At 40.7% G+C, this 212,613-nt stretch overlaps 1 protein-coding gene across 6 annotated transcripts; it reads right to left on the bottom strand.

The window, feature by feature from the left end:
- Nucleotides 1-85,570: 85,570 nt before the first annotated feature.
- Nucleotides 85,571-211,377, bottom strand: HIVEP2 (HIVEP zinc finger 2). 6 transcript variants are annotated; one of them, XM_085217153.1, is made up of 11 exons: nucleotides 211,239-211,377; nucleotides 181,767-181,872; nucleotides 158,447-158,508; nucleotides 137,443-137,540; nucleotides 112,076-112,120; nucleotides 105,164-110,787; nucleotides 104,250-104,404; nucleotides 99,048-99,223; nucleotides 96,223-96,324; nucleotides 94,780-95,690; nucleotides 85,571-88,016 (listed from the first exon to the last, which is right to left on the bottom strand). In XM_085217153.1, the coding sequence occupies exons 6-11, from the start codon at nucleotides 110,576-110,578 to the stop codon at nucleotides 87,198-87,200; spliced, it is 7,578 nt and encodes a 2,525-aa protein (XP_085073279.1). In that variant the 5' UTR covers nucleotides 110,579-110,787; nucleotides 112,076-112,120; nucleotides 137,443-137,540; nucleotides 158,447-158,508; nucleotides 181,767-181,872; nucleotides 211,239-211,377; the 3' UTR covers nucleotides 85,571-87,197. The 6 variants fall into 6 exon arrangements, with proteins under 6 accessions (XP_085073279.1, XP_085073280.1, XP_085073281.1 ...); XM_085217154.1 differs by lacking the exon at nucleotides 211,239-211,377 and adding an exon at nucleotides 210,678-210,810; XM_085217155.1 differs by lacking the exon at nucleotides 158,447-158,508.
- Nucleotides 211,378-212,613: the final 1,236 nt, after the last annotated feature.

Here is a 212,613-nt window from a genome sequence, read left to right as displayed (position 1 = left end):
AAAAGGGAGAGGAGGAAAAGAAATAAGGGTAAAGTAAAGGAAGGGAAAAGGGGAAAGGCAAGGGGCAAGGGGTGAGGAAAAGAAGAGGAAGAGGAAGAGGAAGAGGAAGAGGAAGAGGAAGAGGAAGAGGAAGAGGAAGAGGAAGAGGAAGAGGAAGAGGAAGAGGAAGAGGAAGAGGAAGAGGAAGAGGGAGGCTATCACAGCCTGCTTTGTGTTTTCTCATGCTTTTCACATCGTTTCTTGTCCTCTCCCCAGGATGTGTTAGTTACCTTGACCAGTGATGGATGTAGGCTAATGGAGAAGATGGGACACACTACCATGGTTTTATGTGCACTTGTAAATCAAAGTGAATATATTTTCATTCTTCAGGATTAAGCTGAAGATCTGCCATGGTTCTTCAAGGCAGCAGCTCCAAGCTTGGAGGCTGATATAACAACAGTATCTCAGTAATTCAGGAATACCTTAATACCCCCCATGATAAGAAATCAGCCTGATAAGCTCCAAGCATCACATCTGAAATAGCTAAACAAATTTCTTGGAAACCTTTTATTGAAAGACAGCCTTTTCTCAGGTACATCTCCTTCCTCAAATCTACTGCTGCCATTGTTCTTTCATTAATCCCACATTCGTTATTCAAGTGCATTTTGTGGTGGTGTCCATACAGACTGTATAACCAGTGCTGTCTGAAAGCAGTTTTAATTATACAGTTTTCACAAGAAGTGTTGGTTGACATACTTACCCCACAAAATCAATGCCACCTTCAATCTTCAGCATGGATCAGTCAGCCACAGACTCCAGGCTATACCACTAAACTGGGCACTTAGTATACAGATTATTCTAGTAAGAGTTCTGAAAAACACAGCTTCAGCTAGAAAAGAATTCTGAAAATCCGTATGCAAGGAGTAGGAAGAAAATGAGCAAATGCTTTTAACTTTACTCAGACGTGTCCCTCCACTGCCATTTCTTTTTCCCTTTTGACATCTCACAGAGGAGGAAGAAGAGGACTGTGGCTGAGCAGTGCAGCTCACGGTCACTGGGGCTCTCACTGTCCCTGTCATGCTGCATTTCAGATCCAAGTGTAGAAAATGCAATAACATTATGTATTTTTTGAATTCCAGTCTGTTTTTTCTTTCCACTTGCCTGGCACGACTGCACAGGTTTTTCCAGCAGAGGGCAGTAGCATATTACTGGTAGTAATGTTAAAATCGAGCAAAACATTCAAGAGTCTTCTCATGTAAGGACAGGCACAGAGATATGTGGGAGAGTTCATATCAGGTTTGTCTATTATTTAGTAATCTGTTGCATCAGTGGATAAAGCAAACGCTCTGCACTCGGGGAAGTGAGGGGAGAGAGCTGTCTGCCTGCATTTGGTCATATTTAGTAGAAAGAGTAATATGGAATGTCTCTATTTTCTTTTGCTGGTTGCTACATTTTCTACTTTTTTGCTCTGAAGGGTTGTAATGGAAATAGCAACTGCTGCACTGCTGTCAGCTGAGCAAACAGAGCAGCTCTCCATTTCAAGCTTGCACATTAGTTTGTTCCATCACTGAGCAAATGATTTGATCTGATGGGATGCCATCCTGTGACTCAGAAATTCACTGTAGGATAATCGTCCAGGGAGGAAAATAACAGCAGAGCTGTACTGACCGTGGCATGCAGGCCCATACCTTCCTACTGCATTTTTCCCTCGATAACATCACAACAGATCTGCACCCAGCAGGACCCTCTGCTCCACATACTTTTTCCTTGTGTCACATGTGAGCAGTGCAGGTACACTGCTGACCCTTTGACTGCTCTGTCATGGGGCAGGATTGACCAGAAAGCTGCATAATGGGCAAATGGCACCTTGTTGAGATTAAAATGTCTCATCAGTAATTCTGGCAAGAACTGCAAAGGAAAAAAAATCTGAAACAGTTTATGAATCACCTCATACATCCACCATGCTTGTTCTGGGACTCCAGCTGCACTCGCACGTCTCTTTCCAAGTGTGTACCAGTTTTTCTCTGGCACCAAGCTAAGGGCAGGTGGTGGTTTGGGGCAGGTGGGGCAGGTCCAGTAGGAAAGAGAGGTGGGAAGAAGGCCCAGGAACAAACCTGCGCTTGTACAGAGAGGGGCAGAAGACTGGCATGATGGATGTTGTGACACCACCACTGCTCTGAAACATTTGTGGTGTTACCGTTGTACACATACAGAGTCAGGGCACAGCTGCATTGCCAGCACAAACCCTCTTGGTGACATTACACAGGTATGGCTGTGCACATGAAAGGAGCCAGGATGAGTCCCCAGCCACTTCTCTGATCCATACAATGAACGCCACTTCCCAGGAGAGATGACATGCCGATATGCTTCTCATTCTTGCTTGGAATGACTCACTGCTCATATCTAGTCATTTCTAGAAATATTCAAGGGTGAGTTGGGCGTTATGCAGGTGCTGACAACACTACTCAGAACACAGAGCTGCCACCAGGTTAAAACAGTCTAATGTTCTCCAAAAGTTGTTCAAGGAAGGATTGTGACCATGGGAAAGCCAGCACTTGAAAAGCTTTGCAGGAGCACCAGAGGACAAGGACTGAAATACTATGATTTCCTAAGCAGAAAGCAACTCAAGGAGCACTCAGGGGAGTTTTGTGCATGTTTGCAACAGCACAGTGTGGGTCATATCCAGGTTGACCTCTCCAAGTAAGGCAGCTTGGGGGCAATGCAGCTTCAACTGCTAAGCTGGACCTGTATCCATGGATGTCTTCTTCTGTAACCTAGAGATGGTGGTGACTGTGCAACAAGAGCCAAAGCAAACACTCTTGCAAGCTGGAGGGATGTATTTTGAGCCAGAGCTAAAATAGGATTTAAGCATGCTAAGCCTTAAAATAGTGATCCAAACCAGCCCTCACCCCCTGCACTGGTTAGGTGTCATCTCCTGCATGAGATAAGGAACTTACATGAACTTTATCTGCACCACACTGAAAGGAGCTGAGGTCAAGTCTGCCAGTTCTTAGCAGGTGTCTCTAAAGATTACCTTGTGGAGGTATACACTCCAGGTCTTTTCACCAGCATCAGATAAAAGCATGGTGAAGTGGGTCTCTGTCATGGTGCTTCTGATGTGGCTGAGCAGGAGGAGAAAAGCTGAATGCACATTTCATTGCAGAAAAGATCAACCCAAAAAAGATTAGCACAGGCAGAAGAAGCCTGTCCCTGTGAGTGTGACAGTCATATACTGTTGCTGGGTAACAGATGGATAACTTTAACTCATCCTGTTCTCTTACTCTTGCTTATTTTTAACTCTTCCCAAAGAGTCTTTCTCACTTAGCCTATTCTTTTACCCAGAAAACTCTGGGTAAACTCTGGGAAAAATCTGTACTCTGGTTCAGCAAGTAAGCAATCCTCTGACTGTGTTTTATCCTACCATATGCTTTCTACATTCAAGGAAAGTGATCTTCTCATTGTGATCAGACTGGACACCGACTGCAGAATAGCATAAGAATCAAATATAAATTGCCCCAGGAGAAGCTTTTGTCCTAGTGAAGCACCAGAAGACTTTCAGGACAGAGGGGACTCTCCATTGCTGTAAGTGTCTAAGAACAGGTTGAACCGGGGCTTTCTGAACCCACTCATGTGATGTCATCTGCAACAGTGAAAGCAATATCAAGTAACACAGAGAGACAGCATCCTGCCTTCTGATCCTCTAATTTCAAGAAACTATTTTTATTAATGTACTACAGCCCTGCCCTTAGCAAGGTGTTGCAAATGGGTGGGCTTTAAGGTACCTTCCAACCCAAGCCATTCTGTGATTCCATGATACTATGATTTGAAACACAGATGGGATTTAAAACATTGCCTGGATGTAGAGGAGTCAGTCACAGGTGCTGTTGCCACCACCAGCTCTCAGCCCTGGTCCCTCTTAAATGTAGAATGCAAACCTCTAGGTTAGACATACATACTGCTGGGTTGATTTTGACATAGATCAAAACTGTGCTGGAGGTTCACAAATTTGTTTCCCTCTTCAGCCTTTGTGCAAAACTCACACAGTTGTGTGAGATGCTGCTGTGAGCACAATGGCCTGCATCTCCCCCGAATCTGCCAGCAGAAGGTGACAGGCCTAAATCTCCCACTGAGAAGAAACCTACACATTACTGAAGGTGCTGCAAAAGACATTTCAGTGTTTTCTTCAGTAAAGCTGAAAAAAGAAGGTGAGAAAGAAGCTTTGGGGATAATGTTAAAGTGAAGAAGTTTGACTTGAAGTGTTGACATTTGTCAGGGACAGTTAGGATTTGCTCTACTAATGGACGGGAATGCAGGCACAGAGGCCCCTGCAGTGCTCCTAGCTGAGATGACCATCAGCAGGTAGGAGTCAATAGGACAGGAAGGCTGTTTGTTACAATGCATATCAGTACAGCACGTGGACAAAGAGTGCACAGACATCACCACCAGCTCTGAAAATCAAGCTGTGTGTTTCCCTTCTTTTTCCAGACTGCATTCATGATTTGGTGCAAAAGCCAAATACTAGCTACTGTTGTCCTAGCTGGAACTAACTGGTAGTCTTCAAGGATGTTTGCAAGCAAACAGATCAACCCAGTTCTACGTTTAGTCATTTCATTAAATGGCTCATTTTTTATTTTATATTACAGGAAAAAAATAATCTATTTTTGGCAGAGAGCCCTTCCTCCTTCAGTCTCAATCTCTGTCTAACAGAGTTTTTGTATGCAGAAACCTTGAACTCTCATGGTGCATACAGATCTCAAGGCTGTGTATGCCTGATGATAGGAGCTGCTATGGCTTATTCCTGTAGAGCAGAAATTTTGTTGTTTGTAGAAAGCCCAATGGTTGTGATTGGCATATACCTACTCTCATCCAGATTGTTTCTCTCCTGGCTGGCACAATGCCAACAAAAGCACTTTATTATTAAAGTGGTTGTAGAAAAGCAGTAGATGCAATAGCAGAGAAACAAACAAACAAAAATACATTGCTTTATGAAGTGTTTTGGCTCATTTACCCAATCTAAGTAATTAGTGATGACTAAGCGCCTGAGTTCAGAAAATAAAGGTTCAGTTGGTCTTGTACAACTTCATTTCTCCAGTCTGTGATGAATAATGTCCTCTGAGCCAACACCCTAATGCAAGGTAGGCAACTCTTTCAAAAAAGTTTTTTATATCAGCTTAGGCAAGACCAGTTTGCTTTAACACTTGTTATTAATTTATTAAACCACAGTGTTTGGAAGGAGGACGAGGAGTATCAGCCTTTGTCTGTCTGAATGGCTGGTATATATATATATATTGCTGAATATACATATATATTTTTTCTTTTCCCAGATGGAATCTGAACCTAATGTTATACATAAAATTCCTGTATCATTTCTGACATGGATATCCCTTCATTGGAGCAGTGGTTCCCCTATAACTCCTATGGGTTATGTGCTTTTCTGTCTTATCAGAATTGATTTAGCTGCACAGAAATAACTTTTAAATTCAGATAGCTGTGTGACATATTCTCACTGATGAGGTAGTAGAGTCTTAAAGCTGACGCTTGGCCATTTATAGACTTCTTGGCTGGTCTCTCAACTACAAATCTTGGCACCTTTTCTCAAGCACTCAGCTTTCCCGTTTTATAAATCATGGGATTCCAACACCCCATCAAGCTATTGCCATTCAAAAAGTTGTCCCAGTCCTCCTGAGTCACTGAGACTGTGAAGGTGAACTTTCTTCTTCTACTTCTTTATCTCTCTAACAGGTTTTCTTTACTCTTGCCACAAGTTCATAGTTGAACTACTTGAATCCCTGCACAGCTGACACTGAATTGTCAGAACAGAATCATGCTCCTGAAACCTGAATGCACTGATTTATTGAGTGTGATGTCTTACCAATGGCTTCTTGTTTTGCCTATGAAACAGGGTGCAACCAGCCACATAAAAATGATAAACTGCTGTTTGTCCTTAAAATAATTTTGATCTTGAGAATAAATTATATCAGTGTGTTTGAATGAGGCAATTCTATCTGTAGCCTTTGTAACAGCATAACTTCTATACGTAAGTGAAATAAATTTCTTTACAAGAAAAGTAACATCAACTTACAAGACCATTGGTTAATGCGTAAGTAGTGTCTAAAAGTATCTGCATTTTTTAATATAATTAATTGTGACCTTAAGAAAAAATTAAAATTAAATCCTCTATCACAGAGGATTTCTACTATTTTATCAATTGAAAGGAATGCTGCTCACAAGCTTATAGAACTGGAGTTCCAGATGAAAACAGATTCAAAAGTCCTGAGCAAGTAGGAGGGAGTCCCAACTGGTCAGTCACCGCCTGAGGGTGAATCAACAGAACATCTTGATCTTCTCTATCTGAGAGGACAAGAAAATATTTGCAAGAACACTAACTGAAACATAAATTTACTGTCTCCATTTGTCCCAGTAAATCTATCAATTGCAAGAAACTGTCAGATAGTTTAAACCAAAATCAGATTTATTGTTAAGACTCAGGAATGAGTCAAAGCTAAAAATCAAGTCAAAGGGTAGTCCTAAATCACGTCATCTCTCTCCTGCAGCCATGAAGCTGTTGGGTTAAAACCACTCCAAAGTTTGGACCGTGAAACTGTACTTTGGATGGGTAAGGGGTGGCTCTTGTGGCACCGTGAACCAGTTGAATGAACCCCTGGGCCACTCCAGGAAGAGTACAAGATTACAAGGGATACAGGCTTGAGTGTGGTTTTAGAGAGATATGCATTTACAGTTCAACACAGGGCTTTGAGCCCAGTCTGACCCTCAAGGAAGCAACCTACTGGGATACGTGTGTAAACTATCCTTCTCCAGATAGCAGGGAACAAAGGAGAAGAAGGGGTTGAGCACCCAGCCCAACTTGTGGACACCATCTGTGTTTATATTGTGGACCAGGGAGAGCTCCTTCATTCTACACTCCCCTTGGTCTAGGTGATCCCACCATGAGAGACGGGAATCTCAGCCTTGAGAAAAGAAGACTCAGAGGGAATCTGATCAATGTCTATAAATACCTAAGATGTGGGAGGCAAAGGAACAAAGACAGACTCTTTTCAGTGGTGTGTGGCGGTAGCACAAGGGAAAACATCTTTTCATCTTGTGGTCACTAAGCTGCTGAAATGAAACCTTCTTCTTGGCAGCAGCCTTGGGCAAAGCTCAGTTTCTGTGAGAACATTAATGTCGTCTTGTCTTCAAACTCTCAGTGATTAATCTGGTGGGTACTCTGGTTCATAGAGAACACGAATGCTTAGAGGTAGGCACATGAGAAGAAAGTTGATAGTGTTTTAAAAGCACCCAGTTGGCAGCACAAGAGCCTTGTGCTCTTTATCCAAGACTTCTCCTGTAATCCTCAGCTGTATTTGGATTTTCACTCTCTGTGTTCCTTCACTTGAAATTTAAAGATGAATCCTGCTAATGGGACACTGTCCTTAGTAGGCAGCAATGCAGCAGGTGCAGCTGTGGGCATAGAGCTGTGTGGGAAGTCACAAATCAGTGCAATCCACAGTGTCACCATCCTGCCAAGTTACCCTGGAGTCTCAGACAAGCTGGAGGCACTCAGAGATTAAAACTAAGCTGAATTAGAGTTCTGAGAAATTTGAGAAAATTCCATCTAGAAATCAAGAGGAATAAGTAGCAAGAAGCACTTATATAGAGTGAGTCATGATAACCCACATGTAAACCTTTGCCACCAAAGGTCATACTGCTGACTGTAACTCTAGATGGTGCTCATTGTGCGCCTGTAGCCATAGCAGCACCAGAAATATTAAATTGAGGGTTTTACATCTCCTGAAGCAGCAAAAATTGCTGCTGTACGTGCTTGGTTTCACAGAATGGCTGATGTTGGAAGGAGCCACTTGGAATCTTGAACACTTAGAATGTTGAATATCTCCAGAGGAGGAGTCTCTGCAACCTCCCTGGTCAGCCTTTTCCAATGCTCTGTCACCCTCACTGTGAAGAAGTTTTTTCTCATCCACAGACATAACTTTCTGTGTTTCAATTTGTCCCCATTGACCCTTGTCTGTTACTGGACACCATGAAAAATAGCCTGGCCCCAAGCTGCTGATATTCTCCTTTAAGATATTCATACACATCAATAAGATCCCCTCCCAGTCTTCTCCAGGCTGAACAGTCTTGGCTTTCTCAGCCTCTCCTCATAGGAGAGATGCTTCAGCTTCCTAGTTACATTTGTAGCCCTTCACTGGACATACTCTAGGAGCTTCATGCCTTTCTCGTACTGAGGAGCCCAGAGCTGCACAAAGAACTGGAGATGTGTCCTCAAGTTCTGAGGGGAGGATCACCTCCCTCAACATGCTGGCAATATTCTTTCTAATCCTAAAAGTTTTTAATACCTAAGAATTTTCCTGATTAAAACAGAGCAAATCCGCTGAAAGAAGAACACCTAGTAGAGGATGTAATAACTCAAGGCATCAGAGTAATTTCTTTTTAGGTTCACTCAGTGCAGAGGTACAACAACTGAAGATACTTTAGGACATTGAAGACAGGGTGTTAGCCTGAATTAAAAATAGTTTCCCTGTCCTTTGAGTGGGCAAGTTGCATTAGTCAAACTAAGAGCTGCCTCTACCTCCTATCACCCCTCCAGGCAGCCTCCTGAATGAGCTTAACTCAATGAGCAGGGCTTCAGACAACTCTATGCATGCATTAACTTTGTCTCATCTAGTATCTACTGAGTGACTCAGTTGCATTTTTCGCAGCACTCCTACACCTCTGTCTGCATCCAGCTGCCCTGTAGGACAGGGTTTCTGGTGGGATCCAGGCTGATGTGGTAGCACAGCCCACAAGGCACTCTTCCAATTTTTTGTTCCACAGATATCTTTGGCTCACAGAATATTCTTTGAGGCACTTCTCTTTGGTGTTGATGGGGAAAGTCAGTACCCTTGCTGCTACCTGCCGTTGAATAACTGTTAGGCTTATCAATATTGCAAGAAAAAGAAGGAAAAGAAGAAAGGAGAAAAAAAAACAAAAAACAAATATGAACATGAAAAAAACATGTGGAGGGAGTGAATGAGGAACAGCTGCAACAGAAATCCTTGATCAGTTCCATGTGCAAAGTCTCCCAGCACAGAAAAATTCACTGCGAAAAAATGGTCCTACACCTCCCTCAACACCAATTTCAATGCTTTTTTTTTTTTTTTTTTTTTTGTATTCTTTAAGAATACTGGGCAGAGAAGAAGATTTAGATCTTTGTAATGCTTAATGTTCATGTGCTGCAATCTCTTCATCAATAATTTCTCTACATTTACACAGTTTTTTTAGCATGCCAAGTAGACTGGGCAGCAAAGGAAGACAGGAATAATACATTAGTTTCAAAATAAGTTTAATCTATTCCAAGAATATGCAGATCCACAGTGTGGTCACACAAAAGTGCAACACAAAGCTGGCATGCTCTCCACCTCCTTTCTGAGCCTTCATTCCCCTTAGCCACTGAGTTCACCCTCTCCCATGTTTTTGCTCTTTGAAAAGTATAAGAAAATAATTGCCTTTTCTAGAGTCCAGGAAAACATCCCTAGAAAAAGGCATTCTCTATAAGCTGATTCAGCACTAAAACCAATAACTCACAGACATCAGTAGGTCACCTCTAAAGGTGAGCCATAAAAGTAATTAAAGGCTTGGTAGACTGTAAACGCTGCTCCTTGTTCTGTATCTGGCTGGTGGACAGAGATCATTCTCTATCATGATCAAGTAAGCATGCTTTAAAAATACTAAATTAACCAGAAAAATCTTTCTGAAATGGATAAGAAGTCTGTAATTAACATGAATGCAGTCCTGGCTTCCACTCTTTTCTTTCTGGTCAAAAGATGTTTCAACTATTCAGTTGGAAGATTCTGATGAGGGGCATTCGCAAAAAAATTCTACACATCTTTGTACAGAATGCAATTTCTCCAGACAAGCAGGAATTCTTTTAGTTACTGTACTCTCTATACCTGCTACCATGAAAGTTGACTAATTTTTCTGTTAAAGCTTTCTGACTTCAAATGTTTACTATCTCTTGGCACTTGCTTGGAAGATATACAGAAATGCATAAAAAACTACCATTATATCAATTCAATTCTCTATCAAATTCTCAGACTTGACAAAAAAAAAAAAAAAGGAATTCTTTAAGCAGCACAAGATTGAATAATAATACCATTTGCTTCTCTTATAATTGTGTTCTGCTTTTCTGAACAATTAGATATACTTAGGATTTTAAGCACTTTTCTAGAAGCATGACGATTAAAAATGAATACTTTACTTTTGAAATGCAATTAAGACAGGCAAGCAAACAAACCCAGTTTCAGCTAGCATAAATCAGCTCAGTCATACCAGTGGAATTACAACCTATGCGGAATTGTTTCAGTTAATAATCACAGGTTCTTGCCATTTGTCTTCTTCTCATTCACTTTAATTTCTTCCTCTCTGCTAGGCTTGTCCCGGTTTTAGATGTTTAATTCCTCTTCCCTCTTTGCTTCTCTGATCACTCAGGAGGAGACACTACTGGGAAAATTGTGCTGGGCACCATCCTGGGTCAAATGCAGTCCCTTCAGTGTCCACTTATGTGGACCTGATGGTCTGTAAATTCATTTTCTCATCTTATTTATTCTGTGACTTGAATTTGCCAATAGCATTTTATAGCCTCAAATAACACAACTGTTCAACATTATTTTGGTGCACATTTTCCAAAGCAGCAGAGCAGTGTTAAGTGAAAGATCAATCTTACATTAGCACTCATCTGTTTTAAACTGAGTGCTTCAATTTGTAATTTCCTATGCTATTCTACTGGTGTTTAATTTTGTTCAGTATTTGTGTTGAAAATATCCAATTTCACATATTCCAGCACAGAAATGATTTCTACATAGGTTTAAAAATTCCAATTACAATATAATTTTAAAGAGTCCAATAGTGTTTAAAGGGTTGGCTCACTGCAGTGCTTTTTTTTTAATTCTCTTTTTCTTTTAGAAAAAGCAAATTCCAGTTGTGAATTGTGACCTGTAAGGGAAAGGAAATAGATATCAAATCTTTGTTCTGGGCTCAATAAACTACAAGTGCAATCTACAGCTTATGAAGGGGAATTCTTTCCATGGATTTTTTTTCTACTTTACCAGACAGAAACAATTTTCTGATTTATTATTCTTTCCTTTCCAAAGGTTCTGTTTCAGCAATAGACTAGGCTCTGCTCATTGCCACACAAGGATCACAAAACACTTGCAATCCTTGAGCTCATGATTTATGCAAGATAATGGCTTTCAAACATGTGCAGCACTTTCCAGCATAGGACTGATGAGAGCATCTAGAGGAAGAGCAAGCAGGAGCAGTGAAAGTTAAGAAACGGGAGAATATACAGCCCTCACTTGATGGCATCATCTGGCCAAGATGGCGGAGCAGAGTGAACAGCATCTCTGCCACAATAGTTTTACAGAAGCAAAGACTGTTCTAGGAAAAAGCAGAATATTCTCTGCCTCAGATTCCACTTTTGCATCCTACACTGTTCATAGGCTACATCAGAGGGAAAAGGACAGATACTATGTTCATAGAATCATAGAATGGCCTGGGTTGAAAAAGACAATAGTGATCATCTAGTTTCAACCCTCCCCCGCTATGTGCAGGGTCACCAACCACTAGACTTGCCCAGAGCCACATCCAGCCTGGCCTTGAATGCCTCCAGGGATGGGGCATCCACATCCTTGGGCAACCTGTTCCAGTGTGTCACCACCCTCTGTGTGAAAAACTTCCTCCTATTATCTAAACTAAGCTTCCCATGTCTCAGTTTAAGACCATTACTCCTTGTCCTATCACTATCCACACTTGTAAACAGCCAGTCCCCCTCCTGTTTGTACACCCCCTTCAAATATTGAAAGGCCACAATGAAGAGTCTTCTCTTCTCCAAGCTTAACAAGCCCAGTTCCCTCAACCTCCTTCCATCATAGGAGAGGTGTTCCAGTCCACTGATCATCTTAGTGGCCCTCCTCTGGATCCATTCCAAGAGCTCTACTTCCTTCCTGTACTGGGGGCCCCAGGCCTGGTTGCAGTACTCCAGATGAGGCCTTACAAGAGCCGAGTAGAGGGGAACAATCACATCCCTCTCCCTGCTGGCCACTCCTCTTTTAATGCAGCCCAGAACATAGTTGGCCTTCCAGGCCAAGCCAGTTATCCCCAAGTGACCAGTCGCTCCCATGGCCTCATCCTTCAATCATCCGGGCCAGTGAACAAAGGCAGCTGTGAAAAAGTGGTGTATGATAACCCAACAGTGTGAGATAGTAAGTCTCTGAACAAGGCACTGATAACACAGCTTTTCACTTTCCTCCTCCAGAGAGCCTTGATCCCTCTTAAAATAGCACAAAAAGGGACTCCCTGAACCACCAGCAGAATATAAGATATGCCAGTGCAATACATTGTCTGCACAGGAATACTTAGGTGTATGGGTAGAAATAACAAAATAAACTGTAGATCTTGCAACGTTTACCTAAGTAGACTATTATCATCCATGCTACATTTAGCCAGGCTATTATTAAAATTCATTTCTTATCCAAAACACTATATTTTTACAGTGTGTCATTTTACGTCTTTCCTAAAATATTTGGTTAGTTAGATATACTTAAATTTCTGAATCATATCACCTTTGCAACATCATCCTACTGTCCTTTGCTTTTTTGACTGCATGGTGAGAATAATGCAATTTCTATATTCCCGCCTGCAAGTCTGTCTCCTGTCAGTATTAAAGTATTAATGTTTCAAACATATTTAGATAAAACTGGTAATCACAGGAAGTGTAAGACTGCAGAAAATATTTAAAGCATGCTCATGAAATCTGCCTGCCTTACCAAATTTTTAGTCAAAGTTTCTAACCACAACAAAATGCCGTATAGGTTCAGTCTGAAAGGCTATTCAGCTTAGTTTTTGGTTGCCCAATGGATGTTCTCTGTAGATACTTGGGGTGAAAGTAAGAAAAGAAGCTGTCTCTGATCTGATAACTGGAAGATAATTTTGAACCAATTCACCAGGTTTGTTATTCCCACTTATCCCTCCAGTTAAGTACTTTGCATTACAGTTCATTTATCATCTTGTTCCCCTGTTACTCAATATTGTGATATCACATTTCACCTTCTTACTGTCATCTTCACCACTGAGTATCCCAAATCACTTTCAGACTTCATCACCTATATTCTCCTCACAAATCATGTGTGCAGCCTGCAGTAATGCATCTCTCAGCGACGTATATGAGTAACCTTGCTCCACTGTTAGAAGTTTTTGTTCTTTATTTTCAGCAGGTATTTACCCCCAAAGGACCTTCTTTCTTAGCTGGTGAGTTTTTTGAGACTTTTAAAGTCTTCTTTCAAGACTTCTAGTGAATGACTTTCCTGAAAGATTGTAGAAAGTCTGTACATACTATGTGGATCTGTTACATTGCTTGTAAAGAGCTCTAACAGAATTATGAGACATGACTCTCGTTGATTATGTATACATTTCTTATTCCTTCTTGTAATACATTATCCTCAATCTGTTTATTCTACTCCTTATTAGCTTTATTTTACTGATTTCTAAGCATGAAAATTAGACGCACAGGACTACATTTTCCAAGATCATTTTTTCAGTGACCTATATTATCTATGTCAATTTTATTTCTTTGTATTAATGATGGTTTAAACTATGTGTTATTATCACAGGTAATAGCTTAGCAATTTGATGTGATTCCTAGTGATCAGGTTTGCCTTCCTCCACCTGAAAACCTGAAATATAAATACCTGTGAGAAGTTCTGTTATGGTTTGCACAACAGCTTGAAGAATGTTTTGATCTTTAATTTTCTGTTTTTAAGAACTCTTTCTCAAGGTTTATGTGCAAGATAGTATGCTCTCTTGCCAACAAAAGGAAAGTGCATCGTGCCCTTTTCTTGATGGCATCACTTGGCCACCTGCTAACCACTAGTTGTGCACAGGGGCAGATCAGTGCTGGACTCCTCACCATGTCCAGCCAATCTTCTCCCAGTGGCTACCACCTTGGGATAGGACTAATTTAATGGCCTTCTCTATTCATCTGAATGCTTTCCTTCTGGGGACATTGCCAGTCATTTAACACTACCCCAAAAAATATGCATACAATCTATACATGATGCTGCTCCATCCACATTACCTGAAACATCAATAAAGCCTATGTCCGTCAAGGACTGAACCTGTATCTGTCCTGTAGATATTCTGCTGTACTTTCTTGTACTGAAGGAATCTTGTTCCATAGCAGCATATCAGAAAAAAAAAAACGTAATTTATAGATAATTGATGTATTTTCTATGGAGTAAGTAATTTGGGAAACAAGACTTGCATGGTAAAGACATTTGAGGAGCAGGTTAAAAAAAAAAAAGTGCTCATTTTTAATGAGAAACAGTAGTGGAGTCTTCTGCTGGGGCATAGTCCCACATTCTGATGCAAGATATTTCAACTTTTTGACAGCTAATCTGGATTCTCGCATTGCATGATGAGGACTCCTAAAAACTAAGAGAAAGGCTAATAAGCTAATAGATCTAGATTTAAGCAAGGCTAGATGTGTCACTAGAAAATACCATGAGAGAATCCTCCTGGAGTGACAGCTCTGAGAATTAGATGCACTAACAAAATCTTTCAGTCTCTGACTTCCATCTCTTAGCTAATCTTTTCCGTAGTTTACTAAGAGTGCTAACACACAACTTTCCCCTACACACTCCTCTTTAGTAAACACATTATTGGCTATGTCAGGAAAAGAACAGACATAAATTCAGGTTCATATCTCCAACAAAAGGATCTAGACAGCCTATAGCTTTACTTTAGATACTAACCACACATTTTCAGACAGTATAGGAGAAATCATTCTAGACTTTTCCCAGCTTTTTTTCAGTGTTTTCTTCAGGTTTCTTATTGTTCCCAAACCAAAATTATCTGGTTTTAATTTTAATCGTCCTGCAAAACCTGTCACTCAGGGAGAAGAAATAATTCATAACTGCTATGTTCTTTAATGTCTTTGCCAATCAAAACATCCAGACTGCCATTTACTGGCAATGTGGTTATCATGATTCAAGCCACTTGGCTCCTTTGTTAGGTCCCTCTGGCTTCTGAAGGAAAATTCACACCAGGGAAGAAGAAAACCATCGAGCCATTAAATATTTATTTGAATATTTAAATTTTTGGCTGCAGAGAAGGGTCTAGGGAGAGTTCCACATTTAACAAGAGGGCATGCCTACAGACATAGCTCTCACAATTTGCTGATAGATCTGCTGAACACCTCTCTTTAAAAGAGAGATATAACTCACGGTTATGAGAGACACTTAAATATAAGCAAATATCTTCTAATTTTGGTTTGCAAGGTGATTCTGGTGGAATAGAAAAATGGATTGCCAATGATATGACTTATAGTGATGTGATGAGGAAATTATTCACCTCTTATTCATTCAGACTCCGGGTAACAAGCTTGAAGTCAAATGCAATCATCCAGAACATGAATGGAAGTGAAGTGTGACCTGTCGTGTCTCACACATTGAGAAATTTTACATTCAGACGACTCATTCTCTTGGATTGTTTTGCATTGGACCTAACCTGTTCATTTCCAAAGAAGCTTTGTTTGGAGCATAAGCTCAGTGATCTGGCTAGAGTGCTGGCAGAGTTACAGCAGGTAACAGCTATGGACTCTACCTGTCACAGGTAATATGGTCTTTCCTTGTCCCTCCCCTTTGTGTAATTTCTATTAGCTAAGGCAGCAAACTTTACGTGCCTTCTTATGCCACTCTCTCCTGCCACGAAGCAGAGAAAACTTTAGAAGAATTTTTTTTTTCCCCCCCCCATCTTTCAACTGAAAAATATTTTTGCTGTAAGTATATTACAACATTTAGAAGAGAACTTAAGGAAAACCATAGAATCAAAACTCAGACAGGAAACACAATAGAAGAGTAGTTTTTGATCCTTCTACAAGTTTTCATTTTGAATGAGGCCTTAAATACATAATAGCAGGCAAAATGTATTGCTTTTATGATTGTGTTTATTTACTAAACTAAGTGGTTAAATCTCTCGGAATTAATATGTTCATAAGATGGAATTGTGTAAACTAGTATAGTGCTTGGAACAGGAAGTGGTTTGTTCAGAGCTGGGAAGGTCTTCTCAGAAAGACTTTACTTGTTTGTCTAGATGAGAAATAAAAGTATTGCGATGACATGAATCATTCTTTCTTTTACCCCTGTTTCCACATAAGTTCTAAGGGAAAGTTTGTTTCATACATGACTGAATACTACAAAATATTCTATACAAACTTGAACTGACATGAGGGAGAAATAGAGGATAATTCCTGTGAATTTTTCAAGTTTCAGATCTCTTTTCCTTACAAGTGTTTTCTTATTAATAATGAGCAAACGTCAGATAAGAGAGTCATTCCCTGAAATAATCAACACTTGTTGGTTACAATCCTCAGTTATTCTTAGAAAATCAAGATTGATTTTCCAAGAAAATAGACCAGATGTTGGTTGCTGGCACCAGTGAGTTCTTGGTCTCACAGCTGACAATGCCCACATAAATTGTCAGTTTTGTGCTAGACTGACTGATCAAATAATAAAAATGTACTGTATTCAAGGACTCATTACCACACACTTAGTCATATTCATAATGCCGTGCTGGCACAGCTGTGTACCAACGCAAATACTGTCTTTCAAAAATTAAGTTAAAATAAAAATCCCTCACTCAACAGAATGAAAAGTTTTTTCAATTTTATTTTATTTTTGGCAAAAGTCTTGCCTTTAGTATGCCAACAAATAACTAAGTTTAAGTATGTTAAATAAGATTTCAAGCTTCTTAGTTTCTTCATCATTAAGAGCATAGCAAATTGAAATTGGAAATACTCCCTACTGACTTAAAACATCTCATCAATCACAGACTTGTATGTATGTGTGGACATTTTTTTCTTTTCCTTCCAAAGAGAAATGTTGGCTAAACAGATCATCTGCCTTGAGCCAATTATCTCCCCAAAGGAATCTGTTGCTTATTGGAGTGAAATGAAACTACCAGTTTCCAGCAAATATTTGTGAAAAGGGAATAGGAATAAAAATTGTTTGTAACTGCTTGATCAATTTAAACACTTGCATAAGTCCTTCTCTTTCTCCAAAATGGCAATAATTAAACCTTCAAGTCTCTCAATGGTAGTTCTTTCTTCTTACTGCCTAACATTTCAGAATAGGGCTATAAATACTTTACATGTTCAACATACGTCATAAAATAGTCTCCATCCTTGAATAGAACTTGCAAACAGCGACCTAATTTGTAGAAAATGAGCAAGATACACAGGAAGCAGACATTTGTTTCGTTCTGGTTACCAATTGCACTTGAAAGAGCAACAAACTCAAAGGGGAATGGGAAAGAAGGCTTAGTGCAGGATGTAGCATCTGACTCACTTGAAGGATCAAATCCTTCTCTGAGACTTAGGATTCTAAATATTCTGGACAAAGTTTGCTGCTTCTTCTATACTATTTTCCAAGTTAATAAAAAATATGATCAAAAAAATAAGATAAGGACAAATCAGAAATGTAATTCTTCCATCTTTGTGGAGGAAAATTATGCAGAGACGCTTTATAATATTTTTTGTTTTCTCTTGAGAAAAGGGTAAGACATGGATACAGGCAATACTGAACACAGGTGAGAAGCATAGAGACTCCTTCGTGTCACATCACATTTCCATAGTTTTTGTCAGTCATCAGGGCATATAAATATTTGCCTCTGGGTGCTCCAAGGCTCCCCAAGCCTTGATCATACTGAATTTCCCAGCACACACCTCATTCACAGGCCCACTAGGATCCACAAACAGGTGACCCTGGCTATGAAGCATGGCTTCCACCAGGTATTTCTACAGTGAAAAGTGAAGGATCCTTCTCAGACTTTCACCCATTCTGGCAATTAAAGCACAGGGAAAATGGGATACCATATTTGTATAATCAATGGATATACAGATGGTATGTATGTATGTATGTATGTATGTATGTATGTATGTATGTATGTGTATATATATATATATATATCCAGGAGTTTGGCTAATATAATTTATATTGGAGTAATGAGAGAAAGTCACTCACCCTATCCTGGGCTCACGAGATAAACTCCAATGGAGCAGATCTCCAGAGAAATCCTTCTCCACTGGCAGTCAGCTCTTAAATGGGTCTGATTTGCCTTCACCTGTGCTCCCGTGGCTGACTCATTGCTCACTTCAGGTGATTAATCAGAGGTTCAGGTCGTGATTCAGCAGCCCCACACACTTATTTTAAAGTCTTATTTGTTAGAAGAATATGAGGACCATTTTACTTCAGCTGAATTCAAGTTCTATGTGACCCAACCTCCCCAGAACTATTCTGCCTCAGACTAGGAAATCTAGAGATTCTATATTTGATCCTGGACCTTTCCCATGCAACCCACCAAGATATTTCACCTCCCATTACCTCTCTTCCTTTTCCTTTCCCAAATTGATATTAAAATTGTATTTTTGTTTTCTTGATCTCCTAGCTATTTCCTCTGGTTGCATACTCCATTCATAACCGTGGCTTCAGCTCTCCAAGGTGAAGATAGAGGGAAATGATCAGATGGAGTTGTTTGCTGCTGCTGCTGATGTCAGCAGCCTGGGCTCTATCCCATCAGTATCACTCTGGCTCTTGCTTTAAAAAGCCATCCTGACTTATCAACTGCAAGGGAACTGAGATAACTTCCAGGTACTCAAACTGAGTGCCTCACAAACATTTTATGCTTAAATATTTCAGTGAGAACAACTAGCAGTGACCAGTACTTGTGCCCTTTTTGGACAAATTTTTGAAAATACCTAGATCTCCAGCCACTGATAATCTCATTGAAGAGTTCCCCTCTACACTTTAGCATGTCTTGAAAAAACTCTCACCACTGCTACAGCCAAATCTTTCAAAAATATGTTGCCTTCCCATTTTCTATCAGGAAAGGGCCACCTCAGTCCTCCACAGGATTTTTTTTTTTTTTTTTTTTTTTTTTGACCAAAGACTGTTAATCTTGCTAAAGATAGAATTATGATAGTAGACAATAATCATCTCAGCCACAACTGTCCTACCTGCAACTAGATGTGTTCTAAAATTCTTGTCTTTTCAAGGATACATGCATTGTTACACAGACAGTACTGATTACTTCTGAGATGGTTTTACCATGAAGAGATTGACACAATGATCATAGGTAGCTAAAGGAAATCTGCAGGCATTTAGTTATCAACACCATTCCAGAACTGCTCTGATTTTTGAAAACTCCATTGCCTAGTGCATTCACCACAGCCATTCTCCCTGTCAAGAAGCACATCCAGTCAGCTCCCTGTCCAACCAAGCCAACAAGACAAAAGTGCAACTGAGTCAGTGTTCAAATAACCATTCCAACACATAATTTCATGATCTCATCATTAAGTCTGCATGAATAAAGATTTGATGAACTCTCTATTCAGAATATTACCCTGTCTGGCACAGCTGAGTTGAGATTTCCAACTTACTGATGAGGAACAGGTGAGAAGTGACCCACCTATCTCACTCTACTTTAACTCAAGTTTGCTCTTTTAGCTGGTAATCCTATTCATTGCACAGTTTGTCAGTAAGCATATTTGTCTGTATGTTCCTTTCTTTAGTTAGTATATTTCCTAAGCTTCTAGGAAGTGCAGTGATTTTGTTTGATACAGTTAAGAAATTTGAAACTCCTCTTACAACTGCACATAGCATCATCAAGTAATGCTTTTGGGGCCAGAGTTGGAATACATGAGTTCCTCCTAAACATTTTTTTTTTAAGTTTTTTTACTCTTAGTTTGACAAAACACTGAAAGATTTTGCATAGAAAGGCTGTGGAGACTCAGTCACTGCAGATAACTGAGCACAGCCCTGAGCTCCCCGTTCCAGAAGAGACTGCTCTGAGCTGGGGGAAAAATAGATTATTTGCAAAGCTTCCTTCCACCTCAGCCATTCTGGGACTCTGTTTTACATTAATCATTTCCTGCACACAGGATACAAGAAAATATGGTGATAGTCTTTCACAACCTATGATGTTTTGCTATGAGCCCCAGTCAGGGCTTCGCCTCTTGCATGGTTTTGGAGCTGAGGCCTTGGTTGCAATTTGGTAACAGAAACAGCTTCTCAAGGAGCTGGGAGGGAGGGCTTTGTGGCAACACTGTAACAAAAACATTAAAAAAATCGGATGTAATGATTTTGAAGTCTCCACTATTTCAGAATGCAAAGCATATGTTGAAGAAGTTTTAAATTAAAAAAAAAAAACTTCTGAATATTTACCACTTCAAAGAAAAAAAAGGTTGATTTTAATTTTCCAGACTAAAAATGTTTTTCCTGCTGCCATCAATGAAAAATGCATTAGCAAAAACAAATTTCCCATGGATCTTTGATGGCATATGTAAGTAAGAGAAATTGCTGTTTCTATTCAGATTTTGGTTTCCATGACGCAAGTTGTCTCTGTCAATGATGTTATACCACCATTTCCACAGCATGTATTTATCCAGTAATCACATATTCTGACTGAGTTGTAAAATCCAATGAGTTCCTTCTGCATCCTACACAAAAATGTTAGAGTCACTTCCATTATGAGCTTATAACTACAATTCCTTGCACATAGTTTGCTTCTATATTTATAAAGGAAATGTAATTCCCCAACTCATCCCTCAAAATGTCCACTAAGATATTGGATAGTAATTTTATACACTTAATATGATACTTCTTTATACCAGACATCTTTGGTAACACTTGTGTTTCAGTGACCTGAAATCAGTCACAGCATACTTTTAATACTAAGTAAGGATGATCACCATTACAATGAATACAATGAAATGAGTCTCACATTCTGCCTTAGAAGAGGACAGCAATTTGGTAAACAATGTACCCCTGCAGTGAAACAGTTTTCAAAGAGATACTCAACGAGACTAAATGCCTGGTACTGCATTTGTGTCACAATAAGCCCGTACAGTGTCATAGGTTTGGAAAAGGGTGGTTGGCAAGTTGCTGAGTAAAAAAGGACCGGGGGATACTGGCCAACAGCCAGCTGAACATGAGCCAGCAATGTGCCTGGGTGGCCAAGAAAGCCAATGGTGTACTGATCTGTGTCAGAAATAATGTAGTCAGCAAGACTAGGGAAAAGACAGTTCCCTTGTATGAAGCACTGGTGAGACTGCTCCTCAAATACTATGTTTGGTTTTGAGCCCCTCATTACAAGGACACTGAGTTTTTGGAATGCATTAAGAGAAGAAAGAATGAGAAAATTGAGGAAGGGACTGGAGAACAAAAGTTATAAGTGGCTGAGGGAACTGAGATTGTTCAGTCTGGACTGAAAGGAAGTTGTAGCAAGGTTGAGTAAACTTGATAACTAATCACCTTTTTCCCCCATATCTGTAGTGTTGTGGTTTTGTTTTGTTTTGTTCTGTTTTGTTTTTTCTCTTGCCTTCTATATTTAGTAGGTCTGGAATATAATTTCTTTCTGTTTATTTGCATTCCCATCTGTGAACTAGAATTGCTGATGCTGATGAATAGAATTAAGAACAAAGTTCATTAAATACTGCAAGCCTAATCCTGCAATCCCTAAATGACCAGAGTTTCTTTAAAAATCAATGAACGTACAACTCTGTGACTTTCTTGTTAAGAAAATGTTTGATTTTAAGAATGTTGGCTCTAAATTATAAGTAGTTGCATGTACCACCACCATACATAAATCATCCAGTGACCTATGTATGGCAAACTATTTTTTTTACTGTCATGTCCATACCCATTACATTCTACTGATCTGTTAATATTTATTCAATAATAAAGTGGTGTAGTTTCTACAAATTATCCTTGCCACAGAATGTGGCTGATTCTATAAGCCTAGTACTCACATAAAAATTTCAGCAATCTACACTGACTTAATCCTTAAACTAAAATCAAGGAAGATAAAGAAACTTTCTGGTTAATCATCTGAGCTTCCATTCAGTTCAGTAGTCCCAGAGATACCACTTTGCAACAGGTGCCATGATGAATTTTGTATCCTGTTCAACAGTAATAAAAATTCATTTTTAAAATTTCTTACTGACAGAGAAGGACTGATGTACAAAGTAAATGTTTTCTATGTTATTATCCTAGCCCATGATGTCAGAGGCAGATGTGGGTTTGTAGCTGAGAATTTGTTATGTCAAATAATGTTTCTGTGCTTTTTGCATCTGTAGTAGTTTCCAAGGAAATAAATAGAAGGCATTACTTTTGGAGTGACCTTCATACAAGAGAAGGAATTCAGCATTCAATATTTTTCCAAGTAAAATCTTTCAAGGACTGCTCTAGTGTTGGTTAAACCTTATGATGTCCTTCCATTGACTGCAGATGAGTTTCTTTCAGTCTTTATGAGTGACATAAGGATCACCAAAATTAAGATTTCTTTCAACAGACGAATAACAGACTGAGAAATTAGAAGTCAGCACTAATATGATTCAGCAGGGTTTTTCTAATAGTTTGAATGGGAAAATTTGAAAGAAGTATTTATGTTTGTATCATACTTTCATTTCTCATTACTTCCTTATCATGCGTTTCTCTTGAAACTTCCAGTTGCAAAGAAAGAACGAACATGCACACTCTCCTAAAAAATGCTACATACAGTTTTGTAGTTTGAAGAGTGGCATCCAAAGTTGGCAAATAATAGTCTTTAAATTTCCTGCTTGGCAAGCTCACATATAATGCAAATTGATTTTTATCTGTTTGGAACAATTTTAGTTATCATTAATTTTAATAGCTTTGGTACTACAGAGATTGCTTTACCAATACCAAAAGCCACTTGTGTATTGTTTGTGCACAGAAAACTTATTTCGCCTTGCTTTTAAAGATCTGCCTTTAGTAAGACTAATAAGGACCATCTCTATTACACAGATGCACTACAACACGAACTGATAGGAAGCGAAACTAAATTTCTAGGATTTGTGGTTCCAGGATAACCAATAGTGCCACAGGTACCCAGACTTTACCAGGGATGTAGGTGCCTGTGATCTCACAGACGTTCCTTCTAACTAGAAAATGCATTTATTTTGGAAGCACAATCCTCTATTTTTAGTCAATTATTTTTTAAAAATACTGAACTACAAGAATAATTTCTGTCTTCTGCTAAATAACTGAAGGTTCATCAGAACAGGACTAAAGTCACAGAAAAACACTTTTAATCAATCCATTCACATTTACTTACAAAATAAAATAGTAGATCTTTACTTGTCCATGCACTTGATCTGGTACATCATCATCTGGGATATGATTCCCAATGATTTGTTAAAAATGATCTAAATAAGTAATGACGTGATTTTTGTTGCAGTGATTGCTATTGAAAAGATGTCAACATCCAATACCCTCTGTTGGAGGAGGAATTGATTTGAACTTTTATAAGGAATGTTCTACTGCTTCCAAGATAATGAATCCTCGTTTTTTTACTTTTCTTTGCAGAAATCAAGATACAAGGAAGGAGCTACACTGAAGTTTTTATATATTATAAACCAAGTTGGAGAGATAGGAATGTGATGGTTGGAGTATTCAGTGGACAAAGAACTGGCTGCAAGATAGTCCAGAGAGTGGTGGTCAATGGCTCAGTGCCTGGATGGAGATTGGTGATGAGTGGTGTCTCTCAGGGATCAGTGCTAGGGTCAATACTCTTTAATATCTTCATAATGACATTGCCAGCGAGATCAAGTGCACCATCAGCAAGCTTGCTGCTGTCACCAAGATAATGGGGTGCAGTCAATACATCAGAGGGATGGGATGCCATCCAGAGAGACCTAGTCAGGATTGAGCAGTGGGCCCAGGTGAACATCAGGAGGTTCAATAAATCCAAATGCAAGATTTTACACCTGGGTTGAGGCAACCCATGGTGGATGGGAAGCTGGACACAAGCTAGCAATGTGTTCTTGCAGCCCAGAAAGCTAGCTATATCCTGGGCTGCATCAAAAGAAGTGTGGTCAGCAGGTCAAGGGATGTGATCCCACCCCTCTACTCTACTGGTGAGGTCTCAACTGGAGAACTGCATACAGAAGTAGAGTCCCCAGTACAGGAGAGACATGGACCTGTTGGAGCACGTCCAGAGGAGGGCCACAAAAATAATTCATGGAATGGAATGCCTCTCTTATAAGGGCAGGCTGAAAGAGCTGGGGCTGTTCAGCCTGAAGAAGAAAAGGCTCTGAGGTGACCTGAGAGCTGTCTTTCAGTATCTAAAGGGGAGCTACAGGAAAGAAGGGGACAGAGTCTTTAGCAGAATTTGTGGTAATAAAACAAGGGGAAATGGCTTCAAGCTCAAAGAGGGTAGATTCAGGTTAGATATAAGGAAAAAATCTTTTACATTGAAAATGGTGAGGTACTGGAACAGGTTGCCAAGAGATACAGTGAATGCACCATCCCTGAAGATTTTCAATGTGAGTCTGGATTTTGTAACTTACAGTTGGATTGCTGTGATGTTATAAATCTTCAGTGTCTTAAACTTGCATTTATTGGATCTGATTATTTCTACACTCACTGGGGCTACTGCAGATTTTTAAAAATATAAGTGCTGGGAGAAGCCATCTTCTGGTGCAGTGCTTCAGAAAGATAATTTTGTGTTTTAAGCTGTTTATTCCAGAAGGATAATATGTATGAAAAACAGTTTAGCAACCTAATCTCCTGGATCATTTTCATGAGGTTCTTGATGAATGTCTCTCACTCAGTAAACAAAAACAAAAATAAAAAAAAAAAAAGGAAATGTAAATTGCCCTGAGAAAACAACACAGTCCCAAAGATGCTGCTTAGAAAATAAGTCTGCATCGTAACATCTGTTAAGTTACAGGTAGGTTACAGGTTGATTTTTCAGCCTTGGAAATGTGAATGTGTTTTGCTGAATCAGAGAAAGGAAAATAGAAATGTATTGTCTATTGCCCTGTCTGTAATAAGTTAGACTAGCAGGCTACATTATAAAATAACTCAACATGATCAGAATTTATGCAATGGGCAGTTAAAGAAGATCTCGAACAATCACTTCTGTGAGTAATGCGTTTTGAGCTGGAACAAAACAAACTGTTCTCAGGCAATTTCTCTTGTTCACCTGCCACAATTTCCCATTCCCTTTCCAGTACACCAGGCAAGACTGCCAGCAGGCTCCTTGCACAAAAATAAATGCTATTGGGAGAATCCTGTTTATTAAATGCAATGAAAGTTATAAAGTTATGACCTTAACTTCAAAGTAATCAAAATTTTCCACTGAAACTGATGATTAGATTACTTTCAAAACTTGCAGTCCTAGGGTGATCTGAGGTGGTTAGTATTTATTTTTGATGTCAAAGAACAATACACATATAACAAAACTCTTCAACTTTTACTGATAGTGTGTTCTGCAGCATTGCTTGCATAAGTATTTAACTTCTTTGCATGCTCATTTGATAAAATCCACTGGCAAACAGAACTGCAGAAAATTACAAATGATTGCAGAGTAGCATTTTAGCCTTAATACACATACCAGGTCACTGCTCAGAGGCTTACACATAGAACTGAATGGAACAAGAAGATACCATGTATTCAGATGGCAATTATTTGTACATGGTTGATTACAGCTGACTGCAAAGCGAAGTCAAGTTCCCCATCAAGGCTGAGTGCCTGTAAGGAAGAATATAATGCAGTATGTGGATACTGAGGAGCATTGTATTTGAGAAGAACGATAGAGATAAAAATTGCTAATTTCCTTTTGGCCTCTTTTTTCTAATGAAGCTTACTCTCAGCTGCACTGTGTAGTCTGGAATATTCAAGCATATTCTTGACATAGTGCTGAATATGTAAAGAAGACATCAAACAGTCCCCTGGAAATGTGTCCAGATTTGGTCATAATTATAGTCCTTTTGCACCAACTGCACTTAGTGGGAGGCACCTTGGAAGGGACTGAGCACGCTGTATTCCAAAGCTGCATGGAAGGATATCTCAGATTTTGTAGTAGGAGTGTGCTCCTTGGAAACTGCGAGAGGAGATTATTGTCATGCAAAGGTCTTATAAAGCTGTAACATTAATATGTTTTATAGGAATCTGATAAATGCACTTATGCATGTGCGTGTATAACTGAGTTCACACACAGAGAGACAGGATGGATCAGTCTTTCTAAAGCACTTATTCTCTTAAGCAAGCCTAGCAAAAGATTTATTAGGAAACATATAGTGCTGCACTCAGATTGTGTGTTCATGAGCTACACATACACTACAACAGTACATCCCTACATTCTAATGTAACTGTAATATGACAGATAGAAAGGGAGTTGAACTAGAGCTAAACGATCCATCTCAGGTCAACCATTTACTGTATTTTGAGATTTATCATCTTGCTGTTTCTTTAATGAAATCTTCTCAAATGAAATAAATTCTTTGCTTAGATAACATTATGTAAATGATTCATAACAACATATCTGTCATCTGTATTTGTACTCAACATGTTGCCACAAGTGCCAGCTACAAACTGCACTCATTGCTTTGTGTTCTACACTTTTATTTAAAGGTCAAGACAGAAGGAAGAGCATTATAATGGTCTGGCTAACTGAAGCTAGATTTTATACTTTCCAGCTTCATTAGATGGCATTACATCACAGGATACAGTCAAGCAAAGCCTGAATCGATCTTACTTGACTGCATTTTAAATGAATGGAAAATGACTGCATGTTTTGCTAAGGAACAGAAATAATGGCATGTCAAAACTGTGATTTCTATGAAGATTTATGTTTTAATAGTACTTCTTTTCAGTTTAAGTGCTCCAGTTGTGGCCACAGAATCTGAAAAATGAAGACCCTTTTGCAAGATGACTTTTCATGCAAGTTTAAAAAAATATCGGTTTCTTGTAAGGATATTCTTGCAAAACACATCTTCAGAAAATTGGCTTATTCAGGGGATGTGAAGAAGATACAGCACTTCAGTTGACTACTGCTACCACCATAATAATATATGGGTTTTTGAGGTTGCTCTGTGCAATAAGGAATACACTATATACATTTATATATCTATATACATATATATTTATTTATTAAATATAAACTATTTAATATAAAATATATATTAAATATATTTATTAAATATTATATATTTACATACATATTTATATTATGTATTAATATGCATATATATTTATATAATTTATATATATATTATATACATATATATATTCATATATTTATACACTCCTCCAAATCATGGAATTATAAAAGCACAGACTGCTTTGAGTTGGAATAGACCTTTAAGACCATCTAGTTCCAGCCTCCTGCCATAGGCAGGTACATCTTTCACTAGATGAAGTTGCTCAAAGCCCCATGGCCCAGTATGGCCTTGATAGTCTCCAGCTTGTGCGGCAGCCACAATTTCTCTGGGCAACTTGGTCCAGTGCCTTACTAATACACGTACAAATACACATCTGGCTAGGAAACGGGAGAATCATTTTTTCTTAAATAAAAACGAACATTTTTCTTTCAAGGAAAATATATTTTATTTTGAAATTGAGGATGCAGCGATCCTCAATCACAGTGTATGGCAGAGGTTCATTTGGGAAAAATCAGATAATGAGAACATTTCACTGCCAAAAAACATACACTCACTCATTTTGGGATTTTAGGCTTTATATTTGTTTTGCTGTTCTCTCTCCAAATATGTCTTGATTAGACTGGATGAAAAGATGAAACAAGATGGCCTCTTGTCATGTTCTATGAGTAACTTTTAAGTTGCATAGGCTCTGTTAATATAGGGTTAATGTTATCTCTTATACTTCTTCCCTGTCTCCATTTGAGATTATTCCTTCTCCAAAACAGATTACTCAAGTAGTCAGACTAGTGCACACTTAGGAAGATGTTATATGATTAAAGCAGAATCTGAGTTCTCAAATCTGGCTATCAGTCACAAAGTTTGTGCCTAAAAATAAATGAAGGGATACCATTACAGAGCAATGCTTGCTCTGGAACTGGAAAAGTTAGATCATGCAGGAGGAGGTACTGAATCTCTCAGCCCTACCATTCTAGGTTTTTTCAGAAGAGAGCCTGAAGAAGAGAAAGAATGTAAATAGGTCAGTGGAAAAAGAAGTGAGAGTGTCCTGGGTTAAGCAAGGAGAGTTTTGAAGTTATTAACAAGCAAAACAAAACAAAACAAAACAAAAAGAGGACAAAGAGCTCTTAAACTTTGAACTGCAAAGGAAAGGATCATTTTTCTAAAATATGGAACACTACAAATGCTATGCTAGTGGGGATTGACATCAGAATGAAAGAGTAGGCTTTGCTTGTAATGGATAGTGATTTTGATTACTAAATAGACTATGAAGTTCAGTCTGAGTATAATAATTATATTTGCCCTTCTTTTCAGCACTCTTCTGGTAGCATCACCCGATAACATCAGTTGCCAGAGCCTATTTCTGCGGCATTTGGCTGTGTGTTTGTCAATATGCATTTGCAGAAAAGAAGCCTTGAAAGGTTTAGGGGTTGGATCGAGTTCAAATAATTACCCAGAAGTCTGAAAGCTTATTTTTCTGCATCTTTCTTTTCTTGTAGAAGAGAAAAAGCCCTTGGAAAATTCATAAACACAACCTTTCTCTGAGATTTTTTTGCCACCTATGATTCTACTCTTACATGGAAAACAGACAGGAAAAAAAAGTCCATGTCAAATACTTAAGGAACATGCAAAAACTTGTTTCTTGAATGGCATAAAGTTCTTTACTTTTCTTTGTTATTAATTCAAGTGAATGAGCCCAATTTTAGTTTTGAAGACACAAGAACATGTAGACAATCATCTGAAAAAAGTCTGGACAGTGGATATTTGAAAAACAAAACTAAAAGAAAAGAAAATTATAAAGAATGTATAGAAAGCAGGAAAAAAACAATATTTTCTACAGGAGTTATCATTCAGTCATAAGAGAGATCCCACAAAAGGGGCTTTAATAGCAGGTCAAAAGCACTGTGGCAGCTTTTAAAAAGAAATAAAGATGACCCTTTTTCGAACAAGTGTTAGCTTTCAAATAGAGCTGTCCTTTCTGTGCAGCAGAAGCACACGCATACAGACTCCTGTACTGGGACTATAGGGGGACTGGGATATTATATATGTGGGATCATCCTAGTGCTCTGAAGAAATGAGCTGAAAATCTTATAAGAGAAAGCAGGAAGAAGGAGGAGGTTCCAAGACCTTTCGTTTTTCCCACGGAGAATATTTTCTATCTTTCCTCATATTAAAGAAGACAAAATACATACAGGAACTTTTTTGTCTCTTATTATATTTCCACAAATGCAACATTTTTTTTACTTCAGCTTTCCAAACTGGAGTTTTCATCAAAAATCATTTGACTTGTAAGGTATCAATGCACATTACCAAAAAATTAGCTTTTTCACTGGCAAAGTTCCAGTCACAAAAACTGTTTTTATTTGGACCAAGATTTAGTAGCTAATCCATTTCAGTTCAGTTTCATAACAGGCAGTGTGATGAGAAATTCCTACTGCTTTTTTCGCATATCTTTCAGAGATGTGTACTACTCTATTTTAAAAATTATGTCCAAAAGGACAAATGAGATTATGAGTTTGAGAAAATGATGTTAAAATATACTTTTAAAAGTTTTGGAAATGAATTCTGCAGTAGTTGGCTTCAAGAATCTGTCAAAGGTAAAGATGCACTGCACCAGCCCACAGAGCAAAGACCTACCTGTACTGAATTTTTTAATGCCCTGCTGATGAGAAGACGTTACCAGTAAAGTGAGATGAATAAGAATTACAAGGTCAACCCCATATTTATTGCAACAGACATTCCTCAATCTTGCTTTGTTGCTCAGAATGCACAATATATGGAGCATCAGTATGTTTTTCAGTAAGTCCCTCTGCACACTGGGGACTTACCTCTGTGTCAAATCCTCTTTATCTGTGACTTAAGGTAGAGTCTAATGACTAGTAGAGTCACCTGTGGTTTATCTCTACTCCAGCTCTGGGTGGGTACACAGAAGAGTTGGGGGCCAGATTAGATAATTACTGCCTCTTTAAGGGAACATCTAGTGCTGTAATATCTGAATCACCTTCCTAAGGTTTCCATGGGAAGAGCTGTCTGAGCTTTGGAGAGGTCAGAGCACAGGTTGGTAGTTGACCTTGTAATTCACTGTTGACAGGGGAACAAAAGTGTGGAAATCCTAGTTATGGGGATGGGCTTTTTATTTTTATGTTCCTCTTACAGTAATGAACATGGGTCTTGAAGACAGTTCTGCTAAACCTTTTCCTGATAGGCAAGTCCCTGGCCACCACATTTCCTCACCCATAAATAATTCTTCTGTGTTTCCTGTCCCTACTCAGAATCTCCTGCCTACTCTCTGAGTATATCTCAAAACCCTGACTACCAGGCATCCCCTTTCTGTCCTCTATCTGGGTACCAGATGGGCCTTTAGACGTCATCATGCTTACATCCAGGTACCCTGCCGATCTCCCTTCTTCCTGTCCAGATACACTATTACATATCTCCAGCCTTTCTTTTGTTATTCATTGTGTAATATCCTTTTTTAATGTTGAGAACTTGGAAGAAAAATTGTTCAGCTGCCTATCTATAAGGAATATTTCTCCTGAGCTCTCCCTGGAACTCCCCATGGGATATTAAATGTGTAGACTTCTAGGGGGTTCCTGCAAAGTCATGAGAAATAAGGGATGTGGTGAAGAAGGAACCTGCACCTCCATCACCATTACCCTGTATTCTATGTATTCTTCCAAGATCATATGTTCTTTCCCTGGTGAGGATATGCAACATTCATCCCTGAACAAAAAGCTGCAGTGTATCTTAGCACAAGGAAGGAATTCTTATGGATTACCAAAATAGCTAGCATTACTTTTGTATTGTAACTTAGTTTTTTAATGATTTCAATTCTGGATCTATAGTGATCTCAAAACCAAGGAACAGCCTTTTGCGAATTTTCATCTAAACATCACTATTTTGGAAGATAATGTTTCCCTTGACATTGACCAGAATTATTGCCAGCATAAACACAGATTTTTTTTATTGGATTGTCCGTATGTGTGATTCAGTGAAATGGATTCTGTAGTCTGGAGAGAAGTTTAAAATATCAGCTATTGTGCTTCTAGCAGTTACCTCATCTATCAAAAGCAACAATCTTAGGATTTTTTAATTTGTTTTATGTTTTTTAACTTGAGCTTACAATACCCTGATTGCAAGTTCTGGGCAATGAATAGTACAGAAATGTCTTGCTGATTTTTGAAAGAATTTTTAAAGTTATAGTTTCTTCAGTTCTACATAGGAAATATTAAGGTCAAACAAATGTTCACTTCAAAAGTGGAAGGCTTAAGGTACTGATTGTTTTGTGCATCTCAAACTATTCTAATGACTCTTATACAGGAATAAGATTCACTGTAGTCAATGCAGTGAAGACTATTCAAACTATTCACATAATACACAAGGACAGCAAAGTTCATGTGGCAATGGTTGGTACCAGTTGGTTCAGTGAGTATTGGATCTTTCATGTCACAAAGCAAAGCAAAACAGAACAAAACAAAAAACACTGCAAGTTCAGAATCTCTGTGAGGTAATAGAATAGACCATACTTTTTGGTATGATTACAAACAGTAACTTTTCTTACTGAGCAAACTACAGTAAATATAGACCAAAACGTTTTTAAGGAAATGTGGTTGTAAGGTAAAACAGACAGCAGGAATGTTAAAAAGAGCACTAGGGAAAGGGTTCATTATTAGAATCAATTGTAAAATCATCAAGCAGCCCAGTCTAGAAGGGAATTCATAGTACAGTTGGACAACAGGGCCCTTTCAGCAGGACTGATCACATAGACCCTTCCCAGTATTGGGCTTTCTGGTTGTGTTGTCCCAGGTGCAGGAACTGCCTGAGAATGCTGAAAACATGAGGCCCAGTACCAATACTTGGGGGGACCCCATATGTGACAAGCTGCCAGTCTGAGTAAAAACCATTGAGCACCACTTTCTGAGTGCAGCCTGTTACACAATCTCCTACTGATTTTGAAGACTACTCATCCAGTCACTCTTGTTAGTTTGCCTAAGAGAAGGCTGCAGGAAACAGTGTAAAATGCCTCTTTGAAATCCAGGCAAACAACATGCACTGCTCTCCCTGTGTGAACAGAAAGGTTTTCTTTCTTGTCAAAGGTGATCAAGTTAGTCAGGCATGATTTATCTTTGGAAAATCCATGTTAGCTTTTCTCAAGCATGAGCTCCATTTGGTTTGTAATAGTTCCTAAGAGGAGGCTCATCGAAACACTCTTCTTAAGCCGTAACTTCTTTCACACATAGGGTAGAAACTGGTTTAACCATAGTTTGTAGAGTTTGCTGATTTATAGCTTTAGGTCAAAAAATATACAGTTCACTACAATATTTAATTTGTATTGCGTTAAACAAAAATATGCATGCTTTATTTTAACTGGCATATTATTTGATCAATGGATTTTTCTGGGTCACATTAATTTATGGAGACTCCCATGATGCTTGATGCTTGAGCACTTACGTTAACTGCTTAACCTTTACATTTTGAGCTTGTCTTTGAGCTTGTAAAGTATTCATTTTGTTTAGCAAAGTCTTTCTTTGGAATTGTCAGAAATGATTTATGTATTCTGCCCTTTATAAGTCTGCTTTCAAAATCTACCAGACAAATACTGGCTATGAAGATTTGTGTGTCTGGTACTTCAGTACTTCTTACAGAAGCATGTAAGACTAGTTTCTTTTTACAGTATGTTATAAACAAGTATGGATATAAATATATATATGTATGTGTGTATGTATATATGCAAATTTCAATTTCTGTTAATCCATAAGTCCAGAGCAAATCTTGCCAATGTGTACTTAATGTGTTATAGACTTCAGAGGTGATCAATAAACTAACTGAACTGCATCAAATTAATTTTCTGGAGTTTTCTTCAGATTAGAAATAATAGGACACATCATGGTGATCAACTGAACTCAGCATATCTAAGTTATAAAATGTGTTCAGCTGGACTGGACTACCTTTAAAAAAAAAAAGAAAAAAATTATCTTATTTTAAAGTTTATTATAGCAGGTAGTAAATTTATTTCCTACCTTGTTAAAACATGCAAAGATCTAACCATTTCCACTAATGGGACCCATGCTTTATTTCAAGATTAAATATGTCTGTCTTCAGACCCCTGCTGTGGATTTCAGCTGCATTTATGCAATCTGTCATCAAACCAGTATGCATATTCAACAAAGCACTGAAGGCATTTTGACATTTTGAAGGCATCTATGTGCTTCATCTAAGTAACTAGAACTTGTAAGACTGGAGGAAGGTACTAAACTGTGGCAGGACCCTGTAGCTGACACAGTCCAGGGATCTTGGACAGAGCTGCCAGAGAGGAGTGCAAAGTAGCAGAGCACCCACTGGGAGCAGCACAGATAGGCATCCACTAATGTTTACAACAAAAGATTGAGGTTAGGTATGTGGAAAGATACGAAGTTGTACATAATATTATCATTTTTTTTCTACATACTTTTTTAAACCATAACAATGCTTGAAAGACTCTGTTTGTATGACACTGACAGTTAATAGTAATACTAATTCCTGAATTGCACTAATCTCCCAAATTCAGATCGGCTTTTCATGTCAAAATTGTTCCAAAACTGTTCAACATTTCATTGTAATAATTCTCCTTTTCCAGTTTCAACACAAATAAATATGTTGTCATCCGTGGCTTCATCTCACTGATGAGATGAACTCAAGAACAGAATAAACAGGTACAAACTTCACAGATCCAGAGTCCTGAACTTAGTCCCCCTTTTCTGCCTATAAATCAGACATTTTTCCAATCTGTCATGGTCTGTAAAGGTAAATTATGTTATAGAGCATCAGTTATTCAGAGCCACAATAACAATTGTCATTTAATTTAAGAAGAAAGAGAAGAAAATGAAGTAGAACAAATATTTTTACTACCAAGAGTGCAGTGCTCTGGCACAAAAATTTGTGCGATAACCATGCCAGCTGATGCTCTTTTGAGTCGATTTACCCTGAAGTAGGGTAAACTCATATTATTCCACAGCTAAATCAGCTGTGATAACTTTTGTATCTGGGTACTCAGGGTTAGATGCCACAAGATACATATGGCTGAGATCTCGTTTGAAAAACAATAGTTTTATTGTAGTTTAATAACTTTACAGGAGAGAACAATTATTTTTCATTTACTGGAGCAGCTTTGTCAACTGAGAGAAATCACTTCATCCTGTTAAACCATTTCACAGAGAATATGTGCACAAAGGAGTGTAGCCTATTTCAAGGCACTCAGCAGTCAGCCAAACTGACATCTGTCTGACAGGTGACACATTCCTCCCTACAAGTTTCCAAAATGTAACACAGTGCGTAGATAGTTATGTAATGTTCACAGTTCCTAAGGGGAAGACAAGGATATCACACAGAAGAAGATCTTGTACACATAAAACAAGCCAATATTCAGATTCTGTTAATATAAATGAGTTGATGTCTGTTTCCTAGTCTATTGTGGGAAAGAAAAATTATGCATTCAGCCTCTTCCCTGTCATTTCTGGCCTCCCCCTTTTCAGAGACTCAGCAGAAGAAGAGGTGGTACCATACACAGTGCCTTGGACTGATTATTTATTTATGACAATTGTTCATGTATTAAGCAGCCAGAATACTTAAAGAGTAAAGGTTACCTCCTTCCACAAAATGCTTACAGTCTGAATTAAATGGATCTGAATTACACTGATCATAAAAGAAAATCTAAATAAATAAATAAATAGTAAGCTTACATAATTTCCCAGTAAAGCTCTGTTTCGCAGAGCCATTTAAGCATCTGCTCCCAGTGAAGTAAGTGCCTTCCGCTATTTACAGGTACAGATCAAAGCTTTAACACACATATCAAAATCCACACATACATGTGTCCATCCAAGTAGCTCTCCTTTTAATGCTTTCTCCAATTGCAATATAGTCGAGGAATTCTAAACAGCAGTTTTTGAATGAATCAAAGAAGGATGTTTGTTTATATAAGCTCAGCAATCCCCACTTGAGATTGCAATTTAAGAATTAATAGATGGAAAAATTATGACCCTGCAAACTTATTTCACTAGATGATAAAATGTTCTTCTTCAGCTCCAATTTGTTTCCCATTCGTGACTTTCTGACTCCAGCATAGACACTGACTGAGTCACTTCATTTATACACTAATTTCTCCTTCTGCTTTCTTGTTTATTTAGTGTGCACTCCACCACTCTTCTCAGGTTAATTTCTTTGCTGAATTGTCAACTGCTAATTAAAAATCGAGACAGTATTTATGAACAAATAGTGAGCAGTAACTAAGAAAAATATTCTGTATTTAAAAAGATTAAATACTCTGAAACACACTGAAATGAATGTTCCTGAAAAACTTCTCTTCCTTTTTTCCCCCCTGAATATAGAGGAAAACAGAAGGTATTCAGTCAATTATTTGGCCTACTGAAATCGCATTTGTGATGTAGTGTAAAACTGAGCAATAATGCATAGCTACTTAAGAAGAAAAGCAGCACTAGATAAATCATAGTACTCTAATATCTTAAGTACAAAGTCAGCTGTTCTTTGGTATGATCTCAAAGGCTTTCCTCAGGCAAATCAACTATTAAAACTGAATTTGTCTGCTTGGAACTAAGTTTGATTTCGCAAAGGTAAAATGCCTTCATCATTTACAGGCAGAGGGGTTCAGATGATTGCAACTGGCGACTTCATGGTCATTATTATAAACCTTCTAGACAGCTTCTACATGGAGAAGACATAACAAAGATCTAATATTCCACAGAAAATGATGTACTTAAGGCACAGTAGCACAAGATCGAGATTGGAAAGGCTATGCAGGAGATGCTGTGCTCTTTTTGCTCAATAAATTAGCAGGTTTCTTTTTGTTTGTTTGTTTCCAGATGTAATACAAAGTTCCCAAATAGCTGATAAATATTCTTAAGACAGAAAATTCTGGCACAAGGAAAGGACTTCAAGATACATAGGAAAATCTCCTGCTTCCTATCTTCTCCTGGAAGATAGGAGTACCTAGAGAAATCTCTCTAAAATTGAGTTGTGGCTAGCCAGTTAGAATTGGACCAAAGCTTCCAGGGAAGGTCTGTTGGCTTCCTGCATACACCAATTCATCATGTTTTTACTGCATTCACCACCTCTCTGCTGGTGTTCTGTTCAGACTACTCTCTGTTGCTTGGGTGGACACAGTAGTTCAAACAGTTTCTTCTTGCTGACAGCACCTAACTTGGCGCTAGAGCTAGAGAAGTATGAGGCAATTTTAATACAACATCAAACCTATACCAACATAAAGTGGGGCACAACTTTGATCATTGATCAGGACAATAGGCCAACTGGTATGGCTGAGGCATATTCATAATGGTCCGGTGACAAAAGAAATGCATTGAATTCTGGAGATTGATTCTCCAGGTCAGAACGAGTTCTAAGGCAGGAACAAAGACAAATTTCCAGTGATCAAATTAGGTGGATTAGTAAGGAAACTATAGGGAATAGAGCTGACCTAATTCTTTTATAATTCATCCAACTGTGACACACACAGAGAAGGAAATTTCTGTCCAGGACATCCAGAATGGAATCGCTGATACCAATTGCAACCAAGAGTTGCAATTAAATTGATCCAGAAGGAGACAGATCAGCAGAGCCAGACTTGAAAGAGTTAAACTTCAGGAACAGCCAGGAACTCAGAAGATTTACCGTAGGTGGAATTTCATTATGTGAAGAAACTAATGGCTAGAATAAGCTGCCAAAAGAAACAATAGAAGATACAAATTTACTTTAAAGTCCTAGGAAAATATTTAAAAGAAATAAATACTTGGTAGAACATCTGCCATCTCAAAGGATATCTATTATCCTTTCATCCCTACAGTGTTCTCTATTCCAGCTGCAGGATATTCTTTCCCATTGTACTGGGGTTTTGGTTTTTTTTCTTTTTTTTTTTCTTTAAAGAAACACCTTTTATAATCAGAGCCTAAGAGTGGCATCTGCTTCTCTTAGTTTACTTCAGCTACTGTTAGTCCCACTCCCAGTAGAATTGACATAGAGGCAGTTTTACTGTCTTTTGACTCTTCTCAGCTCTGGGATCAAGAAAATGGTTGTGTCAGCTCCCAGGTTATATCCCACCATGCTCAGATCTACTCTACAATGTTGAGCTATGGAATACAGAGTAACTCAATATCTGCTCCAGACTGAAGAATATGCTCACATTTAGCCTTCCCTCTTCTCTTGGAGAACTGCAAGTTGACCTGCAATACCAGAATGTGGCCAGTTGTATCACTGACCAGTAGAACTGTTGTAGTAGGCGTTAATGAGGAGTCGGGATATGACGGGATAGGACCTCCCCTGCTCTGCTGTATGGGTCATCATGCGTGCTTAAGGGGTGTAAATGAAGCACGTAGGATATGCAAGTCACTGTTTAGTCACAATAAACGCCATTTGCAGCATCCTCATATTGGTGTCAGTGCTGTTATGGTCCTAGCGAGGGGAGATCGCTAGCCACTGGTAGACTGGACCTCGAGAATGGAGACAAGAAGAACATAAGGAATATCATAGGGCTGTGGAAGACGAGACTCTAAATCTCTAATCTCAACTGCCCCAGCAAAAGAAAAAAATGTTTAAAAAAATCTAGGTTTTGGAAATTTAGAAGTTGCGATTAATTTATGTGCAGAGAAGGAGATCACACATGTATCAGTTTCACCATTTGAGGAACATATTTTTGCCATTACGTAAGTAACGAAGCTCCAAGGATAAGAAAAAGGAACTTGGAAGCCCTATTTTTTTTTTTATTATCTTAATCCAATGGCAGCGGGGGTCGATACCTTCTAAGTCAACTTGTTATAATGAAGAGTTATTAAGAGTTTTCTTCTTGTCGTCAGCTTTCTGACAACTCTTTAGTGTGGTAAAGGTGGGCTACGGGATGATTAGTCACCACCTGCCTCTAACAAACAAGTTCTCTTGAGTGACGGATGTGAAATGATTAACTATGAAATCATTTGAAGTTCCAGCAATCCTGAAGACTATCTGATGGCAATCAGATTTCTCTTCAGAGAAGTTGTCTTTAGCACTGTTTCACAATGCAGCTCCACAGCTACATGACCTAGTCCTTAGTATCTCCAGATGCAACATGAAGAAATCCAGGGCAAGATGCACACTGGATGGTCCATGTGCAATACATAAAAACCATTGTGCATTTTGCTTCATGTGTGATGAAGCCTATTTGGACCATTCAAGAGCACTGGACTTGGCCACTATTGACTGACCCCAAGCAGCTTCCCCACACAAGGTTAAGGGCACGCATTCCACCTGCAGTGCCACAGTCACAGGTGGAACACTGCAGCTGTCATTCAGAGCTACACCTTGCTTCTTGAGTGGTGTAAGGAGCTTCATGTGCTTCTTTTGCAGTTGTGTGTGTGCACGCCAGGTGTTTCATGTATAAATAGTAAGAACAATAATAATATGCATTATTCTCCTCCTTACCAATTCCGTTTAATTCGTCTTCCTTTCTAATATCTTAATTTATCAAGTTCCCAGCTTTGTTCTTTGAGTCCACTGTACTTCCTATCTTCTTTCTCCCATCATCTCTATTCAAGCTCTCCATTCCCCCTACTCCTCCCATGTGTCAACATTAACATATATTTTGCCCCCAAAACCTTATATTAAATTCATAGAATGTCTGAGCAGGTACACATACATAGATACAGAAGAAAGTATTAGAAAAGCATAGCAATAAGAAAACTTACTTGCAAAAAAAATCAATAAACATCCTTATGCTTCATACTCTTCTGGCAGAAAACGTTTCTCTAATTTGTTACAGTATTTGTTAATAGTAATATGCAGTCCAAAAACCCACCCACACAAAACACTGCAGGCTGGACTTCTGGTACTTAAACTAATTATTAAGCTCATTGTGTCTTGGGCTGTATTCAAAAGTGAGTTTGGCAGCATCCCGTAATCTATTCATTTGGAATGTCTCATTCTTTTCCTTTGCTGGATTTGTCTTCTATCACATTTCATAAATACACTGGGCACCAAGGGAACATTGGCAACATTCATTCAAAAGACCTGCTAGAAGAGAGAGCTGAGGATGTTAACTGATCCCCATGTAAGATGACAAAGATAAGGCTTGAAGAGCAAACATGGTGATTAACAAAGAAATAAACAGAATTATCTGTAAAGCTGAGAGTTTTGTTGCAGCAGTTGAGACATCAAATGCTTCATGCACCACTCTGTGCAGTCATGGCATGACAGTTTCCATTCAAATTTATATAAAGATTGAGCTACACCTTGATTTTCACCACTTGCTGGTAGGTGGAATGTGCTCTCTTCTGAGTGGGGACTATGTTCTCTTCCACATCAACCTGATGCTTGTAGGCAGCTTGTTACATTTCCACTTACTTGCAGACTTTGTGGAGCTAAAAAAAAAAAAAAAAAAAAAAAAAAAAAAAATTTAGATTAGATATCAAGATATTCATCACTATGAGAGTGGTGAGGCATAGAAAACAGGCTGCCCAGAGAAGCTATGGATGCCCATCACTGGAAGTGTTCAAGGCCAAGTTGGATGGGGCTTTGAGCAACCTCATTTAGTGGAATGTGTCCCTGACCATGGGGGAGGGAAGGGGGGACTGCAACTAGGTGGTCTTAAAGGTCCCTTCCAACTTGAGCCATTTTAAGAATGAGCTAGCAGACTGCTGGATAAACACTCAGAGATGCACTGTAAAGATCTTAACAGGAGAGATATATTATTACTAGGTTGTGAAACAAAACATTGTAGCTGTAGAATTAGCTGATACATTTTCCTTCCAAGAGGAACAACTGTGGAAGCATAGGTATAAAGAGTTCACAAGGTAGAAGCAACACAAGTTTCTGGAGCACCAGCTCTGGAGATCAGAGCCAACATTGTTATTGTAACAGAGACTCATAACCAGGTGAGTCACAGAGAATCTTAGGCCTTCCAAGAACGAGATATATTTTAGCAAGGCAGATCTACTCATTGAATGCACATCTCATCTGACTCTGAGGTATGTCCTTTGTTACTTTGACTTTTCTCCAATACCATTTGGTTCTCCCATATAAGCAAGCGTCTGACACGCTTGCTGCTCCAATGCCAATTCCTTTTAAAGTACAAAATCCCACATCTGCTGTTCTAAGTTTCCGCATCTGCTCCAGGCTGGAAGAGTGTTTTCAGATCATGAAGGAGATTGAATCAGAAAGAACAACTTACATCTTTTGGCAAAAATTACAGGTACGGTGTGGGTGGAAGAGGGTGGAAGGAGCAGAAAGCTTCATATAAATTTTTCCATTAAGTTGGGGAGAAGCCCATTCTTATGCCTACTCTAGTCCCTAGAATACTTTCCCATGAAATACAGTACAACATGACTGCTAAAACTTGGAAATAATTACCTCTTCATGTATTCAGCTCTACTGTGGAGTGAGATTCTTGGCTGCTCTGCTGTCCATGTTTAAATTCTGAAGGATGATTACTTATGAACGATCTATATTGCATCCATTTAATGACATGTTGGGGCACTTACTGGTTTAAAGGCTTGGTTTCTAGTTTTGCCCCTACATAAGCAGACACAGCTGCCATTGAACTGCAGGAACATGGGAAAATCACATGATCTTGAAACCCACTTCCCTATAATTCATCCTCTGTCAAACATTACAGAACAGACAAACAATTGTTAAATCCACTCTGAGATTAATCTGCTCTTGTTTTAACAGGCAGAACGGTTTGAGTAGTTCTCTGAGGTTGAATTTTGTATTTTACAAAACAGAAAAAAAAAAAGTTCTTTTCAAAGAAAACTGATCAAAGAAAGGATCTCCTAGGACATCTTCCTTCCCTTGATTAAAACTTTTGATTTGCTGAAAGTTTCACACACACACTTGATAACACCCAAGGTCACAGTAACAGTCTGCAGAGACATCTCTGAAAAGATGTGTTAAATCAAGCAGATGAGGTGCCTTTAGTGCTGGTGAAGAACATTTTGTGCTTCTGCAAGCAAGAATAGCTTACAGAGAGAATAGGGACTCCAAAGAAGGGAAGGAAAGAGTAAATCAAGCAAATGTCAATTACAGTGAATCCACAAAAGCTGTGAATTTTATGAACACATGATGATGATGATTGCTGCAGAACTGACAACTATATTCATGTTACCAGTGATGCTTTCAACTATTAAGCCCTCACCTCAGTGTCAACAGTCTTGATGTTAGTGAACTAACTACAATAGAAAGTAATCAGTTAACATGTGTAAGTTGTCACACTTCTCCACCACTATTTCAAAGAAAAAGTACAAAAAAAAAAATTTACAGCAATAGCAAACCACTAAAAGCTCAACAACAATCTGCATACCAGCTTTACTCTCCTCTGTCACTAAGAGTGAGAAGGAAGATATGACAAGTTTGTAGGAAATCTTGATAATGAACAAAATTTAGCAGGTTTATTTTTTTGTTTGTTTGTTTGTTCTTCATCTTAATTAAGAGGAAGAATAAATGAAAATAATTTTGTTGAAGGCAAAGAAAGGAAAAATCCTCGCTCAAAATTAATTATAGTTTGCAGATATGAAGTTATCTTTATTTTGATGTTTTTGACCTGAATTTTCACATCTCAGCTCTTGATCTGAAACCAATGCTACCTCAAGTAGAGTTAAATATATTATTCTAATTGTTAATTAATTATTGTTGGTTCAAAAAGCACTGAGAGCATTTATATTGTTTTACAATCAGAGTATTCAGAAGGATTTCACATTTCCATCAGAAATTTAATTTTCTTCAAATGCTTTTAATGTCTTAAAAAGTATTGCAGGAACTTAAATACCAGCCAGTAGATGAGTCTAAGTGTCAGAGCTATTATCTGTGAGCACGACCTAAAGCCACACATATCAGCAGTTTTTTTTCATCCGACTTTTAAAAAGGACAGATTAGGATTAACGCTAACCTAGTCCAGAAGTTTATTACAATGCATACAACTGGCTCTGCACAGCCTTATACACGCACTCATCACAGTTAAAAATAGCATGCTAACAATAAATGTGCTACAATTCAAAAGTCTCACTATTCTTTAGCATCCCAATATGTAGTAGAAACTCTGGTCCTTGATGCCAAGTGTTTTCAGTCTCAACAGTTAGAAATGGCATGCCTATACTACTAGAAGCTTTTCCATTATATACTTTTGAAAATTGCCAAAAAACTGCCCAAAGGTGAGAAATATGTATTTTGATTGTTATCATAGAGAGTCCCTGTGAAGATGATGCAAAGTGGTGTTTTCTTTCACAGAGATGCTTTGCACAATTAAGTGGCCCAAATTATAAACACTTTAGGAATGGCACAACATATGTTTCCAAAAAAAAGTTACCTGTTCTCTTTTTCTGTTTGTTAGCAGGTATTACCTGGATGGTGAGAATAACATTTCTTGTATATGTGTTAGAAGTAACTAGATTAAGAGACAAGCTGGTGTGTCTGTGCTATGAAAAGCTATTTCTTTCATTAAAGAAAGATAAGGATAATAAAAATAACTTTTTTTTTTTTTTTTTAAAGCAACACTTTTGACAACAGGATAAAAAATAGCCTATTCAGCTGAGGCCTTTTGGGTAGCATGGGCCCAGGTGCTGAGAAGACTTTAATTAAAAGTATCAGATTGGCCTGGAGCCACCAAGATGCAAGATGATTTTTCCCCTCTCTTATGCTGGCACAGTCAAAGGGGAATGTTCTATTCTGTGTAATGCTGCTCTAAGCAAGTGACTCCAAAAAGGACAAGTAAGCTCCCCTTGAGGATTTGCTGGTTATTGCATAATGGGATTGGGCTAGGGAGGGGTTAACCACTCCTATTCTATAGAACCACTTGATTGTTACTGGGCCTGAAAGAACTAAATCATAAACCTAATTAAAAGAGAGCAAGAATGTACAGGCAGCTTAGAGGCAGAACATGGTAATAGAGTTCTTTCTTCCCAAGCAGCCCTGGATGCTCAAATAGTTTTAGGTGGTGTGATTCTTAAATTTATATTTGATGAATTTTAATCTAATTTCTGCAGTGTTCAGCGAAGAATTGCAGACCAGCCTTCCATGTATTTGCACATTTGACCAAGGCATGGAGATGAAGACCATACTAGCATAGAATGATGAGACAAAATTTTAGTCATACTGTCCCAGGAACACCTACACCAAGGGAGTAAATGATGAGACCTTCAGTGAGCACCTTCACCAAGAGATCAGGAACAGGATTCAGGACACCTCTCCTTCAGCTCACATAAGCCCTTTCTACAGCATGAATCAAACTGAGGAGAGGCCGATAGAGTTAGCTTCTGCAGGCAGAAGCTCCAGCAGCTGAAGGTTCTATATCTTTGCCAAGTCTTCAGAAGCGGCTAAGGTGCCTGAGGAACTGGGGGCAATTCCTTTACCAGTACTAGAAGCTGAAATGAAAAGCCAACTTCAATAAGCCTTTGGTAACTCCCAAGAAGAATGAGGAGGACAATCTGGCCATATGAGAGCAGGATGTACTGATCAGAAGACTGCAGTTCTTCATGCACCTCTTGCAGGATCTGGAGTAGGTAAGTCACTGCAATGCTTGTTGAAGATGTGCTGAGCTTCATTAGCTGAGTTTCCTACATGCTCAGTTATTGCCATTGTATGCAGGCACTCCGTGCTGCATCCTAACTTCAAGTTGTACTGATAAAAGACAGTTAACACTAAATTTCTTTTTACATGATCTTATCTGAACGATAAGACAAGGGGAAATGATTTTAAAGTAAAAGAGAGGAGATTTAGGTTGGATACAGGGAGGAAATTCTTTACTCAGAGGGTGGTGAGAAGTTGACACAGGCTGCCCAGAAAAGCTATGGATAACCCATCAAGGCTAGGTTGCATGGGGCTCTGGGCAGCCTGGTCTAGTGGCTGGCAGCCCTGTCTATGACAGAAAAATGGAACTGGATAGCTTTAAGGTACATTCCAACCCAGCCATTCTATGATTCTATGGAGAAAAAAAAAAATTCATTTCGAAGTCACTCCCATTCAAGTTTGGCAAGTAGCAATACATGAAGTAGCAAATTCTTGGTGGATTTTGAGAGAGTTTTAAAAGCAGGACAATTAATTATTATGAACACAGCCTATGCAATTGTAGCAAAAGTGGCATTGTCAACTTTTTAGCTGACAATTTGGTGGTCCAGAGAAGACACTGCTGAAGAGGCAAGTGGCTAGATGGAGGGGAATGGGGAATGGAATTAGTGAAATCTGCTGTTTCTCGTTTATTTCTGTACCTGTTTTGTGAATTAATGGGAAATCTGTTTCCAGTGTTGCCAGCTTGCCATTTGTCAACCTAAGCAAACAGGCCATTTAAAGAAACGTCATTGCTTTGCAGGAAGCCAGTGCTCATTCTGTTCCGCTAGCTGTCTCACATGCCAAGATTAACACCTGTGGTAGGAAAAGTAACATAACCACTAACACCGTGCCTTGGCACTCTCACCAGCTCAGAACAGGCTCTTGCTTGGTGTAGCCAAGTACTTTCACTTCCCCCGACCCCTCACCGCCAACTCCTTCTCCCCTGGAAGGAGAGATTTTGAAACATTCAGAGGTAGATGAAGACCACCAGGTTAATGCAAACTGTCGTGGCTTCTCTGACTTCTTACACAAGCTAAGAAACTGGTGCCAAAAGAGTTATTTTCTGTAGGGAAAGAGGAGAGTATAAATTTAATCCTCACACTCCGTTCCATTGAAGCTGGCACGAGCCGCCACTGCTGAGTGACTGCTGTTTACGTGTCCCACTTCCAGCAGGTTTTATGAGCATATGTTATATCTACAGGAGATCTGTATAGGGAGCGGAAACGGACACTATGGAGCGATCTGTCTTCACCAAATGGAGAAATGCTTAAAAAAGCACTTTTTACACATGAAATCAGAACTGCCCCAGTGCTGAGGAATGAGGTATACAAACAAATTTGGGGACCGTGGGGGCATCACTAGCAGTGAAACCGGAGCAGCTCTGCTGGGGTGGTAGAGGAGAGAATGGGGATGATCTAACCATGCCCCCTGGCAGAAGCACAAGTCCCTGCATGGAAATCTCTTCTCCATCAGTTCACTAAGGACAAAAAGGTCCAGAAGGTGTGGAGGAGATCTTGAAACTGCAGGATCTGCTAGCATGGAGACCTGCTACAGGCTTGCTGTGGGAGCATTCTGTCTGCAAAGTCGACACAAGCATCAGATCTTGGACGATGGCTTTAAGTGACCTCCCTGCAGAGCTACAGATGGGCCTGAGAGAAAAGTACTCTAACAGTCTCTGCAGTAGAGAGCAGCCTGCAAAGAGCAAAGTATTTTGTCAAAGACACCAAGGTCAAAGCTTGAGAGCAGAAAAACCTCAGTCAAACTCTTAACCAAACTCACAACTGTTTGGTTTGTTTTGTACACATTTGATTTACATTGTAGCAGCTCCATGGAAAATGGGTAACTCACTCAGGGTTATTCATTGTAAGATGCAAAAGATCCTACATGCCTTGGTAATCCCAGTTCTCATATGTCTTTGTTGTTGTTGCTATTGTTTTCTTTTTCCTTTAATTCAGCTTAACTGGGACATGGAGATAAATCTTAAAGTAGAACACAGTATTCATGTTGAGTTCGAACAGTTGAAGACCAACCCTGCTAAACTTTACTAGCAGAAAGACTAAGTCCTGCTATCTAATATCCAGCTCATTTTAGGAAAGAACTTAGCTGCACTTATTACCACAATGGCTGGCTTCCACGTATTTTGAGCAAGCCCTTAAAGCACACTTTCAGCCCTTTTTCTTCCCTTGCCCCTGTCAACGCAAATATTTTCAAGCCTTTCTCACACAAAGCTAGTACAGGATTTGGAGGAGAGTTAGTGAAATGATTCCTTGGGCAAAAACTCAAATGTGAATGCTCTACTTCAGAATGGATTTAAAATGCAGCCAGGGAACAGTGCTCAAACTCCCAAACCAGCAAAGAAAAAAGAGAGCAAGGCAAGGAGAAGTAGTTTCTGTTTTCTGACCTTGCTTTCCACCTGGGGGGAAAAAAGGACCAAAACAATTCTTCATCAAGACACAGAACTCCCAGTCTCTACTCAGATAATTAATACAATAACATTTCTGATACATGTAGAGAAAGCTAGACAGAATTATTATTTGTATCCTTCTAGCAATTGCTTTCAGTTATTTAGTATGGCTGCAGTATCTGAAAAACAAAGTCAAAAAGCAGCCATCACTTAAAGAAAATCTCCTGTTAAAGTGGTTTGTCACAGCATTCTCTTGCATGAACATTCACGTATCATTTAAAATAAACTCAGAGAAATTAAAATCTTGATCCAGGACTAGCTCCAAAGTCTTCTGAAATGTTATAGTCAGGGCCTTGCAGTCTGGAATACTTTTTCATACTCAGCGTCTTTTCTTTCATCTTCGGAATAACTCCAACATTTCTGTCTACACCTCCAATTATCTGAAATAAAGTTCAACATGGAAAACTCATCTAGTGGGGAAGTATGTGTTTAAAATACCTAATTTGGGTCTCTCAAACATCAAATACACATACTCTAATACAATCATGTAGTTCACAGGGGATCAGATTTTTAAGCTACGTTTAGGCACTTGCAGATCAAATGATCTTTTAGAAAACCTCTTTTGGCTTCTAAAAATAGATTCTGGTATCTAATTTTCAGTAAGCATGGAGATGATACTTTTGTCTAATAGATGAAGCCAGTGACCAATGGCTTGATTTTCTGAATGACTCTTCCCAAGGAAAAATGTTTGAGCCAAAAGACTGCAGTGACAGAAAGCAGCCATCAACCTCTGATACACCAACATTAGTCTGCAGCTCAGAAGAGCTTAACACTGAAAGATGATACATCTGTTAAACATCTTTCCATTTGTGAAATGCCCTCTGAGATTTTATTCCCCAAATCAGCTTCTATGTACTCATTTTCAGGCTCTTCTAAACCCCACTGAATACAGTACATCTTCAGTGATACACTCAGTTACTCTGGGTGTTGTAAGATGTCGATCAAAGAAAAATAACACATCGTGCATTTCTCATTACATGATTACTAATACAAAAGACAAAATACTTTCGAACTAAAAAATGTTTATGTTCATCTTCCCTTTTCACCTAAATCTAGTATGTAAAAATATGAGTTGACATTCTCTCATGCTTCAGGATATGAATCACCTGTACCTGTTGACAAATTTAGAAAGAAAATTTCCACTGAAAACAGTTATATGCAGATACCCTCTGTCAGGTTTCTCGTACTAGGATCCTAGAGTATTATTGAAATTGAAGGAGGTGGACACACTACTCATCTTTTGCTACCACCAGCTGATGGCCCTCTGACCTTGTAATGCTCTTCTCTGCACTGCCTTGCATATTTTGTAGAAAAGTCACTTACAGTTACTCTTCACATATCTACCTATACTGAAATCATATCCCATTCCAAGTATTTTATGGTGCTTAGTTAAAGCATGCAACTGGAAAAAACTTTCTTGATGAAAAATGTGGGGAACTCATTAGGTTATAACCACTCAAGCTATTTGATTTTCCACACATAAACCACTATATTGCTCATTTCCGCAGAGCAGAACTTCAGTTGGAACCATTACATTTACCACAAACGGCTTGCAGAGGACAGGTGAAATTCTGGTCCTGCAACCTAAGCAAAAACTTACTCTGTGTCAGGGAGGCCAGAATGTCACCATTCTCAAATTCATTTTAGAATGACTTAAATACCACCTAATTACACATCTGCAGGCTGTGGAATCGGCCAAGAACCACATAAGTACAGTCAGACTACACAAGCACCATAAGGGGAGTTGCCTACTATCAGTCAACAGGAATAATAGAATCATCAGATTTGGCAAAGACCTCCAAGATCATCCAGTCCAGCTGCCTACTACCAATATTTCCCCACTAAATCATGTCTCTTTGGGCCACATCTAAAGATTTATTGAACACCTCTAGGGACAGTGACTCAACCACCTCCATGGGCAGTTCTTCCAGCACCTGACTGCTCTTTCAGAGGAGGTTTTCCAAATATTCAACCTGAAATACCAGACAGGCCTGCTGGTGGATTTCAAGATATCTGAATGTGGCCCTCAGTAGCATTAAGCTAGAAGTTGCCTATTTTACTTTCACAGGGAATTAACAAGGAAGACTCTATCTAATACATGTCAGCTTGCTCATCTGAATTTTGTGACACAAGCAAGTTCTCAGCCTCTGAAAGCTGAAGCTAGTGAAACCTTTGTTATCCACAAAGTCATTCCCATCATCTAGCTGTGCTAGAAGACTTGAAAGCTGTAACACATCACGTTACTGCAAGAATTCTATTTTGTTATCAAAATGCAATACATATAGCTTGCTTTTGTTTCCCCTTCATTACAGGAATTAGAGAAAAACCAAAATGAGCAAAATGTATGTCTACAGGCAATATGTCTAAAAACTCAGCTTGACAGTAACTCAGCTGCTTGCAGTTATTTGCCAGATCTTGAGTATGATGAGGACTTTTATTAAGCCAGGGAAATTCACCATATTATGCTGGCCTCCAAAACAGTTGTCCAGGATATACATTAATGCAACAAAAGACTTAACAGTTTCATTTACTTTGCTTAAAGAGTAATTTAAAGAAAGAAAACTTCACATCTGCTTTCTTCCTGTGCAGAAGATCCGTGAAGCAGGTAGGTCTGTCCCCAGCAGGGGCTTCTTTCCATCAGAATGGTCCCAACCTGAAAGGGAGGGCAGGTGGCTGGCACTGGCACTCCTCTGCTGCACAAGATGCATACTCCTGCAGCCTGTGACTGATGGGCAGCCTTGGAAGGACCCTGGGTGCTGCTGTTAGCTGGACGGGTTTTAAAACAGCCACACTAGAAACAATCTTGCGTTCATTGGAACAGTTCAGTGTGATGGTCTGCTGAGATGCAGACTTGTCTAGTTACAAATATATCGTCCGTACTGTAAATATCATTCTTACTCTCAGTCTCCTAAGCTTCATGGCAGCAAATAATGCCAGCTACCTACCATAAATCTTGTTCACTGACATGCAAAATCAAAGCATTTTTAATAATATGCAAAATTATGGGCTGACGTGTGAGCACAGACATTATGCTAGCATGGGAAAAATAAATTCATCTCTTGCAAGTCATGGGATTGTTGTGCAATTGCCCGTGGCTTCTTTCTCACAGTGAAGGAATACTGACTGGTCTGAGGAATCTCAGAGGAAATAAACCAAAGTTATTTCTCATGTGTCTAATCAGGATCTTTTTTTCCACATAAAGAGTGATCTCTCTAGTGCACCTGCATTTCGGAGACCACAAAAGCCCAGATATGTTGGTAAAGGGATTTTGAAACACGATTGTACAAAATGTACAAAACTAGAAATTTCAGAAGTGAATCAAGCAAAATATCTCAAAACTATGGAGAAAGCCATTCCCTGAGTATTTTCTGTCTGAAAGGACAGTTTTCATTGTTGTGTTTTTTTGTTTTTCCTACAGAAGATGATGTCTTAAGCCTATCCAAAGCTGTTTCTGACTATCTATTATTTCTGACATAAGTGTGCTGCCATGACCATACCTTCACTGTAGAGTTAGACAATTTGCCTTGATGTTAATAACTTTTGGGCTAGTCTTGCTTGTGGGAGAGCACTCTGTGAAATAACACCTGTACTGTGTACTTTACCTGTACACAGAGATTGGCTTTCTGTACAGAAAGATCAGATTAGCAGCTGGGGAGTGCAGCTAATAAAGTGTAGCTAATTTTCCCTTATGAGCCCACTAAATTGAGCTAAAAATGTCACGCTGCTCAAACTAAGGGGCTTGCATGTAGAAAAGATTTGCAATGATAGAAACACTCAAGTTTTAACAGCAAATAATCCTGGAGTGAAGACAACAAACTCCCTGAGAGTTATGATCTCTGAAGCTTTGAGAAAGAAATACAATTAACAAACAATCCAAGCTTATTAAATGATCTAATCTAGAGATTTCACTTCTGTTGCTCAGAACCTGGAAGAAGGACATATCTTTGCACTGCTGTTAGACTTCTCTAGATGAGCAAGCACCTCAAAAAAGGAAGGGCTCAGCAGCTGCTGTCAGCAAGGCAGAGCCTCCTCTGACACAGCCTCTCCATACTGAGCACCGCAGAGCAATGGTGACAGCCACCGCCTCCTTACATGCTTCAGACACAAGAAGCCTGTAGATGAGAGTGACAGGATTATTCTTCTGGCCCTTTCCTGCCCTAGAAATCCTACACTTATACATGAGCACAATAGAGGCTTTTCCAAAAGCCTGTTTCAACATCTAAGTCTCCTCATAGGCAGCAAAGCCAATTTTTAAAATACTATTCTCTGCAAGTGAAGCCAGAAATATCTCCGTCTTGTAAGACCAGAAGTGAAATGCCAGGAGGCAGTAAGCGTTGCACCTCTGAGACCTACTGACAATCAAAATTTCTCTTTACATTAAAACAGTAGACAAAATCCCACGAGATTACTCATGTCTCCACAGCAATACACAATATACAGAGTCCTGAAGTAATGACAACTGAGTCCAGAGCTGAAGTGGAAGAGGGTTCTGATGCCAGCTCGGCCCAATTCCTACTGACAGTACAGTGCTGCTCTTGCAAAGCAGCTGCCAGACCCATGCCAATACCAGACTGCTTTTGGATCATGAGCAGGATGCATAGAGTGCAAAGGACGTAGGATCAAGCCCACTGTTCGGGCCACTTTTGGGTCACTACACTTGGAATGCTTCTTTTGAATTCCAGAATATATTTATCTCCTCTAGATGTGGTGTCCTGCTGATCTGGTATTGATACTGCATCTGCTTGCAATTAAAGGATATGGTGCAAAACCACAGGTTTTATAGAAATAAGCCATATAGGGAATGCATTTATGTCCATAGGTGAGGCCTAAGTTGATTCTTGCACAGAACAATTAAAGCATAAAATAGGAATAAGGCCAACTATCTTGTTATGCCTACCTTTCCTTCACGTATATTTCTATTATACTTTTTGCTTTATCTCTCACCTTATTTATTTTTTTTTTCCCAGAAATAAACCCAGGTGACTCTTAAGCTGGTTTGTGCTTCTTGCTGCAATTTCCTTTGCTGGTAACTGTTATTCCAAACATCAACTGGAATTTTTGAATTATAATATTCTCAACTTTTTGGAGCAACTTATAAAATTTTAGGTATGGTCACAGTACTGGAATTCTCACCTGAAAAGAGAAAGCTGGAACTGAAATGAAACTATCTATCTTTAAAGTATGTTCTTCAATTTGACCTGCTCGCCTTTTATTCTCCAATCTCGGAAATCTTCGCACTCACAAATTGGCTATAATGAGCCCACAGTTTTTTTTGTTTGTTATTGTTGTTTTGGAAACACATAATTTTTCAGGTCAAAATATACCAATTTGGCAGTGAGAGAAGATACGCAGACACCACCTTCATATTTGTCACTGCAGACATTTCTCTTGGGATGCTCTTCATGTTTCTGAGAGTAAAAATGCGTGTGCCACTAACACTATCATGAAACTGTGCATTTTCAAATCAATGTAATTTAGAGGCAGCTTCCTCTAAGGGGAATAAAGATTAGGATTTGCAGATGTCTTCACTTTCCATGCCTTAAGGTCTAATCTCCTAAGGTGAATTTGGCTCTTGGGTTCTCAGTAAAACTAATGAAAATAGTTTCAGAGATATTTTTTATTTCCAGAATTGCCATTCTGCCAGACATAGAATGTTTTATTAATCAGAAAGGTTTCCTATAGCCTGTCATGGAAGAATGCAGAATAACCAAAGGTGTTATTTATAAGGTCTTCAGCTCACCAGAAGCAGCTGGCTTTTTCTCATAGGTCTGGTTAATGCCAAGTTTGTCTTTTAATTACATCATTGTTGACTGTTTTCTCTCTCTTGATTCTTCTCTCTTTTTCTTTTTGCTAAAAGACATAGAAATTCCCATTTTCATTCCAGCACATGTGAAAACTGAAACCAAATTTTAGAACCTCAGAAATAGTCATCAAAAGAAACTGCTGTTTTCTGGCCAGTTCTAATCAACAATCCTAAATACACATAAGCTTAGAACAATAATCCAATACAAAGAAGGAAAAAATCTTAAAGCAAGTGTAAACATTCTGCTGCTTGCAAACCAGTCCCAAATGTATTTTCAAATACATTCCTCTGTCACTGCTTGGGATACTTCCTAATGAGTTGACAATAAGCCAGTAACAGTCTAGCACAACAAAAGTTGAGTGCTTCCTTTTTTGGACATTCAAATATTCTCTATTGTTTCATAACTGTTAGCAACATTGCCTCTTTGCCTTTGCCATCCAGCAAGTCTGTCTCTCTCAGTGACTCATTTCAGGTTATGGCACTAGGTGGGATCACAAAGAAGCATTAACAGCAAACGTTAAGTGACATAGGAAGAGAAGAGGAAGAAAGATGCACAGACCAGCTGTATTTTCTCAAATTTGGCAAGTTTTCCATTCATATGGGAAAATTAAGATAGCTGGGGTGACCACACTGTATTCCCTGGATACACAAAATGCTGAGATCCCCAAGAGCATAAGTTAGTGAACTCTATGTCATTTCATGTTGTTCCTATTAAAAAGATCATTTATTTCAATGGTATACATTACTTTTCTTTTCCATGCTATGTCTTGGTTTTCTTTTCTGTTTTCCATAGAGTGAAACTTCATGGTTATGGAATGCTGCAGCTGCTGAATAACATTGTTCTTCCAGGGATCCTTCAGCTAGCTACTGATTTGTAATGACTTCACCTGTCTGGGATGTGCAAGATCACTCATTTTGAGATGGTTATGATCAGTGCAGGCCATAACATATATATCATGTGTAAAATCCTCTCGCTTAAAAAGCAAGAAGGAAATTTATAGAATGGCTTAGAATCATAGAATGTCTTGGAAGATCATCTAATTCTGAACCAAGTCATCTTCGTCTCCATTATTTTGTTCTGCTGATTTTTCAGACCTCTATGAGATAACTATCTTATTCGTCCTCCGCAATTTCAGAGCCTTGGCATGGCAAGTAGGCCTGAATAACATACAGTGTCTCCATGAGTTTAGCCTGAAAGTTAGCCCATCATCTTCTATTCCCACACTAGTTTCACACAGGTCCAACATTTCTGTATTAGACATCTCTACTCTACAACTTGAAAGAAGCCTCAAAATACTAGTGAGAGAATTTTTCAGATAGCATGGACCTGGTTCTCCATCTTGATAGAGTGCCAACATTTTAATGAAGTCTTATGGCGAATGGAGTAACACAACCCTGACACTAACAATCTAAAATTGACACAAGTGTTCTGTATATTTTATTAGCTCTTAAAACTAAAACAGTAAAAGTAGTTTTGAAGAGAGACAGAGAGGTGAAGAGGTCCGAATAAAACTAAGAGGAGACTGAGTTTGGTTTATACAAAACAATAATTTCCTCACACATTTCTTGACTATATGTCACCCTGAACTCCTGTAAAAAGCATTCTCTCATTTCTGCTCTTGAGAATCCACTGAAAGTATGCCAAGGGGGGCAGAAGGGTGGGGGTTTAAATATTTTAAATCTATTAAATAAAATAACACTTTTGAAATACTAAAAAACATATGGAAATGTGTTTCCCCCCATATGGGAATTCATCTGTTCCCAGGAACAGCCTGGGTGTCAGGAGACCAGAACAACATATGAAGAATGTATTAAACAAATGATGGAAGGAGAATTGAATAGCTTGGGGAATTGGAAAAATATTACATAACTTTTCATCTTAAGTCCACCCCAGACCGACAGCGCAAATGAAAATCATTAGACTCCAAAGACAGTTTGGTGGTCCATGTGGAATCACTTGGTGGTTTCTCTGGAGTTACTAATAGACAGCTTTCTACATCACAGAAACTTCCATACATTTATCACTCTTTTCAGCAATCTTAGTGGAAGCCAAGAATAAGGGTTTAAGAGACAAAAACATTTAAGCATATGCTTAAGATTAAGCACCTGCTCAAATAATTTGCTGGATGAGAGCCTTAAAAACTGCAATGCTAATACATGTGGTAAAGACATGAAGAGTAGAAAGGAAAGCTGGAGTGTACATGTGGTACCTGTTCTGGAAAAGGCTTTATTTTCATTAAATACCTTTTGGCAACATCAGATTGTATTAAAAAAAAAAAAAAAAAAAAGAATAATCAAAGCTATATATACATACATGTGTATACATGTATGTATGTATATACATGTATGTATGTATATACATGTATGTATGTATATATATATATATATATATATACACACACACATTCATACGCACACACACGCAGCTGATATATAGCCAGTAATGGTCTACCAGGAAATTGCAAGCATATCAGTATCTTATGCTCTCTCTCCTGATGGATGCTCTTTCACCAGCTGCTGATCATACTGAGTCCCCTCACATGCATGTATTTTCATGTTGTTTCAATTAGCAAATCCCATCATACTTTCCAGTGTTAAAAAACTCTGAAGCAGCTTTCAGGTTAGTCAGTAGATGTATGCAGCAAAGTACAGTACCAAAGATATTACTTGTGTTCTACCAGTAGATACAGTTGTATTACCACAGTGCAGATACATCTACACTGTTTCCAGTTTTGGAGCCAGTTGAAGAGTCACAGGTTTCTCTGCTAAGGGCTGCATTGCATGGGACAGATATGTCATCTTCTCCTAGAACACGGAAGGGAGCTGCTCAGGGTATGACCATACAAGGCATTGCCTTAAGTGACAGAAGCAGAGTGCTCATTTGCCCAGTTTTAAGATGCATCCCTTTTTTCACATATTTGCCTTGTAATTGCGACAAAGGCTGAATGCATCAGTCCAAACTCAGAAACTGAGCTTGGGACAAACTTGATTACAGTGTGGAATTTACACTAATACCAAAATGGGAAGGAAAAAAAAAAAAAAAAAAAAAAAAAGATTAACCTTTCTAACTCACCCAAAGACTACATTTAATCACACCCCTGAGATACAGGAAATATTTGGGCTGTAATTATTCTTCAGTTGCACTGAAACAGCATTTGAGTATTTGAAAAAGAAATATATTTGCTTCCACCTGACTACTGGTTTACATATTACATTATGCAGCTAAATAAGACAGCCTTTGATCACTTTTCCTCACCTTGTCTGCCAAAACAATCTAAGAATCACAGGAGCTACTACATTTTGTCAGTCCGAAATACACGGAAATATTAAAGCATGTATTGATCGGCTCTTTTAATATGTATGTTTAATATTAAACATTAATATTTTTATTTATGTTATAAATTACATAAATCTAAAAATTGTATAAGATTTTTCCATTAAAGGATGGTAAAAATTAAGAAGATAAAGAAAATATGTTTATATTTCTTCTATGATTTTTTTTTTTTTTTAAATGCCAGTGCTATACAATTAGCCTGGATCACTTCTGTTTTTGCTGAAATTTATGACCAAAAGAGTTAAACATATGGCAAGGAACTGATGATAAATCCTCTCGTCATAAAGTGTTACTCCTACTTTAAAATACAACATGACAGAGAAGGAAGAAAACACCAAAACCAGCAACACAAGCAAAAATAAACAAGCAAACAAACAAGGAGTTGGTTTTAGTATTTATGTATCACAGCTCATCTTCCTGCCTTTACATCTCACTTTACTTAACAAAGTTACACTATTCCAGTTCTGCCAAATTCTTAAGCATGAAGGAAGCTGAAAACATGGTGTCATAGCTTGTCCCGAAGTACAGATCTCAAGGGTCCTTGCAGACATGTTTCAGTCCAGCACAGGAGGCTGGACTGTGGATCTTATATCTCTGTGGATATAAGCTTTTTCATTGCCTTTCCTTGTCAGCACAACCCTTCAGCCCAGTGCCCTTCAACTTTCCCTTCTGCATTCTGTCTCCTGATTCATCTTTGCCACAGCCCACTTGCCAGACTTCTAATCTTGGTCTTCTTCCCAAACCAAGAATGAAGTCAGCCCCAGAACTGGGCTTTCTCTCTAGTCCCTGTCTAATCTCAGCCTCTCTACACTCTCCTTTCCTGGCTTTCCCTCCAGTTTCTTTGCCAAGGTTCTGCATCCCCACCCCAATGTCATTCCTCTCTCCTCTGGACAGCTTCCACTTCCCCTGACTCCAGCTATGCATTTCATTACTCTCCCATTTCTCTTCTTATCGGTCCCTTTCCTCTCTCCATGGTTGACACAGCTCCCTTTCCTTGTGCTGCCCAGGCTGACTGCACTGGGGGAACACATGGGCAAAGGCCAAAGGCTTGAGCCTTCATGTTCCTCCCTCTTGGCACAGCACAGTGGGAAGCCACCTTCACCAGGAAGTCCTGGTTCCTTGGCAGGATGGCAGCACAGGCCACTCCCAGCTGCTCCGCCCTGTCACAATACCACCAGCTGCAAGAGTTTGAAGCCCTTGCTGAAATTTTGGAAGTCTTCCATGAACAGGCACAGGACAATTTTCCTTCTCCACATCCTGCAACTTCACTGATTTTCATAGGGGTTTTGCTTGTCAATGGGCATGTCCCAAACATGAGAGGTTAACCCTCTACCAAGTTTCAGCTGGCTGTTTCGAAGCAAAGAAGTACCAAAGCTATCCAAAGAGGACAGTTTTTACAATGAAGACCTTTTAATGTAGGCAAGAAAAGGTTTTATTTCTCACATTGAGGAATATCTCAATTGCTTTGAAAGAAATTTTCTTTCACATTCACGGGCCAGCACTTGGCATTGAAAACTTCTCACCAGCTGTTACTGTGAAAGGTTAAGAACTACTGACAAGAAAGTTTCAGGTATTAGTACCTGAAGGTGCCAAGCTACAAGTTTTAGGAGACCACAATGAAAAGTGTATGAGCTTTAAAAAGAAAAAAAAAAAAGCCACGATTCTGAGCTGCTGACCTTTCCCCTTAGTGTAGCAACTGGACAGATCAGCATGATGAAGAAGGCATTACCACAAAGGTGTGATGACAAAAGGACCAGCATGATAGAAAGGCACTGTAAAGAAAGGAAGAAGACTGCTCACCTGTATCCGAAGATTCCAGGTTCAGAGGGGAAAGCTTCACCAAGGAGGGATCTCCATAAAGAGATCCTTCCCCAGCAGCAATCAGCCATTAAATGAGGTCTAAGAGAGGTGAAGCCAGGCTTCACATCCTTAGGGTCACATGGGTGAATTGCCTTCACCTGTGCTCCCAGGGTTGATCCTATCCTTTCCCCAGGTGCTCAATCAGTGGTTCAGGCTATGACTCAACAGTTTCCATACACTGTGGCATTTGCATTCAGAAAGCTTTTCCAATGAATTCCTTTAAGTAATGCAGTTCTACATGCTCTCGTTTCCCTAAAGAAAAACACTGTATTTCATAGGTGTTACCACGACTATCTCATATGAAGATTAATTTGTAGCTTTTATGCTGCTAGAAAGAGGTTGGGGCATCTGAGTCAATGGCAAAGGAATGGTAGTCTCTGAGATAGTGGAGACAGGATGGAAAGCAGTCAATTAGTTCAGGCCACAGATACCTGCTTTTGCTACAGATACATCCCTCATCCCTTTCAAAACACCTCCTTCACAGAAAGCTCCCTTTTGTCTGTACTCGCTTTGAAAGGGAGATAAGGTGCCACACTCCTTATACTCACTGTTAGCTGTGGCTCCTGCACTGAGAGCAGTTGCCAGGCAGCTCAGAGCCGCACAGCTTTTCCCAGGCATGCTCCCTGAGCTGCAGCAGCTTTGCAAGCTTAGGGCATGCTCCTGTCAGCGAGGCCTTGCTGCAATTCACTCTGTAGCTTATTTCTTCCTCTGGGCTTTTCCAGCCAAACATTTTGAATGTACTTTTCAAAATGAAAGCCTCCCTTAGCTAAGTACTGTACCATTAAAATGTAGTAGTGATACTAAATAAAGATCTATTGCTGTGGCACAGGGTCTCATGGAGCATTTAGGGTCACACTAGACAAAACACAGCCACTTTTTCCTCCTGAAAGAAACTAGAGATTCCACATCATCAAATCTTTTCTAAAGGACTGTTTTTTTTCCCTAAACTTTATCAGAAGAATAAAACACACTGATTCAATGAAAAACTTCAAAATTGTTTGGATTGACTTCTCAGTTTGATGCATTATATTAAAAAATGCTTAACCTTGAACTGAAATATTACTTGCTTTGAGTCCTACATTCCATTTGCTGAAAACACTGCAAAAATTGTTTAAGATCAACTCACTTATCCTTTATACTCCAGCAGTTTCCTTTCTAAATTTCCAGAGAACACAAAACTAGATGGATACACAAAACGTTCTGTCTGAAGTATGCACATGGTTCACATGAAGCTATAACACTATTTAATATTAAAGACTGATTCTCCTTGGACGTAACTTTAATTCTATCTGCTCCCAATATGACTGTTATGCGGTGAGGTGGAAATAAGGCAGTATGGAGCATGCAGGTGTGCTATGGGCCTGGTTGCAGAGCAAGGAACCTGCAGTACTGCCACCTGTACTGTGAGCACCAGGTACATATGACCGTTAATCACCCCTTTCTCAGGGTTAATAGAGACCATGCCACCCTGCTTGTAGCGTACACATTTTCATTGGAATTGTTCAGTGCAAGGAAATATGCACACCAGCTCCTGCCTTTTCTGTTAATCTTTTCTGACCTGGACCAGCAGGGTTTCTTCCGGTGGACTGGAAAAAGCTAAGGAAGACAAAGACAACAGTAAGGGAAAGATTTAAATCTACAGCCAGATGATAAGAGCACTTCAGCTGACACAGTCAGATGTCTTCCCTCTGTTTCCCCACTCCACATGCCTGAGGGGACAAAGAGACAGAGTCCCAAGTGAACCAATTATGAAATATCTTTCAGCAATCCAGCATTTGTGCTGGGGATAATAATCCTGTGGAAGTGAGGAAGAAGGAACAGGGGCTAGTGAGAAACCTTGGCTTCTGCAACCCCAGAGGAAACCAAAGCTCTGGCAGTCCCTGACAGATCCAGCAGGGAAAAGATGTGTTCCTAAAGAGGAAGAAATATGGGCCCTTGGGCTGTTTCACCCCAGTCCTGCCTTCCCGTCCTTATGCAAAATGAAAGAAGGACATACATAATTGCAGAATGTGCAGGAAGGAGTTAAACACCAAATACAAGAGAGCTCCCTAGTTTCACCGAGGACACTGCAGGTTTATTACACAAGTTACATATCATCATTTTTCTTTGAAAGTTGACAGGGTGCAGGCCAAGAACTCTTTAGGGAAAAAAGAAAGAAAAAACAAAAAGACACAAATTCTCCTCAAAACTTCTTACTTTAAGCTAAGTGCCAAAAAAAGTGCAAGTGCCAGCCAATGACTCATCTTTTAAAAGCCTGGCTTTTAGAAACTCAGAGCTTCAGAAACTCGGGATTGCTTCTTACATACTAAACATTGTGGCATCAATAATTAGGCTAGAAAAAAAAAATGTTTAAATATTTAAACTACCTCTTCAGTCATCTTAAGGAGTTCTGTTAACTAGAAGTGTGGGGAAGTTCCAAGAACAGGAAAAAGCAGAAAGGCCAAGAGCTTGTCTGATGACTCAAAATAGCCAACATTCACTTCGTATCACTTTAATACTAAAACATATTTTAAATCATTTTGATTTCTTTTTAATAATGGAACCAGACACATACATCACATTGCCTTGGAAAGAGTAGAAGTACTATATATATATATACATTTTTTTTTTTTTAATGTGAATGCAAATGGAAAACATATGATGACATTCCATCTCTTCCTCCTCTGTGCTATGTTTCACCCATTTCTCAACATACATTGCACACATATGGCCTTCATTACTGCTGAAGTCGCATGTCATCATTTCACCATCATACAAGCCAAACTTCCAAAGTGATCTCATGCTTCTAGGGATTTCCTTGTTTACACACCACATAAAATCTTATTTACACCATGATGAAAGCATGTGGAAGCATGGAAGCCTGTACATAGGTGAGGGTAGGAAGGAGAAAGGGCAAGATCTGCTTTTAAACCTGACGCAAGGATGGATTGATCCTGGCTGAAGGTAATGTTGCTTATCAGCCCCAGCAGGAAAGTGGCTGGACGCTTCAGAAAGAAATCCACTGGTGGCAATAAAATAAATGGCAGAGCAAAATTCAGGAAGCTAAGGGGGGGGGGGGGGGGGGGGGGGGGGGGGGAAATGCATTTAATACGGCAGTCTCTAAACAAGAATTACTTCTTCCTATGTTTGATACAGGCTTTCTAGCATAGTATTCAGCCTCTTTTTCCCTTTTACTAAAGCTAACAATTATAACTTGTGTGGTGCCACACTCAGAAGCTGCTTATAAGCACAATTCATATCTTATGCATGCAACAATCTGACAGCATGCAGGTGCCCTTGTCCATGGGTGTTCTGGGAGAAATATATATAGCTATCTGGTTATTCCAGAATTGGTGACATCCCAGCCTGACACTGCAATCTGTTAAGAAGCAATTTAGAAAGAGTCTATTGACATGATACAGATTTATCCCAACATAAGAATGGCTATCAGAACAATTTTGGACCTCATCTACTCTTCTTTATCAAAGAGAAACTAGAATGAAAGTTTTCAAAGTAAGATTGAGAGTCCTTGGTTTAGCTGGTTATGGACAGGATTATTTCTAATTATTCATCTGAAGCATTGTTTAGCAATTAAAATGCACACCACAACTCTGGGCCATTTTTCTCCGTTGCTGTGTTTTAGAGCAACTGCTATCTGGACCATAACTTTTCCAGTCGAATTGACTACAAAATAAAAATTTCTCCTATCCTGTAAGGAAACAAAAAGAAAGAAAGAAAAAACACTAAACCAAGAGCTATATCCTTTTAGCCACAGTCCATTCTTAATTCGCAAAAATGAAGAATTTTAACTCAAGCTACTGAGTAGGGGTTTGCCTGCAGGACAGAAGCGGCTCACTTCGTGGCAGATTTCAGGTATCCATTATTTCCTACTTAATGACCCCAGCTTGCAGAGCCCATCTTCGCAGGACTGCTGCTCTGCTTCCTACACTAGGTGGCATGGAAGGACCAGGTTTCTCCACCCCCACCGCAGGCGATGACAGGCGATCCTGCTGCACTCTTACTCGCGTTCTGCAGAAACGATTATTTTTTAAATTAATCACCTGACAGTTTTATCGGGCTAGATGCTGAAACTCTTCTTCGAGGGGTTGTTCCCTTGTGACTTTTCCATTCCCTCTGAATACTGTGCTCTTCAGTGTCTTTTGCACATTTCTCTCTAAACTTTCCAGTATAACTTGCCTTTCTGCAGCCAGATATTATATATTCTAACACTGTACCTTACTCAGTTAAGTCTCCGTTTTCCTATTAGTCGTTCCCATTACTCTACATTTATACATGCCAAGAAACAGCACTGACATCTTTGAACTTTTATAATTCACAGGGGAGGAACCTGGAAGCCTGCGTCCGAAAATACTTTCAGCTCCTCTGAATCACAGCACTTTAGATGTCTGAAATAGTCAGACTCCTTGAAGAGGTCAATTTGCTTCTTACCTTGCTCAACTTCTAAGCTGATTACTGCAAATTATTGACCCTATAAAGCAATCGGGCTAGATCCATCAGTGCTGTCACTGGGAAGGGCAGCGTTGCTCAATACTGAGATTGCAGTAACAGAATAAAATGAACCCTGCTACAGCCCTGCTGCAACCCACCCCCCCCCCAACCCCCCACTCCCCCCTTCTTACTCCTGTCCCATGCCTTAAAAAGATGCACAATGAAAACATTCTCAGTCAAGTCAGGATGTCCATCTGGCCCTAAATTGTTTGGATGCAGAATACTTAAAGCATGGTTATTACCTTATATTATTTTTTCTCCACCTCATTTCTACCTGGTGCTTTCCAATACCACGTGAACACAAAGCTGTTCTCATTACTTCACTGCTCTCCCAACATGCTACTTAACAGCTCTCCAGCAAACAAACCCTGCCTATGCAGCCCCCACCCAGCCCATGTATGCAATCTGCCTTCCCCTGCCTGAGGGAACAGCAGGGGTTAGGTTACCTCTTGAAGTGCTTTCCGCCCTTGTTTCTATGATTCCCTGAGGAGCAACTTATCTCTGAGGCTTGCAGTCATCTTGCAGGACTTCAGGGTTAAACTGGTGAGAGTGTTCATGCCAGAAATGAGGGAGGTGTTTAGCGTTAATGGCAGAGGCCTGACTTTTCAAAGGGGGAGATGTTATGATGTAAGATTGAGACATTCTGGTTTTGTCAGACAGAGGTACAACAGAAGAGATAGAAGAGCTATCCCAAGGTTGTTAGCTATATTTTTTAAACCCAATTCCTCAGTTACGTCTGCTTAACTCTGATTTTCATTACCTCTTGCACTCTGCCGAACTGAGCTGACACTTACTCCCTTCCTCTCTACCTTTTCCTTTGCCAGGGCACAAAGAGAATCGGAAGAGCACCTGTACAAGGAGCAGAAAAAGAAACTATTAAAAAAAAAAAAACCAAAACACTTTAGGAGTATGTTATTTCCTTGTTTTGATTCAAGGAGACATACTCCATGGCCATTATGAATGCCTGTGTTTCATCACTTGTAAAATAATAAGCACCACTAGCACTTTTCAGTTTCCATGGTATCCACATAAGTATATTTCCTGGAAGAAGAGTTCCTATGAGAAGCTATAGATTATGGCATGGTCCCCACTTGGCATGGGCAAGCTCACCATGTTGCATGAAAGGCAGAAGGCAGTGTTACCTCACAGCTCTCTTCTATCTCTGTACTACCTTGTGATTCAAAAAAGGGGGAAGGAAAAAAGCCCAGGAGAAACTTCATGAAAAATAAATAACTTCACAAAACAAAACAGAAGTGAGGCACTGGGGTGACCAAGTGGAAATAGGCACTAACCTCAGTTCTATCAGTGCGAGTGTAAATAAGAGCTAGAAATTACACATAGGTCACAAACACATGACAATGTGAAATACTATGAAGTATTAATCTATGCTAGTGTAGTGAGGCCATTCATAGCTGCTCAGGACTCACGAGCAGAGAATGTGGTCATTCCATTCTTGGGATCATAAAAATTTACTGCACGCCTTCATGTGTTCTCCCTATATAGCTCCGTTTTATTTCACTGGCAAAACACGGCCAGCTGGAGCTACAGCTCTGATTAACTGAATGCTCAAGATGCAGAATACATCATATTCACAGCAACATTCTGACTGTAAAAAAAAGCTTGACTTTTTAATCAGTTCCAGAGATGCAGATAAATGTAATGTGTCAGAAATAGGGACCACCTACACGTCAGATCACACTTACGAGGATAATGTATGCAGGCATACAAAATTGCCAAGGAACATAAAGCCACCCAGAAAGGGGTACTTCCCCAGGCTACTGACAGGCTTATGCCACATTTCACTGACTTCATAAGGCAGCCTGATGACATTTGGTTTCAGCATAGCCACCTGAAGGGACAGAGAAAACACACTGTTCTTGGATGGTCAGTACCAGGGACATTATGATTTTCAAATATCTTGCCAAAAGACAAAGCCAGGAGCAAATAGCACTGCAGATCAGAACCTACTTCAAAATCACAAATAAAAACCAACAAATAGAAGCTACCTAGTAGAGATGCTGAAATAGCTCCATTAACTGCCAGTTATTAAGATTGCTAAAGCACTTTCAGACAGAGAAAGCTGAAGCTTTTTTTTTTTTTTTTTTTTTTTTTTTTAATGCTTCTAAAACAAGGAAAAGAGGGGGGAAAACAGAAGGAGGAAACATGGTTCTATGACTCAGAGGTGCAACTGAGATAGAAAATTAAATGTTGCCACAAATGGACTCACTGAAGCCCACGGCAAAACTCTGTCTTGGAAACTTGCAGAGGATCTTAGAAAGATTCTGCATTTTAAGATGAAGAACACCAAAAAGAAAAGAATCTAAAAACAAACAAACAAAAAAAAAACAACATAAAAAAACAACAAAAAAAAAAAACCTCGTAACTTGAGAATGAAACAAAAGGGAGTATTCAGATTTAAGTCTTTACTATTTCTCTAGTCCAGAGAGCAGTGAATATTGATAGATACATAATCTGCTATAGTAAATTTCTATTGCAGGCTTACCTCTCTTGTTCCCCTTATGAGGAGAAGAAAGAAGAAGAAAGGGTCTTCCCACCATCAATGTGCTGACATCAAGCAATTACTTTGTCTTTCTCAATAATCTGAAACACTATTCTTACCTGATTTCCCAGAGCTTATCTGAGGATCACTCAAACACTAGCCAGCTTTGCTCAGTTCAAATAGGATCCTGTAGTAAGAAACAGTAGGAATTAGAAAGATATAGCAACACTCCTAACTACCACTATATTTTATCCAGGCTCTCCATATTGAATTTATACACCACAGTTACTTCAGTGACTGAAACCTTAAGCTAAAACTGCATCATGCATAAGCCCTGCACCTAGAACTGTGTACTCTCACTTCCCAGATGAGTGCTCCAGTCCCTTGGGGATCCTTCCTACTCTTGCTCTTAATGTTGATTAGGAACAGCTGCAAGAGGAGGGCTTGGAAGGTCTCACCTGAGACACAGAGGCACTTAAGATCTTTACAGGAAAGTACTGAATGCCCATTCAAAGCTGTTGTGCTTCTTGTAAAGGCAGGTTTTAACCTAGCTCTTCCATCTTGCAGATCCTACAAATGGCTGTCAGGTCACTCTAAACTCTGGTGGGTTACCTCGGACACTCCATTTGAAGCTAGTCTTCTTGGAATAAACTGCTTTTAATGTTTGCTAGAGCTGAAGGGAAGTGGATGTTTGGTTCCTAGACTGTGTGAACATAAAATGCTGTACACGAAGTGGACATCTCATTGGAAGAGACCAAGGAGCAACACTCCAAACCATGAGCGAACACAGCCACCTTACAAGGGATTACTAAGAATGTTGTCCTGTGTAGCTCATGCATGCATTTCTTCAGAGAGATGGAAACTGAACTAGTTCTCCAGTCCTGATGCATTTTCCAGGCTACTGTGTAATGTATTCTCCAACATCAGCTTTTGTGAATCTAGCATTTATTTCCTTCATCTGCAAGTACCCAAATGTATATCTTTTGAACACATTCAATTCTTAGGATTTGCTTTCCCAATAAACATTTTTTGTTTTAATTTTTTGTTTTATGGTTTTTGTGTGTGTCTTAGAATGAGGACATGAGTTGGCAACCAAACCAAAACAATCATATAAATTAGCTCTTCTGGTGGCAGATTGTTCCTTGTAGGAGACCACCAGTTGTTCTTCACATCTCATGGGTGTTTCAGAAGTAGTTCTTCATTAGCTACTAAAAACAAAACAAAACAAAACAAAAACAACAACCAGAAAGGAAGGTTGTTTGTCATATTCAGAAAAGAGTATTCATGTAATCAGAAAAAAAGTATTGCATTAATTTAATTTCTGTGAATGGTACACAGATACTACGGGCAGTTGGAACCTTACATATTTATATAACACATAATTACTTAATTCAATTATTCAAAGAAAATTACTTCACACCCCCACAAAATACTCTGTGTCTTGCTAAGGAGACATATCTGCCTGGTTTTACGCTCAAGTAATGTCACCTCCAGCAGAAGCTCATTTATTAAAATACCAGAATACTGCTATATAATACCTATTGTAACACCCACCTCCCACACACACAGGGCAGTGTGCTGCTTATAACAAAGAAGGCATTCATAGCTGTTATCTTGAAAGGTAGGGGCGATAAATGTATTAAAGGAACCAAAGAAATGTTCACCTCACCAAAGAAAAGATAAGATAGCTTGGGGGTGTTTTCTTACTGGAAGCTGAGGTGCCTCCATATTTGGCATCCTCAGACCAACTTCCCTCACATTGTCAAAACCTTTATTGTAGCTTTGAACTTCACCTCACTTTATATCTACCAGGAACCCCAAAACCAAACACTTTACTCTGAGTTTCCAGAATTAAATTTGGGTCTCAGCTCTTTGGCTAAGCCACCTGGCAGCTTTACCCAAGACTGTCACCACCAAGATATTGCCACCAGTTCAGGCTGTCTCTCAAGCAGGAGCAGGGCTCCCAAGAGCTCTTTGGTTTGGGTTAGACAGATACTGGTGACCAGATCACTGCTTCCCTGCAGATCAGAGCCGGCTGCAACTTATGTTGTTATTATCACTACAGCAGCTCTCTGTGTATTAATAGGCCTTTTGTGCAAAATTCAGTCTGGCACTTTCAAGAAGGAAAAGGTGGTAATGAAAAAAAATCTCAAGCTTTTAAACTCAACTCCATATCAGAAAAATTATTGAGAGAGAACTATAAATTCTTGGGACAGAATTAAAGAAAAAAACTGATAAAAAACAAATAGCCTCATTTTTACCAGGTCACCCTATCCTCCACTACTTTTGCTGAATGTTTAAGAAAAGATAACAGATTTTTAGTGCAGCAGACTGACAAATGGCAATTTCAGTGGGAGGTCAGCCCTACACATGGGCCACGTGAAGTGCACCACAACCTGCTTGCTAGTTGGTAGCTGAAGGTGCTCAGCAGGTCTAACTGCAACGGCAACAGCTTTGCTTTCTGAGCTCAGATATTGTGTTATTCAGAACAACCCACAGTCTCTTGTGTGTTGAAACTCACAAAGCCCACTGGAACTGAACCAGTGCACCAGCTGCTTCCAAACAGGAACAGCCAGATTTAGGGGTTTTCACAGTAGCCACAGGACAGAGATTAGGAGTCATGAGGTCCATGCAGGTCAGACCTTCAGTGAGTTTAACCCCACAAGAATAGCAGACTCATGCTTTGTCTTCATGCTGCATCCTGACATTGCACACAGGAAGCAGGAAAACCTAACGTATGCTGTATAAAGCAGCAGAAACATGCACATTGTGTAACAAATGTCTGTTGAAAGGAGATAAAGAGACAGCGCAATTTCTTTCCCTTTTTCATCCGTGTCCTCATTCCCCTCCACCCTCACACCCGGCTGTCTGGGGGAGGTTTCACATTGCATTAGTGTTACCGCCCGTGCATCGGCCTTTGCTGTGCCACCGCCGGCGGCTGCCTGGCAGCTGGGACAGGGAGAGCCTGTGATGGGCAGGACGGGGACCCTCTGTGATGACAGACCCTCTGCCTGAGGCAGATCTGTGGGCATGGAGCAGCCATACGGTGTTACCACTCTGCCCATCACCAGTTGCCACTTCCAGCTGCCTTTGGATGGGTATGTAGAGCAGCTTTGGCAGCTCTCAAAGTCCATTCTTTTTATACTGATGACCCCTGGTGAGACCTCTACCCTCAGCAGTGAAAATAAGATAGCTTTCTCTGTTTGTTTGTTTGTTTGTTTTTCTGTTGTTTTTTTTTTTCTTTTTCTTTTTTTTTCCCAGGGAATACCATCATACTGCACAATGCCTCTTGTATCTAACCTCATTAAAGGAGCTCATCTAACTCATCTGTACTGAGGAAACTCTCACCTCCCCCAAAGGCAATGACTCAAGATACTAATCAGTGCAGTGAGGATGTCTGAGGGTTTTTTCATCCACCACTTTAGCCTGGGCTATGCTTTTCCTTCCTCTGCTACTGCAGCCACAAAGGCTTTTCTTGATTTGCAAAGGAAGACATCCAGCCACTACTTGTGCTGACTGCCTCAGGTACATATCAATTTAAACAAAGTGACAAATAATTAAATGTGCCCTGGAGCACACCCAGAAGAGGCTATTTTCTGCTTTACCATACCTTTTCCTTTTTAGTGCTTTTTTGCTTTGTGTCCTTATTTTGTCCTTGCAGAGTTTGAGCAGAAGGAGGCACCATGTCTAAAGAAGACTCTTAAACAAAATACGGCTGCTGTATTTGGCCCAGAAACATCCTCATTGCTGCTGACCATCTCTGTCTCTTAAAGAGATGAGAAAAAATCACCCTCAGGAGTCAGAAGTATGCCTTACTAGGGCCAAGCAATAAAACACCAGCTGAAGTCATTATTCTCACATCTCTGAAAATAAAGTTGGTGAGTTCTGAACTTTCTGGTATTACGGGCAATGAAGAAACTGACAGCAGCCACACACAGGAGATGGGGATTTTCTAGAAAACAGAGGGCACCCCCACTTCCACTTACTTTCCCTGATGGTGCATGCCCTGCTCCCTCAGGCCCAAATAGCAAATCCAGTCAGAACTTACTGCCAACAACACCAAGCTACCTCTGAAAGGTTATTATTAAAAGTCACTCATTGCATTAATTCATAACCCTAATTTAACGTCAGCAGACCTTTATCTTTCAGCCTGAGGGTTATGCTAGCTCCTGCAAGCCAAAGCCCAATCATAACAAGTGTCTTGGATTGTAATTACAGGATGATTTCCAGTGATACCAACTACCTATTTTGCCTCTGTGCATTTTTGAAGGCTAAAGGTTGCTTCCCTATTACAATGCCCTTGTGTCTATACCAGGAAAAAAAAAAAAACCTTTTAGTTAGCAGATGTACAAATGAAAAGAAAATATGTTATAAATAAATGAAGTGGATCACCTACAACTATGCTTGACACAGGAGAAGGGGAAAAGGGGCTTGCCAGGCCCAGAGCAGAGTGTGATGTTGGCCAGTAAGGTGAGCGCTTGAGCAACTGGCTGCTTTCTTCCCTTATGAGGGGAAGGGAGCAGTGCAATTTCAAGTCTCATTCCTCATTTTTTTCACCCTGAGAAGCTGAAACCAGTTCAAATTCCTCCCACAGCTCTCCTCCACCACCACAGTGAATTAAACCTTCTTTCTTCAAAAACAGTGCCTGATACTCCCTCAGCTCCTTCCTGCACCCTTCAGCTGATGAAGTAGCTAGCTCAGTGAGACACTTGACTGGATCAGGGCCATCCTGATTTGGAAAAAACATGCTTTTGAAAGTGACTTTTCTGGGATTTAGGATGCTCTTCTGACTGAGTTCCTTCATAATTTCCTAGTACAGAGCTAGAAACTCCAGATCCTTTAAAATACTGTCATTAGGTTCTTTTATTTTTCTTCCAAAAACAAATCATGGTGAAGTTATATTTCAAGAAACAAGCAAAGTAGCAGAGACGTATTTACATTCCGATTTACACAGGAATTAATCATGGGTAATATAATAAAATCAAGACAGTAGTCTTAAATTAATGCAGGGTTGCGGAAAAAAAGATATAATCACTGCTGAAACAATTTGATGTATGTTTCCTGGTCAGGATGAAACTTGAGCCAAATTTCAGGAAAGCAATCATTTCCATTGACAATAACATCTATTGCTATGATTATGCAAATATTTGATAAATACTCTACAGAAGGATTACAAGAAAGGCAATATTTTACTTATAAAAAGCCATACTGAACCTAAGACACAATAGAGGATAATGAATGAGCATATCACAGAGTAATTTATCTAGTTGTATTCTAAGTATTTTCCGTGTATTCTAAGAATTATTATTTTTTCAAGAACTCACTACATGCACTCTGGTATCCATAGTTTACGTGATAAGTTTTTTAAGCAATCCAAGCTATAAAAAAAAAAAAAAAAATTAAATGAAAGTAATAGTAAAGTGTAGAAAGTGGAAAATCACAAGAAAATTTTCTTAAGGAGTTAGATCGGATGTTAGAAACACATCCGACAAGATGCTTTCAGCCTGTTTAAATGTTGTGGAATGCATCTCTCTCTTCAACAATGTAACTGTTGACAAGCTGCCAAAAGTCTGAATTGCAAATCCTCCAACCATGAATAAATCAAAGGAAATTCCAAGATATAACTAAGGCAGCTTAAATGACTTATTTTGCTATAGTAACTGCAAATTCTCTATGAAGATATATTGGATCTGCCACAACAAGTCAAATGTATTTAAGCCATCCTCAGTGGGTATTATGACTCTGCTGGTAAGGACATGTTGTATATAATCCAACTATGTCTGTGGGGCCCTGATCTGCTCCTTCCAAAGTCAATGAATTTTTCTGGATTCAGTAAATTTATTGGAGTGTAATGGCCAGTAGGCTGCAGTGTTGATCTGAGAACACCATGTGCTTTTATTTCAGAGAGTATTTATTTGGCTGGAGAAAATCTTTTCCACCTAGGGAAGGGACCTTGAGGAATGCACTCAAGGGAGGACATTAATTCTTATTGATCAGGCTCTATTGAGTCAACTTACCTCCCACCAATCCTGTTTTGGCCCAAACTATTAGTAGTTATTAGAAGCATAGCTTGCTTCTAGTGGCTGAGCCAAGTCAAGTGTTTGTTGGGCGTTGTCTACTTTAGTTACAAAGAGGGTGAAAATCCCTGCTTTACCTACCAGGGAAGAAATAATCAGAAGATCCCTGTAACTTGTGTGAAGAAAGAGATATGTGCAGTCCCAGAGGTGTGGTACTTGACCTTGCTGATCTTTCCCCCATCCCATGCATGGGATGCCAGGGGGCTAGAGTCGGTTGATCCCTTGGTTCTCTTAAACTCACTGAATAACTGAGGGTTCAAAACCATCTCCATATGTGATCTGGTCAAGAACTTTATTACTCTTGGCTCCTTCCTGGACGTGCTTCCAATTACTTTGTAAGGTAGCAGGCTGCTGACAGCAAAAATTGATTTCTTACTTCTGCCTCAAGCAAAGGCTTGCATACATCAAAAACTAATCAAAACAAAACAGAAGTATGATCCATTGATGATTCTATAAGATATGGCTGCACAAGGGCTGCTCATACACATCTCCTTTCCTTTAGCAGAAACATCACCTGTCCTGTGCCAACGCTTTTTATGCTGTCTGCATCTTATGCAGTTGTTTATGTGAAGGCAAATCACTGAGTAACTGCAACAAATTTAGTGTCACTGTTTTTGTTTTTTTTAACTAGGATGATGAAGGAGGCTGAAGAATAGTGTGATATTAGGCTACTTCCTACTTCGAAGGAAACATCTTAATCTCTTTGAATTTTGTAGTTTTCCTTTAGGTGATCATTTATGAAATCTTCTCGCTTACTTTTTGGGAGTGTCATAGTTTTCTTTTATAACAGAAGTTAAATGTTGGTATGGATCAAAGGTACTGAACAAGCAGGTAATAATCTATAACTTGTGAGAGCTTTGGCAGCTGAAATCTAAAATTTATCTCTAAATCTGTACTTTAAAACCAGATTCAGTTGATGGTTTCTTTTTCTTTTTTCCAGCCTTTGCTGGTACACTACTGTAATATATGATTTATCATGTCTTCTGTCTGCTTCCAGTTCTGCAGAGCCACTTTACTACAGCAAGCTATTTGCCTACAAACTAATCTGCTCAGATTGTTCACATAAAAATACACTTTCCTGACATTTATGACATAATAGCAAAGAAATCCAGACAGTTCCAAGGTCAACTACTACCCTAACTTTCCAGGGATTATTGCTCAAACTTTAACTGTCCTTTTTCCAAGTTTCCTTAATGTCCACAGATTTGAAAAGCTACACAATTCTACATCATATTCTGCACCTGAGATTAATTGGAGGCTTCTTTTGTTTCCCTTATTGTCCTGCACTGCTCTGCATGACCTGTGTCATAGCATGTCACATTTGAGACGGCACTCTAATTCCAAGTGTTACTGCATTTCAATTTCAAAATTCCCATTTTAGTGTGCCTTCTGTGTCCCTTGCTTGCCCATTTTATTGGGATACAATTCCCTAAAGTGTGGCTTAATAGCCTTCACTAAGATCTCACACTAAATACTGTGTTTTTTGAAAGTCTGCAAGTATATCACAGCCCAGTTTTACATCCTCCTTTCTTTCTTATTTATTCAACAGAAATCTAAACTTTCATGACTACAATGAGCTGCTGTCCAACCAGTGGTTCTTTTCACTTTTGCTGAGCTATTACATGGATTCATCAAAGCATTGCTCACAACACAGAGCCTCTCTCACTGTATTCTTATCCCCTCTTCTCTGAAAGGCAAAATCTAGCTCCCTACCTATTAGCTGTTCAGAGCCTATTTATCCTGGAAACCCTTGCTAAAATAAAGGTGTGCTCTTTCTTTTATGCATTTGAATGTGTTCCCTCACTCTCTCCAAGGGTTGCAAGTGTTATATGAGACTTAGTCCCTTGGGACAGAATTTCCTGTGATGACAAGAATCTCACCCCGCAGAGGAGGCCAAAACTACATATAGTTGTTTGAAATTGTGTGTATCTAGTGCGCACATCAGTCTCACCATGTCCAGAGCTGTTGCAATATCTGGTGCACTGCACCTTGTCAGTCACATAAGAGATCGAGTCAGCTGCAATACTGGATCATTACTTGTCTTCAGCCTTCGGGGGATAAGCAAGAGTCCAGATGCTTTATCTGTCTCAGAGCTCACTGAACAAATTCCTGAGGAGCAGATCCTCACTCTGTTTCCTTAGGGCTAAGATCTGCAGAAAAACTACTTGTTCCTGGGGTCTAGTGCTTGAGTTTTTCAGCATTGTAGAGGATAAGCAAAACCTTGGGTTTTAAGCCCTCAGAAACACAGTTAATAGATGATACCCTACATGTGAAAAATGAGAAGATGCATGCACGTAAGTTCTCTTATGTTCTTTTTTCTTCCAACTTCAATTGAATTTCAAGGACAAACATCTTCATGGACCAGCTTTTATATCTTCCCCCTTCGTTCATCTGCCCTCTTGGGCATTCTTGGTAATTCACATGCACTCAAGAGCTCTGGGAGTTCCCTGTCTTAAGGATTTCCTCCTGGAGTCTGTTCCTCAGCTGAATAAACAGACTGAGGTTTAAAATGATTCAAGAGGGTACATTCTCCAACCCCTGTCAGGTCAGATCTGATCCACCCTATCTGATGACGACAGTACCCTTGCCAGGTGATAGCATTGCCAAACTCAGTTATGCACTCAACAACCAGTTTGACTTGATGGGAGACAGCTTATTGCACAGAATGGGCGCATTGCAATTGTATCGCTAATTATCATTTCAAGGTCAGTGCCAGGTCCTCATAGGAACGTTAGTCCAATTCAGAAGGCAAACATTAAGATCAGCCTTCTGATAAAATGGAGTTTTCTGTATCATACAAATATACACAATCTATAAGCCATAAGCTTTTCTTAGACAGTTTCCTCAAAATACCACGTCTGCAATAGACACCAGCTGCCTCCAGCATGACAAAACATTACAGTGTTTATTCACTTGTATGTCTCAACTAATATATCTCACTTGCCTCACTATAGTGCACTGGATATTAATGTGCCACAAATAAAGTGCAGGGAAGGATCCAGCAAAATAAATGTTCTGTACCATGAAGCAACCTATCCTCCCACTATATCAAGAAGCATTTAATAAGGGTGCAGTGAATTCTTTCTGCTACACATGCCATTGGTACTTTGGGATATGGTTCTAAATTAATACATCTTCCCACTCAGAAAAAAGAAAAAAATGTCTAGTTCCAACTCATTTTATATGTGCCCCCTGCTTTGTTAGAGTCAACTAAAATATCATAAAGGTTTGGATGTTTGCTTCATTTTCTGCATTTAACTTCTCTATCAGGATCTTTAAATATACCCAAAGATCCCCAAAAACAACTCACCACAAATTAGAGGTTGATATGAGATGTTTGTGTCCCATAGGGGTCAGTGCTGCATCTGACACTGTTTAATATTTTCATCAATTACATTCACAGTGGGTTCAAGTGCACCATCAGCAAGTTTGCTGTTGATACCAACCTATGGGGTGCAGAGTGTGGTTGGGGTTGGATGCCATTCAGAAGGACTTAACAGGCTTGAGCATTGGGCCCTGGTGAACATCAGGAGGTTTAACAAATCCAAATGCAAAATTTTGCAGATGGATAGAGGCAGCCTTCGCCATCAGTACAACCCGAAGGATGATAAAATTGAGCACAGCCCTGCCAAAACAGACCTCTGAGTACTGGCGGATGAAAAGCTGGACATGAGCCAGTAATGTGCCCTTGCAGCCCAGAAAGCCAACCATATCCTGGGCTGCATCAAAAGAAGTGTGGCCAGCAGGTCAAGAGAGGTGATCCTGCCCCTCTACTCTATACTGGTGAGGCCTATCACTGTGTTCAGATATGGAGTCCTAAGAATGGAAGAGACATAGACCTGTTGGAGCGTGTCCAGAGAAGGGCCACAAAAATGATTAATGGAATGGAAAGCCTCTCTTATGAGGACAGGCTGAGACAGCTGGGGCTATTCAGCCTGGAGAAGAGAAGGCTCTGAGGTGACGTGATAGCAGCCTTTCAGTATCTAAAGTGGAGCTACAGGAAAGAAGGAGACAGACCCTTTAGCAGAATCAGTGGTGATAGAACAAAGGGAAATGGCTTCTAGCTTAAAGAGGGTAGATTTATGCTGGATATAAGGAAGAAGTCTATTAAAGTGACAGTGATGAGGCACTGGAACAGGTTGCCCAGAGTGATGTTAGATGCCCTGTCCCTGGAGACTTTCAAGGCAAGACTGGATCAGGCCCTGAGCAACATGACATAGCTGTAGTGTTTGCAGGGGAGCTAGACTATATGGTCTTCAGAGGTCCCTTCCAACTCTAAGACTCTATGATTCTATATCAAAATGTGTACTTGGCCCTGTTCTCAGCAGCATCCTCCTTCCTACATGTAGCTCTTTCCTAGAGTTCCTCTTCACAAGTTTGGATGCTCGAAATGGTGTCCCAAATAGATCCACTATGATTTCATGCTTCCTGTGAGGAAATGGTATCTGAATGGGGATATCATAAAAAGATAGCATAATAAGAAATATAACCTGGTATAAGAGGAGATCTTCCCGGCATTTCTGGTTTGTTTGTTTTTTTTTATTATTATAATTATCTCTCCCTAGACCCCTGTCCCTATCCCTGAATCTTGGGAAGCTGATCTTCGCCCATTGTTTAGAGCTTTCCTCTGGGCATTTGCAACCTGAAGCTGATTCTTCCCAGACCTCTCTGAAAGGTCTCCAGATTTGCATGTTGATGTGAACAAACACTCCAAAGCCTGACATTTTTCTTGCACCTTATTGCCAGCTGCCAGCAAACTGTAAGTAGGCTGGTGCCATGAAAAATTGTACCACTGAGGCAACAGGAATGTGCTTCATGATTTTTCTTCCACTGACTTTAAGTAACCTAGCTTTCAGCTCCACAGCCTGAGAAAAAACACTTTCTCATTCAAACAATAAAATCCAATTTGCCCAGTCAGGCTGCCAGAGCTCCATAAGCCTGTGCAATTGTACCCTCCCTTCTCACCTCGCCCATCAGCAAGTAGCTCACTTCTCAATGTGGGTGCTGAATTTTTCTGTGCCTACTCTGTATAACGTGGAGGATATTTTTGTGGGATTATTTTTGTACCATTTCTCATCCTAATGCCTCAGACTGCTCTGCAGTCATTTGAAAATTTAAGCCTTCTGTGACACTGTGAGTATCCAACATTAGGAGTTATGATAGCATCTATCATCACAGTATTATATTTAGTGGGATGGAAACAAATAGATTTTAAGTGACTTTCTGACAAGGAAGGTCATGAGAATAAAACTCTATATAGTTAGCTAAAGCCACGGATAGTCTAAGGACAGATATATTTGGTCCACAAACGTACAGATATGGTTTTGGTTGTCATTAATAAGTTTTGTGCCCACCTGAGAACTTCAGAAAGTCAAAGAAAAACTCAGCTCAAGGCAGTTCTTTTCACCAGCTGCTCATCAAAATCATCCACAGTTAAGAATCAAATCCTCTGCTGAGTTAAATTAAAATAGTTATGTTGTAGAATTTCCACTAGCAGATAGGAGTCACTCTGGAGGTCTGCTGAGTGTTCCCAAGCCATCCACTGGCTCACATCTCCCCACAGGGCCAGGATGCATGCTCAGAGAGGAAATTTGGCCTCCAGCATATGGTGAAGGGTTATCTAACCTCAGAGTGTGGAAACAGCCATCAGGTTTCTTGTGCTATCGAAATAGGATTATCCATTCCACTGACACAAGTGTTGTCCTTGGAAAGATTCACTGTCTGAAAAAAATCTTGGACAAAAAGGCAGACAAAATCTCTGACTGAAAGAACTTACAAGTTAAGGCACAGATTGTTCAATGATTTTGAATATGTTTCATCAATGAGGCCTCTGGGTGTGTAAATTTAAGGACATGCCTTCAGCTTTGTAGGACCACCCCCTCTGAAATTTCTCTCTGTGGGAGTTTGGTACAGAGACACAGTTTTTCCATCCTCCCAGCCTTTTCTTCTTATGGAGCATTCGAACACAAAAACTCCCACATCTCTTCCTGAGGTAGGAAGCATTTGTAGGGCATGCTGCAGAGCTCAGTTTTTCCTTTACAATGAGCAAGGCAAGTAGGATTAATGCACAGAAGTAAACCCTTTCTCCCAGGAGTTGGGAGCTCCTTTTCTGGCACTCCCAGTTCTGAGCAAGCACCAAGAATTAGTCACAAGCATGAACTCCTCAACCCCCAGCCCAACTGGGGTGCATTTAGTGCCACATAGCATAGCCCTTATTAATGTTAATAAACACCCATTCAGTTAAGTAATCCCATTGATGTCATCAGCATGAGCAAGGATTGCAAAATCTAGCTGCCTTTAAGTAGCATTGTGTGCTATAGGGGTGGTTTTTTCACACAGGCTTAAACTTTATCCATGTCTAGTCATCCAACTGAGCTCCGGACTCCCCACCAAGGCGATATATTCTGATTCGCTCCAGAGGCTGTGCAGTCTCCTGAGTTTTCTTCTACATTCCCAGAGAATTTATATGCATGCAATGCAACAGCCAAAATAACAACTCTCTCCTTAGCTTCAGTCTCTGGTATCACCTTCAGAATTATTGATAGCCATGTCTCCTCTATCATTAGAATCCTAGATGCCAGCAGAAACCAGGTGCAAAAGAAGGAAATAACATTTCCAACTCAGATGTACAATCTGAATTCCTAAAATGTGAAGGATTGTGTGTATGGAGTAATGCAAGGCCTGGGAGATAGTGCTTGCCTGTACTTCAACTTTTCACTCTGATAAGGAGGAAGGAAACATACCTCCGAGTTATAAGCTGAGCCTGTTCCCTTTCTTCAGATAAGCCAGGCTGTTCTTATGAGTAGCTTCCCAGTGTAGCTGAGAAAGAGCTTAAACAACAGTGAGAGACTGGAGTTGGTATGACTATGTGGCTGGACAATTTGGGTAGGCTGTGGTCACGGACAAGGATTGCAAATGCATTTCCACTGAGAGGCAGGTGACGTGCTAAGCTTTGTCAATCAGACAGTGTGAAATGCTGTAGGATCTGATAACTCCTTAGCTAATACAGTAGCCTTTTTCTAAATTAAAAAAAAAAAAAAAAAAAACAAAACCAGCAAGAAGAGGGTAGTGGTTTAAACTGTGCTTCAACTGCTGAGTTTCCCAACTGGAGGATATGAGCAGGGCCCTGGGCAGCTCTTCTACATCCTGCTGAAAGAAGCCACTGCATAAAGCAGATGCCTTACAATATCTGCAAGAACTTTGCCCACTACGTGGCACAGTTCTGCCTGCAAGGATATGCAGAAGGGCTGAGCTGCATGGTGTCCCAGACCACGCCAACGCTCCACAGCGCCAAAGACATGGCTGCGGGTGCAAGGATTGAGGTAGGGAGGAGGCCTGCTGCTGGGCAATGCCTTCCTGGAAGATTTACTCTGCCTTTGTGCCCTGGTGTCCACCACTGGACATAAGTGACTTAAAGCCCAGCCTATTGACTGCTGTGGCCTACACTGTGCCTACACTGCTTGTACTGGTCAGTTTATGGCACTGTTCAAGTACCCGATCGTTTTATTCTACAGCACTTGAGAACATAAGATCACTTCCTTTGTGATGAGGTGTAGTTAGGCTTTGCCTAGCAGAAAACTGCAGAGCATCTGTCTTACCTCTGTAAGAGGAGATTTTGTATAGGAAGGAAGAGGATCTAGCTGATTTAATTTCTGACAAAGTCCTTGACATCTTACTTGGTAAACAGAGAGCAAAGGGCTGGAAAAATTAGGAGAGAGATAACAGGCACAGGACTCCGACAGAAAGAAAATGGTGTTTGGGGTTCAAGAGCCAAACTCTAAAAAAGTTATAGGCCTCTGTACTAAAGGCACACATATGCTGTGGGTGCACAAGGCCGCAAGGTCAATAGCCTATGGGCAAAGAGCAGGCAGTATTACTAATGGTGCAGAAATGCCCCAGTCTGCCCACACCCTCTGCAACTCACTGTTCCCATCCTCCTCTGTTTACCCGTTGCCTCACTACAGGTAGTTGGAGCTCTTGGCAGAAGATTGTCCCTGATTACTCCTCTACCCATGGTGGCTGGCATTTCTTTTGGCATCCAGTCCAACCTGTGCATCCACAGGTGGTCACATGCATGCCATGCTCATAGATACATGTAGGTGTGGAGATGAGGCATCCACCACAGGAGCTTCTTCCTGTGCATGGACAGGCTTCTGTCAGCCCACGTTTCCACGGGGCATAGAGAACCAAATGAAGGTCAGTCCTGTCTGCCAAGAGTGGCCCCATGTGCCTAAAGGCCACTTGGGGTTGGCAGCTGGGAGTTTCACATAGATCCACATTAAGACACACATTGAAACCAGGAGAGAAACTGGCATCTCTGGAAGTCCTTTTATAAGGAGTCAGAGAGATAAAACAGCTTATGGAAGGTAATAACATTGATAGGAGAAAAGTGGGTGGACCCATGCTATCTGAGGCCTCTGAAACATTCCTGTGGTGGAAAAAAAATGCTCACTAATATGCACATGTACATTTTTCATGAGGTGGAAATATCAGAAATAACACTATCGGCATCTGCCTGAGGACAGTTGCTACCTTCTTACAGCTATATTTTTTTTTTTGCATCTGGTTCCATTTATGACTCATACTTCCCAAACAAGCCATATGTTGCTGCAGAAGGCCTTTAACTTTGCTAGATTTGTATTGAGCTGTATTCCTGGCTGTCAGCCAAGTAAATGTAATAAAACCACTTTTTCCATCAAAAATAAAGAAGAAATTGCAGTGAGATTTAATTAGCAGCCAGTAAGTCATTTTGGTGTTGAAAGCATGCACACTCATGTTTTGCTATAGCCTTATTTGCACCTTCAAACTCTATTGTAGCTGTTCAGGCATTACAATACAGAAAGGTCTCCTCTCCTCCTCCTCTCCTCCCCCCCCCCCCTCCTGCCTCCGTCCCCTCATTCCTTTTGCTGCAGATTCTATAGCATTTGAAATACGGAGAATTTTTGGAAAATGTCACACCCTCTGTGTTCTTCTCTTTGGATGTGACATTTTACATCGCCTATTTAGAACATTGTGACATTGATGATTTTAACACCCTGAACACTGAGCTGACAACAGTAATTTCTGCTGAAATAGGCAGTCTATCAAGAAACTTGTGTATAAAATCAGGAGCTGGCATTCCATTAAAGCACGCAGAATACAGATGACTAAATCATCGTCACTGCTGATGTTTCTGAAACTAACAGGCCAAAATGGGGGGAAAAAGAATCTCTCCTTATCTTTTTAAAATACTTTTGGGAGTCACTTCTTCACAACCCTTTTTAATTTAGTGAAAGTTTCAGGTAATGTGCTTTGTGACAACACATTTTTGGCTCCTGTCTCCTATTCCTCCAGGGCATGGGTAGCAATTTGGCACTACTGGCATTATTTTGAATCCCTTAATTTTAAGAAAAACAGCTAACCAAACCATTGGAGGGTTTAGATTGTACCCTTTCCTGGAAAATCAGACTGCAAGAGCCAGGAAACTTTGTGAGCTGAAGGGCACAGCATTTCCAAGTTCTCCTCACGGGGCACCAACCAGCCAGCAGAGCTGAAGAAGCACATCCTCTGCAAGCAGAGCCCACGCCAGCCCTGGTCCTGCTGAGCTCAGTCCATGAGGCTGCCCCAAGCAGCGAGACCCACCCACAGCTTACCTGGCACAGGCTGAGCCAGCACACAGCTGCGTGGTAGCAGCTAGAGAGAGCCCAGCCAACACTTAGGCTGCTTAAAGCAGCATTAAACTCTCCCTTGGATTTCAGCATGGAAATCCAGCGGGTTAGCGCGGGGCAGTGCTCTAGACAGTGACTGATCCTTCTTTCTTGCAGCCTAGCAGTTATCCAGCACTGCAAAGAGCCAGCAAAGACGTTTGGTGGGATCCCACAGAGCAGGGGTAACGCAGTGGGAGTGTTGTTCTCCTCAGCTTTCCCTGCTGCCCATGCTAAGCAATGGAACAGGCAGCCTCCTCCACCCCCCACCAGAGAAATCAGCTGGATCCGAATTCCTTCTGCTCGCTGTAGGATGATAGGAAATACAGATGGAAAAAACTATTAGGCTATTTAGCTCATCTTCTGCCAGAGAAAGACTGCTCCCTGCAGCACACCGTCCCTTTGACTTTTTTCTTCTTTCTATTTCTTTTTGTTAGAAGTCCCCTCTCTACTGACTGTCCAAACAAAATTTCAAGATATGAGTCCAAAATATCTCTCTACACTAATCCCACATTGAACTACTAAACTGTAATAAAGAAATATGAAATTGAGAGGAAAAACTTTGTCAAAAAACTGGTCAAAGTCTCCACTTTATCATTTCCATTTTTCCTGGCATTAAAAGGGAGAGGGCTCTTTGATCCATGAAAATGTGCTCATTACTATATTCATTTTCTCCCTTCCCTTTTCCTTCCCTTCCCTTCCCTTCCCTTCCCTTCCCTTCCTTCCCTTCCCTTCCCTTCCCTTCCCTTCCCTTCCCTTCCCTTTCCCTTCCTTCCCTTCCTTTCCTTCCCCTCCCTTCCCTCCCTCTCTTTTTTTTCTCCCTTCTTCCCTCCCTCTCTTCCACTCTTCCTTCCTTTCTCCCTCTCCCTCCCTCCCTCTCTCCTTCTAATAGGGATGCTGTGGTGGGAAGTAAGATTGTAAGAAGTAGCAAATGGAGGTGAAGTGCCAGACGTCACTAAGAAGTTTTTAAGGGCCAGCTTTTCCATTGTGCCCAGAATCCAGCAGTTTCTGCTGAGAATAAGTGTTCAGCACATTTGAAAAATCTGACCACTTCATCTGAGTGCCTCTATGGAGCAGCCAAGTTTTTCAGAAAACCTGGCTGGTGAAATATTTGCTCTTTTGAAATACCTCATTGAAGATCACATGCATCTATTGAAGAATTAAGCACGCAGGCCATCCCCTAAGATTTGCAGACCAGGGCATGTCCCTGCTCAGAGGGCCGATGCCAATATGCTCATGGAATTCAGAACACCAGCACTCAGAGTACAGAGAGCCCAGATCCTGCCCAGCCCCCAGCCTCAATAGAGCGGGGCTGAGCCGTGTGAAGACCTTCACTGCTCCAGGAGCAGATGGGAAGGATAGAAGTTGAGTCGGCAACCCGCCAAGTGCTCTGACATCCCTGAAATGTTAGCAGCAAGATTTCTCATCACCTCATGGAAACAAGCCTTCAGAGACCAAATCTCCTGCTGTTAAAATGAATGTGGAAGCTCCATTAGTTTCTATGGCATGGTGTCAGCCTCTTCTTATATATTCTGTTGGAAGAGAGGGAAAGGAAACACTGTTCTCCAGCATGGGACCAAATCTGCCCCCACCTTGCTGAGTGTCCGTGGGGCAATGCATACCACCATACATATTCATAGTGTCTGCTTTTCTTAGCAATCCTCCTGTCAGAGAGAAGATGTCACTCATCAGGAAAGAATGCGAAAAGGCAATTTGTGTGGTAATATTGTTTTTGTTTTTGATCAAGCCTGCTGCTGATCAAGCTCCCCTCCTCCTGTCAGCTTCAGAATGAATATTCATACAATGCAGAAAAACAAGGAAACCCACTAGAGCAGAAATTTTTACTGCTTTTCAGAAAACATTGTTTTCTGCTCTCACCAGCTGGCATCTCACTCTGCAAGCAGATGAGCTTGTGCAGGTTATTGGTGTGTTTGAATGGACCTTGCAGTTTTATGTGTGTTGAGTCCCTTGGCTGCTCCAGAGGTGGCCTGATGCACCTCAGATGAAGAGCTTGCCTCTCACTGTTATGTGACTGGAGAGAATTATACAGCAATACACAGCACAACAGGAGGCCATTCCTGTTTCCTTAAACTGCAGGGAAAATGACACCAAGGCGTGTAGTGAGGTGCCATCAGTGTCTGAATACATCCTTTATAGAGATACAGTGGCTCATGGTCACTGCAGGGGGCTGCTCCTGGGAAGGATCAATCCAGCCCAGCCTCCTTGGGGTGAATCCCAGGATCATCTTGTATAAAGGCAGGGATATTTATCTCTTGCTTAAATTCAGTCACATCTAGTGTATATATAAAACCTTGCACCCATGAACTGTATGTACAGAACACTTCTATGCTCACAAATGAAAGAAACACTTAAAATAAGTTTTTCTCCCCAAACACAATCATCTGGGGAAAAAACAAACAAACAAACAAACAAACCAAGCCACGCAACAAATCAACTTCACATGTTTCATGTAAGCATTGCAAAGGGGCAAAAGCCAAGTGTTTCACAAGGAAAGCTGTTTCCCACATTCCTGGTGTTGCCAGGTGTGCTTAATCCAGTTAAAAGCAGGTATACTGAAAGTCACGCAAACACAAATGACAGATGTGCAGCATGCAAAGCCACAAAGAATAATCACAGAACAAGACAAACTATCCAGCACTTTCATCTTAAATTGAGCTTTAGGTCTGTGTTCAGAGCTCATGTTTAGCATAAGTGATCTGTATATGAGAAAAGGGCAGAAGAACATCATCACAGTAATGTACTCAATTAGTATATAAACAGCTGATTTTTTCATGCAGGCAGTTTAACTCAAAAAAATAAAAAAATGACACCGAAGTAGTAGCTAAACTGCAATATATGATGTGCTGTGTAGGTTTTGCATTGAATATCCTGTATTTACTTTAAGGACGTTCGTCTGAGAAAATTGATTGGAATTTCCAGCTAAATGACTTTAAAGGATAAATCCCATTGACTTGTTCCACTGTGCAACCTACTAAATCAGTAAGACTTGTTCTCCCTGAACCATTTAGGACAAAAAGCAGTAACAGAATCAAGTTCTGCAGCATCTAACTTTTAGGGACTTGGTTCTCATTCTAAAGCCCAGAGCTGTAAGCCTGACATCTGGCCTTCTTCTACTGGAGGGTCTGCCACCTTGGAAAAGAGATGGGTGCTAAGCAAGAAGCATGCTGGAAATAGCACTCTTCAAGCTGTTGAGAAGGCTGCAGGCAGGGAAGTGTCTGAGCTCAGATCCTGTCCTTCAAAGCCTCTGCCACATCACTCTACTTATTAGACTTCCAGAAGACTCCCTCTTTCCCATGCAGGCTGCCTCTTTATGTACACTTCTTGACACAGGTTTACTCTGGGTATCACGCGCTGCAATCTTGCTGAGCCAATGACTCTTGAATTTCTTGCTTCACAATAACAGAATTTCAACAGGAAAGTAAAGGCTCTTCTACTCCTTGTGGGGTACTTATCGCAGTCTCCCAGGGGAATGGTGTGGTACAATTAGCAAGGGAGGGGTTTAAAGAGAGATTTTTTATTTTTAGATAGCCAGGGAGGGGGACGAATTAGGCTAATCTGAAGAGGTGGTGACTGCTTGCCATAAATATAATTCATCAGGGAGATGCATTTCGACACATGAGGTATTTTCAAAGACCCACTTCAGTAGGGCAGGTCCCTTGGAGGATCTAGGCAAAGGGTGTAGTTTCTGGGGCCCAGCTCAATCTTGGACTGAAGTAGATCTAAAAAGTTCAGCTTGTGTCTAAATGCAGAAGTCAAGGAAACAGCCTCGAGTAAGGAGGCACCTGGTAAGTCTGGGTGTCACTGGAGTTAAACAGGAGCAGTCTCCAGCATTCTTGAAGTGAAGTTTTTGTACCTAAGTAACTTGAATCCACTCCGGGCTTGACTAAGTTGTCTTCTTTATTGGTGCTAAATCTTACTCAATGTGTCCTACAATGGGGAACTCCACACAAAGATATTTAACATGTGTTAGAGTCAGAATGTGAAGTTTCGTAAGAGGGTTGTGCAGGCAGCTACATGAGATCAACATGCTTTCTGTTTTGCTGATGCAAACGGATGCTAAAGTGACTCTGGTGACAGTATTCTGTGAAAAAGGATTAAGAAGCACTTGCCACAGCATCTGTATCTCCCTTGTGCTTTACTGAAGAGACATAAGGATCTTCATAGAAAATTATAACCTCCTTGAACAATGTAATAGGTAATTATATTCCCAAGTTAGAAATTCCATAACATATTGCATATAAAATTTCTCATTAGGTTCTGCAGTTTTCTGGAGTATGCTGTTCAATCCCTTATCTTCTCATCCCTTAGAAAAGCACTAACTTTTATATCAGAGATCTCAGAACCACTCTTCTTGGTCCCATCTCTCTGTCACACATGGGCTAGCCATGGAAAACTAGTGGCTGCTGAGGATGAGAAGAGGCTGTTGTATAAACCAACCAACAGGTCACCTACCTGCAGTGGTACCAGCCATGCTTGGGAAGTCAGCCTCCGGAAATTGAGAGCGTGTCACAGCACTCATGATGTTCCCATCAGACTTATGTACTCCCACCACAGCCAGTACTTTTGAGAATCCTCTTCCCCAGGACCCTCAGAACAGCCACCAGTGCACATGGCCCCAGTGGGGAGCTACCACAGCACTGAGCCCAAGGCTACAGTGTGTGATAACTCTGCACTGCAGCACACAAATGCAGCTCCACGCCATCATTCCCACTGGTGGCTCAGAGCAGGCAGAGCACTCACAAAATATCCTGCAGTCAGTCCTGGGTGCTGTACCCACTGTGACAGCTCTGAAAACTGCTCATGCCTGTGAAAACATTTTTGGATGTATTTACCTTTCTCCTCCACATCCCTTCTAGAGCATGGAAAGTGGTCACAATCAATGCTTAGGAGTTGCACGAGAATGTTTTTTCAAAGCCCTATATAAACATTACTTCATTAAGAAAATAGAAGAATATAAATACCTGAAACCTCTTCAGGGTTGCTCCACTGTAACCCAAAAATATCACATGTAATTTCAGTGATATTTGTTCAATGATTATATTTTTAAAAATGCCCCAAGGCTGAAAAGTTGGATGATAAATTGCAGCTGCAAATTAATTAAAATAATCAAACAAGCCAGCAGTAACTCCCACAGTAAGGGGGTTGCTTATAAAGGCACTGTTAATGGATCATTTGCCATCAGGGAGTTTGCTTGATTCCCTTTTAATAAAATATCTATGATTACCTGATTAGCTGATCATTGTGTGAAACATTTTGTTCTTAATACAGTCATACAGCCAAGGAGGAGAAGTTTTTTATCAGATAGGACGTGTTTATTTAAAACGTGTAATTGGCTGCTTTATTTTTTTCTTTTAATAAAGGAAACACGATTCAACAAGCTGCTGCCTCCAACGTAAGCTGCTTCTCCTCTCAGCAGCCTGATATGAGCCAACTTTCTGGCATGCACTTATCTTGGCAGCATTACCAAAATGATCTGAATAAAGGTAGGAACACGCTGATGGAGATGGGAAAGCAACCTTTAATGGTTACAACTGGTCGCAGCCCATTACAGTGTTCCGCTAGTCATATGCTAGAATCATGACAATGTATCAGCTGTGGTTCTGCCCCCACATGGTATTATTGGGGAAATAGATTGATAATATCTGATGCGGCCAGAATGTGATCCACACTTTTAGCTGCTTCTCACACAGCTAAGGGTGCTCCTCATACGGGAAAATAGCTCTTCCGAACAAAACTTTCCAGCAATGTGCTGGAAACACCATTAAACTTGGAAAATGGAAAGAACACATGAAAACTAGACACCTTGTGCATGTAATTGTATATTTATTTCTTTTTAAAGAACACTCCTTAAATGTAAGTCAATATACAAACTTGGTTTCACAGAATTATAATTCACTAAATAGCACAAAATATAGTCCAGATTGTTGGTTTCTTTTGTGTGTGTGTGTGAAAGTGTGTGTGAGTGAGTGTGCGCACAGGCACATGCTGCTGGTGGTAGTGGGAACCCACCACAAGCCCAGGCTCCTACTGACTTCCCTCTGGAACAAACCTCACCCAGATGGAGACCCTGCTCTGGAAGACTGTGACTTTCTTGCCCATTAATCTGCTTCTTGAAGATGCCAGTGCCCTCTGCCTAGCCGAAAGCGCCCACCTGCTCCTCCATCTGCGGGACGGGGAGACTCCCCTCACGGGGAATAACCAGCTGCTGGTGTTCAGGTGTGAGGAAATGTCTTCTGCTCCCCTCCGAGCTCACACGCCGGGGCACGTCTGCATGACCCCTAACCTCCACGCTCAGCTTGGGCAGAGGCACGGCAGGCCCTCACAACCCAGGGACTGCTGTGGCTCAGTATGGCCCAGCTCCCAGCCCAGACCAGTGCGGCCATAGGGACCTCACAACCCTGCTTCTGGGGAGGGAGCAGCAGGCCATGCCAGGTGTGACCACCCACCTATCTGGGAGCCAGCAGAGCCCCACCTGCGGGTAGGCTGTGCAGCCGGCACTGATGATGCACTTGTACGTATCTACATGGGGTGGAATGTTTTCCCATAGCTTTTCAAAGGAGCATCTAGATCAACATGTTCACATAAGACCAAATACTTTTAATATATTTATAACTGTTTTATAAAGCTTTGAAAAAACTCACAATAGCACATTGTTTTACTTTAATGCTTTACGGTACTATCAGTTTAAAATCACAATCAGCACTTAAGTTATAGTCAATCCAGCAAACAAGAGACAAAAAAAATTACAAGAGTTAAGAACTGACTGATACATCCTTTATCTTTTTTTTTTTAACTAATGCATAAGTGCAGAATAAGATAAGATACTCTAGTTTAAATATCTTGTTTTACAATATACATTTTGTTCTAATTACGCAACAGTAAATCCCATGCTTCACATAGAAAAGCAATCCACAACATTAAGAAAAAAATTTACAATTTATGAAACAAAGTAAATAAATATTAGTATTACAGAATCAGAGCTGTACATAAAAGCTGTTCAGTTTTAATCAATATAAAAATATGTTTTAGTGCAACCTCACATATATTGATGCTGTTTTGCTTTACATCATTTAGATCCAAGTGTCCAAAAAAGGAAAGAAATTACATTTATTACAAAGCAGATACACAAATTCTAAAATATGTACAAATTACTGCTAAAAAAATGCTTATAAGAATATAAGCAAAGTAAAGAAAAGGCACAAACATCTGTACAATTTAAAAGTACCAGACCCAATAAGAATTTCAAATTTAGTTTTGGTCAGGCTCATGATGACTTGTTATTTTATCTAATTCTTTTGATATAACAAAAGTATATATAATAGCAAACTACTGTAACTTAGAACAGGCATGCTGTAAAGTTGAATACTTCTTCTATCGCTAGAAAAAAAAGTGGGGTAAATGTATGGGTGAAAGTCTCCATGCATCTCAGATCAATGTGGCTTGCTCTTCTCAGACGACAGATCTTTTCTTTCCTGTGTGCTTGACGGGGGCTCGCTCCTGCTGTGAAAGCCCAGCTGTCGAATGTCCACAAAGCTCTTGTTGTAAAAGGTGGGATGGGCTAGCGCAGTCTGTGATGTACCAAAACTGTCCTGTTCACCACCGTGCAAGTCAGGATGGGTGGCTGAGGCACAGGCCTGGCCCGGCTCAGATCCACTAAAGTGTTTAATGCTAAAATGTGCACTTTCTGAGGGTTTCTGGTGAGGCTCAGAGGGCCTCTGCGGCTGCTCCGCGCCATGCAGAGCAGCTTCTTCTGTGGCGATTCGAAGGGAGGCTATGGCTTTCGTACAAGTCTGTATGTTCTCCTCCTGCTCCCTCTCCGTCGCTATTATACTGTCCTCGGAAGTGCTCTGTGTCAGCAACAGCAACGGGGAGGAGGATGTGCTGGGGGGAGCGGTGGGGTGCAAGCTGTGCGGAGAGGTGCGCTTCTCGTGGTGCTTGGAAACACCGCGTGACTCTTGAGTGAGGGTTTCTGTCGGTCCTCTTTGCTTCTCCTCAGAGCCCTCCCTCTGTAGGGCCAGAGTGGACGGAGGATGTAAACCTGAAAGGGCTGCAGGTACTGAGTGGACCATCTGGATGCCCCCGATTGGCATCATGGGGATGGGTGCTCGGATCTGCTGCTGGGAGTGTAGTGGAAGGTGGCTGAAGACATAATCACTCGGACCTTCAGGGATCAGGCTAGGCCCGTGGTGCTCCATAGCTCCTTTTTCTCCATACAAGCCGAAATAAGGCCCCTGAGACAACCCCTTCCTCTGTAACAAAGAAACAACAAAAGAAACATCAGCGCCACCACTAGCAAAATTCTTGTCAAGCTGCCAAACCACCTATCTGCTTTCCTCTGCAACGTGGCCTCCTGTTCATGCAGCAACTTTCATCCAGATGGATCCCGAAGCGTTTGGAGAACTCCACTAATTACTTATTCAAAAAACATAGGAGGTTTTGCTTAGCTCAGCCCTACAGGGCTCTTGCCTCTGAGGTGAAATGCAGCAGCTAGTTAAGTGTTCAGCAACACAATGCGGCAATTTAGGTCAGGAAGTGAAGAGTATTATATTCAACTGGAACTGCAGAGAGCACTTGGGGTAGATAGAATTTCATTCTCCTGGACACATTTGGCCAGGACATCCGTCTTACCCTCTGTTTTGGAAAATTGTGCAAATTGTACTGGTGTTGGCAGCCTGCACTGGGTACTGGGGCTTTGCTGCAGAGAAATGCACATTGGAATGCTCCCTGTCTGCCACCAGTATGGGAAAATCCTGACTGCATGTATAAGCATTCTGTCTGCTGAGCGATCCTGCTATGAAGCCCCAGAGAAGGCACTTCGTCCCCCTACTTCCCACCCACCTCACTGAGGATCCTAAAGAGGATGAGTATTTCCAGGGAAGTTCAAACACCTCTGTGCAAAGAAAACTCAAGTTCTTAGAGTCATTAACACAATGGAGCATCGCCTTGGCCTATCTGTAGTATAAACAATAAATAATAACAAAAGCACAGGCATTAACTGTGAGTGAAAGTGATGATTCTGTAGTGGGGACACTCACTCATTCTTCATGGGACTGAGAAGGAGGGATTTTGTAATGGGTAGTAAAAAACAATCACACTGTACTGAATTTTTCAGTGTCTTCCCATTAGTTTCTCTCTTGATAGAATGAATAGCCCCATTTTCACTCAGTATTAAGCACATCTTGGGCTTTTGGATTTCTTCTTTTTCATTCTTAACTTTTAAATTTTATTTTCTGCTTGATGATTAAGTAGCATTTATTGTCAAACAGCGAAACAACGATGACACAAGTGCAGGATGACATTTTCATAATTGTATGTGGGATGCGGCCACACAACCCAGGGACACCCATAGGAAATTAAATGAACAAAATTACCCATCTCCACTCCGCAAATTGATCAAACACCTACTGGTTGCCTCAGAGCTGTGCCACCACCCCCAGTCCCGGTGCAGCAGCTGGGGACTGTGCTGCTACATGCCAATGCACTGCAGTGGCAACAATTCACTGGTGGGAAATCCTAGTTTTCAAGGCATTAAGCAACCTCTTGATCCCATCCTGGGGAATAGGTTTAGGGGACAATTAATGATTCAGTTTCTGTGCTACCCAGCGGCTGAATCTGACTGTGCTCAGATGCTTTGTCCTGTTTAATATAAATCAACACTGAGACAGAAAGGGTGACCCATAATCATCAGACTCAAACTTAAATGGTGTTATTATTCTGAGAATAATCTAATTCTGGGAATTTTCCTATTCAGAAAGTGAGACACTCAAGTCTCATAAAAGAGAAACTGTCATAAGAAAGCACAGTGACAGAACGCTGTACTGCTGAATGGGGAAAAATTTACAGAATAAACGAGTTGCCAAGCCACAAGACATAGTCCACCTACTCTGTCAGTCCTTCCTATCACTAACATCACCACTGCACAGTTGCTTGTCCCCTTTCTTTCCCCATCTTTTCTCTGTCAGCCCATTTCTCAGTCATGCCATCCTCTTGGCTGTTTCCTAAACCATAACATTTATCATTAATGCATCTAATGTGAATCTGGGCCAAGGGAAATAGAGCAAAAGCAACCAAACAAAAAGGATTGAAACTCATAGAAGAACAAACCTAGCCACATTCAAATTTCTAATTGAGAAAGACACTGGCTTTGCATTGTACCTTGCCACGGTTTCAAAAGGAAGTAGGATGTCTGTCTGTCCTTGTCAGATAGAGGTGGCTAACATGATAGAAACTGCTACATGCCCCAACATCAGTGCTATCATCCAGTATATGTCTCTCATGCTTAATTTTTACATAGACAGTGACAGTGTGTGCATGTCCACTGGATGCCTTCCAAGCTTGGCTGAGCACACACAGGATTATCTTTCTCTAACTCTGGCAGATGAGTTTTGAAGTGGTTGTACCTTTCATCCTATTAATATATCCTTTACAGATATCTAGCATTTTCATACTTACACACATGCACATTCATGGGGAAGAGACTGAATATTAGAGGATTTCTCTCCTTTTAGCAAATATCCTGAAAACCCAAAGACTTTATTCTGTTTACAATATTAGATTCCAACACTGACTGCAGTGCAGAAAGTCACTGTTTTTTTGCTTTATACTCAAAATGGATTCCTATAATTTCAGTTAGATGACTTCTTCTCTTTGTCAGGCATAGGGGACCCATTTCATTTTCTAATAGTTCTCATTTGTAGCAGTTAAGCATATTTCCCTCCAACTCCAGGTGATACATAATTTTCCAAACAGTTTTAGGAGCTTTTCACTAAATTTTCTAGCCTGGTCATAAAGCTAGACTTCCACAACACACCCCTGTGCAAAGTCATAGCCAACTTCACACATATCCCAGAATACCCTAATGGACAAGCCAGGGTTTACCCTGTATCTGGTACATTATCCAAAACAGGCTATAGGGAATTAAGAGGAAGATCACATTTCAAAGCCTGGCAGCCCCAGATCCCCTCAGACCACAGCTTGCAAAAAGATGGCGGGTGAAAAAAAATCATTGTGATTACCATATCTTAAAGTACTCGTGACTTTCTAAAGTTAAAAAACAGAAAATAATGAACTCAAGGGGGAAATTCAAATACAGAGAACATAATTTCCATGTACCTTCTAAAAGACAGATACTTAATACAGTGACTATAAATCTATGTGGACTTCAGTTTCAGGACCAAGTCAATTTGCAGTCCTACTGAGAAGGCACTATTGCAGACAACATGCACATACGTGGACCTATTTACAGTTCACCTTTAGGATTTTTATGCTAGCTTTCTGTACAGGAAAGTATTTCACTCAAGATGATAAAGTATTCAGAGTTCAGGAAGGGATTTAATATCCATATGTCTGGGATGATCAAAGGATCTTAGGTCCTAATGATTTTCAAGTGGTGATGCCTAATCCCCTTCAGCCCTTCTGAATATATCAAGACAGGCTTCAGACATCAAAACGAAGGAAAGAAAAGAGCAACTTAAGCAGGTAAACTTATATCAACAAAGCACACTACAGTAACTTCTTATTTTCAGAAACTGCTTGTGAAAACTGGCGAGCGGGAAAAATGCACTAATTTCTAGAACCTAAAATAGTTGACAGGTATGTTCTACTAACAAGGTAAATTGAGCTTCATGACTTAAAGAAGAGGCAAAAGTTCTGGTCTTTATGAGGAAGTAATGGGGTATACTAGAAGTGAGGAAAAGCAGGAGCAGAATGCAACCATTGATGATGAACCTGATGTTCACACTGTATGAATTGTCAGGCTGGAGGGCACGGTTACTCTGGACTAATCCTGCAGTCTCTTATTCATTTGAATGCCCACTCACAGTTTAAGTACACCTGATGGACTCCTTGAGCATATTCTCCAGTTTAATGTCATCTGAAAATAATCCAGCTCACTTATTCCAAGAATGCTCTGAAATGTGAGTCAAAGCACAATAAGTATGACAATAGAGACATTCACCTCCAAAGCACACTCCTGATCCAAACTAAAAAGGGTAACAGAGATGCACTTGAACTGAACAGAAACAACCATCCCATCTTTCCTCCTTTTCCCAGGTCTAGGATAAAATAACTAGAGAGAAGAATCAGAGCCTTTTTGATAAAAGTGCCAGACTACTCAGAAGAAAAAAAAAACCTCTGGCATTAACAGAAGAGAAGATCCTGAGAGAGATCCTTAGAGAGTAATGCTGATTTGCCTTTCAATCTACAGACAACAATTTAACTTGCCAAAGCCAAAGGTGCACTAGCTTTAGTCTACTTTGGACAGAGTATCTTATTGCAAGACAGCATCTTGTTATTAACTGCTAGAGGAAAAAAATAAAAAAATCTGTATTATTATTTATTTTCCCATGCTTTTTTCCATTTCCTAAAGAAATAATTTCAACTGCTTTCTACATGGTACTTCCAATACTAGAGCACTTCACTAGCTCTTTGCACAGGACCACCAAAGAGTATAAACATTCAAAGGGAAGAAACATGAAGGGGAACCAGATCATCACTGGCCAAAGAATCTAGAGCAAATAGTAAATTAATTGCAGTGGAGAAAAAATAAAACTGGTTGTTGGTTTTTTGTTTGGTTTTTTTTCCTGGTAACTTCAGGCACCAAAAGTACAAAAATACTCTAATTTCTTCAAGGATTGGGAATCCAATGCAGCCCTGAAACAGGAAGCAGCACTGTAAGTTGGCATCTGCATCAGTGATGCAGTTGCAAATTATGTCCTTATTTTCTTTCAATTCTCTGAAAGCAAAAAAAAAGTCTTTATTCCTTTTTCTTTTCTAACAGTTTTCAGACTCAGGTGTTATCTGTCTTCCCACACACTGAGTGCATTAACACGCATTTCACTTCAACTCAACTTCTGTTTGGCTAAAGTATATCTCCCAGAAAGACATACAGAGATGAAGAATCCATCTTTCCTTCCTCACAGTGTTTGTGAGATGGATGATCATCCTCATCCCTAATTTCCTCATTTAAATTTGACCAGGCTCTGCTTCCATGACACATATGTTCAGAGTCCAGTGACTATACTGAGCTTTGGGTTTCTCTCTAAATATCAACATGCCATTGATTTACAACTGCTTTCTTGTAGGACAAATGTCTGATCCTACCTCAAAAATAAGGCAAGTGTAAAGAGGCCATCTGGTATGGTGAAGAGCAATTTCCAAACGAAGGAGCTAAGGGTGCTAAAAGAGTCCTTACAATGTGCTAAACGCCTTGCTGGAAGGTGTGTATAACACACAAGGCAAATATTACAGCAAGAACTGTCACACTGCCAAAGAATGACTGTTCCATACCCTTTTGCCAGCATCCCCACACATCCAAGATCTCTACTACAGGATGCCAGTGGAAATGTCTTATGGAGGACATTAGAACTTGGACTCTTTGTACAATGTCAGCTGTAGTGTCCCACATAATTCCTTGAATTTGATACCATGTCATTATACCTCTTAAACTGACGGTAATTTATCTTTTCTTGTGTGCTTCCTTGCTTTGCTGCTGAGGCTGGTGGCTGGCTTTGCTTTGTCTCTCATCTCTGTATGGACTGTGTCTGTGAAACTGCAGCAGGGTTTCAACATACCCTTCCCCTCCCTAAGGACAGCTTAGGAAGTCCTCCCCCTCTGCTGCTTTCCCCAGCAACATTGCAAACCATGGGATCACATCTAAGATGAGGGAGTGAGAACAGGTGAGAGGTCAGGAAGATGTGGCTGGGGGAAGCAGTTGGTGACAGGGAGATGGAGCAGGCTCTGGCCAAGGGCAGGAGAGGCTCTATAATAGGCTGCTTGGACTTGTGTTACTTTCACTTATGTGCAGATTCATTTAATACTGCAACTTTCCCTAAGCCAGGAAGACTTTTGGATCTGTCTGGCTAGTGCTTCTCAGCACTGTTTGTGTCTCCAGCCACCTCTGCTGAGCTGCAGTAATAAAACCACCCAAGCCCACCCTCCTCTTTGCTTGGCTCAGCAAAGATCTGCACTAGAGCCCTGGAGATACTAATTTCATAAGCTCAGGGTTCAGTTTTCTTCCTTACAGAGAAGAACAGAGACTACACAAACAGCAAAGAAGATTGGTGATGGAGAGGAGGGCAGGAGAGTCTAGTCTGACTTGGAGGCAGCCTGTCACAGCTCACTCAAGATGGATCTATGCACTGCCCAGAAAGGCACACAGAGAGAGGGTAGCAGCAGCAGCAAACATGATGAAGGAAGCGTATGACATAAATAAAAAAAAGCACACAGTAAGGCCATTCCCTAACTCTAAAAAACAAATTTATTTGTGGAGGGAGCTTTGTGAATGCTAGGGCCTGTCAAAAGCACCAAGTCAGCAGTTTCTGAGAGCTTATTTACTGAAACAGAACAGCACAAACAGCAGCTGTGCAACTTTTGTATATTTTCTTTTCCACCTAGACAGTGGTGTCCCTGCCAAAAGAGGCAGTTATGATGGTGCTTTCTGCTGGGTATACAATTGTCTGCTCCTGTCACACAATAATATTATTTACACTCCAGCCACAGATCCTGTTTTAGATGGGCACCCTGCTTTTCCAAGGATTTCCATTTACTTTAGTGTTTTTATTGCATTAAGCAATACATCAGGGATGGGCAACATACTGAAGTATCAAGGTCTTGAGGCCTGATCTGGGCTTGATTCCATCTGACAGTCTGGGAGGTAAAAGGTTTTACAGTGCAGTAACAAGCCACACACACCATGTAAGCTTCCTGGGCCATTTAAAGATAAAGACGGGGCAGTTAATGTAAGCCAGCCTAATTTCATTGAAGTTAATGGAGCTACTCTGATGTGTACCAAGTGAAGGTTTGACCCTTTGGCTGACAATACTGTGTCTAACTGAATCAGCATCCTGACTCAGTCCCTGTTTATTGCAAAAGTCTTGCATTCACTCCAGGACTTCCCACTCAATTTCAAAGCTTTGTTTTTCTACAAAACGGCAAAGTTCTTCAAAATAGTATGCGCAAATTAAGCAGGAACACCATTTCTGACAAGAGGAATAAATATTCTTTCATACTTACTGAATGACCCACTGGAATAGATTCAGACTGCAAATATTGACCCATAGACAACGCTGGATTATGGTATAAGCCCCTCCTGGGAGATGTTGCTCTAACCGAGGCCATGTATCTCCTTTCTCGCCTAGGAGACAAATCTCTTCTAACAGACGCATCTTTCCCTGGTGACATTGGTCTCCTTGGTGATAGGTGACGTCTTGGTGAAATGTCCCGTCTTGGTGATAACTCTCTCCTCAGCACAGCCTCCTTCCGTGGAGAAAGGTGCCTCATGGGTGAAATATCTCTCCGGGGTGACAAATGCCTTCTGGGTGACAAATCTCCTTTAGGCATTAAATACCTCTTTGGTGAGTTATCTCTATATGGTGAAGAATCATAGCCAGGGGACGACTGCTGACTGGAAGGTGAGAGGTCCCTTGGAGACGAATTGGGGTCTAAGGAAAGCATGCAGTCCTCATCCATGCAGCTAGGTATGTCTAACCTGTCTTTGTCGGGCTCTGAATCGGTGCTCTTACTCTGGAAAAACCTCTGATATTCTGTCATCTGTGAGTCTTCACAGGAGTCGCTTGATGTTACAAGCTGAGTAACCTGAATGCTAGGTAAAGTGACCAAATAACTGATGAGGGAGGAGTGTCCCACAGAAAGGGAGCCCTCGGGGGAAGCCCCCTGCAATGCTCCAGCTGAGTTCACTGACAGGGAGGAGAACTGAGGGGGCTGAGGGCTAGTGCTTCTTGATCTAGTTTTTGGTGTTGAGTCTCCCTGAGTATCATCAAAGTCATCCTCATCTTCATCATCTTCATCATTGTCATCACCATCCTCACCATCTGACTCCTCTGCATCAGAAAACTGATGCTCTGCTGACAGGCCTGCCAGGCTGCTACTCTTCTCTGCCTCCTGCTGCATGTCTTCCATGTTTTCTGAAAAAGCCATAGCAAAGCAAAATGGTGAGCACATGCCACACTTCTGTCACATTCAACCCCACCTAGAACACCTAGTGCCATCGCTGGATGATTTTCATCTGTGATGGCTAAATAAAGCCATTCTCAACAGTCTCAAAATGTATTTTTTCATATTTATGAACCTTAAAACTCTATATCCAAATTCTGTCCTGTGAAAATGAAAGTATACAAAGAAAATTCCCTACCCCCCCCTTGTAACTTCATTGAATGTTACCATCTCTCATAAATAAATTGAAAATATTTGGTACTTTGTATGAGACAGATGACACATTTCTATTTTGAGCTCCTCCTGATGCATCATAAAAAACATATCTTAGACAAACAGATCAGATTTATTTTTTATACTTCCTGTTTGCTAGATGCTTCTTAATTAAAAAATGCCCAAAATACTCTTAATACATTTTCCCATGCCAGGCACTGTGCGAAAGTGCAATGAGTCATTTGCATACTCCAGAGGCCATTCCAACTAAATTAAATCATTCTGACATACCTGCTTCTTCAGTTTCAGCATCGTCTACAGATGTCATTGATACCCCAAGCTCCAGGCATTTTTTCATGTGTGCTTTAGACTTCATATGTTTCGTCAGATTTCCTATGGATCAGAGATGAATCTAATTAACTGACAGCAGCAAAGATCACTTTCAAAGTGAAGTTTTGGTGTATAACTCAGTTATCCTGCGGATATCCTGTTTTCAGTTTAAAAACAAACAACAACAGTGAAACAGACGAGGCTGAACTCATCTGGCCCATTGCCCAGATCCTGTTTTAATGAGAATGGGCTTTTATATCAAGAAAGGAAAAGAAAAGAAAAGAAAAGAAAAGAAAAGAAAAGAAAAGAAAAGAAAAAGAAAAGAAAAGAAAAAGAAAAAGAAAAGAAAAGAAAAAGAAAAGAAAAGAAAAGAAAAGAAGAGAAAAGAAAAGAAAAGAAAAGAAAAAGAAAAGAAAAGAAAAGAAAAGAAAAGAAAAGAAAAGAAAAAAAAAAAGGAAACAAACTCAGGCCTGAGAGGTATATAGGCACCTCTCCACTCTTCCATATGACATTTAGGTGTGTCAGCAAGCTCAAAAACTCACTTTTAGCAGTTATTTATCCCGGGGCTTAGTGTCTGTGATAACTATACATTGCCTGGACATTGACAGAACACCAATGCACTGTTGTTCAGGGTTCAGTCAGAGTTTCACAGTGGCACTCACAAGCTAAGCACTCTCCCACTTACTTCATATGTGAGCTCCAAACATGAAGTGCCCTGAAGGCATTTGCTGAACCAGCAGTATCCCTCGATAAGACACTTATGCCTGATTTCTCAGTGCAAGTTTACTGGCTGCAATCTCTGACCAGAGAGGAGCTGTACTGAAAGCACTCACCTGGGACGCGGTAAATCCAAGTTCAGCTCCCTGCTTTGGAGTATGGATCTGAACCAGACACAGCAGGGATTTGAAATCAGATCTCCCACTCCCATGAGGGAGCAATCTAACACTAGACTATTGACTTTCTGGAGTGTCTGTCTTCCTCTGTTTTTTTCACAGATAAGACAACTGGGTTGAGACTGGCCCCAGGAGACATTCCATAGCAAAGAATCCTGGGCACAAAAAGCACAAGCCAGAGAAATGAGAATATCAGTCTAATCCATTAGCCACTTTAGTCACATCTGCAACAGACAACTGGGAAAGTGCCAACCCAGACACGGCACTTCTTAGTTCAAAGAAAAGCACTCTGTGAATGTACGTCTGCTGCTTTTGGGACTCTGACTGGTGTCTCCAGATGGCACGAGCAGTGCATCACTCTCTCAGATAGCAGAGGTGTGCTTAGAAGCTCACAAGTTCCTTTTCTCTGATTTTCAGTCCTAGGCAGTTCATGTAACTCCCTTCTCAGTAAGTTTCTTACAGTGTCTGTGTACTGCATGAAAAATCTAACTCAGCCTTTGATGCTTCTATGTGGCTAAATGCTTTGAAGGTCTGTCCCCAACTGTCTTCAGCAAAATAGCAACAATACTTATGAGGCTGACAACTGTCCATGAGCAGCAACACACCAGTTAAACACTTCTTGCACTTTGAAGGCTTAGTTTCTTCCTACTCATCCCCCTCTTGTGCAACAGCACACCACCTCCTCCCTGTTTCTTCTTCTCTGCCAGAAATGCCAGCCTCAGCAAGCAATTTCACATTTATTTCCATGCCATCTCTTCCGCCTGGAATGTTCTCTCTGAACAGAGCTGCAAAACCACAATCCTCCCTTTAAGTCTCTCCTAAAGAGCCATTTCTCCTGCAATGTCAAATGTAAATAGTGATCTGAGAACAGCTCCCCAGATAGACCACAGGGACTACCACAAGCAGCTCCTTCTCTTTGTCTCTACACCCCCATCAAAGTTCTAATCTTAAACTAGATTGATGGGTCTACTGCCATCTATTAGCTGTGCCCATCTTTGGTAGAGGAAGAAGTGTTGGAGTCACGGAAACTATTATAATCCTCATTCCTCAACACAGCCATGAAGTTGCACTGGGATCTCAGGAGAAATTTATTTCAGCTTCTTCTCTTCTCCTTCAAGTAAATACAGTACAATAGGATCAGAACCAATTTCCCTTCATGGTCAGAGCAAACCAAAAAACTGAGAATGTAAGGCTCGTTTGGACTGTGCTACAAAGAAATGCTACCACAGAACAGAGTTTTTCCTCTTTTATGGAGACAGTTGCATGGTAAATCCGAATTCCAAAGAATATCATTATCCATGGCCATCGGGTGACAAATGAAAGCTTTTTTCTGTGCTGGTAAATATATGTGAACACAGGATATCAGATCTCTATCAATAATTAATGCTGCAGTGGATGGAGTGGCCCACCTGGGAGACATACATTAATTATAAACTTGAAACCGACCTCCTGCAAAGCATGTGAAGGCATGTTTTCCTCACTAGCTGATGCTCTGCCTCTACACTGTGTCATAGTAAGTGTACTCATCTAGTAGCATTTGAGCACTGTTGCAGTTAAAATTTGTACCACGTAACAACTTTGGCAAAAAGTATTGTTTGTGAGGGCAGTTCTTAGCGACTATACTTTATCTCCAGAAAACTGGACCGATCAAAGCCCACAGCTCTTAATGAAGCTATCCAAGGAGTCTCTAAGTCTCTAAGTCTCACAATATCCCTGGATAAATTCAAGAGAAAGGAACAATCTCTGTCACAGAGTTCTGTATCCATAAACATAGTCATTTTGTTTCAAAGAAAATTCTTTTCTTGACTGCAGAGGATGCTTGGTTCCCAGGTGGCAAAATATCTCAAGATTTGTTTGTGAAGTGGCAGAAGTTCAGAAAAAAGGGTCAACTACCTTTAGTTTTGAAGGCAAAATTGCACAACTTGCATACATAAGGCCGGACGTCAGTATGAGTGCGGATATGCTTTTTGAGCATGCTTGGCTTTTTGCAGCGAATTCCACATTCTTCACAAATATACTTTCCTCGGCCACGTCCTCTGACATAGACATAATCCTCATTTGATTTATACCTGTTGAAAGAGAGTGAGCATTTAAATCATATAGACTGTAGATCACATGCAGGCACAAACATTACCTCTATGCACCCAATCCTGATTTTATATCTCACTACAAAACTGACACTGAAGTTCATACGAACTGCTGAATTTTCAAGCTGAAACTCACAAAGTATTTCTCTTTCATAGGGAAGGCACTAGTCTCATTGTGTTTGTGTATCTTAGCTATTTTTTTAACAATGTGAGAATGAAGAGCTGTGGTATGGGTATACTACAAACAACTTGTTAGGAAACAGATTAGCCACCGTTTCTGTAGATAAAGTGCAGTCTCTTATATGAATCTGCAGATTGGGTTCATTTCATCTATCTGTAGTCTTGAACCATCTACCACCACTGACAACAGAGCTGTTTCGTGGTATAATTAATTTGACTCATTTACATGTATTTATCTGATTTATCCCTTGGGATCAGTAAATCACATCCTGCAAATGCCCATTTTCCCCTATTAAGCATAAAGGGAATGCAGATGGCAAGCCAAGAATGTATGTATTTACACTACTCATATCTGAAGTTCCCAAAGATGGATCTCTCTCTAAGGAACACTGTGTTGAGCTCATGCAGGTACATGCTGCTCTAGAAACAAAATGTGAAACTTTCAACCTGCTTACTTAGCAGAACACTGTAAAAGGAATTTTTCTTAGCACAGGCATAAGCATTCAGAGCTATTTTTGTTGATTACATTATCTGTTAGATAAGAATTAAGATATGCAAATCGAAGCAAAGCTGCAAATTTCATTTACTATTATGATAAACTCATAATACTGAAATCTAAAAGAGTTGAAGGGATCTGCCCCAGCTGTTTTGAGGCTTGAAGTTAGTGGGCATTCCCTAGAGGGAGAACTTCATCCTCAGTATCCTGAAGTAAAACTCAGAGATTGCAAGAACTGAGAAATAATAACTTTCTATTCCTTTTTCCTCCACTGTCCTCTCCTAAGAAGCACAAAGTACTTTCAGGCACATTGTGGATGCAAAACCCACAAACCATCACTGGTACTGACAGTCAGCACTTTAGATAAATAAAGGATTGTGTGAAAGTTCTGCTAATGTGATGACAACTCTATAAGAAGCAAGTGGCAATTTGGAGGGTTACACTGAAACATTTTTCAAGTCTGCTTTTGTTAGGTGAACACTTCTGTGTGTTCAACATTATTACTTGCAATATAAATACTGAAGCTATCTTAAAAATGCATAAAACACTGTCTTGTTCTCATGTCCATTGTACCATCTACTGAAAACATCAACTCCTCTTTCAAATATGGATGCTTAAATTAATTTTTTTCATCTCCTTTCTAATGAAGTTGGCTCTCTCCCTTTTCCACCATTGTCCATAGTGCCACCTGCAAAATTTGCATTGTTTAATGATCTTTCCAGCAGTTTTGGATGTACAGCATTTCTGAGATTCTTCTTTTCTGTCCACCTCAATTCCCAGGCTCTCCTTTGTTTCCACATGCTAACAACTCCTAGCCATCTCTCTATCCATTACTTCATCAGCCACCTTCAGGCCTTCTCCCAGACAGAACAAATGTCCAATATTGTTTGAAAGACTGCCATCTTATCTGCTTTTCATCATTCCTTGCAGTCTAATTTTGCCAGGATGGAGTCTACTAAATCATCCCTGATTGATAATGCTAAGAAAAAATGCCATGTTACATATGCTTTTCTGTTGCTCCATCTCTGCTGCTCTTCTGCCTGACCTCACTCCACCAGCTTCTGTCACCTCTCAGATCCCACTGGGCACAAAGTCAATTAGATAACAGCCATTTCTTTGTTATTCATATGCACAGCTCTTGAGCACAATTGATCTTGACTCTCTAAGTATGTCCCACCAAAACAAAACTGTGGCCTGGTCTAAATGCTGAATCACAATGAGTGAATTTACGGTAAATACCTTTCCTAGCACTCAGAAATATTAGATCTTACTATTAACTTGTGCTTTTCTCAAATCTTTCAGCAATTTCCCCTTTCCCACTACATAGCTTTCATGTGACTATGATCATTGGTGCTCTGAGTTTGATTTTAATGAGGTGCTAGAGTTAAAAGTATTCATAAGCCTTGGAGGCCTAAAACGTCTAACCGAAATGCTATTTTATTGGGGATTTTCAATGATCAATGTCTATTACTGATAGATATAAAAGAGCAAACACAAGCAAAGTGTGCACTACTGCTGTAAACTGATAATGTAATAAAGCAAGATGTCAGATGATTGGGAACATTTGCTTTATCTCTCCTTTCTTTCAGCTTCATACCATACGTAACTAACAGTACTGTAGCAAGCACTGAAAACTTAAAATTGCTGACTTTCTTTCATATCCCACCGGAGTTCTGCAGTCATAGTTGATGTAAAGCAGATTTTGTGAATCAAATCATTTCATTTCATTTGAATCAAGCCACCTGCCAGAGGTGATAATACTGTTGGTAGTTTCCTACTTCAAAACCCCTTCTGCTGCACTGCTTACAAACAGCTCTTGACTGGCTTCAATGTGCTAAGTGATGTTCTGTGACATCTGCCTTTCTGCTGAACTCCATTCATTCTGTTGCTTCAGCTTCTCAGTGATTGCCAGCCCTACCTAACTCACTTTTAGTCTACTAGCTATACAAGCACTTTGCTGCCCTGGCACAGAGCAGCTGCATGACCACACCTTCCTGTATAGCAGACAGACTTCCCAGAAACTGAAAACTGTGATGACTGCAAATCTTCCTCAGCTGTGAATTCTGAATTGCTTTCTCTGCATTTACAGTACAAAAATAATCAAGAACCCTAAGCAAATCCACTCCTCAGGACAAATGAAAAATGAATGAAAACACCCTGCTGAAACAAGATATTGCCACTCGTGCTTATCTGTCCAGGGGAGAGAAGATGAAACAAACACAAGAGACATCTTATGCATAGTTCAGTGCACTGCTTGTGTGCTCAGGTGATGCAAATATGAGCTTGATGAAAGAAGAAGAGAACAAAGTAGAAGAGAACACCTCTACAGACAGCCAAGAGCAAGCAAGCAAAAAAACCCACTCATCTTAAAAATCTAACTTTCAGAGGTCATAAACTAAAACCTGAAGAAGAGGACAAACTGATTAGTCAGGACAGAAAGTAATAAAAGTCAGGGTTACTACATGTAAAGAATATTAGATCAATTTAAAAGAACAAATTAACAAAAACAAAATAATGAGAAGAATAAATCCCCTTCCACAAACAATTCCAGTAAAATGAACACTAAAATGTTCATCTATAAGGAAAGCGTGGACTGATTAACACTATATCACCTCATTCACTATAGAAAGCTACATATGAAGGCCATATGCTCCTATTAGAGAAGCATACTGCACCAATTATTTGTCCCCTCCCAATGCTAGAAATTAATGTGCACATCAAGGTTTCTTTCTTTTTGTTCTATTTCAAGAAAGAGAGTAAACATAGCCAAGTATTACTAGGAGATATACCTAACTGACATGTAAAATATATGCTTTTACACAAATAGTTTCATAGACCTTATTGGTGTACAGGGAAACTTAAGATGGTGTGAATAACACACTAAGTTTTCATAAAGGTGTTAGACTATAGAGGAGTTTTACAGAGTGATCTGTTGCAGCTCACACTGATCTGAATCCCCTACAAGTTGCTTTTCTTAACACACTTTAATCCTTCCGACCTCTCATCATTTAGCTTACATCAGTGCAAACTATCTTCAGCTGAGTGATCCAAATTCAGAAATGATACACAGTGGGAAGCAGGCAAATTTTATACTTCAAAGTGGGCATGAAGTCAAGTAATAGCCTTTTAAATTTCTTAAAAACTTAGGGTCATCCCTGAACTTGGATCGCTCTGATGTAGCCAATATACTGACTTGGGTGCTAGAAAAATGTACAGCCACAGAAAACATCCAGGCTCTGCGTCTGGGCCAGCATACCAACTATAATGTTCAAAATAACATTTTCAGTCTTTCAAGTAAGATGTAGGCTACACCCTTTCATTGTTGCAGACCAGAAAGAAATGTCAATGTTCATTTCATGGACATTGTCCAAGGGGAATCAAGCTACATGATGGTAATGAAGGACAACTTTTAGAGCACAAAAATATGAGAGAAGGAATAGCATGTGCAAATTTATCGTATCTCCATCACTACCTACTTAGTTATCCAAATAACACATTGCTATGAGACTATTTGGGTTTGGTAAGACTAAAAAATAACTACTTTGTGAAGCCATTTGACTACTTACTACTAACCTTCAGCAAATAATTGCACTATGTCAGAATTTTTAAAAGAAATAAAACAGTATCTTACATTTTAGAGTATACTCTTAGAGAGAGATAAACAACTGTTCATTTCTTTTTTTTTTTTAAACAGGCTTCATAAGCCTCAAAATATTGCTAATGATCTTTCAGTTCTCCTTTTTCCCTCTCTCTATTAGTTGTTCCTATTATCAAAGGAGCAATAGATAGCCATAGTAAAATTAATCATTTTATCAACCTTAGATGATAGATCTATGGATTAGGCTTAGAAAACAGATTTCACTGCTATCTCACATTTTATCATCAAATCCAACTTCAGTAAATAAATGTAATATTACAAGAAGAGGAGTAAACTTTTTAAGCTAGCCTATTCACATAAGCAGAGGCTCACAAAGTCAAAAAATGGAAAGATGTCCTTATGGAAGCTATTAAATAATTGCATAGAAAATAACAAAATCTTAAATGTGTATTTCTTTAATTATGATTGAAAGAACAAAGATGACAATACAAAGTGAGCATTCTCAAAAGGATGTAAAAACTATAACTGTCCTATAGCATAGTAGAACTAAGAGTAACTACACAGATATCCTGTAATTTAACACTGACAAATACATAAAACAAGAAGAAGCTTGGGTGCTACAACACACGGCTGAAATACAGGAGACTGTTTACATCCCAGTTCATCCACATTCATTTTCAAATCTATTCAAAACAACAGGCTGAGCTTTGAAATTTCCAGTTGCATTTTCTTACCCTCCTTCAAAGATTTTAATTCGTATCGGCTCAGTTTGTTTGGATGTAATGTCTTTATCTCCATGAATGTCTCCTTTTACTCTTTCTTTTATAATATTCCCCACTACTTTCTTTTCAAGCTTGCTGCCAAACAAGAAGAATGGCTCGTGTTTCATCTGTAGAACAAAGTCAAGGAATGGTGTTACTGCTGGAACACACAATAAATGCACACTTTATTTCAAATACTTTTAACATTCCAGGTCAAAGCCAAACTTTCATTGGTGCAAATCTAGACAATGAATTAATTTGTCCTATTCAACTTGGTGGAGAATAAGAGAGGGGGTAACCTGGATACATTTTTATGTGAGTCTGGAAAGAAAATGCAGCACCATATCTTCCCTCAGGAGGAAAAAAAAATAATTATTAAAAAAAAAAATCATGGAAAATAGAGATGGAAAAGCCTTAGAAAGTAATTTATTGCCATTACAGAATTTTCCCTGGCACCATTATCTAATGCTTAGTCCACGAGGACGAATCAGTATGTAAAAAACATTAAAATGATCTGAAGAGCCTTGCTTAATTTTAAGTTAACCTTTACTTATGGACCTGCATGGATGCTTATGTCCTCTGTCTGAATCTAGACACTGCAAAAAGGACAAAATAAAAGGAGATAACTTTTCAGGTTCTGAAACATATGAAGAACAGGTCTGAAAGCCTCACTTTTTACAACTAATTCTCAAAATGGAGACAGAGGCAGCAGAAGTAGCAGAGTTTGCAAAGGGGTAAAGAGAGGCATAAAAGTTGTCATGGGAAGATATCAAAGTTTGATTTCCTAATGGGATTTTTTTTTTTTAATTAAACTACATTTCATAGTTTACTAGGATTTTCTCAAATAAAGACATATTAATTTAATTTTATTGAAACCTCTTATTTACCTGAGCAAGTTGCTTCCATGCACTTGATGATGTCAGTTTACCAGCTCCAGGTCTATGCATAGCAGCCAGGGTGTAGATTTCTGTGGCGTTTTTTTGCTTGGACCTTAAAAGTGCTAATGTGGTCTTTGTACTTAGCCCAGATGGATTTGGGTTAGATGAACTTATACACCATGAAGCGTAAACAGAAGATTTGAGAGTTGGTTGCTGAATGTAATTGGGTTTCGTATAGTTTAAGAAACACCAGCTCACAGTAGTAGTAGTGCGCAGACTTGGGAACTGAAGGATCTGCTGAAAATCTGCTACATCTGTCAGGAGAATAGTTGAGCCCATGACTTTCCCACTGGTACTGGATGTCATCTGGACTAGCATCCCAAGAGGCAATTTTGGATGTTTCAGTTGGTCTTCTGGTTGAATTTCTCCTGGTGGCAATGAAGACCTTTGTGGACTCATGCTCATATCTGAGGCTGTTTCATCAACATCCAGTTCTTCTGGAGATTCTCTTCCTTCAGAAGGGCCGCTGGATTTCTGTCCTGGTGATGTGGAATCAAAACTAGAAAGTTTCTCCCTGATTAGTGGGAAAGCATCGGCTGTTGGCACGCTGACAGGTGGGAAATCTTGAGATGAAGAGGACGACAGTGGTGAAGAGGATGACACGGATGGCAGACTTTCTTTTGGCTCAGTAGCACAGCTCTGCCTTACTAGTTGAGGCTTCTGCATTCTTGGAAAATCTTTCTTTATATCTGAGTTAGTTAACTCAACTGCACTTAGCTCTTCAACTATCTGCCCATACATCTTTTCTTCTTTGACTCGTTTCTGCTGCTTGGTCTCCATGAAGAGCTCCAAGCTGCTGGCAGGTGAAAGCATTCGTTTGCTTCCACCCAAGGTAGAAGCCATGTCAGAGCTGGAAGTTAAACAGAGAGGAATTGAGGACTCCAGTCCAAGTGATAGTGTCTGTGGCACTTTCCACAAAGGGTATTTTTCTAGCCCTCCATGTTGACCTAACATCTGAGCTATGTTAAATCCAATTCCATGCATTGTTGCACTAGTTACCAATGTTCTTTGAGAAACAGTCTCATCAACTTTACAAATTACAATTGCAGGACTGTTGCTCTGTCCAAGGATCTGGGAAATGCTTGTGTACATGACACTACCATAAGACGGCACATGGGTTTGAATCCTGACGGGAACAACTGTTCCTGGCAAAGGTTGTACAGATCCATCACCTGGGGAGTCAAAATCTGTCTGAAGATGCTGTTCTGAGGAGGTATCTGTCGGTTTAATGCTATGGTCTGACTGGTACTTAGCAAGAGTAACTTTTGAATACTGCCCAGATGTTCCTGAGTAATGCTGGTATGCTTGCTCTTTAGCATGCACATAATCAGCTGGTTTCTTTCCAATAAGCTCTGGAGCATGTTCCAGGTGATAACTTGGAGGAATGTCTGTTTGGAAAGGTTGCTTGATGTAAGATTTCTGCAGCTGCTGTACAAAATGATGCTGGAAGTGTAGAGGTTCTGTGCATGACTGCCACAAGACTGGCTGCTGAGATGGTGGTAAATGAACCATGCAGACAGTTGGATAAGGGAACTGAAACAAGGTGCTATGAATAGAGGGAAATGGGACATTTTCCTGATGTGCAAATAGCTGCTGCTGCTCTAATGGATGTTTGTTAGAAATATAAGGTGCTTGTTGGATCAAAGAAGTCCTTAACATTTCTGGATTATCTGCAAGAAGAGCCTGTTGTTGGGCGAGGTGGGATGAGCTATTAGCAAGCTGAGGACAAGCGCCAGCAGCCTGTTTTCCAGAGTCATCTACCTGAATGGGCTGAAGTACAGAGGAAGGCGAGTGATGCCAGGAAAGCTGGGAAGAGCGAAGACCAGCCTGTGCATGTTCCATCTGCTCCTGCTTTATACTTTGTTCTGTGCTCTGATCAGTCTGGGAAATCTCTGGGAAACCACTAAAGGAAGCCTGGCGAACCAAGAAGCATTTCTTTCTTTCCCGTGATGGAGATAGAGCAGTCGTTGGTGTCCCAGCCGAAGAGGCATGAGACAGGTTCCCATAATCAAAGGATTTACTTCGAATCTCAGGGATTTCAGCAGCGTGAGGACAGGGCATCTGTTCAGATGAGCAACGTCTCATTTCCCTCTGATGGTGATGCCCAGGGACGGAAAGTGAGTAAGCACCAGCTGGAACTGTTAAAAACTCAGACTGTTTTCCAAACTCATCTTGTTTGGAAGGTGTGATGAACTTCACATTTTCTTCTCTTTCAAAGGACATTGAAAAACTTGAACTGTGAGACAAATTACTTTCCTGGCTAGGGCTGCGAGAAAGGCTTGTACCAGTGGACTCAAAACTGGAATCTCCAGAAGAGTGCTCCATGTCAGCCAGTCGTAAACGCTTCTTCTTGGGTGGGAGCTTTTCAGCTGGCAGTTGAGAAAGGGTTTCACTTCTCTGAGGCCACTGGAATTCTTCAGTTGGTCTCTCCTGCTCTTTGTTCTGCACTTCTTTATCTTTGTCAGGCTTATCTGGCTCCTCTGTGACACGAATTTCAGGTACCTGTATGTTGTGCTGGCGAACCAACCTGGGCTGCATATGATAAGACTGAGGCTGCTGGGACGGAGACGGCTTATTGGTGTCAGTATTTTCTGTTTGTGGAGCTCGGTCTGGGCTCATTGGGGACTCACAAATCTCATTCTCACATGTTTCAGATGGTGAATAGATCTTATCCTGCTGGCATGCAATATGTTCTGTAGATTCAGACCTTTCAAATGAGTTTGGCCTGCTCAACGAATTTGTGTGCTGAATGACAGAAATGACATTTCCAGGGGGCTTTCTAGACAGTGATTCTGCAGTCTTTTCTTGCTCTGCAGTTAAGGCTGAGTCTTCCAGAGAAGCTGCTGGACTTCCAGACTGCAGGTAAGGCCTGCACATGTCAAAACGTTCTGCATGGCAATGGGAAGAATTGTCCAGACTTTGAAGGGAAAATCCACTCCTTGGCACATCCTGAATTTGGGATTTGGGATCAAAGTCCAAAGGCTGAATTCCTGCAGTGCTGCTAGTTGTACTGCTGCAAAGCATGGGGCTGTCCTCTTCATCTCCAACACTCTCCTCTTTCCTTCGCTTTCTGTTTTCAAAAGTTCCAAGCATGGATGGCATCGCCTGAGATTGTCCAAGTGGATCAATGAAGTACTCTCCCCCCTTGTTTACTCCACCTAAGGATGGAGAGTCTCTGTAGTTCTGCTTCTGAGCTTCAAATTCTTCCCATTTTCTGTAGTGCTTTCCACTGGCATCATAGTCATAGAAGGTCTTGTCTCCCACTTTCTTCTCTTTTGAGGATGGTCCTTTGTCACTTGCTATTTGTCTACTGGAAGAAATAATTATATTTTTTCCTGGTCTTCCATGGTAATCTGAATCTGAGTGTCCCTCCTGCACAGAGGGCAGTTCAAAGGCAGCCTGTCTTCTCAACATCCTTTGGTGGGATATTCCCACTGTGCCAGGGTAAAATACATCATCAGAGCCAGTCATCTTCTCATCAAATGAATGGCTTCCTCTCAGAGATGGGGGAATACTTAAGCTGTTCGCAGAAGAGGTTGGCATGGAGTTACTTCTAATAAGAGGAGAAGAATCTACTGGGGGTTCAAGAAGGACAGGCACCTCACCCTGCTGACTGGCTTGGTACAGGTTGGATTCACTTTTGATGGGGGATGTGGCATTCTGGGATTGTCTAGATTCTGCATTTCTGCCTGGATAAACTTGTGTAGATTTAATAGTGCTCAAATTACTGGAGTCAATGAGTTCTTCTTTATTTGGAGTCAGCTGAGAAATATGTTCCTCAAGCATCTTTATATCCAATCTGTTATTTAAGAGAGGTAATGGCTCTGCTTTGCCCTTTCTACCTATTAAACTGTGTTCCTGATTTGTTGTGGCTACTGTTAGTGCTGTTCTTTGATTAATCCTATAAAACTTCCCAAAGATGATCTCTTCATAAGACTTTGCATTGGTATTTGGTGGGCTTATTTGTTGCTCAGCACTTTCTGAGCGGGAAAAGTAACCCGAGTCAGTGCTTCCTTTACTGTGTGGGCTCAGGAGGTTTAACGACTGCTCAGAATCTTGCCCTTTTTTCTCTGACAGTCTTAGTGCAAGTCGCTGCTTAACTGTGTGAGAGTCATCAGCCTTAGTATTTAAGGATGGGTTTTGCAACATATCAGAGCCAATATAGGGTGAACTCTCACTGGATAACTGAATTCCACTCTTAGGGATAATCAAAATGGGCACTTTCATTGGCCCCACCAAGGACTCTTCCATGGAGGAGTGAAAACTGCTCCTACTAGCCATGTCCAGCGGGAGCTGTGAGACGGGGCTCAGTTTTTCAGACCCCTCCATTAGGAGTGAGGTCTCCTCATCAGTGTCTGTGCTCTGCTCACCATCTGAATGTATTTCAGCTTCCACATCAATGTAACTGGCATCTAGATCCAACTTAGAGACTGCTGACTCTGTGAAAGGTACCAACCCTGCTTTAATTGCATGGGCATGTGACTTTCTGTGCTTGTAGAGGTTGCTCTTTGTCTTGAAGGAGAAACCACAAGGAACACAAGGGTATGGTCGTTCCCCAGTATGAGACCTAATATGCTTTTTAAGTACACTAGGTTTGGCACAAGCCCTGTTACAGTAGGGACAAATGTACTTGCCAGGTTTTTTGGGTTTGTGCTCCTTCTTGTGAGCATCTTCTGATTGTTCTAAAGATTTCTGTGAATATTGGCTGTAAGTGGGGTTTAAACTTGAAATCTTCTTCCTGGAGAAACCTCCACTATGGCTATGCATATGAAAAGGAAATAAGTCCTCTGAGGCAACTGATTGCAAGTGGCTAGGAAACTGCCATGGAGGGCCTTCCAAGCTCTGATGTGGCTTTATGTTGTGCAAGAAACCTTGTGGCAATGAATGCTGTGGGAAAGAAAGTGAATGTTGACATGAGTAAGGAGTTGGACGATGCTGTGGATATTGCTTCTCCGTGACTTGCTGTGCAGCTTCATTTGATGATACCAGTTTCCCAGAACTAAAAAGTTGTGCTGATGCTGTGTTTCCAATTTGCTCGTGATCTATTTGTGGTTGCCTCTGTATTTCTTGATTGCCAAAAGTGCTCATCTTAATAACAGCTGAATGTTCTTGCCTCCATCTACTTGGTACTTTAGCAGTTTCTCCAGACCCTGAGGTAGCGTTTTGCCCTATAGCTGTATCCCCAGAGTCCATTTTGTTACACAAGGTCTTAAGTGCTAGTTCACTTGAAAGCTGTGCAGACTCATGGAGTGTGTCCAAAGCTGTGCTTTTTAAAGTTTTGTTGCTTCCATTTTTCCAGAGCTGTTGCAAGTTCACAGACTTTTCTTTCTCTTTGGAACTTTCTACGCAGTAGTCTATAGGCATTAGATTTGTGTCTGTATACTAATGTGATTATTATACAGTCCTGTTCATGGCATAAACTTTCTTAAGCAGTTTATTACACATTTGCAAAGGCTTATTATAGCATTTGGACATTTTCCATTGTTATTAAACACTGAGATGCAGAATGATACAGATATTTGTGATCTAGTAGAGCAAAATTCTCTTCATCTCTTCCATGGCGACACAGCTATCTGTAAGAAAAAAGTAAAAACAAAGAAAACCCCCACTCAAATTAGTATAGTCAGACAAAATAACATCAGTGCAATTGGTTGCATTTTTATTGAGCTTTTCATTTAAAATATTAACGTACTAAAGTAAATGTAACTACATTTCACAAAAGCCCATTTTGTGAGGAGATGCAGTAAAGACTGGCTCCAAAGATTTCACACAAGTGTAATCACTAGTCAATAAAACCCATAAGAAGAGAAAACAGAAATCTACCCTTCTCAAACTGAACAGTTTTGTAAGGCTTTCTGAGGTCTTAAAAGAGATGTGACTCTCAGGAAGTCTGCCATCCAGTTTCAAAACCCTTTCAGCAGACCACCGCTGAAAACAGAGTCCTAACCCCATAGATAGGAATTACCCTATCCAGTATTACTCACCTACAGTTCAGATATGCACTTAAAGTTGCCTGGCTTTCCTCCAAAGTCAGAGAAAGGCAAACAGTACTTCCAGACGTGAAATCTTTCCATATCATGAGGTTTGCTTCAGACATACGGGATATGTATTTGTATACACATATATATATGGCCATCCACTCTGAATATGCCTGTTTGTAACTCTTGCCTAGGCAGAAATTCTAACTGACTACCTTGGATAATATACCAATTTTTAAGACAGCTAAAGAGATACTACTTAGCTTAGATCATATAACTCGTTTTACAAGGAACTGTTGATCATATTTTAAACTGCTTTTAATCAGTCAAAAGCTACATCAACTAAGTATTCTGATCACAACAGTATTGGTACCTTTCCACATCTTCATTTTCTGACCATTATATTAAATTTTAGTGAGAATGTCTTGCTTGAGGTAAAACACACATTGGAGAAACGAGCTGTGACTGTTTTTAAGTGACTTCAGTGTTTTAAGTTTCCACATTGAAACATTTCCATCCAGCTATATATGCAGGCTTTATACTTAGGTGCAATGTGATTCCAAAGTTCTATTACAAAGAAGAAAATTTGGTGGTATAAATTTCACAGACAAGTACAGCATTTGAATTTTTGAAGAACAACATAAGCTTCCATATTATCCAAAAAGGATATTTTCTGGATGAAATAGTGCAAATTATAAAGACAGTCAAGATGTTGAAACAGTGAGAAAAAAGGCTAAAAAAAATTTCACAGTATTAGAGATACTGGAATATTTTTAATTCCCACAGTGGAAAAACTGAATTGAGCTTGAAGAAACACTAGAGAAGTGCAGGAAAACTCAGAGGGAATGAAAATATATGCCTTTTTCTGGTATAAAACAATTACCTGCATCTTGTAGGCAGTTAATAGTCATGACTATCTTCAGATTTCCTGTAGAAAAAAAAAATACTGGCATAAGAAATTATTGATATTAAGTATGAATGCTGAAGAAAGTTTTCTATTATTTACAGTTAAGGCCTGAAAACTTAATTCATCCATCTCCTGGAAAAAATGTCATATTGCATCTCAGACGTTTGAGCCAGTACCTTTTGCAGAATATGAGCATGAACCTTTTTAAGAGCCTTTTAAGGACAGCTTCTAAACTGGAGCAGTCTAACCTTGTTGAATCTGTAGAAAGAGAGATGCCCAATGTCACTCTTCATTCCTACACCCTTACTAAGCCTGGATTATCCCTGAATCCTATTGACAAATCCCCTTTCAATAGCTCTTTCCAGCTAATACTTTCAGGCCTTCCAGGCTACTCATTAAATGTTTCAGGGACCAGGATGAAATCCCAGCCATGTTGTCACCATAAAGGTACAAGAAAAGTAGTGAAATGCAAGTAAGATCTCAATTCAGTTAATATCAGTGAGAGACTGCTCAAGAACATATGGCTGCCTCCTCAAAAGAGAAACCTACAAACCAAGTGCATGTTGAAAAGACTTTGTACCTGCTATAATTTGCCACCTGTCTGACCATCATCTGACTGCAGGATGATGCATTACAGAAAAGACCACCACAAGAGAGACACCCAAAAAAGGAGAACTGACTGGTGTCTGGCTCAGCTGAAGGATAAGTTCCCCCTTGAAGTACAGAAGGAGGATTCTCCCATGCAGTTTTCAACAAATCCAATTTCAAAAATAGAATTTCCTTTTGTTTTGTTAAAAAAGGATGTTTGTTCAATTTGGATAACAAATGCAATATTTATTAGTTTTCTTCAGAGGTTTTATTTCGGTCAAAATCTAGAGTACTTTCATCGATTTTAAGAAGAGATCTTTAGATCTGAAGTATTGGTGGCAGGGGAGGGGATATGGGTTAGTATAACCTCTGGTAAGAAACTATTAGAAAAACAGTTAAAACACTTATTCCTTCTCCACTGAATAAAACCAACAGATGATAAAATAGTAAGATAAATAAATTAAGAAACTCATCAAAAGTAAAAAGATATTTTAGCTCTCTGTAATCACAATAAGTGATTAATACTTTTGCATAATAATATTTTCAAATAACAAATGGATATTAGTAAAGCTCCATCTATGACTTGATGTAAAGAGAATCACTACTGTGCCACCCACTAGCAATCAAAAAGGACACGGGGGAATGTTCCTATGCAAAAGAGCATAAAATCACTAGCTATCTTCAAATAAAAGTACATTTTTCCTTATTAGGCAATTTTGCAAATGGTGAAGAAAAAATTTCTAGAAGATGGAAACATCCTTTTGCTTCTATGTTCCCACTGCCAAGAACGTATTCAGAGAATAAATCTGTCAATCACAGAAACAAGACAGCAAGAGTTTTATTTGAACAAAAGATTATGCTAGTACACTTCCATCAATTCCAGTTTAGTTCCAGAGTTCAAGTTATTTGGTGATCCTTACTATTTTCAGAACATTCGATATGATTTTTCAACCTACACTATGAAACAGGTATACACTAATTACAGGGATTATTGATGGCTTAAGTTTGGCCAACGTCTTTCTCCTGGGGAAAATAAATCCTTTACCAGAATCAACAAAGTCATTTCTGGTTTGGTTTGAACTGTTATCCACCCTGTGTCAAAGATGGTTTTAATATTATTTCTCTTTTTTTCCTAGGACTAAGTTTTACTGGAGAAATCCAACACACTGCAAAGCTAGTTTGCATTCTGTCTGTTTTTTCCAGTTAAGCTTTTATCTCATCTTCCTGCATCCATAGACTAACTTAAGCCAACAAGAGACTTCCAAATTCCAACTGATTAATGTGTCTCCTTTGGAAAATACTGTAAATACACTTTTCAGTATTGCTCTTCATCAAAAATATATTCTTCAATAGACAGAAGCTCTCTATATTTCAGAAATTTCATATTTGAGAGCAGTGAACTGAGGATGAAAGTAGTGAACTAAGGATGATAGAAACGCACATTTTCTTTAATGCTTTTGGCGCCGTTTGGCTTCACTGCAGTGGCCGAGAGGAGCCCACCTACGGGGATCAGACAGCGTGCATGAGCTACGCCGAGCACATCGTTTGCCACTGGCTGCAAAGGCCTCCCTGGAACTGGCCCAAGCCAGGTTCCCATTGGAATGTGGCCCAGCGGCCAGATCTCCCACCACACTGACTGCACTATTTGCCTGCCTCAAACCAGGGCATTTCACTTCTCTGCAACTTTGAGTACAAGGACATTACTGGGAAACTGGGAACTGTATTTATGTCAGATGCACCTACTAAATCAAGGTGTTTAAAACTTTCTAGAAAGGAGAATTACTCTGTCATTTCTGTTCCTAATGTGCCTCTGAGCTAAATATAAGAGACACAGATCTGGTTGGCTACAGAGCTCCAGCTTCAGGATTCTTCCTTTTCCTTTCTTCCTTTCTTTTTTTTTTTTTTTTCCCCCAGATCATTAAAATGGTTACACTAAACAGCTTTAAAATAAGGTTTGGCAAAATACAACTTTTACTACTTCTCAATTTGTAGCTCACATTACAGCTCTTGCAAGTGAACAAATTGGAAGCTTATGTCTTCCCAGCTAAATCCTGAGTGCACCATACAGAATAAATATTGACTCTAGAGTAAGGAGTAAGGGTCAGATCCAGCCTTGCTTTAAATCTTTCCTATCCATCCCTGCCAGCACAAAGCTGTCCTAAAACCACTGTAACTGGCCCCTGAGGAATTCATATTCTATAGGACATCAGTTAGTAGAGACAAGCTGCTGCAGTGGCTCCTATAAAATCCCTACACTCACATAAAGACCTCTGCCAAGACCCTTATTAGCCAAGCTTAGTTTATGTCTGGGATGAGACCAGCAGCCAGTCAGCCTTACAGAGGAAGCAGACCACCTTTGAGCTATTCCACACCTGCAAGTGAGAATGAAACTGACTTGGCCTTTTGGGAAGAAGAAGAGCATACCTTCGGCTTGCCATCCTACCCCATGTTTCCTTCTGCTCCACTAATGATATACCCACAGAGCTGTATGGAAAGGACAATGTGAGAAAAAAAGAAAAGAAAAGAAAAAAAAAAGATAAAAAAGTAAAGGCTTCGGAACTCTACCAGAATACAGATTTGTAGTTTCTTCTACCTAAGTGAAGTTACAATGAGCTCAATTTGCAAAAGAGCTTTCCACCAGCAGTAGATATGCATCTCTGAACCAAAGGATTTAACCAGCAAGAAAACAAATGCCTTTATCTTTCTGTACAAGGTTACAAATTCAGTTGTGGGCTGAGTTTTCTTGTGCAGTGTAGCAAGGTAACAAAAGGACTGCAGACTTTTGGGTATGTTTTGACATTTTGCACAAATGAAGTAATGATAATCGAATACTAGTTTTTTTATACTGTTTGACACCACACTTGACAATTTCATCAAGATGTAAAATCATTTTCTTCAGTCTTCGACCTGCACTTACTAAAAAGATAAGGAAAAATAAATACTTTTTCTATTACCCAGCTTTGTAAAAAGGCTACTCAGAGAGATTCTCTTCATATTTTCAGATCCTTAGCCAGAGGTCCCTTCTGACTGTGGTTTTGTAGCTGGCCTTCTACCTGTCAATTTAAACACCTCTAGGAATGACTGTAAATTCCTTTGTCAACCACTGGCACTTGGCAAAATCTTGCTTTACTGGGGAATGTAAAGATTCCTGTGCTTTAGCTGCAGTTCAACAGCAATATGAGACTTGCATTCACACATGCAATTCCATGGCAGCCCTTTTAAAACAGGTTAGGTGTATTTATTTTCATCTACTACTTTCTATATTGAAATCACTACTACCTCTTTACACTTAAAGACACTACTCTGACTTGTTTGTTTAATTCCACCCCTGATATTCTGCCTCCCCTCTGGATTTCAGCATTTTACTGAATATATTACCATTTTCCAAAATTAGACAGAAAATCAGAGTTCTACATTTAGAATAAAACACATTTTTAAATTTGGGCAGCTGAATGACTGTTTACAATATCTGTTAAATATCATTTAAAAGTACTAGTAAAAAAAAAAAAAAAATACTGCCCAGCAAGTACACTGTGAATTTATTATTAAATATTCAAAGAAACCGTACTAAAATTGCTTGAAAAGAAACTATAGTGCACAACCTGTTACTCATTTCTATGTTAGGTAAATACTCGTGCTCACATGAATTCCCTGAGAATTCAGGATCTGAAGAGACTGACTCTGAAGGTGCAGTTACAAAAGCATCTATGAAACTGCAAGTTAATTTCAGGCTTATACTCTCAAGTTTCTATGAACACACAATCTGTGTCATTGGTACTTGTTGGCTCCAGGGGATGGGATCTGTGCATGTAAATCTAGAAGCAGTATAAAATCTTATATCTGATTTGTGTTTGCACTAAATCTTGCTCTCATTTTAAGAAATATTCTATAATATTGAAAGTTGAGAAATAGTATACAATAGCACTTTTTAGTTAGTTGTAGTAGCATTGATTATTTCATTCATATGAAGGCTTTACCTTGCTCATCTTCAGATTGCTATATATCCCTTCTGTGGCTACCTTACTGAAAATTCAGGCATCAAGCAAGAGACTTTCATTTGACTTCATGATGCTTTTGCCAGATATAAGATATGACTTGGAGTGACTAACAGGAGACAAATTATTTCAACAGCAAGTCAAAGTAAGAGCCAACTGCTGTTCTACATTATCCTGGTATTAATATGAAGCAATGAGCACCAAATCCAAGGACATAACGCCAGACTTATTCCTCATAAAAACAAACAGAATCAGACACTGCTTAGGTTTAAACTTTATCATCCTACATACTAAATATCTGAGGTTATTTATGACAAACTGAAAATAAACTAATCCAACACCTCTAAGAGAAGCTCATAATACATATTGCAATACATTTTCAATTACATATTAGTAAGAAAATAGATTTTCTGTAAGAGATGCTGGCTTTTGTCCTAAGTGCTCAAAGCACAGCTGAACTCACTTATTGCTATGTTAAGTATTTCAAATGTAATTTCAAATTGCCACTCTCTATTGAAAAATAGCACTCCAAAAAAACTTAAATTCAAGTTGAGTGTATATTTTAAGAAGCCACAGAAGAACCCTACAGCAGAAATGCCTTAACACTGACCTTTTCACTGTAATGACACAGATTGCTCACTTAAGAACATCGCTATTTCCTGTTTCAGCATCATACATAATGTACACATTACTACCGGATGGAAAAAATGTATAAAAAAAGCTTTCACGTTGCCAAAGTCCAACTGAACACAGACTTATTTCCACAGGATGACTATAAAAAAAAAAGGGGGGGGGGGAATAGGGGGGACGGGGAGAGAGAGAGAAAAAAAAAAAGAAAAGCTATACAGGAGCCAAATTCATCTTAAACACTTCCTTTATAGTTACAAGTTCCCAAACTAATCACAGTTCATCTCACTGAACAAATAACTGCTATCAAAGAGTTGTCAAAACAGTCTACAGGACAAACAATCTTGTCAGTCAGTTAGGAGTTAATTGATCTTTCTGAGACCAGTGCTTTTAATAGAATAGGTAAATATTCTGCTTCTGGTTCCCTAACCTTGCTGAGCATGTGGCATTTTGTCAGAGATGCTTCAATTTCAACATGTCATACAAAACTTACCTTGTCTGGCTGTATTCCAGCACAGACATATTGAACCTATCTCAACACAGAAGCAAATAATTGTGATTATTGAGATGTGAAACTAAACAGAAGAAGTATATAAACTGCTAGTCTGTTCACACTGCCACTTAATTCCTTGGAGATAAAGTTAAGAAACAAAAATGGATGGGTAAAATACCTATAGTTTCCCACGTAGAACTTCAAATGTGATGGCAGAGAAATGGCAGATCTGACAGCCCACACTTCAGCATTATTTAAAATTCATAAGGCAACACAAAATAGCACTGTCTTTGCTTTTTTTTCCCCATTTGTTTTTGAATCAGAACATACAGTGGCACACCACAACAGCTTCCATGCAGAGGACAGTCAGAAAGAGATGCACACCACCAAAGTCCTCTTTGAACAACATTTTGATGACTGAAGTTAGTTTGATACAATGCATAATCTCATCGGTCCTAATCTGCACAAGAATGAATTTCACTCAGGGGTGAGATAAATTTACTAACTAACTACACAAAAATGATGTATAACTATCTGAAGGGGTGCTGAGATACAAAAGAGCTCGTAATTCTTGAGCTGCTCTCTTAAGAAGCAGAAAATCAGCTCTATCCCACTTTCTTCCAACCCACAGCAATTGAACAATGAGGGTACCATGCCAAACTGAAAAAGTGTGAAATAGTTTCCGATTACTATTTGTAGGATTACAACTTTTTCATCATGCCTGCAGTGCAGAACAGAAAAATGCTTTTGCCCCGCTGTTGCCCTCAAACTGTTACATAAACAAGCGGGCATTACAAAGTCCCAGATAGCTGAACACCTTAATGCTATGAGAAGCAAAGACTCGGACATAAACCAGTGATGCTATGTGGGGCTACCCAGATTGCAATGAAGCATGTGCACTTACAAGAGCTGGTGAATATTAATGAGAATGAAGACCTTATTCTTACTTCAGCGCAAGAAAATGTGTTAATCAGAAAGGAGAATTAATACAGGACAGATTAACCAAATTATGAATTTAACAGCACTTGTGAAGTGTATACAAAAGGCAAGATTCCAGTACGCACACGCTGTGTAGTCATTTCTAGATTTCTAGATTTAAAAATACCATATACAGTAAGAAGGTAAGTGCAGTGACAGTGGAGAGTTCAGATAAAGTTGTCAGATACAAAAATTTTCCTAACTGAAATTACATGCAAATTTTGACATGTGTTCACTTTCACACAAGAACTGCAGACTTGAGCAGCAGCTGAGGAGAGCAGCCTAGTGCTGGTAAAAGCCTGCTAATGTGTCTCAAAGGTTTTCCCCAAGTTTCCCCAAGTAAAAAAAAAAAAAATATCTCAATTTGTGTAAATATTGCATCACTTTTATGCACAAAGCAATTGATATTGTGCTGCCAAATAGAAATATAAATAAAAAATACCAGGCCTAGCATTTTCATTGTAGAGGGAAAATATCGCTGAATTTTCTGGGAAGTGAGTTTTTTTTTTTTTTTCAGTTAGAAGTTATGCAATACTAATTATGCAACTGCTGTAGAATTTGCAGACAGCTAAGTCTTCTCTCATACTGGAGAAGCCACTTGCACTTAACGTGAAAATATCAGAGTCTTTCAAACACTTTCTTTGAATGGGCAAAGGCACCGACTCTGAGGGACGCACTCACCCCTGGAAGAATTACATATGAAGACATTTATAGTACCTGATCTGGTGTTTGTTTTTTACTCACACTAAGCTTATTATACAAACTTATTTTAAAACCTGTTATTATTTACTGAGCCCTGTGGTCAACCACATGTCAAAACAAAAACAGATGCATACAAAGCATTGGTAATGCGCTCCTACTGATTTTTTTTTCAATTATATGAACCCAAAGTAGAATGGGGGCCCTTTGTGGCAGTTTTATTTCAATCAATTGTGAAGCCTTTCAAAACTCAGCTAAGATCAGATATTAAGCCCCAAGCTCTATACGTCCCACAGGTGTCACAGCAGTTACTACCCTGCAGCCCTAATGTTCACTTTTGACTAGTGACTCAGTACAGGCATTTTATAGTAGTGAATCTATGCACTTGACACTGCCTAAAGACTATGATCACTGCAACAGTCATACAACTTATATTAACTAGGCTGCACATTTAAGGATGCTGCTTTGCTTAAAACCCTCAGGGTGCTTAACAGGAGAAAAGAAATTAAAAATGCTCTTTTAAGTTACTTTGGCCATCTTTTACAGTACTTTCTTCTTATTATTGTATGAAGCGTTGGAAGTCAGCATGCACAATATACAATTGCATCAGAACACCTCTTAAAAATTCAATAAAATATACATACATTTTATGCTGTGTTTTGTTGGAACATATGATATTTCATTCTGTGCAGTTAGGTTTCTTCCTATAAAACATGTATCAACTCTGTGTATTAATATGACATCCACTCTCTTGAGTAAACACTGCTTAGAACATTTTCAACCAAAACTGCCTGAATCTACTTGTAATGCATCTGTTATGGCACAGGTTGATACTTGAGGCACAGCCCAAGCTGACAGCTCTGTTAAGGTCTTAACACGATAAAAACCACAGCTTTTCTGGGAAAGACACTGTTCAGGTTCACGACTTGATATCACTCGAGGTTAGACAAGAGAGCAGTACTATGGGGCATTTGTAGTCTAATCCACTCCTCCAAGTTTCATATGTACTAACTTTTGAAACAACTCCAAGGAAGCCTGCAAGATAAAGTCATGACGCTGTACTCCAAAGTGTCACAACTGGGCACCAAATCTCTCCTGCCCAGGAGAAATCTAAGGACAGCAAAAACTTTAAAATATGCCACCAGGTGAAAGAGAGCTCAGCAGGGTTTTTAGGAGGCCACATTCACCGCTATTGGTGTACAGAAACGGAAAGCAACTGCTGCTCAGCTTCAGAAACCTCCAAACAACTCCGTACAGGGTTCTTTCCCTTCATCATTCTTGATCCATTCCACCAAATTTAGCTCTTTTCCAGTGTCAGAAATGGAAATGAGATCAGCTAAAGATTTGACCCTGAAGTCTCTTGGGTTATTCTTATGTATTAAATGGAACTTGTACATTATGAGCAAAAGGAAATATTATCAACATGAAGACAGAATATGTACACAAGTACATAGGGCTTTATGTTTGCTAAGTTACACTAAGGTGGATTAAATAGTACATGCTCCTTTACATAGCTCTTAATCTGAAAGCTTCTGCTGCAAACCAAAAGCACATAAGTTATTTTCACTAAACTAAACTGCAATATTTTGGCACTCTTGTCACCTCAGGCAATTAACCAACTTGCTTACCCAACTGAACTCTTTCCCTGTACTTCTTTCTTCCTACCCCACTTGTAGGACTTGAGGACACCCTGTTCACTTGGAGATGGTGAATCATTACAAGCCAGCAGGCCCACACAGTTCCTCAAAAGACACAAAAGGTGTAAAAATAGATGGTACTAATGAAGTAAGTACAGCGTCAGCAGCCAGATGAACGTGGGTGATCAGATAAGGGTCTGCTGTTGCAAAGGGCAAATTATTAAAAGAATGCTTCTCTCTCTCTTTTTATTAAGCTTTGTTCTTCCTTCGCTGAAATCAGCCCTCTGCAATGTATGATAAATGACACCTGACAAGATTGACTCCTTCTGTAATTGCAAGTTTCATACAGGCTCAGGAAGCGGTGCCTCACTAGAAATTGAAGGTAGAGTGGAGGTGTCACTAAAAAAAATAAATAAAAAGAGGCAAAAATAAAGCCTAAAAATAGCCAGGACTACCCACTGCTTATGACTGTGCGGGTATATTTAGCCAGTCTAACACCAACTTTACTTGTTAAAAACACAATCTTACCTTTATGCAAAACAGCTTCCTGTTTCTAAACATAACTTGAGAAACTTGAGAAGATGAGGGGGGGAATTCAGGTTTGGAAACTGTCCCCTTTTCACTGACATTAACAAAAGATCAAATGTGAAAAGATTGGGTAGAACTTCTACTGCATCCCAACATCCAATAGCAAAGGGGCAAGAGCTTGTTCTTAAGGCATCCATACTTAAGGCAAACAGAACTAGGAAACAGAAGGAGCAAACATATTTTCAACTACTTGCAAATCCTCAAAACTGCCCTGATGCAGTTCTACATTAGGCAGCTCCACTTTGCCCTAAGTTCCACTGTCCCTTCCACAATGGCTGAGACACCTGTGGCCATGCCAGCACATTTGTGAGCTCCCACTGAAAGATGGAATACTAGATGGACCTAGAAATAAAAGCTGTATTTTACAATTGAAAGTGGGAGGTTATTTTTTATTTTTGCTTCTAATCTGAGGCATTTCAATGATTAGGTTTACAGCACAGCTCCTTCACCCCAGCACACAGAAAACTTCTCCAAGGACCAGAAATGAGGCTCTGGGAACTGAAGGAAGGTGGAAATATGTCATGCCAGACCCACTGCCTAATTGCAGTGCCCTTGAGAGATGGCTGTGCTCCACTAGAGGCAGAGATGTAGGCCTTCATGCTAATGAGAAGCAGTTGGCAGAGTTTTACAGCTCTATTCTGCAAGTTTCTCCTACTCTGAGGCCAGTTTACATCCCTTTGTCAGCACAAAGGAGCTATTAGAAAGGGTGTAAATATAACTTACTGCCATCTAAGGCACTCCTACAGTGCTTAATAAAGTGACATGCGTATAAATGACCATCTGGCCAAGTGATACAGTTTATTATCTTACAAAAATTATCAAGAAGCACTTCCAAACATACAGCTGAATTTCTCATTTCCTAAGACATGCACTTACAGGAATTAATGGCTTGCACCTCTGCAGTGTTCATATGGCACCTGTTTGCCATCAGGGCAACAGCTGCCATGTGCAGAGGAGTGGAGATGGGAGCTCAAAGGTATTCTATGCACCCAGAAGCAGCCCTAGCACACCTTGGGCACTCACAGCCCATGCTCGCATGCTCAACCCTTGCTCACAGTGCCATACCTGACTGTATGAGGATCCCTGTAGCCTACACAGTTTTAACAGCTGTAGGACATTCCACAGCAAGGCAGTAACAGTACTCAACAACCTCCATTCTAGGGTGACTTCATGCTTCAGCACGATATGAGCTTAGCTCAAAGGAAAGATAAGCCAGGCCTCAAAGGCTCTCTTAAGAGTTTCTGCAACTGTTGAAAGCATATTACAGCAACATTACTACTGGAAGCAATGTATATGCCAACCTTCTAGTGCTCCATCTGAGCTGGGTAAGGAAATGGTCTTTTCTACAATTATGGTTTTTCTATTTAATGTTGTGACTCCTTTGGCTTGAGCTTACATGAGGGTTTTGTTTCATTATTATGCACTCTTCCTGTATGGTTCCAGAGACCTCTCATCAATCATTATGGGGCTGGGATTAAACAAAAATGCGCAGGTTTATACCAGACTCTTCTCATTTACAACAGGAAAAACTGTAACACACTGCCAACTTCACACGCAAGAGTCAATGAAAATTATTATTCTGGCATTACAATTTTTATTTTGTTCTTATTTTAAAATTTAAAAAAATGGTAATTGAAGTTAATAAGATAATATTTTTAACATTAAGTCCAGTGGGAAATCGAGAGCATAATCTTTTCTTGACATGCTGTGGTTAATACTCATTGATACTATGCTTTGTTCAGCATCACAGTTTTGCTTTTTAATCCTATGCCTCAGCAGTAAATGTAATAGTCACTGATTTTTTACTAGAATAGATAAACTGTGAGATGCAAGATAAATCAATTGATGCCATTATTCTTCAGACAATTTAATTTTCATCTGAAATGAAGAGTAATATTTTTTCTATTATAGGAAATATTAATGTAAAAATAATTATTAGTGGGTTTAAATACTGAAGACAATACTCTGGCAGTACATTTATATTAAGTTAATAAGAGACAAGACCACATATTCAAGACCATGATGGAACTCCTAAATTATAATGCTAAAAGCAGAGTGATTGGAACCTAATCCTATTGCCCTCACCTAGATTTGGAGGGAAAAAAAAGTTTAAATAAGAGTAATGCATCACCTTTTTAATTTGAAGATGAAGAGGAGAAAAATGTACAAAGGAGAAAATGAACTGCCCAATTCAATTCGAAACCAAGAAACAAGCTAACTCAGAAGTGACTGGGGGAAATAAGGACCGTGTTGTTCTCAGTTGGATCAGTCCCGGCACCCAAGGAATCCAGCCCTAGATCAAGGAGGAGCAGGGCATGGAGTTGCAGCTTCAGATGGCAGTGAAGGCTCATGCAGATCTGGCGGGATGGTGGGGCCATGTCCTGTCACATGCCACCTGTCTCCCAGGCCTCCTGGGCTACCAGACCGCCTTTTTCCCTACTCCGTTGCCTGAGTCAGGCTGAGGCTCTGCTGGATTATTACAGAGACCACGCACTGGATGTACAAAGGCAGGAAAACGTTCTGCTTTCAGTGTAACGTGCAACAGTCATGAAACGGGCGAGGTAGAGAGGAGAAGTAAAACAAGATATGGTGATATTTTTCTTTTTGATAAGTTCCTGCCATGGATTTTCTCCATCAGCCAGTGTTTAAACTGTAGGTGTTGGAAAGTTGTTTTCCTGAGTGTAAATAACTCCCTTGCTTTGGCCTATGCAAGCAGATGGCACGGCAGCTCCCTGCACCATGGACTGCAGGGCTGGAGTCTCCATAGAGCAATGAGAGCACAGTTGATCTTGCACTGACAGCGGGCGTAGGCCATGACAGCAAATGGAGGTGGTTGTTGCAACATGCTCCAGCAAAGAAGAGCAGAGGAGGAGGTGACAGGAGCTATGGGGAGGTGGCATGAGAAGTTGCTAGGTGAGGAGGGGCCACGCTATCTCACATCTCCCTGCATGCTGCCGCAGGTGTTTTTCCTGCCGCAGCCGCCCCCGGCTGCCCCTCTGCAGCGTCACTTTCACCAGCTCCGCTTCCTTCCACTTACCCACCCAGAATGCACACCCAGCTCTGTGACACCTCCCTGATCAGGCCCAGCATCTCCCAGCTGCAAGTAATAGAGGCAGCCTACCAACAGTTAGGACTAATGTTTTATGGGCAATTACAGCAGGTAAGCAGCTTGACTTGTAACGCGTTTTATTTCTTGTGAAGACCTTAGGACGTGGGAGCACACTGACACCAGCCTGGCTGATGCTGAGCACTGACACACATCTCCACTGCCTGGTAAAAGGTCAGGTCTCTCCCCTTCTGGTTAGGTGCCCCCTATCATTAACTTTCTGACACTAGATCAGCTGATGACATACCTTCTCCTGGCCCGTGTGCCCCATTGAGATCTGTAGACACTGTTCTGTTAGGGCTGCAAGTTTGGGCCCTTGTTCAGACCCGAGCCTGGGGCAGGAAGGCCAAGGAATTAGATCAGATAGGATCCACAAGTGAAAAGATGAGAAATAGGAGGTATCTGCCCTGCCTGCAGCAATAATTACACTGTATCATTAACAAAACTCAGGTTTCATCATTAACTTGACTTGGGTTTCAAGAGCTGATCTCACCCCGATCATCCTTCAAATTGCACTCAGCTCTCTTCCCTTTCTTCCCTCAGAGCTGCATAAGAACCAACAGGAAAGGCTGCTGGTAACTAATACACCAAACAGAAAGTTCAGGTAAAAATGAGCCATCAACACCACAATCAAACAAGTGCAAAAAATTGCACATTTTAAATTGCCTAAACCCAGTGCAACTTCACCACTCAGGCCTGATCCTGCCAGGAAAATGTAACCTGTTAATTCAAAGCAGTTGAGAGGAAAAGGGTCAACCGTTGGCAGGTGCTGCATGCAGTACAGCTGACACAACCCTGCACAGTCTGCAACAAAAGGTGTCAGGAAAGTCACAGCTCCTCTCTTAGATCTTAGAACACGAGAAGAGCCACCTACATGTTTGCTGTAATGAAGAAGCCAGCTGTCTCTGTCATGGCCCAACTGCTGCAACAAAAGGTCCTTCTTTGATTTTGTTCTTCCACCAAGCTCATTAGAAGAGCTACTGAAATCTTCCAAAGCCTTTTCTCAACCTCAAAGTGTGAGATGAAGATGCTATTTTAATTGTGGATTAGCAAGATGTGCTTGAGTAAAACAACCCCAAACCCTGGGATGCAATTGCATAATAAACACTACTGTTACAGCAGAGTCTAATTGCTCTGCTTGCACCAGCGAAGAGCTGCTGGTTCATTACACCAAGCTACAGGAGTTGCTGTTCGTACCCTCATAAGTTGGAGTATTTGACTGCGGGACTGCTACAGATGGTAGATCCAGTACTCAGCCACTGATTTCTGATCAGCAAAACCTAAAAGCAAAGATGCTGTCAGTGTATTACTTTTCTTTATAGCTTTCTTCAGGATAACAATTTATTTTTCTCATTGATTTGTTCAAGGATGCCATACCTAATTTTAAGACAGGATTTTAATATTCTATGTAAACCTGCTTAGCAAAAGAAGTAGTAAGGACAGGATCTGTATGAACCAAGTGACTTTGTCTGACACAACATCTGGCAGATGCCAGTAGTTATGTTGCTATCCTGCAGCCTGATTGCAGGTACAAAGGGCAGGGGAAGGCCTGAAAAAGGCCAAAAGAGGAAGGCCACAGAAAGGCCAAAAACAGCAACAGTTCCTGCTGGCTGCTCAGACTAGGTTTGGACAGGAGGCTCCCAGGCAGATCACATGGGAAGCACCATTATGTCTCATTCCATGGGGAAACAGTTTGCTGAATTACACTAAAAGGTCTGTGGCAGCTAATAAAGCTTCCTCTGCCAGTTGCAGGGTCCACAAGTGCAACTCTGTGCCTCTCCTGCTGTGCCTCCATGCTGCTGTGCTTGGGTCAGTTTTTCCACTCCCTTCTCTGCTCATCATATATACAGATAAACTACTGTTTTACACTTAAGGAACATGTATTTCTGTTTCTTTTTCTTCCCAACCATCTTTGGACTGAATGCATTCTGAATGGAAAACATAAATGTCATTTCAAGCAGATACCTGCCTCAGTAAGCCTGCAAAAGCAGCTTATTCACTCAAACTCACATTCCATACATGAATACACTCACATATAGGCTCAGCTGTACCTGCATAGAGAGGTCTCTTTGCCTGAGTGTTTGCTAAAGAACATTTGGCAAGCAGGGACACCACCTTGTTGGTTTATACTTTTTCAGATATGAGGTTATTTACCTTTCTAGATAAAAGGTCTTTCTGGAGCTGCTCATAAAATGTAACACACACACAAACATAAAGGAAAATTTAAAGGTGCAAAGAAGAGTAACTTTAAAAAAAAACAGAGCTTGAATCAGCTTGTGGGAAAGTTAACAGAAATATTCCATTAGTGAAATGGAAAAGTGGATCAAAGCAGTATAATGCAAACCTTCAAGATAGTGGAAAACTCCACATGCAATACTCTCAGGAAAACTGCTCAAATTCAGCTCTACCAACTGTGCAGAGGGTTCAGGGAGTTCAGCTCTTTGCACAGCCGGGACCATGCTCTGCCTTTCACCCAAGGTGCTCATCAGGACTGGAAACCAAGACCTATTTTTCTGACAGGTCATGAATTAAATAACTGCAGCTGGATTTCTTTCCTTCTGCTAGCAATCTCACATGGAAGCAATAAAAATACTGGCACTATAAATTAGTTCTAGATGTGCTTTTTTTCAGTGTTGCAAGATATTTTTTCTTCGGTGGAAGTAAGTTCTGTAAGCAGGGAGCACCCACCAGCATTAAAAGGAGATCACATCTAGAACCAGAGGGCCCAGTTGTTACAACAGTGCTTTTTACAGGTTCTTTACCTATGCTAACACTCTGCTAGAGCAGTCCAGCTAATAGAGCAATAACAAACAACAAGGAAAAACTTATAGGATAATTATTATATTTTTCATTGACATTTTTAAGCCCTATTATGGTTGACTCACCCATGAGCAGGTCTGGATCTATAGCAAAGGAAATAGTAAGTATGTGATTGAACAATAGGAAGTTTCAACTTCAAAAAGTATCTGTACTACACTACCTGAAAATCAAGCTCATGTTTCTGAAATTCCCACCAATACTTTGTCTAATCCTTCTTGTTCTTCTTTTTTTTTTTTTTTTACCTCTACAGTCACTGAGCTGATCTAAGATTATTTTCCTATAACTTTCAGCACAACATGTAGGTAAAGAAAGCATGGTGGGTAAGCACTGAGGACATCTAACCCAGAGGACATTTAGCCTTTGTTCCCCATGAGAAATGGATACGACACCAGCATGTGTGGACTCTGAATCCTAGCTTTAATTAGAGAGAAGGTGAAATTAGACAAACCTACCTCTGCTTATACACTAGCTTTTCCTCAGTGTCCCTCTGTTTTCCAGAATAGTATTCTTCTTCCTGTTGGTGACCATCTATGTAGGTTCAGGATCCAAATGCTTTTCCACTGAGACCTCAACATCTGCATGTTGTCTACCTCTCTATTGACAGCTTCCAATAAAAGCTTCCTTTAATAGAGTTGTCCTGACTCACAGGTGTGGGGGGAAAGAAGCTGACCTCGCTGCAGCTTCAAGAGTCTCTGACGCATTTTGAGAGGCTGTGGTTTCAGGTCTGAAAGAATTCAGCTTTGTTTTCAACTAAGTTTTAAAAGCTCAACTTCCAAAATATCACCCCATAACTTCGTGGCAGTTTGCAACTCGATTTTGTTTAGTGGTTTGATACAGCAATATTCAGGGCTTTGGCCATACACTTGGCAGATCAGCAGTGCTCACCAGCAGAAGAGTTTCTCAGACACACAGCCACCCAGGCTCCTGGCTGGCTCCACCTCTTGTCCGCCCACTCCCAGTTTCAGACGTTTCACATTCCAAAACTGGAAGTGTCTATGCAACATAAGGTCACAGGATTACACAACGCACCCTGCTCCTTCTAAGAGCTACTGCATCCTCAAAAGTACACCAACCACAAGAGCAAGAGAGCTGTTTACAATGAATTTCTATCTGAGTGGGAGTGTTTTCTCCGAGAAATCTTATAACAAAGACATGAAGTATATGACTCTTTCCTGTGTTTGGTAAAATTTTTACTGAGATGGCACTTATTTAATACTGCTACATCTGCATTCTTTCCTCTTTAAGCTGCCCTTTTAAAAACTGGGATTTAATTTTTACACTTCCCCTAAGTATTTGTATGTTGGATAATTTTAGCACATGCTAAACAGAACAATTTCTGTCTATCTTAAATTTAGAACTGAGGACATTTGTAGCTTTTGCAATGCTACCATGAAATACAACTGATTGTTGCCAATGTTGGTCTTGCTAAATGCTTTTTTTAAATTATTACTTAAATAATTGAATGGTCTGAATAACTTCTATGATCATTCTTTCACATAGTCTTTAAATTCTAACAGGTGAATGAAAACTCCAGTTTCAGTTACCACTGCAGAACATTTTACCTAATACAGTGGGCGAAAAGTAAGAAAAGTTTTGTTTTTTTTCCCCCAGTGAGGGGGTAGGTAGAAATGGTGTTGTCACATATTATCTATCTTTGAAACCGTGTTCAGCTTTTCAGCTACAGTTAAGTCTTAGCTGTTAGTATGGAAAGTGTATTTGACTTTGTCTTGAATGCTAAAGAATTATACAGTTATCTGCCAAAGGAATTTTTTTACATATTTAAATAAGCGTCCAGACTGTATGGAGCAACTTCTTTCAATTTCAGGCCTGTCTCCTTTGTCTCCAGCTGCCTGGGGCTGTTGAGCAGGGGGAAGCAAAAGGGCTCAGGGCCGCAGATGCAACCGAGTAACCTCAGGTGAGAACAGGGCTGTTGGTGGCTGACATTCAGAAATCTGATTCAGGCCACCTAATTAAAACTACAATGGCAAAACCAGAGAGTGAGAGGGTAAGAGAAATAAAAATAATCCTATGAAAGAAGCAGAATAAGGAGCTAGGGAGGTCTCTTGCATTTCTCATTTCATTAGCTGCACTGGCACTATGCTTTGCTGGGGGAAGGGGTAGCATGGGGCTTTTGTTCTGAGTCATTCATTTGGAAGATATAACATGGTTAAGAGTCAACTGCCCTTCATCCCACAGAAGAGATACTTAAAACTGAGCTAATGGTTTAAAGTTACTTAGCTCCTCTTTGGTCCCTGTGCAAGCAAAAGGTTAGACTGTAATGTTTAACTACAGCTCCCATGTATTTCTGAGAAGCACAGGGGAGATTGCCTGAAAGAACGTCAGACATCTGCCATGCTGCTTCCTGTGTACATGAGGTGGAGAAATCTCTGCCAGCCTCCAGTCTCATGTAGACAGAGAGCTTCCTCCCATGCAGTGGCTGTCACAGAGCATGCTTTCCTTCTGTGGGGCATGCTGTCTTTGAGGACAGCAGGGACTAGTGTTCTGTGCATGCCACCTGCCACGATCAGTAAATCTGTAGGATTGTCACTGTGCAATATAGTCAAAAGGTTTGGTGCTTTCAGTAGGATTGGCAGCATGTCTATATAAAAAATAGGATGAAGAACCAATGAGAGACAGCAAGAAAAAGTTTAATAAGTCTGGAGACACAGTAACGTAAGGAGAATACAGCATCTATTACAAACCTTGATGAACTATTCAAAGGGTTACTTTAAAAAGCACAAGTAATATTTGTGATATATGCGTTCATTATTTTAACTTTCATCCATAAGAGGTCACTGTGTGATTCAATGAACACCTTGGTGTCAGCAGCATTCCCCTCCCTTCCCACATGCTCAGCACCAGGTGTCCAGTCATCTCTAGTAACGTCCTAGCTATTATCCAGCTGCCTTCTGTAGGGACAGATAGAGCAATAAAGCAAGAATCGTGTAGGTGTCCTTCAAGCACTTTGATCGTGCGACCTTAGCCAATTTTACAGTTACTTGAATGTACTTACTTTTCACTCCCCATTAATCTCGAATGGATCCAAGAGTTTTACAACCACTGTAGACAATTTAAATAACTGGTTAAAAATATAAAAAAAATTGTGAGACTGATGTTGAGCAGCAAAAATACAAGCTCACAGGCAGGCTGTGCAAGTCCCAGGGACTGCAGACTCAATTTTTTAACCTGTTTCATCAAGACATTGCTTTGTTAGTAGTGAGTAGCTGTTTTCACCAGGGTGACTCCAATGTACAGTGGGACATGTAGGCCTGTCAAGGTCACCTGCCAATAGGAACTTTTAAAGCATTAAGTTTCTGTATTGCCATTTGCCATGAGATGAGAAGGAGTAATAGACAGATGCAACTTAATGACAGCTGAAACCATGCTGAAACAGCTGAAACCAGCTGAAACAATTCAGCTCACCTAGTATCTTCTTCATGGACTAAGGTGACTTAAGGGGAAGTAGTTCATTCAGAGATTTCCATGAGAAGACAAAAGCAAAAAATAAAAATCAGCAATACAGAAATTTTGCAGTAGACAACTTGTTTCCATGGAAATTCCTCTTTCAATTGACAACCTGCTTTTATGGGAAGTTCCTCCACAACTGTAGGCACAGCTTTCTTGCTGAGAAGTTTAAAAGCAGCTCTTATCTGCTTTTACTGATAAACTGATGGACTGGAACCCTCATCTTTCCCTTCCTCCCATGCAAACACCAAAGCGTACAAGCAGTCTTACTGCAAGTACAACAGCATATTGACTTGCAGCCACAGTACTCACCTAATTACAGACAAGCATGTGGAAGGATGTTTGAAGGCCTGATCTTTTAATGTCTCAAATCAAGATTAAATGCAGGCTCTTATGCATAAGCTGCCCTTAATGCTGTGATACCGATAAAGCTGCCGCTAACTTAAGCAAAATTTTCACTAACACAAGGGATTGCAGGAGTGGGAAAGCTTTAAACAAAGCTCCTTAGAGCTTGACTGCACCAAAGACAGGGAACCTGCACCTAACTTTTACATTATTATATGAATACACCTAAATCATGGATGCAACTCCATCACTTTTGTTTTACAGCAGCCTAAACCAGTCGGTCAGGACGACACACTCCATAGACAGCATTACAAGGAGAAAGACAAACACTTTTAGTTAACTTGCTAAGGGTCTTCTAAATTTGCGTCAAGAGCACTGAGTAAGAATCTTCTTTACAGAGGGATATTAGAAAAGAATAAACCATTCACTATAATGTATTTTCTATCAGTCACTTTAGCATGAATCATCATATTGTATAAACAGGCTGGAGATCATATTTACAGCTAGGCTGGAAGTATCTCAGCAAGTCAGAGAAAGACAAAACCTGTTAGAGCAGGCAGTCCAGATAGAAGTACTGAGTCCGTAAGTCATTCACCTTAACTTCTAAAGTGATTTACAGTAATTATACACAAGCCATGTATTTTCACACCAATGCATTTTTAACCCCGGATAAAACATAGATCCCTTTGGGATAAGAAAAAAAAAGTGAATTCAAGTGGAAATCTTAGACTCATCTTTATAACGTACAACAGCGTATCTTGCTTCATTCCTGACTACCTTCTGGCCTATGCAGGCCATCCAACACAAGAGTGATCCAGCAACCCCAACACTGAGCTATGTGCAGGAGCTGGGACATCATGAGCTTGGGGCAGAAGCAGCTGCCTGCCTGCCACTGTGGGCTGTGAGGTGAGGGAATGGACACAGGCCACTGCTCAGCTGCTACAGTGACCTTCAGCTATGCTGTGCTGTGAATGTGCTCTCAGGCCACGCTCGTGTTTCTAAACTGCATGCTTTCTTGGCTATACGCAACACTACACACTGAGTTCACATGCTTGTACAGCCCCTTGTCTATACTCCCACAGGTTCCTCACTGCTCCAAATTGCAAAATGGCCAGCCTGTTTCATCAGGTTTACTGCTGCTCTGCACAGAAGGAGCACAGCAACAACACGTGCTCACTAAGATGTGCTGCATGGCTGCAAAAATGATATACACTGAAGTGAAATTACTGAGATTGGTTAAAAAAATCCCGCCTCTACACCAAAATGAGTTGCACCTTCAGGACTCTGTAGTAGTAATAAAATACAGTCACAATGAAAATGTTACTGATACATCCTTTTTTACTGAAGTGGCATGAAGGACGTTTATTTTCAGCCAGCTGTCTGAAGGAATACCCCACATGCTAGATAGATAGTGTCATGCTATGCAAGTTGTCTTTTCCAGTATCTAGCAGAGAGAGCTCTGCTGCACTGAAGCACGTGTGGTAAGAGAAATGGGCCAAGGCTCTTCTTCATATTCTCAGCATACCTGCTGCTATCACACAGCTGCTCTCAAGTCTACAATTTCCTGTGCAGTACAAACTGCATACCACTTCCCCTACAGAAAAAAAAATTAAAAATAAAAAAAAAAGCATTGCTTGCTTTTAATTGATGATGGAAATACTGTCATATTTTCCACTAGCCAAGCTTGAAACCATTACTGAATGAACCTTCATTAATTTTTCCACAACATTTTGCAGAAATGTCGGGAAACAGCTGCACCAGAAATGATTAACTGTCTTTATCACTCGTGTTCATTGGCCAACTTGAAATTATATAGTTTTTCTTCTTCCAAGACTCAACACTCAATGACTTTTTTTTGTTATTCTTCAGTTGAATATCACAACACACCACTTTTTCTTCAGAAGTATACAATTACACAGGTGTAGTGGTACACAGACATTTTACGATCAGTGGAAGAATTTATACAGTTTGGAGTTGCATATGTCTAGGAAAAGATTTCTTCCTACAGATCACTCAGCTGTGTCTTTCTTGGATCAAATTCAATTAAATTCACAAGTCAGATTGTATTTGCCAGTCAGACCAAATTCATTACACAGACAAACTTTTCTTGCTGTGTCTTCCTTCCTCTCCCGTTCTATCTTTCCCTTTTTCCTCTTCTCTCCCCACACTTTATCTCTCATCTCTTCTTCGAGTTATACCACATGTCACAGCTTATCTCACAATGCTCCGTATGTTTTCTGGCAAATACAACTGGAATACTGTGCTTCATAATTCCAAACATGCAGCCACTGAGATGCTGAGGGCTTGGTACAAAATGGAGAGCAGCCATCTGGAGATAACTGCTAGCATAGATCTGAGATTCCCAGCTGGCTAAAACTTTGCAGCCTTGGAACTTAGCAAAGTATCTATGAGCAAAAGAATCCTCCAACACAGATTTGCACACTGAAGTGTATCTTTTCAAAAACTTAAGTTCTTCAAATTTCTGATAAGAGCACAGCGACAGGATGACTTTTAAAGACCTACATAACACAAAAGTTTCTTGTTTACATTTTGAAAAGTTTAATTTAGCATTATGACACTACATCCCATGTTAAATTAATTCTGCATATTTGTCATCAGCAAATTTAAAGCTGCAGTTGTTCACCCTGTCTCTGTGTTGAAGCTATAGGCCTTGCAAGTGTAATCTCACTATATATTTAGACAGAGGGAAATGTGCATGTGAAAAGGTATATACATGTACTAGAAGTTACATAAAACAATCCCACCAGGTGTGGTTCAGTGTTATTAACATTGTGATGTCCTATCTGCAACAAAAAGTAGGTTATTTAAAGAAAATGGATTGGCACATAAATGGAGGTTTATTTAGGTATTACAGAGGAAGAATCCTTCAATGCCTGTTATTCCATATCATTTGCATCTCTTGCTTTTTAAAATAGTCTTTGCACAGTAGTGTGGCACAATATGGCAGAATATGATCCACAAGCAGCTCTATTCAGAAAGAGCCGGATGCTGATGTCCTTAACCATGCTAGGTAAACTCATGAACGTCTTCATTGTCTTCAGCAGGTTTACAGCTGTCAGAATCTGGCTCAGAATCTCTAACACGGGTCAGTATTATTATTAAATTGGTGCAGTGCTGGCTATGAAACTGATCTGTTTTTAAATTGCTCCAGCAAGATATTTGCTTAGATAGCAGAAATGGCAGAACACTATATTCTATTCAAAATTTCTATGAATATATATGGATTCTATTTACAATAAATGAAACACTGCCAAAAGTACCAAGTTTTTTTAAGGATTCAGTTTTACAATATGTGATGCTGAATTTTTCCTTCACAATATCCTTATCTGTCTCTGTTCTAGTTTAAAAGCACTAGCTTGCAGTGTCAAAGGATTTCAAGGACTGTGTCTTTCTAATGCACGGCATGTTAATACACTACCCACTATTGAGTGCAGGGGGACTTCAAGTCACAGTGTCCATTTCTGCCTCTGCCAGATGTTTCCATGCATCTTTCTTCTACCTCAGACTGTCTGAAAACTAGCAAATAAATGTGTTGCCCCACTACTCTTCTCTGGGAAGAAGAAACGTGTTTTTCTCTCTGACTAATAGTGGGAAAATAAATGAGTGTTCTTCCTTCTCGCTGCGTTTGCACATCTTGAGCTCAAACCACCCCACTGAAGCACAGCCTCCTTTCGCACACTCAGCCACGAGCAGCAGGATCTAGGGGTAATGCTATAACAAAAAGAGAGACCTTGAACTTGCTTCACCTTTTGCATAGTCATTTATATTTGGGCAAAGTGGATAACAGCTCCTTTAGCACTAGCGTAGTGGCATTTAATGCTCGCCAGGCATTCACTTTACCCAGGTATAAATAGCAAAAGGTTTCAGACAGTAGGGAATCAGGACCAATATCCTCAAAGGATTCTCAGCCAAAATAGAGTGGCTAGTCCTGCACATCACAGCTTGTGCAATCACTCTCTCCTGCGAGAATCATACCCTACAGGGCACCCGGGACTGCTGGTTTGGCAGCATTGCATGCTCCTGTCTTCAGGGGAAACGTGCCTTCCTATCGCCCTGCATCTAGCAGTGGGATCAAAGTGCAATTTCACACTCATAAAGCAGGCAATATAGGCTTCAGTTTCTTAATGTGAGCCTTTCATTAGCTCACACAGTATACTTACTACTCTTTCAGTATTAAGTGCTGGCTTTAATATCCTTATAATACGTATCACTACCGTATATGCTCGTAGTTACAATCACATTTCTCTGACTTACGTTAATTGAGAGCATCTATTCTAAAGTTCAGCTGTCCCAAATGAAAAACTACAGACTATTACTAGGCTGACACATTATGGGGGGAATTTTCAGCATACAAGAGAGTCACAGCAACAAGGGCTCAATGTGTAGAAGTACCATTAAGTTACACACTAAAGAAACCTGAAGAATTTATGCTCAAAGCACATTTTAGAGGATGGGCACCAAGGTTCTCAGTTTTCCACTCAAATCTTGCATGTTGAGTTGGGACATGGATAGTTTTTCATACTGCAGTATTCTAAAACTCCTGCTTATAAATTTCACACACTATTAATGCTTCCCAAGCTTGGAGCAAAGCACAGGAGTGCATCAGGACAGTTTGTTTCCCTGCTGAACTATCACTGTAAATTCTACAGGCGAGGACAATGAATTGCTTTTGCCAGCATGTTCCCTGGTAACACTCTTCTCATCCAGCTCTGATCCTAGGCTACATGGGAAGATGTCTCAACTCTCAGAGACTGCAGAGGGGAAATAGAGCGATGCCGATTGACACAAATTTGATGTGGATCCAAAAGAAGAAATATCCCATATAGCACCACTGTGCACTGCAGAATATTTGGGATCAGTTCCAGGTTTGAGAAGAGGTTTAAGCCCATTTCAATTTAACCCCCTCCATTTCCTCCTTCAGTTCATACAGAATGAAATATAGGTCCAATCTCATTTACAGTTCTGAAAAAATTGAGAGTTTTATGTCAAAATACACTATGCATTTTCTTTAAACACTTCCTCCTGAAATCATCATCTAGTCTGAGAACCTCTGATGTCTTCTGTACATGTCTAGATCTCAGGGTTACAGATAAATAGTAAAAAACGTAGAACAGAGAGGACCAATGAGAAGGATGAAATATCTTCCTATCTTTTCAATATTTTCAGTCAGTCATGTTAAATTCAGAAGGCTAACATGACTCTCTGAACATCAAGGATGTGCAAGTACACAGAAGATTAAAGAAGAGGAGATTCTCAATATTGCAACAAAGTAACTGTCTTTTACCATACAGTTCCTGAGACAAAGCTTCTGTGAAACCTGTCCAACTTGTGACTACCAACTCAAACATGGAGCTGCAATGACCAGACCTTTTCCTGACATCATACACTGGCCTCTGTAGTCTGTAATGTCATAGATAACTGCTACCGAGAATCCGCTAACTGTAAGCTAACTTGGGTATCATGGTACTACACTGTCATCATTTTCACAACTGTAGTTTGCATGAACCCATGTGTTCAAGACCCAGAGGAAAAAAGAAACCTTAACCTTGAACAGTATCATCAATGGTGTACCTGAAATGGTAAGATGAACAAAACAAATCACCAGATTATAGTTCAAGACCATTTAAAAATTAAATAATAATTTTAAAAAAGAAACCAGAAACTATTTTAGACAATTTTTCTGCCCATTTCTTTAAAAAAGTGTGCTTCTTGGACTCTTGAAGCAAGAACTGCACAAAGAAGGGAAAGTGGCAAACCAAATATATGGTCAAAGCAAAGACAGCACTTCTCAATTAATAAAAACATGACTTCTCCAGAAAGAGAGATGCCTCTGCTTGCAGCAAGAGGTGAGAAAAGGACACGTAATCAGTTACTATTTAAGTGTGAGTGACTTCTGGTTGAAGCCCTCTGAGAACAAAAAAATATTCACTGAGGCCTGCTCCCCAAGTTCATTTGAACCCATCCTTTCCTTGTTCTCCTACCTGTCTGCTGCAGTCAAAGGTGCAAGTGAATAATGGTTCCAGTCAAGGCAATTTGGTTTGCCACTCCAGCAAATATGGCTGTCCACACTCTCCTCCACCTATTTAGAAAACAAACATGAAAGATTTTTAAGGACTTTTGTCAAGTCATCTTGCTGTCACTGGCTACAATACAAATAGGAACTTCAGAGATTCAGACACAGTCCTTCTTGCTCCCTAGGTATTTCTCCCTCAAAGCAATGTGACACCAGAAATCAGTATCAGTTGGGGGATTCCACCTTGCAGTTATGCATGTCAACTAAAAATACTCTGAAGTGAAAACCAGACTTACAAGACCTAGACCAAAAGGTATATAGAATGATTTACTTTTAGACATACAAATACACCAAGCAGAATAAGCATAGAAAGTATGGTAGTGCCTTGGTCGTCTATTTACCTTTGAGAGTTACAGTAACATATGTGTTTTTAATAAGATATATTTTTAAATAAACACAAATATTTTCCTGTCTTTAAATCAGAGCAGTGCAAGTATCTCCCATGCCACTTCTTTGCTGCCTAGCACTGTGCTCCAGAAGTGGGATCACCTCATGAATACTGAATCAATACATCATCAGTGATCTTCTAGGGACCACATATCAAACAACTGTGAAGAACAGATAACCACAGCCCACATTTTGCTTTCTTTCTTCCAGGTCTTCCTATGTCCTTGAAGACCTGTACATGCTACTGCAAGCTACGTGCCAGGGATGAGCAATGAGGTGGGCACTCCAGGTTGGATGTGCTTCTGCAAAGAGAAGCACCTTCAAGGAGATCCTGGAGAGTGACATGATGGCACATGGTCTCAGGGAGAGATCTTGTGTGTCTTTTCTCCTGCCCTTTGCCCTGCTATGCTCCATGGTGCATGGCCATGACACTGGTCATGCTGGCTGACTACCCTCAGGGGGCAGCCAGGTCACCTGGAGAGCTGCCCGTTCCTCGAGGGCTTACAAACATTGTGGACAGAGGCCTCTGGCAGGAAAATGCCCAACTCAGCAAGCTAGACCCATAGATTGATGGCCACGGCCTAATCTATCCCTACAGAACCAAGCAGCAAACCTCTCTAGGTTTCCAGGAGCACAAAGCCTGCCCACAATGCCCCATACAATGGCAAAGACTGACCAACGTGCTATGGGCGAAGCCTCATAACTCCATGCTTCCATCATCAGCAGAGTGCAGATGTGAGCTGAGGGAAACAGTGCCAAAATATGAATGTTGAGGAAGGTCTGGAATGAGTTAGTAAAAAAAAGGCATATGCTTATATTTTCTGCTGTAATGTTTGCTATCAGCAACAAAAACAAATATCAAATGATAATGTGTTACTAACTGGCAATGTCAACAGTGGTCTATATAGGCATCTGAGTATATAAAATAACATATGCTTTGGCTCCAGACCCTAACACTTTATCACATCAATATACAGCTTTCTAGGAAATTAATCTGGATGCAGAGCCAGGAAACACTTTTCAATCTCTGGGCAGACAGGGCCCAATATGCTTTTAATCTATGGGTGAACGCAGGTTAAGGCTGGACTCAAGGGCAAAACCCTGTTTATAGCAGAGCCAGTATTTCACTCTATTTTTATAACTAGACTGAGAAAAGTTCCTGTCAAAAAAACAAAGCAAACCAATAAAGAAGCCATGAGTTGTTATTAGCCCATTCTTCAGTAAAACCTAGCGGTGCTCCAAATTGCAGCTTGCTTCTCCTGGCAGTAAACAGATATCCTCCAGCCCCTAAGCATGCAGCCCCACAACTCTCTTACAGAGAGAGGCCTAAGTGGCTTTCATGACAAAGGTTACACTTGCACAAAGTTGTTTTTAATGAATATACATTAAAAATCTGTTTATGCAGTCCACAACCCAAAGACGAGGGGGCCATTAACGGTAAATCCAAGCAGGAGCAGAGGGGCATTCCATTAAAAGACAACAAAATCACAAGGGAAATATGTCATTTACAAAATTAGCTTTTAACCGATGGGAGCCAGCATATTTCCCCATGTGGTAGACTTTGCTGTCTTCAGCAGTGTTCCTCAAAAGATAAATCAGGATCTGATCCAAGTGTGAAAGACTCCCACTGACTTCAGTGAAGGCTGGATCAGTTTCTGAGTATTTAAAAAGCTTACTTTTTACTTATAATTAGGTTAAATATTATTCAAAGCAAGATCTGTTTAAGGACAGTATGATTTTATCCTTACTAACTTAACAACCTTACAGCAATGCTTGAGCTTGCAAGCAATATATAGTCTGAAGGAACAGCTAATCTACAATGCTTTTAACAACCTCAGATAATGCAAGTGTCATCAAACAGAATGTTGCTGCCTAATTAAAGCTTCCAGAGGCTTTGTTGTGATACTAAACCCAGAACTTTTAATTTGTTTTTATCATCAAGTTAGTAAATTCTTGTGCAATACTGGGTTATTTGGAAGCGAACAACAGCCCACCAAAGAAAGGCAACAATGCAACCATTGCACATCATTTGCTAGCATTTGGACATATCTGGTCAAGACTGTTTTAATCTACTGCTGTTGTTTGCCAGCCATGGAGACTAAGTTAAACAAGTGCATCAGAAGGGGAATGAGAGTATGAGAAACGTGGCATGACTAGGAAGACTTTTTCCAATTTGAGCTCTGTAGCTTATACTCTCAGGGATGAGTCTTTTACATAGGACCTGAAAATGTGAAAGTGGAGGTACCCTGATAATGACTCTTACCATTTCCTTTTGAAAAGAGTACTAGACTCTCCCTTGGCAGTTTCAGTAGTTATCTTATGATTGTATAGCTACATGTTTAGCAGTGAAATTCAAACGTAGCAGTTATCATCTGACCATAAAGGTAAATTCATTTCACTGACCAACAAGAACTCTGTTTTATATTATTTCTTATGTATCTGTTTCACTGTCTCTATTAGATTAGTTGAGTACCAGAGGAAGGGGTACCAGAGGAAGATTTCTGTGTACTTTGCAAGATAAAAAAAAAAAAAAAAAAAAAAAAGAAGTACCAGAAATCTCATGTATATTTTAATGAGAAACTAAAGTTTAAGGAAAACAACTGGCAAACTGGCAAATATTTATTTTGCTGCTAATTAATCTAAGGCTTTGAAATAGCACAAAAAATGGGTAAAATTTTCTCAAAAGTACAAAGGGCAAATAAAGCCTTGCCTTGTGTTACTCCTTAACTCGCTTACAGCAGGTATCATTCCAGCAGACTGTATCTTATCGTGGGAAGGGAATTCACCTAACAACTCAGTTTGACCAGGTCTGTAAGAAGCCAGACACCATATAAATTGCAGCCTGGTTCCTAGATGGTATAAGATCACTCAAATCAATGAAGATCCACACAAGTTGGGTAGAAAAATGTGTACGCTTTTGTAGCTTCCCATCCCAGAGCTCTATCTCATGTCTTGTAACTCATACCTCTAAGGCAATACAGAAATCTCATGGTTTTTTTACATGGGTTCAATCCCCCTTTAGATATGTGAAACAGTCTATGTGGACTTTCTAATGCTCTCTTTGCCCTCTATCTCCTTTTCAAACACAAAGTCCAGAGATTACAATCCTTAATGAGAGGAGTAAGAAGTCTAAAATTTGCTTGACTGTCACTGTAAGGCATTAAGCTCCAGACAGACATCAATCTCCATCTCAGTACTTACTCTCTGAACAGGCAATATTTTACAGTTACCATTCCCTAAACAAAGCACAATTTATTAAACAGACAATTTGAAAGCTACAGCAGCTAAAACTGGAAGTAAAAATGTCTCCCTACTTGAGGAAGGTAAAAGCCATGTGATGCTTTAAATTAGCTTCATAGGATCAATGGCAGAACACAGCCACCTAAGAATCCTTATCAAATGCAACCATACTATATGCAATCAAATTTGGAAGAAGTGAAAGAAAATTGTTCCCATTACTATACTGGTTCTCACTTCACATGTTCACACAAATCATCCAAGAGTACTCTACCTTTTCCCACTTAATTCCAGGTCATTCTGGCAGCTCTGGCAATTACAAGCAGTTTGCTGAAATTTATGGATCAAATCTTGAACTACCTCCAAATTTAAAGTGATAATTTTTTTAAAATATTTTTTTTCTGGGCTGTAAATGTTTTCATCTTCATTATTGAACAGAAAGTTTATTTGTTTTCACTTTCTTTTTCTTTTTCTTTTTTTTTCAACAGGGTTATGACAGTCTATTAAAATTTTGTTTCTTCATGGCTTTTCTTCATTTTGGTTTTTTGGTTTCTGCATGTTAGCACCACACTGCAGATCCAGACACAAAGAGCACCAAGAAATCTCTGCAACATTTTTCATTTGCTGAAATTTATTGTACCTGTGAATTTATACATGTGTATGTGTGCATGCATATGTATACAGATTATGTAAATAAAAATAGTCATGCATGCTAACGCATGTATATGCTGTTTCTATTGTCTCTCAGTCTCTTCTGAAAATTAGCAATCAGAACAAAATTTATCTAAAAGTTACATTGTCCCAAATGACTTTTGGAACATCACCTATGAACTTTGTTTATTTACACATATGCAATTCACTCTATTAAAATCAAGCACCTGATTTCTTTGGCAGTGTTAAAAGTAGTGTTTGGAACTTCTCTAAATTACTTCCTTCATTCCCAGAACCCATGATGTGCAGGATCATATTTTGCTGCTAGCACTGGAACTATGATTTGGAGTTACTTTTTTTTTCCCCGATTCAGCCAGGAGCTAAATTAGCAAGAGCACATCCCCCTAAGTATAGGTCCATAACCTCACTACACATAGCAGTTTAGACGCTGCCAGCTGAGATCAGTGCCCTCAACTAACCAGGCTTGATGCATTTAGACAATGGTCAGGCTGACAACTGACACTGTGTCCACATACACATGTTGCTCAACCCATTTGTCTGCTCTGCTGTTGCCAAAAGGATAGGGCTGCTTGGCCAGGCAGCTGGTACAAAGATGTGAGTACTTCTAGGGGTCCTCTAAGAGTGGGAAGAGAAGGCAAAAACATCAGGTCTCCATTGAGCCCAAGATAGGATTTCTGATAAAGCCTGTGCTCTAAGCAATCCAAATAGGCTTCAGCAATATCACCACAGGTAATTTTGTCCAAAAGTACCTTGATGAAAAAGTGCCAGGGAAAAAAGCTCACTTGCACCTCAGAAGCTGGCAACTAAGCAGATATGCAGGACACCAGGGAAGTGTGATGCCTGGGAACAAGACAAATTTGTCTTCAGAGAAAAAACATGAATTCTAAAGACTTGGGGTCTGCTCTCACAGTTTTGGTTGCTGTTATTCACAAAATCTAAGCATTACTTTCTACAAAAATAAATTTAAGACCTCAGCAAGGTTGGTGGTAAGTCAGACTTTATACCAGGCATACTTGTACATACAGATCAGTCTCTGATACTGTATTCCTAGATGCAAAGACAGCTCATACAACAAAAGATGCACTACTCTCTTTTCGAGTCTGCCTCCACGGTGAAGGCACCATCACTGGCAGCTATATATTTATCCTAGGAATCAGAACTGGCCATCTATACACCTCTGAGCAGAATCTTTGCTAGCAGTACTTCAGGATGCAGTATGACTTCTTTACAAGGAGGTAGGTTCTCTCTATCCGTTGTTCCTTCCACATCTAGAAAAGGCGTGTTTAAAATGTCCTCATTCCCAGTGCCTCCACACTCTTCCTCAGGTCTAAAGGAGGAAGAAGGCTCCTCAGACCTCTGCTGTGAGGCAAGATCCTTCTGCACTGATGTCACTGCACTCTCAGTGTGTGCCCGGTAAGATAGTAATTTGTCATGAGCGTGGGCCCTATCCATACATGGCAGGCTGGAGGAGGAATGACCTCAAACTCCGTTCCTGATCCAGAGGGCGTTGTCAGAGCACAGTGTTTGAGTTTGATGCATGAAGCGCAGAGATATTTTCAGCTCCTGAATCACACTTCTGGCTCCACAGCTAACTTGAACTTTTCCTTAATTTTGTTTGCAATTTTTCACCTTCTGCTATCGCTATGGGCCTCTCAGAAAAAGAAAACAAGCTGGTTACAGAAGAAAAAAAAAGAAAAAAAAAGAATAAGAAAACCTTATATGAGGATTTTTTTTAAATCACTTTTATTTTAATCACTTCTATTTTATTCTCCTGTATGTGTGGAGCAGTGGAATTAAACAAATGACTAACAGATTAGTGGTGCATCACAAACGTGTTTTTTTTTTGTTTTTTTGTTTTTGTTTTTTAATATGCTACTAAATGCTGCCAGTGAATGTTTTCTAATGATTTTGGTATCCAGTACAAGAACAAAATGGTCTAAAAAATGAGACAGTGCAATAGCAGTTAGCCTGGTTACAGCTATAGGAAAGCTTTAAGGGATCAAATTTGTATATTCCTGCAGCTAAAACAAAAATATTTTGCTGTACTTTCGCCATGAAACAATATTGACTTGACCAGAATTCAAGAGCATAATTTGAAACTGGCTGTAATGAAAAAACAGAGCCTCACTTTACAATACCAAAAGAATAAGTTTTAATTGGCATATCCTGCCAATTACAACAGCATCACCTCTCCGTTGCCATGGCCTGATTCCTGAATTCAATAGGAAAGCTCCAGGAAAATGAGCAGACAAATTATGCAACCTCAGTCACAGCTGAGCAAGTCATTTAGGCATACGCTTAATTCCATCTCTATGCAGTAAAGCCAGCTCAGCAAAGCAAGGCATGTGCTCAAGTCAAAGTGAATAGGTGGCATGCATCCTTCCAAATGTTTTGTTTTGTTTTGTTTTCCCCACAGAGTCAGGATGTAGCATTAAACTTCTGCTGATTTCCTTGGAGCTCATCATGCTGGAAGAAGGTTGAATTCACTCACACATGTACCAGTCTTTTTAACTCATCCATAGACTGATTAAGCAAAACAAACAAATAAATAAAAAAATGAACCATGTGGGACATATCCTTGAGCAGAGATAAACGTGCATGCTACCCACTGATTAAAGGGAAGCACAGAGGCAGGAGGAGGTGATGCAGAAAAGATGAGGTAACAAGCTACCATAAGGAAATCCCATGCATCCACAACTGCTGATAAGCCTTGTAGTGTTTTCACATAGAAGTGGCAGTTTACTTATCAGCCAGAACAGGGAAAAGTCACAGGCACTTAATTCCTCTACTTCTGTTTGTCTCACGTCGCAATGAGGAAAAAGTAAGAAAAATGACCGGATATGATAAGGGATGTGGTCTCTCCTAGATGCAATAAAGTAATTGGGCAGTCTCTGAAGTCTTTTCCTTTAAATTTTCTTTAATCTCAGCAAGAAACATTAATCTAACAGAGTCAACTTCCAGGCAAGCGTGGATCCCCAGGAGCATTCCTCGACTGCAGATAATTGGGGGAAAAAAAAGCCTGTTGCAGGCAGGGGGGCTGTATCAGTTCATGAGGAAGGTGTATTTCGTCACAGGCTGTACTGTTCACCTGCCGCTGCCCTCCTGCCCAGATGGAAGGGCCTCAGGTACCTTTCTGTTTCATCCACTCTCAGAGGTCAGTGCCACAGGGTTGCCTGAAATCATGCTTAGCTGCCCAAGGCTGTTTTCTCCTGTATCCCTGGATGGAAGTCTGGAGGAACCCAGACCCCAGACTCGACTGGAAGGGTCTGAAGAGGGTGGGAGACCTGATCCATTCTCTGTTTGAGGTTACAATCTATCCCTGCCCCAAGGGTACTGTGAGCCATGTACAGAACAAAAGTTTGCAGGAATTAAGCCACCACAACAAAAGACGCATTATGCAAACATCTCTCTTTTGAGATGACACAACATAGAGCAGAAAGCATAAACAAAACCAAACAAACAAAGCAGAAAAGCCTTGTGGAATAATAAAAAAAAAATCATTTCATGAAGAGCTTCTCTGCTCCTCTTACAACTTTAGGACAGTGATAATGCTGAAATGGACAGCCAGCCCTGAAAACTGGATAAACTGAGACACAGAGAAAACCACTGAAAGCAAGAAAAGAGACTGAAAAAATAAGTGAGACAACAGAGGTGAAGCAGAAATGCAGTGTCTAAACTGCAGATGTAATTCTGCCAGTAGCAACCATGTTTAAGATCAGTTCATCCTGCTTTCCTATTTTGGGGAGGGCAGGAGTTTTCTTGTTAACAAAACTGCCATGGATTCTCCCCAGATAGTGGGACAGAAAAATTATTTCCTTCCACACCTAGGAGCAAAACTATGCATCTAAGAAAGGGAAAGCCTCTGACACCCCCCTGGTTCCTCATTACACAGTTGTTCTAGTACAGCTGGGGAGCACAGAGGGTCACCTCATTAAAATCTATGTCCACAACTACCAGAGCTGTGTTTTAGTTGCTGCTGGCCAGGGGTCAATGAAAGGTATTGTTCGGAGCTCTCCCTTGGCAGTACAACTCTGCCAGTCACTCTCCTTTACTAGCTTGACTGTTAGAATTACACAGGAAAAAGGTCGTTATTATTCTACCAATGTTTTATAGACTAATTTGGCAGTTTTTCTAGCATGGTTTTAGTAGTTTTGATAGCATGCTAGTATGGGAAAGAAGGATTTCCACGTTGGCTCAAGAAACAGCTCTGGCAAAACTACCTATTTTTAACATGGTTTATTCCTATTTCAGACACAGCACTTTCTCTCCCATCTGTTGACACAATTGTTTTGTTTTCTTAAAAGACACAGTTGTCTGTCTCCTGGAAAGAAAAAACAATGATCTCCAATAGCTGCAGAGAGAAACAGGAGTCTAAAACCCCATCAAACAGTGTGCCGGTCAGAAGGTAATGCTGCCTGTTTCATGAGTGAAAAATAGAGCCTCTTAAAGATTCAGATGCTTCGTAAAAATTACATCAGGTTTTGGCTTCTCTGGTATTTTAAGTGTGACTGTGGACTTCTAAAATTCACATCTGATCTGCTCACCAGCTAACTAAGATGGTTTATTGATCTGGGGAGCCTAACTGCAAGCCTGCCATCAGTGACACACCAGTCTGCTCAGCAGGAGCACAGCCATAAGATCACAGAGCCAGAGGCAAACCTTTTCATTCCTTTCCTTACTAACAAAAGGCAAATGTAATGACAGCATTGGGGGAGAGAAGGGAACACCAACAATTATTAATATGATAAAAATTCAATTCATATAGCAAGACAAAACATTAAGCAATCCTTTTGACACTGAGGTTGTCAGGCTGCTTTCTCGGATTTTTGATGATAGAGGTTTTTTTCCTCATTGGATTGCTGAAACTCCTAGTTATGATCTCCCAGGCAATTTGAAAACCTCATCTTCTTTCAAAGGCATTCCAGGCAGCCTGAGAGTTTGTAGCAAATAAAGCTGAAGCGTGGCTGAGGTGGGACCTCTACAGATCACTACAGCAACCTCAGCTCTTGTAGGACAGCCTATTTGCTGGCATAGCTGCAATATGAAAACCTGATATATTAAAGGTCAAGACTCCAATACAGAGCAGACTCATATGTATTGTGTTTTAATTTCTTTTTACGCAGAGAGGTGTCTAGGGACCTGGAGAGGTGACAGAAAGATAAATCATGCACGACAAACTGGAACAGAAGACAACGCTATATCCAGAATAGGATCTCTCTGCTGTTGCAGCTGTCCTAGCAAACTGTACTGACAGTGTGTTCCCAGCACAGGCTTCATTTGTACTAGCAAAATTGTATTATTTACTAGCATAGCTTTTTCCTACAGTTCCTCTTCCCCTACCCAGCAGGTTAAAAGTAAATCCATAAAAGTAGAGGTTTGTCATAAACGTATCCACAGTGAGAGCTTCTCTGTCAGTCAGGGATCACATCAAGGATCAAGCCTCTTTACACCTTTGGTCAAGACAGTTATGTCAGCACAAGTCTGTGTAACACGCACATTCTTCATCTGCCTGGAGTGAAAAGTCCTACACACCTGCTGCAGTGTTCTGGGCAGGAAGGGAGAGCCAGGCTGAGCATGCTTTTCCCACCCTGACAGGAAAAATTGCACCAAACCAAGTGCCTGGGATCACACTTAAAGAAAGAACCACATTCACCATGATAATGAAAAATACAGCTGACCTAAGATGTATTTTCAATGAACTATCACATGGATCTGCTTTCAGGAGCTGTCTGAAAAGATATTTTCCAGGAGTGCTATGTGCTATGTTCTACTGTTCACAATCACCCAAGTGATTTAAGATTTTGATGCTGTCATCTATAATCTTTGTAAGAGAATGGGCAGTGACTTTAACGTGCCCTTGAGGAAATTAAGATTCATGAGGGATCTGGCAGGGCATTCATATATCACTTGCAGCCTGGTAAAAGGGCCCACTTGTCTTTAGTCTGACAATGTCTAGAGCTGTGTTCCTTGCCCACCCCAAATTATCTAATTTCTTTACAAGGAATGCAGTACATATTACTGGAAGGCTGGACCTACTCTAGGCTACTATGGTTTCCATGGACAGGAAGCTTTAAGGTTTAGGATTAAAACAGCAGGAGGCCAAAAACTGAGGACCATGCTTTTGCTTATGGATTTCAACCAATTCTGCAGAGCATCATGTAGGAAAACACAAAGTATGGAAGCTTGTAGCTATCCAATCTACTGCAGCATGTCTCATTTAAAGGAAAACTACTGGACCTATGTTTTTATACTTTTTTTTTTTTTTTTAAGGAAAATTGAGACCTATGACAGTAGACCTCTTCTTCCTCTACCTGTAGAAGCTGAAGGTGGTCCTGTCCCCATTTGCTCCTGGCTGACTGAAGGCTCATGCTTACTATTTCATTCAATGTAAGCACTCCACTGACCTTCAATAGCCACTGAAGCCATCCTAGATGGCTATGCCTGCAGTAAGAAACAGATCACTTTCAAAACTCTTTCAACAAGCAGAATGGCTAGCTAGTTAGCAATGATCATCTGTGGGCAGAGTGTCATCTTCAACCTTTACAGCACCATGTGAAGGCAATACCTGTCCATTATCTGAGATCTGCAGCATAGACGAAAAGGTAAAGAAAAGGCATGATGGAAAACTTGAAATTCTGTATCATTATTGTGCAAACTGAAGAAGTAAACTTGACAGGAACCCTCCCAAACTTAAGAGTTCTGAATAACAATTACGTGGTACTTGACAGTAGACTCATTACTTTAAGGAAGATATACAGAGTCTATCCTGAATTTTCAAGACTCAATAATGTTGTTGTGGTTAAGGTACCATCTTTTATATTCTTTTGTAATGGCCAAGACAACAAAACTACTTTTCACATCCCACAAAATGTCCCTAAAAATAATATATTTTAAATTAGAAAATTATTTACCTTTGAAACACAAATGGCAATGCACATGAACAGAGCCTCCTCTGAGTTTATTCGCGTCTGTGTTCAAGAGTCAAGTGGCCAAATCACATTGACACCCACTGAAAATCAGGCTTTAAGCTGTCTGCTCTCTCTGCCGTGTTCAGCAGAAGTTTAGTGCAGCTGCAGTCAAAAGACTGCAAGGTGGCAATTTCACCAGGACTTGTCCCCTTAAAACCTCCAAGTTTCATTCTACACTAGGGCTTCTGCCCAAAAATTAATAGAAAACAGGAAAATGGTAAGAGGCCACACTGACTGTGGAAAGTCCAACTGAAGAAAAACTGCCCTAGGAGAGGATCCAAGAAAGAGCATGGGACCAAAAATACTTTCAGACAGCACTGTCAACATGTTAAACAGCAGAAGTGTTCCTGCCAGGAAAACATAATGCCACCACTAAGAAACATAAGAAATCAAGTTAAAGGCCTCTCATAAGGGAAGAAAAAAAAAAAAAAAAGGCAGAACAAACAATAGCAATCATTCAGAAACTCATACACAATTAAAGACTAAGAAAGAAGATGAGTTAAAGAAAAAAAGGACAGAGAAGACCCCTAATGAATTCTACATCTCCAAAGAGTAATTCAAATTCCCACTTCATTGTTTCCAGAGATGAATACCACAGATTCTGATTCAGGAAATGTGAACAGCTATATTAAAATTCAGTCAATCCTTCCCAAACCATTCTAGAATGTGCCATTCTAGAACCTTTGTGACCACCAAAAACTGCTTAAATGATTAAAAATAAAAATAAAAAATTAAAGAAAACAAGCTATTATTCTATCAACACTGCTTAAAGGAGATGAGGAGAAGTGACATATCTCAGGGAAAGGCCAGTGGCCAGCCAGCACAGCACACTTCACCTGCCCAGCTGCATGCCCTCAGGATAGGGAGGGTGAAGCACTCCTCACTGCTTCTCTAAGTATCATTTACTAACACTGCCGTTCCCCATTACTTCCAAATTGGCTTTAAAAGTGATAAGTAAACAGAATCATTCTCGTTGGAGCTTCTTTTTTCATTCTGACAAATCAAAGAACTGCATCAGTTGAACTACAGAGCTGTGTTTCTGCACCTACATGCCAATGTTTTTTCTATCACTTCATTACGACTAGTCCTGGCATGGACCAGTGAAGTCTCCAGTGGGTTTGCAGATCATTACAGCAACATGATTAGAAAGCTTGATCCAAATATCATAAAAGTCAATGAAACTTGGATTGAGCCCAACAAGAAATATTTTTTCCTGCTGTGGGTGGTTAGATACGCATTACACTTTTTCTAGTGAAAAAAGTGAGTGTTCCTCTATGACAAATTTTAGTAACAGTACAGCCTGCGTTTGAACAATAAACTGTCATGAAAAAAAAAAAAAAAACCATACGTAACTTGAAATAGAAAAATCATGTTTTCTGTGCCCAGGATCAATCAAAAATCCCACTGACTACAGTAACAGTTGATTAAGACTACCGCACTGTTCCATAAAGGAATGCATTTACACACATACAACATGCATATACATTGACTTACTGATCTGTATGTCACATAAACTCTCCCCTGGAAATTATGATTATGATGAATATTTTTAGGAGAAGAGACGTAGCTCGTATGGGCACAGGCACACAGACTGTGTCCCACTTTCTGTATAATATTATTCTCTAAAATGTTATACATTTAGCTTCTTTGAAATATAAAGAAATTTCTGTGGAAAAAAAAATTATGCTAAATAATAAAATGTTTTTAAAGTAGACTAAACATTCATAAAATATTTTAATACAGATACAAGAGATGATGGTTGGACTGGGTGATCCTGTGGGTCTTTTCCAACCTTGGTGATTCTATGATTCTATGCAATCATTCATAAGCATTACCACATTACTGAATTTATGTAATAATTATTTGGCATGTTACATCTGTAACAACGTGTAAAGTAATATTGATAGTATTCCTAGTCTATATGCTGTTCTTAGCACAGAGGGCTTTTTTGTCAGTAATAATTAATATAGTAACTGGAAGAAAAATCTAATCTGACAAAAATCCAAGAGATGTACCTGAAGAGAACAAAGATAACATAAAACATTTGGGCTGGAAGCAAACTCTAAATGGGTTATCCTCTATCATCTTTAATAGATGTGTATTTAGTCTAGCCAAACAGATTCTATGCCCTCTCAAGGCAGTTTGCTCCACTGACCTAAATGTTACTTTGTTGTAACCCCTTTCCAGTATTGAACAGTCACACAAAATGATCTCTGCTGCTGTTTAATCACAGTATTGTTCTCCCTTTTACCTTCAGTAACATGTGAGGACATGTTCCTCCATTCTTCCCAATTCTTTTGGATGCATATGTGCAGTTATAGCTCTGAATTACAGTTTTTCCAGTCTCAACATCCTAGGTTTTATGTCTCAAATACTCTTTTATCTTGTGTTTGAGCTTTTCCATTTCACTGAAGGGCCACATGAATTCAGGTTACTTTTGATTCTTGATTATATGAGCTGAAAAGGATTTGATTTGAAATGTTTGCACCAAGTCTTAACTTGGTTTATGAGGCTTACATGTCTCCCTACTATACTGTGGCATTTGTTCTTCCAAATTTAATATTATCCTCCCAAGAAACACCTTGAGAAAATCACCCATACAAAACCAATAGTAAACAAACCAAAATACCAATAACAAATGACAGTAATGAGATACCTGGAGCTTAACACTGCTGTTCTTCAGGATGTGCTATATAATTCCAGGGAATTCTTACCCAAACTTGAACAGTTTTACCTCCTTACATAAACATACATCTCCCATTAGAGATTTGGCACTGCTAGAACTAAAGGCATACTGACACCAAGATGATCTGAGCATTTTTCACAGAATATATGAAGGCTGCCGAGTACACACCAAACTGCTTCCAAGCTGCTTCTGACATGCCTAGTTACGATGCAGTCATGGCAAAGGCACAACTTTAATGGAATATGGATTAATTACTATAAGACCTCCATGCTCCCAATGTGGATGAGGGACAGGAACACAGAAAAAGCTGGTGACCTGCTCAACACTTACAGAATCTTTGGCTGAGATGCCTGGAATCACACTTGTATGTGCAAGACTTGCCAAAGTCGCGGACGTATAACTCTGCCAGTGCCTAACACTGACCATGGTCAGGCTACTGGGCTCGGAGCAATTTCTGAGCAATCCAAACATAAAGGTTTAGGTGTTCAGATTCCCCATCCATAGCAGAAGACCTGACTCACTTTGAATTTCTGAAGACTAACGAATATTTCCAAGGATACAGATTAAAAATACTGAATTAGTGTGTCACAATACATATGCATTTAAGCAGAACTTTGGACTTCAAATCAATTACTTGCCTGTAACATAAAAAAAACATTCTACCAATGAAAATATAGCCTAAGGAAAGTTGTAAAAAAGAGATTCTCGTACTCAAAGACTTTCTTCTCTGTTTTGACAACCAAATTGCAGAGGGCATCCTAAAGACTCACTCCACAATTGCTTCAAATAGCTACAATGCAGTACTCATCCATCCTGTTTTTAAAATCAATAAGAGAAAGGTTTGGATTTTCTTCTTTTTTGCCATTTCAATAAACAGAGGACATTGCTGCCAGCGCACAAAGCTGAACACATGCTTAACAAGAGCAAAGCATGAGCAACTTAGATATTGAAGAAATAGCTGTAAGGTCTGATACAAACAGACAAGCATTAAGTCTCCGATATGCAGCTCAGAAGACTGGCTTATTGACCGTAAAATGAATTATATAAACCTATTTCTGTTATGTCACCTGAGACCTTGGTTAGGCCACGATTACTGTTATGCACACACACACATATATATATATATACCTTTTTTTCAGACAACTGACAAGTTACATTTCTTATATAATGCTGTTGTATTGCTAACCTGAAGCATAATGACTGCTCATTATAAGGTAATTAGGAGAGCTAAGATCAAGAACTGTCAATAATTTGATTTACTCCATATAAGGTAAAAAGTTATCTTTGCTATAAAGGCAATTCCAATTGCATCCTTTGAAAAAGCAACAAAAGCTATTGCTTTTATAGGATTAAGTCATATCCTGAGATCTCCCTCCAGCCAGGCACTAGGGCCCATGTCACTGCAGGTCTATGGGATGAGGGCACAGCATTGTATAACTGTTCTGCTGCCTGCACTCCTGCTTAGCATAAAGCCCTCCTTCACAGCCTTCAGTGAAACAGCTTGGTACAGAAAACTGCAGTGCTCAAGGACACATAAATTTAATGTTTTCTGTACAGAAGAACTTATACACAGCAAATTTACTTGATCTTTCAATCTTGATTTTTTTTTTTTTTTTTTTTTTTTTTGCTATTTTTGCTGTCAATTTAGTGTAGCTTATTAAAGACAGTGAAAAGAAATGGCCTTTAGCAGGGATTTACATTCCAGTCAAACAGTCTCAAATTCTTCCAGAAAGAAGAGCTACTGAACTGGGTTTCTAGCTTCCAAATAACTCAAGCACAAATTCTAGATGTTGACAATACACTGTACTTCTGCATTGCCAATGAATTGCTATTTAATACATTCCAACTTAAAGTGATACCTGTGCAATTAGGCTCCAAGTATGTGACACCACACTGACAGTGACAGTTCAAGCGGCTAAGTCTCTAACACCTTCCTGTCCACTTATATGGAAGATAGCCCACTAACGGGTCCACTAACGGAAAGCACAACTGATCCCCATGCCCTGACATACAGGCTGGTGCTGGCCACCAGATTGTGCCCTGGTTCACAGCTTGAGGTGGCAGAAAGGCTGCAATGAAAAAGCAAAGTCTTCATAATCACAGTGCCTTCCCTCCACGCTCCAGGCTGAGTACCTCTGTTGGGATCAGCCCCCACTCTCACCAACCCGCTGCCCATTTCTGAGCAGATGGAGCATGCTCTGCTCCCATCCCAATATGCTGTAAAATAATGAGCAAGGGAGTCCATTCCTGCACAATCTGCCCCAAATCAAGCTCTAGATGTATCCTTCCAGTTCTGTTAGCGTATTTATAGAATCCCATGCAGGGACATTATTCTTTTAAAAATATTACAATAAAATGCTGCAAGTGATTGTTGTAAAAAAAAAAAAAATCCATCATAACATCATTAAAAATTAACAAAAAGAAAGCATTAGTGTTGTCTTACTAACTGGAGGGTAGGTCTCACTGTTAAATTGGGAAGGGCAGCAATGAAAGGCATTTTTAGATTGGTGTTTCCATTCTTTTGCATGGTTCAAAAGTCCTGCATAATTAATACTGCAGTACTTAATAAATGCTTATGAACCTACTACCTCCCTGCTCTTTCTGTCTAATTAGGTGATTGACTTCAGGCATACTATAAATTATAATGACAATTTAATTACTTTTTTAATGTGCACACTTACAAGATTTATAAACAGGAACAGAGCAGTACAGTGTGCTAAATACAAGAAATACCATGAGCAGGAGTGCAGCACAAAGTGCTCCAGCCTTTCTAGAGCCCAAGCATCTACAAGGCTGGGAGCTTTGCTATCTGCAGTGTCTGGCACAATTTTCCCTTTCTCTCCTGAACACCCTGGTATGCTCCTCTCCGCTTTTTCTTTTGGAACCTGGGAAAGTCTATTGGTTTCACAGCAGGAACCTAAACCAATTCCAAAGAGAAGTCAGCCAAGAACTTGGGTGTACCTTAAGTAAGTTGTCTGCAAAAATGAAAGACCCCTTCCCTTGTTTTAAATAAATCATAAAACTCCATTCTCATTTTATCACAATGCAGTCACTACTAAAGCTCGCAGAGGGCTGAAACCTTCCACAGTATTTCAGCTAGCACAGACAAATTGACAAACACCACAGATTTCACAATGCCACAAGGAGATCCCTCCTGGTGAGGAGACAGCAATGTGTATATGAAAATATTTTGTACTGCCAGGTGGGGTTTAGGCTCTTCTCCCATGTAACAGTGATAGGACTAGAGGGAACGGCTACAAGTTGGGTCGGGGAGGTTCATGTTGGATATTAGGAAAAATTTCTTCTCAGAAAGAGCAGTAAGTCATTGGCAAAGGCTGCCCAGGAAGCTGGTGGAGTCACCATCTCTAAAAGTTTTCAAAAAACATGGAGTTGTGGCACTGAAGGACATGGTTAGTGGGCATGGTGGTGATGGTTGGTTGTTGGACTTCATGATCTTAGAGGTTTTTTCCAACCTTAATGATCCTATGATTCTCAGCATGCTTACTGACAGTGCTGGCATCTCTGTAACCAGAACTGCTTGAAGGGAGAGAAAAACAAGGAGACAGGGCCATTCACGGTGCGCGAATTCACTGTTTTAAGCCTCACCTATAAAAAGTGCTGAACAGTCAAGAGGGAAGTGTAAGCGTAAGTACATAACCAAGGTGCAGTGTTACAATATTGACTCCGGTTTTTCTTTTTAGGGAAAAAAACATCCCCGAGGCCTGTCCCAGGCAGCTAGTCTGCACCCCTATGGCTGACTCCCCCAGCCAGCGGAGGTGCACATGGAGCAGCACCTCAGAGCTGCAGCAGGGGATTGCAAGGGGCTGCTTTGTCTGCATTTTCCGCTTTCAGAGCGAACAATGGATCACCTCTGGAGCCAGCACTGCATCCCGCCTGCACACAGCTGGTGATTGATGGAGGGTCAGGAGGGCAGCAGACTTTGGGTGCACAGCCTTGGATTGCTTTATCAAGAATGGCAAGAGGCCATGTGCTACAATAACACAGCAAATACTTCCTTTTACTGCAGCACAAATTCCTTCCTCTCTGCAAGCTGAATTCAAAGCTTTTGATTCTCTTCTAGGAGCATGTGCAAGTCCTACATTGTCAAAACTGTGCACATGAAGAGTTGCATTTTTATTCCTGAGACCATTTGGTTCCAAACATTCTCCCTTAAATGGAGTCAACCATGTCTGTGCTGAAATCACCTGCAGTTGTAAATGTGGAACCCAGAGGTTTACAGACCCGATAAGCAGTGAAAGAAGACAGCTCTCCCTCCTCCTCAAAAATTGAAACTATACAGTAAGAAAACCTGTAAAACTGCATAACTGACCACAGCATTTCTCAGTGAAATTGTTTCCAGAAAGAAAAGCATAGTGCTTTCATAGAACTTAAAAGTTCTACCACAATATAAATGTTGTTCCTGGTTTAAATGAAGCATTATGAAAGTAATAGTCTTCTGAAATACTGAGATACTAACATTTAACAGCAGTTGAACTGCCAGATTAATTACAATTTAACGAGTTACAAGACCTGGAATATTGGTACAGCAGCACGATATCTTTCTGCAAAGTAAAACTGAAGCAAGATTTAGAGTGTTCTGAAACAAGCTGGCTTACTGTGTAAGGCCTTTCAGGGTTTTGTATCCTGCTTAGAGCACAGGTGAAATACTTCAGAATGTGCTGCAGTTTTAAATTTTCTTCCAGCCAGCTTTTGCTTTGTTTCACTTTAGCTGGTTCTCTCTCTGTTTATCTACCAAGATGTTTTAAAACCTCATTTAACTGCTTTGAGGGTGACAGTGTACCTTAATGCCCCAACAGGGCAACAAGGACGGAAAGATGTAATGCCAGACATTGTTCTTAGAGGGTTAGGATTAGGCACTCGTGTCCAAAGCAATCTTCAAACCAGAGGTCACAATTTCAGTTCTCTTCCCTGCTGACCAGAGCTGCAACATTAGGAAAATAGCTGGCTGCCTCCCCACAGGCTGCAGAAGCCAAACCAATGACAACCAATAACAAAATAATTGATTAATGACTATAACATCTAGCATTAGATCATGACTTGCCAGTTTTGGAGACTGTGGGGAGCCAGCTCAAGCCTAGGGAGTGAAACCAGCAACTCGTGGTTTTGAGCAGCACAAGGGAGGCAGCGACACCGTGACAATGCCTACACCTCAGTGGTAAGGCAATGTCATCCTTCCACACATCACTGCTTGGGCTCCACAGCAGAAGGAGCAGGTAGTTTCCCTCCCGTAGGTCTCAAGGTATGTTACAGTACAGCAATGGATTTGCATAATCTCAGTCAAATGATGTATTAAAAATTTCACCATCGATTTTGAACTTGAATGCTCTGGAACTGAGCAAAACAAACGGCGCTCAGGTTTGCAAAATGGGAGGTCTGAGGGTAGAAGCATCTCAATTTTCTTACAGCCCTATTAAGCAGATAACAAGTAGGCCAAACATCTCCATTTCAATAAAGTGCACAGATTTAAAGATTTAAAATATAGTATTATATAATATTAATTAACAATCATAATACACACTGAAGTTTCTGAAGTAGGGAAAGCTTTTGCATAGCTCAGAAGCCAAGAAGCCACGTTTCTCAGAAGCCAAATCTGCACACAGGCAACTTGTCTTCTGAGTATTTTCATTCCTTTTTCAGAGAAGACTGGGAAGCTAATATTAGCATCAAACTGTGTCATATTTTAAATACTTTTTCCATATGAACTGAGAGATACCTGAGGAGCCACCATGATGTCACAGAAAAACAAGTCGAACGCAGCTTTTCTGCTACTCCCACCTTCAGGCTGTGCTCCAACACTCTGCTCCCCTTTGCTCAGAGATGGGAGTCATATGGTCCTAGAGCTAGCTAACTGTATGTACTTGTGAATAGACACCAAGCAGATAAACACTAGCACGCATAAATTTGTTTTTTATCAATATATATTCTGGTACTTACTGTCAGAGTGATTTATTCAAAAAAGGTTTTCAAAGGCAAAGACTGGCTTAAAGAGAAAAAAACCAACAAAATCTTTAAGAAGATAAATTCCAGTCCTGACTTCTGCCACTGCAGACCCAGGATCCCAATTGAGTACAACAGAAGGAGCCTCCTCACTAGGTTTCTCTCACAAAGCCAAAAGGAAAACTGCTGTGAATAACTGAGGAGCCCAAGAAAGTTTCTTCAGTCTACTGCCTGAACAAAACCCCTTTCGAGTGGAGCCACTTGAGACGGGCTGGGCAACAGCATGGAGAAACACAGAGGCTCTGCATCTGGATGCTATGGCATGAGGCAAGTGGAGCTGATGGTTTTGCATGCAGCACAACATAAAGACAAAGGCAACCAAAAGTACAGAAACACATCGCTTTTGCTGCTTGTGGATGCACCTACAAACACTCAGTTTCACTTCTCACAGTTATTCAAATCGTCCACTCCTCGTGGGTTTGCAAATCTAAGTTGCAAGTCACACAGAATAGATCTGTTAAGAGCCTGCTGGTGCATCTGACCATGACAAAAGGATTAAAAAAAAAAAAAAAAAAAGAAAGAAAGAAAGAAAGAAAAAAAGAACAAAATACACTAAGCATTTCTGGACTCCAGATTGTCTGACTTGGATCCAGAGGACACATTTGATTTCCACTGATTGCTGCCTCCCAAAAATGTGACCTAAATGTGCTGCTCACCAGGGGTGGGGGACAGGGTTGCACAAGTATCAGTGACAGTCACTTATGCCATTAGTCAGAAACCAAAAATTGAAAGAACCACTTTGATTGATAACAGAGCTCATCAATTCCTCCAACAGGAGGGCACACGAAGACCTTATTCTTCTGTACTGATCAGTCAGAACACGTTTTGAGACACAAAATTCCTGGACTCTGTTCACAGCTCTTAAATAGTTCCGTGTCTGGACCTGGGCAAGAGGTTTCAATCTTCTGTGCTTTCGCAAAATAGTAATAAGAATGCATACCCACCTCACAGAATAGAGGCTTCATCAATGTTTCTAGCTCACTCTCAGCTTCTTAAGTAAATAGTCCTGCAAAAGTACAGAGTATCATTATTTAGAATCATAGAATCACTCAGATTGGAAAAGATCTTAAAGATCATCGGATCCAACCACAACCTAATCATACCACCCTAACAACCCTCCACTAAATCATGTTAGATTTTATTTCCTTCAAAAATTTAAATTCTATTTCGCTCTCTTTTTTTTTCTTCTTCTTTTTTCTTTTTTTCTTTTTCTTTTTTTTCTTTGAAACAAATAGAAACAATTGTGGATGCAAAATCAGCATGCCTGCCTGGAAACCAGTCCCAGGCTCCTGCCTCATGCATACATGTACATATATATCATAGCATATTCCACAGTACATACCGCTGGTCTATGAATAGGTCGCTAGGACACAAGCCAAGCAATGCACATCTAAATCTGAATGCTGAACAAACAAAAACGTGGGTATTTTTAAGTTCAAAACTCCTTCCTAAGAACCTCACGTGCTCCCAGCCCCACGGTCCTGGTGCGACATATCAGAGGCAGTTTTCTGAGGCGCGGTGGTGTCTTCTGAATCACTGCCATTACCCGAGAAAACCCCAGGAAGTGGTTTGAATGAGAAGCTGGACCCAACTTGCGTAGGTATCAGCTGATGTCAGAGTACACACAGCACAAAGCCATAACAATAAGGACATTGTGAAACTAGGAATAACCTTCTCTTATCTCCTGGAGTTTGGGAAATCATTTCTAACCCTGTGACTACAGGGCTTAGGAACAAGTCAAATGGTTAATTATTCACCATATACTTTGTAATCAATCTGCATTTCAGGCCAGATCCTTGTATGCCCATAATAACATGAAGATCTCCACGGAGGGAAACAACAGCATGAGCTTTTGGACCTCCTTCTGCAAAGCAATTCGTTTTTCCATAAACAGTTACTATTAAGCAAGGACAAAGCAACAAACCAGACAGCCATCTGTGTAAACCAATTTAAAAGCAGGGTGATCTCATAAAATTTTTTGACCTAACACTCTTCATTTAACTTCTGTCACCCCGTTCTACCCCAGCAAATTCTGTTTTTTAGCCAGCCCTTGGGCTTAGGCTGCGTTTCCACTTTAGGGAAAGCCACTCCTTGAAGGCAGGGTGACTTCAAACCTGTGAAAAGAGCATGTCAGTGAAAATACCTTGGCATATATGGAAGTAGGACAACCTAACAGCCCACACTCCAGAGGGTGTTACAACCACGACACTTGCCAGCTGAGCTTCATAGAAGTATGAGGTCAGGTGAGAGCAAAGATTCTGGCCACTGGCTATAAAGCAATTCCTGCTGAACTGTGCTCCTTCTTATAAGCCAGAGAGAAACCAGCAGCAGCACTCAGCACAACCATTTTAGAAGAGATGATGATCCTGGTAGCCTTAGAGCAACGTTGACAAACCCACACATACCACAGCCATCCCATACTCACTGAGCTGGCCACAGCGTCTATGGAGTGCTCTAGCTCTTCAGGCTTGACTCTAATGAAACATCGGGCAAAACCCACCAAATGAAACAAGTAAAATACCTAGGGGATGGCTGCAAGCAATTAACATTCATGACCACATGAGTGGAAATACGCAAACTTAAAAAGGCATATAGAATACAAACATATAAAAGAAGGTAACTGGAAAAAAATAGGGATATTCTCTTACCATTTCCAAGTACCCGAACAACACAACGGTCTATTAACTTGATTTAAGTGATAGAAGGAAGCATTCACTTCTTCAGTATAGAAGGATGACTTTTCTAATCCATGCAGTGCAGACATGGTTAAGAATTACTTCCTACAGCACCAGGGCTTGTTATATTCACTCTTTCTCCTCAGTGTGCAGTTTCAAACACTTATTACTTCACTGTTCCCCTTCCGCAATCGGTGATATTTGTGTGCCTGATAGCTGTGTTTGCTTTAAAGTAATAGCTGTGAGCCGAGGTAAGCTGCCCTTCTGACCCACTGTGTAATTGTACAAGTGTTTGTGCAGCAATAACTCGTCATAGCCATAAAGCAGCATTTCTCTAATTGGCGCCTGCTGAATGCACCAGCACCCTCTGCAAACGCTGTGGCTTTTTATTGGCAGCCTCTCCAACTGCCTCACTCTCCTTAACATGGAATCTCCCTTCCATCATTAGAGAACACTCATGACGATACTATTTATTTCATATTGTGTGTCAGCAAATGCTAGTAAAGATTAGCTTTAAAAGATTGAGTAGTATCAACAGCTGCCTTGGGAATTCGTTAGAGAAAAGGGAACAGTTCTGACCTTTGAGTCTGTGTTTCAGCACCTTTCTGATATGCTTCTGAGCAAAAGTTCAAGCTGTGCCTCACTTTGCTTTGTCACACCTTGCTAGATGTAAAGCAGAGGACAGGAATTCGGAAGAAGCCAGGCTGAGCCTGATCTCCATACCTTCGGAGCTGCCATACCAACTGATGTTGGCACACGTGATGATTTCTCAGCTTCCTTCCTTCATTGTCTTTTCTCGGCTATTGCTCTGAGCGCTTACCCAGCCATTTCCAACAGCTCTGCTGTTTGTTGCCACATTACACAAAATCTCAAAAAACGGCTTAGAAAACACTAAAATATCTGTACTATCTTGGCAAGCAGGTAAACATGGGAGCAAACACTACCTAAACAACCGAATGCCTGTGTTTTCTTACCAGCTCTGGAGATTTTGTGCACTGTCCAGCAAGGCTGGAAGAAACACACAATACTTTATCACATATCTTGGACTTTCCATTTCTACCACACAGGCATCTTGTTATCAATTTTTATAGGGGGTGGAAATGGGAAAGGAAATTCCTGGAAAAGATTACAATTGTCTAACAAGCTTTTGATATCTTTTAAACAGCTGAAACATTAATTTTTTGGCGGCACTGTCAAAAGTCTATGAGGGCTTCCTGGCTGCAGTGGAAGAAACAGTACATCTAGTTCAACTACAAGCTGTACTTTTAAAAAAAATCCATATGAAAACAGACTCATTATTCACTTTTCTGTTACATAGTTTTGACCTGCTCTTTCAGTACTATTTTTGTGAGACCATGCATTCTCAAGAATTGCAGCTTAAAACTAATGCTTTAATAAACTGTTGTTTATATTATAGTCAGAGTAGAACAAAATAAAGCTACAAATGACATTTTTATATGAAGTCAAGAAAAAGATTCATGTGTCTGAATACTTTAGTTACAGTATGGTAGGCATGATTATTATTTCCTGTAAAGCCAAAGCGTAGCTTTAAAGAACTGGAAAAAGGCAAGTCTGAGAGCAGAGCACGGATATCACTGAGGCCTCTGAAGAGTAGATACTGAGCGTACATAGCAATACAATTTTAATGCAAGTCTCCCATAGAGTATTACGGGAATGTTACCACAGAACAATGGCAAGAAATGGCCATGAAAAAACTACTTGGACTCATCAAAATATCACCATGTTGTATTTCTGCAAATGTCTCCCTTCCTGGTGAAAGGAGAAAAAAAAATAGCAAGATGCTGGTTTGCAATGAGACAAGCAAGAGAATGACATTTTTTAAAAGCGACCATGGAATCACAGAAATTAGATCACGAAGGAAATGGCCAAAGTTTATTAGATCATCTCATACCCAAAGAAGAAAAATCTATGTGGTGTATTCTACAATGTTTCACCCGTGTCACTTTCAAACTCATCAGCTCTGCTGGTTTCCATCTGGAGAATGGGCCTTTATCATAATGGCTTTTTCCTGATATTCAAGCTAATACTTCTTTTGTTCATTTGCACCTTTTTATTCCTTTAAACCTCTTTGAGACTGCTATACCTTTTTTGATGGTCACGCCTTCGAAACTTTTAACACCGCATCTAATCTAATAACAATCAAATTCAACAAATTATTAAATGATAAGTTAACAGGAGCAACCAATCTTCTGATCTGTAGCCCTGCTCCCTCTATTACTAGTGGGAAATTTCTAGTGGAAAGAGAATAGAGCTCTTGGTCAAGAATCAAGAGTGTGGAAAAAAAAACTATCGTCATAATTGAGAGAAAAGCTACATTTCATCAGTACATGACCTGAGCTTAATGGGGAATGGAGATCTGCTAGGATCTTTACTCAACATGACACTCTACAATTTGGTTACACTAAACAAAACCAGTTACTTCTACTTCTCCCTGAACACTAGTTAAAGGGGGCTTTATGAGCTTTGTGTCTGCCAGTTGCCATAACCCCATTTCTTTCTTATTCCAAAATTACAGATTTCTACTTTTCAGATTTCTGACTAGCTTTTGTATATGAAAATCAAAAAATATGAGGAAGCAAGGGGTTTCGTGCCGCAGGCTGACATTTGACCTCTCAATGCAGGGACAGTAGATGGCAGGACCTCACAGACTGATTTCTGTCACGTCTGTCCCTCAACACACACAGTCACAAAGGAGCATACAAGAGAAAAACTCTTCAGAAATGTACGTTTACTTCACTGACTAAAAGTATAAATATGTACAGAAAAGGAAAGGCTTCACATGGAGTCCATCCACTATGGAACAAGTTTGTAAAAACAAAGTGACTATCTGAAAAGGAATTTCATTTTTTTATTTAGTCAAAACTTGGAATTGGAATTGCAAGTGGGTAGCAACTGGCTTGAGAAGAAGACAGTCCAGACAAATTTCTGGAAGTCTCCTCAATGCTAAAAGCCAGTTACTAAAAAGTAAAAGTGAAAATACAAGACTACAGACATTGGGCAAACTCCTCAGCAATCCTGAATTAGTGCCTTGTACTGCACTCCTGTTATTAGTGATTTGCAGTACCAAGTAAATCCCTCATAACAACAATATTATTGAAGTACCCCTGCACTGTCCTGACTTTATCAAGGCTCCAGAGGATGTCAGTGTGGGGTATTTCTTTCTCACCTTTTACCTCTTGTTTCCAAGTCAGCCACAATACCCTGTGAAGGGTCAGGTCAGGGTCTGCCTGGGAAAGATTTCAACCTGGACCGGAAGGGAACAGAATCCCTTTACCTGGAGTAACTCTGTCCCTAACGCGCTGCCACTTCAGGATTCGTGTGCAGCTTTGCATCTGTGGAGCAGCGTCTGGCTCCAGCTGGGCTGAGTCACCAGCAACAATGCGAGGTCCTGCATGAAAAATGCTCACTTCGTGAAACTTGAGAGAAATACTTCCACAAGCAAAATTCCTACAGGAATTACAGTGCTGTGTATATACAGGAAACAAAACAGAAGACAAAGAAAAGACATTGCCATGGTTTATAGGACTTGCTGTAGGGCTACCAATGTAAAGAAGATGCCTTTCCCCTCTGTCAGTACAGACTTGCAGCATCTTCATTCTTTCTCCAAATAAATGTGTGCATTCTTTCCAAACTAATTATATTCCAGGGCAACATTAAAAGTCTGTCAAGTTCCTGACAGCCTGGTCTTAGATCTCAGGCAGTTTTAGAAAAGTCACTGGCTGCATGTAGGAAGAAGGACAGGTGGGCAGAGGTTTCAGTACCAGGGCCCGCAACACAGAGCATGCAGAAAGCACTGCAGCATTATCTGAGCCCATTAATTTTAATTTTATATGTTTTATATTGATTTATATATATATGATATATATATAGTGATAAATCTGTTGTTTATTTATTTATTTATATGGAAGGCTATTCACTGACCTTATCACTGCATCGCTTTTCTTTCTCTTGGCTCTTCATTACTCCACTCACTACAAACATTAACAATGTTTAGGAGTGACTCCTTTTTTCCCCTGCAATCAAATTAACATCTAAATGAGGCAATGGCTAATCCATGTTTCCTCCACAACACCTGAAAAAATCACGAAACAAAACCTGAAATAAACTAAGAAACTATCTAAGCTCCTCACCACATAAGTTGACTAAAATTGGAGTTGCTTTGCATTTAGGAACTGGTTCAGTTGTTTTAATGGGGTTTTATGGAAATAGAACGACCATCTTGCGAGATCAAGTATTTACCACTATAATAAGATGATTTTCAGCCAACGCAATCCAAAGACACTATGTTTCCTGAAGCAGTGAAATCACTGCTTTGCCTCATATTTCAGAATACTTTTACTGTGTTCACTCAGCTTGCTGTAGCAACTCTTCTCCAAGGGCAATGTATTTGGTAAGACCCAAGCAGCGCTGCCTGCTCCGTGCAGTCATTTTTCATGCAAAATCCTCCTGTCAGAAGGGAGGGTCATAGCAAGGCCACCTTTGCATCATTTTTGTGGCTCTTTCCACCCAGGCTACCTCTTCACTGTGAGGAGAATTTAGGTACTAAGAGTCCAAACAATACAAAATGACAAAAATACTTATTGGTTGTTGGTATGACCCGCACCATGTATCAGACATCTTAGCAGTTGGAAAGAGCATGCAGTCACAGCTGTACTAAGCAGGAGAGAAGTGAGCTTTACTTCATCTTTTACTTTGACTGACGCATTCCGAAACATTCATGGTAAAGCCTCTGATATCAGTGCACTTGGTCCAGTTTCCATTTTAGCCCAAAAAACATGGCAGTACTTTGAAAGGTGGCCACCAAATGAGCAAAGGCTCTCCCAGTTATTGTTGTGCAAGTGGAGCTGCGTGCCTGCACTGTGTCACCTAAGTCAACAGGGTGTGGGCACACAGCCTAGGCATGAGCTCACCTGAGGGCCATTACCTCAGTCACTGTGTGTACCCAATGATGTCCCCAACACAGCTCGCAGAGAGGAACTGCTGAGCACTGCCAAACATCAACGTAGACAATGTAGACCCAGCAGCCCAGCACACAGGACCAGGAACTGGTGGGCAAACTGTGAACACTTCTTCCTAGCAAGCTACTACCTGATCTGAACAATTTCAAATGACAGCATCATTTGTCTGTCTTGAAATTTGGTGATACCAAGATTTTACACAAGCACTGTAAGTGGAAGCTACCCAAAAATATTACCTTTAACGCACCTTAACTACTTTAATGCCCAATCCTCACAGAAATAGGAGAAATGCAGTCAGTATTAGCCAAAAGATGCTAATGTGTGGCTGTCTATGATTCCTAGAAAGCTATGGCAAAACATATCTGTAACAACATCAGCTGGTTACCAAGTTCTACATTTTCTAAGCACGGTACTTTAGGAAGGATCAATGAATTGCAATGCAAATGAGACAAGATTTACCATGCTTGTTGTGCTTAACCTTTTACAGATTTTGAATTATATAACCAGTTTGCCGTGAATCACAAAGTCTTACTGAAGTGACAGCAAAAAAATTAGAGGCAAATGAAATGATGGCTCAATGAAAACCTTTACATTCCTTCCTCTCCATCGATTTTCCAAGTCTCTTCTTACATGCCATTTCTATTCCTACAACTTCTGTTGAATGCAATTCTTAGCAAATGCTCACCAGCCAGAGGGAAGATAAGGAAATTTGATTCAGACCCAGTGCCTATGCTGTAGGAGGGGCATCTGCCTGCAAGGAATGGTCAGGTATGCGTAAGATGCATCCCACAGAGCGAGGACATCCACAGTACAGAACAACATACACTGATTTTAAAGGCAGCTTTATAGAAGTGCCGTGTCAACAAATGCACAGCCCTTGATTAGTTGGCTTCTACAAGAAGTCTGGTTTCATTCATTAACTACAGTGGCTGGGGCAGTGCATGGGGAGGAGATAGCACACAGACAAATTAAAACGCAGTTCCCCTTTTCCCTCTGGAAGTTTTTAAGTCTCAACACCTTGCACAACAGACATGCACCTGAGTGAAAAACAATAGCAGGCAGTGAGACATGTGAGAGCAGCATGAGACTCTGAAAGCACAGGCTATGCAGAGGGCCACCTGCCAACAGGAAGAAGCCGTGAGGAGGAATTTTGATCCAGTCACTATCCTTCCTCAGCCAAGCAATGCCACGTGATAAACAACACTGGGGGCTTTTGAATCATCCGTCACACTGAGAGCATCCCTATCTGTCAGTTTTATTCTCTGGTTGCCAGGATAAGGACTGGAGTGACTTCTGAGCTAAAGTTCACAAAGAGCTGATCTTGTATTTCCCATCACATCTGTAATGAAAGCACTTAGAAACTGAAGAAGAAAAAGAGGAAATTGCAAAGTGCCTCTCTCTGGGACTGGCTCAAGCTGCTGAATTCATCACAGGTAGCACTCAGAGATCTCACGCCTGTCTCACAGCCTCATTTCCCACGTCACATTTCAAAAGAAAAGCAGAGGGAAAGGAGAAACGGAGATAACTTCTGTCTGCATTCCCCCTCTTCACAATGTGAAGTATTCATCAGCAGGAAACAAACCACAACCACGTGCTCAGCAGGTCACCGGGGCAGGTGCAACTTAACCTTAAATGCACACCACCTGCCACACCTTGAGATTTAAGGCAAGACAGCCCCGTGATGAAGCCCCCGACCTGTTTGCGTTCAGCACACTGCCGCGCTGCAGCCCGGCTCCCAGACCTGCAGCTCGGCTTCACCATGCTTCCCTCTGCGGGGCTGCGAGCTGCAGCAGCATCACCCTCAGCCCAGATTGGCGTCACCCCCCGGAGCAGCTCTGCCCCCAGCTTGGAGCAGCATCACCACCGAGCCCCGGAGTACCGCGGCAGCCCTGCTTCTCCCTCCCCGCCTCAGCCCCAAGCGGTGCCGGGGCAGTACCTGCATCACCCAGCACGGGCAGCCCGTACCTCCCGTCATCGAAGGGATTTAACAGCGTGGAGATTCCTGTTGTCCATTATTTGAGGTCACAGATAAATGCCCAAGTGCGGCCGTGACTCCCATCAATCATAAGTCACTTGCTGATAGAGTGTACGGTAGGAGACCTACTGATGTAAGCTAGTCACCAGAGAAAATACCCACTGATGACGCATATCCAGGCACAAAAATAGTTACAGGGCCCCCAAAGGGATTATTCAACAGCCTACATTTAGATATTCTTACAAGAGACCCGCAGTCAATTTGCTGCTATTAGATGGCTGGGGAACGCTGAAGTTTAAGTTTCCTCAGCAGACATAACCACAAATAGCTGGTTTAAATAAGCTCCTGCAATTACAAGTTGTTTTGTAAATTTTAACACGGAATTACATGGATTAAGCCTAAACAGAACCACTGGCTATAAACTATTGTATAGCCTTCATTTTTAGTACCTACCAATTTCTTCAGCATATTTACTGATTCCTTCAGTATATTAACCCACAATGACAACAACAATTTAAAATTAATTTACAAATGCTCCAATTAAGCCCCTTGTGCTACCCCAGAGTGATGTGTGCTTTCTGTACAAGCACTCATACGTGTTAAGTGGGGAGGGATTTTTAGCGGCACTTCAACATTATCTCCATCACCTTTGTAAAATACTTTTGGCTCGGTTTTTACCCCTCTTTGGCACACACAGAAAAGTTCTGATTAATTAATCTTTCTTGCACAAATCACAATCACGTGCAGGTGAGATAATGACAACATGCAAAACCGCACACCTGCTGTGAGCAGAGGCTGGAAAGAAGGTGCCCAGAGATTCCTTCTCACATAAACTATTCTACAGTTCTGCATAACTGGATTTTTTTAGTAGTAATCTCTAGTTAAAAGCACGGTCCTCTAAATTAACCAACCGAGTTATAATCCCACAGCAATCCTGCCCCTTCAATAGTTTTAGGATACTGCATGTGCTCTCACAGCAACCAAACTCAGCTAGGATGTAACTGAGCTTACCCCAACCACTGATGGCACAACACTTACTGTACAATTCTGGCAATAGTAAAATCCGTATCCTTAGTTGGCTCACTTGAACATCTATGTTCCTTTGCAGAAATGCTTATGGTTCTTAGGAGTTTAAAAGTTAATGACTTTCTACTGCATATTTAAAAGCTAAATATAGGAAAGTATTCTATGACTCCAATGACTACTTCATTGACATACTTCTGGAAAGCATGACTTAGCCAAACAAACACTCCAGGATCTTTAGCGTTTACCCTGCAAAGCAGGGAAAAGAAGAAATGTCCCAGGCTACAAACTCCTCCCTCACTTTCTTCATCTGTGATAGCATTATTACGTAAAAACAACACTGGACATTATTTTTAGCCCAATTGCTTTGCACAGCCCTCACTTTTCCCTCACACATATGTATGTGCACGTGGCCTGATTTAACAGCCCTGAGCAGACACATCTAGTGGCATCCCAAGGTGCCCCAACCCAGCACCGCCCACCTGTCCCAGCACACACCACAGGCACATTGCAACCTGCAGACCCTCAGCACTTGCAGACCAGCAGCCTTCAAATGGCTGGGAAGTCCCAGTACCCCATGCTGGGAAGCTCAGATTCCTGCTGACATGCAGAAGGGGTTAATTCCAGCAGGCACCCGTCTGGGGGATCCTGGTGCAGTGTCTCCCAGACCCGGTCAATACTCATTAAGGGGAAGCAATCCATACCTCCAAGGGACTGTCTGAACAAGGAACAGTCAAAAGCCTTTGTTTCTGTATAACAGGCATATTACTCCATTTAGAAGAAGATTTTTTTTGCAGGGTTTACCTTTTGGGGGATTTTTTTGTTTTGTTTTGTTTTTTAAAAGAGCTGTCAGTTCTGTCGGTTCTGATACAGTAGACCTAGTACAAGTTGTGCAAGTGCTTCTGAAGCAAACAGGCTTTGCAAAAGCCTGTTTTCCTGAAACAAAAAGGAACCCAGCAAACCTTATACAGAATAGGCATGAATGGGAGATGTGATGGATGGGCAGTGATGGTGCACTCTCTGGGGTGAAAGGGCATACAGAAAAATAAGGGTCTGACAGGAACAGTGCTGGATGTTCCCACTAGTAACATTGTAGTGCTTTTCAATACATGGAAATAAAAATGAAGAAAGGTACAGAATAGAAGGGGAGTCATGGTGGTAACTATCATTACCCAGCTAAATAAGTATAAATGAAAGAAGAGGTGCCCTGGTGCAGCAATGCTTCCTGATGGTTTTCTGAATTGAAGCATCTGAAGTCATAAGCAGATGAATTCTCTCTTTCTGACCAAAAGAATTCCATTAGGAATACATATTAATGGGGTGTAAGGATATTGTTTGCTAAAAATATAGAGACAATCAGCTTTCCACGCAGAAAATGAAAGAGCACCCCACTGGCAAAACAGGTAATACTGATTATAATTGAAAAGTGAAATTAAAACACTATAGAAATAGAATCTGCTGAGGCTACATAATTATTTATTTTTTCCATATAAAGTATGAATTGGATATTTCCCCATGCTTGCAAACATCTCTGACAAAATCTAAGGTAAGTAATAATCAATGGAGGGAAGTGAGTTTATTTTAGATATTTAACATAAAAATCTACATTTTTATTTTTTGGAAGTAAGTGTACTTACAGTTAAATGTCAAATTATTACCACCTATGTAACAGACTACTCTGGTTCCAGTTGGTAGCACTACTAGTGGTAAAGAACAGTTCTTATGCCACAGTTTTAAAGCAAATCAAACCATCAGACTAAGGATGTTGCTTCTTAAACACCTGGAACCTGGATTCTGAAACAAGCACCTGATGGCAAAAGTCTCATCTGCAGCTGCAACTAAGTGATCTAAGGATATTTAATTTCTCTGTATTCACTCTGGGTCCATTCCATATCTAGCTCATTCACAGCTGAGTGACTGTATGTTGAGGATGGTGTGCTTTCCTATTCCAAGATACTAACTAAAAATATGTTAAAGATCCATTCTTCACCAAAATTCTTAAAATGAATTTTTAGAATACGGTAATGAAAAATAATGCAGCTGCAGTAGTCTCATGAGTCTGCTTGCATCATATGTATGCCACTAGGCTTTAAGGGGGACCAAATAAAATCAGACATGAAACATGATGGGTTTATTCTAGTGCACAGTAACTACAGCAATACCTAGGAGTTACTGTAAAGCTTTATATTTCTTGGCAAAAAATAGCAATGATGGCAAACAAGCTGTTCTTGAAATCACACCCATTTCAGATTGAAGTTTCATTTTGAATTTGCACAAACAAGCTTTGATTGTTCACAGGTGCTGACAATAAAAACCCGATTCTGAGCATATACCTACTGTAATTCTGTCTGGCAAGGGAAAGCACAGACTGACTGGGGATTACAGAAAGCAGGGAGCAGGGAAAGGCAGCAGAGGGAAGATGCTCTCCTTCACCACCCACAACCCAGTATCCATCTACAACAAGGTAACACAGGATTCCAGCTCAAACAGCCTCAGGCATACAAAGACCTGCTGAGAAAACTTCCTATATTCAATACAGTCAAGTGTTACAATTAAAAGACGGGCACAAACCAGCTTAAAACTTCTCAAAATCCAACACCTGTTGCTCCAGCCTTGCCAATGCCACTGTCTGCCCAGAAGCAGAGAGAAGAGCTGCTCACTCGAGGCCAAGGCTGCTCCAGATGCTGCTGCTGACAGCTTCTGCTTGGCTAGAAGAGTGAAATTAAAATATTGCAGGAAGAGCAGGGAGAGGCAGGGAACATCCCGACGCCGCATGCACAGGATGCCACTTCACTGGGCTGAAGGGGAATGGGCCCCATTGGCAGTGAACACAGTGCAGCATTCACTGTGCCGCTGAGCTGTGCCTGGTACATCAAAACTGCCCGTTTCTCATGTTTTTCAAAACATTTCTTCATTTTGCCCTTCATGCTTTTAAATCGCATGGTCTGTAGCGAAAGGTTTCCTCTGCAAGACTTTTTTTTCTTATGACTCAGTAATTGGGAAAGAAGACAAGGATCAGACCCAGAATGCATTCTTCCGAAAAATCAAATGTATTGATAAAAGCACAACCACAAGATCTCATTGCTCTGCTTTCTCTTCTTTTTCTAAACCAACACACGAATTAAAATCTTGTAGAGAATCTCCAAATATGTCGTGTAAAACAATAGTTTATCTCTTAAGTGATGCTCAAATTCCTTTCTTCCTGAGACTCCCTTGAATCACCAGCACTCACTGTTACCTTTGAAACATGTGGAACTAAGGAGCAGCATTGCCATGCCTACTTAGCCTAAAAAGGGAAAGATTTCTCTCTTTGGAATGAAATTGTCTGGGTTGCTCATGTTTACACATACATAAATTCGTCTCTTCTCTCACTGACCTATCCTTTTGTTAGGAAAAATTCAAAAGTTCAGTCAGCAACAACCTGATCCCTTAACTTGTTGCACAAGCCTCTCAACTGCTTCTCGAGAAATTAGAAAACTACAGAGCATGGCAGTACACAAAGCACATTCAATACTATTAGCCACTGTTAATAAGCTTAAACAAAAATGCCAACATACACTTATTCATTATTTTATTTATTTATAGTATGCACAAGAAGCCTATCTGTGAGCAGTGGGATTACCTCAAAGACACCTCCTGCTGTGGGGCTGCCCTTCACACAGTGCCGCTGTGGCCACTCCTCATTAAATAAATAATTAGCCACAGAAGACCTCACTGAATGCCAACCATGAGCACTCAGTTGGGTGACAATAAATCCCTGCCAACAGGGCATTCATGCTCCACCATGGAATGCCAGGAGGATGGTTAGCGGTAGGACAAGGTGGGATAGAAGAAGGTGGATAGTGACAGGACAAGGGGGAATGGTCTTAAATTGAGACAGGGGAGGCTTAGGTTAGATATTAGGAGGAAGTTTTTCACTCAGAGGTTGGTGACACTCTGGAACAGGTTGCCCAAGGAGATTGTTGATGCCCCATCCCTGGAGGCATTCAAGGCCAGGCTGGATGTGGCTCTGGGCAGCCTGGTCTAATGGTTGGCAACCCTGCACATAGCAGGGGGTTGAAACTCGATGATCATTGTGGTCCTTTTCAGCCCTGGCCATTCTACAATTCTATGGTTACCCTACAGCAACCGCTTTGCACAATTATTCACAGAATCACTGAATTAACTGATCTCTGCTACAACACAGCAGTTTAAAACAAAACAAAACAAAAAATCATTCAATTTCAATGTATTTTCAAAGAATATTTCTTGTTCTGTTGATTACCCTCTCCCTGTATGTGGCTCACTTTTTGCATCAGTTGTGCAGCTTCTTGTACAGAATCATCTACTCACCTTTTTTAATTTAGGGACAAGTCCTATTCTCTCTTCTTGTTGACCTGAATCTATTCTCCAAAGAAAGAATTAGGACTGTGATCATCCCCCACTTTGATTTCCACCATAGATGCACCAGCTTCACCAGTCAAACTCAAGATACTTCCTTCTCCAATGATTTACTCTTATCAGTACACACAAAACCAGTTTTTAATGTTTAACATTTACTGCACCATACTGCAGGCATCTTCATAACCACAGAAAAAAAGGAAATGAGGAGAATTCCCACACTGTGCTGAGATACTGACCCATTGTAAGATCCCACAACCAATGTTAGGGAGTGACTTCAGCACCTAACAGCATTATAAACATTAGTAAATTTCCATGGGCAATCACAAATATCTCAATTACCTTAGGACTGTCTCAGCTAGCAAAAGGACTGCCTGACCTACCTCGCAGTCAATGACTTCCTAAGTGCCAACCATCTTAAAAAACCTACGCAGAGAAAGCTGCCTCAGGCTTCAGCTGCTGTTCCTCAGGCTTCCAGAGAATGTGGATTTTCTTGCAAAGCTTGGTAGCAAGTATGTGACACTTCTGACGTAAAAACAGCAATATTTAAAGAAAAGGCCAACAACCTTTGTTGGGCTGCCTCACTGAGAAATAATAAAGGAAACATATTCCTTTCTGCATACAATTTACCTTAACGTGCAAGTGCTCCCCAGTATTCCACTGCTCTCAAAACTCTGACTGCCATTTGCCCAGCTGACCCAGGAAAGCAAAAGAGAAATGATGGTGGTTGCAGGAAGGAAGGGGGGTTCAGCATATATGCCAGCCACGTTTTGTGCACGAGGCCATGGCGTGCCCTGAAACCTGCCCTACCACGGAGAGAAGAAAGAGGAGGAAAGAGCACATGGACAGAAAGAGTTTTAGCCTCCTAGTACAGTCAGCTCCCTGAACTTCATCCCTCCTCTTGTTCCCCAGTTTCTAAAAATAATCTAAACAAAGACAAGAACTGCAAAGGCAGGGAGCCTTGAAAGAGCTGCAGTTCAAAAATAAAGATAGCAGGGGAATTGAATAAAAAGACATGTTCTTTTTGGAAAAGAACAGTGACATCTTTCAGTTCGGTGGCACATCAGCATGGATGTATCAGGTCAGTATCAGGATGTCGGACCAGGGCTGGTGCAGGAGGTAGAGCAGGGGTGCATCGGTGGGGTCAGAGTTCTGCAGCCCCCTTGAGGTCTCTGTTGGTGTGATGCTGCCTTGGCCCCACCCAATGGCTTCTGTCAATTTGTATGTCTGCTATCAGGAGACGCTTGACATTTTCCCATAAAAGTGCCTTAATGTGAGAAACATCTAATGACTAAGAAGAGAGTCAGCAGTGAACACTTGCACCCAAAGAACTCAGTTCCTCCCACATTACAGCAACCTCCTGGAAAACTGATTGCAAACAAATCAACAAACAACTAGTGTGCCTATAAAAAAATAATTGTTTTGATGCTGGAAAAGACTCACAAAGCCTGCAAAAAACACCAGTCGTTAAATCTGATTTCTAACTGTTGGACTGATGGCAAAGGTGAGGGAAAAGGAAAGAGTTCCTCCTGTCACACAGCTCTGGTTGCCTGATCACAGGGCATCCCTGCAAAGGGTGGCTTTTGTCTAACAGCTGAGAAGTAAACTCAGCTGCTGACTGGTTGAGAGATTCTGTTTTTCAAGAACATCAACGATCGTACTTAAACCTTGAACTGGCTTTGATTTCAGCTGACTCATCATTGTGTGACAGCACCCAAAGTCCACATTCTATTTTTTGATCCTGTTTTTCAGCACCGATCAAAATAAGCAAGTATTAGCAAGTAAGTTATAATAGAAAATACCATTAAGGTACCCACGTAAGCTCAGATCTCCATTTGTTTCCCATAAATACATCCATCTTTACCATAAGTACTACTGCACACTGCAGAATATTTCAAGCACCACTGTCCAGTGATTGCCATTTCCTCTCATGGCAGAAGCAGCCTATGATTAGGAAACAGAAAGCAGAAACGGCAGAAATTATTTGGAGTTTTGGGTAGGTTTTAAATCTCGTAATGTTTCATCTTTTTCTTCTCTTTCATGCTTAAGTAATGATTTTCAAATGGCATAGCTAATGGCGATGACTGCTCCACAGCAATCTTCTTCAGCCTTCTACCACCGCAAGCTGAGAAGACTTCCCCTGGCATATGATGGCAGTGAGCAGGCCAGCCCAAACCTCCTTAAGAGAAGCTTTAAAGCAGCTGATGGAGAGGCATTTTTTGAGCAGAGTGGGAAGGAGGCAGCTTCACACAGCCTTAGCTGCTTTTCCCAGAGGAGCAAAGATTGAGAAGGAAAAACACCACAAGCCTCTCATCTTCTTCAGCTTGCCACAAAAGAGAGATGTGTTTTTCAGTAGGATCTGGTGAGTCTGACACTGAACTTAGCTCAAGTGACATGAAAAGTTAATGGTTAGGAACAAAGTAGGTGGAGAGGAGGAGGAGGAGGAAAGAAGACATTTGTTATTTGAAGTAGACTTCATTCAAAAGCCACTTTTCACAGCCAGAACTAAAATTTCCATTCAGCTGTTTATTTCTGGTAGCCTAGATAGTTTGCACAAGTGAAAAAAGAGGGATATAGACAGCAACCTTGTATATGCCTGCTTAACAGCAGCTCAAGTAAATGAAAAGACAACCAGACACATCTTTCTGGCCACCAGCCTTTGAAGGCAGGATAAGCAGTTTTTCTGCTTGGCGGCAGGTGCTCCACTACCCTGCTCTCCAAGGAGGGAGGTGGTAGCAGTCCAAGCCCTGCAGAGACAGAAAGAAGCAAACATTGCAGATGGAGTGATATGCCTTCAGCTCCAGCCATGGGACCTGCAGCAGTCTCCCCACGTGGCCCTGCTGCTCCCAACCAGCCCAAAGCTTCCTCGAATGAAAGAATGGCACAGCCCCTTTCTGCTACAGACTTAGCAATCACTGCTTAAAATGGCTAGGTCAATACATCAAATCAATCCATACATTTTATATATATATTTTCTGTTTGCATCAGTTTGAATCCTCCTTCTTTGCAACTCTGATATCCTTTCCCACTTCACATATTGTAATTCTCTTAGTCCTTTTAGTCTGTGTTTCATCTGAAAATGACTTTTTTCTCAGGCACAGCAAAGCATTCTCTCCTTCCTCCCCTATGTTCTTCCCAGCCCCCTGTTGTTTTCCCCTGGCCCTTTCGCCTTTGCTGTTTCCTCACTCATCTCTCTTCCTGCCCTTGATTTCCCTCCTCCCTTTTTTCTTTCTTCGAAGTTTCTCTTTCCATCCTTCCTGCCCACTGACTGAGGTGCTTCCCAAAGCATCTGGCCTGCCCAGAGACTGTGCCAAGTTGGACACTGACACACAGATGTCCACAGCACTGTCTGCTAGAATGAACGCTGCTCTTCATTTGGGCTTCCATGTCATTTGAGAAGCATGCATTAATTGTACAGCCATGCATACAATGAGCTACACCTGTTTGGTTTTGTTTTTTTTTTAAAGCAAGAACTACAAGGACAAGCAACACCAGCACGTGGCTGGGGCTCCCAGCACTGAGCTCTCCTAGAAGCTGCTGTGTACATGCAACACCTCCTTGCTCTGTGGTTTTGCCGCCCAAGGGTGGAAATCAGCCCTCTGTAGAGTGCCAGCGCAGTGCCACTTAATCATTTCATTCCTCCTTACATCCTCAGAAAGGATTTACTTGGGTTGTGCTGCACTCCTGAAGGCAAGCCTCCCCCTTCAATGAAAGAAAGTCTTGTTTTTTAATAAAAAATTTTCCTGTTGTGAGCAAAAAAAAAAAAAAAAAGAAAAAGAGATACAGATAGAGATAACAGAGAGATGAATTTATTCCTCCTGGCACAGCAACAGGAAACAGCCAACCAGCCTCCACTGCAGCACTGTGCTCTCTCTGTAGTCACACAGAGAAATCTCGATGAAATCTACAGGCCAGAACCACCGATAATTCTGACTGCTTTGCCTGTTTCAGCAATGCAAAACAGCTGTAAAACCAGTTCAACTCGCCCATTTCTGTCAGCCTTCCCATGCCAGTTTGGCCCTGCTGCTCGCCTGGGTTCTTCCCTTGCCCCTCACCCACTTGCTCTAAAGGGAGACTCAGGCTCTGTCCAGGTGTATTACTGGGGATAGGCTGCAAATCCAAGTGACTGGCAGAAACAAAATACTCTGTTACCTTGTACTTGTATATTTCTTTGGATGCCAGGAAACAGAGCTCAGTCATGTTTCCTGCTCCTCAGACTGGAGAAACTGGATGGGGATGTAAGAAAAGGCAGAAAGAGGGCTGATCAAAAAGAACAAGGAAAATAATGATAAAAAACCCCAAATACTGCTTCACTCTGGTCTACATCTTGGGGAAAAAAATAATTCCCCCTGCAACCAAGCCCTCCTCTCCAGGGATACACAACAGTACCAAAAATTAACAGCATTTTCTTGCAACTTTCAAGTGTTGCTGCACTTAACAGTCTCATGAAAAAAAAAAAAAAAATCACCAATTAACAATCGCTTCATTTGCTTTTTGTCTGAGAAAAAAAAAAAACACACATAGAAAGGACTGGAGACAACACGGGGAGTTGGATAATTTTCTATAAACAAAGCCTTCACTAAGTAAATGGGAGATATTCAGCATGTTTTATTCTTCCCATCTCAGTAACAGCCCCTAACTCTGAATGCATTAATACGTACACCTTAAGCACCATTGGGCTCCTCGTGTTGCCATGGAACTGAAATCTTTGCAGTTTAGATGGTGATGTACGCCAGGAAGCGTACTGTTCTTACACTTCCTATAACAGAAGCAAAAATCACTGCATAGCATTAACTCACTTAGCATTTAAGGCATTCAGTGTCTTTCTCATCTGCTCGTCTTCACACAGAGTTTGCTTTTTCTATCTCGCCACATGCAAATGAAACACATTTGAGATAGCTATTCTTGTCTTTATGAAGTCAATAGCTCACATGCTGAGCACATTGCAGAAGGTCCACAAGGCGATGGACTTTCCCCTCTTAATAAGAGGCTGTTTGCAGGCAAGCAGCAACTGAGACGAGAGCTGGAGAAAGTGAAATACATGTGGATAGAACACTGTGCTCAGTATCAAGGTAGCATTTTAGTAGATTTTGGTAACCTAGTTAACATATGTATTGCTACCACTCTTGACACTTATTCTGAATGTTCTCTTGCCCCCTGTGACTGCTTGTCCAGACAACCAAATTATAGCAGAAAGCTCCTGCAGCAGGCGCCAGCTCTTCCTACACCTTTGTTTCCTAATTTAGGTTGGGGGGCTTCCAGGGGTAAGCAAAGTGTTGGGTGCTTCTTTACAGAAAAAATAAGTCAGTACAACTCTGTGCTATCTAAGGATTCAGCCTACAAGGATTATCTTCAGCAGATCTGAGGGTTTTGCCAAAGCTTCTGAAAATGGCTGTATGCACATTACAAATACATCAATCTTCAAGTACGAAGCAAAAACAGGATAGGCAAATATCCAAGTTTCTTTTAAAAGGTTACCACAGTAAATAAATAAATAGCAATTTGTGTATATAAACATTGGATCAGTACCTGTAGAAACAGCTGGAAGCCAGTCCATGAGCTGAAGCCAGCCCGAGGCTTTTACCTCCAAAGTTAAATATTTGCATAGCATTAAGCTTAAAATTAAAGCATTTGCAGAAGAAACTTGCTGACTCGCACATAAGGAAGAAAAAGAGGGAATTTAGCTTCCCTACACATAGGGACAGATTCTTCGGATGCCTTCCCCATCACATTAATTCCTGGACAGCACAAGGAAGGACAGACTACCAGCCCGGGAATTCCCCCTTCACTTTCCGGAGGATTTGTGCACGCCTTGAACAGGAAGGCAGAAACCCAGGTAGCTGCTTTATGAAGAAGGCCTTTGTTTCTCATTCCTCATCCCTCGACCACCTGGTAAGGCTCCTTCCCAGTGAAGAAGGGCCCCATTCACCACACCTCCGCCCAGCAGTCCCCACATCCCTGTGCCATAAGCCACCTCTTTCTTGTCCACAGCTCCTGGGGCTGAGCTGGCCAGTCTGCAGCGAGTGCTTCCTCCTGCTTGCTACCCCCAGGGACGTGGGGCTGTGCCTAATCATAAGGAGGCTTTCTGAGGCAGGTTTAGCCCCCATGCCAGCACAAGGCACAAAAGCGCTGTTGTGTTGTCTGTAGTGCTCTCAGCAACTGCATGGAGAGGTTTCTCCAGCACCCTTGGGTCCCCTCCACTCCTCTCTACAGATAGAAGAAACATGCTGAGGAGTATTGCCAAAGCAGAGCTCCCTCCTTCCTTTTGCTGGCAATGAGTTTCTACCCATCCTACTGCTGCCGCCTTCACCTCTGGTTTAAGTTGGGCTCTCACCACCAGTTTCCTTGTTACAGGAAAATGTATATTGTGCAATGATGAAAGGCCGGTGCAATGTCAAGAGCATTAAAAAGACTCTGGGGACTGATTAGGGTCAAAAGGGAAAGGATTTATGATGGTTAATAAAGTTAAATCTCTCAGAGTTCTGCTTATCCTTTCCAATTTCAGGTAACCGGATCTTATAAGAAAAGTTATTAAAATGTTGGAAGTTATTACTGTCCCCTTTGAAAGAATTCCCTGATAGGGAAACCTGTGCTCTGCCCACAGGCACCTGGCCAGAAATGAGCCCAGCTCACCCACACAGCTGAGCTGACACCGAAGAGGAGAGAAACTGGGAGTTTTTTCCCCACTGGCACCACACCAGCATATGGAGAGCCACTAGCCAAGAGTGTGGCTCTTGCCCAGCAATGCCAGCTTGGCTCCTCACACATACCTTCCACTGGATGATTCAATAGAGTGCACTACACATTACTACTGAGACTTGTTTTAGAACACTTTGTAACCTGTTATGCCCCAAATCAACATGATTTTACAGGATGCTAATGATTTTCCTCATTGAGATAATGACTCAGAGAGAGCAAAGGGAAGAGGAAGGGGGGATTATTTAAAATACTAGGAAGTGTGTATCAATATCTAAATTACATACACTTCACTGCATCATATGTTTTCATTTTCTTACCACTCAATCATCATAAATGTGCAACATATGTCCTTTCCATTTTCTCACTCTTTTACTACATCGCATCCAATTTAATTTCCTGTGAAGGCCTGTAATCTTTTACAATGTACCTGTCTAGGAAGGTCTCTGCAATAAGCAGAGTTCAGTCCCTTGGAAGTCCTATCTTTTATGGGCTGTGCTCCTGAAGATTAGTTTCCTGTTGCAATGCTGTACGAGAACTAGCCAAAGATGAAAACCAAAACACAGAAAGGAAAAACAAACAAAAAAAACCATTCCTACATTCAACGAAGGAAATTTCATTTTGATTTGGGTAGAGGTAATTACCTCATATAATAAGTTCTCTCGAGGTGCTAGACATAGCACCCCTTGTTCTCAGCTCATCAGAAGCAGAGCAGCAAGGTGTCTGCTTCCTCTCTGTCCTCATCAAACACACAGATCTGCAAGCAGTCACCACTTCGGCAAACAGACCTCCCCATCAGCCTTCCCCTCAGAGAGCCCTTCTCCCAGTGATATGCCACCTTTCACCTAAAAAAACATGAAAATGTCAACCAAAACACATCCATTCTACTTTGGAAAAGGTACCTGTGGCAACAGGAAGCTAGCCTAGTTGACCTACCTGCTCCTCTCCAGACCTCTGCCCATACAGAATGCAGAACTCCATTTATTCAAACTAGTTTTACTTTACAAACACACCCACAAACACCAAATGACTCATTTACAAAAATATATATATCCACTGGCAATTTTTAGTACTAAAAAAAGAATAAACTCAGAAGGAATAAGAGCAATAGAAATCATTATTCCCGTATTCATCTTGAAAAGGTTCTTAGATATGGCTGATGCAGGAGATGTCAGACAAACATGAAGGAAAAAATCTGTAAACTATGGTGTTAATTGTACTCAGCATGCATGGGTGGCCATACACACACTAGCAGCCCTTTCAGTGTAAGCAGGATCAATGCTCTCTCACTTAATCTCCAGAATCTTCCCTTCGAGCAGAATCAGAGTGAGCCAGATCTGGTCGCTTCTTCATTAATTAGAACATTCAGAAATTCAGAAATTATCTGAGTCGTGAGTGGCTCTCCCAAAACACATCAAATTTTTTTAATGAAGCATGAATTTCCTCTCCCCACTCCCTGTAAGACTTCTGTATTACTTTCCAACTCTTACATCACTGACGTTAACATTAAATCAGCCACACATCCAACAAACATCTTCAAAATTATGTGTAAAAACGCAACACACTGAATCCAGATAAATGCTTTTGGAGCAAAAGGTCATTTCTCCTCATCCATTTAAAACCTTAAATCTGCACATGGACTTCCATGGATTGGAACCATAAATCAGAAGAAGCTCCATGCTAATAGTTATGTGACATGCTACAAACTAATCATGTAGCAATCATGTAGCAATTCTCATGAAACCCGTTTGCTTGTGGTTTTACAGTACCTGAATCAGAAGAGTAAGAAAGACAGACATGCCAGGTAGCAGTGACTTTAAATGTTTTGCATTGTAGGCTAGAAATTAAGCAAATCTCCTTTCAAAAGATGAGAGTCTTAGTCTTTACTTCCTTTTACAGGGTAAGGAAAAAAAAATTCACCATATGGATTTAATTCCTATAGAAATCTTATTTAAAGACTGTATAGTGTAAAGCTAAACAGCAAGGGAATAACTGCCATCATCTGGCTGAATTTGGTAAAATTGAGTTAATTTGCACTTCGTTAGGGAGTCAATGTGTGTGAAATTAATCTAATTTAGATTGATCAGAAACTGAAAATGGAATGAAGCAGAAAAGCAATTAAAGACTTTTCCTAAACACAAAAATAGTGGTGTTTTAAATGCAGCAATACAGTTAAGGTACAGAATCCTTCATGCCAATACCACCACCACTTCCTGCTCAAGGAAGAGAATAGCAGGCTGCATATCTGCATATCATCATTATAACACTATAACTCCATCCAAAAAGAACATCAATAGAAGGTTTCTAACAACATCTGTAAATGAATGCATTCTCAAGATCGTACTTGCTGTTAAAACAGTTCAGCATTCTGCATACGGACCAGACCTAGCAGATAAACATCTGCTGGAATGGCTCACTGTAATTTATTATACATGTGGCTTAACATTTACTTCAATGGCTTTTAGCACCTTCGTGTTATTGTTACTGTGCTGCTCTAACTAGCAGTGGTTAATGTAAGATGCAGAAGTTCACATACCATATATTTATGAATAACTGGTTTCCAGAGATGTGGCAGTGATAACATTGTCATCGTACGATTCAGGGTAGCTTGCTCTGGGTCACATATCAGGAGAGGGTCCCACCTGAAAACATAACAAATCCAGATATTGTTCATCGTACTCAGAGGTTTACTTCAAGCTTTACTAACACGTGTGTGCTCTGATATAGAGTTAACAGCATCCATGCTCTTCCCAGGCTCACAGAAGTCATTCTTCTACTCACAATGGCAAGGAAAATATTCCTGCTGTTTCCAAACTGTTCTGGCCACTGCTCCAGGTCAGATTTCAGGCACTCTATCAAGGCAATCAAGGCACTGACAACAAATTTTCATTGTCAATGCATAAGGTGCAACTGTTTGGTGGACAGATTTTCCATTTTCCATTTGTCAGGTCTTCAACAAGCAGGTAATACCTTTCACCTGCTTGTGTGCATTAGCAGCTTGGCTCAAACTTTTTTACTTCTTTTTCTAATTGAAAATCTCCAGCTTAAAAGGTGCAGCATTGGAGCTCCTGCATGAACTATTTTCTTGACATTAAAGGATCTGAAAAAGAATTGCTTTCCTATTGGTAACTACAGTCATATTATTTATAATAATTTAATTATGTAAAAATCACTTGATAGGTGGGCCTGTTGTTCAATATTTTGATAAATGCACATATGGAAAATGAGATTGTACTGGCAGCATTGTTTCCTATGAAAAGATATATGGCAGAAAACAAACCAACTTTCCACTTTAAGAGCTAGAAAAGCTTTTTTCTACTAAAACTAATGGCAAAACCATAACTAATGGAAACAAATAGGCTCAAGAAACCTTAAAGTCTACAGCACTAAATAAATGAAAAATTTCTTGGACCATGTATCTCCTTAAGTGAGATTAAGCTAGAATTAAGAAACTCAATTTTAAATTTTATTGACTAGCCCTAAAGTGCACAAGGATATATGTAAAGTTATAAAACCAATTTTGATATATAAGGCAGATTAACTGGGTTCCCTTCATTTTGGAAGTGTGAATAAAATGATTTACAGGATACCCAAAAATACAGCCAGGAACACTCATATAGACAACCACAGTGGTCTGAAGTCCCATCAGAGATAAAATTGGAGTTCTATCTTTTTAAACCAAGCGTCCCCAGCCAGAAACCAATGTTCCTTCTGCTCTGCAAGCTGCATCTCATTCTAGGATAGGAGGTTTTCAGAAGGGAAGTCTGGTAAATAACAAAAAACTTTAAAGAAATGATGTTGTTAGATTTTACCCACAGTTTACATTTTTTAAATTACTCTAATGCTTCTCTGACTCTTCATACCTCCCAAAGTGGCTTGGCTCTTGCATTTATTACGCTTCATTGGCCAGCCACAACATCACACAGCACTCCAGCACCAAATACTTCTGCATTTTCTGCCAACTAAGCAAGTCAGTGTCTCCTACACTCTGCATCTGGTATTTAATAACAAACTTAAGGTCGGAAGAGCAAACTCCATGGTCAAAAACAACAACAAAAATATATATACTTGCAAAGGATATACTTCCAATGGCACAATGGTAATACGTCATACTGCATGTTTGCCTGCTCAGAAGCAGTCTAAATACAAGTTGGCAAACAGAAGCAGCCATGAGTAGAGAAACTATATTTAGGTTGACTCATAGGTGCTCCAAAAGCCCCCAATCCAGGCTGTCTGCAGCAATGGGTCTACGTGAATTCAGCTGGGGGCTGCTGAAAACAGTGCAATCACTGGCTGAAGGACAGCAGGTGAAGAATATACATCCTGGCAAGGACAGATGGGAACATAGTTTGAACAGCACTGATTGCCTGTGAGCTCTTCCATTACAGACAAACACACCCAGCACAACAGCACTTCTGCCCTAACCAATATGGGCTTCAGAACAAGTCTGCCTGGGGAATTCTGCTAGAAAGCATCACCAGTCTGTTATTAGTAAAAACTACTATGAATATTAGTGCTCGAATTTTAGTATATAAGTATAAAAGAATTAGAAAGCATTATATGAGTTTGGTGGACAGTTTTAAAAGTACACTTAAAACTTTTAAGGAGTAGATAACCACCAACTCTTCACATTCAGATCTTTATAAAGGAGATTCCTTAAAACAGGCAATTTTCAGTGTTAGAATCCTTCTATTGACCCACTTAAATTTTGCTTCCCAATTCTATTTCACGTGCACTGCAGCTTGAAAAAACAAACAAACAAACAAACAAACAAAACTTCCCTCCCAAAGAAATGATCTGTAGCACCTTTACTATAAAAGGATGCTGCTAAAAATGGCTAGCTGTCTTCAATAGGAAAATACAGCATCACACAATTCATTCTTTTGGAGATTCATTTAGAGTAATTTAATCAGTCTTTCCCTAATCATTGCACCTAATCACTTAACTTACATCACCTCATTTACCTTTTAAAAAACTACCAGAATTTTCCAGGTGAATAATTTATTTAGACATTTTGTTGTTGTTGTTGTCTGTTAACTGTACTCTTGGAAAATGAATGTTATGAAACAAAAGCCCTCAATCACCACATGAATAGAAAAGAATGATCATAGTGTAGCTACACCTTGAACACAAATAAATCATAACACAAGGAACCAAATGAAATGCATGTCTAATGAATTAGTTCAAAACTAAGGTTTTCCCACGACAGATTGGTAGCATTCAAAAGCTGTGTTTTCCCGTCCTGCATAGAATAAGTTTGGGGTCCTCTGTTTAATTGTCTCTGGACACTTTTGCTGAGATTCCTTTACAGATTCTTACTCCTCTTATTCGGCAAGGTCAAGGCCACGGTCTAGATTTTGAAGTCCACAAGGCGCATACCACATCCAAGACATATCACCTTTTTCTCACAGTTGAGATGGAGGGATCCTGGGGACCACACAGGAGAATGCCAGAATTCTTCAAAATAAAAACCTCTTCTTCTAGAGCAGGAAGCACTAGGGAGCAGCTGTTAAGATGAGACTGAACTACTTATGAATGTGACAATTTTCAGGATCTTTCACAAAATTTTTTTGAGTAGAGACTTCCCAGTGTCTTTCCTTTGATAAGACTAGAATACCAAAGTTCTGAAAATACACTTTAACAGAAATTGCAAGTCCTAGAAGAACCTCTTTAAAGCAAAGGCAAAGCATTTCCAGGTGAATTAGAAGCCTAGAAGTCTTTGTGAAATCTGAAAATGTAAATTATATAAGATATATTTAAGTACATGACTCTGATGATGGAAATAACTGGTGAAGACAGCAATACTCTGGAGAGCCAGCCCTTAAAATCTTGGTAGGGGATGGATTGGGAACTAAAGACACAAATCAATACCGTTTCTACATAAAGAGAGAATTGTAAGGAAATACACATAGTTCTTGTCCAAACTGTATATTTACTAGGCTAGACAGTAATCCCCAGTGCCATCAATTAAGACCTTCATTTTCATGCATAGTATGTTCGTATTTTAATGAAATGCAAACATTAAGCACAGTTAGAAAAAATTAATAGGAGCTGAAATGTATTTTTTTGCTGTCAGCTCACTCTCACATTAGCATGCAATTGCTTCTAAAAACTGAGTCTATTGGTCAGAAAACAATTCTAAAATTATATTTACACATAATGAACTACAGATTGGTTACTCTTTCATCCCAAAGTACTATTTTCTTATAATAAAGTATAACACTGATGAAGAAAATATGTAATCTTTTGCACCATAAATGTTCACATTAACATGCACCGCATATTCACGCCAATAAAGATGAAGATAACTTACAGACATGGGTGTTTAGAATATGCCTATAAAGCATTGCTGTGCTTTTGAACTTAGCAAGGTTTCAGCAATTCTTTCTTCACTTCCAATAAATACTGTTTGCTGACTTGAAAAATGAATGAGAACTCATAAATTGGACAAAATAGCTAAACCAACATTTAGATTAGCTAGGTTAGGTTGGCTAGATACAGGCATCAAACTGTTTACTACAACCAGGTCTAAGTAGTAAGCTTCACAAATTCTCCAGATATATGTGTTTTATTATAAATTCTTGAAAAAAAACCTATAGCTTCTAATTACAAAAGAAGTACATACCTATGAATAGCCTTTCAGAAAAATATATATTTTAAAATGAAAATTTAAAAGTAACTAATGATCTGTTAACACATTATCTTGCTTGAAGAAATAAACCTTTCTTCTCCTTTCCTCACAAGAAATGGAACGAATTGAGAAAGGAATTACAGTCCCAAGTCTTACTTTCCTGGCATCTACCAGGAAAACACCTATCTTAGTTCTCATGTGACATCCAAAGGTACATTGCAGAGACCACAGCATGTGTGTACTTTATTGGGCAACAGAAAACGTGGATGACTCAGTTGCCTGTAAAATACACTAGACTGACACCGACACTCACTGAAGGTCTCTTCTCTGTGCAGAACAAGTGCAGTGAAGCAGCAATGCAAGCTGCTTCTTGAGCAGTGTTTCCAAACACTCCTTGGTTACATCCTGGAATGGAGAGGAGCAGCAGTTTCTCAGTAACCAAGAGTTACACGGCTGAGAACAGCAATTCAGCTCTCCACTTGTGATGTCCTAACGCTAATAAACAATCAGTAAGGAGGGGGAACAAGGAGAGCAGGAAAATGCAGCTACAAATAAAAGATACACTGTACCAGAAATCTCCATTGAAGTGTACATGTACCCTCCACCAGACAGCATCAAGGGGTACAAAATGAGATCTGACATGCTGTCCTGTGCAAAGCTGAGCAAAGGGAGAAGTAAGAAAAATACTGCATGAAAACCCACAGACAAGCAGTACTTTTTCCTTGGACCTTCTTTAATAACTCATGCAGACGGCATTTAGAATCAAAAAAATATCCACCAGATTGTCTCTGGCATGATATACTCGATCAGCACTATCCAATTAAGTGCTTTGTTCTCTTTCTCATTATGACTTGCTTTGACCTTTCACTTTTTTTCACTAATTCCTTTTTGAAATTCTGTGCCTCACTTTCATGAACGTTAGCGATCACAAGATACATTGAGAATGACAGGCAGTGACCATTCCTGGAGGCTGCTGCACTCAGGCTGCGATGCAGCGATCATCCGGAGGCTGGGACACCAGCACGGAACAAGAAGGTCACCCACATCCCTGTCCTTGCAGAGATCAGCGCTTCCTGAAAACAGCCTCATAAATCAAAATCTAACATATAAGCATTTCACAAGAATTCCTATATCTCTTCCAGCAACAGACATGAAATGTTCATGTCTGAGAACAAATGTCATTAAAAGGACATGTTAGACATGACAGCATGTGTTGGGGCTGTGAAAGTAGGAGGAAACACCCAGCCCCCTTACAACACGAGGACCAGTGAAAGACACAAAGACAGACAGAGACAGTCTGAAGTGGCACAAAGAGATCTGATCACTAATCAGAGACAGAACTCCTCCAAGAGTCACAACCGTCTCTGCAGGCTCTGAGAGACAGAATTAAATTGGCTTAGTACTATGTTCAAAAGTGAATTTAATTAGCTGACATTAAGCAGGATAAGTTTGTGGTACCATGTTGCTCTAACAAGCCGTCTCCAGAAGGGTAAGTGGAAGGTAAAGTCGTATTTTTCAAGATGAGATCATAGACGTGCACCTACAGTGTAACAAAGCATCTGCTGAGAGCGGCTCAGAGCTCGTGATGGGCACATCACTCTGCACAGCAAAGGATGGTCTGTAATAAGAGGAGCCAGAAGCACCAATTCTGTGCATTTATTCTTACAGATGTGCGCTGCAGCTCTTTCTGATGTTGCTCCATCCATGAAGACAGCCTCAGCACAACATCTGCCAGCTCCTCCCAGCTAGACCTGTCCCTCATGTGCAGTGCAGCAGATGTCATTTCTTTCTGTCTGCACTCTTGGCTGGGCAGCCAGGGCTGTTTTCTGCTGGCACCCTGCTGTGCTCCACCCGGCATCAGCGGGGAGCCAGGGAGAAGATGGTGCAGGCGGAAGCTGTGGCTGCAATCTAGAGATAGAATGTGACAATTGGAGAGTCAGGATAAACCCAAATCAGGTGTTTCCCTGAGGAAGACTTGGAGAAAATGGAACAACACATTCCAAAGCAAAAGCTTCATGCATGTGAAACTTAGTAAGACTCCCCTTTGCATGCCTCCTTCTGTTTGATGATGAACTTAGGTCTGGTGAATAGTGTCTTGCTGTCAGTGCTAGAAATCCTGATGGAAATCCAGCTGATGTGCAAAGCAGGAACATGCTCATCCCAGGCTGTGACTGTGGACGCTACTACTTACATCACTCAGGTTCATGACCCAGCCCTGGAATTAACACCAAGCCAGACTACCAGGCAAGACAGAGAGGCTTTGCCCATCCCATTAGCAGCAATCCCTAGGCTGTTGCTGCTCCATTACATGCCACAACTGCATAGTAATGTAAGCTCTCAATTTAAGCCAGGAGGAGTGCTCTTCCTCACCAGATCCATATTTAGGTTGCACAAATCTGCATAGCCACAAACAGGTTTTAAGAGTAAATTCTGTGTTCTGCACACCTTTTCTTGGCACCCCATGCATCAGCCTGCTTTACTGGCTTCTTATGCTGACATACCCTCCTGCATACCCAGCCAACTCCCCTTCCATATCTGGACCAATAAATCTATTGTGTCCAACTCCATCCCTGTCCCGGCGTGATCTACCAGCAGAGGCAAAGCAGAGAGCAGCAGTTGGCAGGCAGGGATGAAATTAGGCAGGGGATAGAGACCCAGATTATACGAATCATTGAATCCCTCTGTTTGTTTTCTCATATAGAAAACAATAATGCTGCTTTTCAGATACACTGTGCCCCACAAAAAAAATATTACTTGTTACTTATATACAACACTTATTATTACATATACATAAGAATTGCTTTCAACTAAACCCAGCTACAAATGGAGGACATATGATTTCGTAGTATTAATTCTTAATTATTTCACTCTCTGCAGGAAACTCAAGTCCACAGCTGAGTTCAAATAAAGACACGAGATCTTTATGATATGAAAAGCAAAACAATGGCCTGACATGACCTAACTAAAGCACAGGATACTACCTCCCCAGGGCAGAAATCTCCATACTCCAAAACTTCCTTCCAAGTATTCTGAATACATTATTAGAAAAAGAAACATGAAATTCACTTTTGCAACGCAACAACATTTTTAAAAATAGCAGCATCTAACATTATTCCATAAAAAAAAAAAAAAAAATCCATGTTAGAAGGGGCCCTTAAACTTCAGAAGGAAACAAATTTAAGCCTGAATCACAGCACAAAGATATATGTAATAAACTCTGAATATGTCAAAAGCTTCACTGGAGCAAGGTTTGCTGAAGGTCTAGCATAGGGCTTATGGCTCACACAGAGTCACAAGGCTGACTTCTATGCAACATCTAGTGCTGGGAGTGCTATCTTATGTGGATGGAGGAATGGACTCAGCAATCAGCTGCCTTGAGTTTTAGACCTGACACTGGAAGACATCTCACCACCTGTCTTTGATTCCCATAATAATATTTCTCACTGCTCCTAATCTTGTCAGATACTGACATTGTAAATAGGACATGCCTTAAGATGCAAGTCAAATAAGCCTTCATCTTCACAGAAACCTTCAGATATTATCACGGAGAAAATAATAAATCATTTGTATCTCACAGTTCCAACATTTTACCATTTTTACAGAGCTTCCTATTCAGCAAGTATTCTCCAAGGAATACATTCTTTCTTCCTCCGAAGATACCTTTTTCAGCCTCCTTTCCTCGCTAAAAAAGATCTGCAACCACCCTGTGTGTAACGGCATGCCTGTACCTGCCTCTTCCCTACTAATTTCTCTAAAGAGATTTAACAGATGTAGCAAGCTTAATGCTACCAAGTTGCCAGAAGTTCCTTCCAATCTCAATTTGTGCTTGAACAGACAAGAGAAGGCCCATTAGCATTCTCAAGGGAAAAACAGCGCGTTAGCCGGTAAAACACCACAGAATCCCTAGAGAAAATAGTCATGTGGAGATGCAACACTGCTAAAAGCTGAAATCCACACCTAACCACCTCTAAAGAAAGGCGGGAAGGAAGCAGGTCTGGGCACTGCAACAAATAGCTTGACAGCTCACCTACGTCTGTGGATCGCAGTGCTCTAGCTGGCTATTCACCAGGCACATCTGCTGCCACCTCAACAGCAGCTGCTTCACAACCACCCAGCCCCTACACCTCCCACTGGGCCCCCAAGGTGGTGCACTGACAAATAAGATCCCCTGAATCTGTTACTCCAACATAGCCACAACAAACTGCTGCTGCAGGCACCAGTTTATTTCCTACAAACACCCTATATCCAGCGCTCATCATACAATTCACACATTACATATTTGTGTGTAAAATTGTATCAAGACACTTATAGACATTGTTGAGATTTCAAAATATTATCAGCATAATGAAAAAAAAAACAAACCAAACAAAAAAAAAAAGAGAAAACGTTTAAAGTAATTTATTACTATTTCCCACACTTGATAAAGAAAACTTATTGCTCAATTTATCTATTTTATACTATCAAAAACAAGCTTGAAAAGCAGTCACTGCTAGTTTCTAGCATCCTGTTCCCAGTTTTGCACTTTTAGCAACTAAGAGTTTCATCTGTTGGTGGAGGGAAGATTTTGAGTGGCTAGAAGTAAGCGCAACTACAAGAAATGGCTTGTAGTTGAAAGACAGATGACAGCAGTATGGAGTGAGTAACCGGAATATTTTAGAAAAAATTTAGACTTCTTTCTATTGATATAATATGGACAACAGATGGGTTTTTAAATGCAACTCTTGGTACAACTTCACATGTGAAAAGGAAAATAATTTGGAATTCGTGAGAACAGGAGCAGATTGTTCTGTGGATCCAGTTGGTGTCATTCCTCAGCCTTAAACTCTCCTGCAAAACACTGTAAGCAGAACAGCAGGAGTCTCAAAATTCCCCACCTTGGCTCCAGCTCATTAAGCTGTTTCTATTCACAATGAACACCTATATTAAAGAGCATGTGCAGGACCCAGGGATTTCACTACAACTTTGGAATCTGCCTGGAATTAAAGTTGCACTTGAAAGTTCTGTGAAGCAAGCACAAGGTACACCTGGCAGACATTTGGCCCAAGGTGGGCTGCACTTTTCACTGGGTCTGTATGCCATGTTTTCCACCCATCACAGGACTCTCTACATTTTCTAGTTAGCTCTCAAGGCGGCGTCAGGGAAGGATGAGTGCAGTGGCACACAGGAGGTATCCCAGCAATAAGAACTGCTGGGCAGGAGATGAGATGAGCAGAAAGGACTGCCAATGGGCAGCACATCCTCCTGAATATGCCAGAAAAGTTACTGGCAAAACAGAAAGAAGTGGGCAGTATCAAGAGCACAAGTTTAATTATTTAAATTACCTAAATTAGCACAGCCCAACCTGCTGCCTTCACAGCCCCAATTCTGTGGCATCACCTGCTCATAGCAGCTGGGGACAGAGCTGCGAAAGGCTGCAAGATCTGGGTATAAAGCAGGGATGAGTAATGTTTCCCAGACAGGTCCATCAGTGAGGTGTACGTGTTGCTGATGAAGGAACCTAGCAGAGGTTAACTTTGAAGCACGCCTCACCACAGCCAGCTCTGATCCCCAAAGTGGTATTCATAGACCTCTGCTACAACATCCCAGCCAGGTTAGAAGCCAAGGTAACTGCGCTGTCCTTGGGCACAGGTCATAATGCTGAGGCTGGAGGGGACCTCTGGAGGCCACCTGCTCCCATTCCCCGCATCTTGATGGCTCTCAGGACATCATGTGCTATGAACTGACATGGCTCTGGGGCTGCCTGTGATGTCTTGCTGACCCATATGTGCCTCAGGTGTTACACAGACTTCCAGGCAAGGCCTATGAGAGTTCTTAGGGCCTTCCTCCTGCAGGAAGCATTACTGTGCCCTACAGATCCACAAACATTTTCTAGGGTTCCCACTTGCTATCTTATACCAGACTTTGCTCAGTTCAGTTACTCTCTGAATTGCCTAGATACTTCAAAATGCATATTGCACAAAGTTGAAAAAAGCCAGGGTAAAACCAGGGTATTCTTCATTGCGCATATTAATTCTTACCACAGCAGAAATATCTTTTCCCTGCACTCTTCAGCGCTGCTGTTTAACACTGAACACAATATTTTAAATTACAAACTTCCACCTTGAATTTTACTAGTTTGTTTGGGAGAAAAAAACGTATCCCTTCTTCTAAACAGGGCATTTAACATTTGGACCCAGATCTACACAGGTTGCCCTTCTCAGCACTGTACTCTCTGACTCTCCTTTAGCCTGGCTCTTTTCACTCCCAAGCAAAGGAGACAAAACTGGGTCCTGAAGCTGCATGTAGCCTGACTGCTGTATGGTCTTTAACAGCAATGTACTCATAGTAAGTAGTGTAATTATTGATCGCTCAGAGAATGGCCACTTAAAAGCATACCAAAAAAAACCCCAAAAGGTTCAAGTCTTACAATTGGTGTTAGTACAAAGCCCCTACTGGCTCTGTATGGATCAAAAGCAGAACACAGCATCTGCCTACATGACATCTCAGTCAGGTGAGGAAGTGTTACTGACATAAAGAGAATGTTGTACAATAGGGGTATTTTTGTGCATAACTCATATTTATGAATTTAACTCACATGAAAATCAGTGTAAAGTGGTGTGAACCTTGCCCCAGACCCATGAGCAGTGTAGCAGAACCAGGAACTGAATCTGTGGGCATCAAACCCCTCCCATGCAGCTAGTCACTAGACCGTGTTTCCTTACATAGAGCATTATATACAGTAACTACATCAGCAGCTGTATGCTACTGAGTTCTCTGATCAACACCTGCTGGACAGTAAAATAGGCCAAAATAAAATAAAACATACATTCTATGCACAGGGTTGTCATTTCTCGTGTCAATGTAAAGCATTAAAGTTCCAAGTGCAAACACAAGAATTAAAAGTAGCTTTACATGTGAAATGAAACACGCATTGAAGCATGGGGTATCATTCTAGTTTTCAGATTATCTTAAAAAATAAAAAAAAAAAGTTTCATTTCAGATCTACACCTCAGCGGAAATGAAAAAATTCCCTTTCTCACTGCTGCAGCCAGGCATCTTACTGTAACATGCTAGCAAAACTGACTAGCTGCAGGATGAATTGAATCGGCACCATCACGGCACAAAAGATTTTAATCTACAAGTGCCGCACTGTGGAAAGCAACTGCTCAAGCATGCTCCATGCAGATAAACCAAATCTTTATGCTGCACTTAGAAAAACAAATTCCATTCACAAAACAAAGCCCAGCTATAAACATCTCCAAGGTTTGGGAGGGTTCAAAGCCAGGGTCAGCTGAGGTGAAGAAAGAGAACATACGCATTTCTGGATGGTGAGACAAGCTATCTGGAACACAAACGTGTGTTGTGCTGGTGCTTCCAAAGAAATGCGTACCACAGCAATAGCAGCGCTGCACTGCACTCACCTCAGCAGGAGTGATGGTGCATTCAGCCCAACTCCATGGCCACTCTCATCTGGAACTGCACAAAAGCTTTTATTTCTCATTCCCCAAAGAACAAAAGCATTATGAACTGTGATCTGACTGTGCCACAGCAGTCACACGTTCACACAGGACAAGCAGCAGGGTTGAGAGCAATTATAGGAACAATACTAATGCTCTCCAGTGAAATCCACGCTAAAATCCATTGCAGCAATGAGGAGCTTGGTCCCTGTACCTCTGATGTTACATTATACAACCTCCAGTGTTACCTAGAGGATGATTCCCACTTTCCCCCTACACACACAGACAAACACAGAAGTTTTGGGGATGCAAAGTGTTTGTGTTTCAGCAACAAAATCTGGAAAAGCATGTCCATTGCTTGGCCCCTCATACCAGGGACCACAGAGTACCACAATTAAGAGAAAGTAAGCCTGCAATAATGACATTTTAGTACAACTCTCCCATCTTAATCTGTTCAGACCAAATCTTTGTTTTAAATTTATCAGCGTAACTGTTCTTTTTTTTTTTTTTTTTTTTTCCTTGAAGAACTGCTTCAGTTTCAGTTTGCTAGGAGAATTTCTTCTTGCAGATGGCTTGGTAATGACATACAAACTGAGCATTAGATAGGAAAAATGCAACACATGATGTATTTTTCTCCTTCACATATTTAATCCTATTTTGCACCTCAAGTTTTGAGCACCTCAAGTTCTGAGTACCTCAAGTTCTGAGTAATTAGTGTAAATTAAATTTCACTTTTTTTTTTTAATTTTTTTTAAGCCGACAGAAATAGTGAAGCTGAATTGGTAATTATTTCAAGTTTCACTGCAATATGAGAACAACTTGATAACCTGGGGATAATTCATGGGGTTGAATAGACAAGATAACACTGGCTTTTAAGAGGCAAGGAAAATGAGACAATTGCACACAACAATTCCCAGAGCAAGAAATCTCTCTGCAGAGCATTCTGATCTAGACTATTAACCTCAGACAATCATTTCGAGGACCCCAGGATGTGAGAGCTGCTCCTCGACAAGCCAATCTCTGTGCACACACAGACACCCCACCACACTCATACACAACAGTGTTACTCATGATATTTTCTCTCACACAGCAGCCACCTACTTTGCCCTACTTTGCTCATTCAGGTTGCCCTGGTCTCAATAGAAATTCCAGCAGAAACCAAGAGCAGCCCCTCCTGTGCTGCCCATACCTCACACCATGGCCATAAAGCAGCCCTCAGTTCCCACCAAATAGCAAGGGAAGGTCCCACAAAGGACACTTCAATCCTCCTAATTAATCACATCATAAAATGGTGACCTTGCTATTGACAGTGTGCAAAAAAACAAACAACCAACAACAACAACAACAAAAAAAACAGTAATTTAATTTGATGCCTCTACATAATATTCACCTGCATTAAGGAAATCACAGATTTGCAGAAAGGACATTAATACTAACCAAAAAAATATTATGGAGTAAAAAGTAAAGAGTGCTAGAGTCAAAACAACTAGAAATCATTTGATGAACTCTATATTTTGTTAACAATCGTGCAAATTCAGGAAAGGGTCCTTCTCCACCTACCAGATGTTGGTGTCCTTCTGTGGCACTACTTCTACACTTTGCTCTATTTTTCTCCTAGTAATGCACAGCTACACAAAACCATGTCAATTCAATAAGATAAATTAAAATTATTCTAAGACTGAAACATCCCTTCAGTTTTCCTAAGAAGCAAGTTTGTCTGACGGGTGCTGCACTGCACTTGTTTAGAAAATAAGGACATGAGAGCACAATCCCCTTCCTTATAATGCTTTTTCAACATCTTTGTCCATGACCTGAGTGGCCTTCTGTGTGAAAAAATCTAAGTTGAGAAAATCCATGTTGAGAAAATCCAGGTTTGTTCATCCCTTGTTCTCCAAGTTCAGAGCGCTAACAATGGCACTAGTTACAGGTGCAACTTGCAGACATAACTGCTTCTTCTTGTAACATCTCTGCTGCTGTCTGTACTGACACATAATCAACCACCACATCCGTAAGCATATAAGGTAACAGAGAATTGAAAACCATAAATATCAGCACTTATTTTTGCTTATTTGTTACTAATATTAGTAAAGTCTCAAAATACCGCAGTCAGCAGTCCTTCTCTATACTTTACAGTAATTTTATCCATGTACATCCATATCCAAAAATACAGAAACATTTGCTCAAAGTGAGAAGGATGATTTGAAAAGAAATTAATGAACATTAAATCATTCCTTTTCCAAACTGCCACCTTTCCCATTCCCTTCCTAAGGGCCATTACTGTCAGTGCTTCATTTCCCAATATCGTTATTTGATTTTTGTATCAACGTCACCAGAGGAAAAGGTTATCCCACGCTTAACATCTCAGTACAGCTTCTAGGATCAAAACTGAGTAACAGCAGAGAAAATTGTCAAGGAAAAATTATGAAAGAGAGATTTGACTTAAAATCAATAGCTTTGATTCTAATGCATTCATAGAACCACTTGCTTCCCCTTTTCCTTAAACTGGTTGTAAAATCTCTTGAGACAGAGGACTACTGTAGTGTATACATGCCTAATGACCCTATAGGGGCATATTTAAAAGAAGAAAGGAGATTTAGATAGCAATTTATAGGGGCTATCACAGCTCATTAAGTTATTTTCTTTTACATATGAAATCAGTTTAATTTATGAGACTTTTCACATTTATTATTTTACACTGCTTTTCCAGGGAAAAACAACAGGAAAGGGGGCAGAATTTGGCAGGCATGGATACAAAATCCTCCAAGGACTGCACATGGCTGAAAAAAATTCACCCTTCTGTCTGCTAAACATTCCCATCTCAAGACTTTGTTTCAAGATGCATTCTCATAATGAATAGCTGGAACTTGTCTGTAAGGCTGAGAGTAACAACACACAGTATTTAATTTCCAAACCCAGCTATATCCTATCCTGCAGAAGGCTGAATGCTGTTATTTCTTAGCACATCTTACTTTTCCCTGCTTGCAAGCATCTTGCCATGCATGATTCATGTTACATAACTCCAGCTTGTTAAAAACAACCGTTATTTTGCTAGGTAGCGCAATAGATTAATGAGGTAAATTCAGAACTTGCTTATTACAGAGTGCAGACTAAAGCTGCTCTCTAATAATATGCCTCTGCAACATTAACCAAATATATAAGCAACTGCACCAGAACTTGTTACATTCAAAGTTAATTCAATCTTGCAAATGCAGGACGCTGTATTTTAGACTAATCAGCATCTCGTCTCACACCACAATATGCAAACTCACTGGTGCATATGTACTTCATTTTTACAAGTGACCCCCCCCGGCACCCCATTCATTAGAGGATAACAGCTGAATATTGAACCAATTAATTCTCTTGTACGAACTCTGCAGTGCTTTAATTTTTTGGGTTGCCTTTGATGAGACAAAATGCTCTGCCCTTAGCCAGCTGCAAAAGGCTCGTGCTTCTCAACAACTTATTCTTCTTACTCATATCCCTGTTTTGGTTACAAGCATAAAGCCACAGCTAAAGAGGGTTAAGCAGGCTTCCTGCCGATGCTCTGCAAGAAGCGAGCCTCCCTGCTCCACCAGGGCACAGCAGTCTCTTCAACCGTTCACACTCAGCATTACTCAGCAATATCAGGGCCACATTCCAGGATCCCTGCACGCCCAACTGGGAATGTGTCCTCCATATTACGGAAGGGATGTGCCCCCCCACAGCAACTCATCGCCTGACCATCCTGCTCCTTCCAGCCGAGGTGCATCCAGTGACAAGCTCTGTGCAGCGAGCCATTGCAACACGACTGGATTCTCTTCTCCGGGAGAAAATCACTACATAAGCTGCCCCACACCTGGCACCAGCACGAAGGTGACGGCGAGCAGCTGGCAACCCCAGCACAGGGCAGGCACAGCACACAGCTGTGCGACCTGGAAGTGGGTCTGAGCCCGCTGCACCACAGGGGAAGGGAGGGAGAAAAGGCAGCGCTGCTCAGTGCAGGAAGACGGGGAGGCCATGAGTGTTTCCTGTTGTGCAGCTGAAACAAGCAAAGACGTCATTACACTCACACTCCCTCAGGGTGTCAGCAGATTGAGGGCCAAAGTTCAGACGTTTCCAACGTGCGGTGAGGAGGGAGATTTTGGAGAAACCAGCAGCGGCTTCTCTGCGCTTGCACAGCAAAACAGATGAGCAGTGTGTTACCAGGCTCAGCTGCAAAGCATCCTATGTGACTAGAAACAATATTTGCTCAGGAGCCATGCTGCTCTGGTTTTTCTTGTTCAGCTTGTGTAAGGAATATTACTGCAGTGTGGTGATGCACTCGCCTCTCACTGCAGCCCATACTTCTGCTAGCATCAGGAAATGAAGCCTTACACATTTCTGGATCCCACAGAGTGAAACATGTTTTCTGTATGCATTTAGGGAAAAACTGGAGTGCAAAACTACGGGATCCTCTTGTTGGAGACAGCTGACAACCCAGCAAAGTGAGTGCAGATGCTTCTATTTAATTTTCCTCCTGCCTTTCTGAAGCAAATAAGAGCACAATGTATGGAAGTCTGTGAAGGCGCAGGAACTGCGCCATAGTATTTGGTAACTCCTCCTCTGGCCCTAACTAAATCATTAGCACCCTTATCAGGCAGGTAGAGGGAGAGGCCAGCTTTCAGCCCTACCTACTGCTACCGCCCTCTTAAACAAAACACTGCAAAGCTTTTTTGATGGAAAGCGTCATTAGGGATTCATACGAGAGTGCTGGGAAGTCTCCATATCCACTGTTGGACAGCCATTCAGAGCAGCCATAGGAAGTGGTGTGGGTGCAGCTGGTTCTCATACAGGCAGAGCCCACAGCACATTCTTACCAGTGGCACAGGCTCTAGGACTATTTTCCTTAGTGTATCAACAGCACATCAAAATATAGTGATAAAACCATTCACTCACAGTGAAAATGTCCCAACAGCATCTGCTGGGCTCTGGGACATCAGACTTTCCCTCTGCATGCTGAGACAGACTGGGCAGCAGTGCTCCAGTTGACATGAGATGATTTTCAAATAGCGGCACATAATTCAATGTACCTCAATGGAAAACATCATAAGGAGTTTGGAAAACACCCATCCCGATCCTCATCTCATACTACCATCCCTACTTGAAGAGGTTTTTTGCTGTTTGTGCAGTAACCATCCTGTGGCCATACCACCAACTGAAGCCAGCCTTTCAGCCTCAGTAAAACTCAGTTGAAACTAGGGAACCACCAGCCTGTACCTCAAAGTTATATTAAATCATATCTGTTGCTGGACACATACAACACCACTGGATTACTAGCTGCTCATTTTACTAAAATAACGTCAAAGATAACATTTTTACAATCAAACTTTTTAACTAAACATTTTGGAAATGCTTTTAAAAATATGTCCTTCTACAAGGATACGAGCTGGTTTAATTTCTATCCTCTGCTTCAGAGTCAAGTTGTTTAGAGACAGCTTATCTTGAAGATTCATTGCCCAGATAGCACGAAGAAACTTCTACTGCGGCTTGTTCTTACGTTAACTAGAGTCTTAAACTTGAAGTTTGTCAATGTGACATTACTATACATAGGTGAACACCTATATATGCCATATATTGTCTGTTAAACAACAGACTACAGAAAGCAACAGCAGCGTTTTTATATATTCATCCACATGCCAAAAGCTAGTCTTCAGGTAATCACATCTTCCTGCTCCATTAGTTGAGGTAAGATATATGCCATCTTTATCATGGTTTGACATGAGAAAGTTCCATCTCATCTAGACAATACACTTTGTACCAAATTATGACCAAAATATTTTCAGAAGAGTTGTATCTATTGTGGTTTTTTATTTAAGCTTCAAAACTTAAAGCAAACGGACACATGCAAACTGAACCGGTATCACTGTTGGTGCCCTTTTACAGTGATGAAAATGTGTGCTTTTTCACTCCACAACAGAAATCAGTTGTGGTAAATACAAATACATATGGAAAACAACTCTTAAAGTTGGCTACCTACAAAATATTTAACATCTTTAGAGATCCACACAAATTCAATTATACTCTTACCCTTTACAACCCATCTGTGTAATACTTAGAACAAAACCACTATAGTGTATCACTAGGGAATTTAAACTACTTACAAAGGTTTTAATAATTCTTTTGCTTCCACTGGAAACAATGTCTGAGAGGTGCAAATGGAAAAGCCATTATCTTGAGATTTTTTTGTTGAACTGTCTCATTATTAAGGGAATTCCCTCAAGCAGTCCTATAAACAGATCATTCAAATAACTTGTGCTGCCTTTATGAGGAAAACAAGGCAAATGAAGACGACAAGATCCAAACTGCCCAACATCAGCAAGGAAACATTTACCTTAAAACACATGTGATAGAGAACACAGAAGTGTGGGGCTTTTTATCACCATGTTTGGAAACCAGTCTAGATGCAGCATCACGAGTGACTGTCCCTGTGAAAGGATATGATCCAACCACAAGTAAAGCCAGGGCCATCAGAAAGTACTCAAATGTCTCCCAGTCTCTATTCCCACATACCTCAGAACATTTCCACATAGAAGGCCACATGTTCACAAGCTACGGGGAAAAAAACGATGCATTGCAAAGAAAAAAAAACACTGCTGTGAAATAAGGCTTGAGTTTATGACGAAAATACAAACCTTGTCTTTCAAATGGGATGATCCCATTCACTTAAGGTATGCATTACTGTTAACAGGCAGATGTGTATGCATGTTTTGCGTGTATACATACACACACTCATGTATGTATACACACACACAAATGGATAAATGAAAGTGATTTGGCTGAATGGAACCAAACCCATGTGAATGTAGCTATCTTTACATAAAGGATCAAATTAAGGAGACTCACTAGACAGAACACATTTTGGAAGCTAAGCATGGAAAAGACAAGTGATCACTTTGAGGCTTCCTCAAGTATTTATATTTTATTTCAAATGTCTAATCATGATAAAACAGATCTGAAACCCAAGCTCAAGAACCTGCAGTTTTCAACAATAGGTAGCCTAATTTCAAGAAACCAAAAGCAATTGCAAAAATATTTATTGAAATTGCTTTCATGGAAACAATGAGAAAACACTATAAAAATGTTAAAAATATTAAATCAACTTGACTGCTGCTGTACCTCATGAATTCAACAAGATCCTAGGCAACAATAATATTTAGAATAAATATTTTCCTTATGGGAATAGCATTTTCCCCTCAAATTGACCAGATGATATCAATTAAAAAACACAACACAAAGATTAGATACAGAAAACCCATCTACTGACTTAAAAACAAAACCGTACTCCAGTGAGTACAGTGCTTGTTTAAGATTACATTTACTTTTCTTTTCCAAAGATCTTCTTTCGCGGGTTATTTTCCCTTAAAATTTTTGAACTAATTTCACTTTTGACAAAAATGTATCCATCAACACTTGAGAACCCAACCACTGCGCTGCAAAATACTGCACAAACACAACATTAATATATCGAAGATAAATCCAACACTGATTTCAAAATTAAGCCTACTTAAAAAAAAAAAAAAAAGGGAGACAAGAAGATAAATAAATAAATAATTGTCATACAAAAATACAGTAATTTTCTACGTAAGACACCATCTGTTCCAAAAACAAACAAACAAAAAAAGCATGCTGCAGCAAGCCACAGGAGCTACAGCTATGAAAAGCCCTTGTAGAGGAGCCAAAAGCTGTACTGAGCAGTTTTAGGGGCTGTGGAAAGAAAGCCATACTAGCCATTGCAAGAAGGAGGCAGCCCACAAGGTGCTGTGTGGGACCTTACCATCTCTCCCAATACATTCCAGGAGGGCGGCTCACACCGTGGGAGCCTAGGGCTGGAGCCTGATGATGCACCAGCAAGGCAGATACTGAAAATAACTGTCAGTTACCTGAGGTTATGGGGTTTTGCTACACCTGTTTCACAGAGAGGTATGATTCCTCTCCAGAGCTACAGACATTGAATATTGAATTTACCTAACTCCTCCACAGACTGTCCCTCTGCTGATGCTTCCTCCTGCTCTTTTACTACTATCTTGACCCAGATGTAGTTTACAGAACACAGGACCGGACATCCTCATATGCCTACTACTCTGAAGGCTCATTAAAAACAGGAGCTGCTACTACACACCAGATGCTTGTTCACAGTTGTGTGCCTTACAGCAAATCGCATATAAGTTTTCCAGCCAGTTGGGCAAAGAGGAAATCAGGAGAGACTCAGATCAAAGAAATAATAAGGGGTGTGCTGTTATGGTTAGGGAGGCCAATTAAAGTATGCATCCCTTTCTTTCCAGCTGGCAAAGCCTTAGGTACTTGGGATTAGACAGTAAGTTTAATAATAACATATTATATTCTAATATTCTATTATTCATCGGGCATCTTAAAAAGATACCCTACCTTTCTAGCCATTGGTTGCAACAGCACACCAACTACGGGCTTCAGGGCACGGTTTGAGTTCCTCAGACCATGCTTTCACTCTCCATCACCTCCACATAACAAACAATGGAATTACAGAACCCTGGGCAATTAGGAGACCATACCTGGATTAGAGGGAATTCATGAGCCAACATATTATCATAGCTCTAATTAATAAAATAGTAAACTCTGCAATTACAGTGGCTTGTACACATACCTCAGGGTATGCAGTAAGGCACAAATTTAGAAATGGAATGCTTCCAACAACCAACAACAACTTAAACAGGCAAGGATCCTTATCAAACAATTAGGTTACTCAAGAACTACTCCAATAACTGGCCCCTTTTGCCCAAGGTTATATGTTTTAAAATCATGTCATAAGCTTTGGTTGATACAGGCTTTTTCCTATTTATTTTTTATTTTCACTTTAGCACAATAAAAAAAAAAGTTCACCTCCCCTTTCGTTAATCAACCAACAGGTACAATGCTCTTTTAAAGTTGCATTTAAAAGTGTGAAACTGCAAAGAAAAACCCAAAGATCAATGTTAAGCAACTGCAGCTCAGCATTACTTCAATACTGAGCTTTACACAGAAAACAAAATACATAGGACAGATCAGTTATACCACAATCCTATTATGAACACTGTTTTCTTATGTCTTTTTTTTTTTTTAATGCTAAACAATACAAGCAGAAAAAAAAAGAAAAAAATAACAAGAAAAGACAAACAAGAAAGCCTCAGCAATAACATCATCTCAAACAAGGAGGTATAAAACCACATTAAAAAAAATAAAAATGGCAGTATGCACAAACTGAGATGAAATGCAGATTTCTCAAATCCTCTTCAGAAGCAGTTCCAGACCCAAGTGATAAGGTTTCACTGATCAAGCAAGCATACAAGTAGGTAATGTACAGTACAGAACCGCATTTCTTTGGCCAAGAAAAACACGGGTATAACCCCACCACTCAAGTTATATAATTAAACTGGGAAGCATAGCTGTTTTCTAGTACATCAGGCTGTAAATAGCCACAAAATCTATTTATTATACTCTTGGTTTGCCAGACAGCCCACTTGACAGAGAAAGCGTCTGTCCAAAATTCGTTTAATTTATTCCCTTGCTTGCTAGTTAAGTGGGCTGAACTATTGAGCAGGATCAAATGATACTGCAACTGAAATAAATCAAAACAGTGCATAAGCAAACGTAAAGAAAATTATCTGCAAGCATCAAGCAAGGTAAGAAGGTGTTTCTCATTGCATTCTGAGGGTAATTCTTTTGAGGAGGAATCAGTGCAAATCAGAGGATGCTACCACCAAAGCAATGATGGTGATTTTTAATCAATCTTAGTTACTCATCAAAACAAGCACGTATGGTTTACAATTTGACAGGGACTTCAAAGCTGAAATACTAATATTTTTTAGGTTGAGGACTTAAAGTTAGAGGGAGACTTGATCTGACTAAAATAACTTCTTGAAGACAATTATAATCCACTGCCAGTCATACTCAAACCTCCCCTTAACATATTACTAAACTTCCCCTCTAGGCTTTCATTCACTGTACATCCAGAAATGTCTAGGTAGTACCCTTCTCACTTTCTTCTTGAATTACTAAGGCAGTGTGTGAGAGAGAAAGTAAATTATAAAGTTTCACTCCATTTGCAGAAAATATGCTGCACTGAAGTTTTGAAGAGATGTGTGTAAAGGAACCCCACTGTCCCACGTCTTTCTCTTGCCTGCCAGGTAGAGGGTGATCTGGAGAGCAAGGGAAGGAAAATCAGGGAATGCCTGCAGAAAGCTACTTCACAATTTCTGTTAAAGAACGAGCAAGAAACAAGATGCACCATTGTAAAGCATCACAGAGGACACAGACCAAAACTAAAGCAAAAGTTCCTATCCTTACACACTTACCTTCTACAAGTGAATGCGTCCAGACTAGCTTTCCCTAGTGGAAGACTAGGGAAACTGAAATATGTACAAACCAGAAGCAAAACAAACATTAACATGATGCTGTAATGTTGACTTTGCTCCAAAAGAGAGATTTTGGAGGACCCAATATATGCTCATTTCCTTCCCTATTACTCTCTCAACTCTCTGCTGAGCTTGTTCATAAGAGCACTACAGACAGTGATGAATATTTGCCTACAAAAAGACCGTTAACCAACTTAATGGAATCAGGGTGGCAACCCTGCCTATGGCAGGGAGGTTGGAACTAGATAATCTTTAAGGTCCCTTTCAACCTAAGCCATTCTATCTGACAACAGTTTTCAACTATTAATAAGCTAAGCTAAAAGCAAAGAAGAGAATATTAATATTCTTTGTCATCCCTTTGTCTCCTGACATTTTGCGGACAAAGTCCTGGCAATAACAAATTAAACCATGGAAACTTTCATCCTAGTATGTACCAGTACTAATCTTACTCCTTTAAAAAAAAAATGTAGCTATCTCAAACATGTACTATTAGTTACACCATCATATGCAGTGGTTTTATTAATACACAATAATTTTCTACCAATAATTAACACTGCTCAGTATGATAAATTACGTCAAAGATGAGTAAAGATTTGTATATATTTTTAATTAGTAATTAAGTAGATCAGAGATTAAAAATAATGATGTGAACAATACATATGTAATACGAATCAAATCTGACAGATAACTTAATACCGCTTGTTCCATCCTAACTTCATTGCCACCATACCAAACTACTGGGGACGTAGAGACAAAGTATTTGGAATTGCTCTAGCTCTCAAAGAAACACCATCCTGTGAAGTTTTATTTCACCGACATCATGTCAACATCACAAAGCATTATTTCAATAACATCATTTCCAACTGAAGTGTATTATAAATGACTCCTACTCTTACACTTAACCACAACTGCACATCACAATTAAATACATATATCTTAGGCATTATTTGAGCTTTAAGGAAACAAAAATTCTAGCCGAACAGAACAGTCAAAATATTCTCTAGCTTGCAAAAGAATCTTGCTGCTACTCTAAGGTCATGCACAAAAATAATAGAATGGACCACAAGTCCTGTTTGACACAATTTTACTAAGAATTTTGAAAGCAATTATATTGACATAACTTTGCAGAGATGTCAAAACAAAGCTGCTTTACTCTGAGCCTAGTATCGTGACCTTCCCTGGTAATCAAAACAGACTATCATATCACACAGCACTAAGAAGTCTGATGATATGGTCTGAAAGTTCATAGTTGAATCGTATCTTTACCGGTGTAGAAACTTTTATTGACTACAAGAGCATTGGGATTTAATTCTAGGAGTCTAGGAACATCTGGTCAAATATGAGTAACTCTCTCACTAGAGAACTATTTCCAGCTACAAAAACCATCTTCCTAAACATAGCTGATGTAAAATGGGAAAAAGTCAAAGTTTGTCTCTCTCTGTTGTCACAGGAGACTGAGCTGGACTCCCTCTTCTATAACGTTAACAGTAGAGTTTTAGAAACTCAAAACTCATGATGAATCTCTGTTCACAGTTGTCACAGAGGATGCAGTTAGGCACCGTCAGCATGCACGGATGTCAGCTACAGACGGGCTTACACTAATCTCTAGAGTGCTTCTTTACCATTGCTGATGCGTGTATGGAATGCTATGAAATCACTCTCAAACACCACCTAAAACTGGCAATAGAGCACACAGTGATACATTTTCCAGGTAAGTGAACTATTTCAAGTTGCTTCTGGAAGGCAAGGGACATGAAATTCCACATACTTTGAGGACCCTTCTGAACAGACCGCACTCAAATGCCATGCACACGATGACGAACACTGTTAATAGATGCCAGCAGCTCAGTCTCTGTTGAATACTGACTTTGGTCTAAACTAAATAGTTTTTGCTATAAACTAAATACTTCTTGCTCTAAACTAAATAGTGTCATGTCTTGTTGTCAAGGATGAGTAGCTCCAGTAATTATTCCATACTATTATTTCTTGACACACTAAACGTGTTTTGTTTTAATGCAAACCACAAATTGAAAATATATCAATACAGAGAAGGGGCCGTTTCTCGAATTTAACAGAAAAGAACAATACACACTGTCAAGCAAGACTAATTCTAATAACCCTGATCTGTCCTGTTAGCTTTTTTTTTTTTTTTTTTTTAAAACATAAAGCTGCTTTCTGCCTAAGCACAGACACTGCTTTATGGAAAAAAACTGTTCATTAAATAATCTTATTTCAACAAAATTAAACATTCTGCTCTATTACATTCTCCGAGATGATATCATGTTCTACTACACATAATTGGATATTTCTTTCAGCCTTTTAAATTGCTAATTAGAAAACATCCCATATTGCTCCTTCTACATAAGCCACTCAAGAAGGAATGCACACCCAGGCTCCAGCAGCAGCCCACCACCAAACCCAGCACTGGGAATTTCCAGGCACGCTACCAGAGTCCATTGAGGATGAGGTTAGCCCGGTCAGCCCAGGAGCAACACCAGTCCTCCGCAGCCAAAAATAGGTCCAACATTCACTATAAATTGCAGAAAATAATCTGTTATTGTTCTTGTTTATTTTTTCTGCTTTGGTATTTTGTGAGGGTTTTCTTACAAAGAGGATCAAAATATTTTACTGCATTACCTTTAAACGCCATCTGACTTTCTAATTTCAATTCCCCTTGGCTCCTCTAGTTTTTACCTTTCTACTGAACTGAGCTACACATGCAAATAATCTATCTGCTCTCCTTCAGACAGAATTTACTATAAACCACTATTTTAAAATTAAGCTTTCTATAGCAATCAAACATGGAGTTTCTCTTTTACAACACAAGAGCCATGAAAACATAACTTTTAATAATTACCATACATCTTTTTTTTTTTTTTACCTCTTCACAGCTTCCATAAATGAGAGATTTCAGCCAGAGTTGCAGGAGTTTATTACAGCTTAGCTAAGCTGCAACAAAGTGAACTTACATTCTTAATACGTGCTTTTTTTTTTTCCTGCAGGCAGAAATTTCTTTCATATTGGAGTGGCAATTTTCAGACTTAATAAGTGTATTAGAAGAGAACCGTCGAACACAAGTAAAATTGAAATAAAAACTAAAATCCACAATAAAATTATTTTCTGTTACACAAATTGAGGTGCAACAAATCAAACCCATGTGTGCATCAAGTGGCCATAAACACCTTACCAACTACTTTTGTACAATATTTACAGTTTTTACACCAGTTTTAGAAGTTTTACAGTTTTCCTATTGAGATCTGAACTACTCTGACAGGGGCAGAATGTGCATAAACACTCAGAAAAAAGGATAAAAATCACCACACAAACTCATCATACCAGCACAACCAAACACTGGGGGAGCTTCTATCAGATAATTACAACCACATTGTTGCAATGTAGAACTTTAAGACTACCATCACATTTTCTGGAGCATAAGCCCTGAGATTCCCATCCAAAGAAAGAGGGGGGAAAAAAAACCAAACAGCATATATAGGTTTTGGCTTACTCAAACACCTTTCCTGGCAATCACAGTAATAAGTGACAAAGGCAAAGGCAGCATTCAATTTCAAGAGAGCAGTAAAAGATGCATGCCTAGGGCAGGAGGAGGAAATACGGAAACACAGGCAATGCTGTCAGCATAAACAGTTGTGGTCCACATTCAACTGTTATTACTCTGGTTTACTGTTTTACAGGTGTACAAATGTGCCCAAAAGGCAAATGAAAATAAGCACCCAGAATGCACAAAACTTCCTCACGACATGAGGTAACTCCTATTCAGACTGTATTAATGATGGTGAGAAATTAATCACAAGAAAATAAGAAACAAGCAAAGAGACTTCTAACTTGACAGGCAACGTTACACATGACACTTGTATGTCCTCTGATTATTTCACATCGGGGATTTGTAAACAGCACATCAGACTGTTCCTGCAGCCCAAGTCCTCTCATCTCTCTTCCACGTCCGTAACTTAGTGAGAAAGATTCTGAGGAAGAAGCTTACTAGGGACATCCCAGTGCTAATGAGTGGTTAGTTAATGTCAATTGTTTCACTTATAAGCAAAGCTCTTTATTCTAAAACCAGAAGTATGTGGTGCCTCTTGCTTGCCTCTTGAGCAAAGAAGCCAAAGAGTGGATGTTCCCAGAGGCTCACACAGTCTTTACACTGACTGATGACTTCTCAAAGTCCAAGGAGAGGCTCGTCAGTTGGTTACGATGGAAACACTTCCAACCCTTCCACCTACAAAGGATTTCTGCCTTCAGGATGTCAGACAAGTGCTAGTTTCACTTAAGAAAAATGCAGCCCTGATGAATTGCTTTTTAATATTTTCTGCTGAAATAGAACTGCTGTTGCAAAGTCTTCCTACAAAGAGAAACAAAACCGTACAAAGCTGCTATTTCCTAATAAAACGGCACAGACAGCTTGAAACTGACATTCTTATGTGATAATTCTGTGCTACTTTAATTAAAAGCAGCATCCAAAGTACTGATTGAAGCATACGAGTGCAAAACACTGTTCTCCATTTTCTATCTAGCTTGCGTCTCCCCTCACAATTTCTTTGCTTCTTCAGGAACTGCCAGACAGTTCCTCCTACTGACAAAAGGGGAGTTACATTACAGTAGAAAACCAAGTAATTTCAAAAATAGCTGTTTTAATCCATAGCACACTGCTTCAGAGACGCTGCTTATGAAATCTGTTAAGAAAAAACAAGCTGTCTCTTTAATAAAATAATTTTTAAAGCAGTTCCCCACAACCTATCAGATTTTTCAAATAGCAAAGGTACGCAGCCTGCACATACAGCATATTTCTTGGGCTCCCAAGAAGATCAGCAATTAACACTCCCTGAAGACTGGAACCCATCACACCTTCTGCTGGGATGACTGATGGTTTACAAGCAGGTGCTCTCAGGTTCAAACATCTCTTCTCCATTGATCGAGGCAAGACAAGTAAAGGACTATCCCCTCTTCACAATACGAGGAACCAGCCCTCACTGGACCCAGCTTAAAGTAGGAGCAAAGACAGCTGGAGAAAGCCAGAGCTTCAGTCTGATGGTAGTACCTGGAATTGTGACACAAGGAACCAAGTGGGAATGATCTGGATGTGCTAAACCCACCTGCAAAGCTGGATGCAGCATTATCAGTGTAGCCAACCACAGCACGCTACAAAACCATAACGTGCTGAAATGCAAAGATAGTTTGCTAGTATTTCATAACACCTGACAAGCCACATAACCAACCTTCCCACCTACAGCAACATGCAAACAGCAAGCATTGCCCTCCTGGATGGGACATGTTGCAGTATTAGCTAAGTAAATCCCCTGCACACAACACACAGCTCCCTGTTCCCCTTACCTGCCTGTAATGGTAATTCCCCTGCTGATGGCTTGAAAGCCATGAGAAGGAGGCCATGCAAAATGGTACTCATTACTTTCATTTCTGTGTAAACTTAGTTCAGAAAAACAGCAACCTGAATAAACATTGACATATCAGGCTTAAAAAGCTTCCAGCTCTATCACAAAGTTTGTCCCCATAACCGATGGCTAGCCGTATCACAAACAGTTAAAAGCCCAAAGAATGGCTTTGTGGGGTGCCACCACACAAACCAAACACGATGCACTGCCAAGGGCTCAGGCAGACACATGTACCATTATTCAGCAAGGACCACATGAATTCATATGGCTCTCTGTTTTGTCTTCATAGTAACAAGAAGGTTTGTAAACAGATCTCACATATGAGGCAATCAGTCACTTGAGAATCTAAAAATCTGCCTGCAAAGGGCCGATCTCTACTGCCATCGCCTTTGGGTGCACAATTAAAGGTCTCCTGAACGGGAGCCTCAGGGCAGGAGCTGCTCCTTCTGCTCCCAGCACAGCAGCGATGCTGACACCACTGCAGCGAGATGCGGACCCGGAGCAGTGCTGTATGCTGCAAACCTTCAACACTGGATTGCTCTATCAACAAAAGCGATGGCAGCACGTTGGTTTGTTCCACGCTGCCCTGTTGCTGTCCTTTGCACGGCTGACAACTACAGCAGCCTTAAATGCACTTAGAGGAGACGGCAGTGACTTTGAAGGCTCACGTGGGAAAAAGCCTCCCAGCCTCATCTAGACAGCAAACGCTTTTTGGAAGATGAGGCAAAGCAAAAAAAGGAAATCTCACGTAATCCATACCTAAAGATTCAGAAGCATCTGCTAACTGGAAGGGTAAGACAAGATTCAACTGTTAAAGAATACAATCTCCCGGTTACCGTGAGCCCACGCCAGCACGTCCACAGGCTGCAAACTCGGCGCTCCTATCGGTAGGGACAGACGCGCTGCTCGAGCCTGGCCGCTATCGCCTTCACGGCCAAAGCACGGCGGGCTCCGCGCCGGCACCCCCAACCCGGGGCGGCCTGAGGCCAGCAGATCCCTCGGCTCCCGCAGCCCCACAGCCGGCGCCCCGCCACAGCGGTACGCAGCGCGGGTGCGGGAGAAGCGAACAAATAAAGGAGCAAATAGAGCGGTACCCTCAGCTCAGAGGGCACGCGGGGTGCTCCGCGCCCCGTAACGTAGGAGCAAGGTCAGGGTTAAGGCAAACTTTGCTCTATTTCAGTAGGGGAGAAGGAAAATTACCCGGCTACACATTTCCACTGACGCTACTGCTATCAGTTTGATTTTGAAAACTGCCTAAGAATTACTGCAATAACGATAATTTAAAAAGCCCTTTAATATTTGAACAGAAGTTTAATTTCTGCCATTTCCATATTAAGAAAAAAAAAAAAAAGCATATCAAAACAACGTTTGCTCATCACCGCCGACTAACGCGAAAAACAGAGTTCCCTTTCTGGGAAACGGAACGCGGAGCGCCGTTATCGCGGGGCGACAAGGCGGACTCCCCCCGCACGGCCCGGCCCGGGGTTCCCCGGCCTCCGCCACGCCGCCCCGCCCCGCCGGGGCCCGCCACCGCCTCCCGGGAGCGCGGCGCGAGGTGGCCGCGCCGGGCGCGGACGTGCCGCTTACATAACTGCCGCCGGCCGCTCCGGTTACATAAGGGCTCGCGCCCCCGGCAGCCCCCGCGCCGCCGGCCGCCTCCCGCCGCCGCTCCCCGGAGGGAGCCCCGCGGGCGGGTCCCGGCCGAGCCCCTCGTTAACCCCCTTCCTGTGGCGTTCACACGTCATGGAACATTCCCGGAACGGGCCAACGTCCCACCCACTTCGGGGAACGGCCGCCGAGGCGCAGCGCGCGCACACGCGGCCCGGCGTCCCCGCACCCCCGCCCGGACCCCCCCTGCGGCCGCCGCCGCCGTCGCCGCGCCGGGTGGCCCCGGGAGCCCCCGCGAGGAGAGCGCGGCCCCCCCGCCGCCCGCCGGTGACCATGCCCCTTCCCCGCCGCGGGAGGGCATTACGCAAGGCGCTGCCCTCATCTGCATACGGTCGCCGGGTATTCCCCGCGCCGCTCGCGGCGTGACGCCCGCGCCCCCCGGCCGCCCCGCCGCACCGAGGCGGCACCCCGCCGGCCCCGGCCCCGCGCCGCCCCCGCTGTCAGCCGGGCGGGGGCGGTTGCGGCAGCGCTGCCGCTCACCTGGCGAGTGGCCGCGGAGAGCCCTCCTGGTGCCCTTTTGCTGCCGCCGCTCCCGCCGGGCGCTCTCGTCGCTCCGCGCCGGAGTGAGGTGGCCGGCGGCGTTGCTTTATATAAGGACCGACAGCGGTATTCCAGCAGCCAAAGGGGCGTCTGTTTCACGTATTTATCTTAAGGTAGATCATCGCTCTCCCTCCGCTCGGCAGAGACCGGCATCGGCGAGGCGGCGGGCGGAAGGGAGAGAGAGAGGGAGGGAGGGAGAGAGGGAGGGAGCCGCGCTCCGCAGCCGCTCGGCCGGGCTATTCCTGGCAGCGCTTCCCAGCGCACAAGTTGCAGGGCGGCGAGCGCGGGGAGCGCGCCGCGCGTGACGTCACCGGGTCCCCCCGCGCGCCGGCGGGGAGCGAGCGGGGCGCGAGCGGCAGCGCCCGGCCGCGGGGTGATGGGCGCCGCCCGCGCGCGTGTGCGTGTGTGTGTGCGGGAGGCGGCGCGGGGAGAGGGAGAGGTGCGCCGGGAGGGCGTGGGGGGGGGACAGGGGGGCCGGGCCTGGGCCGCTCCCCGCCGGAGGAGAGCGCCGCTCCCCCGCCCCCTCCCCGCGGAGGGAACTCCCAGGAGAGCCGGTCTCGGCTTGCCATGCACGGGGACTGCGCGTCCTCCGGCCTGAGAATTTCCTCGGAGGACGTGGGAGTCTCCTTTCCCCGCTCTCCTCCCTCTCTGCGCGCCGCCCCCCCGGGCTCTCGCCTGCCCGGGATCACGTTATCTGTCGGGAAGCGGAACGCAGTGCCGGGGCCGACGCTGCCCCGGCGGCCGACCCTCGCTCGCCCCCGACGCGCGGGGGCACGGCGCTGCTGCGACCCGAGAGCCCCGAGCCCTTCCTAACGGCCGCCGCCCATCGGCTGCCCTCGCGGTACGGGGGAGGCCGCCGCCTCAGCCTGGCTGACGGCCGCCGGGGCTCGCGCCCCCTCCGCCGCCCCCCCAACATGCCGCCACCGCCGTTTCTCACGGGGCTGCCCGCAGCCAATGAACGTCCGCAACGTCGAGCGGCCGCTGCGGGGCGGGGCGAGCCGGGGCCGCGCTCCCGCCGCAGTCCCCCCCTCCGCCGGCGCCGGGAGCGGAGCGGCCGCAGGGGAATCCCCACCGGTGGGGCGGGGCCGCCGTGCCGTGCCGTGCCGAGGGCGGCGGGGCTCCTCGCGGCACGGACGCGAGCAAGTGTCCCTATGCGGCTCCCAGCTCCTGGAGGCTGCGGACCCTCCAAGGGGGGTTCCAGGGCACCGCTGCGCTCCGTGCCGGGGCCGGGAACCGCCGGGCCGCGCTGCCACAGGGCGAGGTTCTCCTTTACAACGGCTGGTGGCTTTTTGGTGCAGGGTTCGCACCCACGGGC

This window comes from Meleagris gallopavo, chromosome 2 (assembly GCF_905368555.1).
Source record: "Meleagris gallopavo chromosome 2, MGAL_WU_HG_1.1, whole genome shotgun sequence".
NCBI classification, from domain to species: Eukaryota; Metazoa; Chordata; class Aves; order Galliformes; family Phasianidae; genus Meleagris; species Meleagris gallopavo.
Note: the sequence above shows the minus strand (reverse complement) of the source record. Positions and strands in the feature narration are given on the sequence as shown.

Excerpts from the sequence above, each read along its gene's own strand:
- HIVEP2 (XM_085217153.1), bottom strand. The coding sequence starts at position 110,578 with ATGCCTATAGACTACTGCGTAGAAAGTTCCAAAGAGAAAGAAAAGTCT. Across the intron at positions 95,691-96,222 it reads TGCTGAAACTGAAGAAGCAG|AAAACATGGAAGACATGCAG; the intron begins GTATGTCAGAAT and ends TGGCTTTTTCAG. Across the intron at positions 88,017-94,779 it reads CTATTCCAGTGGGTCATTCA|AGGAAGGGGTTGTCTCAGGG; the intron begins GTAAGTATGAAA and ends TCTTTGTTACAG.